This window comes from Melopsittacus undulatus, chromosome 10 (assembly GCF_012275295.1).
Source record: "Melopsittacus undulatus isolate bMelUnd1 chromosome 10, bMelUnd1.mat.Z, whole genome shotgun sequence".
NCBI lineage: Eukaryota > Metazoa > Chordata > Aves > Psittaciformes > Psittaculidae > Melopsittacus > Melopsittacus undulatus.
In genome coordinates this window covers 11,467,634-11,745,456 of record NC_047536.1, presented here as the reverse complement: position 1 = coordinate 11,745,456, position 277,823 = coordinate 11,467,634, and the positions used below count along the sequence as shown (strand labels likewise).

Here is a 277,823-nt window from a genome sequence, read left to right as displayed (position 1 = left end):
CAGCTTTCCAGTATGTGAAGGTGGTCTATAGGGATGCCAGAGGAGAACTCTTCATCAGGAATGTAGTGACTGGACAAAGGGGTAATGGGTTCAGACTTAAACAGGAAATTCACGTTAGATAAAAGGAAGTTCTTACCTGTGAGGGTGCTGAGGCGCTGGCACAGGGTGCGCAGAGGAGCTGTGGCTGCAGCATCACTGGCAGTGTTCAAGCCCAGGTTGCTCGGGGCTTGGAGCAACCTGCTCTAGTGGAAGGTGTTTCTGCCAGTGGCAGGGGGTTGGAACTGGATGAGCTTTAAGGTCCCTTCAATCCAAACCATTCTATGATTCTAAATAGCTTTTGAGTGCCTGCTGCGTTCCCTGACTACATCTCGACAGTAACAAACAGCTGGGCTGCACTCCTTTCATTGTAGATTTGGTTTAGATGGAGTTGAAGAAAACATCGTGGGTTTCAGTTTTCCACGCTGTGGATGGTGGGGAGCTGGGATTCCTGTTGGCTTCGCCTTTGCAGGCATTTCTCTCTGGAATGGACATCAGTAAGGGATTTTTGACGCTTAAGCATGCTTGTCCCGTTCCCTCTCCTCCTCAGCAGATGGCAGCAACGGCCTTTGTCTGGCGGGGCCGCGCTGCGCGCACACGCGGCACCATCCGCAGCCTCGCAAAACTGATCGTTTCACCAAGAAAAGAGTGGATCGAATGAGGATCGTTTTGGATCCTGTTAATTATTTCCGAAAGGGTGCAAACAAGATCCAGAATAGTCAGGTTTGTTTGATTAGAAAACCTGAAAACCTGTACAGCTTGCATTTCACTGAATAGCTGAGTATTTAAACGTTTCAAACAACACTGCGATTGACAATGAGTTCAAACCTGCCGCAAAATAGGCTGATCTATTTCACTTGTAAGCAAAATATATTCTGGGGACGAAATGACCCCCTTGGGACATTTGTTCTCAGGCTATGTCTTATCTGGTCCATAGGAAGGAACTTGAGTGAACTTGCTGAAGAAGTCTTTCCCATTTATGAAGTTCAATGCCCTTGTACTTTGGCAGCGCTGTATAGTATTTACACATTTTGCATTACATTGCTGATGACTTTGTTACTTTCTTAGTCTCATATCTCTTAATCTCATAATAGAGGTTTTTCTCTGTATTCATATGGTTGATGTCATCAGTGTGATTATAGTTTAGCATTTATCCACATATATCTGTATGTGGATATGACCTATGCTAAGTTTTCAAACATAGGCTCAATGATTTTTGTTTAGTAATTAGGACTCAAATTATGTGTATTGCACAAAGGTTTTTCTTGCCATTTGGTAATGACTGTAGGGAAAATTGGCATTAGGTTGATTTGGGCTTAATCTGTATTTGTCAATAGTTTTTAGACTGCCAGATTGGATGCAATCTGGTATCTGAAGTGATATCTTCATACTTTTTGCCTTACTTCCACTTAAAAAGTGAAACAAAGGTCCTTACATTAAGGATTTTTTTGTGCAAATTGATCTAGTGTTCTTTTCAGAAACACATCAATATGGACTGAAATGTCACGAGTTTGAACCAGTTCCTTAGCATCAGGAGGTTGGGTACAGAAAGCTCTTATTCTTTTACATAAATACATGGGCAACCACGGTTGGCAACACTACGCAGAAATGTAACAGAATAGAGTGATTTGCCCATGTGGTGTTCAGTTTTCATCATTTCAGCACTGGACCTGGGCTAACCATCCCTTTGGAACTCTGGAATTGTGCTAGTACATGATCTGTTAGTAAGAGCCACCTTAAGAAAATTGAAAAGCAGAATAGGTCATTTGAGTGCCAAATAAATATTGCATGCTTTAATTTCTTTTAACAATAAAGACTTAAAAACCCAAACAGGTTAAAGAATTAGGAAGTTTTAAAAGTTGCCACCTGTCACCTCTTTCCTACCATGGATATGGAACTTAAGGTCTCCACAGAGTGAAGGAATGCTTTTGGTGTAGGCATTGAAGTGGGTCTCTGGTAGTCTCCCATGCCACAGGTTTGCTCTTTGGCACAAACCAATCATTCAGACTTCTCCATATTAAGCCACAACCATAGTCGCAAAAGACTCAAAAAGCCATATGAAGTCTTTGGGGATCAGCAGGAAGATTTGAGACCTTTAACCTGCATTCACAAAATCAAAATAACTTTACCACATTGCTTCTTTCATCAGCTGGTGATCTTGTCAGCTGAGAATCTAAACAGCTCAGAGAAGTACTCCAGGATGAAGATGCAGATTGTATCAAGATACATAAACATGGAACTGAGAGCATGGTTTTCAAATACAGGCAAGGCTGCAGTTCCATGCTGCAACTGAAGTTTTCTGCTTTGGAAAGTGTGGGCTCATTCCTTCACCTCTATCCCCTAGTCTTTCCTCCTGCTCCCACTCTTCTTTCTTCCTCTAGCCTCCACTTCTGGCTGTGCAGTCATTTCTTCTCGCTACTTTATACCATCACCTTGAGGAAGTGGATTGCAAAGCAAACTGAAGCAACTCCAAACCCCACAGAAAACAGTACTGTAATTTTTGTGGATTTATTATGAGCTCTTCTAGTGAGTTAAGTCAAATCACTGTGCTATTGTGAGCATCAGGGAAAGCTTTGGAAAGAGGAGAGCCTATAAGGAGAAGAAAGGAAAGAGGTCAGGGAGACAGTGAGTGAATGGTACTCCTTGTTTCTGTGGCAGCAAGCTCTGATCTTGTCTCAAATCATCTTGTTACATCATTCCGTGAAAGACAGGCAAGGAATAGAAGGCACCACCTCCAGACATGCATGAGAAAACCCACGTAGTAGGAGGTACTAACACACCTTTGGGTTTATTGGACTTTCCAGACTTTTGCTTTCACATTCTTTTAACAAGAGCTGAGCTCAATTCTCTAGTGCCTTGCACTGAGCAAACTGTGCAGCACGATGTAAAATGCTGTGGCTTCAAACAGTAGAAGGCAGTGGAGTGCCAAGCACTTGGGTTTTGCATGATCTCTGTGATATTCTGGAGTTATTTTCCCAGTCTGTATGTAATGGCCAAGGCAGAGGGGATATCATAGAGTCATAGAATCATTTAGGTTGGAAAAGACCTTTAAGATCATCAAGTCCAATTAATCATCAAGTCCAGATCATTAACCCAGCACTGCCAAGTACACCACTAAGCCATGTCCCTAAGCATCCGCAAATACCTCTACTCACAAATACCTCATCCACTTCCCTGGGTAAGTGTACAGCATATTGCAGGGAAAGACAAGAATCTGACAAAAGCATCTCCGCCCTCCACAAAATGAGTGTGTCACAGGACACATCATCCACTAAGGATGAGAAAAGGGAAAAACCCCATAAAATGTCAGCTAATGAAAGAAGAAAAAAGGGTTTCAGTCTCGTTCTTGGCAGCATGGCTGATTCTCAGAAGACCCATAGATGACCCTTTCTAGCCTGTATTTCAGCTCTTTTCTGAAATAAGGACACTGACCAGTACAAGCCTACCACTGATAATACACACAATTCCTACAGCATCTCCAAAGTGTGGGAATGAACGTGGACACCCTTCAGCAGCTGGCAAATCAATACAATAATATTGTCTGCCTCAAGGACACAACATCTTAATTTACTGTTTTAGTTAAGTTTATTTTGCTCTACTTCATAACTAATTTGAGGCAAATTGGCATGTTTCATTATCAGGCATTCCAGTTCTGTTAATTCAGCAGTAGTGTGTACAGTGTGTGCCAGAGCAGTATGCTAACTTACTTTAACAGAATCTGAATCCAAGGATAGTAAATACAAACCCCATTTTCAAGTATGGTCTTAGAACAGCACTGCTTTCTTCTGTGCTTGAACATGTTTCTTCCATTTTTGATTGCTGTTGTGCTCTAAATAGTAAATAGAAGTGGGATGTATTTTTCCCCAAATGGAATTCAATTCCAGTCTCTTCTTGGGTTTAGACTGAGTGTTACATCTTACAGCCTGGTGATTGTTAACAGTCTTCTTTGCAGGATATGCAAGGGAGGAGGGGAAGAGAAAAGGAGCCTCTTGGGGATGAAGGGGACTTAAGCAAGCTTTATGTCTCCATCTGCTGTGCTTAATTCCCATCTCTCTGTCTCCTGCTGTGGCTTTGGGAATTAATGAATTTGCAGTGCAGTGCTGTGCTGCCTATTCTTTCTGACTCCTCCAATTAAATATCAGATGCAGCCTATTGCTGCACCTACTAACGTAGGAAAGAAGTTTTATGTTCCCATCCTGTAAAAGTTGGGGCACATCAATCTTCTGTGTATGTGACAATAGAACTGTTTCTTGCTACTATTACCAGACTGAAACAGACTCAAATCTCAACACAGAGCCTGCATGATTATCCAGCAATGAAACATGTTAATAAATTGACATGGCTCAAAATCCAGGCACATTTTGATAGAATTGGCCAATACTCTTTCCTATGCTCATAGTCTTAATGTTGATTCTGGAAGCAACCTGACTTTTAAGCCAGACATTAATGCTGGGTCTATACTTGGTCACACACCTGTAGTGACTGCCTATGCTAGCTTGTAAATGAGTATGTCTCAAAAAAAACATGACTTCAGGCATGGAGAAATAATCCCTATGCAGCCATGAGCATCCTGGGTAGCTGCAAACATATCTTATTGCCAGAATAAACTGTGGGGTTTGCAGCACTGCAGTTTTGCCAGCAGTGTAAATCTCACCTTTGTCTTCAGAAGGAAATAGTAACAGACAGGAACCACAATAGGCAGGCACTAGAGAAAGGAGCTGGAACAAATTCCCAGTTTTTGTATGACCTGATGAAACTAAGAGTTGTCTTTTCTTTCTGCATTTCTGCCTAAGAATGAAAAGCTGAGCAAAGGATTATTTGTACCTTCATCACAGAAGAGCCTGTCCTAACCCTGTGCAAGCTCACCTGTTTACGACATGTTCTCTACGTTACTGCCAGCATCAGCAAACCTGGGAACGATTCACTTCAGGCATTCAAGTTATAGATAATTCACTGCATCCTCCTAGCAGATGCTCAGAACAAAGCTCTACTTTCCCAGGGCTCCCAAAGAGTTCACAGGAGAATCTTGCTCTGGTCCTACAAGGGCAACCCCATTGGTCACTGGGAGCAGTGTGAGTGAATTCAAAGGTCCAGTTGTAAGACCTAGAGGGAAGCTGGATGCATCTGGCTCATAAAGACCAGGGTAATTCTTCTCTTTTTCTGCAGTTTTCTGTCTTGTTCTTTGGGTCTACTGGAGACATATTTATTGGCGTGATAATGAACTGCCAAAGCAGCAAGACAGCTGAGTAATGTAAATAGAGTTTCTCACACTCTACAAAAACAATGTGGCAAAATGGGTTGCATTCTGGAAGCTTGGAAGTTGAATGATAATCATCATACTAGTGAAAGGGAAGAGCTGGCACCCAGGCAGTAAACCTGACCTAAATATTACACACGATAGAAGTATACAGGTTGTTTTATGAGAGAGAAGATGTGCTTGCAGCTTTCCGGTCTGTTTTTTTTTTTTTTTAATAAAAATAAAGAATATCTATATTTAGCTTTATAAATTTCTCTGCCGCCTTCAGGACATAAGCATTGGTATCAGAGCAGGATGTGCGGGTGGGGAGATTTCCACAGTCTGCAGCAAAAGAGGTGAGAACTGCATAACCTGGGTAAATCCCCTAAGAAAAAATACAATACCTAAATTAACATTTTCAGAGCAGAATTAAAGCAATTTGCAGGAAGCAAGGGAAGAACACAGGTAATGAAAATAAAAGAAAGGAGCCCACTGAAGCCACAGTTGATAACAACAACTTTCTTTATAACCTCAATTTGCCTGGCATGCAAGAGAATTTAGTGAACACGGCAGCTCAAACTTGAATCTGAGACATTTAAAATATTTCAGATTTTCCTGCATAAGGATGGAAAAGCATCAAAGGACACATGGTAGCAGGCTTTATGAAAGCACTTTAGCAGAGAAGAGGTAGGATAGCTAGAAAATTCATGAGGCTTTGTCTCCTCATCTTAAGGGATAAACTTACAGTGTCTTTAAGATACTTAGGACAGTTGTATTTAATTCCTTTCCATTTAATATATATTTCATGCAATACATGCAATACATAGTGATCAAAAGTCTTGAACAAAAGAAGCTTGATTGTATGTTCAGTGCATCACTGCACTGTCATACAAGGTCAGGCTCGAGAAAGAAGATTCCTGTGTTAGAGGGATATCCCAGCTCACCCAAGGAGCCCTTTCAGGAAGGCTATGTTGTTTGTGTATAGAGTTATACAGACTTCTCACATCTTCCAGCTCTGCAGCCAACTTGGTCATAGACAAGGGGTGTATTTCTACCAAACTATATAGTTTTATATTTATAGACATATAATTATATATTACTATATATATAGTAATTACTATATTATTGCTATATTAACTATGTATCTATACAGTTAATATAGATATTTATATATAGTTATATATAGTATATATAATATCTATATTAACTATATATCTATGTTTACTGAACTAGAGCTATATAAATATATTATAAATCTATATCAACTAAATATATTATATATATTATATCTAAAATCTATATTAACTAGTATATTAACACTATATTCGATTAACTATATTAACTATTATATTAACTATATGAACTATTTAGACAAATCATTAACTATATAGATATTAATCATATAACTATATAGATATTCATCATATCCATATAGATAATTGTCAAACTATATATATATATAGTTAATATATATATTATCTCCTGTTTTACTGTAGAAGGATCTGAAGCCCTTAAATGACTGAGGCTTTTGTTTATATAACCCTTGGTTTAAAAGGGTTATAATCTGTTAGTCACCCGGGTAGATGATGACCTATGATTTATGTCAACAGTTCATGTCTTGAAAGCAACATTTTCTTTTAAAATTGGACAAGAAGTCATGGTCTTTGAAATTAAATAGAATTCAAATACACATACGCAGTTACTCTCTCATAAATGTATGACTAAATATAAAAACAATTCTTAGGCCATATGTTTTTGTATATACATTTCCACCTGGCCATATATTCATTAGACTATTCTGGTTTTGGCTAGCTACGCTTAAATATTTGCACATTTGTTACACATGGGCTTTGGGATTAAAGTGAAAAAGGAACATGAAGGGGTAGATCTGTGGCAAGAGAGGATACAAAAATACTTCAATCCCTACCTTCCTCCCCACTTCAATAATAGAGAGTTACCAGTTGATAAGAATCCTGCAAAACAGAAATAGTTAACAGCCCGCATTGAAAACAACCCCTGTGTTTCTATTAATGGCTCCCAAATCTGTCTGTGTTCATTCGTTTCCTTCCTTATGGTCATTCTCAGTTGTTTCCCCTGTCTAATACCTTAGCTGGCCCCTCACCAGGTTGAACTCACCATGGAAATCTCAGAATGGCTCATCTTGCTTGCTAAATCTTGCTAGATCTAATGTAACTACCAGATTCTCTCTCACTCCAGGCAAAAATCTTTTATTATTTTCTTACAACTATGTGTGTCTTTCTACATGTGTTGTATCAAATCTGTACCTTCACTTTCACAGCAGCTCAGCCTGTTCAGTTCTCCCACGTGCAGAGTCAAATCTTGTTTGCTCCTTCTTTCTTGCTTGCCTTGACCCTTGCTGCATCTTCCCGTCAGACCTCGTACAATGGCGTAGCTTTGTACCATGTTTACACCAAATAAAGCAGTTTCCAAGCCCCCTATCTGAACATTTGATCCAGTCACTCCCCTCTTCATGTCCCTTCGCTAACTCATCTCTTATCACATGAAGAAATCAAGCTGCCAGTCAGTACATTCAAAGAATTTCTTAGCTCTACCCCACTACTTACCACCCTGCTGAATCTCTTCTCCCCCTACACCCTTTCATCTCCAGCAGCCCTGCTCCCCTCAGAGGTCTACATGTTGGCTTCTCATCTCTTTGCTGTCCTGCATGCCTTGCTTTTTCTGCAGAGCTGTAATGTCACACCCTTGATCTCTATTTATATTCAATTCTCTGCCAACAGACTGCAAACCCCCTTGGCACAAGCTACAAAGACTTCAGAAAGTCCTTAACATGTTACAGTTTATGCGAAAGAAGAGACTACAAAGAATAACATAGTCCTAAATAAGTGTTCATAGCTAAAAATGCAATGACGAGACAAACTGTGGTGATAGATTCATGTGTACTCACAACAATCTAGCAAAATGCTTGTAAGATCAAGAGCCTTTTGGGGAGAGGGGTGTTCACTGCTGCTAGTATGGCGAAATCCATACAGTTTGTCAGGGCACACTTTATTGCCCATGTTTTGGCTCATTAATTACAAGAAAGGATCTTGTTATATATTCTTGTTATTGATATTCTCAAGTGTGTGAAAAGTGATGTGTATACAAATGTGGCCCTATATATTAGGGGTGCAAGTACTTAAACAAGGTCTGGAAGTATCTGAATAGCTGCTGTCTACACAGACAGCAATTTTAGAAAACTCAGCAGACTCTGATTTTTTTTTATATATGCATAAGGCAAACTGTCTGTAGAATCGGGAAATTTGGCCTGAGTATTGATCCTAGTCTACACATTGATATGAAATCCCCCTTGACAGCAGTGACTATTTTTCAGGAGATCACAGACTTGTGTCATCTTTCTTGTTCAACCACAAGAGTTCCTTGGAACTCAGTCACTCTGCCAAGAAACGAAACAACTTTGCTAGACTTGTGCATGACAAATGTTTCAGAGAACACAGCATCTCATCTTCAGCAAGACCACCATATAGAGACAAAGATACATATATAGGGATCAACTGCCCAACAACTTGTTTGTCCTTGTTTCGGTTTCATTACACAACACCATCTTTAGCAAATTCTCTTACAGGTCTATATGTCAAGTTCTGTCTTAAATTGTATTTTTATGGCAAATGCAGGTTCTCAGTTAGCATAGAACTAAATTGGTAAGGAATGTTTGATGACCCATGGAACATGCTGCCTGAACATGCTGCCTGAACTATATAACACAGAACACAAGGAAGGATATGTCAGTCCTTTTTTGGAAAGGGGTAACCAATACATTCTATTGAGAAATATAGTTCCCAAGCCTGTCTATGATTTGCCTTTTAAAACCTGAGTCTTCATTTAAACAGTTTGCAATTCTGATATTCGTTCAGATTTAGTTTTCCTCATGAACTAAATTTAAAATAATAAAGTGTCTTCTTTGGAGCTTGCAAAGAGTCCTAAAAACACAACAGCAATAGGGAGCTACCTCCTTTTACCCTAATGCTATGTTAAACTAAAGCCAAAAGTCAGCACTGATGAATGATTTATACTGGAACAGTTTTCAGAAATACCAAAATAATGAAAATACTGCAGTTTCCCCACATTCCACCAGACTCCATCTCTCCAAACCTCAATAACATCACCAATACAATTATACATCAATAATTTAAAAAAAATACACAAAATATTAAAAATGAAAGAGCAGAGAAAATGAATTGCATTTGTTTTAAAATTTAACAGTGCTGTTGTGCTGACACCATGTTATTTTTTTATATAATTCTGTATTTAGCCTGGTGCAAACTGCCCTGAATGGTGCCCTGAAGTCTGAGGAATCCAGTTGTGCTTGGTTTGATGTTTGTGCTCACTTCACTGTTGATTACACTGGTCTTGATTGCATCTGCAGAGACATGTTGTTCCTGTGCCTCCTGGAGCATCCAGCCACAGTCTGATTAGGCTGTACCTGAAGCAGTCAGTAATCAATAAGTGGTAACCAGTGATAACTGATTAGTTATCAGTTATTGTAACCATTTGTTTTGAGTTTAAATATCTAACACCTACAATTATTTATTGCTCCTTATACAAGTATATCCTGGATATAATTTTCTTTGCTAACATACTAGGAACTTTCATGGTATGTGGGAAACTTCCTAAAAATAAGTTGCATGAAATCTGAGAGACACAGTCAACTGTTAAATACTCAAAACGGGAAGGCACCAGTCCTTCGAAAAAGCAATATGGATACATGACCTACTTTTAGGATGCCAATAGAGACACTCATCCTGTACCTCCATGTTCAGTGTGTGCATTGCTAACTGTATGGGAGAGCAGAAGACAGATGCTTCATCATGCCACACCCCTTTAATTAATCCTTAATAATTGAATCACATCTACTGAATGTCCCTCAAGTGTTATTTTTTCCACAACATTTACCTTAGCGTGTATTTCAACATGTGCTGTTCATTTCATGACTTCAGAGAGGATGTGGTTATGGGTTGACAGAAAGGAAGCTTTGCTGTAGATGGGAAGATAAAGCTCAAAGCACCTACGCTGCCTTTTGAATACCTTTTTTTTTTTACTTAACTGTCTTCCTTCTTGTGTCTCTTTCTTGGACAGGCACTGAGCACATAGGACCAGCACCCCATGTCCTGGGAGACAACCATTCTTGGCTCAGCCATGAATAACTGTGTGCTCTTAGAGGAGCTGCTGATCAAAAAATCCCAGCAGAAGAGGAGGACTTCACCTTCCAACTTTAAAGTGCGCTTCTTTGTCTTAACCAAATCCAAGCTGGCTTACTATGAACATCGCCATGGGGTACGTCAGCCATTTTATCTTTTATAACAGAATAATGAAGGGAAGGATGCTAATGGAGGGAAGCATAATCTTTGTTAATTTTTATTAACTTTTCTGGTCCTTACTACAGTACCTTTCACTGAAAATTGCAAAATGGTCAAGTCAGAGGTGATCAGTGGGCATTTGGTGTGCACAGAGGAATAAGACTACTTTGCTGTTTTATAGCAGGGATCTAGTTTTGTTGCAGGAATTTAGCATGGGCTGTTGTAATTGGAGTATGTAATAGCTGTGTGAGCCTGTGCCTGGCAGCTCACATGGGTACAGCAATGACCTGGAGTGGTGTATTGCAAAGATGACAAATGTACCCTAATTACATCTGCTAAAAAAGTCATCCACAGATCTTCACTCTCATTCCTTCCTTCAGGGCAGCAGACTGATGGCTGGTAGGAGACAGTCATGCTTTTAACAGAAATTCAGCTGCAATGTGTAACGTGGTTCATTTTCAGAGTTAACTTCAGAAGGGATGCGATGATGAGACCCGAGCTCAGACAAGGCTTCGTTTCCCTAAGCTTGTGTTGCCCTGGTTTACTAAATATGAAGAAAATTAGAAGTCAGTCTGAGCACCCCATTGTGCTAAGTGTTTTATTGAAATGAGAATTATTTCCTTCTTCTATTTAGCTGGATGTTTGCTGAGCCTCAGTATGAGTGTAATAATATTGCTTGTTTTCCAGCAGTCGCTGAACATGCTGTTAATCCATTATGTTTAGACACTATTACTGTATGAAGAGCAGAACTGGGGATCATGCTGCCTCGCTATACAGCACTGGAAACTTCAGACCATCTAATCTTGCTCAGTTGCAGAAAATTAAATTAAAACTGAACCCAATGAGAAAAGTGATCCTCATAGCATAGTGTATAGCTATGTGCCTTTGTATTTTATCATAGGTTAGTTGAGACTGGATAACAACTTTATGGTTAATAGCCATTTTTACATGCAGGTTATTTCTCTCAAATATGCCCAACAAATTGTTTTTCTTGCTTTTATTTTATAGAAGGTGTTTTTCTTAACTCTGTATTTAAATAGGATAATATCTGTCGCTGCACACTGTATATTTGGTTTGAGACTCTCCTTGTCTGCTCTCCAAACTATCTTTCAAATGCCACTAAAGATTTTAAATTCCATTATAACTATTTTACTTATTTTGGATTAAATTTTCAAAAGAATCAAACTGATTCTGCTGTGGGTGTTTAGAGAAATCTCCACAACTAATTTTCCTTGGCTCTTTCTGAGCCTTGGTGGACTTGAGATGAACTCAACATAGACTTTGCATAGGCATGTTTGCGGAGTCACAGTAGGTGTCTGTCAGCATCTTGAGACACTGAAATAGCTTGGAAAATGTGACTTGGTGACTTTCAGTGGGGCATAGAGTTCATAGGCTTGGGAGTGTCTCTGGAAATTTTCTCCCCTAATCTTCGATTAGGTGAGGTGAGGGTTTGGTATCTTATCTACTTTATGTTATATATTATGCATTTTGAACATGTATGTATTATGTATGTGTAAACACAGGTGTACTTTAGGCCCATATACACATTTGAGGGATGGTGGGTATATCTAATTATGGGGCTGATTTTGCTTGAAAAGCTAATTTTTTTTTCTGACACAAACTGTCAAAATCAGGTTGTTACATGAGCAGAAGAACTTTGTATGTAATTGAGAGAAAAGAGTTTGTCCTGTGAAATACTCCCAGAACCGATCCTCAGCCTGTTCTGTTATCTTCCCCAAAACTAAACCATCCTGGTGAGACCTCCTTGTGGTCAAGTCATTGGTGTTCTGGAGAGGAAAGCTTAGGGCAGCCCATGCAAGTACCATCTTGTTTTGTGCTGAGAAGAGAATGAACCCCCAGCAACTGAGTTCACAGCTAGTGAAGGGAAACTTACAGTATCTGCCTGACTCATGGGCTATTCCCATCCCACTGAGTGAACTAGGATTCGGGAGTGTGCACAGGCATTTAAATCAATGGTCTGTAGTGCTCATTCTTTGGCACTGGTTTGCTCCATAGAGACGACTCTCCAGAAATTTGTGGGGCCAGCAGGGGCTAGTACAGGCTGTCACCATTGCCAGCAGTCAGTTTGCATGTAGCTCTGCTCTGAAGATTTAGGGCAGAGCAATAGGGACATTGCTGTTCTCTGCCAGCTGGCTGCAGTCATGGGGAGTATCCTCAGGCTCCATAGAGATGGGGCCAGCAACATCTGAGCTTTTAAAGTATGTATTTTTTAAGGGGAATCTCTGTAGATGTTTGCTGTAAGAGTTTTCTTTAAGAACCCCTTTCCAACCTGTCTGATATCTTACTGTACTCAGGGTTCAGTACTGTACAGTACCTACCCCTCCAGTGCCTGGTCAGTCAGTAATAACAGCCTGTGCATAGAGTCAAGTAAAACAACTAATGAAGTGCTTAACAGTTAGACAAGTCCCACTGATTTCAATTGGATGGCTTAAAGTAAAGCATACACTTACTTGTTAAACCCAAGCTTACATGTTTTGCCTGTATTTAAAATGGTTTAGCAGCCAGTCCCTTTCTCTGCATTTTGACATCGTAGGTATAAAAAAGATGTTTAAGAGTTTATTGCAGCAGTCCAAACCAAGAAATTAAACAGGTCAGAAGGGTACAGGGATAATTCTGTAAATGATACCAGAAGCTGCCAAGACAGCTGACATCAGAGAAGCAAATCTTTGCAAAAACTGGAATGGCATTTTTGTTGTAATGGCCATAGTAGACAGAAAGCACTGTTCTCCTGAGGGGTCAAACACACCATTACCATTAATGTTAATGAAAGATATTTACATATCGCATTAGGAGAATGAGCCCCTAATAACTGACAACAATAAGAAGCTGTGTTTTCTGGAATTCATTATACAGTGCACAATGCAGGGCTGTCTTAACATAAAGCAAAGCCCTGATAACAGGCACATGTATTCAGCCCCCGTCTCTACTAAAACACATCAGAAGGACCTTTATTAGAACATGCAAATCAATTCCATAAGCAAAAATTCTTCATTTCTAGGGTCTGATTTTATAGCTATTGTACATGTGAGTAAATGAGCTTATGGGAATAATCATCTAACTGTTTCAATGAGTTTGATCCTCACAAGGCTAACAGATAATGCCAACATTATGTGATACTCTCAGAGTCCCAGTACTGTTGCAGTACTGCAGAAGAAGCAGATGAATCCCTCTGGAGAGATGTCTAGGACAGAGTTTCAAATGTCCTTATATAGCAAAACATTTAAACTGGCGAGTTATCTATATCCCATTTGCTTAATGGCCTATAATGCTCAAATCGTAAGGATTTATGCTTAAATCCTTCAGGTTAGCAGGCAGGATAGTGAAGAGAGATAGTTTAGTATTTCAGACACTAAGTAGAGGTTCTTGCATAGTCTTCAACATGTCACATTCCTGACGGATGGGAACAGCCAGAAATCAGCATTTCTCCCTGTATTTCAAGCTGGCTGTAGTCTAAAAGGGGCACAGATGTCTGAGGCTGATGGCACACCTAGTGAATAGACCGCTGTCTTCTGGGCTAGCACCACACTGATGTGGTACCTTGACCATTACATGGTCCCTGCATCAGAGCTGCTATCTTGGCATGGCTCAGACCTGCAAAGAGTGCTTGGGTCTGTCTGTATCAGCTGCGGAGAAGTGCTCCATGTTCCTACACTAACTTTCCTTCTTCAAAAATGAGCATCTTGCCCTATACAGGCATTTTGAGAATTATTTCAGGGCTGGAAAATTGCACCCAACACCTGGGAAGTTCAGGCACATAAATACTTTAATTTTATATCTTCATGCACTCATGGGCTAAAATGAGTCCAGCTTTTAGAGGCAGCAATGAAAAGCGCACACAGAAAAGGACTGAGTTCTCTTTTCATTTACATCAGCCCTATTCTTCCTACACTGGTCAGATGCTCAGGAGGTCAAATAGCATGAGTCAGCCTTGTCCTAGGCTCTTTCATTCAGATCTTTGATATTCAGATATAAAGATGGCACTTTAGTGTGCCTTGAAATTTGCTTTCAGTTTCTTATTCCAGGAGAACAAAGGAATAAACTTGGCTGAAAAGCCTTCTATCAGCATCCTTAAAATGCTTCAGCTGCTTCTGTTATCTACATGTTGGGTAACTTGCAACAGTCCAGCTACCACCAGTAACAAAAGCAACACTTTGTTCCAGTCCAGCAGTCCATTTTACCTCCATTATTCTACATAGAATCCAACTTGCCCATCCTGCCCTGGAAAGACTTTTTTCCCCAAGACTCTAACATAAACAGACCAAGACTTTTCTTCCAGAGACCTCTATTTTGATGTTCCTCTAAATTAGAGTGACAAATCATACCATTCCTCATTGCTTTGTGTATTCTGAATACCTTACAGTCATGAAGCTCTAATCCTCATACAAAATTGATTTAATTACAGTTTTAAAGACTACCTTCCAAATAAATACACATGAGTAGATACAATGTTCTTCATAACTTGTCATGTATTTATTAACAAGCTCTGCTTGCTTGCCAGAATTTGCAATATCATCTGCCTTCTGACGCACATCTCCAATTAATTTATTAATAATACACATATTGCATACATGTGTATTATTAATATATACACATTAATCACATATAGTATACAAAGAAGTCAGGTTTTGGCATCTGTCTACATCACACTTGTTTCAGTGAATTTTTATGTACTAAAATCAACACAGCCTTAAAAAAGATGTGGACAAGGTACAAACCTATGCATAATATTAAATGAATCCTTTAGTACACCTCTGTAAATGCAAAATGGATTTTTTAATAATTCAAATTTTATTGTTGGAGCTGTGATAGGATGAAGTTCTTATTGTTTGCCACAATGAGCCTTTTTTATTGTGAGATCACATAACCATGGTAATACTGGTTGGCGGGCACTTCTTAAGTTCATTTAGTCAGCCTTTGTGCATGGGGTCAGCATTAGACCAATGCTCGGAGCAGGACTGTCACCTACACATGGACAAGTCAGCTGTAGCATTGACTAGCCTCTGCTTGAAAGCCAAGGACAAAGATTTTATGTCACAAGCACACAGTCTCATTGATCTAAAAATACTTCAATGTGCGTGCAAGCCTCTTTTCACAGTAACATGCACTTCATCCTAGGGGAATGCAAAAGTCAAGGCATTTGTGGTTTTGCTTTTATTTTTTTCTGTTTGTTCCTGAGGGACTGTATATAGTGATAAAAAAAGCCCACTTTGGTTTCACCTCCTCAGGCCCACAGAGACCCCCAGATCAGGCTCTGGCCCTGTGCAGGGGCACACTGAGAGCAGCTGGAGCACAGGTGACACAGGACAAGCAGGTCATGCCTTGTGCCAAGGCAAATACCGACATCCACTTAATCATGGATTAAGTATGGCTCCTTCTAGTCAAGACAGTAAGTGAAGGCAGGGAATGAAGTTTAGCTCAGATCTTTAAAAAAATACCCTGACACTACAGAGAAGGTCATTAAATGCTCTGACTGATGGAAGTGTTTTAGCAGTTGAGTTTACAGAAGACTGGAGTTTCCCACCTTGCTCCTCCACAGCTATAATTTAGCTTTCTCCTGACCTCCTGCTTCAGCCAGCATTGCAAAGGAAGGGACACACAGGCAATGGGGATGAAGTACAAGGAGATGGAGATGTGAACACAAGCACCCAGTGATGCAGGGCAAGGAAAGCCTAGCTGCAGTGTAGAGAGCCCTTGGTAGTGACAAGGGGCCATATGACACTTAATTGCTTGGTTTTCCCCTCACTAGCAGAAAAGAAACAAGTTCTTAGTACAACTATTGAACCAAGGGAGCTTTATGAAACATGGCATTCTGCCTTTCTGCACCAGAAAATGCTGCCTGCTCTCTCTTCCTGTGCTCTTTGAGATAAGGCTCTGCCTACCCCTGTCTTACCTCTCTCTAGCATTTGGCTTCCCTCCCTTGCCTCTGATTCCAGCACTGGTGTCTACTTTTCTTGCCAGGGCTCTTTGGTAAATAAGTGGGGTTCAGCAAAACCTTTAAGCATCCACCTAAAGACCTTCAGCTGAAGTGCTTGGTGCAGAGCATTTGATGAATGGGCTTCACAAATAGCAACAGCAAAGTGTTACCCAGAAAGTAGCAAATCCCTCAGACTGGAGAGCCCATATCTTACAAGATCTTAGACATTCACAAAGCCTGAGGGTGCAGAGCCATGGTCAGAAAGTGTTCTCACAGCTCAGATCTGCCACCTGCAGCAGCTGCTGACAGCTCTCTGACCTTTCACCATGGGCTCCACATCCCTGCATGTGGTAGGTGCCAGGCAGCTTATTCCCCGAGCAAGCACCATGAGATGCCTTCAGAATCACAGGTTAGGGCTATCAATTGTCCCATAGACAATTGTCCAATTATCTAAGGCCAATAGAACCACTGGGATTACCTAGTTTATGCAGTAGACACAAACTAAAGGATTAATCAGTGAAAGAGCTGCTGGAGCTGTTTGGCAAGAGGATGTGAAATAGCAAAGATGAAGACAGTAATGTGTTGGGCTTGTGACGAACCTGGCTCTGTTCAGAAGTGTCAGCTCACCTTCCCAGAATTGCCACATTGCAAATAACACACCAAAGGAAATAAAACAGGATGGATTGATCCGCAGCACACTGACAGCAGCATGCCTTGCTTATCTTTACACACACATTACACAGTAAGACCACTGATGCTTTTTCTGACCAACCAGCTAAAACATCTATGTAATTATACTCGTCAGACTGAAAACAACAAACGGAGATTAGTCAGCATGTTCTGTTTCTCCCCTTTAGGAACAAGTCTTTGAGGCTTTTTGGAGACCATTTTTAAGAGGCTTTTCCTCTCCACTCCCTTCAAAATGGCCCAGTTGCTTTTGTTGGATTAAAGTGCAGTCAAGCATCACAAAAGCAGGGATATGTTTAGTTTCCAGCCCAGTTTCTGGGTACTGCCTGGTTTGTGAGTAGTATTTCCATTGTTTGTGCTGCTACAGGGCTGTAATTGCTTTTTATCAACAAAGTCCCATCTGCTGAGGATCTACTGGGCAATGCACTGGCTGTGATATGTACCCTGACATTGCACTGCAATGTGAGATTATGAGGATATGAGGAGCTTCCATTTCTGAATTATGTGATTAAAAGGAGCACAGTAGGTGATGAGAGCTGCAGGATGACTGCATAATGCTCCTTGAAAAGGCTGGACCCTATCTTTCAGCAGAGTCTGGAAAGATATCAACAATCTGCGGTGAAAGAACAGAGTGTGTGACTGGATTCCTAAAGCCTCACAGGAGGACTGTATGTGGTTAAGCCCTGGGACTTCAAAGGGATAAGATGAAGGATGGTTCAATGCTACCAAAATTGAAGGCTGTTATAGAAAATAAATGGTTTTGAGTCTCATCAAAAGGGTAGAAGTCCCAGGGGCAGAACAAATGATAGAGGAGTTTGTGGCAAAGAGACAGAGGAAGCCAAGTCTGGCTTCCTCTGTGAAAGAAAGACTGGAATAGATGAGAATAAAAGAAAATAGATGGTGAAAATGGAGTGCAATAAGGCCTTCTAAGGCTTGGCAATACTCTGGACATCTAATTGGTATTTATGTTTAGGGGTGCTTTACAGCCTTGGGTTTATTAGTATAAAAAGAACCCAATTCACCCCATAGACCTACATGCAAAGATGTTGTCTACAGGAGACAGTCCTGGCAGTGAATCCAGAGACACTGGTTAAACTGTAAGCAAATACAAATACAAAAACCAAATACACCAGCAAAATCCAGCAAGAGCAATGTGAGACCACACTACAATAATTTCCCCTCTCTTTCCTCAAGTCCAGTTATACAAAGGCAAAATACCCAGCCAGTTGTGCAAGAACGAGGTTTGAGAAGCTTTGGGGCCTCTCTGGTTTGAGGCTGTTGACAGTATACTGTGGCAAATCTCACCCCATCTCCAGTGGCAGCAGCTTCTTTGCTGTTTTAGGCTAAATTTAATGACTAAAGGTAGCAACAGAGCAGCAGTGAGGGTCAGTGCAGCAGTGGGGACAGCTGCCACCAGCAGGACAGAGCTGCAGGGTCACAGTGACATAGGGAAGAAGGGGCAAGAGGGAGCTGGAGGGTGAAGGACACAAAGGGTTGCATTGTAGGTCTGAGGGAGAGCGAGAAGGTTGCCGAAGTCTTGCTGTGTCTCTGACTGATACTCTGTGAGAAATACAACTCAGTCATTGGAGTTCGTGCTCTCTCCTGCAAAAACAGAAGATTTTGCAGTGTTTTGGGGTTCATGAATCTCACTGATTTCCATCACACTGTCACAAAGCTGAGCCGGGAGACAAAGAGTGTTTAATCCCTACTGAAAACAAAGCAAAACAGGAAACCAGTTTGCCTCTAAAGAGCAAACATATTTGTAGTGAATGCTTCAGAAGCGTGCACCAAACACCAAGCTTCAGCTCAGCTCCCGCCTGCCATTTGCAGCATCCATCTCACCCCTCTCTTGCAAAAGCTGAGTGTCATACACCAAGGAGCTATGTGGTAAGGACTTAGTAGGAAATAGGGTACACTGAGGTAGTTGGGATACTTGGATGTCTGTTCTTTTCTTAACCTTTCCTAACAGCCCATAGTATTATGTAGGCATCTGGTATATGACGAATAATAATGCGGCAGAGGCTGCCAGAAAAATAGTTTTGTTGGCAAATATTTGAGGCTATTATTTACTTCAAAATTTCCTGTTATGTTTTGCTTAGCTAGAACCCCTGACAGAACAAAACCAGAGAGGTGTTTTGTTTCTTGGAACACAGATGCGGTAAAAATGCTACATTTGAGCTAAAATGCAAAGATTTGAAATTCTCAGTACCCAAATATCTTCTTAATAAAATACTCATTGTTCTGTAGCTTTTCAGGATGAAACAAAAGCGTTGGTAAATTGAACATTTCATTAAAATAGGTCTTTTTGGTTAAAAGGGCATTTCATTTTGTTGGAAGAAAAAAAACATGTTGAATTTCAATCAAAGGTTTTGACTGGTTCACTAAGAACCCATGTGCTGAGTTGAAATGTATGCATGTTTAGATATGTGTGTATATGTTCATATATGTGTGTATGTGCAGTCCATGTGGAGGTGCCATATATGAGAATGATTCTTCATACTTTCAAATGCCTTACATAATCAGCTAATTTGCTACTTCTCCGTTAAAATCAAAACCCCCATGGACAGGACAATCTTGTCTAATGCTTCACTTTATCCACAACCATTATCATTAACCAACTGCTTTTCTCTGTCTTTTAGAAAAAAAAGACTTTGAAAGGTTCTGTGGAGCTTTCTAGGATTAAATGTGTGGAAATTGTGAAAAGTGACATCATCATTCCCTGTCAGTATAAATACCCTTTCCAGGTGAGTCTGTCTGCTGACTGTACTGATAGAGAGATACCACCTCATTTAGTATTTCAGTAAAATTCTCCCTCATAGAGCAGTTGTTAATGAACCCAACACAGGAAGAAAAAGCAGATCAAGGTTTGAAGTGACCTGGGGAATCACAGACTGCGTTTTATAACAGGGCCTATAAGCTCTTACACTAATTGGTTTTAAACTAGAAAGGATCGTTAGATCTTCTAATCCTATCCCATGTTTAACACAGTATTCAGCTGTGCCACTAACTCATGTTCGGAGAAAGACCGTGTTTCACACACGGAATCCTCCCAGGGTTTTGGCTGATTTACATGTGTGGTGCTGAAACTAAATACATTCAGTGGCCTTTGCATCAGAAACTGGTGAATGTGATGTGCTAGGGAGGCTGTTCCAAGACAAGAACAAGGAGACCAGTACTGGTGGGCTGGTAACAGTGAACCAGTCATGATGGACAGCGCTCCACTGAGGTTGCGGTAATTGCTCCTGCTTGTAGCACATCTAAATTTTGTCCTACCGTTTTGTGGTATTTTGTAAAATTATATTGTCTGGGTTTAAAAAAATATATATCTTGACTGTGCCCATCTGTAAATCTTCTGTGGAACCACCAGTGCCTTGTTAGGTTTGTTTGGCTCATCTGGCAAGTGAGCCCCTTGCAGAGGCATGAAATGAGTGATTATGTGCAGTTGTGCATGCTTATGGCTACGTCTTTTGGGGAGCTGCTTACTGCGTATTCCAAACTCTGCTTTACATTGTCAAGACATCATAATATCAACAGGAGTGGCTTTAAACAAGTGGGAATTATTCCTCTCCTATTTCTGTTTTTTGTAAAAGAGGTTGTAATTTATTTCTATGTAGCATGAAAACTGGGTCACACGGCTGTCTGCATGTGGCTGCAAAGGCACCAGGCCAAGAGACACCAAGTGTTTCCTGTTCTTTAAACAATAATCACCTTTGCCTTATCTATACCCCTGGAAAAACTTTTAAAACCAGCTGCTCTCTTTCAGAAACCTCTGTTCAAAGACAGGTCAAAACATCTGTGCATCAAAGAGATCAGGTTCCATTTGGAATTAAACTGTTGAGATAAATATTGGAAGAGAACTATAGATCATGCATTAAATCGAATTTTAGTCATCCAATTCAGTTTATGAGTCATCTCAGTTCTTGTGATGATTTTACTCTCTGGCCTGAAATTTCAGAAACATTCTGTGTTTCTCTTCCTTCATTTGTTTGTCGTTAAGGCCAAGTTGATGAAAACAGCATCTTGATTGCTCATTGTTCATCTGCTCTGGCTTCTTATTTCCCCTCTATAATCCTACTGAAAGCTATTAAAAACTTTGGAGAATAACAGTAATTCAAGTATCTCCAGGGAGTTGCAAGAAATCTATATTTATACAAAAAAAAGGTTAAATTTGGCTTTTAGATCTGAAGTGAAGGTATCTTAACAAGAAAACGTTAAGAAACAGAAGCCATTTCCCCAGAGATGCTTTAGAAGGATAAACTGCAACCAGCAAGTAACGTTCTAAACCCTCTGCAGATTGAAATTGCTACATCTCCACTGATTTCACAAGCATTTTTTAACAGCATAGAAATGATGTAATCACTGCTTGTCTAGAATTCTTTCTTGATCATAATCGCTACTCCATATTAAGTAAGTCAATGAGGTTAAGAGACACTTTTGCACAGACTCTGCTACTCCACTTTCGCATGTCATCATTTTGTGTTTAACTTGTTGGTATGAGGGCTGCTCCTTGTTGCTTTCAGTGGCTCCATCATGCCCAGCATATGTGGGATTGCTTCTAATGGCTTGCTCTCTTCTTCACTCCTCTCTCCAGATCGTCCACGATAACTACATACTCTATGTGTTTGCACCTAATCGTGAGAGCCGGCAGAGATGGGTCTTTACACTGAAAGAAGGTAATAATACCCCTGTGCTCATCTAATGTTGAAATTACTTATCCCAGACCAGTTTTTTTTTACAGACTAAAATGCAGATAAAATATGCAAGAAGGGTCAAAGTCTTAGATTTAAGCATGCAAAGTGATATTGGGGAATGAGGTTATAACATTAGATTGCTTGTGTGTTTGCAGCAGCAGTAGAAGATTTGGCCATGGAATGCTCTATTTGCTTCTTTCAAGGATAAACTGTTAATATGTTACTGTAATTTGAGGTTTCTTATTCAGGAAGAGATGAGGGTTTTTCCATGTCTATTTTGTTTTTAGAAATTAATCTTTTCTGCATTAAAGATTTTTCAGCTCTTACTAATAAATTTTTTGTTTAGATAACAACCTGCTTAGGGAACCACAATTATTAAGTAACATTTTTGCACGCAGCTTTCATTTCCTGTTCACCTCCTGAATTGTGCTGTGCTCTGCTGTAATGATGCTGAGCTGAAGGCACCATAACTAACCACTGCAGGCGGAAATAAAGCCTAATACTTGACATAAGAGAACTGTTACTTGGTTACATGAAAACTGCACCAAGCTTCTGTCATAGCTTTTTCCTGCTTTGTAACACAAGCTGCTGTATTGCTCACTCTGAAAATATTGTGTCTCATGGAGATATTATTAAGTTCATGCACTTATTCTTGCAACTGTTTATTCCCCTTCTGGATGGTGCTCGCTCCAAGGTTCTACTTTATCACATCTTCTTGTTCAACATTCAGAGACTGTTCCTTCCCTTGAACAATTTCAATAGTCTCTTGAGACAGGTCAGCAGAAATGTTTTGTTCCTTTTAGGAAAATTATTATTACAGACGAGGAGCCTGAGCTTCAAGAACAAGGACCTTTAATCACTCATACAGATATTCAAGACTAGTATTTACATGTGCAAAAAATGGTTAGTGTTGGTGAATGCCAGCTTATTCAGCACCTTGACCTCCTGACACCAGGCCAAAGCAGCAAGTGTCTGTGCCCTACATCTATAGATACTGTAAAGATGTAGTCTCTCAGGAATCATCAGTATATGAACTTCCAGGTTTTATTTCCTTTTATGAGACCTTCCTTCTGTGGTTTTGGTGTTTATCAGTTTAAAAAGAGAGACACTTTGACAGGATTCTGGTCTCCCTCAGTAGAGACGTATAGGCTCCATCAGCAGCAGGAAGGCTATTCCTCCACATCAGTGGTGAAATTCGATCTTTTGGGGAAAAATAAAAACATCAATGGAAGAGGTTGATATAAAATAATAACTAAAAGCTTGGTTTGAGAAGAAGAAGCTTCTTTTGAGTGCAGATTATTTCCATTCAGTTCCAGATATCTTTCAGAGCTGGTGTCAATGCGAATAAATTAATTTTTCCCCTCTTTTTATTTCTTCTTTTTCCTTTCCCCAACATTTTCCAGAAATCATAAACAACAACAGTTTGGTTTCAAAGTGTCATCCAGATTTTTGGATAGATGGCAAGTGGATATGCTGTGCTCAGACCGAGAAGATGGCAGTGGGCTGTGTGGAGTATGATCCTACAAAAAATGGTATGGGATTTGTGAAGACCATCCCAACTTTGAAAATATTTATTCCTAGCAAAAGTAAAGGGTAGGATCTGTCTCACACAAAACATCAAGGTATATCTTGTTACATTTCTATCAGGAAGCATGTTGCTGGCTTCTTGATATATTACGGCTTATATTTAACTGCTTATGGCATTCTTTGTTTTGAATTAATATTTTCCTCTGTGTGATGCTTGGGGCTGTCTTTGGAATCAGATAGAGAACTAAGAATTTGATCAGCTATGATCCATCAAAAACCCATAATAAGAGCTTTCCTGATATACACTAATTCAACCCTGTGTGTCCTATTTTGTCCTAACCACACTTCCTTTGTGGTTTCAATGGCTAAGCATAATCTTTACTTTGTCTCCTGAAAAGGCATATAAGCAGTCAATCATTCTTAACCCAAGACACTGTAACCTTTTACCTGGGGGATTCCTTAAGTTACCTGTACCCCAGTTTCAAACCCATGCTGTGTGGCTGAGGCACTGTATAGGTGCAGACTGTCTTACTCTGAAAAGCCAAGCCTCATTATTCACTGGGTTTATATCACCTTTATCAATTCATTACCTTGACATTTTCTCCCCTGGTTTTGTTCAGATTTACTTCAAATTATCTTTTTTGATTACTTTCCAGCCTCAAAGAAGCCTCTTCCTCCAACTCCTGAAGATAACTGGGTGAGTACAGTGAGGCACATGAAGCTGTTCTTGGTGTCCTGTCCTGTATGTTTAACTAGCAGTGGTCAATATACCCTCATTAAGGTTCACCGCAGTGAGGTGACCCGGAATATCACCCGTGATAACATTCCCTGGGCTTTTCAGTTGCCTTTTCCATATTTTTCCATGAGCCAGAAGTTCACTCCTACAAAGTCAGCCTGGTTTCACAGATGACTTTCCAATGGTGACTGAAGCTTCAATTGTTTTTTGTTTTGAATCTATAGACAGGGAAATTGGGGAAGTAGGAGGGATATGAGAAAAGCTGCTGTGAAAGGGAATAGAGAAGTGATTTTCCAAACTCACTTGTGTATGGGATAAAATGTCTTCAGCTTATTTAATAAGAAGGGAGAAAAGGGAGAAGCAGGGCATGAAAAAAGGTCTGGAGGGCAGCAGAGCATGGAACAGTCCCCCTCTAGGGAGGCCATGGAGATTTTATCACCAAAGGGTTTTAAGAGGAATCTCTGAATAACAGATCAGACAGAGGTAATCCTGCCATAAGAAGAAGTAGATGCGTCTTTTCTGTGCAACTGAATTTTCTATGTTAAATTAATAGTTTGAATGTGCTAGAATTCTCATCTTGGCACCATACCTCATGAGACAGCCTGGGGTGCTTCCCAGCTTTAAGGCTTTTGAGCCCAGAGAAAACCAATGCTGCCAGGGATATACCATTTTAGAGAACATACCATTGTTTTTTTATGACAATGAATATGATGAGCCTTTTGCCTAATTTGTGCAGAAATTGTTGCTAGACCCAAAGGAAGCCTTAGTCATGGCCGTATATGACTATGAAGCCCAGAATCCGCAGGAGCTGACATTACAACGTAATGAGGAATATTATGTGATTGACAGCTCTGAGGAACATTGGTGGCTGATTCAAGATAAGAATGGGTAAGTCCCTTTTCAACAGCCAATTTACAAACCCATTCTAAATCCAGTTTGTTCTCCCATTAACATATATGCTGGCCTCTTGTATAACTTTTGTGAAAGTTATCCTCTGTTATACAGGGAAAAAGTGATTGAAGGTTATTTATAGTAACTTTCTTTCCTTTGATGTTGCTTGAATTCAGGCAGCTTAAGAAAAGGATCTGAATGTTAATAAAATAAACAGCCCTCAGCTCAAGCTGATATTTGCTGTCATAAATGTGGGGGGAAAATAGTGATAAATTTGAAACTCTGCAAGTTTAGAGGTCTAATCAGTTGTTTCCTTCTCCAGTAACCCTACTAAATACATAACAATCATGCAAAGAGCAGGCAAATCTGTCAGGGCTGACTCCTACCGACACAGAGAAAATCCTGTCTGTCTGGCACACTCACGCCATGTCGTATTTCAACAGGCATGAAGGCTATGTGCCAAGTAGCTACCTGGTGGAAAAATCACCCGAGAATCTGCAAATATATGAGTAAGTTGTGCCTGTGTTTGTCTCATGTCTCCAAGTGCCCTGGATTTGTTCTACAAGCCTCAAACATTGCTACCCTGCATAATGTGGCTCATGCTGGGGACACTGAATTCAGATGCTTTTCAGCAGAAACTTTACTAGCCTTGAAACACTGACTGGGAGTCTTTTGATGTTTTCAGATGGTACAATAAGAACATCAGCAGAAGCAAAGCAGAAACACTCCTCAAGGATGAGGTAAACCAGTGCTACATGTGGGGTGGATGGGCAATAATAATTAATTAATGACAAACGAAGAGAAGCCTGTGAGGGTTGCTTTGTGTAAGAGAGAGCTGGACCCTGCGGTCCTGCTGCGGTGTTGTCCTTGGCTGTTCTTAGTGTGCGATGCAAGATAAAGGATCACTAGCAGCCTCCCCCTTACCTCCATGGTAGCTGAGTGTGGGCAGAGAGCTGGGCCATCCTTCTTTGGTTAAATAACTGGAGCTGGTGGAAAACACTCTTTCGGAACTCATCGACTGAAAACTGATTTTAGCTCATCTTTTCTGCCTCTGCAGGAGGCCTGTGGATGCAGTGATTCTCTGAAATATAACCAATCTCGTGCTGAAGTGTTTTGGGTGAAAGCCAGAAATATGGGTTTGGGCTTTTTTAGTTCTGTGTGTGTGTGTGCATGTGAGCATCTTTCATTTCTCAGTTGAGACAGTTTTCCAGTGAAGACTGTAGTGAAAATAGAATAAACTTCTTATTCAAATTTTCCACACAAACATACCCTTAGTTTTAAAGTCACCTGTTACACTAACAGGACACCCAAATAAAGTGTTTTTTCTTGCAATTATAGCATTTTATGCAAATAAAAGCATTTTTGTGTGGTTTTAAATATGATTTTAGTTCTTATAACTCCTACATGATCTGTCCACGCATGTTTTAGTGATCTTATTTTTCCTTCTAGTCCTACCAGCACAACTTCTCTGTGGCAGATACCCCCATGTGGCTGCAGAGGCCTCTGGCTTAAAGCCTTTGCAGCCCTCACATCTTCCCCCAGAAAACGTGGCCAAGCTCACAAGTGATCTTTGGCCAGATTTGCTGTCAAGTGAAACAGAAGGACAAGAAAAGATCTTCAAGTAACTAACTTGCCTATCTGTGCAAGCAATCCCACACTGCCAGGAGATGAGTCCTAAAGCTCTCACTGTGCATGATAAAGATGTTTTTTAGAGCTTCTCTGTGCTAGGTATTAAATAGTGCAGGTATGGTAGAAGTTGCACAGATGTGCATTAAAGAGATAACCCTGGAAAGTGTATAGCTCAGTGGGCTGATCCCATATGGTCAGAGCTGAGCACTGAAAGTCAGCAGCTCATATGCAGGGGATGCAATAGCATTCTCAGCCTTTGTGTTCACTGGAGCTGAATCAGGTGCGAAATAGGACAAGGCAGGGTGCAATTGGTGGATTAGGTTTGCATCAGGTGTTGTGGGTAGATAGACGACACATAAACTGAAGGAAATCTACCATGTAGAGCAAAGGAGGGGACAAAATAATCGGGCACTTGGGATGCCAGATGAAAAGCACTTTATCTGCAAACAGAGGAAAAATGTGGCTTTTGTTATAAACATGTAGATCAGCACAGCATATTGCATCCAAACTGTTATGTTAAATCTTCTCTGCCTCTGCCACCTGATCCATTAGTGCCAGGCCCTTCAGGATCATGATCTATGATACATTCTAGCATTCAGAGGAGTAGAAAACAATTAAAAAGGAAAAGTGTTCTGTGAGTGCCAGAGTAGAGGACTCCTGCTTTCCTCCACAGTTCTGTTTGGATACGGGATGACGGGGGTACCTATGAAAGGCAGGATCTTGTACAAGCTTTTCCCATTTCTGGTACATTGGCAAATTATCCTTTATACATTCCTGTATGGATTTTCTGGTGTTGCATAAATCGTACTCTTTTTCTGTAGCTGCTCTCTCAATGGACAGCACTCAAAGAGGCTTGTCTTTCCACTTGGCTGCTCATCTCATCGAACTTGTGTGAAATTATTATCACCAGTGTTCTGTCAGATTGAAAGGAGCCAGTGGGTTTGAAATTTCTAGAGAGGCTTGAGGGGACAGAGGCACACACTGTGTACACCCACATGTACACAGCACACGTCTCATTTCCACAGGAAACTGAGCTAAAAATACACAGCACCAGAGAGAGACCAGCTTCATGTACCTGCAGGCATGGGCAGCCATCAGAGCTGTGCATGGGACAGACCAAGCTCTGTCAGCTGGCTGATGGCCCCACTTCTCCTACATGTTTAGTACATCCTCATGACAAAGTAATAAGGAGGGCTGAAATGAGCAGAGCTTTGTCCCCAGACCACTTTTCTTTTGTTCCCATTATGTCTCTAACCAGTTTTCTCTCCTTTGCTCCTGTTGCAGGGTAGGGAAGGTGCTTTCATGGTGAGAGATTCAAGGCAGCCTGGCATGTACACAGTCTCTGTTTTCACCAAAGCATTAAGGTACAGCTGATCTCAGCAGCTTTTTGCATCAATTACATCAATGAAATGGCTTCTGTGAGAGTGTCATCTCTGTTTTGGCATTATAAAGAGAGAGCAGAAGGCTCATGAAAATTATAGACGAAAACACTTCCAAAAAAGGCAGAAAAGTTAGCTATCATTCACAAAGTGTATTAAAGGCTCCACTTCTCTCTCCATCTAAATATATGCCTATAAATAGTGTCTTAAACATCACTGTAATTTTAATGGCATTGTCTACCCAGATTAAGTGTTGGTAGCATCAACATGGAGTATATCCTGGACTCATCAGAGGTGGGTAATACAAGACTAGTGAAAGGATTTCAGTGATGGGGCAGAAAGATTTGCTTCTGAAAGAAGAGGTGGAGAAACTGTACTCAACCTGCCTTATCAGGAAACCTTAGCCTTTCTAGAGATGAGACCATCTGTGAGTGAGAGGGCGAACATGCAAGCACACAGTTTTTGTTAGCAATGGCAACTCACTCCTTGCTCTCCCCCCATTCATTGTGTGTAGTGAAGGTTCTACCCTTTTCTCACTTGCTCCTCTTCCATTTATACCCAGATTCCTGTCTTTTTACTGCAGCTTAGTTTTCCTCAAAGAAAACCTCCTCTTTTTCAGCACGGATAACAATCCTGTAATAAAGCATTATCACATCAATGAGACAACTGACTTTCCCAAGCGATATTACTTGGCAGAAAAGCATGTGTTTGACTGCATACCTGAGCTCATCAACTATCACCAGCACAATGCAGGAGGTAAGGAAAGGCTGATGCTGAGCAGGAAAGCTGCTGTTTAATCATGCAGCCAGGTTACTGAAGGAAGGTTCCCAAGTCCCCTGTCCTTACAATGAAATCTTACATGGCATCACCTTTTCTTCCACTTATCCTGACACTCATGGTGGGACAATGTTCATCTCAGGCCAGCTTCCAGCATTACATCTTCATTCTGGTTATCCTTCTAAGGCTGACTATGACCAACACAAATGTTATAGTGACGTACTACAGAGAGCCCTTTCATTCCTGGGAGCCAATGGGGATGTGTCAGAGCAAGCTACCTGTTTGAATTACACTGCAGACCCTTCTTGCCCAGGAGGTGATATATCCCTGGGCCTTGATTTGAAACAAATTTAGGGGCATGCCCATGACCCATAGCCAGACATGGGAGTTACCAAAGACTCCCATCCCTACAGCCCAGGAGTACAAAGGGAAATCCTGGACCTCAAAAATACCCTACAAATAAAAGGTATAATTTTGAATTTCATCAGAATTAATAGAAACTCACAGCTCACATTTGCTGACACAGTGAAAATGGAAAATTAGCTGAAACTGCTCAGAATTGGCTTCCTTCTAGCAGGCAGGAAATCGTAGTCTGAATAGAGGTTTAGCTGCCCTCAAGTGGAGCTGAGAACTCAGTACAATAAATCTGCTTCCAGTATCCAGACTGCCTTCTGGGTAATGACAGCCACACTTCCCATGACTGTAACAACAACTGGAATCCACCTTTTCCTCTGTTATCCAGGTCTTGTCACTCGCTTGCGGTATGCGGTCTCTTCTTGGAGGAAAAAGGCCCCAATCACTGCAGGGCTGAGCTATGGTATGATACTCTCATGACTATATGGAATCACACTCCTCACTGGTTAGCTGGGTGGTCCTGAATATCCCCTTGGATATTGATGAATATTCATGTGATGATCACCACAATAAATAGCTTTCCTCAGACCTTTACACTGCACTATTCACTAGATTATCATCTTTGTTATTATCATTGATAACTGAATGAACTGATTGTGCCGTGCCTTGAGGGAGGTGATGAGAATCCCAGGGTCTCAATGAAATCAACATTAAATACTGAAATGAATGCTTGAACAAAAGTGATGGAAGTAGGAGCATAGCATAACTTGATGAAATCTGAGTCCCTCCTGAAAGCTGCCTCCATTTGCACATTGTTGTCTACAAGAAGATTGCTGGTATCATCTTTATTGTAACTTTGAAACATAAAAGAAATTTAAAACCATGTTATGCTCAGTAGTGCACATATGCATGGTAGAAACAATTCCTCTTGAAGAACTGGATTGACAACACAAATGGGGGAAAAAGAGGGATGTTTCTGTTCCTGTACTTAAACATGACCTGCAGCACAGACTAGTCAAATAAGTTACCAAAGGTCAGACAGTCAATTTGAGGGAGAGACAGAAAGTCTCACTTCAAGTCCTGTCTCAATGTTTAACCCATAAAAGCTTTTTGTTTAATGTTTTACTGCTAGATCCTTACTCTTTGTCCTTACAATCAACAGGAAAATTCATCATTAACCCCTCTGAGCTCACCCGTGTACAAGAAATTGGCAGTGGTCAGTTTGGCGTGGTCTACCTTGGCTACTTGATGGAGAGGACGAAAGTAGCCATCAAGACCATTCGTGAAGGAGCAATGTCTGAAGAGGATTTCGTTGAGGAAGCTAAGGTCTTGATGTAAGTAGTAGATTCACCATGAAAATCAGACCCTGAAGGATTCAGAAGACTGAACCAAGGTGTTGTGATGATGTTCAGGAATATGAATGCAGAAATTAAACTTGGGTTATGTAGTGTACATAATGAATAGTGTAGATATAAATAGTAGAGAGAAAGACCAGTAAGCTCTGCTGATTACAAAGAAAGGCAATTCAAAGTGTAGGTAAATTACTGTCCTAAATCTAAGAACATCCAGAATGGTCTTCCAGATTTCTGCTGTTCTGGAAGGCAAGGAAAGTTGATGATGTGTTTTGGAGAGCAAAGTGGTTTTCGTCAAAAATAATTAGATGGAGAAATCTCTTAAAATTTGAGGGAAATTTGACTGAAAACCTTAGCTGCAGATTTTATTTTTACTTTGCACAACTGAAAGTCTTTCTCTTTGGGTTTACTGACTTTGTTCCCTCCTTTCAAAAACAGATGGAAATTGATCTTGGTTTTATTTGATTGGATGATTTTCCATGCAGAAAAGTCTTTTGTTGACCATTACCATCAAAAGGGGATGATACTTAGTGCTATTTTACATTAGACTTTGTCTACACATTTTCTTCTTTCTACTTAGTAGTTGGCCTTTGCAGAAAGAGGGTTGCAGCAGGGTGACACAGGCAGCCAAATATAACACAGTTACTGTAAGCATAGAAGGCACTGGCTCTGTTTCAGCTTCTTTCCACCTTCCCTCCCTATCCCACAGGAAACTGTCTCACCCCAAGCTAGTCCAACTTTATGGTGTGTGCTTTGACAACACCCCCATATGCCTGGTGTTTGAGTTTATGGAAAACGGCTGCTTGTCCGACTACCTCAGGAGCCAGCGGGGCAGTTTCTCAAAGGAAACCCTCCTGGGGATGTGCCAAGATGTGTGTGAAGGAATGGCTTATCTGGAACAAAACTCTGTCATCCACAGAGACCTTGTATGTTGGTTCCCCATAGACTTCTCCTCTACTCCAGATGAACGTTTACCTGTGCTTTGTCCCTTCCTCAATTTCAGCTCTCACACTCCTCCTGCCTATCTGTTGATAGGAGATGCGGTATCTCCCCTTATTGCTGAAGAAGCATCAATACTGTAGGAAAAAGCTCATCCTCTGAAGTGCTGATTAAGCATTTCCCTTAACTGTGTTTGGGAGAGAAAAAATGAGTGAAAATGCCAGAAAGGCTTGTTCTAAACACACATTGCTGATTAAATGCTTTTAATTATGTGGTGTTCAATTAAGCCACATCAGGCACTGCTGCTGCTTTGTTAGGGGATCAAGAACTGTGAGTTTCTTGTAGATATTTTAGGATCTTTCTCTGCCCCTTCTGGGCAACAAAGACCTGCAAGTCAGACTGATGCTTTTGTGGCAATAGGAACATGCTGGCTATAAAATGTACACAAAGCATAAAAACCTCAAGTTTTCACCTTCTTTGTATCAAAGACCGTGAAACTTTGATTCTTCTTTCTTTAGGCACTATGTGTCCTACCAGAATGAAAGCATCTGAGTGGTTGTGAGTCTTTCAGCTCTGACCTTCTCCCTTTTCACCTTCTTTTCTTGCAGGCTGCTAGGAACTGCCTGGTGGGAGAATCCCATGTGGTCAAAGTATCTGATTTTGGGATGTCAAGGTAATGCCACCAAGGCTGCGCATGCTCCCTGCAGGGCTGTCATGGGATAAGGGGGGTTACTCAGCATGCTGCCACCTTTTTCTTTTCCAGGATTGTCCTTGATGATCAGTATACCAGCTCCACGGGGACCAAGTTCCCAGTCAAGTGGTCTGCTCCAGAGGTTTTCTCCTACAGCAACTATAGCACCAAATCTGACGTTTGGTCGTTTGGTAAGAACCTCTTGTCAGGATGAGAAAAAATTAACAAACACCAGCTCAGAAAACCATGGGGCTCAAAGTAAACTCTCCTAAACACAACATCCTCTGGGCTCCCAGGGTGTTTTGCCTGAATATTGGCTTAGGAAACCACACCTCAATCATTTAACTGAAGGAAAGAATCATAAACTATATATGTAATTTGGAACACTGCAAATACTGCTAAGTTGATGTATTATACCTGTGCAATGCTATGTAATGCCAAATAATGAGCTCCATTTCATGCTGATAACAGCAAAAGTGTCCAAGAAAAGGTTAGAGAGTCACTGACAAGATTATATAAGGAAAGGAAAACTATTTAGGCACTCCATCTCTCTTCATGGCAGTCCTGGGCACTTATAGTTCACTCAAAAACTCTGCCTTTCCAAGTTTGCTTTGCTGACTCCATTTGCTTTACACCAATCTGACAATATTATTTCACTGCTCACATTTTCTCACCTCATTTCCTGCTCCCTAATGCATTGTTTTATGATTTGCATCTGTTCTTTGGTCTCCCTTCTGGACCCTCAGAGATAAGAAAACTGTTGTATATTTTTTTCCCCCAAGGCCATTGGCACTGGAGATAACAAAGGCTATCCCCTGGCCTGTTGATCTGGCACACTGATGTGTCTGGCCCCTCTCCAACTAGCATGCAAATTGTGGTACTGCAGAATGAATCGGTGCAGTGTGCTGTGCACAGCACACAGTCAATGGGGTGCCACTCAGCTCCAGGCCTAGCAGTAAATAATGAAGGATTATAACCTTTGCAAGTCTGTGCTTGTGCATTCTGTGCTTTCCTTTTGCCTTGCTGTCTTCTGCTGTGGTTGAAGTTGTGTATTCCAGTAGTAGGTTATGAGCAGCACAGTGGGAGCTGGGTGCTCAGGCCCACACAACCACCTTCACTAGCCCAACCCAAGATGCTTTAGAGAGCACCATTCCTCTTTCCATGTCCCCTGGCATGTGGAGGAGGCTGTCAGCACTCACCACGTAATAACAAGGGGTAACATTTGCCCTTGGAACTATCCCTGACACCTCAAAGCAAGGTGGCAGTGACATGGGGAGAGATGCTACTTCAGTAAGAATGTTCTTTTGCTCTACAAATTGGAAGCTGACCCATACACTGAGAGCCAGATGCTTCCAAAAAGGGTTCTCAGTTTGATTTACAGTCAAGCCAAGAGAGGTGAAGTTGGCTCACTCCAGTTTCAGGGCTGAATGAAATACTGGCGAGCTTTGCTTGTGTTGGTCAGTCCTTTGTGAAAGGTGTAGCCAGCAGTGTTGTACAGCTGTCAAACTTGTTATGCAGTGGGGTTTGCATAAGAGGATTCCTCTGTCATGTCATGGCCTCATGACTCTGAGCAGTTTTCTGCTCCACTACCCTGCAGCCCATTCATCTCTTCTGCCAGGCTGAAATCCTGCTGTGCCCAGGAGAGCAAAATGTGTGTGAGAAATCCCAGTGCAGGAACCTGCACACAGGGGAAGTACAACTGCTTTGCTTATTCTTCAGTAGAGCCAGTATCATTGGTGAGGAGCTGTAATCTCTGTGCGTCTTCTTTTTGAAGAGTTCAAAGCTGGAAAGCAGGCATTATTTAGCAATGTCAACTGACAACTTTATTTCAGATCAGTCTATCTGTCTGTCTCCCTTTTCTAATACAATGTGAACACAGTTTACCAAGTCAGTCATATTAGATGAGCAAAGAAATTAAACCTAATAATAAGAGAGATGCCTTGTAGTCACTCCATTTGCAGGGTCTCTCTGATCTGGTGGCCAACTGCAAGGTATTCCACAGTCTTTTTGTCTTTGCCTATCTCTTGTCCATCACACAAAAGAAACATGAGTTTCTGTACTGCTCTGAACAGTAATCATAGAAAAACATCTGACTGTTTAGGAATGCCACAATCCTTTGAAATTCCTGTGTCATTCCCTGTGAATTCATTCCAGGGAATCACACCATGTGGGACCTCTTGTAAGTGATGAGTTCCCACTGCTGAAGCTGAGCTGACAAATGGAGTCAGCTAATGGAGTAATGGACTAATGGAGCCATTCACACTGCTTTCTTACTCCTGAGTCTCACCAAAATGTTAGCAGATTCTGATGTGGGACACACTGCTGTCAGGAACATCAGTGACATGCCTCTTGTATGTGATTAACTGGAGGCAAAAGTAAATAAACTGAATTAATGACAAAAAGCAGGTTCTCTTTCACAGATTACACATCTGGATGGAGTACACACACAACCATTCCCTCCTTTTAACAGTCTGGGAGAAGACAGACAACCCTGCTTTTCTTTCTGACACATAACACGCTTAGACTTCATCTGATTCATGAGGAAAGACCCTGTCATGCTAAATTATGATGAAGTAGAATGCAGTGAAGTCAAGCTTGCTTTTCCAAGTAAAGGACAACAGGGCTGAGCTGCAGAGAACAGTGAGTGGAAGGATTTTATTTGCTGCTTTGTGAATTTTCTCATTTGTCTGCTTTAGGAGTGCTGATGTGGGAGGTCTTCAGTGAAGGTAAAATCCCCTATGAGAATCGTACCAATGGAGAAGTGGTGGAAGAAATCAATGCAGGATTTCGGCTGTACAAACCCAAGCTGGCCTCCAAAGCAATCTATGAGGTCATGAGCCACTGCTGGAGGATGGTTAGTACTGTAATGGGAGAGCCCCAGTTCCCAAAGACAAAAGCTCTCTTCCCCATGGCTTTTAGAAGGAGAGAAGTATACATTGCATGTACTAACACAAGATAAAATCCTGGAGGTGAAGCACTCTGTAGCTTTCATCTGCACTGGCAAGCAGACTCTAGGCTCTTTGCCTTTTATTTAAGCTGCTGTTTCTGTAGAGTGTGTTCACTTCACTGAGAAGTCTTTGTAAGGATCCTAACTCAAGTTAATTCAACAGTTTGCTTCCTAAGAAAGCTGCAGATATGTGGGGGTGGGTTTTAATAGTGATGGTAAAAATGACAGCCAGCAGCTACAAGGTACTTCGTGTCCACTGGGCAAACTCACTGCTGGTAGCAACGAAGCACTGCACAGAAGGAAGCTCATTCTTCTCCTGGCATTTTCTCTACAATAGCGTGTACTTCTGTTAATACCCAGTTTTCACAGTTCCCTCCTAATCTTGCCATTCCTCTCAAGCTGACATTAACGTTCTCCCTCTCTCTTCTCTCCCCTGCTCAGAGGAAAGACGACCGGCCATCCTTTTCTATTCTGCTGTATCAGCTGAGTGAAATCTCTGAGTTTGATCTGTAATCATGGCACTGGCTGCTAACTGAAGCTAAAAGAGTCCTGAGAGGACAGATGCCTGGATTTTCCCCACACAAAGCATTAACAGGAATCCTCCCACCACAGATACTTGCCTGGGGAGAAGGAGAGGGCAGAGGCTGGTACTTCCAGACAGACAAGATATCCCCAGGTCTTCCAGAACCTAGACAGTCATAGGCTTTGGTTGGCCAAGAATGTGGTTTGCATCTTACAAGCAGAAGCAGCAATTGGGCAGAGTCCTGAACTACACAACCCAGCAAGTGTTTTTCTCTTGAAGATAAAGCTTCAAAACTAAGAGATCTGACATTGCTATTCCAGTTTGTGAACTCCCAAATGAAGGTCTTCCCTGGGGAGGAAAATCCTGTCTTTAGCTGAGGAGGAACATTTAGACATTTCCATGGCTCTCCAATGCAGAGTGGGCTGGACCTGAAAGCTCTGCACAGGAATAAGCCTGGGACACATGGGAACAGGTTGGATTTAGTGTCTGCATTTCTGATGCTGATATTTCAAGGTAGTTTTGTTCTTCTTTTCATTATTTTCTCTGAAACTGTGGCATATCAGGAACAGGATTCTGGTATGTGTTAAACTGAAGAGGTGCCTGTGTGTGCATGTGAGTGTGTGAGGAACAAGGAGAAAATCAACATGTTGAAAAGTCTTGAAATTCTCTCAAATTGCAGTGTACAGAGAATGGAAAATTGGACTTTCTTCAGTCTTTCTACATCAGGAGACAAATATGTGATCTCCATGTAATTGTTTGAACAGACTGTGGAGGAATGAGCAGTGCAGAGTGCTATGTGTTTCCCATCCATGACACGACAGGATCCCAGGATCTGATTATCTGTGAAAGGTCTAGGAACCTACCACTGATCTGGTGTGTTGGGAAGGAAGGAGCCAGAGGTCTCGGAAGGGTAGACATGAGGAGAAAACATGCAGAGTATGTGCTCAGTGCACCAGTGATAATAAGAAGAGTTTTCTCATACTTCAAAGAGTAACTGAATCATCACAAGGAAAGACTTTTCCATCTCTTCTGTGAACAGAGACTGATCAAAGAGTCATGTGAATCGACTGCCTGGGCACTTCCTCCATGAGGAGTTCCACATTATGTGGTGACAGCAGAAGAAGGTACAAATAATATCCATCTCCTGGTATTTCAGTTATATCCTCTATATTTTCACCACAAGACAGGTACAGTGATTTGACATAACTGACCTGAAAACCAAAAGTGTGGGTGCTGGTGTCCAGAATCTGTAAATAGGATCAGGACTCTCTGCTAAGCATTAACAGTAAGTGGAGAAGTCAAGAGGTCTCACAGATGTTCTTATACGCAGTATGTATTTTTGACGCTTCTCTGTTTGTGCAGGTAAGAACATGAGTAAACCTTACGAGACAGCAGTTTACAGAAACTCTGAGGTGCAAACTCCCAGCAGCAATCTCTTCTGTCATTACAGAAGTCAGGTTCAAATGTTTGCCAACAAAAATGGAACAAGGAAATAATGTAATTCCATGACCTCACATATCCTGTATCAAAACATTTCTTCATAGGAGGCTTCATTTTTGGTATTTTTCAGACCTATGGTCTTAGGGTAGCTTTAAGAAGCTAGAATATCTTTTGAGGTATGTGGGTATGAACAAGGCATTAGTCCCTGCCATATACATCTTCCCACTTCACTTTGGTTCCACATTATTGTCTTTGGTTTACTGCTACAAATACCATGAAGAACAACTCTCCAGGCAAGAAGAATGCTAACATCCAGACCAGAGGTTGTCAATCCTAAATGCAGGATCAGAGTTCTACCTTCAAATCAGGGCTGCTGCCTCTTGGTGGTCTGAACCAGTATGTGGAATATGTGCATCTAGATGCAGACTTTGAATTTTTGTCTACAGTGGATTTAAGCTAAGTTTCTCTTTGTCTCATCCTTTTGTCAGAGTCAGCCTGTTGTCCCATTCTGGTGATACAGCATTTATCCAGTGAAGTTTTCAGTAGCCTTACCCATGTTAAACTGCCCATCCACAGCTAAATTTGAGGACAGCTGACCATAACCCTATTTTCTCCCCCTCTCAATCGCACTTAGACAATCCATACAACCACTCTGAAATGATTCCTCCCTGTGCACAGGCACCTTGTGCAGGGGTATCTGCAGGCTCACAAAGCCAAGCTTCTGGCTTGCTGCCCCCCTCCATCCTTGGAGGAACCAGGGGTCTGTCAAGCTTGAGGAGGTTGCTATTTAGTAGCAGCAATATTGCGCCACTGGGTAATGTTTCTGATATTATATTTATATCTGGATGAAATAAGTGTAATATTTATTAGTTAGTGTATTGCACAAAACAATACTGTCATGTTTTATGTTCAGTTTCCTTCTGCAGTATTTGTATGTACACAATACATATTTTTACAAACAATAAAATTGCTAAGTCCCAACTGTGGCTTTCACTATAACAGCAAAAACACCAAGTCCATCCTCATGCACTCTGTAATCACCCAGCTTGCTCTCCTCCAAATCCTCCCAACCAAGAAGCAGACAGGCTTCTTCTGGCATCCTGAAATATCTCTGTTTCCCAGAACTATGTCTATGTTCTGGGGTTAGATTATGTGCTGGGTTTACGTGGGTAGGAAGTATCCAGAATCTCTGCAAATTGGGTAATTTAATATATGGCACATCTAGTAAATTAGATTTTTATAGATTGTTAAGTCTAAACATCCATTGTGGTGCCTTGAAGTTCTCTGAATCTGCACAAAATGGGGGTAGGGTGTTTCCCCACAATTAGTTACAGGGGATTTCACCAATCTCAAAAGGACAGTAAGATATCATGCAGTTACCATTGTATGGTAGGATATTAAGTGCATGATATTAATACACTGTAACACAGACTTCTCCCACCGTAGCCCTTCCTCTGGCAAGTTTAGACCTGTGCCCTTCATGTGGCTTAACTAGAGATGTTACCTACAGAGTAGAGGTGTGAATACCAGTCTCCTGCTGTAAAGCGAATAACCCTCCTCTGAATACCCCTTCACAGACTACTTGGAAATATCTGCAATGTGCTGAATGTTTAAACCATTCCCCCTGCACCAGGATTAAACCCTTAAAATTAGGCCTGAAAAAATCTAGAATTTCATGAAACATTTTTTAATGAACATGTTTCTATGTGATGTTTGGCTTTGTCCTCTTTGAACACTGCATTCATCCGCACAGCACAACTCAGGTGAATGGCTCTGCTAAATCTTACTTGGCAGTCACTTCATATTTGTGTGTACTCTTGTGCTCAGTTCACCCCACCCCACCATCATGTTACCTCTCCCCACATAAACACTGATGCACACACTCCTGCATCTGTAGTTGCATGGAGCCTGCCCCTTGCTGCCATTCTTCCCAGCCTGCATAGAGCTGCACAACAAACACAAAGCAGCTCATTCTGTTATTGTACAGTCTAAGACAACACGGAGTAGAAAATTAATATCGCAGCATTCAAGGAATTCCCATCACTTCGAGCATGGCTGATAATAGGGGCAGATTAAACTGTGCAAAACAATAGTCCACAGCAGGTTTTATTGCCACAGTTTTCTTGGGCTGACCTTGTTTCACCTATGGTCTCAGAGCAATATCAGCTGTTAAATCTTTTGGATCTGCACTAACAGTGCTCACTTACTGAATTTTTCTGACTAGTAATAAATAGCAAAAAGAGGAATGATGGCTATAAAATGTTCCAGTCAAAGGTGAGATAGAAGAAATGCTATGCAGGGAAAGGAGAAGAGTCTACTCCCACACATGCTATCAATAGGTTTTTTTTCAGGTGTGGCCCTGTCTATAAAAACAAAGATAGTTCCTAAGGCTGCTTTTGTAGTTTGCACACCCTGGTGCCTTCAGCCCATTGCATCTGTTCAGCTTATAGTAGCAGAGCTGTGTTATAAACCTGGTGTTCAAGCTTCCCTGCAGAGCCAGCATATACCCATGGGGAGCAAGCTCAGGCCCACACTCGCACAGACAGAAGGGCAATGTTTTCTAAGGAATCAGGAATGGTCAGCATCATAGGCTGATGCTCAGGTAAAGGTCACTGCCAGAGCCACCAAAGAAATATATCTAGACCTGTATCCAGACCCTCAACAGTCTTTGTGTACCCACCAAAGTCTTTCAACAAACAAATAACCATAACAGAAGCTGAGGGCTGCAGAAAAATGAATGAAGGCCCCACACAGGGCTGCTATCAATCACCATGAGGCGATATTCCTCTGAAAACTGTAATCCTGCTTGGATTTCACTGTAGATCTGAAGAGCTGTATTGGAGCTTTAAAAAGAAGCATGAGCAGAAGGACTGGAAGCTCGTCCCTGAAGAAATGCCAGATGCCAAAAATGCCAAAAGGAAGATCTTTCAGATGCAGTGCTGACTCAGAAGAGGCTTATAGCATTCTGAGCAAAGGCATTGATTGCCTTCTGCTTTTGGTCCCTAACATGCTGGGTGACCCAAGGCTTTCTCAGTAACGGGGGCTTTCATTAAAATGGTAGGCGCAGCCGATGGATGATGCGGGGGAAGGCAGGCTGGACCCCTGAGGCCCTGCAATCTCAGCAGCGGGGCGATGGGGAACTCCAGACGGGTCCTGCCATCTCAGGGACCCAAATGCACTCTCCCAGCATCAAACCGGGGGGTGGAGGGGCTGCGGCAGCCGACCCCAGCCCCATCCTCCTCCGCACACCGGGGGGGCCCCGGCCTTACCTCTCCCCACCAGGGCCGCACTGCCGCCCCCCGCCCGCAACAGCGGAGGAGAGGACGCAGACCCCCAGCCCCGCCGCGCAGCCCCAGCGCTGCCCGGGGGAGGAGCCGCCTTCCCGCGGCGGGGACCAGGGCTCCCCCCGCCGCCGTGCGGAGGGGCCGGCGGAGAGCCGCGGAAGTGCACTTGCTGCAGCCATTTCCTGCTCTTTGTGCGGGCGGCGCGGAGCATCCCGCGGCGCGGAGCATCGCACCCGCGGAGCGCCAGGTGAGCGGCGGGGGCTGCGCGGGGGCTGCGCGGGGGCTGCGCGGCCTTACCCGCTCCCATTCACCCGCCCGCCCTCCCCCTCCTGGGCTGCGCGGGGGCTGAGCTCACCGCCGCTCCCGGTACCCTGCGGCCGCGCCGGGTGGGCTCAGCGCGGGGCAGCGGCGGGGCAGGTGCGGGAGCGGGAGGCCCGTGCGGGCCGGGATGTGCGGGGATGTATCCCACAATGCTTAGAGCTACCTGCAGCGTTCAGCTTCCCCGCAGCCGCTGCAAAGCACCGGGAGGGGGGTGCATGGAAATAGCGCAAATCCCCCACTTCGCATCCCGGCTCCGTGCACCCAGGCCGGGGAGAAGGTGCCGTGCCATGCCCCGATGCTGGAGGGCTCCGCAGGCCCCTCCGCGGGCGGCAGCGCCAGCGCTGGGTCGCGTCAACGCCTGGCTCAAGGAGATAGAGCGATGGAGCAGGCTAAAGGTGGCCCCGGCGGGGACTATGGCCAGCGCCCGCATCATCGTGGTGTGAAAAAATGGTGTCCCTGGGGGTGGATGGGGAAGGAGGAAACGACGGGGTCTGAGCCACGGCCGGGAGCGAGGGGCTGGAGCTGCGCCCTCAGGGTCGTGCTTTGGCTTCAGCTGGAGGCGGTGAAACCTTCCCCTTCCAAAGCCGGCAGCTCCCAGTGCGGCAGGAGTGCGGAGCGAGGCGCGGCCCGAGCAGCGGGGCTTTGTATAGAACTTCCCATCGAGGACGCTGGGAATGCGCCTTGTCAGCCGCATCCCACCTGGGGAGGGAGGAATGGATGCGTTCTGTAGGGGATCTCTGCGGGTTGGAAGGACCGGGAGGGAATAAGGAAAACAAGAAGCACACACTGAAACCTGCCTGCGTGCTCAGGGTTGCTTTGGAGAAGGGGGAAGGGTGACGGTTGTGTGCGCTGTCAGCGGACGCTGCCAGCAGCAGAGCTTGTCCCCTTCGCCATCTGCCGCTTTCCGCGGGGGGTTCCTGACCGGAGGGGGTTGGATCACAAAGATCTCGAAGAATTCGGCCGAGTGGCTGAACCCGCCCGCATCCCTCCTGCCCTGCGCTGACACCGAAAGGAAGCGCACCCTCGTGTTTTGCATGATGACAGTTGTCTGGGGTTAGTCACTGGGGGGTGACTAGCCCGGTGTTTTGGTGTCTGTCACAGGCGTATAATTCTAGGGTAATTCCCTGCAAAGGACAATTCTTTTCTCCTTTTCTCTGTACAGTTAATTGTTATTAATGAAGCCTGAGGAATATGGAAAAATCTTCAATTTTCTGACCAGGATCTCTTGAGCAATGCTCATTTCATGATGGTAATTTTATTAGCAGCCATCATCTTTGCATGCAAAATAGGAAGATAGGTTCTGGAAGATAAATAATTTACAATGCTGTCCTATGTGATTTGGTTTCCCAAGAAGCGCTGTAACTGGCAGCAGTGGGCTTGCTTGTAAACTTGCTCTAAATTTGTCAGCTGTATTGGCAATGCAGCTCTGTGTATGTGCCTCCTTCCTGACCTTCTTTCTTTGGCACCAGAAAAAAAAAAAAGATGAAGTTATTCTAAAAAGAATAAATTCCAAAATAATTGTGTTGCTGAGAGACAGGCGGCGTAAATGCTTGGAACTCAGCCCTAATGGAATGACAGAAGATGTACAGTGGAGATACAGAAGAGTGGCTCCAGGAGTCGTGCAGTTTGCCTTCCTTTTTTAATGCGAAGGGTAATTTCATGGTTATTAACATCTGTGACTGTGTAGGGTAAGAGCCCAGCTCTGCCAGCCTCTCTCATCCTTGGCTGTGTTTATTTGCTCCTGCAGAGAACCGACTGATTGTGGTGGTGGTTGAAATTACAAGTAATTCTTACAGCGTGAGAGAAGGGGTTGATGACACATATCCTAGAACACAGGGGACTTTAATCCCATGCATTTTAGACAAGGGTCAAACTAAACTTTTGCAACCTGAAGTTGTTCTTCTTGACTTAAAACATGTTAGTGGCCAAGAGCAGTTATTCTCTTGTTGTGAAGCAGTGGGTACCAGAAACACTCTGCGTTTATGTACCCAGGGCATCAGTCTGCTGGGGTACTCATTGGGCCAAGATGCTTCCTGACCACTAGTTACATGCTACTTTGGAGTAAGAGGGAGAAACATAATCACAGGGCAAAACCAAATTAAGTGACATTCCCAGGTTACCCAGGGACTGTAGAACAATCAATCCCAGATCCTCAGGAGGTGACCAGCAGAAGTTTGTCCTCCTTCTCTACACTGCCATCTCCCCAGCAAAAGTAATTTTGATGCTTGTCTCACCCCAGACTTGCAGGGCTAGGACCATGTCTTACTGCCAGTCTCCTGGACAATTCCTATTTTTCCTTGCCTCCTTTCCTGCTCTTGGTAGCTGCTGCAGCTCCAGCGTAGATGTCTGCTTTAAGAGCAGGCAAGCTAAAAACCAAAAGAACCTGGGCCACTTCCTCAGAGCTCTCAGCTTCGAAGCAGAGCATACATGCATGCAAAATATTCATCATTACCCTGCTTTTAAAAGTCTTTCTTTGTTCCCCCAAGCTGCTCTAACAATAACATCATCTGTGTTCCTCTCGCTACAGAGAGGATGATGTTGCACCGATACTTCTGGGCAAGCATTTTGATGGTGAAGGTAGGACCTGCCCTTCAAGTTCAGACATCTGGGATGTCCACCCTCAGTCTTTCTCAAAGCATTCCTACACCATCTGTTGAATCTGCCCTCCAGGCTGCTGCCACAACAGAGTCACTGTGTCGGGAACTCTTAATTTCAGTCTTGGGGTGCTGAGGCCATGCTCTGTGCGTGGACTCCACATGGCCAGTTCCTTGTAGCGTCTAGAAGCCCCAGTGCCCCTGTGTGACCATTTGGCTTTAGAAGGTCTAAGAGATGACCAGAAGGGATGGAAACATAGGGTGGAGAGAGGAAGTTTCTGTAACAGCTGGGCAGAAAGTGTGGGCAGCACTGCACTTGAGCACTAACTCTCATTAGCAGAGTCAGCCTGGTGGTGCATCTTTTTCCAGGATTCCCTTGGAGTGGGGTTGCCTTCTGCCAGATTCATGTTCAGTTTTGCCAAAACACGCAGGACCAGAGAGGCTTTGGCCCCTCTGACCAGTGGCAGGATATGGAGAGAACAGTAGTTTTGTGAGACAGCTCAGAGTAGCCCGTGTGGCTGTTTGAGGCTGCTCAGGCAGGATGTGCTTTCTGGGTGCACGTGCCATAGTAGCAGAAAAGCCCCCTTCCTGGGCAGGCTGCTCATGGGTGGTGCAGCCCCTGGCATCATGAGCATGTGCACTGAAGTGCCACTGGCAAACCACCACCACAGGATCATACGATCAATGAGGTTGGAAAACACCTTTAGGACAGGCTGACTCTCCCCAGCACAGCCACCTCTGCCCTGAGGCCCAGGTGGTGGATGGTGGTGAAGGCTTAATGAGGACTTTCTGATGAGTGTCCCCAGGGATCCCCATCTTCCGTGGGCTGGAGCTGCTTGGTCATTGCCCTCCTCATTGGAGGACTGAAAGGATGAAGCTGTATTTGCTGGGGCAGCCCCAGTATGTTTGTGTTAGAAACCTCTCTGCAGGAAGGTGAGGCAGCAGGACTTCCCCTTTCAGCTCTCTCATGCAGCCCCTGTGGTGGGGAGATATCGTGAAGCATCCCATGAACCAGGCCAAGCAACTTCTGATGCCTTCAGAGCCTTTATATCAGTGCACACCCCATCTAACTCCTAGATGCTCATGACGGGCAGTGGACCCCAAACAAAAGTAGGGCTCCCACAACCCCTACAGCCACCCCAAGGAGCAGGGGTGGAGCCTTGGCACCTTGGGGATTGCTTGAGGCTGCTCCTCTGTGAATGGTCTGGGGTGATGATCAAGGTCTGTTGGCCCTGGACCAGTATTCCCTCCACCGCATGCTCCAGTTGTGAGGTTGCTGTCTCTTGCACTATGCTATGTGCATAAATAGGAAAAGTCCTGGCAGTCCACATTCCTCCCTGTAGCCTCTGTTGGTTTAACTGTTGGACTTAAGAAAGCATAGAATGGAAATCAGGAGTCCCCATCAAGATTCCTCTATTAAACCCTCAAAGTCTGAGTAATTTTTCCATAAATGTCCAGATTCCTGCACTTTGCTCAACCATGGCAAAGCTCAGGGTGGGCTGCCGGAAGATTGCACAGATCACTTGCTATGGTTTGACAATTCCTGTTCATGTATTTCTACATACTGCCTCTCTTCCTCTAAGTGTGAGATCTTTAGGGCAGGGACTGGCTTAGTCTTGCAGGTTTGTGCACTGCGCAGCACAGCAGGACCCTGACACCATATACGGGACTGTATGTCCCAAACAGCAGCAATAATTTTGTTCCTTCAGTGCTGAGCTCTTTGGGTCTCACAGGGTTACTGGGTGATTGGAGAAGCATCTTCAATTATTGCAAACACCTTGTACAAGTGGCCATAGAATTAGATATACAGAAAAATAAGAAATGATCCCAAATAATGAGCCACAGCCTCAAAGCTGTAAAATGAAAGGCTTTTGTCTTCCTAAGCCTGAAGTATGTAATGACACATTGTGAGTACCAGGGGTGTTGTTTTGGAAACCCAGAGGTGAGCCTTAAGGCACTGGAGGATGGTGGTGGACAGCAGTGGGCAGCAGAGGAGGTCGGTGGAGCTGGGCCAGCTGAGCCACCAGCCTGGTGCAGAGCAGCAAATGGTGCTTGCAGGCAGGGAGGAAGCTGCTTCTGCCTACGGGGTGCCAGGATGTAATGTCTAGTTTTGACAGTTGCTACAATTTGTAACAGGAAACCATTTTAACAAAGAGGGGTGAAGAAAGAAACAAAAATTTGGGTGTGTAGGGAAAAGGCTGCTTGAGATTTATTTTTTCCAGGCACTTATTTCATGGTGCTTCAGCTGCAGGTAAAACCAAACCTGTTTCTCAGCTGCCTGATACCTTGGGGAGGCATTTGTGGAGGTGGAATGGGTTTTGCCAGGCTCATACATATTCTTGCAGCCCATGCATGCAGGCAGAAATGATGACAAGAGGCACAGCAGCAGACTCATCCCTCCCGTCACCCAACATGAAGCTGCCCTGGGACGGCACACAGTGTGCATCCCCCTTGGCTGTGGTCCTTCCTAGCTGAATGTGTGTCTATCTATGGATGTCCTGAAGCCATTGTCCTTCCATGCTCCCACTGCTGGAAATGAAAAGCAAACTTATATTCTTGGAAACAATGACTCAACTAAAAGAAGAAAGAGGACCTAAGGGATTTGTAGCAGATAATGTGCTGAATATGAGCACCTACAGAGATGCTGTTGTGACCAAAGGAACTGATGTGATTGTATGCAAGGAGGGAGGTTACATTGCTGTTGTATCTGGTCCTTGTGCAGACACCACCAGAGCCTTGCGTCCTGCTACGGTGTCTGCACTTCAGCAAAAAGGCTTCAAAATGGGATCAAGCTTAGAGAAAAGCCAAAGAGATGATTAAAGGATTGGAAAATGTGTTCTGTAACAAGACAGGCAAAGTCTCAGTCTGCTTGTCTGAGCTGAAGTGCAGGTTGCAGGGTGCTTTATTGAAATGTGTGAGTATCTTGATGGGGACTTTGATAACAGAGAGCTCCACTGTCTTGCAGATTATAGTGATAAAACTGATGGCTCACATTTGAAACTAGACAGGCTGAGTGGGGGAAAAAGAGGGTGATATATTAATTGAGTGACATGACAATATTTAAAGCATTTTCCCTCTGAAAACATGTAAATGCAAGGGGTGTTTTTCTAGGAGACCTGAGCTCTAGGTCAGCCACAGCTATTGCACATGGATTAGGTATTAACTGGGGAAGCCCTGTGACTGTGGTTATACAAGCGCTTGGCCTGGGTGACAGCAGCCGTCCCTCCATGCTTGTGCACTTCCAGTGAAGGTGAATGGCAGAGTCAGTAAGGACATAGAGGTTTGGTTCCCATTAGGTAGCCTGCCTGGGGTAAGTTCCAGTGAGCTGTCAGAAACATTTCCCTTTGCTTTTTATTTCATGTGCAAATGGCACTGTTGGCAGCCCAGGATGGGGCAGGGGCCACTGCCTGTGCACTAAAAGCAAGGAAATGCTCTTTAACAACAACTTCTTTTTCTGCTGCTTGCAGTGCCACAGCCAGCCTGTGCAGCACTCCATCCTTTCCGGTTCACCTTTGAGAATGAAGTTTGTTGTTTACAGTTTCCAGCACTGTTCATGTGTGTGAGAAGGAGAGCATGCGGGTGTCAGCATTGGTCAGACTTCTCTAATCGTGCTGCTTCAAGAGGTATTTTTGACACCACTTTGCATTCTGGAGCAGATGCTTTCACTTGGGGCTGCTAAAGCTGCACTGCAGCACCCAGCAGTTCTCTGTCTCAAACAGTTTTGCAGAAGGGCATGGGTGGGTAGTTGTGTTCCTCTTATTCTGCATTTCAACTCTGCTGTTGAATCTTGGAAGGAGAGGTAGCATAGAGATGTAGGTTAAATGCACAAGAAAAGGAAAATGAGATAAACTGGGATCATGTCTCCTTGCAGTACCAACCAGTCGTGGTTCTGGTTTTGTCCTTTGGCACTTTTCCACTCGGTCTTCTGGCTGCTGTCTGTATCACCCTCTATTTTCCTTTGCATTTAGTGTGGAAACTGAACATCCAGAACCATGACCACTCACGTCACACTAGAGGATGCCTTGTCCAACGTGGACTTACTGGAGGAACTGCCTCTGCCGGACCAGCAGCCATGCATCGAACCGCCTCCATCCTCCATCATGTACCAGGTACCTTCACCTCCGGATGTGGCGGGGCAGGGAGGGTTGTTCTTTAGCTGACACAAAGCACAGGGGCACATGGTGCTGTGAGAACTAGCCAAAAACATCCTGGGTTCAGCGTGTTCAAGGAAATGTTCAGAACAGATCTAGCCACAAAGCTGTTCCCAGAGCCTCTAAAAGAAAAGCACTAGGGACTGGTGAAAGGGATCATTAAGGCTGAGCAAGACATAGGGAAGTTAAAAATGACGACCAGGCTGCTTGAATGAGTAGGAAGTAGGAGGTAAGATTTGTGATAAAAGCAGAAAGTTCTCAGCGATGTTTTATTGTGCACATAGTTCTGTGCTTCCTTTTTATGGCGGTGCATGCATCTAAGGTCAGAATCAACATTCTCCCTGCCTTTGGCTGGCCTTTGCCATTACACAGCTGGAGCTGCTGGTCTGGGAAGCCAGTGGCATGCAAGGGAGGGCAGTCACTAAAATCACTTCTCTGCCTTGAACAACCACAGGTTTAGCTGCAGCTGCACTGACCAGGCAAAGCTTGGCATAAGCCCAGGGCAAGGCTCAACCTCCTGCTTTCAGATCCACAGCAGGATGCCTTGGCTGCTTGTCTACCACACCCTGCCCTATAGCACACACCCAGGGTTAAATATAATGTGGGGTTACTTTCTCCATCCTGCTACTCCGGAATTTGTGGACTTGCCCATGGCAGTGTATAAATACACCCGCACAGTGATTGCAGTGCTGTGCACACAGGGCTCTGAAATTACAGTATCTCTTTCAGGAGGTCAGATGCGGGCTCATTCAGTAGCATTAGTATCTCTATAGGTTATCAGACCCAGAAGCAGTTCTGAGAAGTTCAAATTTCATCTCTCCCTGGAAAATCTTGATATTTTTTTGCTTATCTCTTCTCTCAATAAATATTTAGTCTATGCTGGCTTATGTCGTGTGAGGGGCTCAGGATCAGGCCTTGTGGCACAGCTGCCTTTCAGGGCCGTGAGTGTGTGCGCACAGCTGGGGCTAAAAACCTCCTTTAAACTGAATCTCGAGGTGTTGGCCAAGCCTGTTTCCTCATCACACTTGGTTTGTGTGTAGCTCTCTCCCTTGCTAACCAGAAATGCATAGGCAGCCTCAGCTTTTGCTGTTGTCACATTGGTCCTATGGGATGTCCTGGAGGCACTAAGAGTAGCCCTGTGGCCATGGGTCTGTGCTCCTGGTTTTCCCACTCAGGAAATCAGTTATCAAGGTGAGTGTGGTCACTGCAGTGTTAGTGCCATTGCAAGGAGCAGCTCTGTGTGCTTGGGACTCTGCCCTCCAGCAGACAGCACCAGCCAGCCCTCACAGAGGAAGCTACCTGAGCACAGAGCATGTGAATGGGCACTTGGCACAGAGATGAGGAGGTGCTTGTTCATACCCTGCCTTGCTCTGCACTTTCTTGCTCCTCTGGCCTGACCCAAGTAGTAGCTCAGCTTCCAAATCAGCTGTTTGTCCCAAAGCATCTGCTTTCCAGAGCAGTGCTAGCTCCGATAACAGCACCTGGATGACTGCTGACGTTCATATTTATGTTTTCCAACCTTCCCACTCCCTGCCCTTTCTGCGTGTTTATTCTTTACCATTCCTGCTGACAGGATGTGGTGTTTCCCTAGCAGCCAGGACACAAATGGAAATTAATGAGTTACCGAGCTAAAATCCTTAGAACAATGTCTGTGGGTTTGCTCTCTGGTGTGGCTGCAGTTCCCTGTAGCTGGTCCCCATCTGAGTCTGGCTTAATTTTACAAGGGTTTGTCAGTTTTGATTGCCACATTTTCACACATAGAATCTGCAGGATTTCCTCTAATGAACATGTGTGATTCAGAAGCTTCTCAGGCTGCATGTATGAATCTACTTCATACATAGGAGCGCAGCACCTCAAATTGCCCATAAGCTGCTCCCATGCCCCAGAAGCCCTATTGGTTCTTTTTGCCAACACATCCCATGTTATACTATATCAGGTGAGCAGACCACCAGCTGTACGTTAACTTGCCTCTCTCCATTGCACCCACAGGCTAACTTTGACACAAACTTTGAAGACAGAAATGCCTTTGTGACCGGCATTGCCAGGTACATCGAGCAGGCAACGGTGCACTCCAGCATGGTGAGTCCCGAGTGCTTCCCCACTGATGCTGAGCCTTTGGTGTGTGCCCTGCCCCAGCAACATCTCTCTTGTCTTTCAGAATGAAATGCTGGAAGAAGGCCATGAGTATGCGGTGATGCTTTACACATGGAGGAGCTGCTCACGAGCCATCCCCCAGGTACTCAAGCCCTTTCTCAGGCAGGAATGTTCTCAGAGCATCTCATTGGTTTTGTCCTTAGTGTGGGTTAGTTTGGGCTGGAGACAGAGAACAAAAGAGCAGAGAAGACTGAAGCAAACACAGGTGCTGCAGTGAGAGACCACTGACTCTTCAAATAGTCTTCTCCCTACCAGAGTCTCAACCACCAACCTCAGGAGCTGGTAACCATTTAAGGAGCAGATCTGTGCTGCTGTCCTAGCAAAGGATATCTTTGTTGCAAAGGATATCTAGTTGCAGAGCAACTCTGCATAGACGTGTGATGTTGGAGAGCAATATCATGTATAGATGAGGCTCTATCCCTGACCCCCTAACAGCACCTCTCAGCTCAGTCACACTCACCACATCCCAGCTGCCTTTATATGCATTTCCTGGTTTCATGAACCCCTCCCCTGCTCCCCAAAGCAACCAGATCTGAAGTTATTTCATCCCCACAGTACCAGCTTGTTTGTCCTGCAGCTGCCAACAGGACTCAGCTGAGCAAAGCTCTGATCCAGAGCTGAGGATAATGCTGTGTTTTGTCACTTGTGTCTTTATCCACTTCTCTGTCTGGAGAATGGGTAGGCTTTGCTTTAATTACAGCAGTGTAGTTATTTCCTTCCCAATGCACCGCTTGAATATTTTTCTCTCTCATAGTGTGGGGCAATGGAGTTTACTTCAGAAAAAAAGCAGTTAGGTTTTGGAAGTTGAGAGTAAACTCGTCAGATCTGGTCTATATCACATTCTCCTGATTACCATGTGTGGTATCAGGAACTTCAGCTTCGGTTAAAAATAGCCCCAGTATCGAGTGGGACTCTTGTGTTGTGTGGAGAAGGGAGCCCGGGCAGCTGGGGATGAAAACAGCAGGTCCTCTCGATATGTAGGAGACTCAGGCTCTCTCTGACTTGCACAGAGCAGATAGGCAGCTGGGGCAGGTTTCAGCATCCCAAACTGCCGGGATGCTCTCTCTGCTCCCATGCGAGTCCCATAATTGTAGGTCTTATGTGAAGGCATATGAAGAAGCACCTTGATACGCCAGAAGCATTTCCCCAAATGCCCTTATTTGCTACTGATACACCAGAGGATCCTGATCTCTCCCAGTTTTGATCATTCTCCATCTCTGCTGCTAGTTCTGCTGTAACTGCTTTCTAGTCCTTCTCTCTCCAACCTGAATTTTGGTGGCTTCATTCTGCAAACACCTACAGACATGATTAAGGTTGCCCACATGGTGATTCAGACTCCAGCTCGGAGCTTGTCTTCCGCAGTGTGTACACGTGCAGGATCACTGCAATAACACCAACTGATGGTGCACTTGGGTGGGTGCAGTGCACTTCCATTAACCCTGCAGATAAAAGGGTTTGCAGCACTTCTGTGGAGCCACGGACAAATATTTCCACATGGCTGGCAATGGCTGCGTTTGTGATTCCCCGGGAAAGGTCAAACCTCAGCTCCCCTCGGGTTATACTCTGCTGATGGTCTCATGAGACCCAGCCATGGGGAGATTCCTGCTGCTGTTTGGATGTTTGCTTCTCTCCCATTTATATTTGATGTTGTGCTGTTGCTGTGTCTCTGGCTATGGAAACAGAAGGTGGGTTGTGACTGAGCTGATGGCCAGAGTGCCACAGATAACCTGATTTAGTGTCCTCCCATCCTGATCACCCCTATGATGTCTGTGCCTCTGTATGCACAGCTTGTGGGGTCCCTGCTCCCTACCCCATTCTCCCCATTGTTGCTGTAGACAATGCCACATGTGACAGAGGAGCAGACAATACTGTGGTATAGGGTTCATTTACAGAGTCACCAGATTTGATCTTGCAGTGATCCCTGCACTTTGCCATGGTGCACATGGCTGCAGTCAGGGGTCCTGTCCCCAGCCCCAGAGCTTGGCTGCTTGGTCATGTACCTCCCTGTGCCACATCACAGCCTGCACCTAACTGTACACCTCCCTGCTGTGAGGTGCATCCTCATGGCCATTAATATTGCCTGGCTGCAGTATGCAACACCGGAGTAGAGACATTATATTCCTCACTACAGGGAGGGCAAAGCTATTTTCACATCTTCCCACATGGAAACCTGGCTGAGTTGTCCCCTCGTACTCTGTACATCAGCTGCTGGGATACTAAATTTGCATCAGAGCTGTCAACTCCTTCACAGTCTTGTGTCAGCAACAGCTGGAAACAAAACCAGAGAAGGACAGCAGCATGCGTTGCCCTGGGCAGTTGGGGTTTTCCCTGAAAGTTTGGCAGTGACTCCAAGTAACTGTTTGGAAATGAGACGGATGACAACTGGGTAACTTCAGTTTAGCTTCCTAGGATGCCAGTGAATGTGACTCACTTCATTACTGGTAGCCACATATATATACACCCAAGTTGTTGGTCAGCAACAGAAGCAAATTATCCTGGCAGAGCTATAGCAGAGCCATAGCTTGGTGCTTCGTGTGCCCATGGATCTTTACAACACAGTGTCTCAGATAACATTATAATATAACATCCCCACATTGTGTAACATGTCCAGACTCCGTATCTCCATATTGCATGTGTTCTACCCCAGACAAGTGCATTTAGAAGACTTATTTCTCAGAGTCAAGGTTGAGGCTGTTTATATTGCATAGAGAGAATTTCACATCTGAGAAATAGCCCCTTCTGCTGTCACCTGACTGTTGGAAATAAGAGGGATGATAACTTGCTCCAGGAGAAAGCTCTGTCTCAGGTCCTCCATTGTCCTCAGACAGAGACAGGATTCACTCTGAAACAAGAAGGTGGTGGTTGCTGCAGTCCATGGCTGTGTTAGAAACTGGTGCTGACAAGGATGGTTTGTCTTTGCAATGCAGGTGAAGTGCAATGAGCAGCCAAACCGAGTGGAGATTTATGAGAAGACAGTGGAAGTTCTGGAGCCAGAAGTCACCAAACTGATGAAGTTCATGTATTTTCAAGTAAGTGGTCAAGTAGATAGGCACTTGCCTGCCAGGCCAGCTTGGAGAGTCCCCAGGCCCCTAAGTCTCTTCCTTGCAGCCACCAGCAGGTACCTGAGACCTCTCTGAAGGAAAATCGGTGTGTCCCTTACTCAGGCTCAGAATCCTGTATACAAGTCGGGAATGAGCACACCTCATCCCCTGCAGTTCATGGAGGCCCAGAGTCTCCACTATGTGGAGCTAATGGGTGGCACAGGCACCTGTTTTCCCTGTGTGCTGGCTGTTAGATATGAAGAACTGTTTCTCCATCAGCGCTCCCGCTTCTGCTCCTCCCTCTGAAGCAAAGCCCAGAAGAGCTGAGGGCTGGTGATGCAGCTGGTGCCTGGGGTGGTGGGATGCAGCCATGCAGCTGGACACCCTCCTGCTGTGCCAGCAGGAACAGGGATGTGCTCACAGCTGCCTGACCTTGTGGGGCAGCCAGAGAGCACCAGAGCTTAAATTTAGCAGTTGCTACACTTGAGGCACTTGACAAAATACTGCTTAGATCCCAACAGAGCAATGCCCTTGTGGCAAGCACTGAGCTGCTGTGGGCTCTGGGGACCTTTTTCCATCACCTCCTGGTATTTATAGCTGGCTGCAGCTGGGTTTCACCACCAGTTTTAGATCATATATCCTGTAAGGTCTTTATGCCCCTCCTAAAAACCTGGAGCCTGATTTTGCAGACCATGCCACTCTCAAGGCAGGCACAAATAGAGGGTTCCGGCCACCTTCTCCCCTCCAGCATTGTGGATGTTTGTCTGCAGTGATTTGTTACACAGCTTTGGTTCATGGTGGAGCCTCCATCCCCAGCAGAAAAATGCTTTTGTTAAAGGAAGGAGGTGGTGGGTGGGTGAAGGGGGTCCCAATGGTGATGCGATGACTATGGGATGGCAAAGCTGTGATGACCCCGTCCTGCTTCCTTCCAGCGCAAGGCTATCGAGCGGTTCTGCAGCGAGGTGAAGCGCCTGTGCCATGCTGAGCGGAGGAAGGACTTTGTCTCTGAGGCTTATCTCCTCACACTGGGCAAGTTCATTAACATGTTTGCTGTCCTGGATGAGCTGAAGAACATGAAGTGCAGCGTCAAAAATGACCATTCTGCCTACAAGAGGTGAGAGGGGGGAAAGCAGCAGTGTGCCTGGTATGCCCAGCAGTGAGAGCAGGTGGACATGGCTGGAGGTTGGGTTTCTGTGCTGTTGTAGGCTTCCTTTGTGTGTTTAGGCAAATCTCTGAGCCCTGCAGTGTTTCAATTCCCTCTTGGTAAAAGAAGGAAAGCAGAGCTGTACTGTAGGGGAGTCTGAGGCTACTGCATTGCAGCTGCAGGTCAAACAGGGAAGATGGATGGTGAGTCTCACACTGGGTGAGTGATCCTTGGTGACCTTGGATTTCTCCCTTCCAGAGCTGCCCAGTTCCTGCGGAAGATGGCAGACCCTCAGTCCATCCAGGAGTCCCAGAACCTCTCCATGTTCCTGGCAAACCACAACCGCATCACACAGGCAGGTCCCTTTTCTCTGAACCACTTAACCTTTCTGTGAGCAGAGAGAGGCAGTGATTGTGCCATGGCTGACAGCACTTGAGACCAGAATTTGACCATAGCTGTTGGGTCATTGCCACTCTGATGGTCTTCTGGTCAAGCTGTGTAACTCTGGCAGTATCTCCTTCTCATGGTTCATCCTCAGTGGTTTTGAAGGTCCTTATGACAAGACAAAGATGATCTAAAAGATGTAAGAAGAGCTCTTGAAGGGGAAGTTTCTGCCAGAACTGTTTCTTCAGGAAATCCATCCAGTCCATGTCTGCGACTGCATGGGAACTGCAGATCAGCCCCCTTGGTCCTCCAAGTCCACTGGCTCTATAGCTACTGCTAATTAGGTACTGCACAAAGACAGGAAAGAGTCAGAAAGTCCGCTCTGAGGCATCTTCCTTTACATCTTACTGTCTGCTGTTTGGCTGTCATGATCAGTCTGAAGCAGGGAGCTCTCCTGCAGAAGGCAGGTTGTTCTGTATAGGTGGTACTATGAGGTTAATCTTTTGCTGGTAACTGAATTTAAACACACAAGCAAGGTTTGAAGAAACCTTTTATCATTTCACTCTTAATCCTTCAAATATGTTTCTCCCCTGGTTTCTGCTCTTCCTCTGTCCATGTCGATAATGTGGCCCCTGTTGATGTTTCAGTGTCTGCACCAGCAACTAGAGGTCATCCCTGGCTATGAGGAACTGCTAGCTGATATTGTCAACATCTGTGTGGATTACTATGAAAACAAGATGTATCTCACTCCTAGTGAGAAACACATGCTCTTAAAGGTGAGGTTTGGCTATTCTTATGGATGGGGATGGGTGCTTGTGTAGTTTCACTTTTGTTTTAGTAAAATGAAATTCCCTCCAGGGCAATGTTTCTCTTATTTTTCTTTTTACTTTTTGGTCCTTTTGGTTTACACACATCCCATATCCTCTGGACACACAAGTTGTTATGAGATAGAAAGAGCATCTGCATTCAGCAGCAAAGCTGCCTTTGTCCTCTTCCTTTTTCCCTTCTGATCTCTGTTACTCTGTGTCTTCTGCTGCTATACCTCAGTCCTCCCATATTCACTTCTTTGTGGCTGAACAGACTGAATGTGGCCATGGGTTGGAGATGTCTCACCCCAGTGCCTGATATGACACCTTTGATGTGCAGTGCCACGAGCTGCCTCTGTTTCTGCTCTAATTTGGACCTTCTCCCATCATTTCTTTACTGTCCTTTCTGGCCTTCTCCCCTATTCCCACATAGAAGTGTTCCTCCTCTCTCCCTTTCCTATGCTCTTCTCTATCTCCATCTCTTTCTGTTTCTCCAGTCTTTCCCAAGGTTGCTCTGCCTGCCTGGGACTAAGTACATGTTTTGTATATTTGTCCTTACTGTCAGTCAGTTACTACAGTGATTGCAGTCACTGTTAAGAACTTCATTACCATGGCATGAGTCAGCTAAGGTTCTTTAGAGGATAATATGGATAGTTTGAATATCTGTAATGATTTGTACTGAATTAAAGGGGAAAAAATCAATCCAAGAGAATATTTGAAGTTTTCAGTTCTTCTCCAGGAGTAAAGGTTTGCTTTTGGGTTGTTATGTGGGAGAGAGAAAAGTTAATGTTGTGTGTTTTTACACAGAAAACAGAAGCAATCCATCATGTGTCCTCCATCTACCATGTACATCCTTGCAGATACGTGCATGTTTTATACAGTCCCAGGTGGTACAAGAGCCTGAAATGGTCTTTCCTCATGTTAAGTGATGGAGAACTGTCTTTGACTTCACGCTAATGAAACCTTCCTGTCTTCTGCAGGTGATGGGGTTTGGCCTGTATCTCATGGATGGGAACGTCAGCAACATTTACAAGTTGGATGCCAAGAAGAGAATCAACCTTAGCAAAATAGACAAATTCTTCAAGGTCAGTGACCTATCTGGGTGAGGCTGGAGTTTAATGCAGACCATGAATTAGTGACCTGTACCTGTACCATTGCACAAACCACAGGAATCATTACAGATCCCAAAATCCTAAAGGGTTAAGAAATTATCTTGGCCAAAGGACGAGGATTGGGATTGCTGTGGACATGCATGGGCACAGCGCTGAAGCATGGGTGAGACGAGTGATGCTGGCCCTCAGTGCCAGCAAGGTTGTGGATGGGTGAGCAGTGCCTGGGGCTGGCTCTATTCCCACGGGAGCTGTTGGGAGCTGAGGATGCTGCACACCCTCACTAGGCAGCCCTGCCACAGTGACTCTACCTGCTTCCTGCTGAGGGGAAAGGATAGGGATAGTGCATAGACTATGTTTTGTGGACAAGGGAAGGGTGAGACAGACATTGCTTCTACCTCTTTGCACATATCTGAGGCAGGTTTGCAGTCTCTTGAGGAAAGCCATGCTTTCAGCCACGTGGCTGGTTTGCTGATGCCTGGGCAGGTGATGGTTGCACTGCACTTTGTCTCAGCAAGCTGCTGAGCTAAGGGACAGAGGATGCAGCTGGCCAGTCAGTGTGTGATCTGGCAGCCTTACTTCATGTGTAAACTGTGCTCCCTATAGGACAGAAAAAGCTTGGGAAGCTTGTGTTGGCTGGGGCATGGAGGTGCTCAGTGAGTTCTTCAAAGTGCTCACCTGGTGGTTTGATGAACCTCTTTTGTCTTGTCTGGGTTTTGGGAAAAGAGAACTGGATGCACTGGGAAGCAGCTATGCAACCTCCCATGCACATGTGCCGCTGAGTCCAGCCATGGACTGGCCCACAGCTGGAGGCCAGGCTGCATCCTGGGGCTATTCAGCATGAGAAAAGTTTTGGATAACCCTGTTCCTTCCCCCCAAAATCTGATGTCCTTGAGCCACTGGTCACCACTGGCAGATGGACCCTGCACAGCACCACCTGTGTCATTCACAGAGGTAAATGATGCCTCCTTTCCATTGCTTGGGCACACAGGATGGGTCTAGGGGGCATTTCAGGTCTGGGGCAGGTCAGCTGTAGGAGGCGTGGTGGAATCTGGCAAGGGACAAAGGTGTTGGCAGCAAAGAATAACAGTTATAGCAGAAGGATCACAGAATAACTTCCCAGATGGAGCAACTAGTTTTCTTATAGACATACTAAGCTTGAGCCTTCCAGAGTCCTTTTCCCTCCACTGTATTAATCTTTCTCCTGAGATGGGAAGATCAGTTTTTGTTACTAAGATTTGTTCCACATCAGGGAAAATGAGATGATGGTGATTCTGGGGAGGGACAGACCACTTCTTTCCCACCACTCTCAGCAGAGTGGGTTCTACCTGCCTCTCTACCCAGGAACCTGAAAGAAGAGATTGGTTCTGACAGGGTAGAGGATGCCTCCCTGCTTATTGCTCTGAGTTGCAGTTTATAGATGATGCACTGAGTCTGTGCAAGGGGAGGGAATGGGCAAGCCCAGAGAGCTGGTTTCATTAAAGGTTGGTGCGTCCTCATGCAGAGCAAGCTGGGGACCTCTTTACCCCAGTTTGCATCATCTCCTGAAGACATCTGTGAGAGCAGGGCTGAAATGTCCACATAGGAAACTATGGACAGATGCCATAACCTCATGGACAGGGTGATGATGAGGTGGGTGAATTCCCTCCAGGCACTGCAGAGACTACTGAGAACTGCAGCTCTGCAAAGGTGATTTATCGTGTCATCACTCATTGTCTTCCAACTTTCCTTGGTTCAGCTTTGCAAATTCAACTGAATCTTAGTTTAAATCAAGCCCTCAGTGTAATCTATAGAGTGTGGTCATCTTGGTACACAGCAAAGTGCTGTGGGCCATCAGTGAGTCAGGTAAAATGTCTTCCACTGCATGGAATAACTTCCTTCTCTCCAGCTTTTTTTCTACCTACACTTCTCCAATATCTGCTGTGGTCTCACCTAAGCAGTTAAATACCACTCCAGACTATCAGAACTCAATAAGAAAAGGCCAAATACTCCTCTTACTACATCTGCTTATTGCCTTCTGATTAAATTTCTAGTGGATTGACCAGGAATTTAAGTAGTGAAAATGAACTACCCCTTCATTTAAACCTTTTATGGAAGTGCCACTGGGAGTCCCTGGTGACAGCATTGCACATCCTCCATGGAAGTCAGCCTGAGAAGTACGTGATGATAGGACAGGGAATTTGCCACCATCTTCCCTGCATTTTGGGGCAAGGCTTTTGCAGCTGGGTGAAGCTGGAGCTTTATATTTTATTGAAGAAAAGTCACTAACTCTTGGTTCAGTTTTGTTTGCAGATGAAAGCTTAGTGGGGCTGGGACCTGTTTGAGCTTGGGGTATATTGAATGCACTTGGAATTTATTTTCCATCTGTATCCTCCTGAGATGTAAAGGTTGAGGAAAACCATGTTATATTGCCTGTGTCTTTGTGGAGAAATTTTAAGACACATCTGACTCCCTGGGGAAAGATGCTGTATCCCTGGGAGTCCAGGCAGCAAAGCAGCCTACAGCTTCTCTCTGAAGGGAGTCATGCAATGTGTTTACAGAATACCAGCGTGGTGGCTTTTCATCCCTCTGCTCTCTTGGAGGATTACAGTGGGAGGCAATAAGACCTGCTCAGGAATATGCTTCTCTCTTTTTGTTGTAAAAGAGCTTTTCCTAAGGCTGGTCACAGCGCTGAACCATTCTGGCCATAGCCAGCCAGTTGTCTGTGAGTCCAGGGCTCCAGAGCACTCGCAAGGGTGATTTTGCTCACACAAAAAGTCATGTGATCATTTTCAGTCACTTCCTAGGTGTGAAATGACCCCAGCTCTAGATTTGCACCTAGCTTTAAACAGCCTGATTCTTACCATAGCTCCAGAGATGCAGGATGCCGTCTTGCAGTCCCTTGTGTTGCGCTGGAGCCACGGGCTCTCTCTCTGCTGTGTTTCAACCATCTTTTGTTTTCTTTTCCAGCAGCTGCAGGTGGTTCCTTTATTCGGCGATATGCAGATAGAACTGGCCAGATACATTAAGACCAGTGCTCACTATGAGGAGAACAAATCCAAGTGAGTGCCTGCCATAATGTCTCTTGGCTTCTGTGTGTGTCCCGAAAGCCATGGGAGCTGCAACTGTCTGATGTGAGTGAGGTCTGTGCACGGGTACCCGTGTGTGTCCCTGTGAGGTGTGAGTCTTGGTGTGCCAGCTCTGTGTGCACGTGTGTACCTCCCTGTCCCTGCATGGGCAGATGTCCTCACCAGCCCCTCAGCACGTGTCCAGCCAGCTCTGAAGCTCCATGTAACCATACCCCCATGTGCAGGCAGGGCAGTGGGCATGTCTGTACCTCTGCTCCTGCTGGCAAGGGCTGGGAGGATGCTTGGTGGCCAGCAATGAGGCAGAAGGAAGGAGGAAGGAAAGGTGGCTGGTGCATGGGTCAGGGCTGAGTGCTTGCGAGGTGTGTGAGTGCGAGCAGCGTGTCCCTGCTCTGGGGAGATTTTAATCCACATTTTTGAGCCCAGGGACAAAATCCTCCAGAGCATGAACACAGCAGTGGATCCCCTTGCAGCAGACAGGGTGTCTCCTGTAGCTCAGGCAGATTTCATGAAGATTTGCAGTGGGTTGAACCATAGACTCAGATGCACTGGAAATCAATGAATATTGTGGGAGAAGGGCAGAAATGGAGTCTGTATGGGAGAGCTCAGGAGTGGTGTGGTGTTGTAAAACACTGCTTCCCAGCCTGGGTTTGCAGGCAGTCTGCTGCTCCACTTGGATTTGCAGATGTTGTGTCGTACCAGGCATGTGGCCCCACTTGACTTTGTAGTTTTGCATCAGTTATTGCTAGAAGAATTGGTGTTAGGTTTGGATATACTTGGAATGGTGTTTGCAACCACATGTAAGCAAAGCCCATCTGAACTGTGTCTGGCTGTGATGGCTAGTGGCAGCCTGGATTCCACCAGTGAGTGGTCTTTCACCTATGGGACCATATTGCATGGAAGACGTATTTCTTCAGTGGCTTCAAGAAGCAGCTGAGCTGAGCTGTCTCAGCAGGACAGGAACTAACCTGCAGGCTCATCTCGCTGTTCCCCTTTGCTCAAACCTTTCCACCCCAGAGGGTCTGGCTTTTCTGCCCAGGAACTGCCCCCCCTGCCCTCCTAAAGGCTGGTTGAAAAGTGCCATTAATCATTCACGATCGTTCATCAGTCGTTCACGCAACAGTGTGATGGAGCTTCCTGAGCAAAAGGTTTTCAATTGAAATTGAAAAAAAACCCCAAATCCTGGAGTTTGAATTTGAAAAGTATTTGTGGAAACTCAATTTAAAAGGGAAAAATTGCCTAAAACTTTGTATCTTTTCATCCCAGATCATTCAGAAAACACATTTCAATGGAATGTGTGTCAGCTGCATTCATTTTCTCATCTCAAAACCAGGGTAGCTCGCGGGCTGTTTACCTGTGCACAGTTTTAATGTTTGTCTTGAAATCTGTCTTACCAGGTCTGTGTGCTGTATCTTACTAACCAATGTTTCTTCCTCACTCACCTGCTTTCCCAGCAAATTGCATGGGACTCCCAAAACTAACTCTGCCAAGGTGGTTTCATATAATCCCCATTTCTCACTAATAATTGTTTTTTGTCACTTTCTTTCCCTCCGTGTCTCCATGAAAGTGGAATTAAGTGGTGTTTTTCCTGCATGGCACTTTGTCTCTGCACTATGGACTAGGTTGTGTGTGACAGGGAGGGCTGGTGCTGCCCTGGCTATTCCTGCTAACCTGCCGATTGTCTGGTGGGGAGCACAGGACATTGAAACGGGTAAGAGTGGAGCAATGGGACTGTGGGAGGATGGATTTCATGAGGGATGACATGGGCCAGCAGTTCCAGGACCTTCTACCACCATTGGCAACAGGTGTCTCACAGTTAACTATAGGAATATGCCTTCATGTCTATGTCCATATGAGAGGCAGGTTTCTCACCTTCCTTTTGTACTGGTAGTCTAGATTGGAGAAGATTACTGTATCCATCATAAGATGGACAACTATTTTGTGGAGGAGAAAGCAAGATCTGAAGTTGTGATCACAGAGTAAAACATAAGGTCTCACTGAGAAATGTTTGCTTGCACGAAGCATTTTGGTGGAGCCGTTCTAGTTTTGCGTCTGTGGCTAACGCAGAACGGGGGAAAATTAGATATTTAATTAAATAGACCTGATTTGCACCATTTCTTCATACGACTATGCCTTTGGAAGGGGAGTGCTGCCTTCTTTTAGGACCTCATTACACTGTTACGTGGTTCATGTGTCTCAATGCAAATGAAAATCTTATTAATTTAATATTCTGCTTGTCATTTATACTCCACATTGTTCGCTGAGCTGGCAGTGTGAGTCAGACCAAAAGCAAAGTGGGAGGGCTATTCCCTTTCTAGCCTCTTACAGATTCTTTCCCTGCAGGAGAAGGCAGCTTGACCCAGCTGCTTCAGACCTGGAGGGATGAACTCTAAGGAGATGATTATCCTTAGGTTTATCAGAAAGGATGCAAATGATGCTGGGTCTTTGCAGTTCATCCTTCCCTGAAAGCTTGTCTAACAATGGCCTGGGAAATAGCCATCTCTGGCCATGGGGTAGGTGAGCCCAGCATTGGAGAGCAGCCTTCAGGGTGGATGGAGTAGAGATGTTCAGGCTGAAAGGTGAGGCAAGCATCCCCATCATGCTATGTGAGACCACGTCTTGAAGACTCCACACATCAGGGAGCAGGAGAGATGACACAGGCTGACATTTGCCCTGAAGATGGTATGTCTTGAGCGTGTCGAAGAGAGCAGTTGCGCACAAGGCTTTGTCCCTGGGGGTGTCTGAATGGAGCCCATGTCCTGTCCTTGAAACTGTTGTTTTTTTGCCTAGGTGGACATGTACTCAGAGCAGCATCAGCCCCCAGTACAACATCTGTGAGCAGATGGTCCAGATACGAGATGACCACATCCGCTTCATCTCAGAGCTCGCTCGCTACAGCAACAGTGAGGTAAGCTCAGCAGTGAATTGCCATTATCAGGCTCATTAGATGGATGGGGCTGGGAGAGGACAAAAGTAGCAGGAGTATGGTTTGCCAATGACATACAGTAAGGAGGGAAGAAGGACACAGATAGAACAAACTACAATCCAGCCATTAAAAAGCAGATTAGGAAAGGCCCCATCAGGTCCAAAGTCATGTGCACCAGAAGACCTGCAACAGCTTCTGATCTTTGGCCGCAGCTTTGTTAAAATAAGAAGCAGAAAAGATTTCACAGCCAAGTGTTTATGAAGAGCCAGGTGGCAGAACACCGATGACTTGCAAATGGGTCTTTTCTGTTACACAGAGCTATTGGTCAGGTCTTCAAGGGAAGTTCACAAGAGCATCTCAGGTTTTGTCATTCCTGAATGCCCGCACCTCTGATGCACAAAACCTGTGACTGGTTTTTGCAGATATATGATCCTCATTCACCAGGGTTAGTTTAATGAATTGTTAGCATTCTCAATCCTTTTCTTTTTGGCATTTGTAAATGCTTGTTTTATCTTTAAATCAGGAAAGGACTCTCAAGGATTTCAGTAGTATTAGGTTATCAAAAAGGAATAGGAAAGTGGAATGAAAACAGTCAGTTATTTGCTCTGAGGTGACAGGTCAGAGTCATTTTTCTGTAGGAAATTGACTGCCTGGGAAAAAAGAGCCTTGCTAAGTTATACCCCTTTTCCTGAGGGACAGTATATGCACTGCTCAGTTTTATCTTGCTTGTTTAAGGTCATGGGGAATTCGTTTTAGCTGGGATTTGAAGAGCAATCTGTGGCTGCTGTTTGGCTCAGTGAAGCCTCTGCAGCAGGTTGCTGAGCCCTGATGTGATGTGATCTTCTCCAGGTGGTCACTGGCTCAGGACTGGACAGCCAGAAATCAGATGAAGAGTACAGGGAGCTCTTTGATCTCGCTTTACGGGGCCTGCAGCTGCTATCCAAGTGGAGTGCCCACGTCATGGAAGTGGTGAGTGCAGTCATGGAAGCGTTGAGTGTGTAATATCCTCCTCTTCCCAGGTGAGCATGAACTTGGCATGTAACAAAGCCTTGCAAAGGTGAGCTTGCTTTCATGCCACCTAGCTTTAAGCCATTAACAAACATGCTAAGATCAGGCAACTAACAACCCTGAAAACCCTCTGTACCAAATGTAGAAATAGCTTGATCATCTCACCCTGGACCTGACCACTTTTTGCAGGTATTGGGGTGTCCAATGTTAGAGGGGGACAGTATGACTGTTGTCCTAACCTGAACACGTTGGTTAAGTAGTGAAAGCTAACTGGGATGAGTGTAGGCCTTGAGCAACTAAAACTGCAATTCAGATGATGATGGAAATTCTTAATCTGCAAAATTTAAACCACATTTCAGCACAAGTCCATGGATGTCAAAAGCCCAGTGTGACCAGTAACCTCCCAGATAAACTAAGCCAGTATTCAGTACTGTGATAATAAAGCCCAAATGAATGTCAAACAACTGTAGTAATGTTGCAATGTTGACAGTGTCTTTTCCGTCTTTTAGTACTCTTGGAAGCTGGTTCATCCCACAGATAAATTCTGTAACAAGGACTGCCCAGGAACAGCAGAAGAGTATGAGAGAGCCACACGGTATAACTACACCAGTGAAGAGAAGTTTGCCTTTGTGGAGGTAGGTGCCAACTACAGAAGAGTAAGAACCAGCCAGTGCTGGTTTCCTGTCTCTCTTCCTCAGGCCAGGGGAAAAGGAGTGAAGGGCATCTCACAGTACTCAGCCAGTTCCTCATCCCCATGAGTTTAAGGGTTCTGACATCCCTGTGGCCTTTAGTTTGCCCAGAACCACAGGCTGCAGAGGAATCTCTGAGTTTCTCTCACATATTCTCATTCCTCTCAGGTGCAATCGTGCAGGTTTCGTTTTCCCCTTCTAAAATACATTATCCCAGAGGTACTCCCGCCATCACTGATGGGCTGGGCCTTGGCCAGTGGCAAGTCCATCTCATAGGGAAGCTTCTAGCAGCTTGTCACAGAAGCCACCCCTTTAGTGTCCCCCTCACTACCAAAACCTTGCCGTGCAAACCCAATACAGCAGTCTTGCAGAGCAGTGTGATCTGGAGCAAGATCTGGAGCTACATTCAGACACTGTGCAAACACAAGTGAACCTGGCTGTGGGAAGCCCCTACACCTTCATCTTCCCTTAGACAGTCCAAGGTGGTTTGAATAGAGCTTTAATTTTTGTGGCTCACTCCCTCCTGGGAATTGTCTCTACTCTAGTACAAGGAACACAGTGCACTGCTGCAGATGCAGGTCTATGGAAGCCAGACAGTGCATCCGCATATGGAATATGTGCAGCTTCCTGAGATTATGTGCTATTAAAGATGAGATCAGGAGTGGAAACAGCCTGCCAAGGGACACGGACCATTTGCAAGAAACTAGTGATGTAAATGCTCTCCTCAGCTTGTTGTGATCTGTAAAGCAGTTAAGCAGTCAAAAAAGCCAGCCACCTAATTACTGGACCTAAGTTACTCAAGTTGAATTAATTTAGTCACAAATTCTCTTAATGTTGGATTTTTGGGCCTCTTCCTACAATGGAAAAAAATAGCATATACATCCATTTTTAATTTTTGCTTCAGGTAATTGCCATGATCAAAGGTCTGCAAGTGCTGATGGGCCGAATGGAGAGTGTGTTTAACCAAGCCATCCGCAACACTATCTATGCAGCCCTGCAGGACTTTGCCCAGGTGACCCTGCGAGAGCCGCTCAGGCAGGCGGTCAGGAAGAAGAAGAACGTTCTGATCAGGTCAGTCTGTCCTTCTTGAGTACAACACAAAGCCCATGTATTTTTCTGTGTAACACTATAAGCATGTGGCCCTGCATACACCTCACGGTATACACCCAGCCATGTACCTTAGCCAGCAGCTATTTCTAAGGTAACTTCTGATACCTCCAGTGACAACAGTGTATGTCCCCACCTCAGACAGTTTTCCTAAGTGCACACCAGTTAATATTTTCATCTTGAAGCAGAATCAAACTTAAGCACTACTTTCTCTATCCCACCTATTCCAGTGTCCTTCAGGCAATTCGGAAGACGATCTGTGACTGGGAGGGAGGTCGAGAGCCTCCAAATGATCCTTGCCTGAGAGGTGAGAAGGATCCTAAAGGTGGATTTGATATTAAAGTCCCAAGACGAGCAGTAGGACCTTCAAGTACACAGGTATGTAAACATCCATCTCCTGTGTAAGGAGTTAAGGGTCTCACAGGACTCTCCCACCCTGTGGATCAGCAGCTGTTTCCATGGTCTGTTCCATGAGATCTTCACACTGTTGTGTGTTAAATGTTGCTTTGATGCCTAATTTATTGTACAGTTCCCAAAGCCTCCTTTTTTTGGGGGTGTGATTATTTCTAGCTCTGAAAGAGAGTAGCTTATGGAAGAGGTATGAATTTTTATTGCAGAGCAGTACAGCTGTGTGTAGTGGTGTCTCACTGCAGGGTGGTAACTACATGTTGACTGTTTCTTCCACAGCTTTACATGGTGCGGACCATGCTGGAGTCCCTTATAGCAGACAAGAGTGGCTCAAAGAAGACTCTGAGGAGCAGCTTGGATGGGCCGATAGTCTTGGCCATTGAGGAGTTCCACAAGCAGTCCTTCTTCTTCACCCACCTTCTCAACATCAGCGGTGAGTTTATGGCAGAGGGAGGCTTGAATCCAACTCTTGCATGCTCAGAAAAGCAAAGATAGATCAGCTTTGCTCCTTATTGAATGCACAGAAGATTTTCCTTGATTTTTTTTTCAAACATCCAACTTCTGCCTGATTCAGGCGTGGTTTAGGCAATAATCATTATGTGAACAGGAATGAGTTAGTAATGTGAAACAGCGATAGGTGGCAGTTTATTTTCTAGGACTGGAGTTTTCTTTCTGTCCCAGACAAACTTCTGGGAACAACAGAAATCTTCCAAAGTAAGTGCGGGCCACGAAATGTTCTCCTTGGAGTTCTAGAGCAAAAGGAATGATCCTTTCTTCATTACAAAGTGCTCAGATGACATGGACATGTTCTGGGTTTAGAAACAGAGATATCCTATGAAAATGTTCCATACCCAAAACCAGTCCAATATAAGGCTGCAGGATCTGCCTTGTGTGCTCTCCCCTCACTGCCATCCCCATGGGAATAATGTGGGTGCCCTCCCACTGGGGGGGATCTCCTCTGAATTTCAGAAGCGCTGCAGCAGTGCTGTGACCTGTCCCAGCTCTGGTTCCGGGAATTCTTCCTGGAGCTGACCATGGGCCGCCGCATCCAGTTCCCCATTGAAATGTCCATGCCCTGGATCCTCACGGACCATATTCTGGAAACCAAAGAACCCTCCATGATGGAGTAAGAGCTGATGGGCTGTGTTGGGGCTGTGCATGTGCTGGGGCTTGGGATTTTGTTTTCAGAAGGGTAGGCTGGTGATGAACCGTCTTTGTGATGTGGGAGGGAAAACAGATGTTTCCTGACTGGCTGTCACATGGATATGTACTATATGAGTACCTTGTTAGCAGATGCACACTGGTACTGGCTCATAAACCATATTTGGATATGGGCACAACTTGATGGTACTGTCATCTGCATGCAGCAGTCAGACAGCATGTGCAACCAAAGAGATGTGGGCCCTGTCTAAGGCACGTGAACACTTCTTTTATTCATATATGTGATAAGTATTGAGAGGCATTGCTGTTATGCAAGTATTATGTTCATAATGTCCTCCTCATTAGGAAAACTTTGTTTTTATATTATGAACATTGTCAGAGAATTTTGTGGAAGAGAAGTGTTTGATTGAACAAGTCACAGTTAGCTCAAATCCAGATCTGTTGTAGCTGCTTCCAGAAGGACACAAAGAGCAAGAGGGAGTATCTGAGGGGCTAGAGGGGGTGGAAATGATAGAAGTGAATCCAGAGAAAAGCCACTTTTTGCAATGAACAGGGTGCATACACTGGTGCAGTTTATGCTGATATGCTCCAGAGTCAATTTAAGACATGATCTGTCTTCTTGCCCTCAGGTATGTACTGTACCCTTTGGATCTCTATAATGATAGTGCATACTATGCCTTGACCAAGTTCAAAAAGCAGTTCCTGTATGATGAAATTGAAGCTGAAGTAAGTTCTCTTCATCTTTCCTATACATAAATAGCTCACTGGGGTCACATTGCCCTGTTTGACATCACTTCGGCAGTTCAGTGGATTCATCATAGGCATTTGGTGTCCCTGCCCATGGCAGGGGGGTTGGAACTAGATGATCTTAAGGTCCTTTCCAACCCTAACTATTCTATGATTCTATGATCTCAAAAAAAAATACCCCATCAGACTGAGAAGTTTTCAAAAGATTGGAATTTACAGAGGTCTTACAGACTTCGCTGATTGAGGGCTTCAACTTCACTGTACCCATGGGGAACCATGGAAGCCAAAGGCTGTCAAACACTGGGAGCATGGAAGAATCTGTCTGATGTTATGAGACATCAGAGGAAAATGAGAAATCAGAGATGATTGAGGATGGGGGACCAGGCCCTGTTAGAATATGCAGAAACTGTAAAAGAGAAATGTAACTGCAATTTTCTGGTTAACTTCAGTATGTGAGAGCCGCAGTGCAGTTTTTAGACAGCGTGACATACATGTGTATATTAAATTAGAGCTCTGTGTTGAGCTGTATTGATCTTACATGCGTAGGAAGGAGCTGCTCTGTGCTGATACAACCTCATAAAGTCTTGTTTTTTCTCCCCCAGGTGAATTTATGCTTTGATCAATTTGTGTATAAGCTGGCAGATCAGATCTTTGCCTATTATAAAGCAATGGCTGGCAGGTAGGAGAACCTTACTGCTGATGATGACTGATGATAATCACTGTATCCAAATTGCTGTTAACCAAAAGATTTCCCTCAGGGAATAACTACTGCAAGTACACACAACAAAATAGATCATCCCTATGCCGCAGAGCTGGCTGTCCACGTCAGACCAGAGTAGATATGGAAATGAATTAATGGTGGCAAGGAGACATGGTTAAAAGTGAAAAATAATAATTGGCATCCTAAGTAGCTTTCTGAGTACAGTTTGTGAGAGCAGCAGAAAAGCAAACAGAGCCTATTGAAGACATATCCTTGCTTGACTTCTGTTTGTGTACAAGGCAGATAAGTGAAAGCCTCCCATCTACAGGAAATAGGATCATGCACTTATCCTCACCTTAGTAAAGCAGAAGAACTTGTAAAAGTGAGAAGGGTAACTCAGTATCTTAGGTCACACATCAGCCCAGGTGACTGTGGAACTTCTGCAGAGTCACTTGCTCCCTTGCAGGGAGCTAGGCCCTTTGTGACATTTTCTTCTTCCCAATTTAAAAAACATGGATGAACTCTAGTGAGAGTCCTCCTCTTATGTCCCCAGAGGTGAAGCAAGTCTTTAGTGTACCTCTGCAAGGAGTTTTGTCTCTAGATCAGATTTGGCCTTATGGAAGGAGAGCAGTCACCATCATCAACCAAATGCTCCCACAGCAGATCTTCAAGGAGGGAGCACAGCTTTAGGACAACCCCAGTACATGGCACTGGTGATACCTTTCAGCACAGTCTTTTATCTTGCTGAATGTTGTAGCCATAAAAGCCAAGAATGATGGACAATGCTATGGCATTCCCCAGGTAACAACCACTGCTCTGTGATATCGAGATTTAAGTAGTTAATAGTATGTGGAAATTTCTTGGCATTCAGAGCAAGATGAAAAGAAAGACTAAAACAACTCTGGAAAAGATCCAGAGGGAAGCTGATATTGTGTGTTTCTTTTTTCCTGACACTGCTTCCTTTTTTTCAGTGTTTTATTGGACAAACGTTTCCGGGCTGAATGTAAGAATTATGGGGTGATTATTCCATACCCACCATCCAACCGCTACGAAACACTGCTCAAGCAGAGGCATGTCCAGGTACAGTGCAAGCAGTAGACTACAGTACTTACAGCTTTTGATCTATTAGCCTTTTGTTGGTGGCTACCATCCTAGTGCTGGGCTCAACTGAGGTTGGTGCTGGAATGAGAAGGGTTGAACCTGTGTCTGACACACCACGCTCAGGGAATGGGGCCTGAGTGGAAAAGGATTTATGCTCCACATTTTCCTCCTTCCCCCTTAAGTAATGAAAAGCTTAACTGAGGCATTTGCATCACCACTTTCACATTTAAGCAGACGTTTGGATTTAATTTGTGTCTGTTACAAAAAAACTAAAGTACCTTTTCCCCATCTGTATATAACATGCAAATGTCTTTTGTCCTTTTCCCAGTTGCTGGGTAGATCAATTGACCTGAACAGGCTCATTACCCAGCGTATCTCAGCAGCGATGTACAAATCGTTAGACCAGGCTATTAGCCGCTTTGAGAGCGAGGACCTGACATCCATAGTGGTAAGAATTGTTAACTGACTGTGGGTATGAATAGAGAGAATGATACAGTGCTATGGATACAGTTAACTGTCTTCTGCTCCAAGTCCCACCTACAGCAGGTTTCAGCTAGCCAGCTGCTTTCTTTATGCTGCCGAATCTCTACTATTTCTGCTTAGGCAACTTTAATTGCATTATTACTGGACCATTAAGTGTCTGCATAAATCGTAAGATGACAGTCAGCAGTTAGATTTTGCAGAGCTCACATAAGAGAGTTCTGTAATCTGGGAGAAGGAAATCCTGGCTTCAATTCCCCTGTTGGGTGAAGGTGGCTGAGGCATCATTTGTGCATGTACAGGACTTGCTGTCTGATGTGTTACAGGAGCATCAGAGTCAAGCAGTGTAAAATGACTAGTTTCCACCTTTGGAGGATTCTGATGTGAAAGCCAGGCAGTGCTTAGTGGGGAACAAACTCATTTTGCTTCCTGCAGGTTTTAGAGATAGCAGACCAGGACCCTCCTGAGTGGAAGGAAGTGCAATTTGCCTTGGCCACTGGGTTAAACTGATGCCTTTAACGTTTGCTACATCCTCACCTGAAAAATTCTCTGTGGGCGTGGATATAAAATCATTCCCCTGGCAATGAAACGAGCTGTTTCTATTGTCATCTTGGTAATACATTGCATTTGCTGCTGCTTTATGTACTGCAGGAGCTGGAGTGGCTCTTGGAAATAAATCGCCTGACTCACAGGTTGCTGTGCAAGCACATGACTTTGGACAGCTTTGATGCCATGTTCCGGGAGGCCAACCACAACGTGTCTGCACCCTATGGGCGCATCACCCTCCATGTCTTCTGGGAGCTCAACTTTGACTTTCTACCCAACTACTGTTACAATGGATCCACCAACAGGTGAGGAGGAAAAGCAAGACAAGGGGGCAGTGGAGACGCTCCTCTTCTTTCAAAGTGTCAAACAAGCCACATTAAATTCACATGCATTGCAATGAGGTTTGCATTCCCTATGGGATGAAACAATTGCACTTAAAGTGAACTTAAAACCCACTAGCTCTGCTTGGCCTTGAAAATGTTAGTAGCATATTCAAGTGATAGTTAAGACAGTGATTGCAAGCAGCAGAGCTAGTTTGGTTTGGCGAGCTGGATTACTGAGCAGCAGAGCTGTGGCAGCTGCTCATACATGAGAAGAAACCTCACCTTTGGTAGGTTAAATTGATGTTTTACTCCACTAAAAGATAAAAGCAGGAGCTTGCATTCCAGTTCCTGTGATGAATTGCTAATCAGCCTGCAACTACAGTTCATCCCAGGCCATATCTGCACTCAGCACCACTCACCAGGCTCTGACCACTTTCCTCCCTGTCTCCTGTGCCCACTATAGGTTTGTGAGGACAGCAATTCCATTCACACAGGAACCCCAGCGGGACAAGCCAGCCAATGTTCAGCCATATTACCTCTATGGATCCAAGGTCAGTAAATGAGCCACAGCAGCCAGAAGGAGTGGATGTTGGAAGTATTTATTTAGGAAGAGAGAAATGCAAGAACTACTTCATTAACAGAATGGTGGGTGCAAATTTGCAGGGTCACATTGCCATGTGAAAACAAAAAGCCATGCAAAAAGCAGATTCCGTGTGCTTTTGCTACTGTTTTCCCATATTCTTCTCTGTAATATGCCTGTGTTAGGAAATGCTGACACTGCTCTGTGCTTAGTGTTGACACTGAGACATCCACCCAAATGCAGGGAGAGGAGAGCAAGTTGGAGCTCCAAAGCAATGCTTCTCCCCAAGGAAGGTACCACTTCAGGAATCCCATTTGTAGTTCACAATGGGAATTACTAAAATACTTGTGTGTGCAAAAGAGCCTACTTGATACTGACAATACCTCTTGTGTCAGGCTGCAGTGACTGTTTATACAGGTGTTATGAGGGCTTGGGGTGTGGTGCTAGTGGAGGATCACTCAAGTGTGAATCTACTTGAGTGGAGTTTATTTGTTGTGCACGTTGATTGATGACTCTGAAGTGAATCTACAGCACTGATACAGATTAGGTAATGACACTGCAGTCAGCTGAGCCTGGCCCTTCCCAGAGACCTGACTTGGTTTCTTTTTACAAAGCCTCAGCAAATGAGAATGTTTTTGTCATTTTGTCATTTTTTGACAAAAATCCTTCTCCTTGCAATCAATATCCTGCCTTGTATTCTACCCTGGGACAAAAAGTCCCCATGGACACACAGACAATCACAGAATCACAGAATCCTGTTGGGAAGAGCTGGGAAAGAGCAGTGTGAACCAAGCAGGGCTCTCCAAGCAGGATCTCCCTTTATTTTGCTCTCATTGAAGGCCATGCTGTGGCAAGATGGCCCTTTTATCATCACTGGTTTTATAGGAAAAAAAGCTGTGGGGGGAGCTGTATGGGCTCTCCCTCATGAAGCTGGAGCCCCTCATTAGCACAGTGGTCATGGGGACTTCCAGAAACTCCTCTCTCAGTCCATCATCCAGCGGCCTCTCCAGTGAGCTGCTCCCTTCTTCAGAGCTAGTATTGGGATGCTTCAGCCTCACAGCCCGGTGGCACCGTGAAGACCAGAACTGCAGGCAGCCATAGGCCAGGAGAGCAGTGAAGCAGAGGAGCAGCAGGCTGCTCACCATCCATATGGAGGTGGTAGATTCATGCTTAGAGCCGCCGAAAATCAGAGGGGTTTTGTCCAGAGTGTGAAAGGTGGTGCAGTGGTTGCCGGAGGGGTAAGAGTTCTTGCATGTGATGCAGAGAACATAGATGGTGGATGGTGTGAGTCGGTGGAGGACGAGGGAGCTGAGGGGGTGAGGAACTCGCTCCTCACGGTGGAAGTTCTGGCGTAAATAGCCAGCAAAGATGCTGTTCCAGTTGGGGCGGTACATGACATGGTAGTAGTTCTCTGGACAGGGGTTGTTCATGGCCCAGGAGACAGTGGCGCTGGTGTAAGTGATGTTGTGCACTTCGATGTTCATGGTGCTCCTGAAAACAGATGCAGGGAGAGGCTGAGTTTCCTCATTTGTGTACAGACTCAAGGGCCACTGGCACCAGTGAAGTCTTTCCCCTGCTTCACTGGCCCTTAGATTGGACTCAGGACAATGCCTGGCTAGCTTAGATTAGCTGCTAGGTCTTAGATGGCTAAAATTACAAAATATGAATCTTGCTGGTACCTGGACTACTGTATCACCCTGTTTTGAAACCAAAATAACTACTGGGATATAGACATACTTTATGCTTTAGTTAGATTTTGGGTGTTTTAGATCTTTCTGACTAGTTGTCTATATAGGAAGCTTGCTTAGCTTTTTTGTTTCTCGTGGAATTAACATAAACTGATCATTAAGCTATCTCCAACTTGCTTGTGAAGCTGCCAAGAGATACTTTGATTTTACAGCTAAATGCCATTTTAAAAGCTGCATAGTGATTATTTCACTGGTTTAAGTTTTTCCTGCATTTTCTGTACCTTACTTGTTGCTTAATGGAGCATAAACTCTTTCTATTCCTGCAGCATCTCATGCTATATCAGGATTGTAAATGTGAAATCTGAAGATTGGTGAAATATAAATAAATGCCTTTAGGGAAATACAAAAATAATAAGTACAAAGCTCTCCCCCAGACAGAAGACACTGACCACTAACAAACTGTCTAGCAACAGCCACAAATCACTTCAGTGCATCACTCCTTTAGATTGCTAAAGTGCTGTCTGAGCACGCTGCAGCATTCTCTCCCAACCATCCCAGTGCTCCACACAGAGCTGCATGCAATAGAACCAGTTTCTTTTTTCCCTCTTCCTCCCTCTCTCACTGCAACTTAACTTTCCTCTAATTCACTCGAAAATCAGCTCATCTCAATGACCGTTTCAGCCATTCTTACATGAAGAGCAGTGCAGGACATGCACCCATCGTGGAGCCCTCCCAGGGCTGGGGCAGCCACTTACCTCCTGTCAGTGCTGGGGAGCAGCGTGGCTACAGGCAGGCAGCGCCTTCCCCTCTTCCCAGCTGCTCTCCTCCCTCCTGCCTCTGTGAAATCCCTTCTCTGTGCTCTGCCTCATATTATACCCATCTGGGGCTCCGTCATCCCTCACCATAGCAACCAATACGGAAGGATGGGCAGGCATCTTCACATGATTTGGGAATGTTATCCTTAAAAGCTTCTGCCTGGGAGAAGCATGTCTCTGAGACAAGTCAGGTAGTTTTATTTGCTGGCTTGTTTGGTGTTTTCTGGTTTTCCTCTGTCTGCAGTCCCCCAGCAACACCATCACTGGTCCCCAGCAGGGTCTGCATTAGAGACACATTGGCATATGGTATGAAATGTGGGATCCTGGCCTGCAGTACACATTGATAATTTAGAACTGAGGGGCTTTGTCTTTAATTCTGTGATTTCTTGCACATTTAAACTACTGGTTTGAGCCAAACCCAGAGAGCAGCAGATTTTCAACCCTGATGCTGCAGCAATGTCCATTAACTTTTTAACATTTTCTAAGCTGTGTGATGAGAGCAGGAACTGGGTTTTGAAAGACTTTGACCTAGTGCTGAACTCCCAATGGATTAAGACAGGCTCTTCTTTGAATGCCCCTGCATTATAGACTGCTCAGGGGTGTCCCCTGTCAGTCTGGTGAGAGAGAAGAAGGGAGAGGCAAAGCCAGTACCAGTCAGGGGAACAGCTCAAGTCTGTGGCCAGGAGGGGACAGATGTGGCACTGGGTCTGCTAAGGAGAGACTTTGAACAAGTGATTTCACTGCTGTCTGAAGCCAAAATGTGCTTGAGAGAAGAACTTTCCCAGAAGAAACATTGGTTCTGGGTCTGGAATTACTCATTCTTTGTTATTCCTGGAAAGGTGCAGTGTTTCAAAGACCTTCTGATATCAACAGTGATTAGATGATGATGCAAACTGCATCAGGAGAGGCAATTACAAGCCTGGGGAGGACACATGACCCTTGCTTTTGATTTCTGTTTGGCAGTTCTGCATGTTTTGGGTTTGTTTTCCAAGATCAGTATCCCCTTCCATTCCTGTGAGTGAGCTGTGGCTGCCAGCGAGCTGAAAACAGGGGGCAAAGATGAAAATAATTATGGGCAGGGATGGAAATTAAAGTGCTCCCAGGTGGCTTCCTGCCTTTTGCATGGCTCTGTCCTGCTTACAAGAGCAGGGGGATAAGAGAGCTCTTAGCTGATCCCTTGCTGTGAGTAAAGTACATCCCTGCCTGCAGGGAGAGAGCTGAAGATATAAATCTGTGCTTCAGAAAGGTGGGTTACACAAGAGAGCTGCCTTCTTGTCGTGTTTGGGTTGTTGAGTTTATCAGTGTTCAGAGTGGCTGGGAAATTAAATTCTTGTTGTTCACAAATAAGGTGTGTTAGCAGGAAGAGAGGACTGAAGAAAGTGGAAATAGCTGGATTAGGCCAGCGAAGGGTCCCACTTTCTACATGATGTGATCAATACCACTTCTCAAAGGAAAATGCAGCAAAGCTCCTAGTGGTGTTGGTACTACCTCCAGGAATCAAGCTCACACCCACTTACACTTGTGATGAGCTCGTAATTCTGATTTCCTAGGATGAGGAGATGCCAAAACAATGCCAGTGCCAGGACTGCTTCAGCAACTGGTGTTCCCCATATCTGCAGGTGGACCCAGCTGTGGCCCTGCCTTCGACCCCTGGCTCCTCACCATAGGATGCAAACCCTAAGTGCTCTCCAGTGGCCAGCAAAACTGAACCATTTTCTGTCATTCAGCCACTTACAAAACACAGCAGGTTGCCAAGTGTCTGACAAAGAAGCTGCAAAATTATGAGCAACCCACTACTTACTGCTCGTGAGCACTTTTTAGCTCTGTAAGTGCTTTAGATTTGGCTTAATTTATGTATTTTCATGAGTGCTTCGATTTTTCTTGGCACTGCCAGACCCAGGGTCACTGGAAATTCCTGTTTCCCTTTCCCTGGTTGAATTTGCCTCCCCTTTCTTAGCATGATGCAGGCAGATGTAACCTTAAGGACAGTACATGCTGCAGGCCCTTGTAAAAATAGTTACGGTGTGTGAATGGGATGGAGCTGCTCTATTTTCTGCAGCAATAGCCCGAAGGTGTTCAGAAGCTGTGGTTGCTGCAGTTGGCAGTGGGGGCTGCTGATGCCCTCCAGCAGGCTGCATAGGCTGTGCTACTGGACTGCCATGGCCATTGGCTTGTAAGTAATAGTGCATACAGATCATGGAAATCAGGAGCTGGTATAGCAAGGCATTATGCTGAGACACAGAATATACACAGACAGCCTCAACATGGTATATAAATGTCTGCTGCATTGTACATGTCCATCCCAGCTGGGGAATATGTATTTTTTGTTCGCATGGAAGTGTTAGCAACCAGCGGATACAGCTGAATATGGTAAAAGTCTTACAGGGAGATTGAAGGTTACTTGTGGCAGAGGAAGAAACCAGGTCATTCAGGCTGTTTGACTTAGAGAACTTCCTCTGACAATTCTGGCCAGAACTGTTTTTCACTCTAAGACATGTCTCAGCTGTCACACTGAAGTTAGTTTGGCTGGGAGCCTGAACTCATCTTGGGCTATATGTAAGTCCTTTTTTGTCTCTAAGTATATTCCTTTTTCATTAGCTCTTTGTTATTCCAAGGGAGTTCTGGCATAGACAGTATTATCTGTTTGTTATCTCTCTCTCTCTGATCTATTTCACTGGATAAAACTCTCCCTGCCTTCCCTTAGGTGAGCTCAGACAGGTCTGGGTGATGGCTAACAACAGTCTCAAAGAGATGGAAATGACAACTGGGTTTTGTTTTGCTTCATTTGCTGCTGAAACTGCTCCAGAGCATCCCTGATATAACCTCCTGAGCTCCCAAAGCAACATGGGGGCCTTCCCCACGTGCTTCCAGGTACTGATGGCTGTCCTGAGACCTGGAGTGGGACACCCAGGCTCTGTGGGACACTGGAAACTCAGCCTGCTTGCACTCCCTGCCTCCCAGACCCCAAAGCTGCCCATTTGGCCCCAAACCAAAGGTGGGGCAAAGCTCCGCAGTGTCTTTGGCAGCTGCTGCTCCCAAGACACAGCAAGATGGGGCCTTTCTCTGGCTCTCTGAAGGGGTGGAAGCAGCCGCTCAGTGCGGGGGAGCGAGCTGTGCTGTTCAGCCAGCTTGTACCTTCAGCTGTTTTGTCTTAAAATACCCCCTGGTGTCATTTTTTACATCCCACAGTCTCTATCCCAAGCTGTGTATCTCACCCTTAAATGGAGCTGTATTTTTAATTGCTGGCAGAGTATTATTATTAGAATCAAGCCTGCTGCTAATGCACTGTGTAGCTCTGCAGAGAACTCGATGAACCAGCCTCATCTTGCATACAGAGAGGGATGAATTCTGCTTGTCTGCAGCCAATGCACGTCCTAAAATGTGTGTCCTCCCAATCAGGCTTATTGTCAAGACCCTTACTTGAGGGAAAAGCCCACTTGAAAGCTGCTCTCCAGCTCCATTATCCTGCTAAGAGGTGATGTGGGTGGCAGAGCAGCAGCACCGGCTGCCTGCTGCCCATACAGCGAAATGTCAGCCCCATTATGGGGAAAATCTGACCAGTTCCTCCACAGGTGGATGCCAGTGGTAGCCCATCTCAGGGGACCATGGTGCATGTGCAGACAGAAGACCTGTCTCCTAGCCACAGAGTACAGAAAAGGCTTCCAGAAATGAGTGTGTATTCATGAGCTTGCTGAAATGGGGATATTTAATTCAAGCCACTGCTGTGCTAACCGGGGGGGGAGCAACAGGGTAAAGGAGTCTACAGGGGGCAGCAAGGAAGGAAGGTGTGAGAAGGAAGGAAGGTGTGAGAAGCCATCACCCCTGCAGTAGGACACTTTCTGGGGGCACCTGGGGCTGGAATGACTCAGTACAAAAGCCAGAGCAAAAGCAGGGCTGGACTAGGACCCTGGCAGGTTACTGGCTTCCCTATGGGATGATTGTGTTAGCCATTTGGAAAATGTTCCAGGCTGGGCATTACCTGATGTTTAAATAGACACACTTTTTGAAACATAAACCATTGCTCATTTTCTCACATAGCAGTGTGCCTGTCTATTATAGTAGGCAATAAGCTACTGGACCAGAGCACTGGGGCTGTAACAAAATGAGGGACAATTAATTAATTGATTAAAGCATCTGGTCAGACTATGAAAGCACAATCAGTACATCAGTCTGCTAGGATTCTGTATCTGAGCAAAATAAAGTACTTTTCTGATTCTTAGCAAATGACTTCACTTTGTAACTCATTAGTAACTCGAATGAAGTGTTAAAGTAAATCTCAAGGAAGTGAGTCAGAATTGGAGCACAAGGGAAGCCTTCAGCTTCAGTATTGCAGTAGTGTTGGAGGAGAGACAACATTTTGCCCTGTTCTACTACTTCACACTTGCTCCCTTTCACCCTAAGGTCTTCAATGCATTGGTCCCTCTGCTCCTTTGGCCCCATTACTGGCAGTGAAGGGAATCACATCCGTGTAGAGTGGAGTTTGCAATAACTGAGGGAAGCAAGCTCTCTGCTGCATGAGATGAGAGTGCAGTGTGCCTTTACTATGCAGCACTCACACAAAGTCAACCTTGAACTGTGCATTTGGGATACAGTTTGATTTGTTTTCCTATCCGGTGCTTAAGAAAGTTCTGGTAAGCATGAACCAAGGGTTTATCTGTGTTTTGCTGGAAGAGGCACTACTGCCAGAATCTTTTCAAGAATGGGCTTTTTTTGCTGTTTACTGAGGCTGCAGTCATAGATGTGGGGGGAAACTGCAGCCCTTCTCTGCTGGGCTGAATCATGGTGCCAACACTTCTGCTGCAGAGCCCAAGCCGAGCATGTGGTGTTTCATTTAAATCTGATTTTTCCCTATGTTTTTTTTTGCAGATAACACGAATGAATTAATTCCCCCTGATCCTGTTTCCCTCACACTAAATGGATCTGAGAAATCTTCCCCTGATAAAATGTTGCAGCAATTTCCATATTTCCAAGATTACACTGATACAGCACATTCCTGGAAACAACTTTGTTTTCTGCCACAAAAAATTTGGCAGGGGGAGAGCCCTGGGTACTGTTCTCCCTAGACCAGGGTTAGATTATTGCCTTTTGCACAGCCCCATGGGAATGTCTATTAATTACAGAGACTGATATAGAGCTTTACAGGATGTAAAAAATGATTTTTTCTGTATCTCTTCCAACTGCCCTTAAGCTCAAATGCTGCAGTTCCTACTGTTATTAAGAAGCCTTATTTAAAGCAAGTGCCCATAGGGAAAAAAATCTGCCTGGTTACAAGTATATAAAGCTTTTCATTTTAGTAGAGAAGAATTCGGGTTTGAAGAAGCAAAGGGCCAATGACTGAAATCCTTGATTGGGAATGTATGAAAGAGTAAATTGCCTTGGAATTGAAAGTGCCATTACTACATAGCAGGATAAGAAACCTTGTGACGTTGACAGTGTGCTGAGATTAGAATGTATCTGACTATATAGCAAGAAAAGTAATCTCCTCTTTGTCACAAGAAGAAATGGAAATTTTTGTGGGGTTTATTATTTCTCCTTCTTTGCCTTAAAAATTAATTGAAGTGATGGAACATAACACTGTGATAAGGGAATTGCTCACATCTGGTAAATGCTCCTGTCTAACTGTCCTGTGTCACTGTGCTTCTGATTTCTCAGCCTCTCAACATTGCCTACAGTCACATCTATAGCTCCTACCGCAACTTCGTGGGGCCACCTCATTTCAAGACAATCTGCAGGCTTCTTGGCTATCAAGGCATTGCTGTGGTCATGGAAGAGCTGTTGAAGATCGTCAAGAGCTTGGTAATTATGAATCTAACCCTGGCAATGGAGAAACCTTGATGTCTTGAGAGGCATAGGTTGGATGGTCAGCCTGGGTTTTGGATTCAGGGTGTTCACATCTGGGCACCTTTGTGTCCCTTGAGTCACGCTGAAACACTTGTATTGACAGTTGATTTTCACTGTTGCTGAGGAATCCCACTGATTGCTGTGGGATGATGGAGTGTTTCCACCAGTGCTAGCTGTGATCAGCCACCTACATCTGGGGGTGGTGGAGCTGGCATGCAGCTTTGCTAAAAGCCACTGGGAAGTGATCAGGTGGGACATGGCACTCATGGTCCCCCAGCACTGCCTGTGCTGCAGTCTGGGACACCTTCAAGACCTGTGCTCATGCTTAGTGATAGCACTAAAGCACTCTATCTCACTGCCTTGTGGTACCCTGGAGAGCTGCAGGAAGGCAAAGAGCAGGCAGCAAAACTGATGATACCAACTTTTGCTGCCTTTATAAGAAATTTCATGCTATAGACAAGTCCTTATTCAAGCTATACTGTCCATTTCCGTCAGGTATTCTGAAGCCAGACTGCCAATAGCCCAATCTGCTTTCCAGTTCTTTTCTTTTTCAGAAGAAAAATGTGATACCCGCAGGAGAATGATCCCATGTGCTCCCTAAGGGCACTAGCAATACCAAGCATTAAGAAGGGAGGAGGAAGTGTGCAAAAACATACACTTTTTCATGTCATGCTTTTCAGCTACAACCCTTTCTTTACTGGAAAGACAATCTTCATTCATTACAAATATCCAAATTCTGGTTTGATTGCAATGACGACATTTTGAACTCGTCTAACAAAGCAATGTAAAAAACTGAAAACTTCAAGTGCATATCCAGTTTTCCTACTGTAAAGGACCATAGTTACTGAAGATGTAACTTGTGTCACTTAGTTGAAAATGCTGTAGCTGGTGTGCGAGATCAGACAGCATTCAGCACAAAGACAAAGATTTTATGTTTGGCTAAATAGTGTTTAGTGCATAATCCTGCATAATGTATCTCCAGGATGCAGGTGTAAAACTCCAAATGACAGCAAGCACTTTTAACTAAGAAATATTCTCTGTTCTTTTCCATATTAGATCAAAACATCAGATCTGCAGAAACTTGTAAATTCTTGTTTAAATTCCGAGTATGTAGTGATCATTCCTCAGGTGGAAGGAGCATTTCCTGTGCTGGGGAATGACTTCTATGGCAGATCTGGTGAAATGCTTTTTGGGTTAGGAGCACAAGTCCAGCTGGATCTAAACTGAGTCTTGTTTGGATTTCAGCTGCAAGCAATGCAAACACAGCAGGCTGTATTTTGAAGTCGAAAGTCCATGCAGCTGTGATTGATTATTTGGGAGGAAGCTGTAAAAGCTCTCTAATTCCATACACTCGGTCTGAATTTTATATTTGAGTGAAATCCAAAATAAGCAAGTTCTTGAACTCCAGCTGAAGTTCCATCCTGTACTGTCAGATGTGGACCCATGCACAACCAGTCTCTTTCAAAGCTAACACCAGGAGAAGGCATCATTCCAGCTTAACTTCCCTTTGTCTCTGACAGCTACAAGGCACCATCCTGCAGTATGTGAAGACTCTGATTGAAGTAATGCCCAAGATATGCCGCTTGCCAAGACATGAATATGGCTCTCCAGGTGGGTGCTCCAGATAAATGCTTGAGCAAGAGCTCGCCCATGTGTTGATACAGCATTGAGTCAGGCACACACTAGTAATTAAACAGAGTTTGGCATCTGACATGCCAGTGCAGTATGCAGCCATGCTTGTGGGAACACACTTTCAGTGGCTTTGCTATTGACACTGGAATAGGTATAGGAAACCTTTCCAGGAAATCTCCCATTGGAAATCTCCATTTGACCACACAGATGGCTGATAAGGGAATGTCTGCTGATAGCTTCTGTTTTGTTTTCAGGATTTGGTAAGCTTTCGTTACTGTGGCTTCACTGATATTTTTCAAAAGCTCTACTTAGTTAACACAGATTTTTTTTTGCAGCCTGCCATTGAGATGGAATGGGAAACTCTGGCTGGAATACGTGAGCCAGCACCAAAACATCCATTACAGTCTTGAATCTCTTTTTCCTCTGATGAGGAAATCCATGGAGTTTATATGAATTACTCCCTATTTCCCAAGGGTTACTGAAAGTAGGATAAGACACTGCATCCTAGTTCTCCCCAGTGCCAGTCTCCATAAATATGTTTAACAGTTACAACTTGCAACTTGTGATTAAGGCACTGGTTGTCATTTTATCCAAGTTATCAAAGATGATTCTGCTCCCACTTTTCTGACTGCCTTTCCTTGTCTTTTAAGGAATCCTGGAGTTTTTCCACCATCAGCTGAAGGACATCATTGAGTACGCAGAGCTGAAGACTGATGTGTTCCAGAGCCTCAGAGAAGTGGGCAATGCCATTCTCTTCTGCCTCCTTATCGAGCAGGCTCTGGTAAGGCAAAACCCCCTGCACAACAGCTCATACTTGAAATTGCCACCTCAACAGTATGTGTGGAAGTGGGGTTTCCAGCAGAAGAGTTTGGTGAATGTTACTTCCCAGCTTCTTGTGTGCTCAGGGTCTCTCTGAGGCTGTGTTATTGGGGTCTGCGGGCATGTCCATGGATGGTGTATTGGCACTTGGTCACTGACATCTGGGACTGCTGGAGGAGAATCTGAATACTGGAAGATCTAGATTTGATTCTTGGACTCAAAGTTACCCCTTGTTTGTCCTTCTCAGAAATCAGCTGGAGCTTATTTCTAGATTGTAAGCTCTTTGCAACAGGGATAAGTACTTTTTTACGTACATATTTGTACAGCAAGAAGTAGATTTGAGCCTTTTGCTCTTTTGGGGTGCCAGTGCAATGAAAATAACCTGATTCTAATGGTGATAGGGATAAAGCAATCCAACAGGAAAGAAATTTCAGAAGACCTGATGATAAATTTCCTCTGACTTATCTTTACTGAAACCTTAGATGAATTGATTTGATATTGCTCCCTATGTGATGCTCTTTCTTGTATGGGGCAAAGACTGTGGCTGCATGCCACTCATCTTCTTAGCTTCTAGGTCTTCATTCAGTAAATTCACTTTGTAATGAATTTATCTCACACTTTGGCCTAGAGTCAACTGAGATGAGTTCCATAACACAATTTTATATTAAAAATGTATATTTGATGTCATAATGGTTTTGACAGGGGTGGTTTTTGCAGTTTTTCCAGCAATATTTCAGAAAGACTTCCCTAGCGTAAGATGGGATTTCCAAGCCAAGTCAGAAAGTTTTGTTCAGAGCAGAACTAGAAGGAAGTTCAAAGACTCCACGTTTTATCCAACCATAGAGCACAGAGAAAACCAAAAATCTCTGCATGTTCTCAAAACTGGTGGTTCTGCCCCTGCCTTTGGCATTGTAACCCCAGATATAGAGACTTTTAGTTCCAGATAGGGTGTATCAAACATATTCAGTGAGCAATAGTTGTGTAAGATTAACTAGAGAGATGTATATCACCTAGCAGCTTGGCTTTATTTTATAGAATGACCAGAATTGGCAGCTATATCCTGGCAGTTTCTGTTCCCTTTGTGGCTTCGTCACTGCTTTCTGCTGTTCTCAGTGTTGGATTTTATGCTGGATGTACTGCATTTGCCTTTTCCCTCCCATCTCTAAATGAACACTTAAGGGACACATGGTGTTTTCTTTTAGAAATCCTTCATTTCAGTGCAGAAATGTTCCTGCTGTCCCAAGAGCTGTACATCAGCAGGGCACTGGCATTTCAGAATAGCAGAAAATAAAGAAAATAAAATGGTGAGAATTTGGGGTCCCTTTAGGAAGGTTGCCCATCAAATTCCACATCTGTCTGCTTTCCATGCAAGCCAAAAAGTCTCTCCCTCTTCGATCCCCTATAGGGATAGACTAAGACAGGAATCGACTAAGAATATAAAGCCATTTTGCACGCAGCGGGCACCGGTTCTCACTCACTGGAAGATGTCAGATGTGTAGAGCTATCACATTAAAAGATTTTCCCTCTAATGGAGCTCTTATGCAGCAGAAGCAATTGCTTTTACAGTGTGGTTATCTTCATAGCTGTCAGAATGATCTAAAGCTGGTGGCATTGGCTGGCAGAGACTGCTCTAGTGAAGATGTGCGGTCTGCTCCTGTCTACCCCCTTTTACTATTTAAATCTAAGGAATGAGGGGTTGCTTGGGACTAAATTTCTAAGCAGAATTCTAGGTAATGGGCCTTGGCAAGGAATTGTATTTATAACATGACTAATTTTAGGATAGATACCAGGTGAACACAGGCTGCAAATGGTGAAAATACTCTCTTTATCAGAGAGAAACAGCAGTGAAAAAGCATTTGCCTAGGAACTAATAGTGTTTAGCAAACAAAATAACCAAGGTGACAGGCACACTCTGTTAGCATCAGCATCTCTGCCTGTAGAGGGACCCAGGTCTGCTCCTGTCCCTCCAGCACTGTGTCACAAACTGCACTCCCACAAACTTGCTCTCATTCCAGCATCCATGTGCCAGTACAGCCTCCTGCAGCTCCATGCTACACTGTCCTCTCCCTCTTGGCTGGAAGATGGCGGTATCCACTCGTGCACCTCAAACAGATCCAGCCAAGTCATTCCATTGGGCCCCCAAATATCTTTGCTGTGCTGTCATGACCTGCTTTTGGGTGTGTCTACATCTCTACAATAAGCACAGAACTGGAAGCATGTCCTAGAACTGGACTTCTGTAGGAGCAAACTAATGCCTTGTCATGATGCAATGCCTCTGTGTTAAACAGCTTTGGTTTCCTTGCTGCTGTTTCCCATTGCAGACTTGTACACAGTGTATTGTTGGCCATCACTCCTCAGTCTCCACCTGCCTATTTCTAGGTTTCTCCTCCTTGTGCATCTGTGTTTGGGATTATTTTTTCTCAAGTGCATCGGCATGCATTCTCTTAGGTGGCATCTCATGATGTTATTCCTCTCTGGACTTCTGTATTACTCTGTATTAGCCTTGGTGACTACACCACTGGGATCCTGGTCTGATATCCCTAGCTGAGAACATTCTATGACCAATCAAATAATTTCAGACCAACTTATTATATACCTATTTGCAATAGAGCCATGCATCGGTATATTTTACATGTACACATCTTAAAATGTCAAAGGGTAATTTCCATCTGGGCACTCTATGTAAAAATAAATATCAGGAAGCTATAAGGGTAATATGAAACCAAAACCTCCATGTTCTTTATGCCCTCTTACTTGCAGTGTTAGTAAATGGGGCAGAAAATAAATACAGATCTCTGGCCTTGTACAGGCAGGAAGTAGTTTCTTTGAGTTAAGGAAACTTCCTGGTTGAAGTTGAGAGGTATTTCTTCCAGTTTTAGTTCATTTAGGTTAAACTGTTGGAGTTACTACTGAGCTGGGTTGGATTTGAATAGGTGCTGTAGTATGAATTGTTGTAGTGTTGCCCAGGCCCCTGAGTCCTACACTCAACCCCTGCAGGTATTTTTTAACTTACTTTATCTTTCTTTCTTCCTGCCTCAGTCCCAGGAAGAAGTTTGTGATTTGCTGCATGCTGCTCCCTTCCAAAATATTTTGCCCAGGGTCTACATCAAAGGTAAGAAGCTGAGAGGGAAGCAGTGGACAGACTCAAAGGTCTCTGCCCAGAAGCTGTTTCTCTCCCATTTCTGTTGAGGATTACTTCTGGCCCTGCTTCCCCCTCGAAAGAGATCAGTGGATACAGCCAAAAGTCAGGTGGAAACAAATGCCAAGGGTGCATTTTCCATAGACTAGTTACAGACTGAAACCTTAGTTAGTTTGGGGGTTCCCTTAAGGTTTCAAAGCCATTTCACAGCCTCTTTGGAGAATGACAGCATGAAATGTCCATCTCAACAGGAGCGATCAGTAACAGGGCTGTGCTTTTGGACATGTTTGGTAAAGCTGCTGCTGAGACCTGCAATCGCACATCTCTCCCTTCTCTGCATCACTGGTCCCCTCATTTGCTGTCGGTTTGGCTCACTGATCCAAAGTCTCATTGGATGGTTGCTGGGGGGCAGCTCTGAGCAAACTCAGCGGAAATTGCGGGTCTCCACTTCCTCCTCTCATTTCACTGTTTGCTGCTCGCTTGACAGAAGGAGAACGCTTGGAGGTGCGCATGAAGCGTCTCGAAGCCAAGTATGCCCCACTTCACCTGGTTCCCTTAATAGAGAGGCTGGGCACTCCGCAGGTAAGGATTTCATTGAAAGGGATGGCTGTTGAAAACTCATAGCAGTCCCCAGGTGGCCTGTTTGGCCTTGGGAAAATGATCCTTTTTTTTCCTTTTTTTCTGTCTTTTTTTCCTTTTTTTTCCTTTTTTTCTCCCCAAAACCTCAATTGGACAACAGAATCACAGTCCTTGCCCTAGCGGACACTTTGAAGGGAAATTGGCAAGCGGGTCCAGAGGTGGTGTGTTGCTGCCTCCAGTATGGAGGGCTGGTGGGGAGCTTAAGGCAAGCATGCTAAGAAGCCAGCTCTGAATAACTCTGAAAATCTCTTCTCCATTTTAAAAAGGAGGAGAATTGCTGGGATGGTTTGAGGGGAAACTCCGCATGGCTGTCCCTGACTTAATCAATTGCCATCACTTTTGGGGATCCCATTCTAGGGCTGCAGTGTGATCCATTTTTAAGCTCATCCCTGTCAAGGAATACATCTGAGAATGGTTTCCCTCCTAGCACATGCTTAGAGCTTCAGCACATGCTTAAAATTATGGCTCCATTTAAGTGGCTTCTTGAGGTGGGCCTCAGCTTGGGAAGGATCTCTTGAGCAGATACTGAGTACTGTTATAAATATCTCTATAGATAGATCAATGTAGTAAGGAAGATTTGAGCTCCATGGATATCAGTAACCAAACTTCCACTGCCTACTTAGTGGGATTGATGGGATCAAAATAATTCAAAGTATTAAATGATTCAAACATCCCTTTTCTGTAATGTACTGCCGAGGGAATAGAACACTCAGTTGTATGAGGTGACATGTATGGCAGGCAGAAAGTTGATGTTTTTTCTTATTTTTCTGATAGATCAAGGACATTTTGAGCTTTGTTTCATGGGAAAATATATGAAACAAAGAAATTGGCTGGATAACTGAGGGCTTTTTTTTTACTTAGTAGACACTCCTCTCGCTTCCCATTGACTTCCTTTTAAAGGAGACACTCGAGAAAAAGAATTCACCTCTGTGTTTTTGTGTCTTTGTGTTGGTCTTTCTCTCTCTCCTTCTTTCCATGCAAAACCATCATTAAAATCTGCTATTAGAGTCCACTCGTTGCTTATCCCTGCCACAATTTATAATGGTGATGAAAAGAAAAGGGATTTCATGTCCTGCTAGAAATGAATTTTTCTGTAAACTGTTCCCATATCCATCACACAGGTACAGTTGAGTACCAGGTCTTTTTTTGAGCTCAGATGTAAATTAACACAATGGTCCCTTTCTAGAGATGCCTTCATAGCTTCTAAGCTTGCTCCTTAAGCAGTTTTGGACATGCATTTTGGAATTGCAGTTTTGGACACAGGCCATACAGGAATTTTTCCTGCAGAATTCCCAAGTGCCTTTTAGCAATTGTCCAGAATCTGAGCAGAAGTTGCCTGCTTCTCTCAGTTACCTGAAAGAAGATGCCTCTCCATAAAGGTGGCCCTATGTAATTACATGCTGTGAAGGGGCTGAGCCAGAAGCTGCTGCAGTTATTGGTGGTCTGTCAGTCTTACTTGCCAGGTAACAAGCTGGAAATGAGGTGTTGCACTACTGGATTTGTGCAATGGCAGGAAAACTATCAGTGTTTCTTGTAAATAATTGTTTTCCATTGGGATTCCAGAAGCAGCTGTTTGGTAGGTGATTAATAAAGAACCAGGGGGTGAAAGTGGTTCCTTAAAGGAATCCTTTCCTTTTTAATGCTGATCGTAGGGGTATTTAGTAAAGGGTTTTCTAAAGTGCTTGATCAGTCTGATTTTTTACTGAAAGTAATGGGAGCCTTTCCTTTTGAAGACAGAGGGAATAATTGAGCCAGCACAGCAGCAGCCTTTGACAGTTTATCCTGAGAGCATCCTTCCTCTCCTGATAAGAGGCATCAGTGGGATCCCAGACTGTAAGGCAGATCTGGCCACAGGACTAATAGCTCTCCAGCTGCCTTCACCATGTCAGATATAAGTAGTATCATTCTGTATCAAAGACTGGTCCTATGGTGATGAATTTCAGAACCAAATTATGTCTATGAATGTGCATAACTGAGGGGCATTAAATCCTTTGGAAGGTGAATACATCCCTTTCTAGATCATGATTTCTTAAGAAACAGTATACTGAGATCACTGGGCTAGTTTGTTGCCAAAAATATCTGTTCTATCACCATATCTTAGCAAACAGTAATGCTAACACCTAACTTATATTTGAAATAGCTCTACTTCTACTGTGTGACCATTTTGCTATCATAGACTAGTGTGTGCAGATACTAATCTGTACCCGTAAGAGCTTGGAGCAGGTGAGGAGAGAGAAAATGTACAGCCTTTAGCTATAAAACCAAGCTGGATAAAATATTTATTTGCCAAGCAAACATGTGCAAGTATGTGCCATGAAACTGGCGATACCATTCCTCTGTTTAACAGACCTAGGGATCCCAGGCCTAGCCTGGCCTCTGCACAGCAATACAGCTTTCCCTTGATATTTGCTATTAGTTGAACATTAATTGATCAGAGATTCCCAGAATGTCCTTGTAATGGACAAGCAGGAATTGTAATGCTTCTAATTTCAGTAGCGACCAAACTAAGAATGCTTCAGGTTACTGCCAGCATAAACTAATAGCCAGGAAAGGGGATGTGCAGGATGTTCATGTCTCTTTAGCGTAGAATAGAGACAATCCAAGCAAACCCAGCATAATTCACGTTCCTAATGTCTGGTGAGGACACGTGCCTGCTTGTAGCACCGGATGCTCTGAGACCCCATGGTGATTCTGAGCAGGGTGACGTTTTTATAGGCATTACAGGGACAGCTGGAAATGGAGCAAATGCTTAAAAACTACTTAAAGCTCCAGGAAGTCCTCTGGGATAGGCAGGGGGTTGGTAAATGTCACGCTTGCTCTGCCTGCCTCTCAGAGTGGTGAGAGGGGTAGAAGGCTCTGACCGTGGGGCCAGAACTCCATGGCAGCCACTCATCTATTGGGGTGAGCATGGCAGAGCCAGAGCCTCCCACAGCTACGGGCATGACTCTTAAGAGCACTCAGCTCCCATTTCCTGTGTCATTTTTGGCAGTGCTGCATAGAGGAGTCAGTAGTGCTGCTGGAAATGGCAGGAAATGGGCAGCTAAGAGGAGCAACCTCTTAGCTTGCACTCCAGCCCCACTCAGGGGGCTCAGTGGGCTTGGTATTCCCATGCTGGGGGAAGACCCGGCTTGCTTATTGACAGTCCCCCTTTGTTTTTTCTCCTGGGGGAGTGATGGGGCTGAAGTCAATTCTCTTAATTCTTCTGTAGTGTAAAAGCCAAATTAACTCCATCCAATTGAGCCATTCTATATTTGAACATGTCAATCTGAGTGGGGATGGCACAGAAATTCTCCACATGTGTAAAGCTTTCACATCTGGAAAAGAGTATTTGACTTTCTTATAAACAGGTTTTCCAGTATTAAGGTTCTGGTGGCCTCTCATCTTCCTCAGAGCTATTTAACCCTAACCACAAAGGAAATGAAAAAAACCATAGGCTATCTGCATGTTAAAGAGATGATGGCAATGTCCTGGGAAGCAAAATGTCCCTGTTCTCTCCTGTTTTATTTTCATAATCTGCAGAAATCATGAAATTAAACCCAGCACCACTAAGTAGCACTGATAGAACAGCGTGTTAGCAGAATTAACAATCAGTATTTCTGGTCAGAGCTCTGCCTTCAACTTCTGTTTTCTGATGTACAGAGTTATTTCAAAAGATACTGAGGTTGGTGAAATATAACTGAGCACAATATTAAGTCTTCTTCCGTTTGAGGGATGAGTATTCTCTGGTGGGAAGTGCCATGGCAGCAGCCATCAGAGGTAAGGTTGGACCTTGCATGGGATGTGTGTTAACCTTGAAAGAGCCAGGGACACTGGGAAGCATTAAGTCCAGCGAGAAGGCCTGTCTGTATTGTATCTTCACTTTTGTTTCTTTGGTTGTCCTCCTCCTCAGCAAATAGCCATTGCCCGGGAGGGTGACCTGCTGACCAAGGAGCGGTTATGCTGCGGGCTGTCCATGTTCGAGGTGATCCTCACACGAATCAGGAGCTACCTGCAGGACCCCATCTGGCGCGGGCCACCCCCGACGAATGGGGTCATGCACGTGGATGAGTGCGTGGAGTTTCACCGGCTCTGGAGCGCCATGCAGTTTGTGTATTGCATCCCCGTGGGCACCAACGAGTTCACTGCAGAGTGAGTGTCAAGCAAGTGTCAGCAGGTCCCCTGGATGCCCTCAGCTGCAGTGATAGCTTCAGCCAGTGTAGAGGTAGAGGGGGAAATCCAGGTTCTTCATGGAAAGACTCTGTTGTGCATGGACATAAAGAGATGCCCAGAGAGGTTTCTGTCTGAACAACTGGTGAAAAGCAAAGGGACATGCCCAAGGGAACATGGAGAAGGAGGTGGGTTGATGGGCCAGCAACCCAAGCCAGAGGTTAGGTCTTCTTATCCTGTGATGCACCGCCTGGCCCTGGTATAATTCTATCTCCTGAGTTAATTTTCTTTAGCTGTATTTATCCTGTTTAGGAGTAGGACTGAATCTGATTTCCGTAGGAATTCACCAAGGGAAGCTCCTGGTGCCATGGTAGGAATTCTGTCACCTAATTCTATCCTGTCATCTCTCCTCACCCAATTAACCATGTCCTCCCTTCCAGGCAGTGCTTTGGAGATGGTCTGAACTGGGCAGGTTGCTCTATCATTGTTCTCCTTGGACAGCAACGGCGCTTTGACCTCTTTGATTTCTGCTACCACCTGCTGAAGGTGCAGAGGCAGGACGGGAAGGATGAAATCATCAAAAACGTGGTAAGTTGAAAGGTGAGGTCCCAAAGGACCTGAACCAGCACACTTCTCTATCTTGCTTTCTCCAGACTCACAGATTACAACTATGGCCAGTGTTAACCTAATTCATACTGGACATACTCGCTGTGAGATTTCCATCTGCAGTCTCAGCAGAGAGGCCAAGGTTTTAATTGCCTTGACAATCAAATTCTTTTTTCTCCCAGAGCTTTTCCCTTCTTCCCGGAGTTAGGAAACCGGAGTTGAGAAGCTGGCATTTCCAGAAACCATCCTGTGATCTCAGTGGCTTTATTAGTACGCAGCTGGGAGTCTAGACGTTAGAACGGTTAACTTAAGGACCACTCACTGACCTTGTTAAGGCTCTGCCTTGCATCATGAAACCCCATAATGAAGTGAGTCACTGGTCCCTGGGAGGTGCTAAGTGAACTGTAGCACGTGTTAACAGCAGCTTTGCTTTAGCAGAGTTTTCCAGCAGCAGCACAGTTACTGAGCACAGTTACTGGTACTTTCTAGCTGGTCAGATGACATAAGACTCTCTTCATGTACTGTTTTTCTCCCTCTCCATCCCTCCAGCCCTTGAAGAAGATGGCCGATAGGATCAGGAAGTATCAGATCCTGAACAATGAGATTTTTGCCATCCTGAACAAGTACATGAAGTCTGTAGAAACAGACAGTTCCACAGTGGAGCATGTGCGCTGCTTCCAGCCCCCCATCCATCAGTCGCTGGCCACTACCTGCTAGTGTGGACACTGACCCTGCGCAGGTTGAGAAGGGAGAAAGGACTGAACCCAGAATGGCTGGGAGAGGTAAAGATGGTGTGAGGCCTGGCAACAAAGACTGGGTATGCCTACCACACACGAGGATGCATCTTCCCATCTCGTCCTGTTTGAGTGCATGTTCTTCTGTACCATCCCTGTGATCGGTTTTACTTGTAGCTTTCAGACTTGGGGGTGGGTGGGGGTGGGTGGGCAAAATGTGCTTTTCTTCCATGAAGTGGTCCAGTTTTTCCCTGTGATTCATCCAATCGAACACATCACTCTGAAGCCATATTGCAGCCCCAAACGTGGGGACCCTGGTGAAAGAGCTCTATGCTTCCACAGCACTGGGAGCCCACTCCCACTGCAGAAGCAATGGGGCAATTCAACATCCCCAAATGACATGTGGAGCCGGAGGGTCTGAAGACAAGCCCCTGATTCACTCTGTGAGAGGAAAAAGGGATGAAAGCAGGATTGTCACCTGTGGCAGGACCCTGAGAATCAAGTGATGGGCACAGGGCAGCTGGTCTCAGATGGCTGCATGCCCCAGGCTGGGGCTAGCTTCATGCTCTGTGCCATGTTGTTGGCCTTCCTGTAAAAGGGAGCTTTGGCACATGGGTTTCAGAATAGCAATGGTGTAGTCACCAAATAACTCCTTAGCACTTCAGAGAGCTGGGGAAAGAGAAAATAGCCTGGCTTTTCCCTGCTGTGGAACATCCACTTATTTTAATGCAAAGGGTTCTCCCCAAAGACACATCTTCCGTGGACTAAACAAGATTTCTTGCAGACTACAGAAGAGGCTGCATTCATGTGAATGTGCTCTTGAACATGTTCATTTGGTGGAAATAATCACTGGTCCTGACAGGAGGCAGGTTTAGTTACCTCGAACATACGTGATCTTTGGCCAAGGATGAGAGCTGGGGTGTGTAATTTGTGTACATTTTGGGATACTATTTTCCCTTGTTTTAGACAAATTCCTAGTGGCAGAGTGACCAAATATCTTGCTTCAGAGGTTGGTGACTATCAGCAGGGCTTAGGAACTTCCCATTGCTCAGAAATCATGATTGTTTAGAAGAGGTGAAATATAGGATAAGCATTAAAAATACCCAGAAATTTCCAGGTTTAAAGGGAGGGAACACTGGAGTTTGTTTCCTTTTCCCACTCAGCTAATCTAAGATCCCTGGATATTGAGAACAGATTCAGTAGGAACTTCAAGGAGGATTTTGTAATTCATGGTCTTCCCTGCTTCCCCTCAGTAGTGTCATTGACGTGATACAAAAGCTTGTGCTTGAAGTTAAAGGAGATCAAACCGCGCACTCCAAGAGGAAACGATGCTAGCTTCACCCCTGGCAATGCTTTAATTCCTCAGCTTTAGCCAGGCCACAGCAGATAATTGCTGTTACAGAGCACAGATGTGACAATATATATTCCTTTCACGCATTTCCTCATGCCTTGTAAGCTGCATGCTGTTATAAGTGTTAAAAAGGCAGAGCCTGCGTGTTTATTCTGTCAGCAGGAACATAGAATTAATTAGTAGAAATGTCCCAGCTGGAGTATTTTTGTCTTCCAGCAAACTACAATAAGCAAGAGGAGATCTTGCTGGATGGGGTGAATTTGTTCTTGAGATGCTCACCACCTACTCCCTTGATAATCCATAAATACCCTACCATGAAAAGTGCTGGACATTTTCACACCTGGAGTCTCCTTTAATTATCAAGACAGGCATTTAAACTGCAGGGACGTGATTGTGCAGCACACTAACCTGAAAGTATAGTGAAGTCTCAAGAAGTCTGGCTGAAATCTTTTAGTGGCAGGGGAGGACCCAGCCCAGCAAAGCAAGTTGTTTCCATGAGGAAGAGCAGTCTGGGACTCAATGACACTTCAGGGCTCTCACTCTCTAGTCTTCTGCTAAGGACATCAGTTCTGGTTTTCCATCGTATTCCAACAGTTCTACACTACTGGAGTGAGGGTATCTACAAATATATATTTTTTAAAAGGAAGAGGCAAATCAAGCACTTTATTTTTTGTGGAAAACAAGATACAAGGAAGAGAGATCCAACCAAGATCCTATTTTTCCTGACCTAAATAGCAAGTGCTTGTTATTTTGGTATGAAAGTGTTGCTGAAAAGGTCGCACAAATCCCTGTCTGGCTCTCAGAGCCACCTCTGGGCACAGCACAAATAAAATGTCCTGCTGCATCTGACATGTTATGGGATGTTGGAGTCTTCTCAGAAACCAGCATGAACAAGAAGTTGCTACAGAAGGATGAACTGTACCACATGGCGCAGTCTCAGCTACCAAAACAGAGAAGGATACAGTAAGGTGAATTTAAATGCCTGTTTTCATCTGTTTAGGTCTGGAGTGAGCCATGAGATATTTTACCTAAATATGAATACCACTTTGCATTCTTTTGCAGTAGTTTTGCCATAAGAATTCTCTGAAACCCTGCAAGACACAATTGCACGTACCTGAAAGAACAGGTAGATGAAATCTATTTGTTGCCTTCAGATTTGCTGGCAAAAATGTAAAATCCCTTCAGATTCCAAGGGATTCAATATTTTGAGCAAAACGTCCAAAGTGCATGAACAAAATGTAAAGTAGTTTTTACTGTAGAGTGTTTGCAGATGTTTTGCTTTGTTGCTCAAGTAGAATGAGATACCAGCTAGGAAAACTCTTATGGTCTTCATTTCTGAGATTTGATGTTACTGTCCATTTATTCTCTAAAGGATGCAAGTAGTCTTTAGCTTCAGTTCACTAACCCTCCTTCACTGTGTATGAGAAAGAGATCCAGGCTTAGGTCTTTAAAGAACTCCACAAAAATTGACTTTTTTTCCTACTATCCTTTTTAAATGTCATAATTGTTAATGGAAATAGGAAGCAAATTTATAGCAATAGGGCTAAATAGTAACAGATTGCCATGGGGTCGGGCATATTCTCCACACTTGCAGACTTCCTCGCAAGTTTGGGTGTCTTTTTGCAGATACGCTCTAACCCTATGGTTTTCATCCTTTCCCAGTCTGCAGACACTTAACTTATTTTTCCTAGGGAAATATGGACCCCTGTCTGGGTACTTTAAGTCCATTGACTGTGGGACTGTTTTTTCACCTATTTTTGACTTCTTACTCTGAAGTAGTCTGCAAACTCCCCAGGATTTACCATCCACCACTTAGCCTATTTCAAAGACAAGTTGTTGGCTCAATACAGGAAGTACAGGGGGAAGAAGGGATGGCCTGTGTCATTAATGAAATCAAACTAGGTTTTTTAATGTTCCCTTCAGCTTTGGCATTATAACATGTGACTATTGGCAGTGCACATGCCTTTCTTGGGTGATGCTGCCCTTAACTTTCAATGATACAGTAGAAAGGGGAAGCAACCTAGTTCAAGCTCAGCACTTCAGTGATTTTCCTTTTAGTCTCTGGCAGCACTTATTAGCATTGAAGAACATGTTAGTCCTAAATTCTCCTGCATTACTCCAGTCCAGTAGGTTTATGTGTTTGAGAACAAAAGACAAAAGAATTGAAGATGTAAAAATAAACCCCAAGAAAATATTCTCAAAACCTGTTGTCAAATGTACCAATATTTGTATGAAAAGCTGCTTGAGTTATTTTGTACAATGAATTTTATTTATGGTGAGGCATATTTATGCTCGTGAGCTGATAAGGTGTTAAATTTCTGATCCATATTTGCTATGCAGCTGAAGATGATATTTTGGTTTTGTATTATTACTTTTTGCTGTTGTTCTAAAAATTCAGCCAACAGAAGCTTCCATCTCCATTAGAAATGCTTCTGCAAGAGTCAAGCATCTGGTACATGGTGAAATGTCCCGTAACACAGCAACCACCAGTGTGTACAACAAATGTGGGATGACTTTTGTGATGAACAGAAATAAAAATTGGGCTCATTCGTGAAATGGGCAGACTTTACCCTTGTGGTACCATCACTGTTGTGATGACTGTTATTTGGGTAGAGCCTCCAATTGCACTTGACACACACAAAAAAGCCAAGAGGAATAATGGCAGCATTTTGTTGATAAAAAGGTTTGTGGCCAGCACCAAAGCAAACAAGTTTTCCTATCCCACACCTAACGATTTCTGATAAAAACATCCTTCCACAGCAAATTTTCATTTGAAAATTTTAGTATAAGAGGGCTGGGGGAGGGAAAAGTACATAATTATAAATAATAGAATTTGACAGGCCCTACTCAAAGCTAAACTGGGAAGCTCTTTTTTTTCACATTACCACAGACCTGTCAACTCAAAAAAGGGACTTTTTATTCCAGGAGACTCTCCTTGCTATTTTTCTCCAAATTTCCATTTAAAACAATTCTTAGGTTTGTGTTAAAAGCATCTGAGGAGCACCCATGTTTGTTGACTGGAGAAGAAACAGTGGGAATTGAGGGGAATTGATGTCCTGGGAGCTGTGGAATTGGGGTGAAGGAACTGACGTGGATCTATGCTACTGGGAGCACTTATGCTTCATTAGCTCCAGGCAAAATACTTTAGTTGATGTTCCCTTTCATATCTTCTTCCCAAGGTTTCCCTGTGGGAACACTTCCTAGGAATAAAAATGCAATGATTCTTCACATGAAATGGGAAGTGAACTTTACGCCATGACCACACAGCTCTGTTGGTCTTTCTGATGTCCTTTAAGTCACAGCACACCTGATATGCCTGCAGCTCTGTGTGAACATGCTGCTGTGGAGGACTGTTTGCCAAAGGGGTAAAAGTTGCCCAGTGTTTACTGATTTCAACATGGTTCTGCAGCAGGACACGGCAGAGAGGAGAGCGGGAATTTCTTCCTGATTCCACCACTGATACTAGGCAGGTTGTTGCGTTTTCTTCCTTTCCTCCATCAAGATTTCTTTTTTCTTTCTTTTTGACTGATTTTAGCTGCTGTCTCACAGACATCACCCTAAGAAGTGCCGCGTGCTGTATGGTCTCACCTGGAGCCAGTAGAAATATTTGCTTTGAATATCGGGGTCCAAGGCTGAATTTTAGACAACCAGCCCTAGGGGACCAGCATCAAAGATATAGGCCCACATCTTTCTTCTTCCTAATGTTTCTAAATATATTTAAATCTTCAGATTAGGTGGCACTTCACCAATGTGAAGAACAGTTCATTAGCTATTGCATTATTCTTTCAAAAGCATAACAAAATAACCATTTCTATGACCCCTTCTGCAAGCCAGAAGTGCCTTTCATACCTAGTTTTGCTTGATTTAAGAGTTCTGATGCAAACACCCAGAAGATAAGAGGTCTGCAAATAAACAATCTGCTGATTACATATGTCTTCATCCTGTGGCACCCACTGCTACTTTTATGCCTTAAGGCCTCCGATTGTCCACTGAGCATCCTCCTCCTATCCATCATCAACCTACCACTCCTGCCAACATAGATGGTTTATAGGGCCAATGGCTTTTATCATTGAACTGATCTGGATAAAATATTTAACAACCATGGGAGAAACCAATTGGGATGTGTTTTATCGTTTAACGATCCTGGATCAGTCAGCTGCCCCACAGCACAGACCCACAGGTATGTGCACTGGTACAGGGAGAGCAGAACAGCAAGGGTGGGAACACACCATGGATGTGACTGTGGTGGTGTCTAAATTCTTATGGCACAAAATGACAGCCTCAGCTGCTGCAGACATGGTTACTCTGGGATAGGCTGAATTAACAGCTGCCTGCCCAACAAAGTCCAGTCTTTCAAGCTTTGAGCATCCTTTCATGTAGTGCTGTAATCTTCTGAACACCTGGCAATTCCCTTATTCCTTACACTACCAGGTCATTCTCAGGAAGAGGATTTACTCTTGCTTTGAAGCAGCAAACAACTCATTTGAGTTCTCAAACTATACAAAGCCATAGCAGAATATTGCAACCCTGTCCTGAAAGTTTCCACAGGCACCATGCCTAGCAGACATCAAAGGACAAAAGTCTCCACCACCTGTTAGCTGGGTACTTCCACCATTATTTGTACAGCAGGACAATTCATATCCAGTATTTTTCCATCATTTTTTCCAGATCAGAAGAGATGAGCAGAGAAGAGCAGGGGAAACAAAGCCTTCTGATGTTGCCAAAGAGGTTATTTGCATGCAAAGCTGCCTTGCTGTACCCAGTCAAGTGTTTTTGGCTAGGAAACCGGTATTTCAGGAAGAACTGCATTGTTAGAAGATGAGCTGCTAAGGAAGAATCTGATTTCTGATGAACTATTTTTAAGGGAACATCTGATGCGAGTATCAACCAGTGAGGTCATAGCTTGGAGCTGAGTTCCCTTAATTACAGCCTTCCCATTAAAATGAGGATATGAAGCAATAAAAAAGAAGCTTTGGTTGCATCCTTGCTTTATTGTTATCAGTCTCAACTTGCCCTTGACTAAGCATAGTACGCAATTCCATGCTATCTTACCTGGTTTTTAACTCCCCATACACAGCCTTGCTAAATCCATCAAATGCAACTCCTGGGACTTGATTTTATATACCACACCCCTGCACCAGAGAGAAATAAATCCATGACACACTTGTCTCCCATGGGTGATTGCAAGATCTGACAAGCTTCTTGCACAGTGGTGACAGCTGGGAGCCCTCCTCCTCTGATGCATGAGATGCTCACAGTGCAGTGTTCCCCCTGTTGGGACCTCCTCCCTGTCATGTCTCCTCTTCCCAGAGCTGATTAGCAGCTTCTCATGGAGATCACTCCCCTTGTCAAATCTGACAAAAGTTGGCCCACGGGGTCAAATATCTTTGGGGATGAAGAAGGGGTACACATGTATGTGGTCACATCAGCCTTCTCCTTTAGGAAACCAAGCTGACAGGGGAAGGTAAAGCTGTGGCCCAAAGTGCCTTTTGCTTTTGACTGCATCACCTCCTCTTTTGTAGCAGTAATTTATCAGGTTGCACCATGACCTAAAGGATTATTTAAATCCCAGATCTGTTCCATACAAACCTGCTCCCTCTCAAATACATCTTTGTGCGCAGTGGGCAACTGCACTCTGCACAGATGTCAACAACAGTCACCCACATCATTTTGGACACAGTTTAACTGTCAATAAACACAACACCATTAGTATTCCCCAGCTGAAATCAAGACCTCAGAGTGCTGGAGAAAGTCCAGCAAAGGGGACATCACCTGACCACAAGGTACAGCAGCCTGTGAGGGAACACAAGACATGAATTCCCCCAGACCCAGCCAGCCACAGGCAGGCAGCACTGCGAACACAGCAAACCTTTGTCCATCCCAGCCATCAGCTCACTTTCTGCAATCAACCTCATAGTGACACATTGCATCAATAGCTCTTACCCAGCATCAGACAGTAAATTTACTAAATAAGCAGAGTCTTTCCATCACTGTCTCTCCCAGGGTGCCTTTTGCCTGCGTAATATATAACAGCAGAAGTGTCTCCCAGACCACTGATAAAACAGCACACATTTCATTTCCTACATCAAAATCTGCTACCACACGATTTGGATTGATTATCAAGTGCCCTATGATAAAGGAAAGGACGTTGGATTTGGCTGGCACAGCCTCTCCCAGCCAGTGACCAGCAGGTCTGCGACTGATGAACAGACCCCATTAAAGTCAAATGACTCAGAAAACACTTGAACATTACGTTTGCTGGAGAATACAGTTGTACAGAGATAGGATCAGGTACTGAGTGAAGGAGCTGCACAGTGCTGGTAATGCAGCAGCTTGATGGTCTAAGGGCAATTTCTGTAGTAACAGGTATATTTTATGGGGAGAAAAAAAGAAAATCCTAATTTTCAGACAGGCTCAGATCCTGCAGATCTCACATCTTTATTCTGCCTTTATGACAGATACTACTTCTGCCTATAAATTTGGGCTTGCTGAAGAAAAGCCATTGGTTCTACTTATCTCTGCTGACCTACAGCTGAGTCTGGCTAATGGCTCCTGCTGCAACGAAAAGGCTTTTGTACTGGCAATAGGTTTCTACGTACACAGGGACACCAGGCACAAACACAGGAAGGGAGGACTCAGCAGAAGAGGGTGGGGATGAAGTCAAAACACACGGTGTGCAGCATGCTCCAAAAGTTCACACTAGTATTAGCAAGAGAAGCTTGGCTGTGTCGGATGGCAGGTTGATGGGGGATACAGAGCCCCCAATCTATAGTATGGGCTGAACCATGTGGTCATGATGAGCAAGACCCACCAACTGAACAGTCAGAAGTAGAAGGGTGTAAAATGAATGTAAGTGATGGAGGAGCTCACAGCTGGGATTCAGTATGGAGGCAGCTAAGTCTCAAGTCACAGCTGCTGCTGGTGATGGTTTGTGCAGCTCTGATCTCCTTTTGCACAACACTTCACAGCGTAAGAGTGCCCTTGTCATTACACACTCATCTTCTGTGGATACTGCTTTTACAAATGCATCTTTCCCACTACAACTCAAAGGTCAGGAATGTCCTTTAGGTAAATTTGGCCAGACCTTCGGCAGAGAACATGCCTTTGCCTAGTGAGTACACAATATAGGGAACCCTGCGCCCACCACAGAACTTACATCAGGATATAGCCATCTTTGCTAGACCTCTACATGTTTCTTAGCCCCCAACTTCATCCTTCAGTCCTACAACCTGCTGGACACATCCATAGTACTAAGTGGAGAATAATAAACACCAAAGTTTGAAGAAACAAGACACTTCATGAAATGTTTCCTTATTATATTAACTGCAGTTACAGTCACTTTTAGGTAAGAGATCTCTCCAGGAGTATGGGATTTAATTTATGGAATCAGAACAATTTGGGTTAGAAGAACCTTAAAGATCATTTACTTTCAACCCCCCTGCCACAGGCAGGGACCCCTTCCACTAGAGCAGGTTGCTCCAAGCCCCGTCCAACCTGGCCTTGAGCACTGCCAGGGATGGGGCAGCCACAGCTTCTCTGGGCACCCTGTGCCAGCACCTCAGCACCCTCAGAGTGAAGAATTTCTTCCTTGTATCTAACCTAGATTTACCCTCTCGGTTTTTCTTACATTTAAATAATTTCAAACAAAATGCCCAAACAATGTCTCATGATTACTTTCCTGTTCCACTATACTCCGTGCATGTATGAACTCCACAGCTCTGCAGCACACACAAGCCACTCGGTGTGCACCCCACGTCCTGCAGCTCAACCCGTGCAGCTGGGCTCACATCCCACCTAAGCCCCCGCTCAGCCTCCTGCAGCGGGGCCGGAGGTGTCCGCCCCAGGGAGGGTGCGGGGCTTGCCCGGCACCCTCTGCCCCGAGCCAACCCCGTCCCGTCTCGGAGGAGGCGGAGCCGGGCGGGCCGGTGTGCGGGCAGGTGAGCGGGCAGCTCGGCCCAGCCCCGGCTCCTGCCCGCGCCGCCGCGATGCTCTGAGCCTTCCGGAGCACGGAGGAGATGGAGGCTCTGGAGGCGAACAGCAGCTGCAGCAACGGTGGGTGCGCCCCGGGCCGGGGCAGCGCGGGGGGAGCGCGGCGAGCCTCGGGGAGGTGGTGGGAGCCCCAGTTCCCCGGTGTTGCCCTCCCCGGCTTCGGGGCTGTTCTCTGTCACTGCTTTGGTTTTATGGACTTCGGGGTTCTTTTCCTTTTTGCAAGGTCTGTGTAGGAACGGGAAAACTCACTTCATGCGCAAGCCACACGCAGCTGCGCTGTCAGCCTTAACGCGGACGCAGAGGACCTACGGTTTTAGTTTCTCTCCCTTAAAGATTATCTGATCCATTTGGCAATAGCCCCATCCCACTGCCTTATGTCTGTACCTAGTAGCACACCGTGGAGGCTTTTACCTTGCCGAGGGGGCAAGATGTCACCCTGTTTCCCCAGGAAATACTTCCACAATCAAGAATATTTCTGTCTTAGAGAAGAGCCCTATTAAGGAGTCTTTGGAAATGCATCTAGAAAGTCACTGTATTTATTTCCATTAGAAAAAGTTTGTATCCAGTTCAGATCCAAATCGTCATCTACACGTGCCAGGGACTGGGGGTGCAGTGATAGGAGTGCTAGTCAGTCACTTCAGGAAAATCTGGAGCTGCCAGTAGGACTATGAGCAGTTCAGCCATTGCACTGCACAACAGAAATACTTGCTCTGTAATTCCTTTGAGTTTAGATAGAAGATTACAGTGTTTTCCTACAAAGGGACTTTCATGACACTCCACCTGGCTGCTCTATTCCCCGCAGTTGGTCACGGTGCCTTTACTACACACAGGGAGAAGATTGCAATAGAAAGAAGTGCTGGGTGCGGTAGGGGTGTGAGGGTAGGAATAAACTGCAATTTTCCCTCCCACACACAGAAGCACACCTTGGCTACAGACACGGGGGGTAGTGCTGTTGATGTTCACAGCAGAAAACTGCTTTCAGTCCTTCCTCACTGACAGGGCTTGGCATGCACCCAGGCACTCTGCAAATAGGTAAAATAAAACCCTTAGACAGTACAGACAACAGAGATTAAAGTCTGGACCAGGACAAGCCTGTTATTTTACAAGCCATCCCATGGCACTGCTCGGAACACAGAGCTGGAACAGATGCACAGTTACAAAGTACTGGCATAACTCCACATCAAACCCAAAGCTGGCATGCTGGCAGACGCAAGGATTAGTTGGCTGGAAAGCACAAAAACCTTTGAATTAACAAGGTTGAGTGTTGATAAGGCATAGCTCAAATCCATTACATTGGAGTTTGGTGCAGAAACTCTGGCATAAATATTTGGAAATTCAAATTTATTTATCATAGTGATCCCTGTGGCTTTCCCATTTCCAGTTCAGAAACTTGTGCCACTTTGCTAGACTGACAGACACATTCAGTGTCAATGAGCTGCTTGAACACCATAAATCTATCATTCAACACCTTGCTATTTCCATGTGCAGTTAAAGAGGTGTCCTGGGACCTGGTGGATGTGTGCCCTTAGGCTGAGAGCATGGGTGGCTGCTCAGAGGGACTACTGAATGAGTCCAAAGATAATAGAGGCACTATTGATAGTCATATCAATAATTTGCTGGTTTATCTCCACAGGTTCTCTGCTCACCCTTTCATGCCTTTCCCATCGGGTTGTGTGCCAAGTGATCGGCAATGCTGACCCTGTCTGGGACAATGGGACTTCGGATAACTCCTGGGTAACTCGGCTAGAAACCAGTTACGGATTCTACATTGGCCTGGGCTTGGCTGTCTTCTCCAGCTTCCTCATTGGAAGTAGTGTCATCCTCAAGAAGAAGGGGCTGCTGCGGCTGGTGGAGAAGGGAGGCACCAGGGCAGGTATGGCTTTTGAGGGGGTAAGAATGGGGAGCTCCACCTGTTCCCAGAACTCCAGCACTCATAAGGCAAGACAACACTTCTGGATACACATCAGCTTCCATAAGCAATGTAAATAAGACCTTTTGTGGATATATTTTTGCAGGATCTAGATATCAGTGCTGTGCTAGAGCAGAGGAGCTAATTTACAGAGCCCTGCACTGGAATGGCTGAGCTAAAAACAGCATTCCCCTGCCTTGCACTGAAGATAGCAAGTCACATGCACAGTGTGATAAGAGAAATAATACACATCCATCACAGCTGGGCTGTGCGTGATGAATCAGTGTGAAAGCTCTTTGAAATGGGCCCCTTTGCAAAAAAGTACAAGTCATCACCATGCCAAACAGCAGAATAGCACAGATCCATGACCCCACTCTTGCCCTTACTGGTGCACTAGGCAGCTTTACCAGCAAGTCACTGAGACAAGGATGAGGCCCCATGTGCTTTAATTGCATTAGCAAAAGCCATTCATTAATGCAAGACTTCATGCCTGCAATCTGTGTGAACTCTGCTTGTGGTCTTCAGGAAGGATACTTCCAAGCTATGTTGCTCAACAACATGTGGATAACTTTCCTCTAGCAGGAAGCTCTCAGGGAGAGGTGTATGTTTATGTGCACATATACGTGGATGGGAAATGGCAGAGGAGCACTGCCTACAGCAGAATTGCACTGTGGAATTGACACATCCCATCAGCACTGTAAACATGCACTCTAGCAGCAGCTTCAGCCCTACCTGGCACTGACCTACTTGCATAACTACAAAACAAAATAACGATAATTAAAATACTACTGCTGCCCAGTTCTGGCCTAGGAACAATTCTTAATTCATTTTACAAAGGAAGTAAATATCACTGTTCCCAAATGGGGATATAGAGGCATGGGTTGAGTCCAGAGTCAATTAGCAGAGCTACCAACAGCACCTGAGCTGTAGGCCAGTCTTGGGTCCATCTCCATTCTCTGCCATTACACTGGCCAAATGCAACTGCTGACCTCAAAAAGGTTTGCTTTTTGGCATTATATCTGCACAATGAAATACCACTATTGATTTGACTTTAGAAAATGATCCTCTCTTTACCTCCATGAACTCCTCTCATAACAGAGCCAAGTGAGTAAAACAAGTGCAACCCCCTCCCTATTTTTCATTATGTTTTACCAAGAATTAGAGATTCATGACATAAAACCATAGCTGACAGTAAGAGCTCTTGAGAAACAAGCCCAGCCAAACAAAAACCCCCAACAGCAAATAAATCAGCATTTTTTAAGGCATACCAAAGCATAACATTTGAACTTGTTGAGGAACAAGAGGCTGAGTTTGAGCAAAAGATTTTTCCACATGTCCTTAACAATTCACGTGTGCCTCTTTGTTTCCCCTTTTCCCATCTTGTCCTTTAATCTCTCAGTCCCAGTGTTTCACCCCTGCTATCTGAGAGCACATCACTTTTCTCCAAGGCAGATCAAGCACTACTGTTACTGACCAGTCAGGTCAGACTTAGCAAGAACACAAGCTTTCTCTGACCCAGCAAAATCAAGGTTCACAATGTCAGCAAACTCAAACTCCTCACATCTAACAACACATGGGTTAAGACCGGAGCTGGGTTGTTCTCAGCACAGTATGTCCACTCTTCATTTATATGAACATTTTCTTCCATTTAGTTGTTCCAATACCAGCAGTCATTTTTCATCAGAAGTGCTCAGTCACATAATGATGCACATGAAGTTAACATTAGGATTTCTGGCTATTCAGGCTGAGGCCCTGTGATACAAGGCAGTGTACAAATGGAGCAGATAACCACTGGTACAGGACACAGGGAGCCTTCACCACAACCATACAGCAACACAAACTATGACACCACATGCCTGCACAGAGCAACCAGACACCTATTCCTCTCTTCATCCTTCATAGCTATAACCATCACTTGAACTAGAAAACAAGGTTTGGAAAAATTGCCTTACCTTAGTGTCCATACGTGAGACTCCACAGTGAGGCAGTGCGACACGAAGTGAAGCACAGGTTACTCACAGGCAGGATGCAGCTGGCAGTGTCCCTGGAAGCAGTCTGGTATCCAGCACAGACTAACCCCTACCATCCTTCATCCCTCTGCTCCACGATGATGCACAGGGAACAGGCAAGTGGAACATGCCAGATGAGACATGACCAGTCCATGGGAGCCCAGCTGGTGTGCTTATTGATGCATTGAGAGGCCGATGCATCCTGATGAATGAGTGAGGATGACCACTGCTCCCAGGGTTGAAGGGCAGCCCCAGGCCCCTTGCTTGCAGCAGGGCATGCTTCATCCCAGGTCCATAACCTTTGGGGCAATAAGGTATCATTCCCACTGTCACCCAGGATTAAGCCACTGCTTTTATTGTATTTGTGTTGTCCAGCCCTAAACGCCAGCTTCTGCTAATCCCTTTATTCAACATAATTTCCATATAGAACAGCATCTCTGCATATTGTGTCCTTCCAGGAAGCTTTCTTTGTCAAACTCTTCCTCTTGCAATTTATACCTCTACAAAGGGCTGTTTCTCATCTCTTGCTCTGAAGAACACAGTTGTTAACTCCTGCATGTCTATGTGCTTTGCTTCCTCAGGAGATGGAGGCCATGGCTACCTAAAGGACTGGCTCTGGTGGGCTGGCTTGTTAACCAGTAAGTAGAAGCTGCTTCCCTGTGTTTTCAACCTTTCCAGTGTGTCTGTCCCTGTGAATCAGGTGTGGAATAAGCCCAATATCTAGTGGCTTAAATCCTTTTTTTTCTGGCAAGTTCCCCCATCTGTAGCAGAGGCTGGTGAGCCACACAGAATCTCCCATCCTCCTGCAGGACTGGTAGGACTTGATAGCTCAGTTTTACCAGATCAAATGCATGAAAAGCCAGGTTTTAATAAGGTAGTTGAACGGTCTGCCTGCATACCAGGCACAGGGCAAACAACCTCCCATGCATGCCTGGGGCCTCTGGGAAAGGTTACTGCTGCTGCACAGGGGTGATAAGAAGGAGGTGTTGGTAGCAGTTCCATTCTTGAGCAAAGCTTGTTTTCTCCTAAAGCTAGCCTTAAAACCTGTTTTGATGCTGCATGTTACAGTATCTTCCCAAGTGGACTCACAGCCATTTAGAGAGCAGCAGGTTTTACTAGAGAGTCTTTCAGAGCAGTCTTTTTTGGATCTCACCACTGCAGCAGCTCCAAGTACCCCCACCTTGCCCTTGCAGCTCCTGCTGCACAGCCACCACAACACAACCCATAAGCAAGCACACAACACTCACTACTCAGGAAACAAGGACATCTCTGCCAGAGAACAACACCACAGCCCCATGGAGAGACGTTTTGTAGGTGGCTTCTAGCACTGGGGCTCCCACAAGTGCCCACCCCTCATTAACCACCCAGACACACTGCAGCTGCCTGTGTTAATGAGTTCATATGGATCAGCTGTGACAAGGACAAGCCCTGGCACCACCACCCCCCTCCCCCCCCATCCCCATTCCCACCCCTCCACCACCACCCCCCCCAACCCCCCCGTCCTGCTCCACATAGCACTGGGCTCTAGGGATGCTTCTCTCCTTGTATTAATCTGTAGTAGATTTGCACCCATTATCTGGTCCTGTTTAGCAGCAGCATGGAATCCCTTATAAAAAATACCACTGTCTAACTGATGTCTTACTGGTTTGCAAGCCTCACAGAGAAAGCACAAAAAGCCTGCTGTAACTCACTGCTATTTATTTTTCTTGTGCTTGTTTAGTGGGCGGAGGGGAAGCTGCCAATTTTGCTGCCTATGCCTTTGCTCCTGCAACGATTGTGACACCTCTGGGGGCTCTGAGCGTTCTCATAAGGTGATTTATGTGTCTGTAATCTGCTTGTTTGTCTGGGAAGACAGAAAGACTAAAAATGAGAGGAATATGATTTATTCTGCCTAAAGGAAACAATGTCCAGTGATTTATAGATGTTGTCCTTTCGGGGGATCATTTGGAAAGTTATGAATTAAGTAGCATGCCTTTGGGGACATAAATTATTACAAATATCAGTGTTATTTTCTTCTTTATTACAGTCCTTTTAGCAATTCAGATTCTTGTTTGTTTGTTTTGTTTTGTTCTCATAGTGAACGGTACCAAAATCTAAAAGGGTCAAAAATGTGAGGCTTGTATTTAAACTCTGTCATTTGCCTTTTATGTCCTAGGCTTTTAGGGTGCTTTAATGTTGTGTATTTGTATTTCTGTTGTTAAAAGGGCTGCGATCCTATTTTATTTACTTTTAAGAAGGAGATTCATATCAAAACGCACGACTCTGCATACTGAAGGCTCTATAGAAAGTCTGTTACTGTGAAATGCAGAAGCAAACTGAGGGTTAGGACTGCTCCAGTGTCTTGTCCCTAATTTTTATGGACAACAACTAGATATTTCTGCAGATATATCTGTAGCCTCCATACATTCAGAGCTTCTCTGGGGCTTAATAGTTCAGATGATTTAGTTACAACTGATGTAACTCCTTTGTTGTTTGGTTGGGGTTTTTTCTCTCTGTTTTCCTCAGAAGTCATTTCCTTGGGCTCTAACAGCTTAGTAAGGGCCAACAGCTCCTAAGTGAATCTGTAGACCTTGAAAATATTCCTGAGGATGTGCTAACACATTCAGCATTTTCCTCACCTTGCTGATACACGAGCTGTGAGCTGGAGATCACACCTGCATCTCTGCAGGTTCAGCTGTTGGTAGATGCAATGTGATTGTGTAATAAAACACTGGAATCCAACATATTTACTCTAAATTTATGTTCTTATATCACATGAAGGCATTCCTTACCTTATTTTAGCTACTGTTCCTTCTGTAAAGGACTTTAAAGGACCTGCTGACATTTTTCTGCTCCGTACAGTGCTATCCTGTCTTCATATTTGCTTGGAGAACGGCTCAACATGCTAGGAAAGCTGGGCTGCATGCTGAGCCTCGTGGGCAGCACTGTGATGGTGATACATGCCCCGGAGGATGAAGAGGTCACCACTCTGGATGAAATGTCTTCTAAGCTGAAAGAACCAGGTATGCAAGAGGTTGTGTTCTCTCTTGGGGCTGGGCAGCATGTACTGCTCTCCATGCCCACTGCTCAGTTTTGAGTTACTTCTCTTCCTCTTCCAGGTTTCCTTGCTTATGCTGCGATCCTCTTGGCTGTCTGCTTCCTCCTGATCTTCTACTTCGCACCGCGCTATGGCCAGAGCAACATCCTCATCTACCTCACCATCTGCTCTGTTATTGGTGCCTTCTCCGTGTCTTCAGTCAAGGGCCTGGGTATTGCCATTAAGGGCTTCTTTGCTGGCCAGCCTGTACTGCAGCACCCATTGACGTGGATCCTAGTCGTCACACTGGTGGCATCCATCACTACACAAATTAACTACCTCAATAAGTCTCTAGACATTTTCAATACATCTTTGGTGTTTCCTATCTACTATGTGCTGTTCACCACCATCGTCATCACAACTTCCGTCATCCTCTTTAAGGAGTGGGTCACCATGACTGTTGTTGACATCATTGGGACAGTTTGTGGCTTCCTCACCATCATTCTGGGGGTGTTTTTACTCCATGCCTTCAAAGACATGGATGTCAGTTTAGGGAATCTACCACAGGTCCTCCAGAGTGGACAGCAAGCGCCAGTCACCCGAGATGACAAGAACATCCTGATAGAGGTGGACAACTCCAGCATCGCCCCAGAGGATAAACCCAAAGTATTAATGATCTACACCTAATGTGTTATATGCAAGGGTCTGGAGGTTGGGTGAATGGGCTGATGTCAATATTCTGGATACTAGTGAACAGTTTAAAAAATGAAAAGCAGAAAACTAACAGTGTCTTATCCAAAGCTTGGTAGAGTTAAACCCCGGGTGGACATTGATGTGTTTATTTCCAGGCCCTGACTGAATCACTGATAAGTGTGTTTTTGTCCTTTTTTTCCCTTTCCAGGCACTTGCATGAACTCCAAAATACAGGCCAGTATCTCTGACAGGTAAGAGGCAAGGACTGAGTGGTGCACATCTATTCAAACTCTTCTCATCCTTATTTAATTACTTGCTCTGCGAATATGGGACAAGAATATTGGTGAATATGGGCAAAACATGGTGAATTTTGGAGCAGGCGTTCACTCAAGCTCAGTGGCAGGACCCATAAAATTATTTTATAGGATGATGGCAAGCAAATCTTTTTCAGCTTTTGGTTTTTATGAGGTGCAGGAGTTTCCCTGCAGCACTAGTTAGTAACTAGCTAGTGTTACTTAGCTTTACGTGGCATTTTGTTTATTTGGGCTTTTTCCTTAGCAGCAATGGTGCCCAGTCCATGCTGATGTGATTGGTGAAGCCACTGGCTCTGATCTAGACCTCACTTAGCAAGGGGCAGCCCCTGCTCAGGCTGGGAGCTCTGGCAAGGTAAACTCCATGGTAGGAGAAACACTGGCACTGTCTGCAAGACTTTGGGGCCCTTGAAAATCTTTTCCAGCTGAAAGACCAAATGGCTGTAACTTTAAAGTAATTTTTTTCTTAGGAAATATCTTGACCTCGGAGAGCCTCCCAGCTCTCAGAGCCCCATGACATTTCCTGCTATCATTTAAAATCAAAAGCTTTTTTGTTTTTGTTGTTTAGAGGGAGGTATGAGTTGTATGTTAAAAGACAGATATAAGTGGATGATGCTCTGCAGAGCTGTAGGGATGCAGTTTACTCCAGAGTGGTTATGTTCACTCCTCTCCATCTTTCTCAATACAGCATGGATGTTACCTGGACTCTTGCAATGGGGCACCTTCAAAACCCCCTTGGATTTCTGTCAGTGGTGATGATGAAGAAATGGGAGAAATAACATTTGAATCTGGAAGGTGAAAAAGGAAGCTGTTGCTGCAGTTAAAAGTTTTTCCCATCCTGCTGCAAACGGAGATTGGAGCCCATTTTCTCACAGTAAATCCCAACCAGGGAGCAGCAAAGCCTGAGCTGGCTTTGCCAGGCTGGCTTGATCCAGAGGCAGCTCTTGGCTGGGTTAGCCCTGGAGCACTGATGCTGTCTGCGATGCTGACCTGATTATACCTAGGCCTGAGCATCGCTGAACAACCGCAACATGGGTTTGAGGGTGGGAATATGCAATCTCTTGTAACAACATTTCAATTCTATTTTTTTTGGAATGTGGAAAAGGAAATAAAGGCTTTTTCTATTAAAAAAAAAAACAAACAACCAAAAAAAGCCACCGTTGCAGGTGAATCTGAAAGTTTTTCGTGATTTGTCTGATCTTATTGGTGAGGCCCTAAAAGAAACAGGCTGAGGGACCGCTGGGTAGAGCAGAAAGAGCATCTGGGCAGAGAATAAACCAGCAGCGCCCTCGTTTGGTAACAGAAAATAGTCCAAGTAACTCGAGCTTTTTGACATCAGAATTGGTGTAATGCTTCATGCATCTAACCTTAGAAAAAGCCTGTAACCGAGACTCATCTTTCCTCACTTTCTAGAGCTTCATTTTATAAAAGTCATTTCTCCTGCTATCCTGCCAGTCGTGGACAAATGCCATATGTGCAATGAAGGTAATGCAGTGGCACACTGATTAATGACACACACTTGCTAATGACAACTGACAAATTTATTAAAACCAGGCAAAAGGCACAATGAATTGCATTCTTCAAGTATTTGCATAGAGAACATTATTGTAAACCATTAATATGTGGACACAGGAGAAAGTGAGATGTATTTTGGTATGTGTTCTCCCAAGGTTTCACCATCTTCACTCCTCCCACAGTTCCCTCATTCTCATTCACTCAACTTGCACATATATGAAAACTAATAAGGATTTAAAACTACCTTTTGGAGACTTTACGATATTCCAGTGACAAGGTTTTCCATTAGAGTTTGGGTGCACATGCCGTTGTTCTCTGAGCTTTGTGTGCCCATGGGCTTTGTGATCACATATTTTTTGGTGGCCATTTGATAAAGATCACTGATTGCAGCAGAAGTCTGCTGCTGTCTTCAGTGAGGGCTCAGATACAAGGTCAAGTTCTTGTGGTCGAAGCTGTACTACTACAGTGTATGTACAGCATGTGCCCAGCCTACTGCTCCACCTGTGAGCAGTAAAACACACCATTACATAGCAACATTAGCTGCGCCCCAAGAAACAGCAAATTTGGGGGTTGTTTGATAATAGGTTGTTTATATGTAATATATTCCAACTACAGAAAAAGACATTAAAAGGTTAGAAAGCTGATGTCTTTTCACTTGCCATCCTTTATTTTGGGGAGTATTTTAGGATGGTTTTGTTCCAGGCATCTAGAAGGTAACAAAAGGGCCAAAATGGTCAAGACAAGGAATAATCTATGAGAAATTCAAGACAGACCCTGTGTACTGTTTCCTTGTGGAGAAAGAGGTAGTGAAGTTGCAAATCCTACTATGATTTAAGTAATTTAACTGCTACATATAACTGCACATTTAATGAGTGCTTGGGGCTTATTTGTTTTGCTATATTTTGGGTCTTTTTCAGTCAGTGGAGCTTTGGGAAAGAACCATCAGACAAGACTTTTCTTTATGCCAATAATACAGTTTCTCACATGCACAGCAGCAATCACTGAAGATTTGTCCATAATAAAAATCAGACACAACAGAACTGTTGTAACCATAGCTCCAGCATTCCCTGGGTTCTCCAAGGAAATCATTTCAAGGAAAAAAAAAGAAAAAAGGAAACATTCTGGCATAACTAAAGGTCTTAATTTAAAATCGTGAGGAAAAAACAATGTAAAACAGCCCAAACTCTTGGGAGGAAAAGAAATGAAGAAAGTCATAAGGGAGGGTCCTCAGGGTCAGAACCATCAGCTGCTTAAAGTGCACACAGACAGCTCTCTCCATCCACATACTGGAGAAAAAGCCTGGAGTAAATGAGCTGCCCTACAAAAGCACCATGTGTTGCGGTAATATTCGTGTTGGTTTATCACCTGGGCAATTCGAAGGTAGGTTTCTCACCGGTATGGGGAGCACACAGCCCATGCTGAGCTACTGCTCAGCACAGGCTGAAGCCTGAGGAGACACATACAGATATGTCACTGATCCATGGTACCGCATGTTGGAGAGAAGATTTCAGTGCTGGGTTTTGCTGAGTTTCCTTCTGGCTATTTGCTCTTATCAGTTTCCCTGTCGTACCTTGGCTGTGTCCCAGTGCCATGGATGAGAGCACACGGGCTGCACTGGGGATGCTTTCCTGTTGTACAGCACTGAGTGCTGGAGGACAGGCAGGTTGCAGCACTCTTGCTGAAGATGGCTATATGGGGAAAATAATCCACTCTATTAAAGCTAATAAAAATCCACTGTGACCCACAAATTACCTTAACCGGGAATATTTTCATGGTTTGCTCCCTGTTGTGGCCTCATTTGCCACCCACTGTAAACTGAGAATAAGCCAAAGAAAGTTTCAACAGCTGCCTTCCGCTCTCCCAGGAGGCAGTGGTTTCTGTATAGCACCAACCTATGCTCCTGCAGCTGTGTGGATGGGCTGAGGAAGCCAACAGGGCTGGGTCTTACATGAAAGTCCATCAAGGCCAGCATCTGCACTCAGAGCTTGTCCTCCCTGTTAAGACTTAAATAACTGATTAGAAACATGTGAAATCCCTCCATCCCAGCACTGGATATTGCACAGTAATATTTAAATACCGTAGAAACAAGTCATTCCTATATGGAAAAGGCTATCAGCAGAGAGGGTTGAGTTCAGCTTGCCATGTACCAGTGCAGCTCCTGGGAGCACTCCTGCCAAGCTGACTGCAGCTTGTTGAGTCACACAGGAAACAGAGGAGGCTGGAGAAGAGGAGCCAAGACCCTGCCTGTGGCCGTGAATGGGTTTTTGGGTGATGAAGGCCCTCCAGTCCCCTGTGAAGGTCAGAGCCAGCCAGGAACAGTGTGCTTCATGAGTGCCCACAGGAACCTGGCTTCAAGACATTCACTGCTCCAGCCATCCTGACACCAGTATTCTGGATGAGATGAAAAAAGGGAAAAGAGAGAGGAGTGAGCACTGATGAAAGAGCAGACACTGCCCTCTCCTCCTGGAGCTGATGTTACAGATAGCCAGGGGAAGCCTGTCTCCATTCACATGCATTCATACCCTAACACATCACATAGGAAATTCTCCCAGATGTCTTACCTGAGGAAGTGCTCAGGTATGTGGAGAACTGAGTCAACTGTTTTGCTTAACTCAATAAATGTAGTAAGGATCAGGTAAACTTTAGTGCCCTTCAATAAAGGCAACCAACCCAACAGCCTCTCCATTTCCACCCACCAGTGCTATGCATGATGTTTTGCAATATGATAGCAAGGTTATTCCCTTCAGAATACTCTTATTCCCTTGTGGTGAGGAGATGCTGCTGTGTTTCCCACCACTGTGCTCAGTGCCTACCTCTGTCACAGGCTGGAGTTGTCCTGGAGTTCTAGTGTTTGCAGGAGGCAGTGAGATGGCAGAGCTGCTCCCTGGCCAGGCTCTGGGTCTGTTTGGGATGGGATCGGCTGGCAAAGCTCTCTGTGGTGGCCGGGGCCTAGAAATATCCTACACAAGAAAGAAATAGTTTTGATTTCCCAGCCTGGACAGATGCTCAGCCTGAAAACAGAGGCAGTAGCTGCAATATTACATCTAATGGATGCATGAGAAAAACCAGCAGAAACCTTACAGACTAGGCAGGAGTACTGATTGCAACTCTGCCTGTAGCATCCCTGCCTGGGATAAAGACTGAAGGGATACAGGTAAAACTATACTTGCAAAGACCTCACCCTCTCTAAAGAAAGGATGGAGCACAGGTAGCTGCTGCTGTGGCTTACTATTACACAGGTGATCAGTGGTTTTCAAAGCACAGTTTTTCATCTATGAAGTTTCATGAAGACCGATGGCTTTAGGCTGCTGGGCAGCTACCTTCAAACTGAGGACAACCACACAGGGTAGCAAGGTTTCCACCTTGCTCTGTCTTCTAAATGGAGCTGTGGGCTGAAAGTATGCAACATTCTGGCTATTACAGGATCCAGAAGTTTTAAGCCTTGAATTTTGCAAGCATATAGGGAAGCAGTGTTCCAGAGTCTTTTAATCAGCCACATTATTCATTCACTTAAGACAGTCATACTATATGGTTGCCAATACAATGCCTGTAAACCCTATATACATGTATATATACATGTGCCCATACAAACACACACAGCCCTGCGCACACCTACATCAGTTACGACTTTGTTTGCGCACACAGCTGTCCCTAATAGGATACGGAGCATTGTGTTTTCCATTCGCCTAATGGGTTTCAGTGTAAAGCATGCCCCTGGGGAGAAGTTACCCACTCGAGAACCAACTGCCTGCTGTTGCTTAGTCTCTGAGCTGTTGCTAGCTTCCAGGTGTTGATTTAAAAAGCACAGCTGCACTCACAACTTGGAGGGGACCCAAAACCCCTGCAATATCCTTAGACTATGCACAAATGTGATGCTTGTCGGCTGCATCAGCTGATGCTTGGGGATCCACTGCCCTCCAAGGACCTCGCCCTGTGACTCCAGGAAGGACAAAGCAGGCTAAATGCCACCAACCAAGAGGTCCAAATTGCTCCTATAGGAATAGCAGGAGAGCAAATCTGGCAGATACTGCAAATGTCTAGGAAGGACACTGACACTAGCAAAGACTGGAATGGATTCTTTCTTCTGTACCTTCCACAAAAATGACGAGGTTTCTTTTGGAAATCCTAGGCAAATCATTCCATCTAGAAGACCTGACTGAAATAAAAAGACGATGCATTGAGGGGGGAGCACAGTGGAGATTGTGGGGAACTTGTCAACAACCAGCTGTGAAGCATACCTATTCCTTATTGACTACAGCCAGCTTCCTGCTTTTGTTTTAGTTTTCTTTCCTGCTGAAGTGCTGTCTGTTCACAGGAACAATGGAGCTAGAAACAAATCCCATTCACTAAAGTATTTTGGGTTTGTTTTCCTCTCTGTCCTTCAGAGACTGCCTGGGAGCCAGCCTCCTGCTATCCTGTAACTGAGCCCTTGGCTTCTTTTCTGGCCCTAACCTAGTAAAGGAAGTAGGGAAATATTTGGGTAAAATGAAGTTAAGGCAATCTGAATGATTTACCATCTTTTCCATAACAATGTGGGATCCGTACTAAGCTTAAACCAAAACTGCTAGGAAGAGAAGTAAATCAAACCCCTTTCCTTATAACACTCAAAAGAACTTTGTGGCCAGGATGCTGACATAAGATGGGGCCAGTCTGGGTTAAGTCTAATGTTTCCTATGCAGCATGCTAAAAGTCTCATTTATGCTTCACATCAGAATTTATTTGAGGCTTCCAAGGCTTTAGTCCAGGAATGGCCAAATAGAAGACACCTCGGGGATCATCCCAAGGCATGGAGATCTTGTACTCAGTACTGGTAATCCCAGAAGAGCTTGTTTCCAGGAGACAAAATACATACAAATGGTAAGAAGAGCTGTGCTAGGCTTGCTCAAGGAAAAATCTGTACAGTCCTTTCGTTCCTGGCATGTTATCTGTTTGATTTGCAGCTAAAAAATATTTAGATGACCTTGGTGGAGTGAATGCTGCTTTGTGATCCAAGGTACCTGAATTCATGCCCAGGTCAGAGGTATCAGGGAATCTGAATTAAGAGTAATGGTGTATGCTATTGTTGAGCATGGTCACTCTCATCTGCACTACAAAGTGGGGTAGACCACCAGTGATTGTCCTGTGGCAAGATGGAGAATGTGCTAGTGAGCACAGTAACGTCTACACCCACCAGGGTGAGAGCCATCACTCTCAGTACAAGCCTCCCTTCAAACCACACCTGCAGGACAGTAGCACAACCCCATACCTGAGAGACAGCAGGTCTGGGAGCAGGAGGTGCCGGTCTACTCGGGGGTGTCCGACGGACAGTGTCCTTTGCATTGGACTGCCCCACACCACACATGTAGCCAGTGGAGAAGGCAGATGGCTGCTGCAGGTTTATTCGGAGCCCTGGAGCTTGCTGGGGAGGAGGTTTTGATGGGATCTGAGGGAAGCCAATCACCTGTGCAGAAGACTGGGAGTTAGGTGTTTCCACTTCAAACCACCTTTTTACTTTCCGCTACACTTTTGAGGATCTACATAAGGTCTATGAGCCACATAGTGGAAAACATTGCCTGCAACACCAGTATGTCTAATAGGTGTTTTATCCATCCTTTGATAGAACCTCTCCCTAATTGCAGTGGGAGAGGGAAACACATCCCATATCTTAGGGAGCAGCATCTCTCCTCAGGGAGGTGGAAGTTGACCTTGCCCCTACCTTCCTTTGCTCCTGTGGGGTTTTCAACTTGAATGCAGGGTTTGCATGTCCATTTCCAGAGGTGTCACTGACAATGACAGAAAGAAAAGAGTGTTATTTCCTTGGTACATTTTCTCCTTTTCCTTTGCTGTATTTTCCATTATGTTTTAACTGAAGTAAAAAAAAAGAAAAAAAGAGAAGCAAATACTGACTATACCAACAAACCCATGTAGTTATATTCCTGACAGCTTTTGCAACTTCTCTTCTGTCCTCACACTGAAAGGCGGTGGATGCAGGCAGGCAAGGCAAGGCACCACACTGACAACTTACCTGAACTGTGGGGTCTTCTTTAGAGAACAGATGGCAAACTTATTCCAGCATTTCAGATAGTAGAATAAAAACACGATGATGAGAAGGAGAATGGGAGCCAGGATTGCAAGAGTTATCGCAATTGCTGAAGAGCCTGAGGACAAGAAAGTAGTTTGTTAAATGGAAAACTCTCTGCTCCTCATTTAATTCAAGTCCCTCTGAAGTGCCATCATAGCGGATTTGGTCCTACTCACCTTCAGGCATGGGGGGACCACTGTCCAAGCTTCCACCCCTTCCCTGCTTATTGCAAAATGGGGGAGCCCACCCCTGGTTGCAGTGGCAGTTCTTGTTGTTATTGCAGACCTAGAATAGGAAGACTTAAATACATTAGTCCACAGACCAGAAAATGCATCAAACATGAGAGAAAGAGCAAGTCAAGAGGCCAAAGTCCAAAGCAAACATAAGTGTGGTATCAGAACTGAGCTGAACAACCATACACAGACAAATGGCAGCCCATGCTGCTTTAGTCTGAAATGGAGATGAAAAAGACAACACCTACTCCATGGCCATGGCACTTCTTGTTACAGCTTTCAGAATCAAATATTATGGATGTATTCTGGCAGCGTCCCTCAAAGCACACCTGTAGAGAAAGGATCCAAGAACTCAGTGTTAGCTCTTTGAGTTATGCACTATACTACTGTCTTGTGTGGTTTTGTGACTTGTGGGGTCCCAGACAATACAAGTAATACCCTGGGAAAGACAACATGCCATGAAGTTAACCCAGCTCCCAAGCAAATATAATCACTACCTAAGTCCCAGCTAACACACATCAGAGAGGAGTGGGAGCTCAGAAGTTGATAGCTTGGCCATGCCCATGTGGCAAGTCTTTGAGGGAACTTTCAGGTGTCTTGATTTCTTATGGCCCTTCTCACCTTTAAGCAAGACAACCTCAACTCACTAGCAAATTCCAAATTCAACACCGGCCCTGGCCTTCATCTGGCAAAGACATAAGGTATGGCCTTTGGTGTGTATTCTACCATTGCTCCTCAGAAGCCTCTAAGAAATTGTTATAAAATTCTAGAAAGACATTAGACATAAGAAATGAATGGCTTGATATACTGAACTTCCCCTCAAGCCATTACAGGCTTGTACCTACATGATGGCTCCCACATTTTGTTCCTGTCAGCACCAAGCCAGGATCCAGCATCTCCTTTTCTTCACTGTCAGATCTGTACACATGGGTCCCTCGGCACCTCAGCTCCGTCCTCTGCATGAGGATAGTCGTATCTATGGCCACTGCGTTGGACTGTAGGGGTTTGGAAGCAGAGCTCTGGCACTGGATCTTCCCACATTTAGCGTCTCTGATTTCAAAGGAAAGACTAAAGTGATTCTTTCTGGCTTGCTGAAAGTTTTGTAGGCATCAGGTCTACATGTGAATTAAAGCAGCAGTGTTGAGTCATTGTTGAAGGGCAAAACATCAAGCACTTCCCAAGAGCTAGCCCAAGCAACAGTGCTAGGTACTGATGGCACTATTTCAATATCCTCATGGGTAGGCCAGCCTCAGCAAAATCACAGATACAACTAAGAAGTTTTTGTTTCACTTTAAAAGCTACATTTAACTTATGGATTTGAAAACCCCTCTTCTGTTACTTTGGAAAAAATATCAGCTAGATGTTTTAAAATGCAAAGGGCAAGGGAAATGGTAAACTTAAAGCTTCAGTGTGAGGAGCTCTTAAGAGCTCTAAGTCCAACAGGGATGCAACTGGCTTCCAGGAGGCAGAGGGGATAGTAAAACTGATCCATGTTTTTGTTTCATCTACTGCCATATATTTTTGTAATATATAAAAATATCTCCAATGAGCAGTTCTTGGCTGCCACTCTCCCACCTCATCTCACACTTCCTGTAGTTGCCATAGATGTCCTTCCCACAGTTCCCATAGGTGTCTCCAGCGGCATTAACCTTCTCAAAGCAGGCATCTGGTGCTGGCCTTGCTCCTGCATGGAAGAGACTCATATGGCTATGGAGCCTCCACAGCCCACCTCACTCCATGCTAACCACTCAGTTGTTCTATTTCTGGGATGGTTTGAACATGGAAAATTTCTGCCGCTTCTTCCAAGCAAGCAGGGCAGGAGAAAAGGCTCCCCAGACTTTGCTACTGATGACAGGTATGGAAGGTACTAGTGCTTTACACAGGGTAACAATAGCAGGATCCTACATAACATTGCCTGTTCAAAAGACAGTGTATTTTACTGCAAGCAGTTTCCTTACCAGGCCCCCACAATTGTATGCACTGGTCTTTATACGTAAGGCACATGCCACTGTAGCAATAGGCCTTTCCTCCATCGCAGGGAGCCCCATCTATTTGGTAAGAGTTGGAGGGGCAAAATGGTGACTTGCCAGTGCAGTATTCTGGGAGGTCACAAAGTCCTGCTCTTTCCCTGCAGAGAGTTCCTGGAGACATCAGCTAAAAAAGATATAAAGGGAAAAAGACTGGATTATTGCTTGGCTCCTTTGTGGTTTCATGTTTGCACAACATATCCCTGTAGATGAGAAAAACTCCTGCATGTGTCTCCTTATCCACTTCATCTTAGGCTTTTTGAGGTCAGCAGTGATCAAAATGACTCTGCAACTTCATTAAGTGGGTGAGCTGTGTAAAATCAAATTAATGACTGGATCACTTCCCTCGGTAGTGATGAGATCATGCACACAAAATAAGGATGCCAGATCTCAAGGGGACACTGATCCATCTCCCTCTACCCTAGGGTAGGATCTGATTTAACTCCACCATTTCTGGCAGATGTTTGTGTAATCTATCCTCAAAACCCTCTCTCTTTGGTAAGTTTGTTTCACTATTTGCTGTCATTTCTGCTGGAGACATTTTTCTAATGAGTAACTTCTGTCTCCTTTGTTCACGAGTTTACCCAGTTCATTCTTGTCCTTTCCACCGTAGACATGGAGAACGTAATGGCATGCACATCCAGGAGGTTTTTCCAAATCTCTTGTGGAAGAAGTGAGTCCAGCTGAATTCCTGGAACATTGTTTTCCACATGCCCAGGATTGTCAGTAAGAGCACAGAGGTAAACGTGCAAACTCAAAACTGAGCTTCAGGGAAGTGTTTGGCTATGTTCACTTTTGAGTTAATTTTCTGGCAAACCTTGAGATCTTTGGCTCCAAAATCAGAAACACATTTTAACCAGCCTCTATAAAGAAAGCTGAGATTTAAAATTACAGTGGTTGTATGTATACAATTATCTCTGCTAGCATTTCTTCATCAAGCACCTGGGCTAAAGGAATTCAACTGCATCACAGGAAAAGAGGATTCAGAGCAAAGAGAGCTTCAGACTAATCCCCAGAGGAAGTGTTTGCTTCAAATGCTCTGTCTAGATTTCTTCTAGAGCCAAAACAGAGAAATATTCATTCTGATTCATCCCACCCCTAAGTGAGAAGCAGTGAGACTTCATTCCAGCAGCACTCACAGCTTAAATTATCACCGGACTCACTTAAATTAGTCATCTAGAGAAAGAACTTCACTGGTTTGATTGCACTGTAGCTGTTGTACCTAAAAATCAGACCACTGCATGCAGGTGAGGAGCTGAACTCCACATTTGGCTGTGTTTGCTCCCCTTTCCCCTCCATTTTTCAGCCTTACACTTCCACCACCATTATTCCCCGTTTTCTCTTAGGAAAACCCAGAGATCCCACCTTGCACTGATGACAGCAGCTGCCATGAGCACATTCAGCATCCAGCTTCAGGGAGCAGGTTCTGGCATCGCAGCAGGGGTTATTGCATTCCTAAAAGAGAGAGAGATGCAGCGGAGTTTACAAGGCAGATGCTCAAGACAGGAACATGCCAGAGCATTGAAGTGTGAAGCTGAGGCTAATCTGTTCTCATACATGATGAATTACATGCACACAAAGTAGCACCCTTCCTTCTACAATATGTTCATGATATCCAGCATGTGCTGAATTACAGTACTGCATAACTGTATCCTCTGTTGGACTGACTGGATATTATAGGTTTTACTCCTTACATGTGGCAAATCTGGGCTGCAGGTTCCAGCTCACTTTTGTCTTATTAGTCAAAGTATGAGCTAGGAAAAGTGAGATGTAGTGCTAAGAGAAGCTCCATCATTATCAGGAATGGAGCTGTAGGTAAAGTGAACTTACATATGGAAATGCAACATCTAAGATTGCTTTTTGTTCTCTTTTTTAAATGAAGTTTTCATCACCTTGGTTCAGCCATGGATTACAGAATCCCCAAGTTCTGGGATGCATTGTGCTATTATACACTGTGAGTTAGACATGATACTTTATAACCTTGATTTACATTGTATAAACATTTATGTACAGGGAAGGTATGCACATTTCCTGCACAACCAAAAGCTGTTTACATATCACACAACTGTACTTGTGAAACACATAATAAAATCATAGTGTCCCACTAAACCCCAAACAGCTGGATCTGAGCAATTATTACCTCCACCTCTCCACAGTCACACTCCTCCCCCTCTTCCAAGTAGCCGTTTCCACATTTCTTTCCTCCATACATTTTTCTGGTATCCGGCATATTGGAGAGACACATCCCTCCACCAGACTGCAGATACTTCTCCAGCTCTTTCCTATTGCACCGGTTGAACACCTTGGGGAATGGGTGCCTGAATGTGAACAGTGTAGAGAAACATCAAGACAAATGTGGGCAATGATTAGAGAACCAAAAAGGAGGACATACAAACCCTGGCAAGTGCCAAAGGACACAGGTTTCCCTCTGAAGTCTATAAAACTGTGCTAAAGCAAATTGTGGTTTTGTGTGCCTGTTCCAAATCAGATCCATTTGGATCACACTGGAAGATGAGGTGAGATTGCACTGCAAGACTGTCTAGAAACAGTGGCCTTAAAAATAAACTTCATTGAAGCAAAATACATTGAGTTAAACTTGACTTTGGTAGCTAACAAGTATGTCTGTCCTTACCTGCTCACTACTGGTGCTGTGGCTTATTCCTAACTGCTTGAAAAAGCCAGAGAATCCAGCATTCAGACTGTGAATAACTGCTTGTGAATCTAACTACTAAAAATAACATTTCTTTTTTCCTATCTATCGCCTCATTGCAAAGGATGTGAATATTTTCTGCTATGTGAATAATTAATTTCTGTTGTTGCAATGCCAGAAGCTATGCACTCTATATATGACCATGAATGTGTGTGTTCATGCTGCATGCTCTACTAGCATGCCACAATGTTTTCACTTCTCACCTAAATGTTCTTCCTTATTTGGAGAAAATAATGTACGTAAAAGAAGATATCTATGGAGAAAATTTCCTGCTAAACCCCAAGGAGGAAGGTTTGAGGGAATGGGAAACGTGGCTTTAAGTGAATGGGTTCATCTGACGTGTTTACGTGACTGAAATATGGAAGCTGGATCCCTGTGGGTTTCCAGTCACTCTCACTTCCCCTTTCTCTCAAATCCAGCTATTTGTTTTCTTTTAAACACAGGCTTTCTGTGGCTCATTGAAACCAAGCAGTATTCTTACAATATGCAGTCAATCTGTTCTCATGTCTTCTGACTTAGAAATATAGCCCTATCACTGTGCCTTTTAAGAAAAAACAGTTCTTTCCTGAAGCAATCCTTTTTCTTCTCATTACCGCAATCTGACACATACGAGCTTTTGTACCAGATGCTTTAGAAACCCTGTCAATGATCTATCTATGCGTATCATGTGCAACACAAATGAAACCCCTGTAAACCTCTGCCAAGGTTACGTATGTTCTGGTCACCCCTGTTTCTCTGTACCTGCTGGCAATAGGCAGTCCAGGTTTTGCAGAAGGATGTGTGTCTACATGTATTGAACGTGCTTTGGGTTGTTGGATCATTTGGTATGACAGAGTGCAAAGCACAAAATCTGATAAGGGGCTAGAGGGGCCCTGAGACAGTCTATCAGGACTGAAGATAGGAAAATCTTCTTTTTTATCAGGCAGTTTAGAGCTCCATTTCTAAATGCTGTCATGTGCCTGTGTTACCTAAGGCTAATCTCAGGCAGGATAAATTCATTGGGAATATATCAATTTGCTACTGATACATGAGCCAGGGTTTGTCCAGCAGTATTTTCTCTATAAATAGAGAGAACTGGCTCCAACAGGCAGCAACAGACCCACCATCAGTCTGCATATGTACCCTTTACTCTACCAAGGCTCTTGTAATGAAGCCCTTTCATTTCTCCTTTAGATCATGTAAGATGAACTCACCCAGTTGCTGAAGCCATGATGCAGCCTCCATCTTCTGCAGGTGTATTACAGCAGCCAGCTGAATCGTGATTCATGCCAAAATTGTGTCCCATCTCATGGGCAATGGTAGCAGCAACACCAATGGCATTTTCAGAGTGATCCTGTGCAAGGTCAAAGAAGCACATCAGCATTTTACCTGTGCCTATCCTGAGTCAATGGGGTACATAACATTTCTTACTACTACATGAAGAAAACATCAACTGAAGGTGTTCCTGCCTATAAGCAGGTGAGCTAAAGGGCCTCCCAGGAAATATTCACTTCCTGAGCTTTAGGAGGCATCTATCCTATGCATTCACTGCTGGAAAGATACTTCATGTTTGGTATTATTAGCAATTACTTACCATGTTTACTCCTCCTGACTGGAAATCAGAGCACATGGCCATCACAGGAGCCAAGCCTACTGTGGTACCTTGGAAGGGTACACCCCTAAAATCAACCCAGAAAAGACCATGAATTGGCACTGAGGCCCTTGAGAAGGCAAGGCAGAGAAATGCATCCTGCAGTCCACAGCTTCATACATATACACAGTATGAGGTGAATACATTTTCTTTAGTAGCATCTTCAAGTGTAGGACATCACAGCAGAGTTACAGAGCCTTAAGACCTATTTTTCTTGGACTACTACTTGGGTTTATGGGACAAGCAGTCAATCCTGGATTTTGTAATGGTCTGTTGCCAAAAAAGTGCTCCTGCTGAGCTTTGCAACAAGCACAGAAAAGACTATTTCTGGATCCTTAACTGGGAACTGTTTGTGAATACTTAATTTACCATAAGCCTGACAGTTGCCAGCTTGGGATTCAGGGACTTGACAGAGTCCTAGATAACATCTCTGAGGTGCAGCCATGCTCGGCTCCTGCCTGGTGAGCCAGAATTCTGCATTATCCCTGCCAGCATGTCTGAAATGGGAGCCCTAAAAATTGTGCTCAGGACATGACTAGGTAGATGAAATACAACAATGTTAAAGAGGAAAAAAACCTACAAGCAAAAAACAACCAAACAGAACAAGGGAAACTGCATTTCAGTTGTGCAGGTTTTTCCTGACTTGTCATTATTTACTGGTGGATAAATTATCATGGAAGAGGTAAGGAGATCTTCCAGTGACATCTGCATTGCTGGCCACAGCTACTGGCCCTAATGGGATCAGTAGGGTGAGTCACAGGCCATCAGTTAGCTCCCAACACTGTGTCTTCTGGGCCTCAGTGGGATGAGTTAGGAATGAATGACTTCCACAGAGGGTTTAGGTCCCCTTTACAGGTCTTGCTTATGGTTCAGATTTCCTTGAGGTTCTACATGCAGCTGTGACAGATCATGTGCAGCTGCGTGTGATACACACAATAAAGCTGATGCACTTTGATGCATGTGTATGGAGACTGCAGCATAGCCTGGGACCTCCACTTTTCCAAACATGGTTGTGCTCTGAGTGCCAGAGCTTAATGCTGGCTGAGCAGCCTCTACATAAATCTGCCACTCTGAATATTAGGATGATACAGCTTTACGTAGTGATTTCTCACCACCAAACCCACTTGACAGAAGGAGCTTGAGGAGAAATAAACTTACGTGATCAGCTGGGCATTATCGTGTTTTCTGTGCACCCGCTCCTTGCTACTCCAGGCCAGAAAAGACTTCAAGGTGGAGTAGGGATTCTCACTTACATCACATTTATTCCAGTTACTCCAGATCTCCAGCCCCACCAAGGCAATCCGGATATTGAGGGATCTGTAAAACTAAGATATAGGAAGGAGAAGAGATGACAAAATAAGCACCACTGATTTCTTTTAAGATGTTTAAATATTGAGTATGAATCCTGCTAAAGTTTACTACAGATACACATGTCCAGAAAAGATGCTCCCTCTGGCAATGCATTGCAATGTCGTGATGCAGCTCTGCAGAGAGAAATGTGCACCACTCACAAACCTAAACTTGATTCAACTAGAGATGCTAAACTTTCATTTTTAAATGAATGACAAGAAGAGAAACCAAGATTGGCGACTCACGTCATGTTTATTGTTACATATGCCAAAATTCCTGAAAAGAAGAAGGATGCTGCCTGCATCAAGCACTAACAGGACAAGTCTTCATGGGCAGTGGGGTGGAAGGAGTTTAAGGGGAAAAGTGAATGGAGTAGATCCAAAAAGTACCACTTGGTACCACTGCAAGGATGAACTCTGAAGGCTCCTTCTAGCTCTAGTTGCCAAGATTTCTACTTGCCAAATTGCCAAGTCAGTCTGAAGGAATACCCCAGTCACTTGTCAAAAAGCATTATTTAGGTAACACAGTTAATAGAGATGTATTAAAACAGAGACACTCATGATGGCTCCAAGTTAAGGAATGGAGATTCCCCCAGCCCTTCCCTCATGTCCAACAACAGAACTGTTTGGTAGATGCTCTGCACTCCCCAGGTCACTGAGGAAAGCAGTAGAGAAAAACTGCTGAAGCGTTATTCTGACCCACAGTAAGGCAGAATTCCTCTGTCACAATTCTCACAATTCAAGATTTATGCTTTGGTTTCCCCATTTCACACACACCCAAACTCACCTTATCTACGTAATTAGCAGCCTCCACTAATTTAAGCCTTGTTGCTTCAATGTTGAAGTGATGCTTCTGAAACTGAACAAAATGAACATGTCAGGCAGTACAAAGGCAACTAGAAGAGCAGAAATGTGTTAAAATGAGTCACACTACTCTAGGAATAAGAGGGTAACTACAAAAGGAAGCCCAGAAGTTTTCCTCACTGTATCTCTGAGTACATGTATATTCAGAATTCATCCCTAGCATCCCACTGCAGCAATGTTAAGCACTGGTAATAACACAGTGGAGCAACCCAAACTTATCAGAGCCCCTAGAGCCAGGGGCTGACAAAGAACTGACAAATGTGCCAGGTAAAATATATGGTAACATCACTTCATGTCTGAGGTCAAAGCTGCCATAGCACTCATTACATCGCACTCATACAACCAGTGAAGATGAATCATCAAATTTGCCTGTTTAAACCACCTGGCAATTAGAAGTTAATTTTAGCAAACTTTGATTTAAGGAATTAAAGGTGCAAAATGTTAGGTTTTTTGTTTAACAGACAACAAAACCTAGGGCTTTTCTTCTAGGCAAGGCAGACAGTAAAGCAAGGGCAGTTAATGACAGCAATGCATGGGTGCCCACCCCAGCTTGTCTAATCAAATGAACAACATATGGCAGTATAATGTGTTTTCTCACAGTTTCCCTGTTATCCTGCTACCCAATAGAGAAAACAAACAGGTTCTGCCTTTAGTTTTGTTCCAAATAAATGAATAGCCCAGAGCACTATGTGGCTTTCCTATTGGAGTTTCAAGTTGTAAATTATGACAGGACCAGCCTGACTCCTGTCTGTGCTGGAGTTTAAAAGATCAGCAAAACACTGTGTAGTCTGCACTGTCAGTAAGTATGTCTGGTGTGCTGCCCAGGCTGGGGTTGGGGGAGGGATTGCTAACTTCACTGGGTCTCTTCCAGCCCTATTCTATGATCTGGAGCCTTAAAATGTCTGTTTATATATTTGCTACCAGCTCAGGGCAGAGGATAATCATAGTTATCTTCTCCAGAGATGAAGTCTACTACTGCAGAGTTAGAAGCATGTTGTTCTGGAAACCCTCAAGTCACCCTAGGCTGAAGGCATTCTCCCATCAGTAACTAGGGCCAATCACTGGTACCTTGGGAGGTCAAAACTGATCTCTAACCCTCATCCTTCATCCATATCACAACCTGCATCTCTCCCCCAAGCAACAGTGGGCTGTTGTGGGTGGCAGAGGGTTCATAGCTGCTAGGACTAAAGAGACCAAGACACAGCTTCCCCTGTCTGCTGGTGAGGGTAGGACCATTGAGATGGCAAGAGGAAAACTGCTGAGCTCCAGCTTCCTTCCCCACCCCAGGAGATGCTGCAGGTGGGATGCTCACTCTGGACCAAGTGTTCAGTTGACATAATCATGATCCCATTTCTTACCTCTGCATAATCAGCCACAAGCAGAAGCTCCACATACTTTGTAGCCTGCAGAGCCTCCCGTTTCACCTACAGCAGCAATAACACAGGTTATTTCCTCAATATCGCCCAAGAAGCTCTTCACAAAATATAGGTACAGGCTGTTTTTCCTGGTTTATTTTTCACTGGCAATTCCCCCTGCCCCATCACACGCAGGGACCTCCAGGTTATGATTGACTTATAGCAACTAAGCATCACATGTCAGTTTAGATACAGCCAGTGCCCATGTTCCTGTCCTCAGCCCTGCTCACCCTCTGGCGTGGTGGTTTCATCCCAGCTGTGAAGTCCCTGAGCCAGTCTTTGGTTGTGTCCCCAGTGCCCTGGTAGCCACAGGCTCCTCTCTGCAATCTCAAGTCATCCAACCTGTAAATGAAGTGCTGGTTTGGGCTGTCAGGAGCTGGCTGTAAGATATAGCTGGAATTGCTGCTCAGTACAATAAGTCCTCTGTTGAAATGGGAAGCAATAAGAGGGAAAGTTAGTTACTATCACAGCAACTGCAAGCAAATCCTTCTGCTGCTGCTGAGTTCCCATCTGATCCTGGCAAGGCACTTATCCGTAACAGGACATTTACGTCATTAATAAAAAGGATGGGAATATTTTGAGTTCAGAGGGGAGAATCCTCGAGCTTGCATATTTCAGTGGGCCTCAGACATTTAGTTGAAGGGCTTTTGGAGATGTGTTGCAACAGTGCTAACCTGAGAAGCACTAATTTTAAGTACAGCTTTTTCTTGGAGGGACAGTGAAAACTTTTAAACCAATTGCAGACACTTGTCTTTAACAGAACTGACCTGAAAAATGTAAAGACTTTGTCAACAGAAGACAAAATCACAGTTCTTTCTGTGACTTGCACACAGCCATATGGCTCTGGGTTTCTCAATGAGCGTGTTACAGTCAGGGGAGCTGTGCTTGATGCTCACTAGATGCATGGCTCGATGGGCAGCACACCTTCCTGTGAAGGCTCAGAATGAAAACAGCTATGTGTGTGCAGCTCCTATGCCTTCCTGGCAATTAGAAAAGGATGCCAAGGAGCTGCCAGCACACGCTGACAGTGCAGGGATGCAGGAACCCGACTGCATGTACACACTAAGACATTTCTGCTCTCTCTCACAGATGGAAGGCAGAGCCTAGGAAAAGGCAGTCTGATGGGAGCAAGGCACACCTGTGACTAGTTCAGCTTTTGGATTACTCATTGCAAGCCACAGGTGGCTGCACTGCCTTGTTTATCTCTCTAAGCTCTTTGGCCTGTGCTACAGTCACTTAAGATGTCTCGGGTTTGCTTTGGCGCTGGCTGTTTCCTGGCTGGAGCTGGTCCCATCAGCATAGCTTCCAATCAGTGCTCAAGAGCAGATGACCACTAATATCAATAAAGCCCATGTGGTGTTTGGAAACAAACTCAGAGCTGGTGTAAATGAATGCAGCTCCCTGGTCACAATGAACTGTTTCACTTACTCCTGCTGAGGATACAGATCATCTTTTCCTGCCAAAGACTCCATTACTACCCAAGAGAAGGGTTTAAATGCATAATACACACAACCCCAGCACCACCCAGGGAGAAAGCAGAGAGCAGGTCTCACAACCCAGAGAGAAGTTCAGACTTGAAGACTTTGCCCCAAAGTGCACACAAAAACTTCTTGCTGGGAGAGAATGGGAGAAGGAGTTGGTTTCTGCATTAGTGTAGAGTACTGGGCTGGGATATGGTGAGTCCTGTCCCTGTCTCTGTAATGGATGCAACACTGCGACTTGTGCTCCAATGGACTCTTGAGTTAAACTCATTGCACAAGTCCATGTTGCCAGCACAAAGAAGGAAGGAGTCTAGGAGCTAGCTAGAAGGCCGTGGTTCCTAACAATACCCAGATTTCTGCATTTGCCCAATACACTCCCTTTTATGCCCAGAATTCTTGATTGGGTGGCCTTTGAGAACAGGTTAATCTACCCAGAATGATGAGAATATGAGCGGAAACATTCCCACAGCTCCAGCATCATCGCAGGCACTTACCGCAGCCCTTGGCATGTGCTGAGCGTGACACTGGAATGCTCCCAGCCTCTCACGACCCCATGGTAAAAGCAGTGGTCCTGGAAGGCAGAAGGAAGAAGGGTTGGAAATGCAGTTTCAGGGTGGACACACACTATATTTGGGCATCAGAGTCCAAATGAGTACTGCCGATACTCCAGCAATTGTTCTCTTTGTACTGTGTTTGGCAGCTGACTATTAGAACTAAATCTCTGTGAGTCCGCATTGAAATCTGGCCTTTTGGCTGCCATGCATGGCCTGTGTAAGTACATCAAACAGCTCCTTGTTGCCAGTGAAAATTGAGAGCTTTAATCCCCAAGGAAGCAACTCAGATGGCTGCAGCATTTAGGCTGATCCAAGGCTTTCTGCATGTAACAGGAGCTGCCTATCGATGGCAGCTGGCCCTGGGTCAGGACCCAGAGGATATGCCTTCAGCCCCACAGAGGGTGACACCATGGGCAGTGGGGAAGTCCATGTCTGGGGGCTCCCGGCAAGACAAAGGCAGCCTCTGGCAGGAACAAGGAGGCTTTGGGGTAGAAACGCCAATGTGTTCATCACATCCCTTCCCCTCACCCCGGGGCAGCATTAGTAAAGATGATCTCATGGGGGGTTTTATCTCTTATTTTTGCATCGTGACCAATGCACATCTTTGTGCCACTGCAGTGGAGAGGCAGCCAAGGCCTGCGTGAGATCAGTGATTTATGGCTTTTATACTGAACAGGAGCCAGCTTATATGGGCTGGTTTTCCCAAAGGCTGCGAATGTCCCCAATGTGGAGTACCCAGTGGCAAAACTAAAAGCAGGAGGATGAGCATTGGGAGGAATAAACAATTTCTCAGCACCCAGAGAGAGGGGAACAATGCTTTCCCACAGGAGGGAAAGCAGACACTGCACTCACCGTGTGGGTCAGAGAGATGGTCTGTGCTTGTCCAGTCTGGCTGTAATGAGTCTCAGTGTAATCTGGTGCAAAGAGGTTTCTGCAGACACAATGGAGGGGGTGAAAGAAAAGAAAAAAGACAGTAAAACCTTTCTTTATGTGCTTCCCAGGTGTGCTAGAAAATTGGCTAGATCCAGCTCTTTCTGAAGTCAGTATGAACATTCCTGTTGCTGTGAACCACCACTGTGAACTATTTGCCATCTGTAGCATGAAACTGAGTGCAACACAGAGAAGGCAGGCAGGAGACTGGTATTTGTGAGACACCAGCAGTGCTGTATCTCAACAGAGCACTCTGCTCTGGACCAGCACATTCTGCCTGCAAGGCACTTGTTAATGCTGTCTCCAGGGAGGCAGCGGCTAATGGCTTCCTGGTGGCACAGGAGCCATCTGAACTGCTGCAGGACTAATGTTGCAGGCTGTGTTTTACAGTGCAGAGTGATGTGATGGCAGAGGGTCAGAAGGTGGAAGCATAGCTGACGTCACCACATCCATCTATCTTCTGCCCTGGCAGGACCTGAGCACTTCTCTGAAACACCTCCACTTCTGAGAGGGCACAGCACTCATCTTCCTAAGTGCTCTTTTAAGCCATTTATTAAATTAAACTAAGGCAGAAACCCAGCATCATCATTGTCACTTAATGGATACAAGTCTCTGTGCAGAATTTCCTTTACTACTGCCAAGTTATGCCCCAGATACACTGGGATTAGATTCAGAGCACTGAGTCCAGCATAGCAAGCACACCACAGGCCAGTTCAGGACACATTCGGGCACTGGTACAAGTTCTCAGCTCAAATCCAGACTCTCTCCAGTGCCCAAATCTGAGTACAATAACGGAACAATCTGCATCTGCATTTCAACTTCTGCTCAGAAGCCAATTCACATCTTTGTCCTAGGAAAATGCTGATTCCCTAATTTGAATATGTTCGTGTCAACCTCATATAGACAATATACACCCTGTCTTCAGCCCAGGATCAGACCAAAAGCCTATAAAAGGAGCTCCTGTGCACTGAATAGTAAGCGGTTTGATTTCGTTCCAGAGGAAACAGCCTTCCCCTTCTTTTTAAACATCTGCATTTGCTAAACAGTGATCTAAAAAAGTGCAGCAAGTCAAAATCTGGGCCAAACCAAGAAGGTCATATCCTGTGTCCATCTCAGCAGCCATAAAATGTAGGTTTAAAGCAGCTTTTTAAAACAATGGCCTCACTCCAGAAATTTGGAGGAGGATCACAGGACATGTCCCATCTATCAAACAGGCTTCTGCAGCAACCCCGCAGTGCTACCAGGCCACTGAAGTGACATTTGCCATGCCATGAGGATACTACATGCATCCTGGGCAGCCCTTCTGCATCCCTGTTCAATGCATTTTATGCACTACATTTTGAATTATGGCCTGCAAGAAAGCAAGAAATAAAACATTTTCTTCTTTTCTTTGCTTGATTTCTTTAGGCTGGATGAGGAAAGCTGCATCAGAAGGAAACTAAATGTTTTTCCATCTGCCTTGGGTTTTGGTGTGTGAAGTCTGGTCTAATCTACCCTTTTTGTTTAAATAAGGGATTGGGTGCTTGTAGTATCTAACTAAATTAGGCCAGAGCAACAGGAAATCCAACCTGTTATCAGTGTCTGAAAGTGCTCTCCCTATCCTGGCATCCAAAGGCTCAGACACCTGAACAAGTACAATGGCTTAGTGTCAGACAAAACTGTGGGCCACCGTTGCATTCAATGTTGGGAATGCAACAGCTTTTACCTTCACTTTCAAAGTTCACTGTCACCCAGGAAAGCTCATTTTGTTTCTTTCTGATGTGCTAATTCTCATCACTAGATCCTGTCAGTGATCAGGAGGAGAGATTGCTGCATTCAGCTATCTCAGCTATGTAAACTGAAGATAAGCACAGAAGCTTCATCTCACAGAAAGTAACTCCCTTCATCTCCCTGACTGCAGTAGCTTGCTCAGCATGAGGCTGCAAGAAACAAATGTTTAATCAACAGATTGCATTAACTCACAGGAAATTGCCTTGAGCAATGTGCTCTGGCAGGTATCTGGTCTGTGTAAGACTGTCATTTCAAGAGGAGACAGTAAACCAGTGTGCATCCGCCCAGTGCTACCAAAGCCAGAATTAGACACCAGCCCATGGATTTCCAGTAGCTGAGGCTTGCACAGCCTATTTGTTTCATTCCCAAACAAGCACGCTTTTGTTTTCTTCCCATTTCTTTATTCTTGGAAAGCATTCACTATGAATAGCTATTTTATCTCTCGTCCAGCATTGACCATGAAACTCCCCAGTGCTTTGACTCCTGTCCAGCCCCATGGTGCTGTCACCTAGCCCAAGTGTCGAGCTGGGCCGTGCTGAGCACCAGAGCCCAGCACAGCAGGTTTCAGGGCACAGGATGATGCCACACAACTCTTGCTGTGTGCACATCCCTTTCTACCTGCTGGCTGAGGCTATAGCACCTTCTAAGGTGGCTTAAGGAGCTGAGAGGTCTGCCTGAATTTCTAGGGTTATTTATGCAGCTGCTGAACTGAAAGCATCTGGCTGAGCAGTGCCATGTTACAACTTTCAAGCCTCTCTCTACTAGCTCATTCCTATCCAGCAGGCTACATATAAAGAGTCCAGCTTCTTATTCTGAGCTTGAAAAAGCCCTGTTTTGAAGACCTTACCCTGCCTTAACACAGGAGAGCTCTGGGACTCTTGCAGCACTAAGAAGGGTTCTCACACTGCATTACATGGTGTGTGGTGAGCAGGGCAGTGAGGAAAGAGGAAAACCAACAGAACATCTTGTTCTTGCAACACTCTCTGGGTGCTATTGCACTTTGAGCCTCTGAAAGTTCATTCTCAGCCCCACTCACTTCCTCAGCTAGCATCAAGTTTTCCACCAAACTGTAAATAAATAGAAAAGAAGCCTTATTTCCAGCTCAGAGTACACCAGATTTATCAGTCAGTCTTGTTGCTCTTAAACAGGAGAGGTTAGTGAGACACACAGACCTCAAAACCTTATCTATCATCATTTCAGGACAGCACCACTGCCAGGCTGAATAGCTGATTCCAGGGCAGCTCAGGCCTGCAAGGCAGTGGTTGACCTGCTTCACTGTTTCCAGAAGAGCTAAGAGCTCATCTCCTTGCTGGAAAAAACAGTACCATTTGATCCTTCCTTTGTTACATTACACATCTCAGTGTGGACCCCTTTAGCAGCTCAGGATGAAGCTGCAAAAGTCTGGATGCAAAATAGCATCACTTAAAGGCTTCCGAGATGCAGTCAGGCAGCTGGCAGATTGCTAACACACATCATCTTCCTAAAAGGCAGCATGGAGTCCCTCATTAGGGATTTATCAGCATGAAGAATTGATGAAGTAAGGGGAAAAGCTTGTTTTGGATAGGAGCACTCTCCTTTGCTAAACCTCAGTCCCAGCTGCAGACACATGGGGCTGTTTGAGGCCAGAGTAAGCTACACATGAGAGCTCAGGCTGTTCTAGAGAGGCCTTCACACCTTTCCAACAGCGACCATCTTTCGGCAAGATCAGTCATTTCCTAAGATCCAGCTCAGGGTGGACTAGCCTGCTCTTGGCAGGATTTGTTCCCCAGAAAACCCTGGGAGCTGGGTTAAATACAAGCAAGGAAGCCAAGTGAAGGAAGAGTGGCTCGGTGCCATAATGTACAGATGGCTTGAGACTTGTTTCTGCTGATGACTGACGTGGAGTGATCTTGGTCCTCCTCCAGCCTGTCAATGATATCATTGTTTGAAACCAAACCCTCCTCCCCACACTGCTGTGCTGCTGCCTGGAAGGGCCCTGCCATGCAGAGCTGACATTATAGGGCAGCATGGCTCTGTTTTGCCACATCGAGATGCTGTACCAGAGAGGTCACATACTGCACACAAAAGCTGATGGTATTCAATGGGAGAAGCAGGCTGAGGGAATGGGGCTACATCCAGCTTTCTTCATTGGCAGCTGCCCCTGTGGCACTTGGAATGGTGCAAGTGCTTGGCTCATCCATCCACCACAGAGGAGCAGAGAAGCAGCTGAGGTGAGAGGGGCACATCAACACACTCCCCAAAACAGCAGGAAGCTGAGGCCTTCTTCCCACCCCCCTGTTCCCTGAAGGCTGCTCTGCAGAACCTCACCCCTATTTTCTGATATATGGAAGCAGTTTGCTCTAGCCTGTGAAACATCATTTGTCAGCACAAGCCCAAGAGGAGCTCAGACCCTTCCATCACAGGGGACTCCCATGAACACGCTCAGTTCTGCCAGCCAGAAGTCACCCATGGGCACCAAAAGGGCCTTGGTGGCACGCTGGGGCTCTTGCTAATTGGAAAAAGCAGGACTTTTCACAATTCAATCCCATTAGCAACTTAATTTGGGTTCATTTTACAGAGGGGCTTTACTGCATGCACAGCACAGATTAAAACACACCCAGGGAGTAAGAGACACTCATTTTTTGTTTCCTTCCCAAAAACAAAAGCCAAACAGCCCATGAAGCTCTCATGAGAAATATTGACTCTCAGTTCTTCAGTTGTGGGACCAAGAAAAGTGAAGCCTGCAAGCACTTACATCTCCTTCCTGTCCCTTTCCTCCAATCACAGTAAATCTGTCCAGCCAGGCTGCCAGCATCTGGGGGTGGAGGGAATTGATTCTCCCAAGAAAGTTTAGATATCAGATTTCCACCTCTAATTTGTGGTCCCACTCCATTGCCTCTCAACAGGATCCAAGTAGGGTAAGAAGGAGAGTTTGACTCCTTACCTCCCAGTGAATCAAGTGTTCCTTAAAGTCAGAATTTGTTGTCAAAACCTGTAGTAACCCCATCTGAACACCACCAACACATGACCCATGACAACGCAAGCCAGTAGGCCTGCTTTCTGTATCCACCACTGGTGGGAAATCAGAGTTTTCACCTGCCTGGAATCCTCCAGCCAAAATCTGGCACTTCATACAATCAATGAAATCCAGTGTTTTTTTCTTGACAAGTTTCACCCAGACAAAGCCTGGAGCTCTTAAGCTCCTTTCCTCAAGAGTCTTTCCTGAGAACATGTTTATTGTGTGAACAGCAGCGGTTTGGAAGGGATAAGTAGCTTCCCACCTATTGAGATGGAACTAAATTAGTCATTTATAAAGCCTGGGAAAATATCACAGGCTAAAGACTCTCCATCCCCTTCTGCCATCCACATCATCCTTGATATTCACCACGAAACCCAAGCAAATCAGGACTCAAGCAAAACCTGCTACATAGTCCTCTGGCTTACCAATGGGAACAATAAAAAGTTGCCTGGACAGGAAAAGGGAAATAAAATAAATGGGAAACTGGCTGATAATGAGTCAGTGCACAAAAGATTTAAAGGGCTCAATTTCCTCTCTGCCCCTCACAGAGAAATCACTGAATATCCCAAGGGAATGAGGAAGCTGAAAAGAAGCTATGGTTTTCCAGGTCCCAACCCTGTTTTCCTGATGACTTCAAGAGACAGCAGAGCAAGATGAAACTCCATTTCCCTCCTTTACATAACCCTTACCCTCTCCCCATGCAGGAAGCCCATTAGACATGGATGATGTATAGCACATCAGTGGAATAATCTCATATATCCTTCCTGCTCACAGGCAGGCAGCAACCTCCCCTTTTGCTCATTCAGTTGGTAGAAGAGGCCCTGGAAATGAGCAAAAGCAGGAAACAGTGAAATGCAAGTGACATACAGATCTCTTATCATTGAGAGCATCAAGCAGGCCTGGAACACTCGTTGCTTACCCAGATGGGGCCAAATGAGATTGGAAATGATGCTGCTCCCTTTCATATCCAGTTACCTAAAAATAGCTACCTGGATTGCTCCAGAAGTCAGACCAGATGATGACCTTTGGACTTTCTTTGTCCTCAGCCATCTCCACTGCTCATCTCCACTGAGGTTCTGCCACCAAGTGCCCCACACCATCACATTTGTTGTGGGCAGGCAGCAGGAAAAACACACAGGCAAAACATATATCTGTGCCCCATGCTGCTCATGGGATTCACTGCATGCAGGGACATCCCATGGAGAAGCCTTCACTACCTCGTGCAGCTGAGAATGCCTTTCCCAAGTCTCCTGTCCTCATGAGACATACAAAGAGGAAGAAGAGAGGGAGCAAAGTCTTGTTGATACTCAGGTGAGAAGACAAATTCCATGCAGATTTCTGCTGTGCAAACATGAGCTCTCCTTGTTGCTAGAAAAGGCTCACACCATGCAGTGTTGCCACACGTATCCAGAGTATCCCAGCACCCCCTCCCTGCTTGGCTCAAAGCTGCGTTTTATTAACAAATGAAAATGCTTTTTAAAAAAGTCACTTTTCATCCAAGGTTTGCAACTCAGATTCTTCCATTCATAAGCCCCAGCCAAATTTAAAGCTGTTTTATAGGCATCTCTCCATATATTTGTTGTTTGTGCAGCTTTAAGCTTTCCAATCCTGCAGCTGCAGGACATGTACTTGAGTCACTTGAAACAAGCCTGAGTTGTTTTGGGATATACTTTTGTTGTTACTCAGAAACATTAACTAATGTTGTGAACTCTGCTTGGAACTACAGTGTGGTTCCACCTTCTTATCAAGCTCCTGAACAGGAAATAGTGCAATATTATGTTAGCTGCTAATGCAATAAATGTGTTTGTAAATGCATGAAGCCCGCCCTCAGAATTGTTCTGAGCTCATTACAAAATACAGAAGTGTGCACAGTCCTGAGGAAAGATGTGCAATCATTTCTGTGTCTTGCCTCTGTGGATGAACACAATGTCCTTTTCATATGGAATATGAAATCACAGGCTTGGCGTGAACATCTCTTCCACATATTGAAAATTGTGTGTTTTTTTCAAAGCAAGTGTATCCCTCTCAAAGCCATTCAGATTGTGACTATTACCCCAGCTCTCAGAGCAAGCTTGTATTCATCAGCTTTGTCTCTCCATAAGGAGAGTGGTGAATGTGTAACAAGGCTGCCTACTCCACTGAGAATATCATTTACAACAGTATCACTAGCTTGGAGTATCTCCTTTCTAGCTTTGGGAGCCATCGGTTAAATCATATCCCAACCAGACCTGATTTATGCCAATCATTTCATGCTTGCTTCAGTGGTGGGAGTCCAGGATATGCACATGAGAGTAAACAGGAGCCAGGTTGGTGTGTTCACACCCCTGAGCTGAGCTAGGGCACAAGGGGAACAGATCACCAACCTCAGTGCAAAGCTGGTTTCCAGAGGCTCCTCTAAACTGGATGAATTAAATGACCCAGAACTCTGGGACTTGAATTTAAAAATAAAAAAAAAAAATTCCCTTAAAGTTGCAGTTCCATGATACCCACTTCTGAGCTCACTTTACAGGTGAACTCAAAACCAGAAGAAGGCAGGTTTCAGACAGCTTTGGAGGGACACTTCCCACTTGCAGATTTCACCTTCTCTCTGCCTGTGTGGGTGCCCAACAGACCCTTCAGAGAAGCAGCCTCTGATGCTGCAACTATTCAGTACCCCAAACCTCAGCTAGAACCTCAGTATCCACAGTAAGACAAGCAGTAGCAGTGGTGAGCTGGATGAGGCGGAGCAACCCCAGGCTGGGAACCCAAGGAGCCAGGCTGGATCCTGCCTTGCTGTATGCTTTGACAAGGAGAAGTTGTTTACCTCTACTTAGAAGTGCTCTATGGATGCTGATAATGACAGCATCCACAGGGCTCTCAGGAACTTCATGTGTTTGTTTGCTTCATCACTTCTCTTTTCAGTGTCTCTAAACTACTTCTGCATCTTCACAAGTCCCTGAGAAGTGGCAGCTCTCCAGAGCCTCTCATTTAATCAGGTTCAGACTTGCATATGGGGATTGTGCCATCACCTTTCTTGAACAAGGACCTGAGGCCTGGCAGAATTCCCATGTGAAGCCAGTGCCTGTGAATCACTTGCATTTTCCACAGAAAATAAGAACAAAAAGCCTCCAAGCCACTTGCTGTATTTCATCAGCCCCAGTAATGTGATTCATCCTTCAGTGGAAGTGTGTGTGTATACATCTCAATGAATGAAAATGCATTTCAGGAAATAAACACAATAGAAAGCTTCTATTATAATGATTCTGTTTACTAACAACAGCAATGAGTTTGTGTGCACTGGAAGTAGCACAACACCGCTCCCGCAAGGCACCTGGGGTTACATCAGCTTGCTTGGAGCACAGATGGATTAATTCAGCCAGGATCCTTGCCCTTGCCAGAGATAAATTCACCTTTACATAGCAATTGCAGAACACTGACAGCCCTTTCTTCCCCAGGAAGGAGACCCCCCACAGCATTACCAGTTACATTGCTTCCAGATTCAGTTCAGAACTGACCACTGTAGTCAGCAAGAGCTATTTTTCCTGCATTAAAAGCACTGAGTTAGCAGTGCTTGTGGTGCCTGGTCTTTTCTCTGTTTTCAGAGCTGAGAGACTCCAAAACACACAGAATTTATAGCTGTTTCTATTCAGCTTTACACAGGTGCATGACTGCCTGGGAACCAGCTTTTACAGCACTTAAACTCCCAGTAGCTTATATGGTCTATTATAGATAACACCTCATAGGATGCACTCTCTTTCACCAGCCATCAGATTTCAGTCTTCACCACAGGCAATGCCAAGAAAAATCTGGTTTTCCTCCAAAACACCCTGAATATCATTTAGGCTTATGCACTGCCATCAGAACTAATAAGTGAAGTGTCAGAAGATGTCTTTCAGGAGGAAAGCTGAGCCCCCAAGCTCTGTGGTTGGAATGTCCATACATTACATTTAAAATATAACCAGGGTCATTATTCAAAGGTTATTATTCCTACTGATTCTAGTACACAAACATCTCCAGACCCACTTAAAAAGAAATGAAACACCAACAGTGCAAGTGGGCTGCTTAGCAAAGACAAGCTTTGTGCAGTTAAGTTTCCAGCTGCTGTTCCACCACTGGAAACTAATATACTTACAGGGCAGAGAGGCTTTGGAACAGCCTCCAAACCAGAATCCTTCTATGTATCTTAACCTTCTGCAGCTGCAGCTGAATTCAATATACATCACACCCTATGACAGCACACAGCATTACTGCATTGTGCCTGAGAGGAGGTTGCATTTCAGTTAATGCAAAATCATTCTTTTCAGTCCAATTTAGCATGAACAGCACTAATGAAATTGAAACTGTCAGATTGTTTCTCCTAGGAAACAGGGCAGGACCTCTTCGGATCACAGCAAATGAAATCCTCATTAGAGACACACTGACTCTAAAGCATCAAGCCATTTGGTAAATAGTGCACTTCGTATCAGCAAAATTTTGTAGTTAATGTAATAAGAATTATGATGCAAAAATAAGTTTACACAGTGAGGGTCAGGTCACTGTCTGTTTTTTTGCTGACAAAGCTCTGTTACAGTAGTGCTGCTTGGTTGATTAATATCAGCAAGGTCTCAGACCTGGAATAACCTTGAAATCCAGAAAAGGACTTCCTTATCCTGTCTTTATCAAAACCCTGTTGAAGTCAGTGGAGGTTTTCCTGTTGATTTCATTGTAATCCTTATTCATTATTTCAGTGAGACCACAGTGCAAGGCACAAGCACACTTACCCATTTTTCTCCAGTTCCAAGATGAGGTCCTGGCCTTCTGCCTTTACTGTAACTTCAGCTCTGAAGGGATGCTGCATGCAAAGGAGATGGTGCCTGTTACTCATACATCATCGTTATGAACATATCCAGAACAAAAACTGTCCTGGAAATTGCAGTTGACCGTAAGCCACTTGTCTTCCTCCGGCCTTCAGACCTGGAGTGCTGGGAAGTGGAAGGGACAGGCCATGGTGGCTCCCAGCTCCAGGTGTACTGCTGCATCTCCATGGTACAACCATGAAGCAGTACAGGCAGGTTGATGGGATGCTGTACCTGAGCCGTGACCCTGGTGTCTCAGGAGGAATATGGGCTCAGACCAAACAACAAGTCCTGGTGCTAGAGCACTTGGAGGTGCAACTGGGTGGGAAAGATGTGCTACACTCTCTTCTCCTGCACACTAGGCTCAGGACCACATCACAGCACATCACAGAGGTTTACAAACCAAATACAGAAGCCAGTTAACCAAAGCTTCCTTTGATGTTACAGCAGAAATAGACACTTTTAGGAGCCTATTTCAGGACAGAAGGAACCATTTTCACTTAGGTCTTTACTCACAGAAAATGCCAATAAAAAGCATGCAACAGGGTTCATTAGATGTCTTTAAGCGCTAGCCATTGTTCAGACAGTATTTCACAGCTGCTTTTCTACTAGTCTCAGGCTGCCAAGGTACTGGAAACCCTGATAGCAACTTTCTAATGTGTTGAGGCACACAGGCACATCCACGGCTTACAATCTGCCTACAGCTCCAAATGAGGACCGAGGACAGCCAGCTCCCCAAGGACTACTTGTGCTAACAGAAAGGACTCCAGTTTCTTAGTGCAATGGCAAATACGTACACTAAAACCAACACTTAAAGGAACCCGAAACATTCAAGAGACTGAAAGTCTAGGATATGTTTTCTAGAGGACCAACTAGAACGGCCTCTGGAGGTCTCCAGTTTTACTTCCCTCAATGCAGGACCACTGGCAAAAGTCATCTGGGGATTTCCAAGTCTGAGTGCTCATAAAGGAAATGGATGAGTAAAATGCCCAGAAATGAAATAATCCCAACTTCCCTATTCAGCTGAAAGAAAATTGATGAGATGATTAACTCATAACATTTCCTCCTTCAGCTGGGGAGGATTTTGCAGAACAGCTAAACTGAGAGAAAATAAAGCAAGGCTGACTGAATAGGATGCTCTGATGAAAGATCTGTCAGCCCAGAGATACACTCATTTGCTATTTCATCAATTCCAAGCTCAATTACAAACTTCTTTCATCAGTTCCCTCTCATATTCTGGGTTTTATTCATCTTCCCTTCAGTTTCCAGGATATTGCACCAGATGCAGAGGATGCAAAGCAGGTTGATACACTTCATGTATACAACAGCAACTAATTCTAAGGGGCTGAGTTTAGTTCACTGAATCACAGGTGCTCAGTACATCTCAGGATAGATCTGTTGTTTTCCTAGCTAACACATAAGCAATGCAGGTTGCCTTTCCCATAACTGGGGGGAGTCTGAGGTTCCTCATGATCACACAAGTCTCTTCACAAAGGCTCTACAAACATCATTATTACCAAGAACACCTTCCCTTCTCCTGCAATAATCCCACTACTTCAGAGTCCATCAGTTGCTGTGTAACTGAAACATCCCAGCTGGACATAAGCTTTGCTAACACCGGTTTTACAGCCAACAGGAACTTGCCTGAAACAAGCCAAGTATGACCCCTGAGACCCAGCAAATTTGTATAAGGGGAAATGCTGATGTATTTGTATCACTATCAATAATAGAGAGAACCAAAACTTCCAGGCAGCACTGCAAGAATATTTTTAAGAGAAGAGCATGACAGAGTGATTGTAGCTTTTTGTTTTTGTTTTAAATATGACACAATAAGGAGTCTTAGAAACTTTGAGACCATAAGCCCCAAAACAACACCATTTATAGAGAAATGCCATGATTTTTCTTTAGTGTAATGCTGCAGCTTTCCCTTGTCTGGTTCACGATGTAAATAACACCATCTGGATTTTCCTCTTTCATTTGATTATGCAATTTACAACTTCTTGATTGTGGCAACACAAAGGCTGGGAAAGCTAAACTGTGGTTTGTGATTGAGTTTCAGTTTGGCACAATAGTTGTTCTCAGCATGGCTGGACTACTGACACATCACTCCACCCATCCATAAATGGGAAGAAGACACAGATACAGATGGTGTCTAAGACACAGTTAAATACACCTGAGTTACTGGGTGGCTTTTCTCAGTGAAGCACCCTCATAGCTGGGATTCACCTCGTAAAGCAGATATCTCTGTTCAGCTGTGCCTTAAATGCCACTGATGGTATTGCCTCACTCCCCTTCCACAGCCATATAGATCAGATAGACCTGATCTAGGTTTTAAAACATAGCAAAGAGCAAATGATTACAAGCATTTGCACAAGATGAATGCAAGTCACCAGGAGCAGCCCAACACTCAGTGCCCAGGATGTACCAGCCAGCTCACCCAGCCTTTCCCAGGATTTGAATCATGGAGCCACAAGATCATAGAACACTAAGATGGAAAAGACCTCAGGGATCATCCGGTTCAACCTTTCCAGACACAGTATGACCGGGACTAGATGCCCCAGCATTCTGCCCAGCCGAATCTTAAAGGCAATCACTGTTGGGGAATCCACCATTTCAGTGGGTACGTTATCATCAGTGTTATCATCATCATCATGTGGAGGGGCTGCAGCCGCTCCCCGTGTAGCAGACGGGCGTTCTGGTTCACCCCCGCCGCACAAAAAATCCCTCAAACCCCCTAAAAGCCCCCAAACGCACCCCGCGAGGTCCTGAGCTCACCGCTACATCGTTCCTCCCCCTTGAAGCGCTACTCCGCTTTGAAGACAAAAGCTAAGCCCAGCGCCGGGCGCTACCTACCTTCTGTGTGCCGGGGCTGCGCGGGGCTGCCCAGCGCGGCACCACCACCTCGGGCTGCCGCTCCGCCGCTCCAGCTGGGGAGACACGAGAGGAGCCGCTCAGCATCGCCCGCAACCCGGGACACGGGGAACGCGGGCGAGGAGACAGCGAAACGGGAGGATACCCCCACCAAACCACCCCCATCCTCCTTCCATCCCTCCCTCCCCTGGGGCTCATGCAGCCGAGGGCACTAGGGCAGGGTAGGGGGCAGCCGGCTCGTCCCCTCCCCGCTAAACCGGGTCCCCGAACTCACGGGGCGGCAGCAGCAGCGAGAGGGCGATGCCGCAGAGCAGCCCCCAGCCCCACATGGCTCCAGGCAGGAGACGGGCTCCGCCACCACCGCCCCGCTGTATAAAACCGCCCGGCGCGGCTTTCTCCTCCCACCAATTCCGGCCCTGCAGCCCCCTGCCTGGGGATGGATGGGGGTGTCTCCTCCTCCTCTTCTTTCACCCCACCCCGGGGATGCAGTCGGTGCAGTAGTGGTGGGGCTGGGCTGTCCCCTCGGCACCGCGGGGCTAGGGAGAAGCCTGAGCACCTCCCTGGGGGTCCCTCTGCAAAACCTCCCCTTACCCCCCTCCCCCCCCCCCCAGCTCTTTTGCCAACACGGAAATCTATTGTGCCTCAAAAGCTAGCGAAGAGGGAAGACCCGGTGGAGGGAAGCAGCCAAATCATTGTCAAGAGCATCCTGTAGGAGCTGTGCTACGGCTTGAGTTGTTTATCCATTTGCTATGTTTATGTGTAATCCTGGCAAATCGTTCATAGCTAAACCCATGGTTCCAGAAGCATCCTAAACCTTTCCAATCCTGGGAAATACACTGCCCCTGAACAGCTTTGGGGATACAGGCTGGGTTTTAAAGGCAGAAGCAATATGATGCTCACTGTTTCTCTCCCCTTAAGGCAGACGGAGGGACCAGACCTGGGGAAGGACTTGGGAACATCCACAGCTCATATTCCCTGTGCTGCTTTTCAGGGATATCCACTCACTCCCATGAGAGTCCCAAAGGAGCATCCCTGCTTCTCCTGAATCCGTCAAGGCTGAGCCATGCACTGAAGTCCACACACCATCTCTTTGCTGGTCCTGTGCCTTCCAGGCGGATGAGCACTGGGAGGACGACCAAACACAGTGCCTGGCTGCTGGGGTCAGGGTTGCACAAGGAGAGTGGGGTCCAAGTTAGTGGACTGTATATGCTGAGCTCATGAAAAGCAACTGCTTTCCCTTATAGATGGGTTTGTGTTGGAAGGGACCTTAGAGCTCATCCAGTTCCACCTCTATGCCATGGGCAGAGACAACTCCCACTGGAGCAGCTTGCTCCAAGCCCCGTCCAACCTGGCCTTGAACACTGCCAGGGATGGGGCAGCCACAGCTTCTCTGGGCACCCTGTGCCAGCGCTTCAGCACCCTCACAGGGAAGAACTTCCTAAAATCTCATCTCAGTCTCCCCTCTGTCAGGTTAAACCCATTCCCCCTTGTCACTACACACCTGTCCAGATATCTTGTTGGCCCTTTTAGGTACTGGAAGGCTGCTATATGGTCTCCTGGAACCTTCTCTTCTTCAGCCTCATGTCAATGTATTTCTGCTGTGAGGTCCAGCTCAGCTGCAGCCACACTAACAAGGGTGGGCCAACACAGATTTTTATGGGGTCAGCTCAGAGTGGCAGGAAAAAGCATTACCTCTTAGTTGTACTCTTCAGCTAGCCATTGATCCACATTATCCAGACAGCCCTTTCCATTCATCTCTACTTAAAGTGCCTGTGTAGGTGAACTTCCAGGAAATCAGCTTTAAAAGTGGGGAGCATTTGCACCTGGCTGCACTTCAGAGTGTATCAGTAAATCAGGCCAATAGGAAATTCATATTGCATTTAGAAAAAGGTTTGACAGATAATAGTAATGATTTTGTCTCTTGTCCAGAGGTTTATTTACACTATTGAAACCACCTTTCACTGAAGGTCTTTGCTGAATCCTGCCACTGTTGCCCAAAGGGAATGTGATTGTTTGCATTTAAAGATACCATTTTGGTTTATGGCTTTCATCTATATCCCTTTTCTCCCCCAGCACTTCACATGCTGAAACTTTGTGATCTTGTGAAAGTCAGTTTATTCCTGATGTAACCCCTACAGAAGAAAGCTGGGTCATCTTGCTGACACATAAAGGGACTCATCAGGGTAACTGGGCTGTAAATGATGTTTTGGCTGAATGCAGACAGGTCACAAGTTTTCCTCACACAACTAAATCATGTTATTTCCCAGAGCAAAAATCCAGGGACCAGATTTCAGCACTTTTCTAATCATATGGAGAATCTTGAAAGGAAAACTTGGTTTTCTGTGAACTCCTCAACTTATTTATAGCTGCCTGTAACATAGAAGAAAACAATGGCACTATTGTTGATGCTTTTATTATAAATAAGTAAAAATGCAAGCCAAATTTAGGCACAAATTCAGCTATTCTGCTTTCATCCCTGCAAGAAATTTCTGTCTACCCAAAGGAAAAAAATCGAGCACTTTGATGAAGAACATGTCTATTTGCACTGAAAGATTGTCACAAACCTCCTCAGTACAAGCAATCTTCACAGGGGTTGCTCCCTATAAGAAGATCATCTATAAGATCAGCTCAAAAAAAGCATTAAATGGAACAAAAGGTTCCTTAATTCGAGATTGTGACAATATTCAGGCCAATGACTGTCTGCTTGTGATTGTTGTCAGCATTGAAGTATCACAAAAACAAAATACATGCAATATTTGCATTTGTTATAGAGTGATATTTTTATCTTTGGCTCTTGGTAATATGAGAATTGATATCTGAATTTATAATCACCAGAAACTCCCTCTGTAAAAATATAACCACAGGCTGTGCAGTTCCTATATATAGTTCAATCTATATATATGTGATACATCACTTACATTACTGAGACACTGTTGCATGGAAAGATTCAAGGGCTTCTAGCCTTATTAGCAGTGTTCAGATGCTGTAACTACCTGCTCTGGCACAGGATGAGTCAGATCCTGCCTGTACCCATCTCTTCAAAAGGCTCTTCCCAAAGTCAATGGGACATTTGCCTGATTCACAGAGAAAAGTCAGGCTTTCAGTTATCTTGGAATTACACAGGCTCAGACTCATTTCCTCCAGGATCACAACTGTCTGATTAAAAGTCTGCAGCTGGGAATGTGGAAGTCTGTGCTCTGTTCCCTTTATCAGTTACATCCCCTGTGATCAAGGGATGGGCAGACTTATTAGCAGCAGCCTCCATGCAGCACCTAGGGCAAAGGGGCTGTGCATACAGTTGATCAGTGGGCTTGAAAATTAGGTGTTTCACTTTCAGGGTTAAGTTAATGGAAATGCTTTTGCAGTGGGGTTTCTGTACTTACTCAACAGTTTGCAAGATGATTTTACACTATTATTGTTAGCTGGACAGCAAAACATGATGATTCTCCTGATACCTTCATATTAAATTATGAGTTAGCCACCTAGAAGGAAAAAGAAAGACCTATGGAGGAGAATGCCTGTTCAGGAAACAGACTTACGCAGAGAATGGCTTGGACATGTATCATACTAAAAGCTCAGTAATATTTCATTGGAACTCTCTCTTCAGAAATAGGAAAGCTCATTGAACAAATGGCACTGAAAAGCCTCCTGCTGACACTGGAGAAAATGCTACCAAGAATCAAAGTCTTAGCAGGAGAAAGCAGAAGACTTTTTGTCCTGCCTAACCTCTGCATTACAGACACTTGCAGTGATGACAGAACTCTTATGTCTTTGGCTGACTTGAGTGGAATGCAAAACCTTCAATTTTTTCAGATTATTTTCCTCCTTCAAGTCATTTGAAATGATCAAAGGAAGAAGGATGTGAATCCGTGAAGGGAACTGGTGATTTAAGAACAAACTTCTTTACTCAGAGTCTTAACTGTAGAGAACAGCTTCAGCTGGCCAAAAATATTCTGTTTAGCTTTGGTTTTCCACCACCCATGTAGGACATACTTGGGAGAGCCCTAGAGCAGCTGTCCTGCCAAAGAGGGTGAAATGCTGTAAGATGATCAGGTACTAGGCAAGGGCTTGTCCCAGTGTGCTGCTAGTGAAATGGTATCAAAGCACTCTCTGGACTTTCTTTGAAGGGTGGGTCATTGCTGCTACTTTTGCTTCATTCCTGCAGGCAGATGAACTTAATGGCAGAAGATGAGGCATGCAGACACACTGCATCTTTTTAACTGTATTTGTACATGCAGAGCACTGTAGTCCTCTCCATGCCACCCAAAAACTTCAACACCATAGGATACTGAAATCGTTTATTCTTGTAAGAGAAGGGGAACAGGTATAACAGTGAAAGGGCTTTTAATACCATGCAATCCACAAAACTTTCCAGTAGCTTTGGAAAGGAAAAGTGTCTGTAAATGGATAGCCACAGGCAGTGACACACTGGGAAGCACTCTTGAATGTCTTTTGACTTGTACAGCAGCAGGTGGAAAACAAACTGTTTGGAAAATTTGCATTTGATTTGTTTTTCAAGCTGCTAAGCATGTGAGGTGATTTTTCATTTATATCACAGTAAACAGTAGAGAAAGAAGAAAAGAATTATAAGAGAGTAGAATATGTCTCTCACATGTCTCAAGTACCCTTTGCCCTGTCATGAATCAGGTTTGCAGGAGGGCACACCCCAGGGGACTGTCCCTGACTACAAGTATTCACACAATGCAAGAGGAGAAATAACATCCAACATACTTGGCACTTCAGGAATCTGCATTTAGGAGATAAGTTCAAAAGTGGGTTGAATATGACCTAGAAATGGGAGCTAAAACCGTTTTCTGTCAACAGAGAATTCCCCCACAGGGGGCTGCCAGAGCATGCTAAGGAATGGTTCAGAGGAAGGCAGGTTTAGGTGGGTAGTTCGCTCTGAGCTACCAGCACCAGCAAGTTCACAACAAGCAGAGGGTACAGCCATGCAGGTCTGAGGCACCTCCTTTAAAACACTGCTGGACATCCCCATATAGGAGAAAGTAAATTTGTATTATCCGTGGCAAGCAGCAATTCTAGGTTCTGGTGCATTGAAATATGTCTTCTATCCCACTACATAGGGTATAAAAAGAAAAATGGGAGAAGGAGAAAGTTAGATCTAGAGAATAATCCCATAAGCAGCTGTATTATACCCCAAAACATACTTTGTGTAGGAATTGGTCCATTTGCCCACATACATTCCTGCAGGCCAGATCAACTTTCAGTGAGAAAATGATTTAGGCAGAACAGGCATTTTCTACTATTTATAAGACTTAATGATTCACCTGCGTTGCAGATGCAGTGGGACCAGGGGGCTGTTCACAGCACAGTTGCAATGTGTAGGGCAGACAGGATTTACTCATGCCTTCTTTAACTAAAAAATGCAGTAGTTCCCAATTGAGAGGTTTTGATCTTGGACTTGGAAAACAGTTATGACCCCACAGAAGCATAAAAAGGTTGATATGAGACTGAAAACTTAAAATGTAAAGAAACCAGATGATATCTACTTTATATTGGGTTAGGGTTATGTTTGGAAGCATGTGGAAATTTTATCTGTACCTCTCTTTATCAATAATGCAATCCCAATGGATATAGGGGGCCCAAGCCTCAAAATGCAAACAGATCATCAGATTCTTCAAAATGACCTGTACAGCTTGCTCAAGTGAGATGGGTTTTCCATTGAACGCACTGACTGAAAAGACAATGTTGAGGAAAACATTTATTTCTCATTCTAAAATATAACTCTGGATTATAATGTTTTTAAAATTACAATTCTTGCAACAACTTTATTTCCTCTTCCTCGTCACTATCAGTTACATTGACTATGTGGATACTGGAGGAACTAGATGGAGTGGCTGAGAAAAGCTCCTCCAGTCTTCCAACGCCCAGCTGTGGTAGGGGACTTGCAACCTGCCCCTCATTCCAGCTGCTGTGAGAGGACATTGCTTCAAGGCTCACATAGCTGTGTTGGTTCTCATGTGTACTTTCTTCTGGGTATTCCTTGGAAGGATAGGCTCCGTCCAGAGCTGGAAACATCAATTCCTGTCTTCGGTACTTGTCTTCATAAAAGCTAAAGCATTCAGTCACTGAGCTGGGGAAATCTGCACAGCCAAATGGGGGACGGCTGAATGGGCATGTGCTGCAATTAGAGAGATTGTAAATTGGCTTTCAGAAAGGCAGATTGCTGTTCAGCTGCAAAAAACAGAATGACACTAATGTTCTCTGCTAGCCAGCTTCCCCTGTTGAAATATTCAGAACACACATACTTCAAAACCTTGCCTTATTTAAACACTAGGGCCCATAGCAAGAGTTGTGCACAGACTCCATATCTGTGCATGTGCACCCCTTCATGCTAGGTACACACTTGATGTTGCTTTGAAAACAAACTCAAAGCCCATTATATTTATGAATGAAATAACATCATGGATAAACCAGCATCTGGTCAGCCTGCAGTATGTTAACCAGCATGCTCAAAACAGCAAAAAAAAAAGGCATCAAAAGTCTGTTCATGTTATTTCTGTATGCCAAAATCTGTGACAGAGATTGGGTAAAACACTGTTACTTATTTTTTGAAGCAACCTCTTGCATCTGTTACACGCTTATTAAACAGGAGGACTGACAGAGGATCCTTGTGGTTGTCAATGTTACTATTTGGAGAATGTACAGTTATAGACAGTTTAGATGTTATAAAGACATTGATACAATGTCAGTTGAGGCTTAGGGGAAATGATACATCTTTCCAGTCTAATCTTTAAATTTTTACTGCATAAATCTGCATACATGCATTTGCCCTGTCAGGGCTACTCATAAATTATGAGTCTTGTATGAGAGAAATGAGTTTATAGGAATGTGAAATTATGAATCATTGTATTAGAAAGATCCTGGTATTAGCAAAGCTGGCAGCCTTCTGAACAGTCTTTTATGGTGCAAGAGCACTCCTCTCCCTCAGAGGCTTCACAAAACTGTCTAATTCCAGGGACCAAGGGCTAAGCAAATTTCATCTTGAGCAATTTTGGGAACATGTGTCCTGTGTTTCTTTAAAGGACATCTTGTATCACCAATGTCTTTAAGGTTTGATAGGTCATCAGCCTTAATTTCTGACCAGGTAACTTACTGCTCTAGGAAAATACTGGGTGTTGCTATTAGTAGGAATGAGCAGTGTATAAACAGGCATAACTTAAGTCTAATTATCATAATAACTTGTTATGTTTGATATTGCATAGTCCTGAAATAAAAATGATTCCTTACAAAGAATAAGCATCAGTAGGCCACCAGTCGATTTGTGTTTGAGCAGCACACCTGCTGCTGGGAGGGCATTGATGCCTTCTGATCATGCTTAGCTTAGGAAATACCCACAGAATATTACATGTGTTAGCTTGTAAATTCTCGGATTTGGTGATTTCTGACTGCCCACAGACTTCAAAGAAAAAAAAACCCCAGGTATTACTACTTATATAAGAATTCTGGAGATGTTTCCCACCACACCAGGATTCAGAAATATTGGTAGTTATGGCAGCCCCAATGATAGTACCAGGAGACATCTCACACACCTACTGTAATTCTACCTGATCAGTTTCTAAATATATGTACACTACCTAATGCTTTTCAGTGGAAATCAACTGCACTTAGATGCATAAAGTGGAAAGCAGATACTTCTATTTATTGTGGGTCTGTCAGTGCCAATTACTGCAGTAGTACTATGGAGCCTTCGGGAACTGGGCATAAATTATGAGCAGCCTCCCACCACACAGGAGGGATAGGAAAGTAACAGCACCTTTCCTTCTGAAGGCACCATCTGCTTTCTCTAAGTCAAAAGTCTACCTTTTAGCATTTGTTCTTACTGGTATTGTGGTGAAAGGTTTCATTACCTTGATGGGAAATAGTGACGTCCAGGTACAATGTAAGAGTGGTAAAATGAAAATCGAGGAGGTACTCCAAACAGACCAGCTGGCTGAACAATGTCATAGACATGTGAGTGGAGAAAAGGGGTAGCCTGGGGAAGAAGTAAACCTCTAGGGAAAATAGAAACTCCTGGGTACTCCCTGGGGGGCTCATTATTAGAGACAGGAAATCTGCCATTAGTGTTGGCTGTGTTACTTGGGTTTCCACTGAAGCTCTCAATAAAAACTGGTGCAGATGTCTTCAGAGAGCAATTGAGCCCAGATGACACATCAAGAGCTTCTGTCTTAGCAGGTTCAGTGAAATGCTGTGGTGAAATTATAGGGTACAGGGGCCGGGTTGGAGCTGGAACAGCCACTGATGCAGTATTTGCACTAGTAGTCTGGAAAAGAGTAATTGGACCAGCAGGTTGAATGGAAGAAGCTGACAGACGGATGGCAGGAGGCTCACCTTTAGGAGACAGAACAGTTATTTATCAGACATGAACAGAGGAAGAAATTTCACAAACAGCAGCATAGCAAACCACAGCCAGAGCCAGATCCATTTTCCCCAAAACCCGTCCTAGCATTACTTCATTGCAACTCACTGTCATACACTACTTGGAACTCAGTCAACCTTTCACAGAAACCCAAGGGTAAAAGAGAAGCAAATGGCTAGTGAGTGTTGAGGATGTGAGGCTGGTGAGGTCTGTCTCATGTCCTGATATGGTCATAGAATGGGGCTGGAGTGTGTTTTTAGTGTCTGAAGCACAGAAAACCTCCCAGATCTACTTGCTTCCTTTGAGTGAGCCAAATTCTTAACAAACCTTTGTGGTGCCAAAGCAGCAATGAGAAGCAAAAACAACAGTTAAAACACCCTACTCTCCAATACGCTTTCTTTTTTGCTTCACCAGCAAAGTACCCACTAGCCAATTTCACTTTTAAATGTTTTGCAGTACACTTGAATGTACACTTTCAAATCACACCTCCTGCCAACAGAGCTGCCTTTATACCAAAGATTGCAAAACACATTGCATAATTATTTTCAAAGCCCACTACCTGGTTTAAGAGTCTAAATTCCAAGTCAACAGGACTTAGATGCATCTAGATCTTTACAGCTTGTATTTAAGAATAATTTCAATCACAATAGGATAGTAAACTTTGGAATGATAACATAGTAGCATCTGAGGACAGCATAACATTGTAAAATATGCAAGGGTAAGAAAGTGAGTACTTTATTCAGTCAAATTTACAAAAGAATTTGAGAATGGATCACATCATTAACTCAGAACTTCACCTGAACAAATCTGAGTGCTCTCTTTTACATCTCTGAATATTACCACACAGTGTAAACAGGCATTTCATTTTCTTGTCTCATCGTAAAGAGAGCAGCCCTTGTCAGTATGCTTTAAAATGCCATTAAGCTATTTGTTGCTGAAATCCACTATTCGTACCCTGAGCCATACTTCTTTCATTACAAAATAAGGTCAGCTATTACACAGGACTGTTGGCTCTCATACTATACCCTATTTCAACTGCCCATATTGACGTCTTATCAAAATCCTTCCAGGCTAGGTGCAAATTTCAATATATTCCTTTTCTAATTCTATTTTTGTTTGTATAAAATCTGAGCTCAAACTGTGGGCATGTGCAAGTCCAAAACACCTACATGCAGAACTGGTGTTCCTAGATAGCTAAGTAACTTGCTCAGGGAAAAGGTGCCCATGAAAACTCTTTTTCAGATTTAGTGACTGCTCTATCATTGCAGCACACACCTTATTAACACCCTACTAGCATCCTTTTGGATGACCTTGTTGACAGTTCTGTCTGCTCTCTCTTGTAAGCAGCCTAAGTTGCAGAGTATTTGCTCTAGTGCAATGGTGCCCTCGCTACCATGAGACATTAAACCCAGGGTGGAGGTGCCATGGACTGAGCTAATGGGCTTTTTTAGAAGTGGTAGGAAAGGGCTGAGCACTAGTGCAGTTAGAGCTGGTGAGGTAAGAAGTATGTGAGGTAGAGTCAGAACAAGAAAAGGAAACAGCTGTAGCTTGACAGAAAGCAAGTGTTGAGTAACAGATATCCAAACAGACTGAGAAGGAGGTAACCAGAGCTACAAAATAGCAGTGATCTGTGAGCAATGAAAAAGCCAGAAGGATTTAAAAGGCTGAGGAAACAGTAGGTAGAGATGGGGAGATGGAGATGCAGTGCAGAGGACTGATAGAACCAGTGGTGTCAAGAAAGACCAAGAAATTGTTTAAAGTACATCTACACTACTATATACATAATTTTTACTACAGTAGGTAAATCCTGAATTTTTAAAATCATTCACCACTGAAAACTCACAGACTGGATATCCAATATTGTTCTTAACATTGGGGATGACAACAGAGTAAGCAGGTGACTGGATGGGGCAAATGTCAGCTGGATTTGTAGTGATGACACTCTGAGAAACTTCGGGAAATACAGAAGAGACAGGCAGTGGAAAACGCTTCCTTTTGCTTGGTCGTGGTTGATAAACCCAATCTGTCAGAGATGAAAAAAGACACAGATATCCCATTTTTTTACGGTCTCATTCTTTACATGAAGTTATGGTATCTGTAATTCTAAAATATATTAAAAAATTTGAAAGAGTCCCAAAGTGGCTCCTATAATCAATGGCAATACTCCATTTGTTTCAGTGACCTAGCAAATGGGCATTTTATCAGAGGTGGAAATAAAAAGGAAATATTTGGTCATTGGTTTTATGTTACTAAATTGTAACTGTCTGTGAGACAAAGAAACACAGAACAATGGAGAGTGATATGGCCTTGCTGAGGTAAGCGTGTTAAAGAGAGCATGACACTGTATTATGGGCTTTTGGTGTGAAAGAAAACTACGACTGTACTCTCAGGCATTGGGAAAAATTCTTCGCTATGAGGGTGATGAGTCACTGGAACAGGTTTCCCAGAGAAGCTGTGGATTCCCCATTCCTGGAAATATTCAAGGTGAAGTTGACAAGGGTTTGAGCAACCTGGTCTAGTGGAAGGTGTCCCTGCCTGTGCGAGGGGGTTGGAACTAGACAATCCGTAAGGTCTTTTCTGACCCAAACTGTTCTGTAATTGATTCTGTGATTCTATTAAAAATGTAGATCTCTCCTGATTGTTTCATTAACCCATTAAGTCTCACACATACCTGCAGTTTACAAGAGACAATGGCAAATATGACCCATTAGGAATTCTGTATAGATTTTGGAGGAGTACATTTGGCTTTGCCTTACAAGCTTAACCAAACACTAAGCGATGTATATTATGCATTATGTATATATATATATGTATATATGAGAGATGTATATTATGAATTTACACTGAGCAGCTTGGGTTCTTACATAGTCTAACCCTTAATGCCACTTTAAAGAAGCCCCTTTTTCTTTTGAAGGGCGCAATGAGGAGGGGATGAGTGTGGCTTTTATCTTTTCCTTGTTTTTCACAAATTAGTCAGACCTTGTCTGCCCAGATTAGCCATAATCATGAACTATCAGGATTATGACAACAGAGAGAGAAAGGATCATGACACTTGGTATCTCAACAGCTTTCAAAAAGAGTGTTCAAAGTACTTTTGCTGTTTTATTGAACTGCAGCATTATGGAGAAATGGATTTGTGAGGGTACAAATTTTCAGACTTTTTGATGAAAGGTTGAGAAACAACATCTTCCACACCATTGTTTGGGAATCCCAAGTCTACACGTTGAAGAATCCCACAGAATACAATGCTGTTTGTGCTTCCTGTGGCATTTCCTTTTCCTGTTTTTAAGGAATGGGTGCATGTGTCACCACAGGCCACCTGGGCCGCTCTTTCTGGAGATCATGAAATGATGCAGCAGGCCATATTCACAGTAAACTCACTATCTGGCTATTAGACCACTAAAGCATTCAGGAAAGCTGATGTAGCTGTGGTGGTCTAAGAAACATTAGAGGCTATGAAGGGTGAAACATCATTTTGGATGCTGTAAAGAATTAACCTGCTTTCATGCACTAGAAAGCTGACATGAGGACTGCATGCTTGAAACTTTTGTCATCTTTTTCTATTACTTACTCTAATGAAAGAGATACATTTCTCAAAAAAAAAAAATCTTGCACTTCTGAAGCATTCAGGTAAATAAAGACTTGTTACTTGTTTACCAGGAAATTCCTCTCTGTGCCTTTGTTTTATTTTATGAGCTTCATCATAATAGGGCTGCTTCTGCTCTTCAGTCAGTTTGCTCCACTCCAATCCAAGCTGAACACTGATATCCGCATTGTTGGCAGCTGGGTTAGCTTTTGCTAGGACAGGCCGATGAATCCTTGCCCATACCATAAATGCATTCATTGGACGCTTCACATGGCCATTTTTGTCATCGCTAAATGGAGTGTCTGGCATACCTATGCAACAGAATAAGGAAAGAGGATCATCTGGCATGCAATATATGCATACAGGTTACATTCAATAGCGCATCAAGAGGATATTTAGAACCAGCCAAAAGAATCACTAGAGCTTTGGAATACATGAAGCTCAATGCAATTCCTAGAAAAATAAAGGTAAGGGAGTGCTCTTCACTGACCTTCACTGAACCACTGCCCAAGGAATCACTTACCTGGCTTTTGTTAAATAGTATTAAACAAAAAAGAAAGAAAAAGCCCCAAAGAAGCATAGGGACTGCAAACGCTCTGCTTTGGGTTTCATTTGGCTAGATTGTTTTGTTATGGATTTGTAAACTAAACATTGTATAGCACAGATCACGTGACTGCAAATTTGCCATCTCCACTAGAACTATGTATCCAAAGCCCTAGGGAAGCAGGGACCAGATCTAATGGTGATACAGCAGCTTAGTCCCACACCTCTGCAGTCCCTGGCTTTGCAGATGAGATTGTTCCCAGTTTGAGCTTTGGCTGTTGATTTCTGACTCTCTTTTCTCTGATTTGGACTCGTTTTGCTGGAGGAACCTGCATTACCCAATGACTGTTATATGACACCCAGCTTGGCTCTTTGTAAACACAGACTGCATTTAGATTGGTTAGGTGTCATGATGAGCCCTCAGATACCTCACAACTGATCCCTGAGCAAGAGATGTCCTCTCTGAAAATGGCTTTAAAATGAACTCTTCTACATTATCAATAAAGGGCAAAAGTCTTATATTCTTTCAGATTTCACTTTTAAGTCATTAATTTTGAAAACCTAGTTATCTTTAAAAAAATAAATAAATCTAATGCAGGCATTTTACATGCTCCTCATTTATCATGTCCAAGTTTTCTGAGCGAGGTGTACGAATGCTTCACAGCTTTCAAAATCAAGCAGACTCCTGACCTTAAAACTTGCAATCACATCTCAGTGCAATTCTGAACACTGTTATAATGGGTTTAATGTAGTCAGGGAGTAAGTGGACAAAACTGCAGTGAGTTTAATAAATCACTGCTCTGTGCTCCCACATGTTTATTACATCTCACACTGAAGAAGGGAGCTGTACAAAGTCCAGTCTATCCAAAGGGATGTCTCTTTCCAGTTATGTTCTCCTATCTGATGACCTGTGTGTCACTTACAGAACTCTTGCAAGCTCTCTTAACATAATACCTGCATCGGCGGGGAGTACTGTGAAGGGAACGTTTTCAGTACTGATCTTTACAGAAGGCTGCAGTAAAGACTGCATTTTAAGTGGCGCTTTTTTCACTGGCACTTTAGCCATGTGGAGCAGGCCTGATGGCAGAGGACCTTGGACCTGGATGCGGGTCCCAGGAGGCCAAGGGTGAACCACAACCGGGATCTTCGCATCTTCAGGGAGGACCCCAAAACCTTCACGTAGCTGCACCTTGCTGTCATCAATGCTGGCACAAACAGGCCTACACAGGGCTCCAGCGGGAGCAGGAACCGGCACACACAGGGCTCCAGCGGGAGCAACAGGCCCACACAGGGACCCACTGGGAGCAGGAACCGGCACACACAGGGCTCCAGCGGGAGTAGAAACAGGCCCATACAGGGATCCACTGGGAGCAGGAACAGGCACACACAGGGCTCCAGCGGGAGTAGAAACAGGCCCACACGGGGATCCACTGGGAGCAGGAACAGGCCCACACAGGGCTCCAGTGGGAGTAGAAACAGGCCCACACAGGGATCCAGTGGGAGCAGGAACAGACACACACAGGGATCCGGCTGGAGCACGAAGAGGCCCACATAGGGATCCAGTGGAAATAGGAACAGGCCCACACAGGGACCCTGTGGGAGACTGAAGAGGGCTACAAAGGGATCCAGCTGGAGCAGGAACTGTCCCACACAGGGATCCAGTGGGAACAGGAACTGGCCCACACAGGGATCCAGCTGGAGAATGAACAGGCCCACACAGGGATCCAGCCAGACCATTGGTGGGCCCACAGAGAGATCCAGCTGGAGAATCACCCTTTTCCACCTTCACCCCAAAGGCCTCAAAGGCCACATCAGGCATCTCCACTTTGACAGCACCTTCTCCCCAGGGCTCCTTCCCATTCCCCCACTTCTCCAGCACCTTCACCTCGTTCTGGTATTCACCACCACCCACTTCATAGTCCCTTTCTCTCTTGATGGCACCGCAAGCCTCTTCAGCCATTTCCTGAACGTGGGAGCACGTGAACCCTGCCTCTGACTCTCTGCCATAACCGCAGTACCCCTGGGCATTGCCCGGCTCCACCTCGGGCTCCTCAACTTTAATGTGCAGCATCCCGACGGTGTCCTTGCTGCCGGGAGAGGGCGGGAGCAGCTGGGATGCCGCCGCCGGCCGCTGGGGGGCGCTGCGGGGGACGGGATCCTGCCGTCCGCCCGTCTCCATCCCAAGGCCACCCCTTGGGCGCCCGCGGCCGTTGACGCCAACGCCCACCAATGGGCACGCCCCGAGGACCGTTGGCGGCCACGCCCCAGGACGCAGCTGTAACCATAGAGAGGTCCGCCGAGATGCACAGAAGGGCTCCGCCGAGCGACGGTGGTTACCCCGCTTCCGTTTCCGCTCTGGTCATGTTGGGCTGCGGGCGGGCTGCTGCAGCTAGGGCGGTCGGGAGCGGGTGGTGGGTGCGCTGTTTGCGCGGTCGCTGCCGCCTCCTTCTGCCCATGGCGAAAAGCAAGTTCGAGTATGTGCGGGACTTCGAGGCGGACGATACCTGTCTGCCCAACTGCTGGATAGTGGTGCGGCTGGACGGCCGCAACTTCCACAGGTGAGGCCGGCAGGGCGGATGGGCAGCTAAAGGCCGGGGCGCTTCTAGCAGTGTGGTTGCTCTGACAGCGCCTCAGCGAGCGTGGGGACGGGGACGGGGCCGGGGGACGGAGGGGCGAAGCCTTAGAGGCGCTGGGATGCTGGCTGTGAGTGCTGGGCCGAGAGAAGGGGCCCTGGCAGTTGCCATGCAGGAGCCTTGGCATCTACCTGCCCGGCCTGAGCGGGTTCCGCAGGGTTAACAACTCCTCCTTTCCCCTAGCCCCCCACCCCACTGCCGTGAGCCCTTAGCTCGGCCTCTCTGATTGCTACCGGTGCTTTGCCTCCGAGGGCCATGGTTTGATTCGTAACGGTACTTTCGGCAGCGTGGTAAGGAAACGGTTATAGCAGTGTCTGAGGGGAACACCAGTTGCTGGGGGAAGTTACAGGGGTTTTTATTTGTGTTTGGTGTCGGTGTCTGCGGCATTCACCTTTTTTGGCGATAAACAGAACGCAGTTTTCAAGTGCTAGATGAGGTAGCCGTTGTTGGGGTTTTGGTCTCTGGGTTGGTCACAGGTTGGTCAAGCTGTCAAGTTTTAAGAAGTGAATGATAATGTTGCCTGTATTGGAGAGAGTGTAAAAGGCACCCTGGGAGAAAGTCAGTTTATAGAAAACGGTATTTGTCATCTTTTCCAAGTAAAATACAGAACACAGTTGTGAAAGACTAATTAGGCTGAGATACTGATGGGAAAGAGAATGGGTTATCCAGAGTGTATAAAAAGGTTTTTTTTTTATTCTTGCTTTTCATACCTGGAGCGAATTCTCTGTATTGACAGGATACTGGAAATCAATATTGATAGAAGGCAAATGCAAGCAAAATAAAAGGGTTGTCATTTTTAGTGGCTTCTTAAGGGATTCTTATTCAACCATTTTTGCTTTGAAGGTTTTCTGAGCAGCATGAGTTCAAAAAGCCAAATGATGACCGTGCTCTTCATCTGATGACCAAGTGTGCCCAGACAGTGATGGAAGAACTGGAAGATATTGCTATTGCTTATGGACAGAGTGATGAATACAGTTTTGTCTTCAAAAAGAAGAGTAGATGGTTTAAAAGAAGAGCAAGGTAACATCTGCTTTGATACTACATCTCTAAACCTCAAATTCTTTAAGTTTGCCTTTATCTACACGCAAAAGCTAAGAGTTGGGCTGTGTTTGGGTGCATACAGTATATCTAATTCAGGTTCTTCATGTGAAGGCTTTGCTTGTGATCTTTCAGGAAAATATGTTTAGTGATACAGAGATTTAGAAACAAAATTGATGATAGAAACATTGGAAACAAACATTGATAGAATAAACAGTCTTCTAAGAAAATGCTACCATTTCCAAACTTCCTTGATTCTCAGTATTTCCTATTCTTCAAAAGACTGTTGTTGCTGATCTGCTGGGCCATTACTTAAGAAATGCTGCTGTCCGCCAGAATGATAGGTACTTATACTTCAGATAATCACAGATACAAATCACATTGATGTATTTCTTTCTTTCTTTTTCCGTTTGCTTTGTGTTTGCAAGCAAGTTCATGACTCATGTGGTCTCCCAGTTTGCCTCAAGCTACGTTTTCTATTGGAAGGATTACTTCAAGGACCAGCAACTTCTGTACCCACCAGGATTTGATGCCCGAATTGTGTTGTATCCCAGCAACCAGAATTTAAAGGACTACCTCAGCTGGAGACAAGCAGATTGTAAGTGTTTCTAGGAAAAAGATTTGTGCAGTTGAGTTGTGTAAGTCTCTGAATAGAAATGCCTTTATTGCCAGTGTGTATAGGTATCAGTGAAGGAACAGCAGGAAGGGTGGTAGTTTCAAATCAACAATATTAGCATCATTTTGGGCTTTGTATGGATAAAGAAATACTGGCTGGTATTTTGAGCCTTCGGGTTAAAACCATATTTGTTGCATCCCGGGAGTGAGTTCAGCACAAGAAATATTTCAAATATTAATAGAATGAATTTACTGGGTTTTATTTCCAAGTTTGTTTAGCCAGGGGAATCTTGAAGAGATGTGGATGTTCAATCAGTTCTGTATATTCCACACCAGAATGCACGATTGGATTTACTTCCTAGGCATTTGTTGGTACCTAATCTCTAGTGCTCAAGTGAAGACAACTTACATTACTCAGAAACACCTTTCACTCTGCTCTCCAATTTCAGAATTACCCAGAAATATGTCGTCTAGTCATGATATGCAGTACCTTAAGAGTTAATCAGAAAGATCATCTCATTTCTAGCAACTGGTATTGTTAATTCTGTTTTATTCTTGGCTGTGTCTTGAGTACATCTCTGAAACTAAAGCTGTTTTTTCTGAGTAGTCACTCAGATTTGATAAATACTCTTTCTCTCTTTTCTCTTTTTCTGTAGGCCATATTAATAACCTTTATAATACAGTGTTTTGGATGCTTGTACAGCGAAGTGGTTTGACACCAGTGCAAGCACAGGATAGACTGCAGGTAAGAGTCTCTAGATCATGTTTTTTTCCAGTTACAGAGAAAATTGTAAGATTTGTAAAGCTGGACTTGTCTACCCAGCAGCCATGGCTGGATTGTCTGTTCTTGTAATAACAATTTTGTGGATGTAAATTCAAAAATTTCTTCAATTGTACAGATGCTAATGTGATTAGAGAACACTGTATTTTTGGCCAAATATTGGTAGGATTTTAATCCCTCATTAGCAAGTTCAGAAAGCCTAGAAATGTCATATAAACATCCGGTATATGTATGCATGAAGTATTATGGCAGGATTCAGCTAGTATTGATTCCCAGTCCCTTCTGTAGGATTTTGCCTCAACGTGCAGACTTGAGCAGATCATTTTGTGCTGGAGTCTGTTGCCTTTTGTCTGTTTGTCTGGAAAATGTAACCAAACGGACAACAAAACCTTCTCTGTATTAATAGCCTCGTTTAGCAGTTGGAAATAATTCCTCTGTTGGAAGAGGTAGTTAAACCCTGTGACTTCAAGGCGAAAACCTGCCTAAATGTCAGTCTTGCATCCAATGTTCACCCTTTTTCTACCCTAGAGATTCGGTTTGTTTACTTTTCTTTAAAAGTATTTTCTGTTTTCATTTCCTCTCAGGGGACTTTGGCTGGAGATAAGAATGAAATACTCTTCTCTGAATTCAACATCAACTACAACAATGAACCTCTGATGTACAGAAAAGGAACTGTCTTAGTATGGCAAAAGGTAAAAAGCTGTATTACCACTTGCTTCAAGCTCATGGTTTTTTAGTAGGGGCACTATGGCAGATAAGCTGCACTGTAAGATCACCAGCTATATCCCAAATATATGTCTATGTAGTAACTAACTATATTTACCTTATAATGATGTGTGAGAAGTCTAAATATTTTGGAGATATTTTTGAGAGATGTGTATCTATGAGCATAGTATAAAAACTGGTCTTTGAAATGTGACTTAGGTATGAATTATGACTATTGAGCTACTACAGGTATCAGTGGCTGAGGGGTGTTGGACTAGATGATCTCCAGAGTTCCCTTACAACATTGATGAGTCTGTGAATTACACGAGACTGATGGTTTTGCTCGACAAATCTACTTTGTTTAATGATGTGTACCCTCGGTTTCTTAGTGTTAGCAGCTTTGAAAATGCAGTAAGTATTCTGCTTCCTGAAAAACTACATTTTAATGACTGTTGTCATTTTGATATGATAATTGTTGGGGCCTGTGTAATGCCCTTTACAGGACTAGATCCCAGGTATTTCTACTGCAAAGGAATTCCGAGCTTTTGGCCTACAGTTTCTTCGTTTGGCCTACTATTACTTCATTTGACCTAATTGGAATGGATAGAGACTTCCACCTGGAAATACATTCCACTTGTTCCTTGTGCATATTTTTTTCTTGGCAATGACATTTGCCTGGTTTCCCATTTGCTTTAGATAGCTCCAAATTAAATACTGTATTTTATTCAGGAACACTTGCAATCAGGTGATTTTGCAGGTCATTTCTTCAAGGTCTGTGATGATGACATGCAGTTTCAGCAGCTCATGGTTGAACTGAGAACAGGCTTTTTTTTAGAAGGTGCTATGTAGTGCGCTATAGGGTTGACAGTTGCTTTTTTTGTAGCTCTGTTTCTTGTCCATTTGTGAATTTCCTCTGGAGTCTTTCCTGTCTGCTAATGTGTCAACTGTGTTTTCAGGTTAATGAAGTCATGACTAAGAAAATGAAACTGCCAAAGGAAGCAGAAGAAAAGGAAGTTGAAGTGACTCGGACGAGGACTAAAGTTGTTGCCCTGCACTGTGACATTATTGGGGACCAGTTCTGGGAGGAATACCCTGAGATTCTGGATGAGGATAGTTGATATCTCTAAGTATGCTGTCTGACAGACAAGGATATGGCCGGATGGAAAACTAGAATCATAGTAGATTTTGAATGTTGAGGAATCATAATTGAAGACTGCTCCATTATTGAACATGCGTATTTGTAGAAAAAGGGTACGGAAATGCCCTGCATTTCTATAGCTTTTACATGAAGTATTTTACTGAACTGCCAGACTATAAAAAGGTTTGTGTATTTGAACAGTTCAAAGAAGAGAAAATAATGCATTTGATTTGGGTTTTTTTGTGATCAGTGTGGTGAGCCCTGGGGAGCCAGGGCACGCCAGGTTGCCTAAGGAGAGGCTGACTGTCACAGTTTAAGCCCAGCCAGTAACTCAGAACCACACAACCACTTTCTAGCCCTCCTCTTTTCCTTCTGTCCGGCCCCCCACCGTTCTTCCTCCTCGTGCTCCTGGAGGGATGTGGAGAATTGGAAGAATGTAACTCCCATGAGCTGAGGTAAGAACAGTGCAGTAAATGAAGGTATAACAGAAAACTTCTGTTGCTACCACCAATAATAAAAATTATAAAGGAAATAACAAGGTGAGACAATACACTTGTTCACCATACGCGGACTGCTACCCAGCCCAACATGAGCAGTGATCTGGGCCTGCTGGATACCTCCCTCCAGTTTATATCCTGGGAATGATGTGCCTGTGGTATGGAATACCTCTTTGCCTGGTTTGGGTCAGAAGTCCAGTCTCTGCTTCCCAGCATCCCATGTCTCTCCTCACTGGCAGAGCATGAGACTGAAAATGTCCCTTGATAGGAGTAAACGTTACTTTAACACACCTGTGTCTTCACTTGTTATCAGCATTGTTCTCAGGCTGGAGTCAAAATCGCAGCACTGCACTAGCTACTAAGCAGGAGACACATGATTGCTACAGCTGAACCCAGGACAGTCATTCACTTCCAACCCTCTGCCACACACTAGGGACACCTTCCACTTGAGCAACTTTGTCTAAGTCCCATCTAACCTGGCCTTGAACACTGCCAGGGATGGGGCAGAATACTTCAACTGGCATTTAGTATTGAATTTCAAGGCTCCTGTGTTTAATCAGATCAGTGCTAAGCTGTTTGACTGCTCATGTCTCTGATCCTCATACAAAGGGATTAGCCCAGCAGTTTTCTATGATTTTCAAAGCTTTTGTCAAAGGTACAGGTTTTTTATACTTTTGAAAAATAAAAGTAATATCTTCCCTGTTGTGTTTATTACTTGGCCTTTATTTTCCTGAGAATTTTACTAGTAATGGGTGAAAGTTCCAGAGAGGGGGATTAATAATGAAGAGACCGTAGAGATTTGAATTCTGTTAGGACATGGGCTGTACTCGTTGTGTTCTCCTCTTCTGTGCCTGGCAAAGTTGCTGTGTGTGTCCTACTGGGCAGTAGAGTGAAAAGTGGTACCACTGGAATGTTCCTGGTGCCTGCAAAGAGGCTGCTGACATGAATTTGTACTGTTATCTTATGATTTTCCTGGGGATGACACAGACAGGGCTCCTGCCAGTACAGGTTAGAGGGAAAACAAACAATTAATTAAACAGATAAATCCATACGATCTCTCTGAGCCAAGATAGTTCTGCCAAGGTAAAGGGGCTCATTCCAGTGCAGCTGGGATTGGAGAGGAATATCCTATTTCAGTATAGAAACAGAACTGTGATGATAGAATATGTATTTATAAGGATATTACTGCTAGAACAGCACAGCTGGCCTGTTGCTGCTACGGGAGAGACACGCAGGAGCTGGGACTGGCCATAAAACTAGAAACAAAAGCTAAGGTGTGACGGAGTAAGTTACCCATGAATTTGCATAGCAGCCTGCTCTCTGTTTCCCCTTCCCCCAGGAAGAACTTACACATTTAAGGCAATGTGCATTTGGGTTAGATTTTGTTTTTTAAAAGCCACCCACCAGGTGCTGATGTAAACTACACCTTTGCAGGTTCTTCCTGAGATTAAACAATGAGCCAATGTGCTCCTGATAGCACAGGGCTTCCCCTTCGCTGCTGTGTTGTTTAACATGAAACAATGAAGCACACCCAGTGGAAGAACGGGTATTGAATTTACTTTGGAGAATGGGCTGTGTAATTCCCAGGAAGAGGATATGAGGGATTGTGAGAGGATGATTCCTGGGATAAACCCATAAATGTATTGGCTTGCACAAATCATAGGTGTTGCTACGTGGATGTAACTCTATGAGTTCGCGAAGCTTGCTAAAGACGCAAGATCAGACAATGAGCTTAAAATGGCCAGAACTCTTGAGTAAAATGGAGTCACATAGCAAAAGAATTTGTAAAGGTAAAAGAAAAGGGGGGGGGTGGTGCTTGATATAAGAAAAGCTGGTGCCTGGAAAACATAGGGTTAAAGTACTTTTAGCCTAACTTGGGTCGCAGATAAAGAACAATGTTTGTGTTGTAAGTCTGTGGAATTTAGTGACTCCACTAAACATGAATGAATGGTTTCACATCACCCTTCTACTTATCAGTTAGTTTAGAGACAGAGCCTCCCGAGCATCTGCTAGCTTGGGATACTCCTTGTCTGCCCATCCTGCAATAAATTTTGCAGGAAGGTCACCCTGTTCTAAATCTTTGCCAGCTATCAAAAGAATTACAGATAGGGTTGGTTTCAGATAGTTTTGTGATTACCACGGCATCCAACTATGCCAAAGGTGAAAAGTACACTGCGAAGAAGACTGCTTACCTCATCTTGAAGATCCCTACTCACATGAGGAAGACTGCTTACTTCATCCTCAAGACCCCTGCCCACAATCACCAGAGAGCAGTGCGCAGACGCCAAGAGAAGGAGACTTATGATAATAAGTTCTTGGAGCTAGTTATAATATTCCCCACCTATACATGGGAATTATGAATATGTGTATGGCTAATGTAATAGTGAAAATATAGAAACCTGTAACAACTGCTAATCAGTGCGCCTCTGGCTACGGTCGCGTGCCCAGCGCTGCTGCTTTTGCTTCATTGACTTTGTCCCTCGATAAAACCCTGTTACCTCTGTTAGAGGAGTGAGCTCATATTTTGCAATTCCAAAAGAGTCATTGCACTCACCATTGACCCTTAAGTCCTTCCTGTCCATATGTTAGTTTGGGGTTTACTTTCCTTTGAGATGTTGTGTGTTGCTACCTGTTGCCTGACTTGGGACATTACATCTAAAGCAACTGTTCCAGAGGTGGTAACAGCTGGATTTTAAAGTCAAAGTTTTAGATGAAAAAATTTGGCAAGCATGATTCATGCTTGGTAAGTATTATGTATCTTTTTTATCTTATATGACTACGTGATCCATAAATAGATACACTGTGGAATGTAGGCCATTATATGTGTGTATGTTAGGTCATCCTTACAATAATACATAAACGTATCTGTGTGCATATGGACGCAGACTTTAGATTAGTTGAAGAACCACAGCCTTTGATTTATATTAATATAAATGCTGGAGAAAGAAAATCCCTGTGCTATTGTCATGCATCAAGTCATTTCTGTGACTTTGTAGCTGTAGGGGGAAATAAATCTCCCCAGGGCTCAAGCAGCAGACAGGCGTTAGCACCACACACAGCTCAACCCGCGGCCTGTGCCTGCAGGGATTTCTATAGCTGCAGCAGTCCTTCCATGACAGGAAGCACAGACATAAGGGACCCGGGTCTGGAAGATTAATGGGAGGTGATGGAATCCGTAGCATAAACACACGGGGCCTTGCTGTTCCTGTGCTTTACACCCTTTTGACGGGTTAAAATGCAAACCCCTTTGCAATCACCTTTCGCCCAGGTGCTATCTCATGGCCAGGGCGGTGCCGTTCGGGCCCTACGCGCCGATGAAGCCCTACAACAGCTGTGGGTGCTGCAGAGACCAGCGCTGGAACCACCCTCGGCCGCAGTCAGAGGGCCCGCGCAGTAACACCGCGCTACGCGGCGCTCCTGGCGCGGGCGGGGCCGGCTCCGCCCCTCGGGCCCGCCCCGCACGCGGGCAGTGCTCCGCGGCCTCCTCTGCTGAGCCTGTGCGGCCGCGGGGGGCTCCCCGGACGGCACTGCAGTGCCCCCTAGCGGCGGCGGCTGCCCCGGGCTCCTGCCCGCAGCCCGGCATGGAGGCTGACGAGGGTGCCGCGGGCGGCGCGGAGCAGCGGCATCCCCGCCGCCGGCCCGGGCCCGAGCGCTGCCCCAGCCCCAGCCGCCTGGACGTCAGCTCCAGCCGCTTCGACCCGCTGCTGGCGCTGTACTCGGCCAGCACGCCGCTGCCCTTCCCCTCCGCGCCCTGCTTCAACAACCTCGCCGAGTACGAGAGCTTCCAGCGCGGCCTGCTCCGCCCGCGGGGCCGCCGCTCCGCTCCCTCCCGCCGCGGCCCGCCCGCTTCCCGCTCCGCCCGCCGGGGCCCGCCCGCCGCCGACCCCGAGCGCATCCAGCGCCTCCGCAGCCTCATGGTCAACGCGGGCCACGAGCAGGAGGCGGCCGAGGGCGGGGGGACGGCCCGGAGGCGGCGGGCACCGCGCAACGTCCTCACCAGGATGCCCCGTAAGTGCGGGCAGGCACTGAGGAGTGCTCTGTGGGGAGGGGCGGCTGCAGGCGGAGGTGGAGGGTGTGAAGGCGCGGGGCTCGGCCGGGTGCTGAGGGGGGAACGCTGTAGGAGCTGAGCCGTGGGGTCGAGGGATGCGGTGGGGCCCGGGTGTGGCCGGAGGCGTGGAGCTGGGATGGAGTTTGGGGAGTTGTGAGGTTGTGTTTGGCAGGAGGCGGCGGTTGGGTGACAAGGGATGTGGGTGGTGGGGAAGGGGCAGGGGTGGAATCCGGCTGGAGAACGGTGCTTGTGTGTTAGGTGAAAGGGTGGGGAAATCGTGTGGATATGAGGAGCGGTGAACTTCACAGAAGTGCTTATTCAGAGGTGCCACTCGTTCTGGTGATGTGCTGCTCAGCTGTGTGGTTGATTATGTTGATTCTCTTGACTGTAAGGAACAAAGGATGTGATGCTGCTGTGCTTTTGAAAGTGCACTTTTTAAACCAGGAATCAGATCTGAGTCCGTTCAGCTCGTGGCTACATCATAACCGCAGCATGAGTCTGTAACACACTGCTATATATATAAATGTATATATATATATAAATATATATATATCTTAGTTACTATCTGTACGTCTCAGGGGCATAAATACAGTGCTGGCATTTCTCATACCATGCTGGTAGAACAGTGGTGGGAGGCTGGAGGCAGCTGTGATGCTGATACAAGTTTCTTCTGTAAATCTGTGGGTGCAGTCAGGACGATAGCCCCTGCACATGAAGGGGTGCAGTTCGTGTGCCAACGCAAGCATCATGACAGTGCTATCAAATGAGATGTAGCTTTAGTGCGCTTAATCAAACACATTATGTGTTTTCGGAATCAAAGTATCTCTTCTAATCACCAACATCACCTTAAGGATGTTGTTCTGAAAAGGCAAAGCCCAGAATGTTCAGTCCTCAGTGCCCAAAGCACAACTGTGTCCTTGCTTAGACGTCAAAGCATAATGTATTCATTGCTGTAGGCGCTGCATGATGCTAATGTCCTGTCAACTTAGCGTTCTGCACAGATGCAGAGGCTCTGTTGGTGTAGGATTTCCAAATGAACTGACCTTAGATACTGGCTTAGCATCCTCAGGATGACTGTGATGCAATTGTGGAAAGCAAAAAAAAACCCAACCCAAGCGTGAAAATTAACTTTAGTGGTGGTCTAGCAAGTAAATTACACGGTTCCATTAAGAGCACATATTTAATATCCACATATCTGAGGCTGGGCAGAATGGACTTTGAAGCAGACTGGCACAACTACCATGAAAAGTGCTCTTCAGCAGCCTGGAGAGCTTTAAGAATAACTTCCAGTCAGAAGTGTGTGTTTTCCCTGTAATCAGGGGGTCTGTCTGCACTGCAGATGGGCCCACATTTGAAGCCTGGGTTCTAAGGTGGTGGCTGCGTCTGAAAGTAACTAATGGGTGGTTTGCTGCATCCCTGTGCCCCCAGGTAGCTGTGACAAGGTATGATGTGTTCCCGAAATTCAGTGGGTCAGAAGTGTAACATGGAGCTAACATTTTGCCTGTCATGAGACACGATTTCAGATGCAGCCATAAAAGTGAGAAGGAAGCTGCTTGAGCAGTGCCTGTGTTGGATGAGTTCACGAGAAGCTATTCCTAATTAACTTTGCATTTACCAAAGGGGCAGAGAACTCATGTGCAGGCGATTAATGCAGAGCAGTTAGAAAGGCCTTTGGTAGTGCTCTGGGTTATTTCAGCTGTTCTCATTTGCTTTGCTCTTATTGCTTGGGTTTGGTTTTGTTTTTTAATCTTGCCTCTTAAAGCCTTGCCCTGAGGACAGGGACTTGAATTTCACCAGAGTTTATTTTCTTTATTGTCTTCCTTCTGGGGTACTCCCCTCTGCCTTGCAGTAGTTTTTTAGCTATTCTTCAGAATCCTGATATTAAGCATGTGCTTACTCTATGCAAATAGGGATTAGATTTTGAGTACAAAACAATCCAGGCACATCCTTCCTTGTGGATTGAAAGCCTATTCGTACTTGTACATAACAGCATCAACAGCCACAGGCAACTCTAGCTGTGTGCAGTCTGGTCACCCCAGGCTTTGATGCTTGCAGAAGAGGAAAAATGAATTGCTTTAATTGCTGGTTTTATTGTTTTGCAAGAAGTGGATGTCAGATTGTTTAAAGGCTTTTGGATTCTGTGTTCTGCCCTTTTGATTAGATGAAGTTGAAGGTTTGCCCTGGTGAAGCTGTAGGGGCAAGTGGGAAGAGTGTGTATTGTCTAGGTTTGGTAGAGCCACAGTGTTCTCCACCAGGCCTAATGCGGTGCTGACAGTCAAAGGCATAGTTGGAAATACAGGCAGGATGTGGATTTTCACAAGAAGCTGTAGATAAAGTTCCTAGATAAAGGGAATACTGGAATTTAAAATCTGACTCTGATACGATGCTGTAGATTGTCAGAGTTGGTTAGAAAGAGTGTTCTCTGATTAAAAGCATCCATCTGATGATGTGATGGTGTCACCTGTGGTTCCTGCAAATCCAGAACATCAGTTCCTCCTCAGTTTGGCTGAAGAAAGCAGAGAGACTTGTGAAAGGGCTCCCATAGGCAGAGCTGGGAGGTACTGAGGCAGCTTATGCTCTGTGTGAAAGCAATTTTCTCCAGCTACCCAGCTGGAGAGAGCTGGCAAGATGACAGTGTATCTCAAAAGATAAATGTCATTAGGTTAATTCGGAGGCAACTGCTTTAGCTTTCCCTGCTGTGGCTAAGAATTACCATGCAGGCAAACAAGGCAGATCAGCTGTCATATGGCAACGCTTTACACTCACAGGATGTATCTTCTAGTGTGCAAATCAAGCCTTGAATGCATGGTCCCTAAAGCACAAGGCAAGAGATCATCCCTGACTCAGATCTTTTATTAATATGAAGAACCCTGTGAGATTTTTAGACCAGTGTTTTCCCCTGGCTCTCAGAAGGAATTGTACAGCAACCCTGGGGCTGTGTTTGCACAAGCAAATGAGTAGCTGTAATTTAGCACTGGAATGGCTTTGCCATGGTGTAGGTGGAAGATGTAAAGTAAATAATATCTACCCCTCTAGGTAATTTACACTTGCAAAGATTTTCTAGTGTGCAGATAAGGTGTGTGCGTATCTGGTAAGCTGTATGTTTTCCTGAATCCCATTGTGCTGAAAAGGGGCTGACAAGAAATCTGGAAGAGGACTTCTTACAGGGCGTGTAGTGACAGGACAAGGGGGAATTGCTTTAAAGTGAAAGAGGAGAGATTCAGATTGGATACTGGGGGGCAACACACACGGGACGGGACATCACTGAGGGTGGTGAGGTGCTGGCACAGGTTGCCTAGAGACCCTGTGGCTGCCCTATCCCTGGCAGTGTTCAAGGCCCAGCTGGACAGGGCTTGGAGCAACCTGCACTAGTGGAAGGTGTCCCTGCCTGTGGCAGGGGGTTTGACTGGGTGAGCTTAAAGGGTCTTTCCAACCCAACCCAGTCTTGGGATTAGTGTTCTGTGGGTTAGCTGGTTTCATTGCTGGCTGTTGCCTAGAGTAATTTGATTTCTTTGCTGAAGACTTGTATATCTTTGAAGGGTGTTCTGCTGCCTGCTGAAAGTTCAACTGAAAAAATACATTTTCACCAATTTAAACAGATCCAGTTTAGTTAGTTGAAGATCTTTGAGTCAGTCACTGTTTCAGAAATGGTGTAGAGAAAGGAACACACCTGATACAATAGTTGATTAAATAAAGTGACTAAGCTGAGGTAGCCTTAACTAGGCATTGACTTCATAACTCACTCTGCTGCTGTGAATGTTCTTTTCCCTCTGAACCACTTCTGTTTAAGATTAGCCTTACTTTGTATGTTTCTGAAATGCATCAGAAAGATTTTCAGATGAGGCTGTTTTGGCTGTGGGTTATGTAAAGCGAAACCTTCATATTTTCTAAAGTCTTTGCTGTCCCCACTGTAAGAAGAGTCTAAAAGAAGATGGTCTAGTAATAACAGCTGCAGTGCATTAGAGTGCTCCAGGGCTTCTCTTTTCTTTTGCTGTGAAGACAAGTGTTGTGCCAAGATCTGCTGTAGTTCTCCTACGTTATGAATATAAGAATATACATAGTATATTCCTACATATATTTTTAGACATATATATATATACGTATGTATTTTGTTGAAAACCTTTATTATTCTCTTTGTGGTTTAGTCCACGAAGGCAGCCCACTGGGGGAACTTCATCGCTGTGTTCGAGATGGTGTAAGGATCAATGTCCATATCCGCACTTTCAAAGGGCTTCGTGGAGTCTGCACAGGGTTTTTGGTTGCATTTGACAAGTTCTGGAACATGGTAATTACTGTTTGATTTAATTATTGTGTCCTTGATTTATAACTGGTATATTGAAAACTTGAAATTTGCAATAGGTTTGAGCAAACTACACTGTCAGAGAATTAATGTGGTATTGTGGTTCATAAAACTGATTTGCTCTGGCACTGAGTGCTGGGTTACAGATCAAAATGGTGCCTGGTGTTGGATTGATACATCTGAGGGGTGGGTAGCCGTCTTAGAGAGGTTTTAGGTGAGAGAGGAGCTTCGAAGAGTTCCCAGCATCTTCAAACGTTTTGTATAAGAACTCAAGAAGGTGGAATATGAGGAATATAAGAAGCTTCCAAAGCTTTCTCTGCAAAACCCAATCTTCTTATAGTCATAGCCACTTTGTTTTTGTTCACTAACATGTCATTGGGATGTCAGTGACTAAAGCTTTTCCTTGTGTTCACCTCATGAAGATTTTAAAGACAGGGATGGAAAAGCAGCTATTAAATATTTGTGAGCATAGAGCTGTGAAGAGTTTGGAAGTGGGGAGTGTGGGGGGATTTTGTAGATTCACCAAGATTTTGCAAGTAGTGCAGGACAGATGCCAGGCTTTGCTGGTGCTTTCATACCTCACTACAACTTGGATGATAAAGAAACCAGCTTCAAAGCACAGCCTGTTCCTGGGATGGATTTTCTCTTAGATAGAATGTAATTTTGTAGCACTGTGACACAAAGCTGGTCCAAAGCTGCTTCATGTTTTCTTTTAATCTTGACCTTTCTGTTTCTTTTATCTTCTTCTAGGCCTTGACAGATGTAGATGAGACATACAGGAAACCAGTGATGGGCAAAGCGTTCTATGCAGAGCCTCAGCTCTCACTAACCAGGGTAGGTAGCCATCTCCAGTTCTCATTTGGCTTTTTAGTATCTCCCTTTTCAAAGCAGTAAAAGGGGGGCATTGTTTGGAAAACTGTTTATATTTCAATATTTTACCTCCTTCTATAACAGATGACTGCAAACATTACTTGAACTGGTTTTCAGATCAGAACAAAGCATTTTTCTGACCTTTTTGAAAGTAATTTGGCCATAGTTCAGTGTTAGAGAAGTTCTACTTTGGAGTTGCCAGTATCAGATCACAGTTGCTACCACTGCGTAGTGCAACATGCTGACATTCTATAAGATCACTCTGGGTTTTGATTTGTTCAGTGCATTCTGTTGCACCTATGATTGATCTGGTTCACATTTGTCCTGTGCCCATTTGACAGTGCATAACTTCGATACCGATGTTCATGGAGTGACAGTTTTTGTCTCCAGCCAATGAAACAGTACATCTGTGTTATCACTTGGACTTCTAGTCTAGGTACTATGAAACCCGAGACTTGGGACATTGCTCTGAAGCAAGGCACTCTCTAGGATCCAGCTACAAAAATGATGTTTATGAAGTTGAGAACTGAAGAGATGATAGATGAAATTCTGAACAATAAAGAGGAAAAAGTTGTGTCAGAGCTGTGTCTATTGAATGGTAGAGCTCTGGGCCTTTTGAACATCAGAGAAGTGTCACAAAAACAGTTAAATGGTTTCATTATGAGGAATTGACTTTCAAGCTCCTGCCATTTCAATCTGTTTTCTGATAAATCCCACCCTTCCTTTTTTAAAGATTAGTGAAAAATAATCAAGTTGCCATTGTTCCTTCAGTCCACTCTCACAGGGATTGATTTTCCATCCTGTTGCTCAGAAAGGGACAGGCTAACCAAGAATCTTCTTAATTTTCTGTATTTTATAAAAGTTTGCTTGCTGCCAGAGTAAAAGCAGCTTCTTTTCCAGTTTCAGCACATGTATCCTTAGATTAATGAGCTCACACAGTGCTCTGGATCTGCTGCTCTAGCTTTTGTTATTTTTCTAATGTTTGCAGCCTGCTCATATCCCAGAATACCCGCATGGCATCATTTAGTTTGTTTCGGGGAGCACAAAAGGTCCATCATGGGGCAGCTTGGTAGCTGGCTGTCAGTCTGGACCAAAGTTAAATGCAAACACATCAGTATTGCTTCCCAAATTAAATTCCTTGGTGCTCACATGAAGGCACTCATGTGCATGCAGCAGATGCATTCACCTTATGTCACTGGTGGACTTTGGCAAGAAAACGTAGTCTTTATTGCTGGTAAAGATTCCTCACTAATTATTGTATTGAGCTCTGATTTGGGATTGTAGATGCAAATACCACATAGTAATGCTGAACAAGCACCTCTTGTTTTATGGATACGGTCATGTACACAAATGCTCTTTTACAGCTGTTTAACAGACTCAAGCTGCAGGATTCCTCAGTAAAGAAGGGAGCTGACTCAAAGACTGTCTCAGAGGAGCCAGCCCTGACAAATGACTCTCAGATGCCGGGGTCGAAAGCTGGATCAGGACGAGGGAGAGCAGAAGATGAGCGTGAGAGGCAGAAACGCGTGGGCAGAGCTGGAGAAAAGAAGATGCCAGGTGACAGTTTACATCTGGCTGCCAGAGGTGAAGCTGATGTGGGCAGCGGGACTGCCCACACAGAGGGTGCCAGTGCTGGTGGTACCCGTACAAGAAGCCAGTCACGGAGAAAAAGACGGCCCAAAGTGGATTATCAGCAGGTGTTCACACGTCACATAAACCAGATCTTTATTCGAGGAGAGAATGTCCTGCTTGTCCATTTAGCACATTGACTTGGCTGAGCCTTTGTCAGTGTATTTATTTGATAGCATGAATTGCCACTGCAGCTCACATCGCTATTTAGCGTTCTCGTTAAGTATGATGGTACTGTGACTGGTTTCCCATTGCCATAACAAGATAGGGGAAATAATTGTAACTGGAGCATCCTGAGCTTGATGCTAAAGCAGCCTCCTTAGATCTCTGTTGGGGATTTCTGTTGCTGATGTGGTCAGAAATGCAGTTGTTTCTGTGATATGGGCACAGATCCTACTGCTCCTTTAAGGAGCTCCTTTAAGAAGCTAAACAGGGCTGGAAGCGAATATTGGTGGACTCAGCTACAGAAGCTAATTGTGGCCCACGTTTAAGGAGCATAAGGTTTTTATTTGCATGTTCTGAGTAATCTCAAGAGAAGGTTGCTAATGAAACTGATAGTTTATCTGCTGCTGTTACATGGATGTTCTCTTTTCCAGACATAATTCTGACAGTCATTTTGGAAGTATGAAAAGGTGGAGTGACGTACTACTGGTGGCTATTAGCTGCTTCTTCAGTTAGCTCTCTAATGCCCTGTATGATAGAAAGCCTCCCAATTGAAAACTGCCCTTTTTCTCTGAATACTGGAAGGACATTAATTTGTTTTTACAATATCAAAGCTTGGGCTTCTATTTGTATGCTGTGCTTTAGTCGTGTGTCACCAGCAAGCAGCTAATGTAGCTGATCCATGGGCCTCCATATTTGGAGTTTCTCTGTAAATATTGTGGCTGCAGATGGCAAATTGTACTTTCATATTTCACCCATTTGCTACTTGGTGTAATAGTGAAGTTTGCAAAGATGTCATTTTTCTTCTCAGATTTAAGTGTGCTGAGCACAACTGTACTGTATCTAAGCGCCTTTCAAGTTTCCTCTATTGAAAGTAGAGGTGCTGTGTCTCCAGCAGTTCTTATGGAGGAGAAATCTTCATGGGTCTTTCCTATCCATATGAATGATGTATCATCTAATTCCAGTTAAACTGAGCTTTGGAGGTGCGCTTACAAATGTTTTGAAGTATTAAAGTCAAAGTCAGCTTATCATATAACTGCTTTCCAAGAGAGCTACATGTGAAAGTTTGAGGGTAAATGAAGCTGTTACATTATCCAGTCTATTCCCTTAGTTGTGAAAGGACAGTAGATTTCATACTGCTACTCCTGTATTCATCTCAGCTGCCTTACACTTTGTGTTTAAGATGAAGTTGGGAACTTGCTTTATAGTAGGGCTTGTATTGCATATAGAGGTCGTAAGTCTTCAAACTGGTTGACATGTACGCTCAGTGACATGTATTTCTGTTGCTGCAAATGCAACATGCTGCTTGCTTGTCATTAGGGGTATGTCTGGGGTTTGGGTGGATTACAGAAATCATTTAGCAGGAGTTTCTGGACACACAAAGCAGCTGGATGCCTCTGGGGGACCCTGAAACTTTTATGGCAATGTTTCAGATGATGTGGGCCCCTGAGCTGCAAACCCAAGTTCAGCCTGGGACAGAAGTGCCTCAGAATAAAACGTACTGTTGGCAAATCAGTTTCATCAAGGGGGGTAAGGAAAGAATATCTACAGTTTCTTATTATACATAACTTTATTGGTGTCATCCCTTCCTTTTATGATCTGAGACTGGGCACTGAAAAGATTCTTCTCTTGAAGGTTCTTGTTTCCTCTCCTTTAGTGCTGTTCTTGGTTGTGTTTTCATGTGGTCTGCGGTTCTTCTTCCTACCTCCTTCTCTTGTCAGGATTTTATCTCTTCAGGACATTCTAATCCTGGTTTAGGAAGACTGTTCTTGTATTCACCCCCAGTTGTCCTGGGTTTCTGAACTTTTCCTGGTTAGCTTTCTGTGTGGTTGTCAACTAACCAGAATGCTCACAAATTATTAGAAATGTGAAGTTAGAACAAGGGTTTTATTTCTGCTCCTGACTTCTCCTCAGCTTCTGTGGCAAGTGAATGATTGTCTTCATTATGGTTTTGGTTGTGGTTTGCTTTTTCCCCTCTGCTTTTTTGTTTTTCTTTCAGTTTGGGATGACTGATCTCTGCCTTTTCCATTCATGCCAAAGGCTACTGGTTTTGACCTCTCCTCTTTCCTTCGTGCTTGACCAAAGGGTGTCAGATCTCCACTCAGGCCTATGTACTATGACTTCTAATTGAATTCTTGCTCTTCTTTACCTCATATTCTTAATTCTCTTGGTTTGCCCGGTTTATACCACCTTGTGTTTCCTTCCAGCAGAACCTTTTCTCCGAAACCTTGGAGGTGTTGCTTCACATCTACAAGTTTCTCTTTTTACATTTTATGAAAAGTGCTGGTGCTTGGACTTGAGTTGGTGCCTTGATTTTTATACCATCACTGACACCTTCTTCCGAAATCATCACCTCAGTCAACAAACCTGGTTAAGAACTATCCAGTTTGTCTACTTCTTTTGCTCTACCTCATTATTAAACTATTCCTCCTCTGTTCTTATGGTTGTCTCATCTGTGGAGTTGGTTAAAGGTCTCTCTTCCAATTTAGATTTAATCGCTTATTTGGTGGTTCTTTGTTTCCTGCTTCCTAATCCACCTCTTACTGTTTCCAAGCTGCTTCCTAAATACAGCAACTTCAGATCTTCCAAAATGTCTTCCTTTTCTCTACTTTCTCTCACATTTTATCTTTTTAAAGTCTATTATCAAAGTGCTAGTTTATGAATTTTCTCTTTCATGCATAACATTTGTGATTTAGTCTCTTTCAAGCATCATGATTATGACTAAGGAAGTGATCCTGTATGTGTGTCACTTGCATGTTTAATACTTCAGCTGAAGTTGCTCTTTAAATAAAATTGAATGTGATGTTCCAAAATGAAGTCTTCTACCTCACTGAAGCATTCATGTAAGTCTGTTTATGAAAAAAGAAGTCAGCCCTTGGAAGCAAACGAGCTTTGGTTTTATGAATTTGATTGTTTCTGGTTATTTATTTCCACGTTTTTCCTCTTCCAAACTCAGCATAAAATCCAGGTTCAAAAAGCTGTCTGCTTCTAGCAATTCCTCTCTTGCTGCAGCGTCTCAGAGATATGTGAGCATACACACCTCGAGTCATTGTGCTGATGAATGGAGAATAGGAGCAGGAGGTTGTCTTAAGAAAGAGCAAGCTGTGTGAGAGTGAAAAAGCTTTGGGCCAAGTATAAGAACCTCAGGAAAGGATCCCAATCCTGGTTGCAACCTATCCAGTGTTTTAAGACGTTGTTCAGCCTGGTCATAGATGATGCTACAGGCCCATCTCTTGGTGTCATCATGTATCTTTCCATTGCCAGCATGGTTCAGTAGAGAGCCAAATCTCATGGTTAAGAGTGATTTTATTTGTATGGTGATGTAATTCTAGGGATTGCAGATGGTGTGAAAGGGGTTTTTATGGAACCACATCTTAAAACCTTGCTGTGCCATGCGGTTGCGGGGAACTGGTAGGGAAAATCGGGCTGAGAGCTGCTGTGTTAGTCATGGTTATGGGTATCTTGGCTGGAATAATTTCCTGGGGAAACCTTTTGCACAGGTGCTTCATTTTTACTGAGCACTTCTTAAACAGGGCTATAGCAGTAGAATAGAGAAGATCAAAGGAGAAGGAGCTTGTAAAAGGTGTGGATTTAGTCACACCTCTCCACTGACTTCTCCAGCTTGTTAATTGACTGGAAGTTGTTTGGGGTTGTTTTCTGCTTTGTGACAGGTATTTGGCATGTCCTCACCAGGTGATTACTTGAAGTAGCTAGTGAGAACTGTTTTCCATCTGCTTCTTGTCCTTCTGTTTCTGGATTTGCTGTTTCTGATGCAGCTTTCCCTTCTGCATCATTTGGAAGCAGGGCAAGGTCTCTCAGCAGGAGCAGGCTTGACTGTCCACTGGGCTTTTTTTCCTTATTCCTTTTATAATAAGAAATATTATGTTCTGTCTAGTTTTGCATCCACATCACCTTTAGGTATTCTTGATTTTCATACTGTTCTCTGCAGACTTATAGAATTATTCAGAAGAATTGTATATCTTGGATTGATTGGAGTAAACTGATTTGGGTTTTTTAATATTTTTACTTACTTTCCTTGCTAGGTTTGCTTAGTTTGCTGTTGCAGTCACCCACTTGTATCTATGAATCACTGTGGGTGAAGAAATGTTCAGAAAAAAAGCAGCAGAGAAAAAAGATATCTAACTTTTGTTGAAGGTGACATCCTGCCCAACATGCTGTCCACGCTTACTTGTTTCTATTGCTTGCCAGCACTGACCTAAGTGGGATGGATGGAAACAATGATTTCATCCAGAATCTTGAAAGAAAATGGAAAGGCAGCAGGGAGAGCAAACTGAAAACACTCAGTTTCTGAAGATGTGTATCTCCAGGTAAATTTCTTGCCTTTGGTTAAACAGGTCAGAATTATAATGACCATCTTAAAGTGCAAGCTCTGCAACTGGATAAAGTTGGAAGGCACAGTGCTACACCCTTTCAGAGGCAATGCAGCAACAGGAGCAGTAATGCTGATTCCTTCAGCCAGGCAAGCTCTTTCCTTAGAAGCTGTTGATGTCTATGCTAGTGTCTGCCTCAGAGCATAACTGCAGAATACTGCAGATTAATGAATTAATGTTTAAAATTAATGTTTTTTCTCCTGCCTGCGTTGCAAAATGTAAAACATAAATGCTGAAATACACAACTTCTGCATCCCAGAACTGTTTCAGTTCATGCTTTTGCTTCTTGACATTGGCTTAAAAATTTGAAGTTTATACTGTAGCAATTCTTAAACAGTCTTTGTTGTAACAGAATTTATGGAATTCTTATTGTAATTATGATATTACAAACCAAAAATATCCATTCCCCTGGATATTACCAAGATGCGCAAATGGAAATGTATGAAGCCACAACTGGGAGAAGAGATGGTAAATACTTCCCTTCTAGTGAAGGAAGGTGATCCTTCATTAGAAGGAGTAATTACTTCTTCACTGAAGAAGTAATTTCAGAGCTAATTCTCCTGGTTTGCTGGTGTGATGGTAGGTGAATTAAGCACGCACAAGGCATGAGCTGAAAGATGCATGGCTCAGTTTATAGACTTGACTATCAACAGAATGACTTTACAATGAGAGTTTCTAGAGAAGAAACAGTTTACAGCCTTAACATCTGCAGCATTAGATCCATGCAGAGCTTTCTTGTCACTATTATCCTTGCCCATAAGAAGATAAATACAGGGGGTTTTGTGTTTATTCTTGTGCTGCCCTGTACGATGTTTTTCAAGATGTATGTAGCGGGGAGATCTGACTTAGATGGACAGAGGAAGAGAGGGGCAACCACTTGCAATAAGAACCCAAGGGGTGAAACCTAAAATCTAAGCAGTATCCTTCTGTCTAATGAGCTATAAATCTACTGAAGGAGGATAGAGTCCAAGCTGAGCTTTATTTTTCAGTTTACCAAAAATACTAATACCCTGGTTGGGTATACTTGGACCAAAAGAGAAGAATGCACTTACATTTTCATTTAGATTCTTCAACTCTGTCAGATGTTTTTCCAGTAGTGCCTGTCTCACCTTCAGATAAATATTATTACGATTTTTTTAAGTCCTGTTCTGTTCACGTAGCCAGTAATGTGCATTTCATATTCAAAAGGTGCTTCTTGAAATGAGTGTCATTAGAAGGACACCTGTTTTCAGGAGGTTACATGTAGTCTTCTGTGCTGGTTTATAAAACGCTTTTTAAGACTTGACCTTTTCCTGTCAGGAGTTGTCCATGTGTCTGCAGGACAAACATCATCTGTTAATGGTAGAAATGTGGAGTAAAACCTCACTATTGATGAGCACTTTTTGCTGCTATTTTTTACCTGTTAGCAGCCTGGGCAATAAAAAAACTGAGGCCACTTGGGAAGAGCTAGGCACATGTGAGGGTCCCCCTCCAGGTGGGCACTGCAGGGTCAGTGTGCTTGAGAGAGACTTTTCTTGATGGAAAGAAATGTGCATAATCTGCTGTAAGTATAACATGGACCTCTGTACATCTCCACAGCTCTAGGCTTTCATGGCATGCTGAAAGGAGAGGAGAGAGGAATTAGTTTACTTTGTGGTAACTCTTTGGAGTGTGGGGGTGCTTTCCACCCTGTGCCCTCTTGTCATGCTTTGGCCAGCACTGGGCAGTTGTGCTCTGTATGTAAAGAAGGAGTTGTAGAGGCAGTTCTGGAGTGCAGCATCCGTTATGCTGTGAGTGTTTCACAGTACAACTGTACCCCAGGAGTCTCTGCCAGACTCCATCCCTGATAACTGACACATTTCATCCTGCCTCTAGAACTTTGCAGAGGAAACCCAGTGGGAGAAAAAACAAGTAAGCAAATTTTCCCTTTTGAGGCAGGGATGGTGAAAGCCTGGGTTATCCTTGTTAGCTTCCTGGGGGTGCAAGCAAAAGGCCTACCTTAGTGGAGGAGTGTCAGAGATGGCTTGTCTCATGATGTTTACAAGTCCTTTTAGATGTCACTGTAAGTGCTCTTGCTTTTAGCTGGCAGAAGTGAAGGCCTGTCAGGGAAGGAAAATGCCTTCTGATGTTCCTGGGTAACTATTTTATTAGCTGCTAGCTTCATACTATACACTTGGATGACTTAGCTGAAGAAAATTAGTACACCTGAGACTTTCAGTCAGTCTTGTATTCGTTTGGAATGAAAAGTAGTTTGATCAGCTTGTGTAAAAACATATCTATCCTTTTTTCCTCTCAAAAGATCAGTGCTCTCCCTCAGGAAAGAAATGAAAGCTGCTCCTGCTTCTATAGTGATTGCTTCTGATTTCCACAGCTTCAGAGCAAAGTGCAGCTGTGTCATTGTATCTTCAACATGACACATCATTCTGAGGTGAGAAAATGGGAGAAGCGTTCGGTTTCTTTAAAACTGCAATGGGCATTAGGAGGGGAGCAGTTGTGTTGACCCTGCTTCAAGCGGGGCACGCATCCACTGCAGTCGCATGGACTGGGACTTGGTAACCAATTAGTCATCTATAAAACTTCCTTAATGAATCACAGAGGAGCAGTGTGACCTACCACACTGACATGGGACAAGTTCCCATCTCTCTACTGCCACTTGCTCACTGAAAGGCCTTGGCAAGCCACTTCCTTCCGTTTCCTTCGTGCTCTGCAGCTGTAACACATCTGAGAGCAATCCTTACCATACAGGGATTCGGGGAAGCGGTGAGTGCTACACAAGTGCTAAGTATTGTTACTAAAGCTATAATATGTCAGGTAACGCAGATACATACATCATCTGCCCTCTTCAGGCACTTGACTGTTAGCCTTAAGTCTTGGCACACTGAAAACGTGCAGGATATCAGGTACAATGACACCCTTCAGTCTTGAAATTACTTGTGTCTTCAAGGTCAGATTTGGTGACTTCAATATCTGTTTCACAGCTGCAATACCATGTTTTGGCCAAATGGTGATAAATGAGAGTGTAACTTGTTTGTAATTCCTTCTCTGTCTTCCTAAATATTTTGTTTCTTGGGAAGCTGATGCTGCTATGAACACACTGAATTTGCAGCATTCTGCTTTCCAGATGTAAATGTTTATATTTAAAATTGCCAAGACTGCAATGCAATAAATATATCCCTATAACTGTTTGCTTCAAAGCATGTTTTTTTTTCTGTGCTCTGACAGTATACAGTGATGAAGCTGCTACTGCAGCAGTTAGGATGGATGCTGGGATGTGGAGACTGCTGCCTAATCCCATGCCTTGGGGGCAAGCCAGTCACTTGTGTGTTCAAAAGTGTGTTAATCTATAAAATAAAATCATTATACCTGTCCTTTAGAGGTGCAGAGGGGAGATGAACTTCATGTTGAATGTGAGAACTATTGGCCTGATAATTCCAAGGTCTGTTATCTTAGAGTGTTGTCTTCTGCTGTGCCATCAGGAGATGGTTTTCCAGGAATCAGGGAGGTCCAGAGCCAGCATCCAAGCGTCTGGCCCAGCGTGTGCTTTGCCAATAGGGAACCTGGCTTCCAGGAACCTTTTCATTCCCATGGTAAAGGATGCAGATGTATTTGTATCAGAGATGGATGTAGCTTGCTGAAGATGGTAACATACCCATGCTCTGGAATTCAGATGTTTGCTAAAAGGATTAATTCCCATTGCAGCCTGGGAGCTGTTTAAAGAGAGCACAATCTGTGGTTTAAAGCCAGGAGAGGCAGTAAGAGGATGAATGTAATGAGGAGGATCAGACAGAGAACTCACAGAAGAGGTCTGCAACCCATTGACTTTCATTTGCATTTTAAAGTGTTGTACACTGGGAGTCTGCCCTGTCTTCCATGTGTATGATGTTTCCCTGGTGTCTTACAACATGATTTACAATCAATGTGGCAGTAAACTCTTCCTCCTTTGGATTGCAGTTGTGTCCATTTAATTTGCAAGTCCAGAGGACATGAGTTTCCCTTTGATATTCATGCAGGTGCTTAAGGGTGTGTGCTCAGACACCTGCCTCAATTGGAGTCAAAGCTGTTGATTAAACTGCAGCAGTTGTACTCCCAAGCTGTTGGGGAAACAAGTCCTGTGCTGCCACAAAAAAAAAACCCAAAACAACAAAATCCTTTCCTGAGCTTTTCTTATTGTGTTTTAGTTCATTATATTTTTATATATATATACACACATATATATATATATATATTTATAAGCACTAACTTTTCTAGTGTGGGAAACTCTGTGAAAACACGGTGCCACTTCAATTACAAGCTTCTGTGTCCTGTGCTGATGTAGTAGATGGGAGCATTTGGGCCCTTCTTGTGCTACTGTGGGTGAAGGCTGATGGCCAGGGTAGCTCCTGGTGGGTGTGAAGAGCTCTCACCCACTTCACCAGGGTGTAGTAATGTCTTACATTGCTCCACCTGCTCGTAAAGCAAAGAGCTCTGCTCTGTAACTGTGGGTTTTGGTGTGGGTTTTTCTGCATGCAGGTGACACATCTGAGTGTGTTTAAGCAGATGTTCTTCTGATAGCCCAGGAGAGTATTGATCAAATTAAGGGAAGATGGTTGCTGGAGTGGGGAGGAAAAGTCACAGATTCCAGAGTTGATTTTAGTGCTTTCTTGGTGTTCTATAGAGCTTTCTGCTCATCTTCCCGATGTTGTTCTGTCCCTGTTTTGAGAGGAGAATCGAAATTCTTAGAGAAAAACCAGGGGAGGAGACATCCTCCTGTCTGTGGGAAGTTGCTCCTGTTCTAGTAATGCTTGGGGGGGGGGGGGGGGCGGGCGGTTAATTATCAAATGTTACTTGAATTCTCTCAACAATTCTCAACTTGGAGCTGTGTCTTCTTGCTGTGAATGATTTATTAGCCCAAAAAGCAGCTTATTCCCCACAGTTTCTTATGAGCCTGGGAGCTCTCACTCTTCTTGGCATTTACGAATCTGTCCATAACACAGACCATTGCTTAGGTTTGTCAGTTTTCCACAGCAGGGACACCTCACACTAGACCATGTCACCTAAGGCTCTGTCCAAGCTGGCCTTGGGCACTACCAGGGATGGAGCATTCATCCGTTCTTTGGGTAACCTGTTCCAGTGCCTCGCCACTGGAATCGTTATACCCACTGTCCATTCACTCAGAACCCTAAATTGAACAGCATCACATGGCAGTGATACTGTGATTGCACTGCTCTGCCTTGGATCTGCTGGAATTCAGTGCAGTGTTTGTGAAGCTCTTCTGAGATAACTGCATCCGTTTCCTTCACCACCCTGGGCAGAGGGGGCAGCTTTCCACAGGAAGAGGTAATTGTTTGGATCCTGATGGCTGCTGTGAGGATCATGCTCTGCGTGCCCCTGCCACTGTGCTGCCTTGTGCGTGGGAAGTGGTGGATGCTGAGGTAAGGCCCTGCGTGTCCTCTCTAACAGCCACGTCTTGCTCCATGCTCTGAGGGAAACCTACTGCTGTGTATGCAGGTCCTGTCTGAAGGTGGGGTTGGGAGAGTGAATAGGCAGATCCTTTATTTATGCAAAATGACCTGTGCTAATGCCCAGAGGCTTTTATAGTTTCGTGTTGATGCTCTGGCCTCCTCTAGGACAGCTCCAGAGCCCTCAGACCCTGTTCTGCTGCTGCCAGTATGAAACAGAGAAGGACCTGGCTCCAGTGCTCTGAGGAAACCCCAGGCCAGGAGATGGATGGGCACAGTGGGCACTGAGGTGTGTCCTGTTCCTGTCCTCTTCTCTGGGAAAGCACTGAGGAAACTTTGAAGGGGCTGGACTTGTCTCTTCCATGGGCACTAAATGCTCAAAAGCAGTTGTACAAAGAATCCGCTATGTGTGACAGCCTTTCAGGCTGCTCTTCATCTGGGTGTCTTGGCCAGATCATAGAATCCCAGACTGGGTTGTGTTGGAAGGGACCTTAAAGCTCATCCAGTTCCAGCCCCTGCCACAGGCAGGGACCCCTTCCACTGGAGCAGGTTGCTCCAAGCCCCTGTGTCCAACCTGGCCTTGAGCACTGCCAGGGATGGGGCAGCCACAGCTTCTCTGGGCACCCTGTGCCAGCGCCTCAGCACCCTCACAGGGAAGAGCTTCTGCCTAAGAGCTCATCTCAGTCTCCCCTCTGGCAGGTTAAAGCCATTCCCCTTGGCCTGTCCCTACAGGTCCTTGTCCAAAGCCCCTCTCCAGGTTTCCTGCAGACCCTTTAGGCACTGGAGCTGCTCTCAGGTCTCCCCTTCAGGAGCCTTCTCCTCTCCAGGCTGCCCCAGCCCAGCTCTCTCAGCCTGGCTCCAGAGCAGAGCTGCTTCAGCCCTCGCAGCACCCCCATGCCCCCTCTAAGGCCCTCCCCTCAGGTTATGGCTGCGCGGTGCTGGAGACACCGGCCGGGCCCTGCGGCTGCTCCGAGGAGCAGAAAACCACTGCTGCCCGCCCGGAGGGGCGGTGGGAACACCCCGAGCGGAGCTCAGCCGTGCGGGGCCGGGCTCCGTGCAGTGCCGGTGCTCGCCCCTTCCCTCCGCTTCCACGAGGTGGCAGTAGAAGGAAAGGAAAAGCGGGGCGGGCAGCGCAGTTTGAATCGTGCAGCCGTAGATCAGTCTGGAAGGGACCTCGGGGATCATCCGGTCCAACGTTTCCAGGCAAAGTATGACCTAGACCAGGTGTCCCAGCACCCTGCCCAGCCGAATCTTAGACGTGTCCGGTGTTGGGGAATTCACCACTTCCCTGGGAGATTATTCCAATGGCTATTATTGTCGACAAATTTTCCTCCTGTGTCCAATCAGAATCTCCCCGGGATTAACTTGTACCCATCACCCTTTGTCTTTTCCACATGACCCCTGTAAAAAGGCAGTTATCTTCTTTGTGGCCACCCTTTACATACTGAACATGGTGATAAAGTCACCCCTGAGCTTCCCTTCCTTAAGGCTGAACAAGCTTAGATCTGTCTCTCCTCATACATCTTCCCAGCAGGTGAAACAGCACCGGATCTGTCACAGGGGCTGTGCAGACACAAGTCTGAAGATCTTGCTGAGAAGCAGCCCTAAGTAGAGGGGACCATTCTGGACCAAGCTGCAGGAGCAGCAGCTCGGCTCCCAGGTAACTGCTGTCTGTGTATTAGAATAGCAGGAGCCCCGTAGCCATCCAATGCTGATGATGGCCATGGCTGATGGAAGCGTTGGCTGTGGGAGGAGAGCAGGATCTGCTTGATGATGGGTGTACTAGAGCATGGCTGGAATAGTGACCACTAGCAGATGCTGCCCAGGTTGTAAAATAGTGCTCCGTGGGTATCCACATCTTGTTATGTATTCACAGGCAGAAATCATGCACAATTTATGCATGATGCTGAAGAATAAATCTTTTAAAGTAATATGCTTTTGGTATATGCTTCTGTGCTAGAGCTCTGTGTCAATGCACCAGCTTTGTGGAAGGAAACAGCCCCTCCTCTGTTCTGCCCTTTACGAGAGTGAGGCTCAGGTGCAATCAGTTTTACCCCTCAGAACATGGTCAATGGAACAATCATGTGATGTGATGATCAGGAAAAGGATGTGAGAGTTTGAGGGGGAAAACTGATGCTGTTGTGCCAATGGCATAGAGCAGCGGGAAGGATGGCAAACAGGACAGTGATATTGTGCCAGATGGAACAGTGCTCTGGCTATAGAGGCTGGAATCAGGTGTGATCTGCATTGCCAGCCTGAAACAGGTCCTTGATGTAACTTGCTCTAAAAGCAGTCCAGTGGTGTGACTTGGAATCAGCTCCTGTATCTTCCAGCTCACCATTGGCACTCAGGGTGTTGCTTGCATTGTAGTAATATTTGCCTGCACATAGTCTAGTTTACAACAATGCTTTGCATTGCGTTTGCCCACCTTCCTTGTGTGCTGACAGTTTTACACTGCTGAGATAGTATAAATGAATTAGTTTTAAAAGCAGCCGTGTGCTTGTCCCTTGTTGGGTCAGGATGCTCTGAAGTCCCCCATTCCTCAGTTTGCTGTTGTAATTAAAAACACAGACCCCTAAAAGAGGCTTGTGCTGTCTTTGACTATCTAAGACATGGCAAATGTTAGTGCAGCAGAGTGTGAATCGCTTGCAGAAAGCCATCCTCTGTCCCAGCCCCACATCTATTACCAAGGGTAAACTAATGAACAAAGAGCTGGTGTTTGCCACAGTATCCAGTGTAAGGGCTTTCAGAAAGTGCTGCAGGCTGACAAGGGAAGATTGCAAGAGGCTGCGGACCCTGACCTCAATAAAGGCTTCAAAGGAAGCTCCTGAAAAATTGTTTTTGCAGCACAAAAAAGAACTCCTCTTGGTAAAGTAGCGGCCAGGGCACTTTAATAGCTGAAACCATGTCAGGGCTTCTGCTGACTGGGTGGAAAAGACATATTTACTTTGCATGTAGGTGCTGTTCTGTAATGTCTTTTTTTTCTCCATTAAGAAGAGGCCTTGATGCTCACGAGATGAAGGTACCGGCTACCCCCCCCCCCTCCCCGGCCCCATTGCAGGAACCGAGGGAAGGAGGAGCTGGGGAGCAAGAGCCAAGTGAGTGCTGGTTCCTGCGGTGGGTTGGGATGCTGGAGTCCCAGTGCCCAGAGAGGAGACCCTGAGGAGCTCCTCACCAGCTCAGCCACCTTCCTCTGCAGTGCCTCTGGGTGTCCCTGTTAGTGGGAGCACACAGGCAAGGCAGGGGGGCTGAGGGAGCCTAGGGCTGTGCTGTGCTGCTCACACAAGGGGTGCTGCTTGCTTGGCCCTGGCCACAGCTTTTGGCTGTTCTCCTCCTTGCCAGCTTGTGGCTGCTCCAGCCACAGGGGTGTGCTCCCTCACACACCAGGTCATTCACTTTGGCTGCAGCACTCTTGTCTTGCTCGTCAAGCTGCACCTCCTGCAAGAGCCAGACCCACTCTCTGCCTGTGCATGGGGTTGTATCCCACTGGACCTCATTCCCCACACTGAGAACCATCACTGCAGAGAGGCTGCTGCTGGTGAGTGGGGAGACCAGGGCAGCTCACCTGGTCTGAGCAGTTTATCTCTTGGCCTCCCTCACCTTCTGCCTGCTGCTAGCCCAGGCTTCAAACATGGGCCACGGGCAGATGCCCCTTGCTGCACCCAGTGGCACAGGCAGAGCAGGCAGCTCCCTGTCATGTTTTTCCAACCCTTTTTAGTTCACAGGTACTTGAGGTTTCCCCATGAGCTGCAAGCCCCAGTGTAAGATGCAGAAGGTGACAAGCACCTGGCTGGGCTCTTTCCCACAGCCCAAAGGTGACCATGGAACAGAGATAAGTACAACTGCCTCCCATCAGTATTCACTCTTTTTCAGTCCACCCAGTGCTGCTGTGGACCCAGAGGCCAGGAGAAGGGAAGTGACAGTGTGACAGTCATACATCTGGGACAAAAATGGAGCACCACGTAGGGAGATTGATGTGGATCAAACTGGGCTGGAAAACCACTGAAGGCAAGGTGATTTTGGGAACTAACTACCTTTGTGTTTGAGAAGTTTAGGAAGTTCAAGGTAGAGGCAGACATTTCTTCCTCTCATTTTTACACCTTGGTGGCTCTTGGAAGGATGTGGTTCCCTGAAGGGAAGGGACAAGAGGTGAACAGAGGCTAGGGCAGGGAGACACCTGAAAGAATGCAATTTACTGGTTTTCAAGAACTTAACCCTTAGTGTTCTCTCATCCAGGATTTTTGTTTGCAAATCAAAAATAGGGAAAGGTTTTGGTAACCTCATAGTATCACCAACAGTTTGTTAAAAGACTAATTGCCAAGTAGCTTATGCATGTGGGACCATTAGTAATTCTGTAGCTATGCAAATTAAAACAGTGATGTATGATTTATAGCTTTAATAATGTTCTGAAGGCTCTTAAATTTTAATCACTTGCAACATCCTTTTTAATATTCAATTACTTTATTAACTAATTAGGTCAGTTGCTGAAAAAGCACATAAGGCTGGTGCTATTTTAATATCAGCTGAACATCACAAAATACCTTTGAAATGGTGTAAATGGTTTATTTATTTTAAATAGATCATTAAGATGCTATAATTAAGAAACCAGTTACAGAAAGAAGACAAGAAATTGATAGGTGCCAAAGCACAATAGCAGTGGCTTCTCTGCTTACTTTATAAATGGTCACAGGGATGCTGAACTCTGTGAACGTGGCCACTGAAGCACCTTCCTAGATAATTCGTATTCAGCTGAAGGGATAAGGCTCAAGATAGGCTTGGTTCATTATAGATGCTTTTTGTATGAATTTGCCTCTCTATTGATAAAAGCTCCACAGATGACCTTGAAAAGTTAAAGTGTTTGAAAGGACAGCCCTCCTTTGCTGCCTGCTCTTTTGTCTGCCTCAAAAAGAGATAAAAGCATAACATCTTAGTCCTGCTAATGCTGGGCTGAAAGTGTGAGGGAAGGTGGGTGCCTAATCCGTGGGTCCCTCCTTTGTGGGAGGTGGGTCCCTCCTTTGTGGGAGGGAAGATGGGTGCCTAATCCATGACCTACCTGCTCCACTCAACATGGGTGAGCACTTGCTCCTGCCCAGCCATATGGGCTGTGGCCTCACAAGGACAGAAAAACTTACCCCTGCAAAACCCACAGCACTGCTTGGCTGTAGTGCACAGCTTCACACTTCCAGCTTACACCAACCCTTTATGTATAACCTGTTTGAGAAGTTAAATTTGTCACCAGCATGGCTGAAACAGGCTTTGAATACCTTTCCAGTTTAAAACTTAGTAATTAAAGGTAAGATAATTCTTAGAGTAGTATTTAAATCAATCAATTTAACAGATTTTGGCTTAGATTACATCAACGTGATGATACACAGTGCAGTAGTTTTCTCTGCTTGCAAAGTTGCTGGAAAAGATCTTCAGTGTTTACATAGCATCTTCCTTGCTACCATTTTCATAATGAAAACCTGTAAAGCAGGGGGGCAAAAAGCATAATGCTACAGCAATCTTTCTGTTAAACATATGGGTGCCCTTTACAAGTGAGATACAAAGAAAACAATTCCAGGTCTCAATTCACAGGGAGTTTGCTGGGTCTAACACACCTATGGTCCATATCTGACTCTGAGGCAGCATCTTGGCATGATACAAGGCTGGTACTCTACTTACCTAGAACTAAAAATAAACACTACCCTTGTTGCAGGTTTACTCAACAGATGACAGTAACTTGTGCCATTAGTGTGGCTTAAGATGAAATCAGAGCTGTTCTCTTTGTAAAGTTCTACCTCAATAATATTTATCATCAAAATGATGCTCCCTGCTGCAAGAGGCTGCTGTTCAACAAGACTGTATCCCCTGAAAGGAAGAACCTACTGGACTGACCTAGGCTGGGTTAGAGAACTGTGCAGATGGAATGAGGGTGCCTAAAATAATGCTAGATCTAGTTCACGTTTTTTGGGAGCTGCCACAGGAAATAAAGGTGCAGAACAATACCAGTATAGGATACCAAACGTTGCTGCAAGTTGGAACCTTCGAACAAGTGCAGATACAACTCTTCAGGGGGCACAGATACACAGTCAAAGGAGGTGTCATTGATTTTAAGTGTTTATTTATTTCACCCTACAACACTACTGTTGTACAACATGGCTTCAGGGCTGTTCCCAGTCTCCTTACAAAGCCCCAGGTCTCTGTCAAATAGGTGCATTTTTATCTCATTCCTGTAACTTCTCCCCAGTCATTTATACATAACTGATTCCCGTGTTGCTCAAATCATTTGTGTAGGAAAACACACAACCTCCTCTGTCAAACTGGAATTGACTACCTGGACCTGCAAATAAAAGATGACCAGAGCCTCAAACACAAGTGGTACTGGGAGAAATCGGGAGACAAAACTCAGCAGAAACCACCCTCAGAGGTTTGACTTTAGGATCTTAAAGGTCTTTTCCAACCTACTTGATTCAGTGATTGTGTTTGGGAGTCCAGCGGCTGCAGCAGCCTCCTCCTCCTCCACGGGTACCCAGGAGCTGTTAACCTCCCCGGCTCGATTCAATGTGACGGTGACACTTCACAGCACATTGCATCCAATCTCATTTGAGGCTGACAAAGATTGTTTCTGTTTTATATCTATTGGTTTATTAATGGCCTACAGCCTCTTAAGCAGATGCATATTCATTAGATAGCCAGCTGTTAGGAGGTTCCCAGATGTCGAAAGTAGCTCTGTCTTGGAATGCATTTCTTTTTTTTTCCCTTACTGTAAAACAAAGTAATTGTAGCTCTATTAAAGAACCAGTTAATTACTGAACCAGTACCTTATGGCATGCTTAGAAAAAAAAAATAGGATGTGCAAATATGTGAGAAGTAAAGGCATGTCTGAAAAGGGAGAGGAGCTGAGCCTTCTCTGTGCTGTACACATGTGGAACTTACATAGATGGAGAGACCTGGAGTACCCCCTGTAAGGAACCCTCAGCTGAAGCCAGCCAGGGATACACCAAGTTCTGCAAAGGTACTTTCTTCAATTTCCACATGCTGCAAAATTTCTCTTACCTCTTCTCCTTCCTGATCTGAATAGTGGATGCAGAAGCACATAAAAACTGAAAGCGAGATGTATCTCATGTTTTAAAGGTCATTTACACAGAGAAGCAAACTTCCACAGCATCCCAGCTAGATCAAGCTGTAACCAGATCATTGAACAAGCTGTACAGATTGACTTACGGATTCCACAGGACATCCTCTTGTCTCACAACATTAACCAGGCTCACCTGGTTGTCTTTGCAACTTACTATTTTTTCTTTCATAAAATCATCCAATGGTTTGCGATGAAAGGGACCTTGGCACAGGGTCTGGAACCAGATGAGCTTTAACGTCCCTTCCAACCCAAACCATTCTATGATTCTGTACTCAGTTTCCAATTCTCTCCTTCATACTTTTAGTTTTTGTCAGTCAAATCTGTCAGCAAGTACGTGGAGCTGTACAAGTGATTGTTCACTGTGCTGACAGTTCTGAGTACTAACCAAAAATAAAGAAGTTTTCCTTGCAAATAAAGTATTTTGCTTGTACTCTGGTCAGTGACAGTCTGGAATAAAACTTGGGGGGGAAGAAAAAAAGGGTTTTTTAAAAAAATCATATCTCCATTAAAAGCTTTAATCTGAACCAAGCAATGCTCCTATAAAATGTCATATGCTATAAAAGTATTTACAGTCATACACAGAGGAACATGGAGGCAATTTTGTAGAGTAACTCTTGGAGCAAAGGCCTCTGAGAATAAAAGTGTCTTTAGATATTTGTTATCCTGTTATAGTTGGTATCACCTTGAGTATACAACGCCTGCCTGCATTATGTAAACACATCATTGATAAATCCCTCCCCCACCTCCTGTCAGCTCTGTCAGACTGTTCCTACCTGACAGCTATAGCTGAAACAGATGCTGCTATAAATACCCTTGTTTAGCTGGTTTGAGTATAATTTCTTTTGTAGAACATGGTGGATGCTCCAGTTAGCAGTGAACTTGCACCTGTGCTGGAATTTATTACTCCATTGTACAAAGTAAGATGCATTTTTTAAATGATATAAAACACACACATGGGTGGGTTCTGATGCCCCTTTCTCCTCTTCTTCAGTTGAGACATCCTCTATAAAGGATTTAACTAATTTAAGTGAACTGTTATTTAGTTTACAAGCTGCAGAAGGCAGAGATGGTAAAATTTACCTCTTATGACCAGCCGATTCCCTCTATTTGCTCCCTGCAGGCTCCAAACTCTCTGCCAGTTGCTGCTTTTCAGCTGTGTGTGAAAAGACCATTCAACTAAGCTGGCAATGGTTACAATGCTTACAGTTGGGCTTCTGAATCTCATGGACTTAGGAGACTAACCATGATAACATGAGCACATGTAGGCTTTAGGACAGTGCAGTTACAGCCAGACCTGGCTATAAAAATGAAGAAAGGAGTTATATTAGCCAGCAGCCAATAAAAGGTAGATCTGTCACTATTCACACAGGAGCTAATTTGCAATTTTACCTTGAATGGTAACTTCTGTTTTTAATATGCTACTTTTCTTATACCTGCAATATCAGATATAGAAACATTTTATAACCATCTTAAACCAATTCAATATTGTTTTAAGCAAACACAACCCACTTCATATTTGATCTTTATCTAATCCTGTAAACCATATCCTGCTAAGCACTGCTGCCTATGATCCATGTCTTTTAAGGTGAGGGAGAAAGAATGGGATAAAAATTTTCATGCAATGGGCTCTAGTCAAAGCAGGTTAAAGATGCATGGGGAGGCAGCTGGCCTAAACACGGAAGGAATCATTCTGTGTTTTGTTTTCTGATGTTTGTTTCGATTCAAAGGATCTCCTTAGCTCTCACCCACCTGCAGCCAGCCTGCCTGGCTGAAAAAAAAAAAGGAACCCTTCTTTTCACACTCCAAACAACCTCCTTTATAATTAGGATATTGATCCATAAGGTAAACAACTATGGTAGGGGCAGTGAATCAGTTCAGTACAACTGCTCCATAAGCCTATGTACCCTTGACTGAGATATAATGGACACAACCACAAAGATCCACTCTAAACTGAGCAAGTTTTTTCCACAGGAGTTATTCTAACCCCTGACAAATATGCTTCTATAATTAATCTCTTGATTAGAAGCTAATTCACTGGATTCTTTGAAGAGATGTAAGCAACCTAAACAAGGACGTGATCTTTCAACACAAAGCCAACTATTTAACCAACTAAATTTACCTTAAGGACAACATCATTAACAGACTCACGCTACTCTTCCAAAAACCTTGTAAAAACTATTGAGAAGCACTTTACCCCTTCAGTACAGCTAAGACAGCAACACTGACTACAGGTTTAGTTTTTGTTGTCGCCCATCTACCTCCCCAGGAACAAGCTTTATCCCCACCACAATTTTGCATATATTGAACCAGTTTCAGTCCTCCCAGCTGTTACAATCAGAGGTTTTGAAGATGATTATTCCACATAAGTTTAAAGGTTTCAGAACAGGAACCAGAGCGATCTCTCTCCTACTCAGCCGTTAAAGCTTGCCTTGATTACTTTGATGTAACAACACTTGAAAGCTCCTATTCTTTGAAACTAATTTAAACACATTGAATTGTTGAAAGATTAAAAACCGCAGTCAGCTAATTACACTCACTCTCATCTCTTATTCAGCAAATGAATCACTTTTCATTACCACTTAGCTGAAGTACATGAATTTCTGCCTAATTAGAAATGTTGTAGATGGAGCATTTGCAAGGCTGGAGCAGGTCAGGATATCTTGCCTGCTTCATTTTTAATTCCTAACAGTAGAGGCAGATAGGAAAGGCTTCAGATAAGAAGTCATTAAACAATTTTAAATTATTTATAAAAATTACTTTGCCCAAATTATAATTATTTTTTTCCCCAAATGCTCTCATAAACGTCAAATGGAATGAAAGAAAAAGCAGCCCAACATTGATTTTAATGAACATTTTAATGTTATGTATAACAGAACATTATGAATACAATGGAAACAAAGTTTTATCAATTTAATAATAAAAAAGAAATCCAACATAAGAAAAGGGAGGCAATAAATTTCATACCTATAGTGCTTATTCTTAAGAATGTTCCTGGCTTGTGAATATAACGATGTCTTTGTATTCTGATTCTAGAATCATGATTCATGTGAACTTAAATGCAGAATTACAGAAGGAAAAACAAAACCCCCCAAAACCTTAATTCATTCTTTTGTTTTCAGTAAATCAGTAAAATCTTTTGACTGCTACAGGTTTCCTTTATTAATATATATATATTTTACTCCTCTATTGGATTCCACAGCTGCTAATGCCATATTTACACAAAAGAATCTGTGCAATAATTGTTGTATAAAAGCCAAGGTCCAATGCTGTTGGATTAGGTGGGTTTATAGAATTACATAACTGAAGTGTACTTAACCTTTACTGGCTTTGTCATTATGCAAAAATAAGTATTTTTTTGCCTTTTGACTGCTGCTGCTGCCCTAAACCCAGTGGCTCCACAGGGATACTGGTGGTACAAAGGATGCCAAGTGCCACTGTAAAAAAACTGCAAGAAAGTGCATTTTCTGAAAGGAAACCTTCCAACAGATATCAGATAAAGCTTTTCCCAGACTTGCACTGGATATCAGTTACAACATTAGAAGCATGTTAAGACCCCAAAAATCTTGATCACCAAATTGCTGAGAGAGGATTTTTACAATAAAAATTTGGGTATCATAGCAGTGTGGCTGGAATATTAGCAAAAGTATATATACATTCCAGGTCCCTTTGAATTAGCCATAATCACATATGTAAGCCATTTTTTGGACAAAAATATATATTCTTATAAAAAACTGAGCATAGTACTTGAGTGACTTCAATTGTGGACTCTGTGATAGTGAACGGAATGATCCAATTATGACAAAGCGATCAGGGAGAGGGGGGAAAGAAAGTCAAGCTCTTCAAGAAAAAAGAAAGGTATAAAATTAGATTCAAACATTTTTACCCAAACCCCATTTCCAGACTTCCATCAAGCCTCAAAGTTAAAATTGGTTCTTCTACGTAGGAAAGGTTTTTGATGGTCTCAATAGAAATTAGTTTGCAAAATCATCTAACACATTCCTTAGAAGAACCTTTCACCTCTCCAGAATTTGAACACTAGTTATTGAACACTTAGAAAATAGCTTTTGGTTCTTTATGTAGACACTTTAACTGATAAAGAAAAAAAAAAAAAAAGCAGTATTGATCAGTGTTTTCCCTTCCCCAGCTATATTTGTGCAGCTAAAAATCCTTCATTCCACCTGCCCATGTATTTTAATTTTCTTTCATTTGATTTATTTTACAATCTTTATTTGCTAAAATTGGCAAAATTTGCAAAGGCATCTTGCTTGGGTTGTACAGTCCCAGGAGTCAGAGAGGTCATAGCAATATTGGGTATTCCCATTCCTATTGTGCCCGTCAAACCCATTCCTGTAGCTAGCACTCCCATGTTCATGTTCATTCCCATCATTCCCTGGTTCATCATAGGTGTGGGTCCCATGGAGGTCATTCCCATCGTACCTGACATCACACTGGGCATTCCCATCCCCACGGGAATGGGCCCTCCCATCAATGGGCTTGTCTGGGGTCGAACAGGCGTCATGCTTGGTGGAGAACTGAGATTCACGGCTGCAAAGTTTTGAGTCATGACATTCATAGGTTGTTGTGTATCTGCAAAGAAGAGAACAAATGCAAAAATCATTACCCATAATCTGATGCTGAAGGTGCCCATGTAGTTTAAGTAACTTTTGTGGTAACTGCTGTGAAGAAAGATTATGATGGCCAAAAATGTGAAATGTGGCTACTTCACTTATTTGTCTACTTTCTGTGTGAAGACACAGATAACTTGGGAGAGTTTTAAGTAGCATTTTATAACCATACACACTACTATGCATATTCTAGAGATCAGGAAGCCTGAAATCAAGATGCAGCAATGGTACAAACTCTATAGTAAAAACATGCACAGGTAACAGCTTCCTAGCATATTAGTCTCCATTTAGAAAATACTATGTGTGTTAGAACCATTGCAACGGTTTAAGAAACAATTATGACTAACTGTAGGAAAACAGTAATTATCAAAACACCCCATCTCAAGGACAACCTGCTAAACATATACAGGACTCAGCGTGCATGCAAAATAGTGCAATAATCACTTACTTTGCTGCTGCATCATGGTATTAAGTGACGGCTGCTGGGGTTTGGAAGGCTGCATCCCAGGTACTAAATTGTCCAAACTGATATTTACACTGGGATCTGACCAAGTTGAGGGTAGAGTTTTGCTTGCATTCTTCTGGACCATCTCTGTGCTTGCATTATAAAGAGTGCTAGGCTTCGGCATCATAGTGTGCACGCTTTGCAGGGGCTAGGAAAGAAAAGTTTGTTGGGATCTGCTTGAAATAACTTGCCAACAGGAATCAGAACTAAACAACAAGTAATAACAACAAGACAATAAAAAGCCAATGAGATTTTTAGCCATGAAATCAAGTTCTTCCAAAGCAGTGTTTCCATGCGCTGTTATGCCATCAGAGCAGAATATCTTCTAAGCTAGCATTAAGCTCCTGTATCAGTAGGTGGAATGACAGTGATCATCTACAGTCAAGTTCTGAACTCAGACATATTGACTTTTTTTCTTCCTAACACCAAATTGACCAGTTATGGTTTCCAAGAGACACTCTCCACTGAAGCAGGCACTTCTGTGTTTTGGAGAACAGACCAGTCCTCACTTCCACCTACTTGAGACTGAAAACTTGTAACATCTGTGGAGGATGGCTTTAAGGTTTAAAATACGAGCCTAGTCTTTGCCAACAAAGCAGCAACACTTTATAGAGCAATGAAGACCCTTTCAGAGAAGACTAGCTTAAAATAGGCTTTTCGATAACATCTGAAATCTCTTTCTTTTTAGGAGGCTGCTCAAACATTTTTGGGCAAAACTTTCTTACAAAATGATGACAACATCCAAGACACTAGGTATGGGTTCCAGGAGTGGAACGGATTCATTTTCAATGTTGTGATTAAGGAGAAGGGAACACATTAACTGAGGAAGGTCATTAGCAAACCATACAAATAGCAGCATACCTGTGACCTTGACATGGGTAAACTGATACCTACAGCATTGGAGGTCATCATACAGAAATTAATACTCTGAGAAGGCTTCATGGTTGTCTGAGGGGGGCCCATCAAATCAAAAAGATCAGTAGAATTTGAAGCTGTTGGAGACTGGCTTGAAGCTGTCTGTGGGCTACTGAAGAGCTCTATAGCTGGTTGCTGTGCTGTGCTGCTGAAGAGCTCTCCAGATGAAGCACTGGGACAAGGAGAAGCTTGGTTGAAGGCACTCCAGTCACCAAAGTCTCCATTTCCACTCGTTGCTGTACCTGAAGGAAAGGCCACAGTGTGAGAGGAAGGAAGACAGAGAAGGCAGGCAACAGACTTCAAGAAAGGAACTGAGCAAATGCCATATTCCATGAACTGAAACAAATGAGAGCCGATCCGTGTCCGTCCACATTAACATCTGCAGGTAGAACCTCCATCTGGACATCATTCCTTCTCATGAATATTCCAACAGTTTTAACAAGGTAGCAAAATAAATATGAAACACCCATGCACAGAAAGTAGAATGATGTTTGATAACATGTCACCTGTGGATGCAAGACAAGCAGGGACAAGTTTTCTTTCGCTGAAATACAACTGAAAGCTAACTTAGTGATAGATTGGAGGCTCTAGTCAAAACAATGCCTAGAACTTTGATGATATTTCTTTCCTGAGAGTACAGTTATCAGGAATGAGCCACCTGATAAAGCAAATTCCTTCATGATAAAGCAAAGACAACTACTTCAAACTTTGCTGTATACAATTAGTACTTTGTATAAAACAATGATGAGGGGAATAAATCCCAGAATTTTGAAAGCAGATTGCCAGAAAATTCTTATTGGAAGTGATAAGGAATAATTTCTTCCCATCCCATGAAGTGCTCATGTAAAACACATTAAGTTTTCTAACTTTGATTCACGGACTAAATGCCTTGGCTTGAAGAAGAAATGCAATCTCGTATCTAGCAATTCTTTCAGCAGAGGCTTTGCTGAACTCTTAGTGCATCACTTAAGCTTTGTTTCATTTCAATATACCAGGACAAGTATTTAAATCAAAACATAGCAATTTACAGCTCACTCTGTCTCTTACTGCAAAGTGCCTAACAGTATAAGCTCTTTGTAGACAACTCCAAGGGTACCTATTTCAGGATCACAGATGTCCAAAGACACAAACCAGTGAACTGAGAACATGTCATACCCTTTGAGACAAATGGGAGGAGATGTTATCTCCCTTAAAACCACATGTTTTTCTATTAACAAGAAAAGGGTTATAGTGATAGGGGAAGAAAAGCTTACAAAAACATATACAGGAGATGCTAAAAATAAAGCAATACCATTTACACAGCTCTCATTGCTACACGGTGAACCATGTTCCAACTTTGGGCCATTGTACAGGTCAGCTTTTTTACTACCTCACTGATATGCTTTTAGTACTTCAGCTTCAGATGTTACTTCAAAGTAACATCATTGCTGTATGAAATGAACTTTGAGTTCTAATGAACAGCTAAATCACCCTTGAATTTCTTTATATGAGCGAATGAAGACTCAAACGGAAAGCAGGGCAGATGAATCTAGTGTCAGTTGCTGCTTCCTAGCCTATACAATGCTAGTTCTGTAAGGGCCGTCCACAGCAATTTTCTACAAATGTATACTACCCACTCAGAAGGTAACTGCAGCAGTCCTTCACACTCCATGTAACTAATCATCAAAATTCACCTTCAAGCTTTAGTCATCTTTATCTTTACCAATACATTAGAATTTAAAGAACAGTACGAGAGTAAATCTGTTCAGAGAATCGAAGTATTGCCAACAACTTCAGTGCACAAAGTGGACTAATATTCATTAGCTTAGGGCCTTACCAGAACATTTGCTTTGATCTCTCTCACAAAGAGGGGCTATATTAGAATGTTTCAATTAGTATTACATATTAAAAATTAAAACCTACTTTAAATATTCCTGATAGATAAGTAAATGCTGAGTGTGCTCCTTCTGTGTTCAGACCTGTGCACAGAGCACCAATAAAGGAACTGGGGGTAAAAGGGATGAGGTTTTGCCCCTTCAGTAGAACTTCAAAGATGATTAATCAAGAAGGAAAAGATTTCTAGAGGGGCTTACGCTGTTCAGGAATGATTAATCATTTCACAAGACTCCTTGTCCCTTGCATAATGGTGATTGGAATAGATTAATCATGTTAATGCAGATAAAGGATTGTATCAATTTAGACTGTATTAACACAAAAATTATTTGCATAGTAGGCGGCTTTGTGTTTGGAAAACAATTTTTGACTAGGAAAGCCTGTAGAAAAATCAGAGCAGTTTTTTCCTGCCAAGCAAATTAAAGGTGTGCTAACTAACCCATGTCTAGTGCAGCTTTCCCGACACAGCAAATCAACACAAGAGATACAAGCATTCTGACTAAACCTGGCTCGTAGGGAGATTTGCTATCAACTCTTTGCTATTCTTTTCTTATTTTGGACTTAATTCTAAACCCTGGCTGAGAATCCCCAGCCAAATACCAGTACTGCCCAAATTACTTCACGACAGACAGCTCCCTTTACGTAACCATGATTGTTTGCAGCACTGTCCTGTCTTGGGTAGCACTGCAGGCTCCCACAAACACTACACCAAAAGGAAGATGATTGCTTTAAGTACCTTCCCAGTAATGTATTTTTTTTTCCCCAGTCCAATTTTAAGGGAAACATGTTCCAGATGGTGGCCATGCCTATGGAATAGCTTGTCTGTTTGCAGGCAAAAGGGCTGTGCATGCACTGAGCCAACTGGATGGAGACTTGACAGCTCTAAAATGCATGCCATGCAGCCAAACAAGGGCAAAACTCAGTGCTGTTTCAACAAGCATTACTAAAGTCTTGCTTTTGTGATTGGCAGCAATTTCTTCATGCCTGACTTAAGACCTAGATATCTTTTATTTAACAGACTTCTTCTAAAGGGGAAAAGATTGTATTGTATTTAGCCAACCTGAAATAAAGTGTTGGTCAGTTTTGTCCCACAAATGCATATATGCACCTTCAAAAGCCATCAGTGAGGTTGCATTGTGTTCAGAAGGCATAACTCAACTAAATTCTCCTCCAGATTACCCAGGTTTCCATGAGGAACCCAGACATCATTGGAAGCTTTGGAAATTGCCTGTCTCAGGCTCCTCTGGTTATGCCATCTCACATGGCCAACATAATTGTGTGTCTCTAAACAATGACATGTGGGAGCTAAGGACATCTTTAAAGACTCATATTTTTCTACCATGAGTAGGCTGCTATATTCCATTGAACATGATCCCAGCTTTTGTTTTGTTCAACTTACCCTTTTAATTTACTGTCCTGCCCATACCATCAAAATTCAAAGCAATGGACCCTCTGCATATGTCTGGAAACTATATAGACAACAGCACAAAACCCTTCTGAGAACTTTTCAGTTCACAGCATTATCACAAGCAAGCAAACCACACTATCAAGTACTTCATGCAAGTCTTTATCCCACCAGACCAGCTACCTTTTTTTTTATATAATACCTACCAGTATCTTAAAGACTTGTAACCTCTTAGTTGAAGTATTAGAAAATGGCTGCTTTTTATTGCAAATAAAATAGTTGCATAATCTTGCAAATAACACTGGGAAGACTGAGCATTAATAATGTGAATGGTCCAATCACTACAGACAATTTTTCCAATAATTTCTGAAACACAAATACCATCCTCTTGAAGCATTCATCACTGTGGAACTCCAATTAATCCAGCTCCTTCCCCACAGCTCAGAGTGGGATGTGCTAGGCTTGCTCTTAATTGTTTAGTCAGCACTTCAGCCAGGATTTAGACCTACACTTGGTTCATTTCAGGTTCTACTTTCCCACTCCAGAAGGTACATCACCTTTCAGTGTATTTCAAAATTAGACTTTGATATATGCTTCAAGTCTTATTATATACTTATATTATTAGATGAACAGGGATATATTTGTAACTCCTAACATTTTCTGAAATACAGTTAATGAAATGTTTTAGGTCCAGTGTGCCACGTGCTGTGCAAACAGTAGGTATCTTCCTTACTCAATATAGCACTTGTGGTCCAGTTACATAAACACAAATTTGCTCTGGAAAGGTAAGTGACTTTCAGTAATACCATGTGGCATCTCTTTGCCTTGTTCTGCCCTTAAACCAGAATTCAATCTATAAATTAAACCTACCTTGCAACGATGGGAAACTTGCTGAAGCAGCAGCTGAACTAAAATCAGCAAATCCCCCAAATGGGTCAGTTGATCCACCCAGAAACAGAAGGAAGCCAAATGCTGTTACAGGATTGTGCAAAGATCCATTGCAACAACTTCGTGTGGGATGAAGAAAAGCTGTTCTGTATTTGGCACAATGGATTTATTGATTCTGCTCCTTAAGTCAGTGCTGGTTTTCCTGTTCATCCCCATACTATATTTATACAACAATAAACTGGATCATTTCCAACTGCCTTGCAGATCTTGCCATTTGTTTTCATAGGGAAGAACTAAAATATGCAAGTTTTTGCTATCTCTAAAAATAGATATAGAGAGATTAACAGGTTTTTAACTAGTGAGGGATGCTACTAGTTTGGTAATTTGTAGAATTATGACTTTGGAAGCATAATACATACAAATCAAATGTTCTTATTGTAGAAAAATTAATTTATTATGCTTACTGTGAAAAATTATGTGTTGCCTTATATTTAGTTTTTGTGTTACTTAAAGCATGAATGATTCTGCAGCGATCTTGAGTTGGGATTTCAAGGACAGAGCTTGCATTTGTGTTCATTTTTTTATAAGTTTGCTTCCTTTCTGCAGCAGGAACATTAAGTTTTCCTACCAGACGTTTGTATGCAGCATATAAATTATTAACTTCTGAATACAGCAGAGTACCAATTTTTCACTTAAAAAATATAGCCAAGATATAAAACCAGAAGAAAGATCTAAGAACCATACTGTAAAGCTGTTATTAAAAAAAAAAAAACTAAAAACAGTTTACAAAAAAACAAATCAAACTATTGTCGATACTGCTTTTAAGCAGGTATTCCACTGACCTGAGAGAGCTAAGAGAAGTTGACCTTAACCATTTGTCCTCAAAGATTTCACCTCCAAGCAGTCCCACCCTTAGAAGAAGCTGCAGCAGTTCAATTATTTTGCTTTTAGTGTTATGCGTACATTATATAGGTTACATCACAGCTGCTTAGCCTGCAGTGCTTAGAAACTAGCCAGGTGGGACTGGAACATCTGTGCTGCACTCAAACACCACCAGGGACAGCTTCCAACATCTGGTGCCATTTCTGAATTGTCTTATTGCTGCAAGACATTCTGCCCCATCTGCTACTCTCAACTGGGTTAATTAAACTAGAACCATCTCCTTTTTAATAAATGGCTAGCAGTAATAAAAGGAACCATTCACTTTCTAATACACGTGTACTTGTATTTCTTTTTAATGTTATTTTACTGTAGACACTGCCAGGAAGGCAACTGTTCATATCCAAGGGGAGATGTCTTTTCTTGCTGAGCGTGTAGCATATGATACAAGACATGAGATGGGAACGCGAGGATGGTCTCTTTGAATTTTCGGAAACACAGCACTACTGAAAACCTTTTACAACTTTGTCAAGAGGGAGAAGATTTCATACAAAGTGAAGAAATTTCAAGACAAATTCTGAAGCGATCTAATAAGCATCTTACATATATTTATACACAAGTTTTATACTGACTGCAACCTGAGACTGAAAAGGCTAACACAAGCCTGTGAAACATCAAGCCAAAAACCCGTTCTGATCATGTTTACTTTGCCTACTGCAATGAACATTTTCAACTCTCCTCTTTTTTCAGCACGTGTACTTACAGAGTTCAGAGCAGGTTAATGGTTTGAGAGTTTCTGTGCAGAATGAATGCCACAGACGGCAGACTCTCAACCACATCCTCAAAAAAAAAAATCAACGCTCTAGTGTGCGCCTGTTATCCTGGGCCGCCTGACAAAGTATCTAGGGATTAATTTAACTTTAAAAATGAACTAGGTTCAATCCCAAAATAACCCCTTAACATTTTCAGTCAAGTCAACTTTTCCTGCTTTTCTACTGCCTGTTTTCAAATGATGCCAGCTTCCAGAGAGAGGCGACAGAGCTTAAGCTGAATGCAGTAACTCTGTAAAGAAAGGTATCGCCAGCTAAGATTAAAGAATCGCATCTCCTAACACCAAAATGTTACTTCCAGAAGGTCTAACCACAGATTCTACATCTTCTCAAACAGATTGTTCCTTTACGGCAATCAATCACCCCTCTCATGTACAAATTGTGCTGCTTTAGTAATGTGTAACACCCTCCCCCACCAAGCCTCACCAACCTTCTTCCACATCTCTGCACCTGAAAATACATAGATAAGCAGATTCAGAGTTCCCTGAATTCACATGACTTCCCTGCCAGTTCCTTCACAGGATAGATCAAAGGCTGCATTTGACCCTTTCCCTGTGTCTTGCCTGACACTGGGAATGTTCCCACACCCTGTGCTGCAAGGAACAGTGGTCGTAACAAGTGACCTGCACGTGAAGGACAGTGCTAATCTTCTCAACATGAGCTATCCTCAAAGATTCCCATGCGAGATCTGTCACTACAAATGAACCCTTTCCATCTGCCTTCCCAGGTCAGCAAAGAGGTTATTTAGCAGGACCAGCTGGTAATATGCCTCTTCTCAATACCATTTCCAAATGCTGCTTTGGAAAGAGAAGAAAAAAGACAAAAAGAAAAAAGGCTTCCTACACCAAAGAACCAAACTGATGAAAGATTCAAATGCACTATAATATGGAAGCTGCCACAGTTCTGTTTGAAATACAGGAAGGTTCACTTTGAAGTGGAAACATCTATTCTTAATGTGATTTAGTTTATATACATAAAAATAAAAACATAAGTGTATATAAATAAACAAAAAAGGCTCCAGTATATTTTCCTGCATCAACTGGATAGGAAAAGTTTCAGTATTGATTTGGGGTAGTGGTTCTGATCCAGGATCTTAAAATTCTGTGGCACCTTAGTAACTCCAGCATACAATGAACGCCTTTGTATATGAAGCTGATAAAACAGATAATAATGCAAAGCAAGTTGCTCCTTAAATACGAGGACATTTGTGCATAAAAGTACAGATGTGTGAAACAACTTCTATTTCTTAACCATTAGGAATTGACACATATTTCAGACCAGATATATAAAATGTATCTATTAAAAAAAAAAAGAGTGAATAAAGTTTTCAAGATCTACCAGAAATAAGAAAGAAAATATTAAGACAGATTCCTGATACGAAATTACCATGACAATTTCCCACCCATCCAACAGAGTTCTGATGTATTTTATATTCTATTAAATACTTTTAGAGGTAGCATTTTGGTAGCCTAGTGAAGAAAGGAACTGTGTCATACACTACTCGTAATACTGGCTTTAATACGTTATAATAAAAATACCTAGTATGATACACTACAGCAGTTCCACTACAATATCCCCAGAAGCAGCATAACTTCAGACAGAAGTAAGAGTAGTCTTTGCATACACATGAACGCAGCTACCTTGTCACATGACGCCTCCAGCCATTCTGGATTGTGATTTTTTTCAGCATAGCCTCTGTGATTACACATTATCTTTAAAACAGAAACTGATGCCGAGTATCTCTCATTCCCAAGATACACACACGCTTCTACGAACAATGTGACTATGATCCAAGCTGCTTTCTTGTAACGAAGTTACATGAAGCATTTCTATCTATAAAAATGCACATGCTCGTATTTTATTTGCTTTTCAATGTGATCTTTAAATAAAAATTCTCTCCCAACTGTGCAACTAGACCAAAAGTGCATGGAAATCCTTTTCTACACTATGCTAGCCACAATCAAATCTGTCAAAACAGAGAACCTGTAAGCACAATAAAGCACTTTAAAGTTTAGGTTTTGAAAACCAAACCACCAAACCCCTGAACTCCTTTATCAATCCTGTATGCAATACACTAACATTTAAGCACACTCCTGAAAAGAAACTGCATTTTGAGAGCGTAAGTCCTTGTGAAGGTTAATGGACTTAAAATTTAACTGCATGTTTACTAAGTGAAGGGACATGTTTTACAATGAGTAATTTTACTTCTAGGTAGCAATTTCTTTTTGGTATTAGGGTTGGGATCGACCAAGTGCCAAGACAAAATAAGAGAAAGAAACAAGTTTGCCATATACCTTAGATGAAATCTTATATGAAGATCATACATCTCCAGCTGCCTAGCCTTTGAATTGCACTAGGAGAAATGTCTGAATGTGAATGGATTGCATTTGCTTTTAGAGTTAATTATAAATAACTGTATTACAAACACAGTTTCTGACAGACTGATCTGGCACTTAATCTTTGTGCTGCTAACATTTATTAGTCCCATGTAATAGCACATACACTACCGCTGCCATGAAAGATTTTAGGCAGCTCTAAATTTTTGAGCATTCATTTCTCAATTTACCTACTACTCTATCAATATATCAAACAAGCTTATCCTCAGAACTGGTTCAAAATATGCATTATGAAAATAAAGACAAGACATGCCTACCTGCTGAAACTGGCTGGCTAGCTCCATCAAACAACAGATCAAGCAGGTCATTGGATGACTTGCTGCCAGAGGGTACAGAAGCCTGAAGAAGAAATAACACAGCAGATCTCATCTCATAATGTCATCATTCATCTTACATGACTCTGAGAAGTTTTCAGTGGCTTTGGGGTTGTTTTTTGTTTTCTGGAGAGATGGCAGATTTATCTTTGAAGGCAACAATCACTGAAACATGCCTAAGCTTAAAATCAAATACTGACAAGCCAGTAATTCAGGTTTTTTTTATCATAACTGAAGAATTTGTTAAGTGTGAAGGTTCAGATAATCCTTCACATTTCAGGCCAAGATTTCCTTTTTGCTTTCCTGGAGAGAGTACACCATGGTAATGACTAGATTTTAAAAATTCTGCATGTTAAAGCAATCAAACAATTAATTACAATCAAACTGTTCTGCAGGTTTTGAAAACCCCAACTAAACATTTGGGAAGGTTGTATAGCAAAACTTCTACTCTAAACTAGAAACCGACTCAAAGGTCAGAAGAAAACTGTTTCCAAAATCATGTTTTATTATGCTCTCCTGTGGTCTCACCTTTGCTGTAGGCTGTGAAGTATGAGCATCAACATTCTGTTCTGGACTTGCTTTATCTCCTGTATAATGTGCTGCTGCTCCCAAGTCAATGGTTTTTGAAGGATTTGCTGTGCGTTTGTGTCTGATGGTAGTTTCTGTAGCTTGTGTAATATGAATGTGTTTTGTTGTCACAGTCTCTTCATCTTTAAACTCAGCTTTGGGAGATTTACCTCGTCTTGATTTTTCTTCATCACTGTCACTAGAAAAACAAAAACAACAGAATATCATTTATGACTGACTTCTCAGTTACTTTGTGAACATTTGGCTTAAGCCACAAAACTTTTGATTACTGTATTTACTGGTAGCAATGATTCATAATGAAAATATTGCTTCTTCCTGTATTTGAGAAAAGAAACATTTTACCCTTACCTAATGCATCAACATGACACAGCATGGCACCTATTGTACAAAAGGGATGAAGAAAAGCAAGTTATTTTGTTAAACACTGACTGCAAGTCCACAGCAAAGGATAATAGGAAATCAGTGTTTAAATCCAGAACATTTAATTACCTTCTGACAGGAACTCCTCCACATATTACATAACACTTCAGCAACAAGAACCTAAGTTGGCGGATCTGCTCTGTATTTACTCCAAGAGACAGAAAGCAGTGAACCAAACACAGGTACTACCATTTGGATTTCAAGAATTCCATTCCAGAGAAACAGCCTTTCAGATTACTTAAAATGTTTGTGGAAAAGGAATGCTTGGAGAGTTATGCAATGCAGTGATACTGATTTTCTATCACAGAACACACATTCTTAAAACGTAAAAGAACAAAAGTGTCACTGCTTCAGGTGAAAACTTTTTAGATGTCATTGTGGAACAGATTGAACAAATATCACATTTTATGCTTTTGTATTTTAAGTCTTTCACAAACAAACCAATTGACCCCCACCAACAGTCATGTTACCATTAAGGTAAGATTTGTGCATAACAGTGAAAACTGCTTTAGAGAAAGCTTAAATTTATTGAAACGTATTTTGAAATAGTAATTCCCTTAGCAATACAGTTGAAAGTGGAAGGGTTTTTACATTTTAATAATGCATTAGAATACTAAACCTGCAAAACTTAAGAAAGACTGTCCCTTTGTCAGTGGGAATATGACAGTAACTGCAGTATACTCTGGAGGGTAGCCTTTGTTCACTGTTAACAATAGTGGGTTTCTTGGAATACATTGTGTGTGTCATTTCCTCTATGCATATTACCTACTTGCTACTGGGGATGGCTCAATTCATTAACATCAGTGAATATAAATGCTCACTCCCTTTTTAAATCTTTTATTTGTAAAAGAAATATATTGCAGCTGCTGGCCAACCAAATGACTACTGGCATTTGCTTGAGCCAGCCTCACATGGACAAGTGAGCTCAAATGGCATCTCTTAACCTTATCCCTCCAAGGCACTTCATCCCTGACTTGCACAACTGTCCCCTGCTGTTCCAGTTCTGGGTTTCTACAGATAGCCTACCTATGTGCACAAATACAGAGACCACTAGCCCCATTTTCATTTGTGACATCAGGATTTTAACACCAGCTCCAGAGAAGATTGATCTGGACATTAGCATGGTGTACATGGTACATCCATCCTAAAAGCCTCAGGAGTGTGGAAGATGTTGCCTTTTAGATGCATGTTGAAAATATCTAAGACCATGCCAATCACTGCTAAGGCTCAGCCCCTTAAAACCTGCTGCAGTGTATCTCTTGTCATCACTACAGAATACGCCTAGTTCATATACACATTCTGTGGGTTAAGTGATTGACAAGCATCAAAAGTCCAACCAATGAGGCTATTGCTACAGAAGTGGTAGACATCAATCTCACTAATGTAAGAAATGAAGTAAAAGTAAGTCTTTAATGATCTACAGCAAAATAAATGTCTAAAAGCTTTTGAGAAAAGAAATTAAATATATATGCCAGAAAGCAGGACAAATATTACTATCCTCAATTTTCTATGACAACCTGTACTGCTTCCAAACTGTCTCAGGAGATCTATTCTTTATTTTTCTTTCATGGTCACATTAACAAAGAAAAAAAGTATAGATTAATGTTCCCTTTAAATGTGTTTACTGTGCTCACAGCAGTAAATTGCAGTGCTTCACCTGAGAATTGCAGAGTGAACTTAAAACCAAAAATTATAGCTACCGTTGTAACAAATAATTAAAAAGACTTCTGTAAAGGAAGTACATGGTTGCAACTTCCAGAAGTCAAACTCCAGATACATGCTTTTTGCTTTGCCTTAAGGTTTTTGTGGGGTGCATTTTGTGTTTTGAGTTGGGTTTTTTTACCATTCCTTAAGACAATAAAAACCCTTTACATGGAATTTGCCTTTAAACATGCCAGTTGCATCCTTTTTCAGATGTACTAAAAGCTTTGCTTCCTTTCTATTCCATTACCTGCATCAACCTTTCTGAACAGTGGAGAAACAAGGACTGACAGAGTTTTAAGAATTCTTATGAAGAAAAGTGTAGTGTTTCAGAGGATCCTCTGTATGCCTGCAGGTATTTTAGAAAACACAGCTCCAGCACACAAGGCTTGACTCAGGGCAGCAACTGGTTTATTCAACCTAAGAACTAACAAGCACTATGAAAGAAAAACTGAGATTTTCCCCACCCCATGGGGTATTGTTTCTGGTATTTACTTCCAAGGGGATATATTTCTGGAAAAAAAGAATCCAATTGCCCCACAGCAGGACTAACATTTTTCTTCTCAAGAAAAAAAAAGCAGAATAGGCTTCTCTCTCCAGTTAACTGTGTGAGCTGCAAGTCCACTGAAATTGACTGTCAAGCCAGCTACAGCACAGGTTAAGCTCTTGGTTACTTCAAGCATTTTTTATTCTCTTCCATGCAAACTACAAACTTTGAAAGTAGAGTCACCAATCTAGAAGTTTGGCCAAGTTCTCCTAATGTGTATATTGGAGGTAAAGATTGTGTCAGCCAAATTCCGTTAGCCACTGTGAAGATATGCAAGTTATTTATTCTTTGTGCTTCAAGACCTTTATTGGCTTTACAATACTAAAGTATCAATGATTTATAAAGTTACTAAGATAGAAACAATAGAACATACAACAGCAGATTTGCCAGCTGAGCAACTATCACCATTTAGACACTTTTTCAAGGAAAATGGTAACTTAATTCAATGTTTTTATATAGCAGCAGCTACAAATAAACTAGTAAATTTCTGGAAGCTTCTTTTGTTTTTTTAGAAAAAACTGTTGAAGTGTGAAAACGCAAATGCATGGATTCCATGATGCATTTACATGAGAAGGCTATGTTGTGAGCTTAAGTCACATGATAGTTAGAATTCTGTGTTTCTTTCACTTTTAACATTTAAATACAGTATTCTGTTAATACAACATCAATGAGGTTTGTATTTGTAGTATTTTTAAGCATAAAAAGACAGACATTCTATAACCTAACAATCTTCTTAGATCCTTCTATAGAAAGAAATACCTTTGTTTCAACACTGATAAAAAGCCTTCCATGTTGTCTAATCACCATGCTAATAGAAGCCACAAGGAAATTTCAGGCTGGTAGCCAAAGCAATGTTGGAGAAGCCATACTGCTGGATTCCTTCTCATAGCAGGGTAGCCTGCAACTACCCAATTGGTTTTGCTCATGTATGTCCAAAAAAATTTCCTCCTTTTATTTCAAGTTCTGAGTTTATTACTTCCATACATTTCTAGACAAATACCACACCTGACAGTTACCAAGCACAAGACCAAGGGCCATTCAGAAATAAAGCAAAGTAAGATAAAAAATGGCCACTGCGCATCCTCTACATGAAATATGGATAGTGAGCTTTCCAGATGTCATGTGACAAGTTGCTTTTGAAAGGTAAGTACAGAAAAGCACACAGCAATATACCATTGTTAAAATTGAAATTGTTTACTTCTGATCCCTTCTCTTTGTAGTCTATTGATAGTACGTTCTAAGAGGGAACTCCGATGTGTGCAAAGAATACCAGTTTTATGATTTATTAATACCCTAGCAAGGACACCACACTCTTTTTCTGAGAAATACTACCATTATATTTTGTTTCTGAGCAAAATGGCTTGAATTTTGTAATATATGCTTATCTGTATGTGTACATGTGTATTTTTATACACACATACATAAAAATGCATATGTAACTGCTATCTGAAGATATTCCTGTAAAAAATATTAATCAAATCTCAGTGCAAATTAGAATTTTAAGCTGTTTTCCAAAAGGGAATCATTGAGCACTCTCTCTACAGCAATTTTAGATTCTGTTAAATATGGATTTGATCTCCTGATAGTAAAATTCAATGCACCTGCTGAACTGTCATGTGCAGTTCTTTCTGCAGGCAAAGCAAGGTAGGTTTTCTTCCTTACTGGAGAAATTTAATGGCCAGATGTAGCAAGTTTCTTCAGGAGGTTCAACTGAAATTGACTTTAAATGGTTTTAAATAAGTCACCTTCAGTTTGCTCTTCCTGACATCAGCTCAGGGAAAAAGCACTGTGTCAAGGTAGGTCTAAGAAGTTTTACATCTCCCTCCTCTTTGGCACTTCAGCATTCGGAGTAACTGTAGCAGCCTCCAGTTCCTTGCTTCCAGCAGTTCCAATTCCTTCCGGTGTACTGGTGCAAGGAAGATCACCAAATTGCTGAGACAAGGAAAAGCTTAGGAAATTTCAGCCAAATCCCCTGCTTTGCCAGCAGCTAAGCTAGGGGCAGTAATGGAAGACAGCCAAGAGCAGTTAACTACTGACAGAGCTGCATTATTCCCCAAGGCCAGTAAGGGCTGTATATGAAGTCCAGAAAGCAGATACTGAACCCAAACATGCTTCCATACAGACAAGAATGACAGTATTATCACTAACAATTAGCAATGTTGAAGAGCTTTATAATAGCAATTGCACAGAATAAATTAATGTTAAAATAACTTAGTACCTGCACCTTTCTGGAGAGTCTTCTCTATCTTTTCTTTGGAACTTGCGGATGGTATCGTCGATCGTGCTTCCAATTTTGTCGCTCAGCTCGCCTAACTTATCACTGAATGGAAAAGCTGGTTTTTTATCCCATTCTTCATCCCATTTCGACTTGGGCTCAGGATCATATCTTTCACCTGTGTAAGGCATTAAGATAAGACATATTAAAGATAACAGGAAAAAAAGTGCCTGTGGTCTTTCTGGAAGCACTCTCAAGCCCCCCTGACCTACATACATAAACCTTACAAGTTTTCAAAGCAAACTGAAAGCTCTCACAGTGCTGAATCAACACTATTATAGCAAGACACAGCATGTAATGCCAATCATTAAGTGGCAGGAATGCAGATTCTAAGACTTTTTTTTATGACAACGATACAATCTTAATGCACTGCACAGCACAGCACATCAAGATACTGTTGGACCCTGCTGGAGAAGCACAAGAGGCACAGTCAACCCTGGCTGCATAGGCAGCTTATCAGAAATGAGACGTGCCAGTTATGTAACAGGCACTTAATACATGATATCCCATTCTTGGCCAAGCAGTGTGCTCAGAAGTAAATCAATGGAGTTTTTTATGTGTTGACATTCATGAGCACATAGACGTGTAGTACCAAAATATGGAAAGATGTAAGTGTGCAACACAAATTTCTGTTCTTTTTTCTCCACACTCTGTGTGTGAAAAAACCTTCTAAAGAGATAAAAAGGCAATAAAGCAACTCACCATTTCAGCAGCCACTGAGTACCCTGAGCATGTTTACTAAACACTGTTACCAAGAAATCAAAAATCTTTGCCCCCCCTAAATGAAGTATTCAAGACATCCATACTGGTATCTTAGCTTACCAACCAGGTTTTACTTGAAATAAGTAAATTTGCTTATTAATCTCATTAATAAAGCTTAAAAGACTTAACCTGGGTTTACTTATACACACTCAGACAACTTAAGTTTAATTTAAAAGAAAAAACACAACACTTAAACTTTAACAAAGACTTAACTATCAGAAACACAGCACACATTACTATCTTAATTCAGAAAATACAGGCATATAAACTAACCCAATATATATTTACTTAAGCTGAGTAATATTTAGTAGCAGAAAAGAAGAATGGTGAAAAATTCATTATTTCAAGTTACATACAAATTATAATCTTGATGTTCATTCAATTAAGCCACTTTTAATTAAAGTAAATGATAGATTCCAGCACTACAAGGTGCAAAATTTGAGCTATAACTGTCCAATATTATCACATAAGGAGGACGTATTTTCTCACTGTAGATGTAAGTGCAAGCCTCCAATGGTATTTGTTTAGATTCATAAACGATAGGCAAACTTTTACGAAGTACAGAACCTGTTGCAAATCAGTGAGTCAGCGAGATCTTTATCACTGAAAAATAAGACATTGCTAAGAAACAGACTGCTGTTAAATGTTGTGGGAGAATAAAATGTCCCATTTCAGTTTATGCCAGGCTCTCACGTGTTTTAACATAAAATCCAGTATAAGGTTTCCTTGTGCAACAGGAATTTTGAAGTAAATTAAAAAACACCCCAAGAACTCGGTATTTTCAGGATGAAAACAGCTAAGGAAAACCCTGAAAATATAAGCAGTTTAGATTTAAACAACTAGAACCTTCTAGGTGACAAGTCTGACATGGGAAAAGTTTGTTTTGTGCTGCTACAGAGATTATTTTTTTAACCTTACTCACTGAAGAGATAATTAAAAATCCTTTACCATAAGAACTAAATACAAGACAAAGGAGATATTCCTTTAAATTAAAAAACTTGAATGATAACTAAAGAGCATATGGACAAAGAGCTCCACCCAGCATACAGGGAGAGATCACAACTGTACAGAGCTAGTCAAAAGATAAGCTCAGTGAAAGAACAGAAGGACACGTACTTAAAGTACAAATGCAGTGACTCACAAGTATTTCTTAGAAAAGAATCACCAGAATTCCAAGCAGGTAGCAAAAGCCTAAAAGAATATAGTAAAACTAGACATATCCTGCCATGGAGATACAGGTTTTCAACAACTGCATATGAGGAAAAGGGAGAACAGAGGAACAAAAGAAGTAACCTGTCAAAACCAGAAGAGAGCAAATCTAAGGCTCACAGTGAAGAGTGAAAAACATACATAGCACCAGAGACAGACAGGCGAGGTTTAAATCCTACAGTTACTACTCAGATCTTGTATCAGCCCCTTCTCTCAAAGAAGTCACTGACTAGCAAACCAGAGCCATGTGCCATTGCAACTCTGTGACCCATCCCTTAACAAAAGTGGCCAAGGATTTACTCAAGGCAAAGAAAATACAGCTAAACATCTCAAGACTGACAGCTGGATCATGGGTGACATATGCTGGTATACATCAAGCATAAAAACCAGTTCAAGCTCAGAGCCCTGCTACACATTATGGCAGGGACTGGGGAGCAAGAAGGAAGCTGAACACTTACATAGTGCTGGTTGTGTGCCTTTATCTAGCCAAGGCTTTCAGGGAAAACTGTGTCCTCTCCAAACAAAGTCAAGCTGATGGCATTACATCCTCCAAGGCCAAGATCCTACAAACACACTATGCTGAAGATCCAAACAGTCTAACAGAACTTCATGCACACATGAAGCACACTGGTCACCTCAGCAAAACAGATGAATTTGTTTCCAAAACAAGGGGACATCAGGCTACCTGTCAACAGCGTTTGGATGGTGGCTTTGTTTTTACTTTTCACCTTGTGCATGAATGTTTTTAAATAAAGGAACTTTAAACACAAACTGAGACACTAACAGCTGTATTGGTAAATTCCTGAAATACAAACTCCACCACTTATAAAGTACTTGGTGCATGCATTTGAAGTCAGATCTGACAGACATCAGAACCCATACAGTTAACACCCAGATATCTTTCAAGTGTCTCACCAGTATTACTTGGGAAACCAAAAAAGTTTAAGGGCATATAATATTTATATTGTTTCACCCAAACACTGTTACTGCCCTAAAAGCCCTAACACAAATCAAAAAAGGTTCTAAAGGAGGTTGGCAGGAAGGAGTATGTGAAGCAATTCTTATGCTGTAGTGGGTGGAAAGTATCAGAATTTTTTAAGACTGACTAAGAAACCCTTACTTACGAGGGCATTTATTTATCTACTTCTGCTACAGCAGCATTCATTTCACAAGGAGACTCTGCCTATGAATAAAAAAGAGACAGCTAAGTTTTGGCTAAGCCAATGCATTAATGTCATTTGTATAAGTTTATAGTTAGTTTTTAATGTAAAAAGAAAAAAAAAACTAACTTACAAATTTAAATGAATTACTGTAAAAATCTTTATGTGGGGGAAAATGTGTAAGAATTCTTTTGTAACAGCAACAGTGACAGTTAGAGAAATATAAAGAAAAAGCACTTAGAGGAGCATCTTAGAAATTCCTTACATTATTTCTGTTATCCAAGCCACGTTAAAAGATGTTCAATCCTTGACCAAGAAAGCCTAGTACTCACTGTATCTGAACCCTCCAACACTGTCCGAAGAAACCCCAATGTATTTGTCTTTGTTCTTCTTTGCTTTCTTTCTCTCTTCCCGAAGTCGATCATCATCTTGAGCAAATTCAACCATTTCTTTTACCTTCTGGCGTATGTTTATACCCTGGTCTTTGCCATTTTCATCTGTATAGGTAAAGCAGGACAGAGAGGATGGATGGAGGGGGGGAAGGGAGAGAGAAAAAATAATCAGAGGCAGTAATATTGAACATCAAACTGAATAATCTGAACTACAGACACAACAGTCAGAGAAACAGCTTATGCCTACTGAGGTCTACTCATTTCTTTAAAAGGGACTGACCAAATATTTTGTTTCAGCACAAATGTTCATCCTTAGATAAAGGAATTTTCCTGAATGGTGTATTTAGAAACATCTCCCTGCTGCTGAAACATTTAAAAGATTAACAAGAGATTGAAACAGAAATTATATTCTTCAATGGAGCAATTTTAACCCTTACAAATACAACACCTCTTCCTCAGTCTTTTTAGTACAGTTTTGAAAGTTTAACTGCACAAACTCAGTCTTACTGCACAACTCAATTCTCGAAAACCAGCTTTCATTTGGGATGCACTACAAGCTAAATGTGCTCCTTTCCCAGCCTTTTTCACATTCAAAACACACACTGGCCTTGCTGCCTTTGCACTGTAAATATTATTTGGTGGGAGTTAAAAAAAAAACTCAGCTTCAAACAGATGTGTGTGTTTTGGAGCTCTAACCTTTTCTTCCCATATGATTAAAGCTATTCCTTTACGGACACCACAGGGGACCAGTCTCTAGTGCATATTTTAATATAAACCCGAACACTCATGTTGTGTTGGTTCTGTTGTTATTAGCCAGTCTTTTCTGCAAGTTCTTGTCTTCACTAATTAATACTCTAGGGTCCCACGTCTTGGATTCTGCACTCTTCACACAACTGGCAACAGTCACATTCTAATTAGACTGGGGAAGCTTCTAAGCTGGTTCAGGTGACTGACAACTCCAACTACTGTTTTAATTTGCTTATAAGATTTTTCTATTGCTCACCTACAAAGTGGTAATTTTCCAGGGATCGCAAATCATAAATGTGTTCTCTGGCACTTGTAACAACACGCTCTGATCCATTCCTTATGAGGTAAGCTAGGAGCAGCAAAGACTATAAAAATACAAAGCACCTTATGATTGCATGAACAAAAGCTCTATCTTTTTTTTAAAGGAAAAGAAAAAAAAGGTAAAAAAAAAGGTGCAATAGAAAAGCAAACCTACCCCCTCCCCAAATTAGTAAGCAATAAGACTTTCCCCTTTTAAATAAATGTTCATTATATGGGTTCACATAGAAAAAACACGCTTTCCCCACATGCACCTTTTGCTCTTTAGAATATCAAAACTGTACTTGTCAAACTCTAATTTGTCATTACTAAATCACAAATAGTTACCTTCATCAGCTACTGCTGATTTTAAAATACAGCAGCAGCAATGTAAGAGAAAAAGTTAACCCTGGTAAATGAAGCACTTTCTTTTGCCTCTTTTGTACACAATTTTCCAATGTTTTTCACCAAAAAGTAACTCCTATAGAAATTTAAGAAGCCTTCTGCAGGATACAATGGATATACAAAACTGCATTTCAGGATAATTTTAAGCAAGCAACAAAAAAAAGAAGCTTAAGTAGTACTTTAATTTTAATTTTGTGTTGAGGATTTCTATCTAGAAAAGAAGAATACATGCTCTTTCTTCAAAATATCTCCTTTATCAGCTAAAACTATCGTTATATTTCAGCCTATCCAAACCTGATAAGCAATTCCAAGCAGTCTTTATAACATTAAGTAGCTGTGTGTGGTAGCATTAAATATTAATTTATATTGGACTTCAGGGAAAACAATTACTATGAATACAAAACATCAAGCACCTGTGAAAAGCATAAGCCATGCCTTAGAATTAATTCTGTCTTGTTACAATCCTGGCATCAAGGAAAACAAAAATACAAGCTAGTCCAATACACCACGTCTAAAATATGAGGTTATATTTGCATAATTCAGTGAACACTGAACACCACTTTAAGTGCAGCATGAGGTAGTCTTAAGCAAAAAGTTTCTCTACAATGTCAATTAAGCAAAGACAAGAGAAATGCAAATGATTCACTTCTTTTTCCAAAACACAAATAGGACATAAAAACCTCCTATAAGATCTGCAAGAAAATCTGTTCCATTCAAAGCTAAGCTACTGTTTTCAGAGAAGTATGAATTGAAACAAAATTAAGATTAGTTTCCATTTTATTTCAGGTATTCTTGAGCTCCTTCCAAAATATTTTCCCGACTGCACAATAACTTCTCATCTACTTCTTATGAAGCACCGTAACAACTCCTCTGGGTGGATTCAAAATGTGAATGCTACTCCAATACTTGAATATCAGCAAAATGTAATTGCTTTATTATGTTCATTAGGTAGCATCTTAAGACACACTTCCAAACCCAGAAATTTTGCTTCTTTTATATACAGCATTAGAAAGACATCTTTTGACTTCAGTAACAGTTAGGAAAAGAAATTACAGGTCGCTAGTGGAGTGATACAGCAGTATCTAAATAAGACAACACATCAGCACATTATACGAGCAACAAGAATCATGTCCTTTATAGACCAACACAAAGTCTTGACTATTTCCAGCTCATATACATACACACCTTATAAACTCTCCTCCAGTTCTTTTTATTGTCTTTCAGCATTCGAGTCCAAAGCATGTTCATAAGTTCTGGAAACTGTTCATACATAAACGTTGCCCTAAAGAATTAAACAAAAGAAGTAAAGAAATTTTAGTCGCCGTGGTTTGTTAAGAGTCAGAGCTGACAGTAGATGGCAGGCTTGATCTAAGGCCATTCACATTTGATGACATTACAAGGGAAAAAGCTATCCCTCCTTCTTACTCATATAGAAGTAATTTACATGCCAGCACTACAAAAGAAATAAGTAATTCTAAAAATCTGAGGCAGTACAAGAACCTTCACTAATTTATAACGAAGGTAATGTTTAACATAATTCTCTAATAACCACTGCAACTAGACAAGCACGCAACTTCCAAGCTAATTTTTAACAGAAAAGTTCAAGAAAGAATGTGACATGTTTTCCTCTATTTCAAAAAATCACAAGAAAGCAGTTTGAAAATAAGCATTCCAAAACAGGCAGATATATTGAAAGAATTATGAGGCTCCATAAATAAAAATCAAGATCTTAAAAAAGACTTTGACTTCATTTTTGTTTGACAGTTTTCAATATAAGATTATGCATTAAGAAAGTAAGACTTGATTTACAGCAACTTTTCAACATTATCAGGCAGCATACTGCAGAGTTGATTTAGCAGCAAATGTCACATTCTTGTATAAAATGCACCTTTCTTTTCTTCATCACTGAACCAAATTATCACTTACTTGGCAATCTCTCCCATGAGTTGCCCTGAAGGTCCCCATGGATCATCATTGGTTGCTTCTCGAACCTTAGACTCTATTTCTGAATAATTCATAACCACATTGGTGCTGCAAAGGGAAAAAAAAAATCATACATGAAGATTAGCATCAAAACTGAGAAACACATGAAAACTTAATAATGACACTAGTGCCTATCTCACTTAATGAGATACCTCTACAGGGTGGGAAAGAAAACATCTTTAGTGCAGAAGTTACCCTGAGGACACTATATAACACATTTAAGTTGTCTTTAAGAAGGTTTTACTATTCTATTAGTCTTCAAGAATACAGATGAGAAACTAGGGATTACATTACAGCTGGATTCGGTCCAGTAAAAATGGCTTCTGGTCAAATTAAAAGCCAGACCAAACCATGAGAGTCAAAGATGATAGCATCCCCAAATATTTGCTTACAGGTTTGTATGGTGTACAGTTATTTGCAAGAGGCTTTATAACTCAATCAGAAGCAGATTTTTTTTTGTTAACTATGAGTGCTACAAGAGAAACTCAAGAATATCGGTACCAGACTGAAGTAAGGGAGATGAGATTCACTACAAAGCCTGTTTCCTAGCTTGAATTCATTTAATTAAGGGAAAACAGCAAAAGAAGAAAAGCTGCAGTGCACTCTGCTTCACCATTAAAGAAATGCAAATACTATATGGAGCTCAGACGGTCTCCATGAGAGCTCACAGAAAAACATCACTTGCAAAAAGGAAGCAATTTTTCCATATTGGTTATATTAAAATAGTCAGTATGTGATTATGGTTTCCAAAAAAATCTCTCAAACTGGTAACCTTTAACTACAAGCCCCTTTGTGGCCCTAAAAGCATCCAGATACGTCTGATAATAGTGATTTTCCTTGTATTTTAATGTGAGTGAGCAGGCCCAAAACATCATTTATACAGAGAACGCTTGAAAAACAGCTCTACAGTTATGAAGCACTATAGCATTCAATAGGAATGAAAGCATTACTATTACTAAAAGGAAATCTAGTAAAAAAAAATCTAGTAAAGGCCTCAGTTTTCCCTATATACTTTGCAGTATATTTAAAATAACATGCTTACACCTATTGTAACAAAAGTTTGAAAGTTCACTTAACTGTTTAAAGCACATCATACAAGTTAAAAGAGCCCTATAAGATGACTGTTCTCAACACAAGCCATTCCATAAAGTCAAACAGATTATACTGCAAGAACAATCTAGTTATCTTATAATGCAATGTAGAGAAGGCATTTGCTGCTTAAAAAGCTCCTCTGATCCTGAAGTACTAGAAGAGGGGGAAAAAAAGATTCTTAATAAGTCATCCCTCTGTTCATGTAGAAGTTGGCACAATGCAGCATTCAAGCAGTACTCATTCAATTTTATTTGGCATAAGTATAGCAAAGATCTTGTCACTGAGAGCTATAAACAGCAGAATCAAGAATAAGATTCCCTTAAGTTTGAAAGGGAACACAGAAGGTAATTGTTAAAACAGAATAAAATTCCTGGACTTAACCTTGAATTCTCAGCATGAGAATCCTGCTGTCAGATTCCGATGTATGATTTTATTCAACTTGGTGTCTAAAAAGTGTAAGCAACATGACTGAATAAATAATCAGCAAGCTAACAGAACCTATCTATGTAAAAAAAGCCACGTAGGAATACAGCAGTAGTTATGAACAACAGCAATTAACATTTAACAAATTTATTTCTGCTAAATGCACCTCAAGCTTCTGCTCCTGACATTTTCTTTGCCATACAAACATAAACTAATACCATCTTTATTTCCTATAAGCATAGAACATAAAAAAAACAAACCCACAACTCCAAAGCTACAGGCTTCAGGGCTTTGCAGCTTAATGCACACTAGTTCCCTTGTCCCATTGAGGAAAGGCAGGGAGTTGTATGGAAAGGTTCTGTTTGTTTTTCTAACCCCTCCCGAAGAACTTGTTTGAGAGTCTTGATGGAGAGCTGGGAGGGGAAAGCATAAAATGAAACATTTCCTTAATTTCTTAGAGGAAAGAATTTAAGAATGGAAAGATGCTTGGAAAGATGCAAACATCCTATAAAAAATAATAATCCAGCATTATGGAAGAGCTCAAAGTGCATGGCTGAAACAGCATCGGGGTCGAAAGGGGGAAAACGGAAGGAAAACAAGGGAAATTAAGTAATGCCAAAAGAAAGGCGCACAGAAGCATGCTCTGTGTCTAAAACACTCCTGCAGTAAAGTTATTGTCCTTAGCAACTAGGAGAAAGCTCTTTTGTAAGTGCCAAGATGAGCTCTAATGGCACAAAGTGTTCCAAAACAAAGTATCTTTAAGCCACATTTAATTCAGCAACAAATGTAAACTTCAAGGAAAGAAAAAAACAACCAACTGTTGTATAGCTTGGCTTTATTCCAGGTCACTTAAAAATAACCATTTCTAAGAAGGTGGAAATACAGTTTTATTCTTCCTTTCCCATGTTTTCTATGGCCCTCATTCCATGCCCTACCCATGATTCCTGTGACCTCTGCAACAAGAAAATAATTTACGTCCAGATGTGAAGGGAAAAAGTGACTACTTTGATTGCCAAGACTTCCTGGGATTGATACAAATTTAATATCCGAGGACACTTTCAGACACCAGGGGGGGCTCTCTGATTAGTTTATACTGGGCAGCTTCCAGGGAATCGTGCTGGATCGCATGGACGCAGTCCGCTCAGCAAAGAAACGGACATACAACAGTCGGCTCTCAGGAAGTATCTTTGAGACAGTGTTTCAAACACCCTGCTATCTGCGAGATCACATCTGGATCTACCCCAGGTCATTAAATGAAACCCTGCGCAAATGGCATCTTGTGACAAGCGCATTTACAGAAGCTTTTGACATGGCCAGACATAAAACACAAGAAGTATATTTTGAAAGTTTCATCCAAAACAAAGGCATGGCACAGAAATGGGTTGACATTAACATTACGAACTGTTGCATTCTTTGCTGTTTGTGTCTTATATTTGTTTTAAGTCTGTGTAATCAGACTAATGTCAACTGATGAGTTTTACCCCTTATTGTACAGTATTTCAGTATTGTTTCTTTAAAACAAACCCAAAATTGTTCAGAAGAGGGCACTGTCACATCTCAAACAGCAGCAAGGTGACACTGAGCAAAACGTTCGCTTTGAATTTCCTGCAAGAGAACGCTCAACTTCAAATGTTTGCCTCTACAATTCATAGCAATGATGAATAGATAGCTCAGGTCTGAGACTAAATTCCTCCACATGAATAAATGGACATTGCTAGTGAAATAGTGGGTAATAGCTCTGATCATCTCTGACTGCATCAGGTAATAAGACACACTTCCTCTTAAAAATTGTGAAATTCAACAGATGTACCACGGATGAATACCAGAAAAATACTCTGTCCACAATTTTGCCTGCATTTTTCAAAGAATTCAACCAACTGTGAATAGCTTCTAATGTTGTTCTGAAGTTACCTTTCGAGATTTGTAAATGAAATAAAGCTGTCATTGTATCCCGAGGCCATTTCTTACAGTGTGCTAAAAAACCCTAAGCCCAAAACAAAATCTGAAACAACCCCAGAAAATAAGCAAGAGGGGGAGAGGAGAAGGATGGGGAGGGTGAGAGGAAGTATTGCATGTAAGTCAGTTGTATAATTTGAGGTAAAAACACATATTTAGTTGGAGTTAGGGACAGCAAACAAACAAGAAGTTCTGTTCCTACAGATAGAGAACTAAGGGGATCAGAGAAACTGCCAAAAGTTTGACCAAGCATCTGCCACTTCAACCTTTACAGCTGCAACTGTCTGAAAACCACTTTAGTTTCCAGGCATAAGTGAGTAAAAATCCTACAGGTCTGAGATTATCCTGAGCACTGTTCTTTAAACCAGGGAAATTAAAGATAGCTTGTGGGTAGCCTGCAAAACCTAAAACCTTATAGACGGAAGGAACACTTCACATTTGACATACAGAAAAGGCACAGTTTAAGAGGGGTTCTGTCTTCCACCTCTCTTACAAGCAGATATTGAAAGCAAAACCCACAACATGGACACAAATGCAACAACCACTGGTGAGTGATGAAAATATATGCAGAAAACGTCTGTTTTCATTATTTATTTCCACATACTCCAGTATAATGCTCTGACATATATTTTGGCTACTCTGCTCAGGCTTGTGACCTTACATAGTAATACATGACTTGAGCTACTAATATTCAGAAGGACATTAGTAAGGATGAGGTGCACTCTGCTCTCGGTAAGTACTTCTTCAGTGGTTTTTTCCATAAAATAGCCACAAAATTAATTCAAAAAAAGAAAGCTTTTCTCTTTAAGACTAAGAAAAAAAATATTTAAAAAAAATCACTTTTCTGCCAGGAAAGCAAACCCATTGTAATTCCACCCAGCATTTTATTAAAAAATTAAATAATCACAACATCATGAATTGAAATGTTTGTTTCGGAGCAAAGATTTCTCATTGTTCAGGACCACAGGGATCTCTACAGATTCATCTGCTGTAACCAAAGTCAGCTCAATTATCTGTTAGGAAATTATCATCACTTACAAAATATTACACAACTATAACTATGCAGCTTCTAGTAATAGCTTCCAATTGGTAAAATTACAAGTAGCTTTGTTGTGTCTGAACTGATTATCCCACATCAATCACTGCTGGTTCCACACTGGAAAAAACCCACCACTAAATCTCTCTATACTGTATCCCTTGAACCAGGAACACTCTGGAAACATGGATGTGGGAACATGAGGCTCTGATCACAGTCAGCAACAGAAATGGAAGTAGACTGTTTTTTCAGCTAATATCTCCTCTACAAATTTGCCCCAAACTCTAATGTTAACCCTCAAACAACATTTCATGATAACGATTTACATACACCACCAGCAATCCTGCTAAGGAAAAGGTGCAGCAATATTTGTCTTTATTCACTTGATTCAACACTTTGAGTAGAACCCCAGATGCAGCACATAGCACTAGTAAGAGCAAAGAATTCAGTGTCCATGGTATTCTCAAAAGGATGCAACAGTTAGGTATTTCCACTTCATGCTCCCCTGCATCTCCTGTATCTTCCAGACTTTTTCCCCATGGTCAGTGGTGTTCTGTACCCTCATCACCTTGACAATACAGTCAAAGTGCATGAAATCTTAACTCATAAAGGAAGCTTACAGTTCACTGGTAGATTTTGAGAACAATGTTCTTTTGGAGGAAGTATTCCTAAAATAAGCATTCATTAGGAAATGAGTGAAGAGCTGTATCTCAGAGTTTCAGCTCTTCAAATGACATGTAAACTTAGCATTTCACATTAATGCTCAAATAGCAGCAGTCTTAAACATACAGAAACCTTTAAATACCACATGCATAGGAAACCTGACATAGTGAAAATAAAAAACATGAGAAAAGCAAGTACTTATACATTAAAGGTAATGAAAGAACAAGAAATATCCATCCATCCAGAACAGAACTTACTTTAAAATATATTAAGGAATTGGAAAGCTTAACAGATCTTAGTCAATGTTTCTGTACAAACTTGAAAGCCTTGAATATGCCCTGGGGCAAGAGTCAGACCACTCCAATAAAAGCACCATTAGGATTAGAGTTGCTATTGATGTGGGTGGTGTCACTGAGGACACAAGTACAATTCTAGACATTAGATCCACAGAAGATTTGTGAAATGCCATGTCTAATCTTGTGAAAACTAAAATAACCAGAAGTCACAGAGAGGGTGCATTACAACAGTTTCTTTATAGTGAAGATAAAGGTATTGGGTTGGACAGGGTAAGCCTAATTAGAAACACTTCTCCAACCTCTGGGAAGCTGCCCACTGTGCTGAGGGACTGAGCAGCAGGAACAAGAAACCTGGTTACACAGTTAAAATTTTTTTTCAATGTATATTTCAAACCAATTACAATATCATGTATACATGGGACTCCTATGTGCATAATATTATGCCTTTAACTATTACTCCAAGGACATCATTGGATTATGCACCTTCTGTTTTCCTTTTTTTTAATTTTACAACTGGGAACACTAAAATACTAAAAGCTGAGATAAGAAACTTTCTATATTTTACCACCATTAACAGTTTCCAACAAGACACCATTCTCAAATACCTGTTTAAGTACAGAAGAAAAACAGTGTTACACACGTGTGCCTCTCACATGCAGTTTGAACACTGATGCCATCCCAAAAACAGCAACACTAAAGAAATTAGAATTTTAAAAGAAAAAATAAATAGTCTGTTAGAGGGGGAGGTGTCTGGAAGAACAGAGGACAACAGAAGCTCTGTTTCTGTACAGCACTACGCAGTGTGGTACCGAAGTCTTGCAAGAAACAAGTACTTTAACCTTTTGTTATCTGACGTGACAGAAGAGACACAACATAAAATTATCTTTACATAACAGTGTTCAGCATTATACTTTCAATATGCATCTCAGACTAATACTTTAGCCTCATTCTCTCTGTAATTTGCTAGCAGCTTCTTTATTTTTAGAAAGTCTTCACCACATTTCCTATGACTTTCACAGCGAATCAAAGCAAAGTACACTGCATTTGGTTCATGACAGAACAGATGTTACTGACTCAGAATAAAATCTTGTCACCTCTCTTGGTGACATAGCAAAGGAGATTGTTACAGCAACAGTCTCCAAAGTGTACATGGACAAAACCCAGTACGAATACACTTGCGCAACTCTATACTGTGGTTACTAGATTTTAAAATTAATAGACTGCATTGTTCAAACAGAACATACCATAAATGGCATCTAAAAAATAAATAGATAAGAAACCATTAAATTACAGCATAAGGAAAGTTTGTTTTAACTCTAACTGAAGCAGGAAGAATGTGAATCAGGTTAATCTATTCATCTTGCATATCTCCATTTAAACATCACTACAATTTTTATGGAAAGGCACACAGCACTGTTGTTATCCTTCTCATATGGATGGTTTATTATCAGCATGGTGGTAACTTCAACGTAAACCTCTGAACAAAGGCAGCAGTAACTTACATCTGGACGCTGAGCTAATGCTTTGCTCCTACAGTTAAAGTGCTGGCTTTGTCTTCCAGCAGCTTATTTTCTCCTGCCAGTTAGGCTGTCTGCTCCCTTTCAGCCAAGAAGCTAGCAGTCTCCCACTATAACACCAGACAGGAACTCACTAGTTCATTTGGTCCATGGTGCATGTTTCAGGAATAATACAACACACAGGAATAAAACACAACAGCAGTGATTTTTTTTTTCGTATTTTCCCCCAATCACACTATGGTTACCTAAAAGACCCCAACCCACAGACACACATGCATCTAAGATGAAGCCTTTGGAGGGGAAGAACGCATCTTATCCCCACCACTCAACTTCTATGAGTCATGCATCTAAACTATTTTTAGTCTCTAGATTAAAAGGTTCCTGTAAAGCAGGACTGAAAACAGACAGAAAGCTTTCTGAGAATGCTAAAAAGTTATTTTAATATTAAATGATCCATTTTTAAACTGTGTGCAGAACTTAGCTTCAACTACTGAGAGTACATGGTAAATAAAAAAGCTACACAACTGGTCTGAGCACAGGCTATGCCTCCCCCACTTCCAGGTGTGGGAATCTTGGCATCTATTAAATTGTTAATTAGATTCCAGAAACATTTTTGCCAATTAAAAAAATCATTTAATACTTATCCATCTGGGCATGAAACTCTTTCAACCAAGCACATGAATTGGTGAGCTAAAAAAGAAACTCTCCCGATCCGCACAGCACCACCTCCCAAACCACACAGGGCCAGCACACTACACAAGAAGCACCTCCTAAAAAGGGGCATTATATTAACTCCACTTATTTAGCCTTGCTTCTTTCAGGCTCTGAGGGATTAAAGCTGATCACTGGTCCAAGCTTGTGTTTTAAGAAACTGAAAGGATTTAAGACAAAGTCAAACCAAAAGATGCATATCAGCACCAGATTTCACTGCCCTGTGACAGACTGTCACTACCTTAGAAAGCTCACCATTCAGACTGTCTCACAGAGAAGACAGAAAAGATAAGACATAATTTATCCACCTGTTATCCCAAACAATATAAAGGACATTCAGGAATGTATGTAACCTAATGTTACTAGCAGATATTCGGAGAAAAAGATACTAACTGCCTTCAAACTAAAGATGGTCTCACCAGTGTGAATGTGCTGAGGCACTGGCACAGGTTGCCCAGAGGAACTGTGGCTGCCCCATTCCTGGTAGTGTTCAAGGCCAGGTTGGACAGGGCTTGGAACAAGCTGGTCTAGCAGAAGGCAGGGTTGTAACTGGATGAGCTTGAAGTTCCCTTCCAACCCAAACCATTCTGTGATACTATGGTACTGCTCTTGCCTTCAGTGAAGTCATACATTCAATCTCAGCCAGCATCTCTCTCCTTGCTTAGTGAAGACAAACTAACTAAAAAACATGTAACAAACTTAATGTATTTTCATTTTGCTCCTGTCAGTAATGTCACTTTTGTTATAAAACACGAAGCTTAGGTTTAGAGCCTTGCAAATGAAACATACGGATACCAAATATGAAGCCAGGAGTTCACATTCAGGGAAGAAACAGATGGGTACCCATCTGCCAAAATGCCTAGTGAAATACCTCAGGTTACACAGAGGTAACAGCACAACATTAGCTGGTACTTGACCCTTTGAAGTTACTTATTTTTAAGCCACTCCTCAGAAGCACTACAAATATGACACCAGTCAATTTAGTACAGGAATAGTGGGTATTACGGACCTTTTATGCAAGTTGCAATTATGCTCTTTCTGACCAACAACACCATCTTCATTATGGTACTGTAGGATCTAAAATACAATTTCAGCTTTTCAAGTTAACAGCTTCATAATTTATGGGGCAGATGTGCAAGGCAAACTGCACAGAAAGAGATAAGCCAAGAAAAACATCCTGATGGCCACAAATGAATTAGAACTTGTGGGAGGAAGGAACTATAAAGCTATTTCCTGTGCCTTACAACTTCTAATCACAAAAGACTACCAAGTAAACAAGATAACTAAAAGTCCACCACACACAAACTTTCAAAAAGAGCAGTGACTTTAAGAATCAAATTGAAACCTGTTAAAGAATTCGTGAGATCTGTCACTTACAGAAACCACTCACCGCACATTACTGAAGCCTTCCTTTTCAAAGTTTACCTCCCTCTCTCAGAAGTTACCCATTTGCAGCTTACTATATTCTTCATGTTCTTGTAATTGCTATGCTACAGCCGAAGTAGTTTTTACAGATGTTGGGAACACGAGGCAACTAATTACATGGCAGTTTTAAAGCATATTTGTGCAAGGAACCAACACTTCTCCCCCCGAGTAGATTTAAGGCTGATTTCATCTCTTCTATTGCAGATTCCCTGCAGTATGTAAGTGTTAATACTTTCATATTTTTATATAAAACAATCCCTTGTGATTTAAACCAACAGATAAATGGCTGTTTAAATATATTAATTTGTCAACAATTGTAGAGCAGCAAGATGTGCTGGTAAATAATTTCTCAAACTCACTGAGGATTTTACCACATTACTACTATTGATTGTGGTTTTGTATCATCACTATATGAAGCATTTCTTCATTTACAGCCCAGAGCCGTTTCTTTGTTTCCCCGTTCTTTATGGATGTTTTGGTTCCAAACACCCACCTAAGGTTCTTCAGCTAGCATCCTCTAATCTTCAACAATTATACTATCTTTACTTCAAATACACATTTCCACAGTTTCACTTTAAAGCCTTAGTAAGTGTTGTCATTTTGCTTACTATACTTCATTCAAAAAGACTTCTTTTAAAGGTGAATTGCCAGAATAAATGTTGTACTCCAGCAACTAGAATGAATCAAAATACTTCCTTTTAATTCACACTGTAAGAACACCATATTATTCTCCGCTGTTTTGCAGTATTAGGTTTTTAGGTCACATTTTTAGTTCAAGTTTTAGTTAAAATTAGAGTCCAAATAAACCTAAAATCATTCTTGTGACAAATATGGTTAATCTTAAGCATAAAAACCGATTTCACAAACAAGTAGGGGAAAAGCTGCCATTCAGGCAACATTTGACACTTTGATGGGATAGTTACATGCTACAACAGCAACTCTGGTTTTGATTCAGACAAAAAGGCGACACTGCTACTGCCCTCTGCAAATTCTCACTCTCCTTACACTCATGTGAGCCTACATCTGGCATATCACACTGAAGCCACTGCTTCATTAAGCTCCTATTCCTACGGATTTGCTTTCAAAGTACAATAAGCTGTGTTTAAACAACAGCAGCCATACAGTCAAAAAAGTTGAGGAATTACATAACTTGGACGGCCTTTTGTAACTGGAACTGAAGAGATTTCCATGTGTATGCTACAATCACATGATCGTTTTTTTTTCAGTCCTCAACCTTTGCTTCTCAGCTCCTTACACCTCAGATTTTTAATCCTGTAACAATCAGAATGCAGCAGTTTTAAAACTATTTTCTAGACTTAACTACATGTCTGTACAGAATGCAGTCAGATTGTGCTTCCTCCTTCAAGACTCAGCAACAACTACTACATACTTTCCGTCAAATGCTGCATCTTTATTTTTCCATACTTGTGATCTAATCAGGTAACATGACAGATTCTGAAAACAAATGTTTAATCAAATAGAAAAGAATTAGAGAAATCTAATTAAAACCACACTTTCTGTAGAGTGCTTTTTATATGAATAATACCAGCACGAATAAGTGAATTCCAATAAAAACTGCTAGACAATTGTAATGTAAAACTAAAACACACCCATTTTGGGACAGAGAGACTGAAACACTCTTCACCATAGCTTACATCCTCCAATCAACTGCTTCTTTGTACTTTGCTGCACTCGTTTAACTTCAAGAGTAAATTTCCCTGAAAAAGCTCATTTCAGTTATTCATAATGGGTTACATAAGCTGCCTTCTGAATTAGCTACTAGCGCTACTTGCCTCTTTCCATACACACCATACTAAGATACCACACTCAACTCCATAGATGAAGTATTTTAAGTGTGTACTGAAACCTTCAACACATAAAGAGATGCCACAAGTACTCCCAGTCAGGCAGCTTTAAGGACTAAGGCACAAGATTTGAATGTTGAGAGAGAAGTATTTACAGGAACAGCGAGGTCTTACCCTTCTTTCAAGAAATAAAAGGAGTAAGTTTTCAGAGAAGTAAGTTGTAGCTTTGAATCTGTGTGACTTCAACCCACTGGTGTACTTCACACTTCCTGTATTTGACCATGAAGGATGAAGATAGGGGTGGGGGGGATAAACCAAAGCCCAACTTTACAGTAAAATGAATCCTCTAACAGCACCTATGACACTCCAAATCCTCCAGAAGGTCAATCAATGATCTCTGTACTTAAAACAACCTGGTTCCAAAACAAAACTTTAGTTTTCAGAGTGTCAAGAGGTGTGTCATTAGTTCTTTAATGCTATCCCCAAATGATAACACTCCTTTGACAAGCCCTCTCACTCTACAGGTTCTGACATTCTCCAATCTTTGCAACTGTTCACTCACCAAAACACATCATACTAGAGTTTTCTGATACCATGAAGGGCATGTAACAGTTGTAATCTTACAATAATGCACCAAGTGGTCAAGGAAACCTCCTGATGCTATACATGCTCAAAGTATATCAGCTGGATAGTTACACATGGTAGATTTTACTCCAAAAAGCATCAGCGCTGCCTGATAGCTACTACAGCTATGAATTGTGCAGACCTATTCAGTGTTACTAATCACACTGAAATCTAATAATCCAGACTTTCTTTATGAATTGTTTCAAATATTTGTCAACTGACAAAGTATTTAGTGTGGACAGAAGAATGCACAGACAATAATATGGAGTTTAATACTTCCAAAAAACACACACCCCTAACATTAACAGATCATGTTTAATGATCCTTGTAGTTTCAGCTATCCCTTCGCTGCAAGCTGAGTACCATGAAAACACTGCCCTAATTCCAATTTTATTACAAATTAAGCATTACTCTAAACACTACCTGTTCCACCAGGCAAGCCTGATTAAAGTTTAAACAATGGGCGCGCTGAAGCTTTTAACACACAAATTGATCATTCTCTGCTACTATATAATCACTTTGGCACCGTGCCATGCCATGAACCCATACACTTCGCAATATCAATCCTCTGCCATCATTTTGAGAGGAATGAATCTGAGTACAGACAGTTCCTCTAAGTCAACAGTAAGCACCGGTTACAACCTCTTCTTTCATCAGAGCCACAGCCAAGGTATAGGTAAGGTTACCAGATCTGAAAGTGCTGCCTCTGTTCTCTCCAGCCTGTCCAAGGGCTCCAGTTCCTGCCAGCTCTTCTCCTTGCTCCTTCAGGCCCAATGCAACCAGAGGCAGACAACAGCACCCCAGCTGCATATAAACCATACAAGTCAAATGCACACACACACACCTTTTACAACACAAATCGCACTCTATCCCTGGCATCCAGGCTTGTTTTGAAGGACTTGCCTTTTACCTTCAACTAGAGCTATAACTCTACAGCTTCACATTTCATCTGTGATACAGCAAAGAATTAACCTTGTATGCCCTAAGAAAGCCTGAGATGTGTATCTATCTCATCATCAACAGAATCTAGAAATATGGTCCGTATAGCAGGTGAAGCAACTAAACAAGAGATCCCTTGACTGCAATTTAAATACAGCCTTGCATCTTGGAAAATATCTTAAGACCAAGGCAGAAGCTGCACTGCACTTTTCAGACTAGGAGAAAGGAAAAGGAAGGAACAGTTTACACAAACTTATCAAATTGCAGGCTCATAACCAGTTATTTTCCTTCATTTATTCAAGTGTCTTTCAGTGGAATTGCTCTGCAGGAGGTATTCAGTAGGAGAGAAAAATACTCCAGACTACTATCCTCACCTTTGTTTTTCTTAGGCGAACTGCATTATCATTTATTGATCTTATTCTACACACACTGGAATTAATTCTATAGCTGCTGTTGCTTGCAAACAAACCCCACACAACCTCAACAGCCTATTTCAGGCACCTTACTTACTGAAAATAATTAAAATTAAATAAAAAAATGAAAATGCTGTCACTACAGAGAAGCTGATAGGCTTCTCACAATTGTTTCCTTACAGTCTGCTTGCCTACTGCATGAAGCAGAAAGCAAGGACTATTCCACTGTTCTATGCAGTGCTATAATACCTGCTACACTCAATAGCTTTAATGCATCTGCAGTGTTTCCTTTCATATCCAATACTGAAATCCAATTCAGAAAAGATCATTACATCTGTCAGACAATTTCAGGAAGACACTTAAGACTACATGCAGTATGTCTGGATGCAAGACCCTCATTTCTTGAGTCCACTACACACAGCCTTAAGAGGAACACAATCAAAGCCCTTTCAACTTGTGTTTTAGTGTCTCAGCATATCTCATTTTCCTGGGAAGGAAGCTTCCTTCAAAAACTAAGCCTTTCCTTTCACCTCACCTTGCTAACAGGAACAAGAAATTCAACTTCTTTTAAAGTGCAATTAAGACTTCACAGTCTCTCAGCAAGTACTTTGCACTTCAGCATAAGTAGTGATGTGCAAGGGGAAACCTGTTTGCTCAGTATCATAATCTCATGGTGTCAGAAGATGCCTGTTGTATACAAAACAAGTACAGGCAAGCATGCAGTGATAATTTAGCAGAATGAGCTATGAGCATCCAACATTTTACAGCTACGGGCAAAGAATTCAGGGGGATTTCCAGCTATGCCTTCACCTTCTGCCAGTGCTCCTTCAGCGTCTAGTGGCCCTAAAGGCATTCCCTGGCTTCTTGCTTCCAATTTGTTTTGAACTAGGTTGTAAGCCTTTCACAAGCTGTTTTTTAAACTGCCTCATCTGTCTTGTTTTTACATAAGAATAACCAGCAACTCTAAGCTTAGCATTTTCTTCAAACAGACCTTTCAGCTTTTTGAAACACATGGACTTGCTTTGAATTATTTCCTTAACCCTCCTCTTCACCAACAAAGTCTCTTTTTCATCAGTCTTCAAGAAACAATAAGAGTTTTGTTAGGAGCCACCGATATAGCACTGGCATTATCTCCACATCACCTGCAAGGATTCCATTCTTCAGCATGCCCTTGGAAGTCTGGAGGTTTTAAATTAATTCCTAATTTTTATGTTCAAGAGCAACCTTTATGAAAAATGCACCCAAAAATGTTTTTTATTTATGCTCTTGTTGCTCATAACACAATTTTTAATCCAAGTGCTTTATTCACTATTACAGACTGGCTCTGAAAGCGATGTCCTGAACCAGAATCACTGTACAGCTCAGGACCAAGTCAAGGCTTGCAATTTCTGTCTTCTTGTCTAGCTCTTTGGTGAACCAACCACCGATGACCTAGATGTGTACTGTGAACAGTAGAAGATGCTGATGCAATGTATATCTAACCTACAAAGGATACATGAAGTCACCCACTGCTATCACATTTCCTGTCCACAATGCCTCTCTGCCATCCACATAGGGTGGGAAGACATGAACCAATACAGTCCTCTTCCTGCTCTTGCTCTGTCCTCACACTTTTAGCCCTGAATTTTCAGTTTGTAAGAACTGACTGGATGACACAGTTTTCTTGTTAATTTGGTCTGAAAAAATTTTCTTCAACATGTTTCTCACCCATTCAGCTGTGCCTGTGTTATTCTGTGCCTGCTCTATTACATAGTCCTACTAACCACACTGTTCTAAAATGGGACACAGACAGAACATATCCAAAATTTGCTGAAATATTCCAGGTTCCACCTTAGTCTTCGGTCTTCTAAAATATGACTTATCCCAGGACAGATGCCCTTTGTAACATACACGTATCTCCTACAACAGACCTATAAGAACTATTTTTCCCTTCACCAATTGCAGGCCTTCCTCCCATTAAAATTAGCTGTCATCTCTTGGTCAAGTTAACTTAGTGTAATCATAATAAAAGTTATGCTGACAGTCAGTTCTGACAATCAACCATTTCTCACTATTTTTCTACAGCATCTTATTATATGGGATAAGTACACCATATATAAAACCACATCAAAATAGTTCAACTGATACAAGACTCATAGATGAGGCTCATGGCATATGAAACAATAATGAAATACTACAGAAGAGCTGCACTTTGTGTCACTCATGGAGTTTCTGCTGGCAGGAATAATGTTTTTTCCCCGTAACTGAGTGTTAGGAAATACAGGGCTGTGGTACCTACCCAGTCCACCCTTCTTTGATACATTCTAGCTGATACCTGTTTCATTAAAGAGCTCTCATGGTTCCAGATAGCTGAGTCAGGACCAGAGAAGGGCTGAGGCTGGGAGGGTGCCCCTGTGACCGCACAGCACAGGCACTGTGCTCACACAGGCTCAGCAAGAGAAGGCTGCTCAGGCCCATGTCTAGACAGGTTCTGAACATCACCAAAGATGGAGCCCCTGCAGTGTTTCTGTGCAACCAGCTCTGCGGTTTGCCCCCCCCCAGTAAAATTAACACCACCACCCCACCCACCCCCCCCCAAAAAAAAAGTTTTAAAAAAAAAAACCCTCATCTTTTCCTACTTCAGACTGTTCATTCTTTAATCAATCTGAATTACTGTTTCTTTCCTGCTACAAGTGTATTTAAGAATAAAAAGCACTCACCATAATCCTAAATAGACTAAATTAGCTTAATACTCATTTTCTTTTGTTATTCAGTTTTCTATGAACACACGTCACAATCTAGAAATCCTTCTAATACTGTATTAAGCAGTTAGATGAAGTGTCTTTAGCTAATGGCAGTGTGTCCTTTTGCAGCTGTATTTACAGCAGAGTATCCAAAAATGAGCACAGGCAGTAAGAATACACTATTCAGAATAAATGAATTATATTATCAACATTACATTAACATTCATTATTTCATTATAAGTTTCAGATTGGGGTCTCACATGAAATAAAAAGGGTAGCTTGGCAAACTGAAACCCCTCAAGCTCACAAACACGCATTTTTACTCAAAGCAAGTGTTCTTTTGTGGAATGAGTGTGGTAAATTATATACAAATTAACTTTCAAAACTCCAAGCCATGTTTATTTGTGGAGGATAATGACGTTTCCTTTCCTTTCATAGGTATCATTTGTTAAACTGGTTCCTCCAGGAGATCAAATAACTCTTCTGTCCTAAAAAGGTAACAAGAGCTGTTTCATTTGCCTCAGAGCCCCAGTTTCTAGGTCCTGCCACAAAGATGATTAATTTCAAATTACACTGTGTGTTTACAACAAGCCAATTTCACTATGGTTCAATACACCAACTATTTATTTATTTACACAGTAATGGGAAGATGACTGGATTTTGATGATCTAATGTCTGAAGCTGCAGAAGTTACAGTTACCAGGTAATCAACAAAACCCTGGCAGTGGCAGTTTAAGGGCTGAGACTCCATTTCCAATTAGGACTCTTATTAGCACTAAGTTCCCAAGCTGTCTCAAGAAATGCAATCATCTGCTTGGTAGCAGGGAGACAAACCACTGTGACAGAAGTTAACTCATTTAGACAATAAACAACTTTGAACAGAGGGTTTTTTTCCCCCCACCTCTCTTTGCATGATCATATGGAATAATAGTTAAAAACTCATGTCTTGAGAGGAAGCACAGAACAGTGAGTAATGTACATTATGATGTTTCTAAACAGCTCAATAGGATGGGGAGAGCAACCAATAAGAAAAACATTTATGATTCAGAATGAAGCAAAGAAAAAAAAAATGTATTCCCTAATTCCCAACAGGTCTCATTATTATTACAACAGATTGAAAAAATGCAGGTCAGTCTCATTAAACAAACTGAATATACACTAATATTACTAATTGTATCCCAAATGAACCAGTTAGTATCTATTAAGCATGCAGTCAATATTTAGCTGGTTAGGATATGACTGTTTGGATGAGAGGAGGGAGGAGTACAACAGCTTTGAAGGAGTTTCCTTAAAACACAAATACACACTAACAATATTGGTGGTATCACATTAGTTTCATTTTTAGTGGCAAACCCAAGCACATCCAAACAGATGTATTTAAAAACAGTCTACACAGAATACCACTCTTGCCACTCTGTAATAACTGAAATACATACCAGCAATATTTCTAATATAATGAATTTAATTAGCTGCACTTTTAAATTGAATTGAAAGCATCTCAAAGATGTGTCAGATCACAAGATCACTCCCAGCCTCAATCATTCAGAATATAACCATACAAGACACAAAGCTATATTTAAATCTATATCCTTTCTCCCAGATCTGGGATCTGAGAGTGGAATCAGAAGTACAAATGCTATTCCCCAATACAACAGTGATACAAAGATAGAAAAGTTAGCTCAGGGGCTTGAAGCAATGATATACAAAGTAGAATAAATTTAAACTTAAATTTGTGATCTTTTAGAGCAGTTTTGCAGCTAACAAACTACTTTGTTTCAAATAAACTTACATAAAAATGTACTATCATCAAAAAGGGTCCAGCTTATCTTTCTGTCCTTTCCCCTATCAACACAAGTGCTTGTGGTACCATAAGCAGCTGGTAATGCAGCATGCTGCCAAATCAGTTATGAATCCTGAAAGCTTGGGATTTTTTTTTTAGCTCTATCAGCAAGATAGCACAAGCAAATACTGAACTACCTAACAGCAGCATAAGGAAGGTAAAGATCATGAATGGCCAGGTACAGAAGTGAGACATTCTCTTTTAGTGGAAGAATAATCTTATAGCTCTTCAACCTGCTTGTGAAACCACATGCTAAGGGAGTATTTCAAGCACTAAACCTGTACCTTTCCCTCCTTTGCCCCCAGCCACTTATTCCTACACAAATACCTTCCTTCGTGCCAGTACAAATATTTGTATGACCATGGAGTTAACTATATCAGGGAACTGATCCAGTGGAAGACTAAATTGGCAAAACCAACTAGCTAGAGATTCTCTCATCAAGCAGAAAGTATGCTACTGCCAGCAAAAGGGAGAGAGAAGTGTGCAGTCTGTGGCAGACAGAAGGCTGTGAAACCTCTTTCACCATCAGCCTACGCTTACATCGACTGTGAAACTACAACCTTCATGGCTTAGGTTATGTTTTCATAATTGTGATAGTGCTTGCTGGTGGTGCTTTTGACTTCAGGGCAACTACAAGGGGAGCCTCAGCCATGTGCTCCACTTAACACCTGCTTTAATGAATGGTCCCTCTCCTTTCCCCTTCTCTTAGCGCCCATTTCAATAGTGCTTCCTCAGATGCACAACACAAACACTTGTTCAGTTTTATGGCAAACACGTCTAGGGAACTAATCTAACTTGACTGTCTTTTGGGAGGGAGACAAAGGAAGAGGGAAAGCTTCCAGTTGGATCTGTTCCTCTCTCTGGTTCACCCAAACCACCATACTTACACAGCACACGATGCAAGAATGAATAAGTAATGAATAGTTTTTCTAACACTGTTACTGAAAAAATACTCCTAGAACCAAAGCCTACACAGCATCCTGGAAAGAAGTGAACTCCCAACTCAACAATTTCACATGACATTACCTTAACAGCCAGTTGCACATCAAAAAAAATAAAGTGCATCCCAGTTAGAATCAGCTCTTATTTTTTGGAGAGGGAGAGCATGCTTTGTCATGAAAGAGTTATGCTCTCCTATGCAACTGCTCTTTCTAAATAGCCTACTGAGCATCCTTAAAAGAAAGTTTTAGCTATACTACAGCTGTTTATTCCAAACCCAACAGGTAAATAAAGCTCATACTCCAAACTGAAAGATGTCAGCAGCTGGCAACCTTTGTAACTGGGTCCATATTTCACCCGCATCAATAAGGCCCAGCACACTATAAAGGAGCTGGAAAAAGACCCATTGCAAAACCAAATACTTTACTCACTTGGCATATTTGCTACTAATTCACTTTTTCATCTTGTTGCCCTATATTAGCTTTGCCTTACGAATTAACAAAATTGAAATACGCATTTAAAATCTGTAAAACAGCTTTAGGCAGAAATTTGTGCCACTGTAGATCTTTACAGAAGTTTGCATCTGTAAAACAAAGATCTTTACAGATCTTCATAGATGTTTAGTAAAAAAGCATTAAAGGGATTAGCACAAAGCTAAGTTAAACACCCTGATCCTTTTGACCATAGCTGCAATGATGTACATAAGGCTCTTATCTTTGACTAGCTTCATTTACTTCCCAAGCAAGTCTTATTTCTGGCAAGGCAATGCAAAACTATGTTTTAAAAACACCTCAAGGACATGCGTATATCACACATACACACATCATTTAGCCTTCCTTATGCATAAGGCCATCACCTTACCTAGCCTTATATAACAAACTATTGTTACCTTCCATATGCTGTAAAATGGCAACAATACATTTGGAAGGCCACTAATAAAACCACCATGTAAAGAAGTGTGTTAATGAAATTTGCATATTTGGCAACAACTACCTTATGCTAACTCTTAATATACACTTCAGCTTATAGTATTAGTCTGCTTTTAATTACTCCAGTAGAATACTCAAACAGGAGAGTAACATGTCTATGTGCATGAGATAACAGTGCATATTACTTTCAAAGATGCTTATCACCAATATTAAATTATATGGCCCAAAGAGTAAGACCATTTCTATTCCTTATTAAAAACACCATGGTTTTGGAAGTTTTTTAAATAAAGAAGGAAAACCCCAAGAAATAAGTGCTGTGACAAGTGCTTGGCAGACAACCACACACTGCTGAAGAGTCAAATGACATGTTCAAATACAGTCTTCCTTTGCCTTCCCAAGACATTTCTTTTCTCTCTTGGTATCTGGGAACCAGGCAGAAGACAAGTCCTTATAGGGCTGGTGATAATAATCATCAGCTCGCTTATAATAATGATACAAAATGCTGTTCTTAAAGCAGTTATCAGCAGGACATCTCTTAAGCAGCAATAGGAGGATAACTCATGCAGTGAGGGTTAACTGTCCCTTACATAAAACGATGGAAGTGTTCACTGCTCTGAAGATCTTGCTTATGCACACTAAAATAAATCTTAAATATAAAGAAAACTAAATGATCCTGGAACTGGAGCAAGGGAGTTTATGAGAAGGTCAGATTGCAAAGGACTAGTGTTAGACAGTTATTTACCCTTTCTTTCACTGGATCTATCATATGATGGATCATTTACCATAATACCTGCTATTACTAAGCCTGCAAACAGCACTTGATTGAAGAAGAGCTCAATCATTGGGGTGGACAAATCCATGAATCATACGAAAATCACCCATAAACAAGAACAGTTACAGGCACATTAAAAAAAGAAAGTAGTTAGGCAAGAAGATTTCAAACCCCCAACTGAGCACACACAGGAACCTGCCTATATTTGGCCAAATGTGAGCATACTACAGGCAATAAGCAACTGAAAGCTAGCTTTAAGCCATGTAATTGTAGGGTAAATTACTGGTATGCATTTACCACATTAATATGTATAATGCATAGCATGAGTTAGCAGACAACAGAGACTGGAAGTCAGCAAATCCAGAGTTTTATCCCTGATCACTGACTGTGACTTGGGTTACTTGAGACAATTATCTTTGTGACTTTCCTCATCTGTGAAGTGGGGTCAGTTCAGAAAACTCTATTTCTCAACTGAAGAGAAAGTCTAATTTACATACCATGCTTCAGGCTACAACAGCTAGGAATTGCAATGACAATCAAAGCAGTAATTCACTCTATTTTACCAACAATTTATCCCTCTTATATCTGGTACAATTAGAAGTACTAAAGAAAGCACTGTTTATTAACTAAAAGAATTTCTCTCCTACCTAGCTGCATCGCAGCCAAGGACAGCATTTTCCTTTATTTTTCCACTTTAATCCTTCCTTTTCCACTAAAAATCCTTCTGCATTGCATAGATGTAGCATCAGAACAAATCATAGAGGACCCTAGTGCCTAACTCTACAAGTAAATTTTCAAGTGTTATAAATGCCTCCGACATTCAGAGTCCGTACCATCACAGCCATCAGCTCTAAACAAGTCAGTTTGCTCTGCATTTAAAACCAGCTTAAAATATTACATACTGCAGCAATTCATCAAGCTTGAAAACTGTATGAAAACATAGCTCTGTAACACTTCAACTCCCACTCTACAACATGAGGGAGTGCAAATACATTATTGCTGGGACACTAGAAATGTGTAGCTAAGAGCAGTACTAGCAAAGCAGGACTCAGCTAGGTAGACGAACAACTGAACTGGAAGGGGAATGGGGAAAAAAAAAAAAAAGTACGGTGGTTGTCCTGTTCCTAAAAGTGGCAAAAAAATCACAGGCTCACTTCTTTACATCAAAGAAGCTCAAAACCTCAGTGACAGCTATCTCGCCCACATTAACTAATTCAAATGAACATGTGGATAACACTGTCCTTAGTACATACAGATCCTTTTGGTACCTAAAGGGGCCTACAAGAAATCTGGAGAGGGACTTCTTATAACAGCAAGTAATGATAGGACAAGGAGAAATTGCTTTAAACTGAAAGAGGGTAGGTTTAGATTAGGTAAAGGAAGAAGCTCTTTACCATAAGGCTAAAATTGGTTGCATGGAAAAGCTCTGGCTGTCCCTTCCCTGGCAGTGTTCAAGGCCAGTTTGGACAGGGCTTTGAGCAGCCTGGTTTGATGGAAGGTGTCCCTGCCTATGGCAGGGGGCTGGAAATGGATGATCTTTAAGATCCTTTCCAACCCAAACTATTCTATGATTCTGTGATCTGTTACCTTCACCAAATTTTTAGACTGTATCTCACACCCTTTGATGTGTGAAAGGTGCTTAAAGTGAGCTCGCTCACATTCTGGTCATACATGTAGAAGACCACAGCAGTTAAGAATGGTAATGAAATTTCAAAGAAAGTGACTGCAAAGTCTCATTACATTGTGACACAGCCAGCAGTCAATCTTAATTGGTCCAAAGGTCTTCCATCCTGCTTCCTGCATGTATTACGTGTCTGTGACAGAAACTAGTTATGGCATATTAAGAGAGGGAATATTGCTATGAGGAGTCCAACTAGCCTTGCTAACTATATATAAACAACTGTCTTCTGCTTAAAGCAGAACTACCTTGTGCTAAGCTAACAATATACAGCAACAGGTCAGGAAAATAAAAATCAGCAGATTCTGTTTCAAGAAAAGACAATTAACAAACCTAGAGAGAGATACAATGGCCTGGCTTTTGAACTTGGCCACAAGACCAAACCAATACATTCCTGCTTTTGTCAAGCTAAAAACTGTTTTAACAGTTTCTTCTCCCTTGTTTCCTTTTGAAAAAAGCCATGGGGTTTTCTTTGTAGAACTGCCCTAGAAATTACATGGAGAACAAAAAGCAGAACATATACTGTCTAGTAAGATTTAAAAAAGGAAGTTACCAAGTTGCGTAATACTCCTGATTTCCAAAGCCAGGACTCCAGAACTCTATCTCAGGGACTACCTTTTGTCAGTTCTAGTATCACACAGTAGGGAGATACTTGGCTGGGGCTTTTGATGGTTTGACTATCAAAGTTCAGGTGCACCTATACCAATACAAATACAGCATTTCATGTAGCAGCATAAACTGCTTTTACACAGTACTGGCCAGCCTGCAGGTCCTTAGTCTCATACAGCCACAAGCAGTTTAAACGTAACATTTACGTTTCCTCACTACAGGGCTGTTTCAGAGAAGGCATGGGGTAACCTGGACTCCACTACGGGAGCTGCAGAACACCCAGGGCCAGAGCCACCAGGTCACCCACAGACAAAGCTGCAAAAGCCATGGTGCAGCAGAGCAGGGGACAGCTGATGACCACCACACTTCCCACCTGCCAGACGTTCCTGAAGCTCACACTCCCACCAGCTATGTGAAGTATGCACTGCATACCTCTACACTTGGTCATGTTAACATGTTGGTATGCAGCTCCTTAGGTGAGAAAAATTGGCCACCTTTTGCTTATAATGCTTAGCTATATATTTCTACTGCAGACCTAATCTAAGCCTACGGAAAAGAGATGTTAACAAAAAGTCTACTACATTACTTCAGGAGTGACTCAGAAGTGCCACCTGAGTCAGTAACTCTGCAGCAAGCACCACTCCGGACTTCAGCCACCAGAAACCTCTGTCAATTAAACTGAGTTTACTGTTATAGAGCAAACAAGTTGAGCACAGAGGGCTGCATTTATTGTCCAATTCTTTTGTTTGTTTTCCAATTCAGTTTTGACTACTGGGGAAAAAGAACTCATACAAGTGAACACCAAAAAAAAAAAAGGCAGAAAGCCAACTTCTGAATTTATTAACATACTGTGAAACAGGATTTATTCCAGAAAAAGTAAGAAAATGTAGATGTACATCTTCTAAACTACAAGCTAACCAGAAACACAGCATAATTTCACACACTTAACGAATTCATACACACTGCAATACCTGGGGAAAAAAATAGATGGTAGAAGTAGTCTAACATTTATTTATGAGCTGCCAGAATAAAGCTTAGGACAAATTTTAGCAGGCACAGAGAAGCTTTGTTGATTATTTGGTTTAAGCCTTAAACTTACAACACCCAGTTAGAAACAAGACATTACTATTCAGTTCTAACTATTGCAGGCACTTAAAATAAGGGGGGAGGGGGAAATTGTATGAGCAACTAAGAACAGGGAGGTTAACAAAAGGGAGAACAAGACACAAAGTATCTTGTCACATCTTCGAACAGTCTAAATCTAGTAATGCTATCACATAGTCTTCCTGACTTTCACATATAACAGGACCACCCTCCAATAAAAAAAAAATAACTTTCTTACTCATAAAACATGCAGATCCATACTTCTGAGTTACTAGAAAATGCTACAATACAAAGAGATGATTTATGATTCTAGTGTGAAAAGAATTATTAAGCTGAACTGAGCTAATGAACTTGATTGCTCAATTTCTATCACACTGCAGAAAACAAATACCAAATACTTCAGCAATACTAAATACAAACTGTGTATTTTGCAGTTATTTTTAAGTTCTAAAAATCTGAAGACTTTTAATAGGTTACTATTTTTACTTGGGTTCTCTGCTATTAAAGTAACCCACAAACATAGAAAAAATAAATGAATAGTAGCTTTACTGTGTACCACTGCTTACTGGATTTTTACACCAAAAAAACTGAAAATTCTTGAACAGAACTCCTCCACCTTGACACATCTCTGACCTAACCAAGCTCTCAGCCACCTGAGGCCCAAATAAGGATAAAAACCCAGCTGAATAAGTTCAAATTCTAAGATGATACGTATCAGCTGAATATGGAACTAAGATGCTGAGCTAACAACCACTACAAAGCTATCAAAGTCCTAACTAGCAAAATTTCAAGCTATTTGGACATTTCCAAAATCCACATATAATCATGTTCCTTAAGGAGAGTTTCTTGTTAAAGTTCAGTATGTTCCTGCCACAGCATCAGCAGTTATTTATGAGGCAGATAATATCTCTTAGCCTCTTCTGGGGAGGATTTTGTCAGTCATGGCCTTAAGACAGAAGACATTATGACAAATCTGCACTACACACAATGGGACTATTGATTTTGATGTCTCTAAATACTATTTACTCTGCAGGCTCCACTTTCCCCCTACCCCCCCTATTTTTTTAAATACACATTCTGCTTTATTTGGATAATGCTACTCGCAGAAACTGAAGTTTATTCAAAAACCATTTTATATTATTTGAAATGTCCACTTGCACCTGTTTTGGAACGAAAATGTGTTTTTTCCAAACCAGATTTTGATGCACTGTTTGGCTTAGTAGCATGTGAAATATCCTTAAAAGTAAGCATTTTAAAAACCAGTGACAGTGTTATAAAGTTATAGTGATCATTAATCCCACACAAATGAAAGTACACAAAGCAAAGCTTAGAAAATCCGATATCCCCGAAAGTGCCCTTTTAGGTGCTGGAACTCAAGACAGGTTTATTTGGGTTATCCTACTATGCACTTCATTTGTCACATTATTAAAACTACTTTAGCAAGGGCTGACTTTGCATGCAAGAAGCAGTAAAAAATAAGCAACATCTTCAGGAGAAGTCTAATTCACAGTGGTTTTTAAATGTCATCTGATTCTTGGCCTAGAAAAGTCTCGGTCTGATATACAGCACCATAAGCAAAATGATCTATTACCATAAATAAGCTGCCATTACTCTTCGGTTTGCTGTTTTTAAGCCTATATATAAAGCAGGGCAGTTTAAGAACTGCTTGGGGAAATGAAACTAAAGAACACTCAAAATGGAACCTCAAGTTTTTAAAGACTTGCCCTTTGCCTTCCAAGGCTATTACTACGTGTCATCTCATCTAGTATACACTGATCAACAGACTTTCAGCCAGATATTCCTCTAAGCAGGCCACAATTCATGGAAAAGTACTCCAAGTTTGCCCCTAAAGATTTGTTATTTAAGGAGACAAAACGATCTTTGTCAAGTTCTCCACCGTATCAAGTTTTTCTCATGCCAAAAATAAAGGAGTGGCCAAGAAATGCAACAGTAATGGCACGTTCTCAAGCTGCAACACAGTGATCACGATAACCAAAACTGCAACCAAGTCTGCGGTGGGAGGTGGTTCTAGTTAAATAAACTTGCAAACATCTGAGCTATTTAAACATTTAAGGGGTGGGTTAGGGCATTTCAGTCATGAAAGCCAGGGGTGTCAATGGCAACAGGGGTAGGGACCTGTCTTTAGGGTAAAGGAAATGCACTTAAGAGTGCATGTGGTGACTTTGGAAGCACTCTGAAAATGTACTGCTGTACAGGTGGTTCTCTTCTCCCTTCCTTCTTTGAGAGGCTTGTGTTCCTAAGGGGCCTAGGGGCAATGGCCAGTAGAGGCAGGTTGTAAGGGCTCCTGTACCAGAAAAGACAGACTCTACCCGGGACTCTGGCAAAGCAGGGGGTACTCAAAGCAGAGCCACAGCTCGCCAAAAGCTGGAAAGGCCCAGATGAGCCCAGGAGAGGCGGGAAAGCTGCCAGCCATAATGGCAAGGCCACAGACTGCCTGTAAAGCAGCCCCTGCCTTTCGGAGCGGCCAAAGCCGCGCAGGGAAGACGAGCCGGGGGCCACACCGGGCAGGCCCCCAGGGAGCAGGGCCGGGGAACAGGGGTCAGCTCTGCACGGAGCGGGTGTGAAGCGGCCACCTCAGCAGGGGGAGGGGCAGCGGCCATGTTGTGAATGGGGCGGGGGGAGCACGGGCCCGGCTGAGGAGCCACGACCGAGCCGCCCCCGGCACCCCGCGCCTCCCGCCTGCCCGCGCCCCGCCGTACTCACGCCTTGTCCACCAACTCCCGCACTTTCCACATATTCAGCATGGCGCCAACCCTCTGGAGACCTCCCCGGCCTCGCCGCCCTCCGCCGCCGCCGGCCCCAGCACGTCCTGCTCGCCACGCTCCAGACAGCCGCCGCCGCGCCGCCGCCGAGCCAGGCCCGCTCCGGGCAGCCGCCGCCTCCGCCAAGCAAGGGACGCGGCTCCGCTCCCGGAAATGGAGGGTGCTGTGGCCGCGGGGCCTGCTGGGAGTTGTAGTCTTCCCGCCGGGGAAGCCGTGTCAACCCGCAAAGCGTGCTGGAGGCGGGCGCGGAGGCTGCTGGGAATATTAGTCTCCGGGGGAGAGCACCGCCTCTGCGCGCAATGCCTGCTGGGAGTTGTAGTGCGGTCTCCTTCCCTGAAGGGAGGGCTGTGGGATGGGGTTCGTCTGGTCTGGTCTGGTTTGGTCTGGTTGGGTTTGGTCTGGTCTGGTCTGGTCTGGCCGCGTTGTGAGGGCTCCGTAGACATCATTACAAAGCGGTGGAACCAGGGCTTGGAGCCCTCAGTTTGGGCTGCTTGTGCAGCCCAGCTTCGACCCACCTTCACACTACTGCAGCATCTAGCTTCTTGACCCATAGACAAGCAAGGCACAGGAGGGAGGAAAGGCTAAGCAAACACCTGATTAAAGTACAAAACACAGCTCATGTCTGACTGGAATATGGTTTTATACCCTGCTTTTATCAGGTGAGCTCATTTAAGAACAGCATTCTGTCTGTATGACTGTCTGCTTGCATACGTCTGATCAAGGCATATGGACAACAGTGAATTTTGAGTGGAATTTCCGGATCCCTCCTGCAAGCCAAGACTGGGATTTCGGCAAGAAATGCCACCCATGGAAGCAGATGAAAGGGTGCAGCCTGTGTGCTAAGGTAGCACAGACCATGCAGGCAGCAATGCAAGAACCTTGCCTCCACTTCTCAAGAAAGATCAAGTCTATTGACAAAAAGCCAAGGAACAATTACATCCATTAAAGCTGTCTCTGGAGAACATTAACTGTTTTAACATACTTGTCAACAAGCATTGCAAGACCATCTTTAAATATTGCCTATGCAGGGCACTGAATCACAGCTCCTTGGGTATAATAAAACCAGTGAAGTCAGTGAAGTGATTATCTAATAAGGACTGACAGTTTCATTATGTACATTTGCTTTTGTTCTCTATCAACTTGTTTTTTATGTGAGTCGTGATTTCTTCTCAAGAGAAGTGGCATTTCTGTTGGCTATTTCTTTGCATGTGACAGAACATGAATAGAATACCTGGTTAGTCCATAATATATTCTCAGTGTATATTTCTTGTGTGCTTGTGTCATAAGTAAACATACACAAACTAAAGACAATCTCCTTCTGCAATCTTTTACTCAAAGTCAGCATATATTTGTAAAACTTTTTGCCTATTAATTGTTTAGTCAGAGCAAGGCTTGAGAATGACAGATTGCAATTGCACTTGCTGCCCAAGTAACAGTCATCTCTTAAAAGTTGGTAGTTCTCTGAATTATTCAGGAAAGCTAAACAGCTGATCACCTGCCCATTTTCTGACACCCCATTATATCATTTTACATAGGTACTTCCATGGTTTCAGTCTCCTGAACATCTCAGTGAAATCAACTTGAGTATAAGAACATCCTGAACAGATCATCTGTGTGCGTGCCTTCTCATTAACAGTAGGAAGTATTAGATGTTTGTGAAAAGAACGTAAGAACTGGTGTAGATGGATCCGTACCCAGGTACATCTTTACGATTTTCATTTTTCTGTGGCTTAGAGGCTTGGTTCTGGAGTACTGGTGCTAAAGCTTTCTGCTGAGGAGCACTGGGTAGACTTCTGTTTTATGAATATAACTAACTGCTTTAGATTATACAGCACCTTGTGGCAATGAATTTGGTGTTAAAACTATTGTGTGAAAAATTGGTTCCTTTTGTGTGCTTTAAATCTTTTGCTTAATAGCATTGCTGGTTCAAGTATTACAAGAGTTAGTATATAACAACTGCTATTGCTCCTTTCCTTGTCAGTTGCACATTTAGAAATCTGTAGATTTCTTACTACATTGTTTTCTTCATTGTGCCTAACACAAGGCCTTGTACTTGGTGTCTGTTTGTTCAGAAGCTGTGTCATACCTTTTCAATTCTACTGTATGGTTTTTGAAATTGAAAGGGAAGAACCAGCACTGTGCAGTGGGGAAGACACTGTACAACCTAGTGTTGTTTTATGTTTTTTTTCTCAGTTCCCTTTGTAAGAGTTCTTAACACAATTTGCCTTTTTTAATGCTACTGAAAACTGAGATAATATTTTAATCTGCAGCACAACATCTGTGGTTGTTGGTGTTGGTGTTTAACTGAACTCAGCACCAATTTTGCAGCCCCCATATGTGTGGGTCACATTGACGTTTTTCTTTCCATTGTGGACTGGGAGGAGGAAGATTCTTAATTTCATATAGTAACACCATCAAAGCAAGCTGGGTGAGGATGCTTGATCTTTGATATCTGTCCTTTGTTTTTGTCCATGAATAAACTGAGGACTATTCTATGATTTTATGATCAGGCTCCAGGAGTAGAAGACAACATTTATAATCTCTGTTTAAAGAAGAAATAAACTGAAGTATTATAATTGGAGCTTGCAGAAACACAACTTCTTTCATTTGCTAGACATGTTGTTATTTTTAAATTTGGCTTCAGTCCACACTGAATTAAAATCAAATTCCTGATGAACTGCAAGTTCCCCAGATTCTACTGTGGTGCAATGAAATTGATGTTCCTGCAAGTGCTGGTTTCCTTGAGCAGCTGCAAGCAGCTCCCAGAGCTCGAAGTGCTGAACAGACCTGCCATCTCATGATGGGCTGCAAGAGGCAATTTCCAGAGTCCAGACTTTAGACACACCTCAGGGTACGCATACCCAAGTCAGATCTACCAGTTCCTCCCTGTTTTCCCATTAGGGATGACATTTGAACTGAAAGAGTCAAGGGGCAATAAGCCCTCAGGATTTGGTTGATTTCTTTGTTTGTTGTTCACAAATTGTTGTTTCTACGTGAAAAAAAGAAATAGCAGTCACTGTAATCATACACTTCAATAGAAGAATAGTAAAGAGCAAGGAGGCATAGGAAGGGAAAGAGAATGAATCTGGAATTTAAAAGCATTTAAGAAGGTGCATATCTTTTAAGCATTACTAACTATGTCTGGATGCAGTAATGGGGCAAGGAGAGATGACTGGCATTTATTGTCAATTTTAAGGTGTAGTAAAAAGCAGGTCTTTATGTGACATTGAATGCAATATGACTGACAGTAATTTTGCCATCCCCATTCTGTCAGCCACTGATAAAGTGCATGAGCATATGTATAATTTCTGAATGATGTGAAGACACTTTCTGGTTCATAAGTAGTTCCTTTAAAAGAAAGATCTGATCAGTGTAGGCAGAAGGTAATGCAGTTTCAAAGCAATGCAATATTCAACATAACAGGTTGTAGTTATATATCATGCAGAGGAACTGTACTTTATTATAATTTGAGTCATCAATTACAGGAGAAGCAGTTACAGAAATTGAACTAATTTGAGCACTGCAATAGATTTTGCACCTGGCTATTCCAAAAGTTAATATGGGCCATTTGGTGCACAAAAAGTCTTGCACATTCCAAATGCCTGGAGACTGGGGAGCAATATTGTTGTTAATATCAACCACATTAATGCACAGTAAAGAGATGTCCTAGTCAGTGATTAATCTGCAATTAAAATGTAGGGAGGAAGAAGAGGAACGTCAAAGAAAATCACATTGTGGCAGGGGAGGGAGGCAATGGCACAGATTGAGACAAAATTTAAGGCAGGATTTGTTTTCATGATTTATAAACCTCCACTTTTTACCCTCTTAACTGAGGTCTGAATTTCATAAAGTCTGTTTGTTCTAAGAATTAGTCAATAGGACAGAAGTAATATTGAAATAATGTTGTCTGTTGGTAGGCTGGTTTGCATGCCAGGTTTTTCTGAACAATTGCAGCTTCTCCAAATCCAAGTTTGTCTTTCTGAAGCACATCTCATCCACACAAACATGTCATATTACAAACAGAAGGGCACTAGGTGGGCTGTTTCAGAAACTGGCTTCCTGCTCTGCCACAGATACGGACTGATACACACTCTGCCTCTGGTAAAAGTGATAAAGTCCTCCTGTCACTTCCAGAAAGTGGAAGCTTCCTAAAAGCTTCCACCACTCGACACCTGAGCCCACATCACACTCGTATCAGGAGAGCATCTTGGGGGGCAGGAAGTAAGAGGGAATACTGGCAGTGAATACACCCTATGGAAAGTGTGGGGAGAGTGAAAAGAAGTCTCTGCAGTGTTGTATGCTGTTTCCAGCTTTATCCCTCCTAACATTGCCCTCTTTCCCCTTACATTGAGGTGTTACACCCATTTACTAACATCATTTGTATATCCACGACCTGTCTGATTCACGCTAAAGGAATGTAGGTAGCAAATGTCTTCAAAGTTTTTTAAGAAGTGAAAATGATCTATTTTCAGCTTTGTAGCCGAGACTATAACTGCCCATGCTCCTGGAAGACTCGGAGTGCTGGGCAAAGGTGATGACTTCTCTCAGAAGCTACAAGGACAGCTCTGCCTCTCAGACAGCTTCTTCTGCCAGGATAACATTAGCAGTGTTTTGCAGGAAGTCCTTGCAGGAAGGCTGTGTTGAATGTTACCATCAGCCTTCATTCAGCCCTAGTTCTGCTTTCTTTTCTAGCCTGACGGAATGAAGGTTGATTCCATACTATGGGCATACTGCGGACCTTACTCCGTCTCCTCACAATCTTGTGGAATACTTGAACCATTTCACTTGGATGAGGTAGAGGTGTTTAGTTCTCAAAGTGAATTACAAATCAATGCAAAATTCTTACAAGTTTCCTGAAAATAAATGACAGAATACGAGAGACCTTATTGTTACCGGTCCTGAAAAAGTAGTGCAAGCTGAGTTCAACCTTTAATGGAAAGCATTTAAGGTCAAGGTTCTCTTCTCAGGGTTCTCTATTGTCCAGTAGGCAGTAAATTCTGGCTTTTCCTGTGCCTAGAGCATTCACAATGTTGCTCTTTGTTGTGGATTCCCTGATGTCTAAAGAGGGGTGAATTCCCACTGCCAAAATATTACCTACCACTTAATTATCAACCAATGAACTATGAGACAAATGTCCCCAGGGAAACAGTCTGCATTAGTTCCACATTTTACAGAGCTACTTGGGGTTTTTTTGGTTTTTCATTTTCTCCTACATTAGCAATTGGCAGTATGTGCATGGCTCCAAATAAGGATGGAAATGTGGGGTTTGAGGATTGCCAAGTAACAGCTGGTATTAGATGTTCTGAGATTTCCTTCAGGCTGATGATGTGGCATTGTTTGACACTTCGGGAGGCTTTGGAGCCATAGTATTTAAAATGTTCCCACTGTTAGAAGAGTAAAATATGGGGAAAACCCCTCTGAATTATATCCTGGTGTGACAGCTATCTCTGCCATGCCCTTAGACACCTCCTTTAAGTGGCTGTGGTACTTTCCAAGGGAAACTTAGGAGTTTGTATTTGAGAACTGATCCTCAGAATTCTCTTCTCTCAGATGAATCATGCATGATCTTTATTCTTTTCATAGAAACCGATCTCCAGATTCCTCAGTCCTTTGTTTTAGCTCCAGTATATTCTAAGAATCTAGAGCCTGGGTTTGCTATTATGCAGCTGTTCCAGTAAGTTATTTTGTCCACTAACAACAATCCATCTTTCTTTAGCATTTAAACTCTACAGGAGGAGGAGAAAAGGACAGGCCACTGTCTGCTTTTTGTAACCATCAGCCCCTGACAGGTTTGTCTTGGTTAACAGTCTGGGTTTCAAGTTCCAAAATTCTTGTGACAGTGGCCAGAGTTAGAAAACTGGTAGCAGAACAGGGCTGAACCAGAAGCACATGCCAGACTAGTGAGGTCAGAATTATTGGGTATGGTTGCAGCCTGTAAGTGTTCTCATTTGTTACGTTGTCAGTTTGACTGTAGTCCAAGTCACTCAGCTTTGTGCCAGATCCCAAGCCAGAAAGGTCTTGTTTGCCTGGTTTCCTAAGGATACAAAGTATATGAGATCTTGCTGTCTCTGTATTTGTGTCTCTTGGTCCCCTTGCAATTTCTGTTGGGCCCATTTCAAACAAATTAGACACAGGGGTGGCAGGCTGGAGGATATGAAGTTATGTTTTGTGAAAATGCACAGCCATATGGAGAGAGATACCATTTGAATGCCCCTGAAAGCATGTAGTAGGAGTAGAAAGGCTCTAGTAGGAGTTCAATTGAATAGCTAGGAATCCCTTTGGAGAGCACTGTTACTAGTGTCCCTGCTTCTGTGGGAGTTTGTTCATTCTTACAAATCCAACCATAAGACACAAAACTATAGTAAAACAGAGCTCCTCTATTGCTCACTGAAAATGTTGTTCCTCTTTGGTCTGACTGTTCCCATATATATTAACTAGTATCTTAAATGTCAGACATGTCCCATTAGATAAAGGCCTAGCAGGGCTTTCCATCAGCTGTGAGCAATGAGAGGACAGAGTTGCAGTCATGCTTCCTTCTTGGCACTACTGAATAATCCTCTACACAGGTGAAAGAAATGGCAAATCAAAATCATCTTCAGACTATGGTCGAGGGCAGCTGCCCTTTGCTAAGCCGATAAGACATGGTTAATGAAATCATTGCAACTTTTAAAGGTCATACATATGTATTTTCATGGATGCAAGGTAACAACCAAAAAATAGGGAGGCAAGAAGGCAGTGTTTGAACAGCCAAGAATTAGTCTCATCTGGCTGAGAATTAAAACTGCCATGACAACATTTCACAAGATGGTCTTCAAATTCATTTTTCAAAATGTTTAGCTGGACATGGATTGAAACACAGTAGATGGAGACATTTACACGGACTGGCAGGCTGAGGCTTTCCAGCCTGGAATTATCCAGCCAGTTTCAGTCAGAGAGACTGGCTTTCTGTCTCAAAGTGGGAGAGGAGACAATGCTTTAAAAATACGGCTTTAAAAGCTGCTGCTGTCTATTTGTATTTTACAAAAGCAAACTGCAAGCACCATCGCTAGCATAAAAGCTACTGAGGTTTTAATGAATTGAAAGGAAAGTTGAAAGACTGAAATCAATCTCAAAGGTGAAACTGATGAGGTTTGTTGTCAAGTTGAGAGGAATATCACATGGAAAAAATACCGTAAATTAGCAGCATGTATTCCTTGTGCTGTCTACAAGAAACAGATTTAATCCACTGGGTTTTAAATGGACATTTTCCTGCAACACTGAGTAACTTATCCACAGTCATTTACTACAGTTTTTTTCTCAGGATTGTTTGCTACTGGCAACCATTAGGTAAAAGACCGTCAAACAGATTGATCATCTCCAGTTCCAGAGTTCTTTCATGAGGTTCTCAGTAGCCCATTCAGTATGGAATTTACTGTGTTTGGAATTTTCAGTTCTTATATTTTAGCAAAGTAAGTGAAAACAACCATCTACTCTTTCTCTGATCTTGAGGACAGCTTTGGTAAAAAAGTGATGCTTATTTCCATCTGCCTGCATCCTTCTTCTGGGATAATTGCCAGACAGATGTTAAATTTTGCCTTGCACACCGTACCACCCAGTAAAACAAGTATGTTGCACAAGATCATAATGCAGTGGCCTGGTTAATTTTGTACCAATTGTTCTCCTGCTTTTTTCATATGTGATAGTTTCAATTCCTCTCTTGTTCCCATTGGTGTGGCTTTTATTTACTGTCCCACATATGTCATTAACTTACTGCTTACTTTTGGATAAAGGCTGAATTGAGAGAGAATGTATTAGCAGCCCTTAAGCTTCAAGGTGCTTGTTCATTAGAGTTCATCAGCTTGGGAAAATTCTTTCTGGTATAGAAGACAAAAACAGAAAAAGAGAATATAAATGCTTCTAACCTGAATAAAGGGATTCTGTTATTGGGAAGAGGGTAAAGAAAAAGAAAAAGCACACAACACAAACAAAGAGATAAGAGCTCCGGAGATGCAGGAGTTGTCAAAAAGCCTTCCCCATCAAACAGACTTCAGAGAGCCATAGCAGACGGATTTTCAGTACCAGTCAAATGTAGGAGTGTAGGAAGTTGACATGCTGTCCCTTGGAGAGCCCTGGTATTGACAAAAGACATGCAAACCTGAGAAATGTACATTTGTGGAAAAATCCATCCTGACAAGTGACTGCACTTAAGTCGCCAAATGGACTTCACCCATGGGATGAAACTCAATTATTATTGCACATCCAATGAAGTCATCCACGGAGAAAGCACATGGCCAATAAAAGGGAACTGTTCAGTAATCAGATCTTTCAAAAACTGTTTAGCTCTTTGCCACTGAGTACCTGCTGTCAGTGATGTGGACATCCCTGCAAACCTACTTGGTTAGAAGTGCTGAGCCATTCTGAGCTGTTCTGGAGCATCCTGCACATCCTGCACAAGCCATTCAAAAGGATTTCTCAAATCCTTCTGAGGAAATGTACAACATGATGGCTTTTTCTATTGCAGTTTGTATTGAGTACATATGAAGAATACTTTTGTGTTTGGATGTATTTTTATGATACTGGCAGTAGGAGCTATTTAACGCTAAAAGGATTGTGTTAAATGGTTTAGTCCACCAAGTCCCAGTCAAGACTCCATTAAGTAAGAAGCTTGCAAGCTATAAGTCATTTAAACAGTCTTCATTTTGAGTGAGGAAGTGTATAGTGTGCAGCTGCTGCTTTGAGTCTATCCTTCCATACCAATATTTCCTAGGTGCCATCTCTCTTTTTTGGAGATCGCATTATCCTTTGCACAATCTGTGTACTTTTTATTTGCCATCTTCTTGATTTCAGCATGGCCACAGTTATGATCATGAATAAATCCTTCTTAGTGAAAGATCTATTTTGGGTCATTTTTATTTTCTGCTTCATAAATGAAAGCCAGCCCCAGTAATGGCATCTGAGCTGTTTGTTTTAGGATGCACCTGCATACAGATTTTTTTCATAACAAAAACATCTTTGTGAAACCGAAACACTGCAACTGTTGTTTGCATAAAACAGGCAACAGTGGCTGGCAACAGATGCTTTTAAGAACATGGATATTAGGTTCAAGTGTTTCATAAGTCCACTTAGTTGCTATGGCCAAATATGAAACCTTTGCTTTTTTTACCAGCCATCTAGTTCTCTCCTGTGTCTGTCTGTTTTCATAGGTTTGTCATAGTGCTTTTTAGAAGATGTTGTTCTCCAGAATAAATTGAATATTCAGTTTTTCATGATAACTCAGAATTGCAGTTTCCCTCAGGTATGTGGAATTCCACTTCCAGGACTGTGAACATGCACACAGACATTTGCCCTTCCACCCACCAATAAAAGGAAAAATGTCCTTGGGACTAAGCTGTACTTTTTTATAGAGATTTTTTTTTTTTTACTCCCATTGTTTCATGCAAGCTTTTTTCATTATCTGTCTGCCTTTCTCTTTCTCTTTACAAGCTGGCAATTTGGTCTTGGAACATTCTCTGGGCTGCCAAGCAACAAGCTTCTCCTTATTCAGATTTTCAGGGAGAAAATGTAGCACATCTGTTTACACTGTCACCCTGACATAAGTTTGAACCCACTGTCAGGATGAGAGTTATCAGGCGCTATCAAGTCAAGAAACAGTGATGAAGGATCAAGCATCAACCGTCAAGTCTACACCATCCCAGCCTCAGAGCTGAGAGTGGGCGAAAACTGTTGGGCACAGTTTTATTCATACTGTATGAGTGGATATAAACAGGGTTTAACTCAGCAGTAGGTGTCCACAACTTGACTGTTCTGAAGATTATGTGAGTACTTTGATCTCAATCCATAGCCAGCAATGCAAATGGAAATGCAGGGGGGCACATGGCCTAGCGAGCTTAAGTCCACTGTAAAGCCTACTCTTCACTTGATACAACCAGAGCCAAAGACCATTTGACACTTATAGCCGTTATATTTGCAATTTTACCTCAACAAAGTAAAAATTCCACATGCTTTGAAGAATCTCTTTAGGGAGCTGAAGAAACTGTCTTTGAACCAAGTGACATAACACATTTTCATACAAACACTTTATATTTGCTTCATATTTATGGCCAATCATCATCACACTCAACATCTATGTAGCAAAGCTGTCTCTCTATCTAACATTCTTTTCAGCATCTGTCTTCACAGATATAATGACTCAGAACAAGAAGAACATAGCATGGAAGTCTACCATTAAGCAAATATTTCTCATTGTTTGCAGAATCCCTAGAATTCAGCAGAGGAATAGACTGGTGTTTGAGCCAAGAAACATCTGAATGTCATGTAAAGTTCAGTTAATTATTTTCTAAATAGTCACCAGCACTACTCTAGCTTAGAGAAGGGTTCAACTGGCATTGTTGTGATCACACTGGAGCCTTTCAGAGGAGGCGAATGTTTGCTTTCACTTCAGCCTGCTTAGTTTCACATTGCGACAAAGCCATTTCAGTACAGGATACATTCTCACAGACTTAGAAAAAATCATGGTTATGGTCTCTCAAAAATTGCACCATTGTGCTTCTAGGGAATTGGCTTACACTGATTAGTACTGTATATGTATTCCATGTGCTCTTCAGCCAGAAGTACACAAGCCAGCTGTGGCCACAGCAAAATTCAAGTGAGCTGCTTCCTCCTTGTAATCTATATCTGTATTTATGGCAGCATAAAGTAAAAGAGAAGTGCTGTTGAGTGTTTAGGTTCAAAGCCATAAGGCTGGAGCTTTCTGGCTCTGCTCTGGGCTCTGTGGCCTCTTGCAGCAGTGCTGAGGGGATGGGCAGCTGATTATAAAAGGGTTACTGCAGCAGCAGTGAGTCAACTCCAGTGAGCAACCCCTGGACACACCTCAGCAAGTTTACTGCTCTAACGTCAGAGGTTCCAGAGGCAGCAAAGAATCACCTGATTTGTAGTTCATGCTCCAAATCTTGAGATCTGCACAATAAGCTAGAAGGTCTCACTGTTCTGTTACTGAAACCCTGAAAAGCAACCTGAGGAGCATGTGCACACACCTTTGCCCAGGTTTACGAAGGTATTTAAGCCTACAAAGATGCAGACAGACACCTAATAGGATTTATAAAAGTGCCTAAGGGAGTATGGGACCTAATTCCCATTGGCTGTCAATGGGAATTAGATGTCTAATCTACTTAAGCAATTTGAAAATCCCACTGGCTGCATCTTTTCATGGCTAAATACCATTACAAGCCTTAGCCTTAGTGAATAGAATTATTATTATTATTATTATACATGGTTTCATTTCCTAAAACTCTGATCTTAGCATGAAGACTCAGGGAAAAAACTGCTTGACTTCATGCACAAATGTGTGCTGTGGATATGAAGTGTCAGGAAGGAATAACTGGGCTTCTCCAACAGTCATCATATCACTGTTGTGTCTGCAACTAGCCCAGAGAGCTCCCAGGGCTTTTTGTATTGGTCAGCTTGGCTTTAACATGTGTCAGTAAAAAATGCAAGTGACTTGGTGAAGGAAAATACTGCTCACTCACAGCAAAGTAATAAAGAAAACAAAATCAGAAGTGCCCAGAGGCTGTGACTAGCCAGTTGAAAGGGTTTCATTTCTTTCTGCAAAGAACAGCATTGGAATCTTCTCACCACTCCATGGACTGAATTAAGTTCCATCTGGTGTTGGAGAGAATTCACAGCTCTGGGCAGTACAAGGACGCTTTGGTTACCCTCTTTTGCTCAGTCAAGCCAGACATGGGCTTGCAGTGCAGAGTTTAACTAAACAACAGACTATTCCCTTTTTCTTGTCAGGCTTGAAGTCAAACAATAACCAAATCTTCCCTATCCATACAACTTGTCAAAAGCTGTGAAAAGCTGGATTTCCCTAGATATCTACGTGACGTAGCTTTCATTAAACCCAACTTGAACCTCTTGTAATTGTTTATCCACTTAACTTTTCATGCTTAGAGTTATGTTGGAGGACTCAGTTCAGCATACAAAAAGGTCTAAATGAGTAATTGGGGTAGGAAATAGTTGGGATGAGTTTATACATTGTTCGAAGTTGAAGAAAGTGTTAATTATTTATAGTCTCCAAACAAGGTGTTTGAAATGCTTTTTGAGCTTGATGGAATTTGAGTATACTGTCTGTGTTCAGTAAAAATATTTTGACACTTGAAAATGATAACAATTAAAAACTCTTTGAAAATATTACATGTATTGCTGGGTCAAGAGTCAGTGGAGCCCTTGTCAGTGGAGCCCTTGACCAAGCAGCATGCTTGCCGTACATGTAGCTAGTGGCCATTACATATAGTTACTTGAATTGGCTGAAAATCTGGCCAAAGTCTTTAAGCACATGATTATGAACATTTTTCATGTCTCATCAAGTGTGTAGAGAGGAAACCTGTGGACTGCTAGAAGAGATAGAAAGTTCTTGTATGAAAAGGTATGAGCACTTTGGAGTGTTAGACAATAAGTTTGCAAATGCTGGTCTTTACTATGTCACTGCATTTTGTATAGTGTGGTTATAACAAACTATTATATGACTGTCCAGCAGCCTGAAAAACCTAGATGGTTGTTTTCCAGTGTATCACACCACAGAACATCTCCCATAGCAGGATTTCCTGATCTCCTGGCCACTGCTAGTACCATTGTACAGGATGGTCTCACGTGAGGTTCAGTATAGTTTTTTGAATCATAAAGAAATGGGTACATGCTGAATGTGGCTGTAATGCCCACTGACAGACCTTGGGGCAAAAAGGAGCAGAATGCCCTGTGGAATAGGCAAACGCCTAGGTGCATTCAGCACAGGGGACTGTGGGTTGTCTGAACAGTCACCAGGAACACACACAAGGCTTGGCTGTGGCCAACTGAGATCAGTTTTACTGCAGACTGCAACTGCCTGCTGAAATCTTGCCACAGCTAGAATTTCTTCCCAGCACACCCATTGCTGAGCAACAATGTGTGTCCTTTTCCAGAGAATGGGATCAGCCCAGTCTGGCTCTTGAGAAACACACCAGCTGCACTTGAGAAGATGATGGGCTGAATGTTAAAGGAGCTATGCAGAGCCAGCAGAAGGCTGGGTTTCTATAGCTCAGGGCAATTAGGCAGTGTAATCCCTCATGTGAAGTAGACACCCTTTCCAGAGGCGATGGCATTTAGGTGCAAGGGGGATACACCACTGCAGGGAAGAGAAGGGATATGTACACACAGAAGCCAGCTGATCTGTAGGAATCTTTTATTTATTTTCCCTTTTTTCCCTTATAAATCTATTTGATGCTAATGAACTGGAGGGGTGTTAGGGCTAACTGCTTCCTGGCACTGAGTACACAGACATTGTGCAAGATTCCTTTCAGCTCAACTTTGCTGACATGCTTGGTTGTGACCTCAAATATCTCAAGTTTTTCCAGTTTTGAGTTCCTCTGCAAGTGAAAAGGCCTGTGTCAGTGAAACTGTGCCAAAATACCTGGGGAGCTGGGGCAGACTGGAAAGACTGGTTGTTCTCCCTATGATCTCAGGCAGGGGGTTGAGTTGCACTGCAACACTGGGAGGCCAGTCTCCAGTAGAGGATAAAAGGCATCAGGTGGGATGTGGAGGGTTAGTTTGAGTGGGATGAGTGAACATACTTGAGTGCCAGCAGGCAAATGGCTCTGTTCCTTTATTTCCAGTGGAAAATATTTCAATTACATTTCTTTTTTCCTTTTCATCAACATTTTTCTTAGATTCTTTTTCATTTTCTGAATAAAAGGAAATCATCCTTGGCATAATAATGGGTGAATACTGCCGTGAAAAAGCCAGTTCCCACTAAATGCCCCCTACTCCTTCACTAGACATTTTCCAACAAAAGGGTCTGGAATTTCATCTGTGCCTGTATGTGCTTCAGATTAGTTTCACTCAGGGTGGTTCATGTTCCTTCCAGTCTCTGCATGTTTGGGTTTTTTTCACTGTTAGTCTGATTCAGCGTTGCTTGAAAAGAATGGACATCTTCCTGGTGACTCCACCAAGACTGACTGAGCTGTATTCACAACACAGAGGTGATGCGGGTTCTTGTTTCTCCTCATCTTTTCCCCTTCTGATAATGGTCACAGAGATAGCTTTCACTTTACCTGGCTTTTGTTAAGCTAAGGAACTAATTCTCCTGCCTCATGAGGGATTTATAACCCTCTCAGTATAGCTCTTAAACATCAGACTTTGGATATTTCATAAGTTGTTTTATTTCCCTTTCTTTTCATCCACTTCCTCCTTTCATTAGTGAGAAAAGGTTAGCTGACAGCTGACAGAACCTGCCCATACAGTTTTGTTTCCCTGTGTTTTCTGTGTTCATGATTTCATTTGGAAAATGCCCTTCAAAAAGTGCTTATTTGCCCACCCAGTCCCAGGGCAGGATGGATTCCTGTGTAGGCATCTGTATATATCAACTTTATTCACTGTTTCTTGACCATGTTCACTCTCTTAAAGCACTGCAAGGGCTTTATATTCAAATTGCTCTGAGATGCATTAGTTCTGTTTGGAAAAGGGAACACTGAGACTGGAGTTTTACAAGGTCTTATACCCCCTTCTCCTTTGTTGCATGTTCAATAGTTTTTAAGTGCTGAAGCTATTCTGAGCAGCTGAAGGGCTGTGTGGCATGAGGAGACTTCACTCAACTTGAGCTCAAGGGGCCTGGGATTGATTTGAAAGTCTATTTTTGACTAGCTGGATTTAGCTAGTCAAAGTTTACACAGCTGTGGACAAATCCAGCTGTGCTGGTAGATGATGTTGCTGTTCCCAGGAGATCATCGTCATGTACCTTGCCAGAGGTTACTACTACATCCATTCTGCCAAGGAAACATCCCATGAGTGATCCTGAATTCAGGCAACATCAGGTGGATGAATGAACTGATCCAAATGATGTTACAGAAAGCAAACTACAGCACACTCACACGAGCCTGCTCCATCAGCATGTCAAAAGAGGGAAAGGGGATATATTTGAGTAGGCAGGTCAGTGTCACATAGCTGTGAACAGGGTCTTACACTGACACAACTGCATCTGTCCCTGACTCAAGTCATAACATAACCTTCCTCAGTTTATGCTTTACTCCTTTCCTTGTGTCACCAGGGCTGGTTAGAGTAGAACTTGTGCAAGTGTCTCTCACTATATGCACACTGTGCAAACAAAGTGTTTAGTGCTTGTCCCACTCAACAGAGTGCTACAGAAATACAGATCCTAAAGACAGGAAAAAATTTACACCTTTTGAGAATAAGTGAAAGTGGCAGAGTCTGACCAAGTGTCAGAGTGACATGGAAACCATCCACAATTAGAATAGATTATTTTTAGTGGGCAGCTCCATTCTCAAGCATTGCTCTGGCTTGCTGTAGCCTTGGAGCCTTTCCTCCTAAATGTGTAAAGTGAAGGTTGCTCTTCAAAGAATGAGGGTGGGAAGGGATTAATCAGTGCTCCCAGCAAACATAACATGGTACAGAAGAGAAGAAAGATTTGTCAGGCTTTAAAGTAGCCAAAAATTGGCAGCAGTGACAAAAAAGCCTTAAACTGATGGGCAAATATGGAAAACAAACAAATTTGCTCTGCTGAGCAGGAACAAATATATCTAGATAAACTAAGAGAAAGATTTCATTTTTGCCTAATCCTCATGGCATTTCCAGCCCATAGATTTCCGGGAATCTGGTGGAGGCCAAATCGCATGACATTTCTAGCCAGATTTGCTGACCAAGGACTTTGGGATCAGCCCTGAACTTTGGACGATTAGTCAAAATGAAATGCTTGGGCTTAGCTATTAACACAGTGTCTGGAACTCTGTGCTCTCAGATTTGAGCATGGAACTGCTCAGTGCAAAGCCGGGAAGCCTGACTGATTCCTGACAGCCTTGCCCTTGTCTCTAGTAGACTCAGCCCAGACTGTCAGACCCAAACCTTATATGTCTGCTTTGTGTTTTACCTACCTCTCCAAGGGTAAAGGGGGCGAGTGAAAGAAGCTACTAAATATATGGTACCCTAAAACAGTGTTCCAGAGGTATCTGTTGTCATCTGCTTTGGATTTACCAACTTCCACCTCCTCTTTTCTTGCTCCACAGTTTCCAGGTTGCTCCTTCTTCCCCTCTTCCCTTCTCAGCCTTGAGGAGTGAAGGCTTCCTTTTGTCTTCTTCCAAATTTGGGACTGCAGCTATTGCCTCCAGATCCAGGGCCACCACTGGGCCTGGGCATGGGCATGGTCCGAGTTGTTGCTATCCAGAGCTGCTCCACTGTTCCTGTGTTAGACTTTAGAGCACTACATGCTCCAGGCACACAGCATAGAGCTGCCCCGCATTGACCTTCAGGAGCTACCCCACATCTGGCAGGACTTCTGCATTCACTCTGTGGTGAGCAAATGCAGCTGCAGCACTGGAGCCTGGTTGTCCTTGGAAGTGCTGTAGCCACATGCAAACAGCACATCATTCCAGCAGATAGCTATGGCTCAGGAAAGGTGCAGTAATCTTCCTCTGGACATGCTGGAGTCAGCTGGGCTTGTTTAGGCACCTGTCACAGATACACAGGAGGGATCTCAGTGGGAGTTGCGGAGTGAGTCTGATTCAGGCACGCAACCTTCAGCAGGCCTGAGCTTGGCATGTGGTCAGGACTCTCACACAGCTGTGCCCCTTTGCTAATGGTTTGACAAATAGGAGCATTTTTGCATTTGTCACAAAATCCCCAAGCTTGTTGCTTTTATGTTTCCCAGGGCTTTAATTCCATGCCAGTATATTGGGCTGGGGGAAAGAGAGGCAGAAGCAACGTTCCCCAGATGGCCAAGGCTGGAATATCCTGGGAAGCATTAATCCTCTGAAGACAAGTTTTCCTTGAAGAGAGGGTTTTAAACATGTGCTGCATTTCTACAAACACTTTAAGCTGGCATAAACCAGCCCTGCAACAGCCTTTTTCAGGGGGAGATCCACCATTCCCGTTCCTCTGCCTCCTCCTTCCTGGCCCAGGGCTGCTCCTTTCCCCATGTTGGCACCAGCACACACATGGTTGTGCAGTGAACCAGGCCAGGGAACTCTGCCAGGTTAAAACTAAACAATTTCCTTTTCCCCAGGTTAGTTTCAACCTGGATGAGTTCCCTGATGTGGTTCATTGCAGGGCCACAAGAACACTTGTGTTGGCACAGCACAGGGAATAGCACAGGGAGTAAAGAGGAATGTGGGCTGGGGGTGAAGGGAAGGAAGGGCCATTTCCGTTAGCAGCGGTGCTGGTTTATGCTGGCTTAGAGACTTCGTGTATCTGTGGTGTTAATTGCTGAAAATTATGTGCTCCAAACTGTGTGTCACAGTGGAGAGGTTTTCAGTGAAAAAAACCCTCTCTCCCTTTTAAAACAGGGCCTTATTTCTTAGCTTCTTATTAAAGTTTGGTGGGTCAGAGTCAAAACTGAGTCCCTAATACCAAATAAGTGACAGTCTACCTAGGCATGATAAAAAGGGAGATAGAATCACGAGGAAGGGAAAAACTGCTTCTAAAATTATACAGCAGGTTAGGAGCACAGCCACAATGACCTGGCATGTCTCCTTGCAGCTTGGCCCCCACCAGTGGCTTCTCTGTATGGGAAGGAGAAGACTGAGTCAGTTGTCTGCCACACTGCACTCAGCTCCCATGTGCATTGATGGTGCATGCTTATTGTGTGTTTATTTAAATATCAAGGAGAATAAATCTTCTGAGTGGCAGCTTGGTGAATGATTTGTCAAAAGCTGGCTCATTTACCCTAATAAAATGTGAACTAATTCCATTTATCGAAGCAGAGCTTTCTCTAGATTTACAGTGATATAACTGAACGCAAGATCAGCCCCACTGACTCTATAGCAGTATTAAGTATTCTGCTATCCAAAACATACTGCTGGTGTTCTATTAAGTTCATCTAAGGTGCCCATTAAATTCTGGGATTCAAATGTCTTTCATTTATAGCTGTAGCCAACGGGAAGATACCAGAATCTGACCCATTAATGGAAAAATAGATAACAGCAAATTTTCCAGTATTTGTTCCTCTGCAGTCCCACTAAGGGACAGACTTCTTCAGTCATGCTGAGCAGCCCCAAGGTCAGTGTGGCTGTTGTGGCATTACATGCTTTTGTCTAATGTGAATATATGACATGTTTGTTATGTTGTTGTGTCTGTAATTCACACTGAATCAGCCCCAGTCTGTTGCATTTTGAAGGTGAGGTTCTTGTGAACTGATTGTGACTAAAGGCATAAGAAATTCCCCTTTTTTAGAAAACAAAAAGTTAATTTTAGTTACTTTCTTCCCCTTTTCTTTGGCTCCTTCCAGTGTTATTGTTTTCCCTTGACAAGATAATTTAAAGTGACATCTGACTATATTTCCATACCTTTTCCCACCTGAGGAGAGATGTACTTGAATGAATTTGCATTTTTATTGAATATATGTTCCAAGGATGGCCACAGTGTGATGTCATATCCCATTAACAACATGTTCCTGCTGGCTCTGTGGCTTGTTAAAAGAAAGACACTGTAAAAAGGAAGCAATGTGCAATGTGTTATATGGACTACAAACATAAAAGTGACTGAAGTATGGAGGGAAGGGGATAGATTGGCAGCCTGCAGATGTAATAAGCCATTAAACCATTTAAGGGAGGCCTGCTGAGTTTGTTGTTCAATTACTGTTACTGATGAAGAATGTCAATAATTATGATTTCCAACCCTGTATGACATGTACATTTGTAAAACTTTCAGAGATTGGCTTTACTGAAACCTAGTGAGGCCCTATTAAGGAGCTGAGGCCCACAGTGCCTCTTTTTACAAAAGAAACTTGAATTCTTTGAAGAGAATCTTATGCATCTTTTGCATTTTATGAAAGTGATTACTGCCTGATACAACTGGATATAGCACTTTATCACTTCATCTATGATAATGGACAGGAGTGGTGGTTTTGCCTATAATGCAATGTCTGCATAACACTTTTGTCAGTGACTGAATTTCAGTCTCCGAGAGGCAGATCAGGTCAATTCTGTACTTGCCAGTTGCTGGCAATATGACACTATGCTCCTACCCCAAATTCTTATTTATTTCTTTATCTTCTAGATTTAGAAACTTGATGTGTTCAATTAAACAAGAATTTAGATTAACCGTTCAAACAGTGGTAATGTGGGAGTGCCTTTGGCATCTCTTGTTTCACAGGTATATCACTCATGAGAATTAAAGTGGCCCTAGATGTTTGCAGTGATAGAGTCACTGTGATAAGAAGAGGTTAAAGGATTAATAAACTCTGGGTTTCTAGAGGTTCTCTGGGACAAGTTCATGTAATCCCACAAACCAACTTTTCTATATCCCTTTTTTCCCCAATGGAGATGACAAAATGATTAAGATGATAAAAAAAGGGAAATGAGGTAATTTTAAAATGCAGTATGGTAATTTGTCTGAAAGGCCTCATCATTCCAGATTTGTTTCCTATGCACTCGAATTGTATTGGTCCTTATACCTGTCTTTGGTATTCAGATGGATATTACAGCTGAAATGTGTAAGTAGTGGGGTTAATGTTTAGCATAAATAATTGGAAACTATAAATAAGGTCTCACTCTGATTACAATCCTTCATTGATATGTAAGATAATAATCTGAAAAAAAAACACAGCTTAATTATAACTTCAAATAAGATTAATTTGTAACAACACTGATATTTACACTGTTCTGGTTTAGTATCAGGCAAAATGTCTATACCTATTGTATGGCCAGACCAATGCAACTTTGCTATTAAACATTTTTTATGCTGGTGCAGGTGAGAGTAGAACCTGATCCCAAATTCTGAAAGGCTTATATTATACTATACCATATTATACTATATTATAGTATATTATCTCATAAAAATATTTTAATGAAAAAATACAACATTTGAGGACCTTCACTTCAGAGTTTGAAAAGATGCTTTTTGTGTCTCATACACCACCACAAATGCAATTTTTCATGTTTTTAACCAGAATGCTGATGAAGACATTATCCTTATTATGTTTCCTCAATAAGCACTGCTGTAGAGACAGGGAGAAATTACTTTTATTTTACTTCTTTTACAAAAACTGTTAGAAAAATATTTTTAAAAGGCATAAGATGTTTTGTGTTAAATATTGCCAATGCTGAAAGATGCTGAAGGTTTCATTTGAACAGTTTGGTGCAAGGTCCCCTCTTTCAACAAGCCTGTGTCTCAAACCCTGTTGTGCAATAGCTCAAGCTGCCAAGTATTTTGAAAAATAAACTGCCTATGTTGGATTCCTCTTAAGCAATCAGCTTTAATTCTCTAGAGAAAGGGTGAGCAGCTTTGTTCCTCTTCGTTGAAGTCTGGGTGAAGCTCCTTTGTTTCTTTGTCTATAATAATTTTGTTTCTTAGAGAAAGCCTTCCTTGTGGTAAAAGCTGTGCTTGGACACAGGGCATGTCCCAGCTCTCAGTGTGGTTGGTTTGTGTGTTTTTACACCTCTTTAACCGACCAGGCCTGATCTTCGTGAAGGATTCTGAATGCCATAGAAAAGTGGTTATACTTGGAGACTGGTTTCCCATTTACCCTGAACTGAACTAAATCAGCGTAATGCCAAGAGGGCTGCTCTTGCCCTCCTATCTCTGTCTCTAGACAGGTCTTCTGGAAAGCTAAGGATCACTTGGTGAATGGTTACACAATACCCTAAGCTGGTCTATGCTGGGACTGGCACGGCTTCTAGGTGTGTGCTTGCTCCACACTTGCTGTTGTTTCAGAGTCTGACTTAGCAGAAACTAACGACTTGTTTCATTTTGTAGTTAAGTTTTCTGCCACCTTAGTGAGCTGGGTCATGCAGGAGGGAGCCCAAAGAACACCTTTTCCTCTGCCAAGAAAGAAATTGAATGTTCACAGAAGTTCAGTATCCACTAGGAGAGGCCTTGACAAAGAGGGTGTGAGACCGATAGCAGGAGAAATGCGCCTGACCCAATCAGTCACCCTAGGACTTTCCTATTTTGGTTATCCAGTATTTGCAAACACACTTGTATCAGCTTTTTTGCTTTGTTTTATTTAAACACCTACCTTTCTCACCCGGGACACTTCTGCTCCCTGGTCTGGAGGCTAACAATGCATTTCCTTCTCCTGAGAGTCATCACAGACTCCCCAGGGTTGCTAGTACACACAGAAGAGGGTTGCTAGAGGTGCTTTCACACCTACTAATGGAAGAATCGTCAAAACTGGTCACTGAGAGAAATAGTTTTCTTTTGGAAGTGAAAAGAGTTAAATCATGGTGGGTCCTTCCTGGCATGAAATGCAGTTCATGAGAAGAGACTTCTGCAGGGGAGGGTTGTCTCTTTTTAGGAGTATGTCCACTTTCTAAGCACTCTATCTCTTCTTGCTCCTGTCTTACAAGAGTATGCAAAAGACAACAAGTATCTTTCACAAGAACTGCAGCTGTTTACTACCAGATTTGTGTAGGAAAGTAATACACCCTCCCTGTTTCCCCTCCAAAAAAAAAAAAAAACCAAGCCTGTGAGAATATTGCTCCAGCAAAAGAATAAGACCCTTGCTGAAAGAGAAAAACTTACTCCCTTGCATGCAAGTTACAGGCAGTGCTTGGGTAAAGGGCTAATACCCATCAACATGTTTTTGATGTCACTGTGCTATTCCCCTCTATTTGAGTTGACAGCTGATGCCAGGACTTGGCTGCATTTCCCCTGCATTGAGAGGAGTTTGGATGTCAGATGCAGGGAGAAGGAGCAAGCTTGGGCAGCCAGCCGTGAGCAGAGCGAAACAGTGAGGAGTGACTCTTTGCTCCAGGGTGTGAGGTGCCATTTCGAGTCTGACCTTTTGAATACAAAGCATTTGTCAGAAATCCAGAGGAAAGCGAGCTGAACCAGTCAGGGTGGCTCTGCCTTTCCTTTCAAGAGAAGCTCATGTACCAAGCAGACACACCTACCCTCAGGCCTGACCCAGACATTGTACGCAAGTATCTCTGTTGAAACTGGGGGCTCTGCGTTCCCTCCCATTAGCAGGAGAAATGAAATGTACACCCTTGCGTGGGATGTCTGCTCATTCCATTTGGCAGCCCAGTACCTCCCAGTCCAGCCAGGAGTTGTAAAAGGCTGTCATGTTAAAGGCACTATGTTACGGGTGCAGACAGTTCTAGTGTGTGAATCTTTCTTGTGGTTCATTCTTTAGATGCCTTGTCCTGCACCTTGGAGCTGCAGTGCCCAGGGTCTGACACACAGACAACCTGTCTTCACAGGCTGTTTCCCAGCACCTCTCTGGCTCCCTAAGCCACCCCTCTCCAGTGCAGATCTTCCAGAACCTCATGCACTGAGCTCTGGACTCGCATGACTGAATGTCCTGTCATGCTCTCCCACAGGCAGGCCAGTACAAAATTGTCTCATTGCCGTGTAGGTTTTCAGCTTCACCTTGGTGGCCATGGCAGCAAGCTGAGGATGTGAATAGCAGCTCAGGGTCAGGAGAGGGGAGGTGAAGTTTATGCACCCTAAAATCCCTGTCAGGGGTACTTTTCGGCACCATGACAGAGCTCTGTTCATTCTCCATCTGGAAATCTGATACACAGCATGTGCCTTCCCATGAGTGACAGGTCACAGGCTGCTCTGTATGGCAGAGTGAGTAGGATGAACCATCCTTACGATCCACCATGCCAAGTATGCTTTTTCCAGGAGCTTTTCCCCCCTCCTGCTTTAGCTCTGCTTTAAGCTGCTACAGAGCTGCACCCTCCCAGGGACCCTTGGAAGAATTGACAGGTTGCACACCAGGGAGCAATACGTCAGCACATTCCAATCTCACTTTTAGCTGTGCTTTTCTCCACTAAGCCCATCAAGCACGCAAATCTCCTTGCTGATTAATGAAGGACAACAACTGGGAAGGGCCCCCTCCTGTTTCCTGCGCCTTTCTTCAGCAGCATGCAGAACTATTCGCCTTCCAAGCTGACCCTCAAGGCCACACAGAGCTGCCTGTAAGTGATGTGGTGCTGAGGACCAGCAGTTTTACAAGACTGGCTGAACCCGGAGCTGGGTCTTGTCTGGTCGCTTCGTGCTCGGCTCTGACATCTAGTGGAACAATTGCACTAAAGCATTTAAGACGCTGAGCAGAAAAGATCAGGGTTTGCTTCACTGCAAGGCTCACTGGAGCAATCATTACATCTGTATGCTGCTTTCTTTTATTGCACTTAATACTGCCAGAGGATTTGCTGTGGAAGAAAGGAGGAGGCCCCAACATGAACAAAGGGCAAATCCTTTCTTCCTTTTCCTCCAAAGATAAACTTCTTTTTGCTGCCAGGTGAATGGTCTAATAGCTGCAGCAGTGACAAATATCAGTTTCACAGTTACTTCTTGATTAACACCATTAAATGAAAACCAACTGTGACACAATCCCATGAGACCATAGGGTAAAACTGTCAGAGAGCTCATAATAAACCCTGTGAAAAATGCAAAATTGCTATGGGCTAAATTTTCCACCCTGCTTCTCAGAACACAGCTGTGCCACTTGTAAGTACAACTGTTTGCACATGCGACCCGTGCTCTGTTTTCACAGGTGAGAAAGGAGCTCTCAGTGCACGGAAACATTTTGTGTATACAAACCAGATATTTCAGCTGCTCAGCTGGAAGCGATGCACATAATTGTCTTTCATAAGGAACTGCATAAATACCTCTTCTCAGCTGAGAGGACAAACATATGGTTTGGAGCTCTTGGAAGGCTATTGAATGTTTGTGATGACGTTTGTGTAGGAGCTGAAAGCATTACGGTGACAGTGACGACAAAGATGACCAGCTGCTGGTGAGGTACAAAAGGAATCTTTATTTGTAACATTTAGAGACTGTGCATTTGTGGTGTTTGATCACCAGCACAGGCAAAATGAGTTTCTCATGGCCAGACAGCCTTGTGAGAGGTGGGGTCTGAGGGGCTCATGCCTGCTCAAACACAGGCTGGCAGTAGCCCTGGCATGCAAGTCAGGTCTTTACAAAAGCCAAAGCTCGTTCTTTTAGCTCCTGGTTGGGGGCAAGGGTTTCCAACAGGAAACAGAGCATGGGGCAAGAATGCCTTAAATGGCCCCAGGAACTTCCAACCTAGGGCTGGAGTACTCCTCAGAGACATGCTTTAAAGTGCCTGGTCAAGCAACTGACTATCCGTGGTAAGAAGTTACTGCTTTTCATCTGACTCTGCTTGTGAGGCATGTCTTACTTCATCACTGATGCCAGCAGAGTTGATTACTGTGGCTGTGCTGATCCTTAGCAACTTACTAAACTGCTTTCGGCTGTGTGTCTAGACCCTATGAGTCTGATCTGAGACAGCTGAGGCAGAATTGGAGCCAAGGCTTTTGTACTCTTTGAGGCTGCTACTTGACTTTCCATCAAATGGGGCAGTGACATTCAGTGCCAGGGGACATGTGGAGTGCTCATTGTGTAGGGGGACAGGCAGTGTCAGAGAGCTCCTGCATCTCTGCTGTTAATGTGTTGGGCAGTGCTGCTGTCTCAGGGCCATGGCTTGTCCTGGTGGGTTTATTTAGAGTTTGTACGGTTTGATCAGTGCACAAGTCTTAAATAAGGAATTAATTGAGATTTTAATAAATGGTCACTGCATGCTAATTCAATACCCACTTGATTATTTAAAAATATTATGTGAAGTTTGTGTAATTGGTTACACTGGTATTAAATTAGCATATAAAAATCCCCTGCAACTCTCATATGATTTAATGAGGCTGTTATCGTGCGTGAATAAAATGGTGATTGATGAGTGAAAACCTCTTTTCCAAGCATGGAGTTTCTTTAATGAGGTCAGGAATATTTCTGGCATGTACTGAGTTACTCATGTTATGCAGGTCACTTCTGGAAAAGAGTGACCCATGTGTATAATGAGGACTCTGGGATTGAAATGGAGTCTTAACTAACTCAGTGTGTGACTGGGTTTGGACCTGCACTTGCAGAGCAGCTCATGAAAAAAAGGTCACTCCTCTGTCCTGAACTCCTCTTGTTTTAATTGTCAAGTACTGAAATGGACTGAGCTGTAATTGAGGGTGCAAAAGAAAATCTAGAAGGCAAATCAGTAATCTGAAAAAGGAGGATTTGAAGCTCCTCCTCACATTAGTCCTGATGCCACTTCCATCTGGTGGGTCAGGGCTGCCTCCTGTGTGGTCTGTCTTGCATGTGCTGAAAGCCCAACATCAGCTCAGCAACAGCCCAGCCAAACCTCCTTTCCTCCAGCTATAGCTTCCATTTCCTACTGTTCTGGCAGGAGAAAGGTGGAATGTCTTAAAGGACTCTTTGATGGCCATTACAGGAGTTAGTGGTGTGTTGAACTGATTTGGGGCCAGAGTGTGTGGATGAAATGGAGTAAGTAGATGCATTAGACCGTAGCCACTCTAGCAGTGTGTGTGGAAGAAGGGACATTACCCTGCAATGAATCTCCTTGATAGGATGCATTAGGGTTCACTGGCCATTGGTGTAAGGAAGAACAGCTACATGGGCAGGAACTGAGGGAAGTTTGCAGGGGATGTCAAGTCACTTTGACTCTAGCCCTCCTAAACTATGCTGATGGCAGTGTAGTCAGTCACATAAGATTAAAGATGAATGTTAGGATTTGATGTAACTGAGCTCTGCTTTCCCCGTGTGGAAAGCAGATGTTCTCAAGTTTCCAGGTGCTGAGAAATGCTGTATTAAACTCCTGGAAGAGCTTGCCAGGTAGTTTGAAGATAGCCAGTTTACTCGTCTTCTGGGCACTCTCCCAAGCCAGTGTTCAATGTCTGATACAAGGCAGACAAACATCTGTCAAGATTGATGTAGTCTGAGCTGCTCCTGCCTTGGGGCAAGCAGGTCTAGGTGATCTCTTGAGGTACTTTCCAGCCCTCATCCGAGACTGATTTGCTGGGGAAATTATGCTTGTACAGCCATTCTGCTTGTCTGCCCTCCCTTCCTCAACAGTTTTGGAGCCAGGTGGCCAATCTTAAGCACATTTGAACTCAGGGATACTAAATTTCCAGAGCTTAATGAAAATCAGCAGCTGGGTAGAGAAGAAAGGCCCAGATTTGTGCCCCCACTGAGAAATGCAGTTATAGCTCATCTTAGTCATTCAGAGAGGCAGCAGCCAGCTGCCTAGTCATCACAGGTAATAGCCAACCTCTGGGCACAAATGGAGCCATGAAATACCCACAGCTTGTGCTACCCCATGCTCAGTTAATGGGATTGAGGAGGTAACTTTGGACTGGACAGGAGGGAGAGGATCACAGCAAGGACTTAGGGGATGTGGAACACCAAGCTGGAGTGAACTGAGCTTTGTTAGCTGCTCTAACAAGTTGTTTATGGTTCCATGATTGTCTTGCCCACCCTGTACGCTGTCTGTTAACAATTCTGTTCTTTAGTTGCTTGGCAGAAGATCTTACTTAAGAGAGATCAAGCAGCGGCAACACATTGTCCAAAGTTGTCCAGCTTCCTCCATCTGGTGATTTCTGGTCTAACCCTACACCCACTGTGAATTAGAAAACATTGTGAAGGCATCCAGGAGTGTATGAGCATGTGGCAGGGATAATTGCTATGTGTGAGGGTTGGAGTGAAAGAGAAGGTATACCTAAGGTCATGTGACTGTGGATGTACATGAGTCCTGAGAACTGCACTGCCTGTGCTCAGTGTGGGAAGGAAGCAGGAAATGTACCTAGGCTGATAATGTCTGTTGCCACACATTTCTATTCCCCTGGTCTGGGCTCTGCAGTAGAATGAGTATGCAGATTCCTGGTGTCTGTGTGTTGCTCAGGCCTTCCATTCCTCTATAGATACAGGGATAGATTTTGAAAACACAGTTTCGTTGCACTCCCTCTAGAGTTTTGACTCCTTATCTCTTTCTCTCCTGCCCATTGACTTCATTTTGCATGCTTATCCCTTGCATCCATTTCCTGGCCAATAAAAACCTGCTTTTGGAGCCGGATGCGCATATGTGCCTGACTGCTGACCTCTACAAAGCTTTTTACATATCTCTGGGTGTAAGCACACATTTAGCTGATTGTTGTTTGAACTAATATTCTTATTTATTTGCACTTATGGGAGAACCCTGCCATTTGGCAGACCTAACACAGTTGGGTATCACAAGTAATGGAGTAAATAGTTTGGTTCTGATTGTGATGTGAGTGTGGACTGCAGCCAGATCATACTTCTCTGCACCACAGGGCCTTCAGGCAGGTTCTTGTCTGCCACTTGTACCCGTGTCTGCTCAAATTTCTGAGGGTCAAAATACAAGCTGTGCTTCTGATCATATCAGAGCTCATTCCAGGGAGGAGCAACTCACTTGTGTGTTGATTCTTCATCAAAAGCTCCATCATAGCTTTCTTACCAGCATCAGAGAAGTAACCCCAAAGTGATTCAGCCCAGTGAAACGCAGGGAACACTGCGCACCAGTGGCTGCAGAGAGAATGAAATCCCAGAGCACTGTGTGAGAGGACATTTCCCTGGGCACACATGCAGAGCCTGCAGACCAGGCAGTATGTGTTCCTGAGGGCAAACAGCACCCCACTTATCCAAGCACCTCCAATTGTCTGCTAGGCCACTGCGTACAGGGGCAGCAGACAATGAACCTGGAAACTGCTTCCTGACAGGCAAAGCTGAGGGTGAAGCCAAGATGAGCACTAAGACCAAGCTCTAACTACGCAGTGAAAACACACTTCACACTTTCTTCAAGAAGAGAAAACACAGAAGGGAAAAAATAAGGTAAAAAGTCTCAAAGTGATAAAGTGGTTTGCTTAGGGTCACACAATAGGTTAGTGACAGAAGTTGAACGGAGCTTTCTGGTTACCTGGTTTAGTGTTATTTCAGCTCAGCTGCCTGGCTTCCAGGATGTTGTGGCTGCAGAGCCTACAGACACGCATATTCTTATTTGTATGTCTGTTGAAGTAGGTTTCTGGATTTTGCCCATGCTGGTCTATCCTCCTGGGAAGTCAAATGGAAATGCTATAGTCTATAACGATCTCATTCCCCTGGCAATGCACTGGAATCACAAGCATTTACGTTTGCTAAATATAGCAAAGAGAGACCTGTGGTTGATCAGTATTTCTCCCATTAGTGCTGTAGGTGGAACTGCACTTAATAGGAATTACACTAAATGGATATAGGAGACATGGGGATAATTGACCAAACTTGTCTTAGATGTGTTTGTGGAGAGAAAGAAGCCGCAAAATGACAGGCATTTTCCCCATTAGCCTCTATAGAGAAATTAGAAGGCACTGTGGGCCAGATTCTCAGCTAGAGGGACTTGCCATTGCCTTTTTGTCTTCCCTGGAATCAAGCTGATTTACCCCAGATGCAAACGGCATATTGGTGTTGCCTGAAATGTTAAATGTCTTAGGCTCCTGGAAAAGTGAGGAAAAGACATAACTATTACAACCACAGGTTTATTGTCATGAGTTTGGGCTTTTAAAATAGGAATAACTGAGCCTGTTTGCTGAATAGTAGAATTAACACCAATATGCCCACTAGTGTAAATGGGCGTGCAGCTCTATGGCCAGCAATAGAATTCCAAATAGAATGCCAGGAAGTAATTTAACACTGAATATATTATTTCTTTAATATACAATGCATGCAAGCTGACAGGCTTGTTTCCCAGAAGGTATTTTTTTTAGTACTAGGATACCCAAAATGGCAAAATAGATATATCTTTTAAGACTTTCTTCTTTACAAACACAAAGCTGTTCATTTAAATGAAGGGGAGCTTAATGCACTGTTTATAGCTGTGCATTTTGCACTGGTATTTGCATTCAACATTGATTACCCTTTATTTCAAAGGAGGTAGTGACAGGATTTGTAAATTATTCCCACCCGCTATCCACATCAGTCTAAGCATGAGAGGCTGTGTTTTTTTCACTATCACCACTGGGGATTGTGCTATACAGTAACCTCCATGTAATGGTTCTGGTCTCTGACCCCACCTCCAGTGAAGTCTTCTACAAACATCTCTTTATACCACCACATTCATCTTCTGATGACATGTACATTTCTCAGGTCTCTGAAAGATCTTCCTTTGAGGGGAGATTATACTTCAATGCATTGATATAGTGCTTCGTATCTCTGATTCAGAAAACACAAGTCCTGCAGTTAAGCTTGCTGTTAAAGGAAGGAGCTTTATTTTCAAGAAACTTCCTAGCCACTGTAGTGACAGGGTAAAATAACATCTAGGTAAGCTTTTTTTCCCCAGTGTCATACCAGTCTAATGATTCTAGCACCTGAGTCATGATTTTGGAATGCTCCGTTGACTCCACTGGAAATTAAGCACTTCAGGTTGAAGTGCTTGTGTAAGTCTTGAGTAAGATTAGATTTATACTTGTGCTTAAGTGCTTTGCTGAACAAGGGCCCAGTTAAGTTAAATATGATTATTTTGTTTCCAGAGACAATCCCTTTTCACAGGTTGGCAGCAACCAGCTTCTACAAATGCATTCATCCTTAGGAATGAACACAAATGTCTCTACCAAGACTCAAATAAAAATAAAGCAGTGTTTTTTAAAGAGAAACTGGATTTTCATCTTTTCTAATAAAAAAGAGGAAGCCTGATTAAACTCTTACACTTATAAGTGCCCTACTTTCAAATGAGACCTGACACTAAGTAGGTTAGTGGGAGGGGAGCTTTAACAAATTTCCTTTAACAGAACTTGATGTGATCCTCTGACCTGAATTTTCAGACTTAATCTGCTTTAAAGAATGTGCTTGAACCTAAACAGACAGTAAAATTCACCAAAGAGCTAAGCTGTTAATTTAAAACAACAACATAATAACTGCCCCCCCCCCAACAAACACAACCCCCCCAACCTGGAACCATACACAGCCAGCCTGTTATGATATTACTTGTGCATGTGTGTGTATAAATGTGCTTGTGTGTATGCTTTTATTTTTCTTGTTTTTTTTTTTTAAGGAAGAAAAGTTGCTATTGAAAGTGTTAAAGAAACAAACCTGGGACTAAGCCCAATGCTACTGAAAGGGGCTTTTGATGATGCATCCCCTGAAAAACTACAGTCCTCCCATAAGTCATCAGATATGGTATTGCAAAGGCATTTAAATGTGAGGTCCTGTCAAGTTATGCGAAAGCCCCATGATGTATGGCCCGGAGGAGTTTATCTTGCTCTGGGAAAAAAAGACCTTGGAACTGACACTTTATATTCCAAAGCCAATAAAAACATCTTAAAATAACGCCCCCTCCCTTCCTCAAAGAGTAACTGACAGTGAGAGAGAGAGCAGGGGTGGGAGAGCAGTGATCAGCAAAGATTTGGTTTCTGGGTCTGAGAACTTTGTTGTGGGCAGTGCAACTCCAATGATTTATAATTAACTCCAACATGAAGAAGAAAATGCCAGGCTTTCATAACAGGACTACAAAAATAACCACATTCTCAGTGTTTGCAAAATTGGAAACAAATGTCCCAAGGAAAACAAGAGCTCTTTGCAGCCTTATCCACGCTTTAGAGCAAGGAAAATACTGGAATTTAATCACGACCACAGATGATGAGCCAATATCATTTGTCATGGGAAATTCATCCGGGTAAAACAGGATTGCTCCATTACCGTTCCATCACTCTAACAAATAACTGGATTCAAATCTCTTAAATTAAAAGCAGCTAAGACCTTTTGTTCTTTCTGACAGAGAAGTGTTGTCATCTTCTGTACCCCAAGGACCTGAAAGTGAAAAGTGATAAACTTAAATACATATGTTTCTTATACCCAGGTAGTGATACAATATTCATGGGTTCTGGCTGATCGTATGAGAGATCTGAGATAGTATTTAAGAAAGACACCTGATGGTTTTGGGGTCTGGGCACAGTAGATTCTAGTTTATGTGATTTTTAAGTAGGGCATGTTATTTCAGTTTGGCAAGATACTACTTTTAAACATGGGAGTAATCCCAGTACAGTGAGTAGGGCTACTAGGCAGAAATGTAAGCATCTTGCTGACTCAGGACCTGAATTAGACAAGTAGCAGTGGTGTAAAGGCCTCCAGAGAATAACAGTGAAAATCCTGAACTGGGTCATGAGGAAGTAGTAAAGATGAAAAGTTTCTCTAAGGAGGTCTCATCAGGGAAGCCCTGAACAGATCATTGCTGGGTTCCATTATGTTAGTAGCAGTCTTGGGCTAATGGATCTTTTTCCTTGAAAATTAATCTCTGCGGTCCTGGGATTTTAGAAACCTCTCTATTTTTGCATCTGTATCTGTAAAAACCTTCTAATTCTTGAAGATTAAAACCCCCCATGATATAATCATTGAGGACTTGACTCCCTTTTTCCATATGCCAGTGCCTGTCCATGCTGCACAGAGGAGCAGACATATTGAGCAAGGGACATGCAGCAAAATGTTCTTTTTTGTATTCCTTTGTGAGCCTTTATTTAATGGATCCTGAGGTGAGATGTGTCAGGGACATGCTCAGCACTCCACAGCTGTATCCTTTGAGGGCTTCGCCATTTTTATTGATATATTTCATGCTAAGTATTATGCAGAATGTAGTCACGCCAAGCAATGATGACAGCCCCTGACCAGGAGCATTTATGGTATGAAAAATACAAATCAATAAAAGCCACTGCTACTACACAACAGAGCAAATGCAACACTAACCTGACAAAGGAAGACAAAGGCAAATGTGTAGTGAAAACATCCTCCCAATGTGTTTTTTTTATACTCCAGTGACCCTATAGCTTGTATTTATAACTACAGCCACCTATATAGCTGTCATTCCATTTCTGATAAGGCATATCCCTGGTTAAAATGACAGTTTCTTTGGAGCCACTTGAAAGGAAAGTATTATGATCCTCAGTCATTATTATTTTGGTCCAGACCTAACATTCTTCTTTTTATTCTTTTCCTTCTCTGCTCCAGTTGAACTCCTGTCAAATGCACCCATTGGAAACAATAAGATAAACCACCTCTGTCATTTACTTCCAATGCAGGAAGTCTTAACTGTGCTCTCTGTTCATTAGCACCTCTGGCTTTCAGAGCAGCCATCTGCAGAGCTGCAGCAGGATTCAGTGACTACAAGCCTGTGAAACCTAATTTTGATTCATGAGCTGAAAGCTCTCTAGCACAACCCTTGTGGAGCTTGAAATCTTGCTGGTTTTCACCTGGTCTTGTGTGCACAGTCAATATTTGGCCATATTCAGAACATTTTGTAGAAGCAGTCTAGAAATGTCTTGTTGAAGGGTACAGTGTTTAAAGTGAATTTGCAGTAAGAGAGTTTGCAAGACAGCTTTTGCGTGACTTGTTTTGAGATTGCTGTTAGGCTTCTGCAAAACATCACTAGTTTTCTCTGTTGCTGTCCAGTACAAATTTTGTTGTTCTGCTGAAGATAATCAAACATTTTAAAAATCAACAGTTATCAGAGGCACTGGGTACTTTTTACTCTTATAAAAGCAGAAGAACTCAAATTTTATGTCTGGTTTACTCTGCAGGATAATTCTTTGTGGAAAGTGTACTTGAATAAGTCCAACTGGAAAATGCTCATTTAACAAAACTGAAATATTTTCACAAATGTAACAGCTTTATTATCATGTGCATGGGAAGATATTTCAAAAATCCCTTAGATAAGACTGAAATGTTTCACTTTGATGAGAAAAGAAAGATCTCTAATTCCAAGATGGTTAAAATATTTCAGTTCTATTTTAACGTGTTTTCTTACAATATATGAATGAAATTAAAAGGAAATAGAGTGTGAACACATTTTGACCTTTCTGATAGAAGTTCTTTTTACGCAGCATAAATGAAGAATATTTCAACACAAATTTTAGGGGGTTTTAGTTTTCTTCCAATCTCAGAATAAAACACAGCTTCAAAATGCTGATTTTCCTTTTCACTTTTTTATGATGTGAGCAATGTACGTTTTCTCCAAGAGCTGCAAATGTTCATTATATTGACATCTGAGTGGACAAGATGTTATTGCCTGTGTTTTTCCTAGTGATCAGGACCATGACTGTCTTTAAATTAATATATTGCTTTCACTTGAAATACATGAGAAAGCTCCACTTTAGCAAATGGATTGTAACAACGATCCTGGATAGTGGAGATCCCCAGAAACAGTGCCTGACTAAGAGTCACGTGTCAGCGAGGCAAGTGAGTAGTATTACTTTCATGTAATGGATAATCTATTGTACAAAAGGTCTCATGTCAATCCAGTATCTGTGCCAGTATCTCAAGTCCTGACTAGGTGAAATTGGAGTCGATGCATCACAATGAAGGAAACACTGGTGGAATCTGTCTAACCAGGCAGCCTTTTCTTTGCCGTTTGCTTAGAATTTAGATATCAGCACTTGCAAATTCTTGTATTTTCCCCAAATTTTTCTCGAGTACAGTGTTGTGCAACTCACTGGCAGCTTCCAGTCCTTCTGCAACTACACACTGATGGGAGAATTCTTCCCTGGAATGAATTTGCTAGGTTGAAGGAAACGTTAAGGATTCTCTATCTCCTCTTCCTTTAGGACCTCACAGCTCCTGGTGTATTTCTGGTTAAAGGATGGAGGGTAGTCCATGTAGCTGCAAATTCCTCTTGTGCAGGAATCTGCACAATGTAACTTCCAGTGCTGCTCCCTGTAGTGTCCCTAATTTATCTGTGTTTTTCTAAGCTGGTTAAAGGAGCACCATCCTGCTGTTTGTCTCTGCTGAGCTCTGCTAAGGGTGCCAGTCCTAAGGTGAAGCTTCATGGCACTTGTGAGATTTAAATTGTTATAAACCCTGGACAGCTAGATGTATTTGGCACTATCATGCTAATGTGAACCACGCTATAAACAAATGTAAACTCCTGTATGTGTTTTCTATGTTTTTTTTTACCTGTTTTTCCTAGGTGAGAATTAGCCTGTTTTTTATTTCCCTATGCAAAATGAGCACTTCTATTTTAGACCTTTGAGATGCTTGTATTGAAGCAACTAAGGAGGAGCTTGGCAGTGAAAGACTATCCCAAATATGCCAAATAAAACTGGCCTTTGTTTTGTGCGATTTCCGGACTCTGCAGCATTGTAATAACAAATCCCGAAACCATATGACAGTAATACAGAGCATCTTTTTATGATAAACATAAGCAATGATCCTTGTCAAAGAGACACAGGAATGAGTAATACACAGCAAAGAATGAACAACTGTTGGGGAAAAAAAAGTGACATTTTCCTAAATCTCTGCATATCGGTGGCCATAAAGCAATAAAATTCCAGGACACTGTAAGCTTAGGCACACAGAGAAGTAAATGGAAAAAAATGTTTGGGAAGACAATGTAACATTGTCTCATAATTTACAAACCCCTAATGATTTCCAAAGCTGGTATGCAAGATTTACCCTCCTTTTTTTGGCATTCAGATTGACGCAGGGGCTTTTTCTTGCCAACTAGAACATTCTTTAGGTGGTTTTTTTCCTTCGCATGAAGCTTGTTGTGATCCCATTCTTGCTATTATTCATAAATTAATTTCTGGCATTGCAATAAATTCTAGGAAAACCAATAATCCACAAACACACAGATAATTCTTTGTCATTTTTTTGCCCCCCCCTCCCCCTTTTCTTTCCTTAAAAAAAAACATTCTGTGGGAAAGGAAGAAAAAAAAAGCAAGCAGCAGTAAATGTTTGCCGAGGTGCTGGATCCACAGCATGAATTTATGTTTCCAATTGTTTTTCCTAACTTGTCAAAGAAGTTTTATTGCAGTCGACAATCTTTATTGGGTCTGTTAGGCAGGGAACGTGTCACAGAGTGAGCCTGTATAATATATGTAAAATATTTTTCCATGTATTGCACGGTCCAAGGACTGGTAAATCTGGGGCAGATCCCAAAACTCTGACTTGGTTTCTGCCTGGTCCTTATTATGAGATCAATAGGTTTTCTGTGTGACAAAACCTCACTTCTGAGCAAGTCTTGGGATCTTCAACTATTGCATGAAGTAAATGTTCACACCTGCATTTAATTCAGTATCAGCCCACCAGACATTTTCATTTCAGAAGTAGAAGGGGTTGGTCACTGAGGTGTGCATTTGTGCATGCATATTGCACACACCACATGCACCAACGTGCGCACAAACTGCTTTGGGGGATGAAGTGGTACTTCTTATGGCAACAGCACCTAGCAGGCTGCCATGGGCCAGGCAATAGAAGAAAGCATCATTAACAGCCAGGGGAGACCCTGTCACTTACAGTTCATTCCCCAAGACAAAGGAAAATGTGTGTCTAGTCCATTAGGC

At 43.0% G+C, this 277,823-nt stretch overlaps 9 protein-coding genes across 18 annotated transcripts; 5 read left to right on the top strand and 4 right to left on the bottom strand.

Moving 5' to 3' along the window:
- Window positions 1-10,414: 10,414 nt before the first annotated feature.
- ITK (IL2 inducible T cell kinase) lies at window positions 10,415-35,656 on the top strand. Of its 3 annotated transcripts, none has more exons than XM_005147306.4 (17): window positions 10,415-10,585; window positions 19,870-19,974; window positions 21,822-21,903; window positions 23,325-23,453; window positions 24,105-24,145; window positions 24,921-25,072; window positions 25,519-25,584; window positions 25,761-25,815; window positions 27,989-28,068; window positions 28,703-28,839; window positions 29,603-29,677; window positions 30,377-30,548; window positions 31,276-31,492; window positions 32,114-32,178; window positions 32,269-32,387; window positions 34,893-35,050; window positions 35,585-35,656. In XM_005147306.4, the coding sequence occupies exons 1-17, from the start codon at window positions 10,415-10,417 to the stop codon at window positions 35,654-35,656; spliced, it is 1,896 nt and encodes a 631-aa protein (XP_005147363.2). The 3 variants fall into 3 exon arrangements, with proteins under 3 accessions (XP_005147363.2, XP_033922790.1, XP_030903245.2); XM_034066899.1 differs by having other exon boundaries at window positions 10,448-10,585; window positions 24,105-24,154; window positions 24,942-25,072; XM_031047385.2 differs by having other exon boundaries at window positions 10,448-10,585; window positions 24,105-24,154.
- A 4,859-nt stretch (window positions 35,657-40,515) lies between these two features.
- CYFIP2 (cytoplasmic FMR1 interacting protein 2) lies at window positions 40,516-91,179 on the top strand. 4 transcript variants are annotated; one of them, XM_034067204.1, is made up of 31 exons: window positions 40,516-40,637; window positions 47,274-47,414; window positions 49,446-49,535; window positions 49,615-49,692; window positions 52,538-52,639; window positions 53,584-53,765; window positions 54,054-54,150; window positions 54,827-54,955; window positions 55,966-56,070; window positions 59,044-59,135; window positions 61,950-62,067; window positions 62,935-63,054; window positions 63,603-63,728; window positions 64,687-64,853; window positions 65,120-65,267; window positions 65,577-65,730; window positions 66,267-66,423; window positions 67,088-67,184; window positions 67,808-67,884; window positions 68,877-68,985; window positions 69,335-69,454; window positions 70,138-70,337; window positions 70,819-70,906; window positions 79,091-79,234; window positions 80,800-80,890; window positions 81,562-81,692; window positions 84,770-84,842; window positions 85,357-85,451; window positions 89,398-89,636; window positions 90,095-90,242; window positions 90,810-91,179. In XM_034067204.1, the coding sequence occupies exons 2-31, from the start codon at window positions 47,298-47,300 to the stop codon at window positions 90,975-90,977; spliced, it is 3,762 nt and encodes a 1,253-aa protein (XP_033923095.1). In that variant the 5' UTR covers window positions 40,516-40,637; window positions 47,274-47,297; the 3' UTR covers window positions 90,978-91,179. The 4 variants fall into 4 exon arrangements, with proteins under 4 accessions (XP_033923095.1, XP_030903323.1, XP_012984035.1 ...); XM_031047463.2 differs by lacking the exons at window positions 40,516-40,637; window positions 49,446-49,535 and having other exon boundaries at window positions 47,298-47,414; XM_013128581.3 differs by lacking the exons at window positions 40,516-40,637; window positions 49,615-49,692 and having other exon boundaries at window positions 47,298-47,414.
- On the bottom strand, window positions 71,644-104,273 carry FNDC9 (fibronectin type III domain containing 9). The gene is made up of 2 exons (XM_005147307.3): window positions 104,196-104,273; window positions 71,644-72,426 (listed from the first exon to the last, which is right to left on the bottom strand). The coding sequence occupies exon 2, from the start codon at window positions 72,417-72,419 to the stop codon at window positions 71,766-71,768; it is 654 nt and encodes a 217-aa protein (XP_005147364.1). The 5' UTR covers window positions 72,420-72,426; window positions 104,196-104,273; the 3' UTR covers window positions 71,644-71,765.
- On the top strand, window positions 100,254-109,756 carry NIPAL4 (NIPA like domain containing 4). 2 transcript variants are annotated; one of them, XM_031047465.2, is made up of 8 exons: window positions 100,254-100,397; window positions 101,968-102,207; window positions 104,834-104,890; window positions 105,973-106,063; window positions 107,094-107,254; window positions 107,351-107,934; window positions 108,170-108,212; window positions 108,961-109,756. In XM_031047465.2, the coding sequence occupies exons 1-7, from the start codon at window positions 100,361-100,363 to the stop codon at window positions 108,179-108,181; spliced, it is 1,182 nt and encodes a 393-aa protein (XP_030903325.1). In that variant the 5' UTR covers window positions 100,254-100,360; the 3' UTR covers window positions 108,182-108,212; window positions 108,961-109,756. The 2 variants fall into 2 exon arrangements, with proteins under 2 accessions (XP_030903325.1, XP_005147366.1); XM_005147309.3 differs by lacking the exons at window positions 108,170-108,212; window positions 108,961-109,756 and having other exon boundaries at window positions 107,351-108,163.
- Window positions 109,757-109,791: 35 nt separating this feature from the next.
- On the bottom strand, window positions 109,792-141,886 carry ADAM19 (ADAM metallopeptidase domain 19). The gene is made up of 23 exons (XM_005147367.3): window positions 141,769-141,886; window positions 141,477-141,550; window positions 138,549-138,619; window positions 128,964-129,042; window positions 128,052-128,128; window positions 126,307-126,499; window positions 126,020-126,085; window positions 124,585-124,656; window positions 123,607-123,773; window positions 122,392-122,476; window positions 122,012-122,151; window positions 120,249-120,426; window positions 119,474-119,563; window positions 118,040-118,235; window positions 117,657-117,765; window positions 116,927-117,131; window positions 116,330-116,410; window positions 116,025-116,133; window positions 115,792-115,924; window positions 115,483-115,549; window positions 115,033-115,227; window positions 112,601-112,747; window positions 109,792-112,178 (listed from the first exon to the last, which is right to left on the bottom strand). Exons 1-23 carry the CDS (start codon window positions 141,821-141,823, stop codon window positions 112,113-112,115), a joined length of 2,655 nt encoding a protein of 884 aa, XP_005147424.2. The 5' UTR covers window positions 141,824-141,886; the 3' UTR covers window positions 109,792-112,112.
- Window positions 141,887-147,263: 5,377 nt separating this feature from the next.
- Window positions 147,264-156,288, bottom strand: SOX30 (SRY-box transcription factor 30). The gene is made up of 7 exons (XM_034066967.1): window positions 156,070-156,288; window positions 155,753-155,966; window positions 154,958-155,176; window positions 153,532-153,771; window positions 151,718-151,897; window positions 149,366-149,846; window positions 147,264-147,636 (listed from the first exon to the last, which is right to left on the bottom strand). Exons 1-7 carry the CDS (start codon window positions 156,286-156,288, stop codon window positions 147,264-147,266), a joined length of 1,926 nt encoding a protein of 641 aa, XP_033922858.1.
- A 76-nt stretch (window positions 156,289-156,364) lies between these two features.
- On the top strand, window positions 156,365-162,111 carry THG1L (tRNA-histidine guanylyltransferase 1 like). 3 transcript variants are annotated; one of them, XM_005147310.3, is made up of 6 exons: window positions 156,365-156,561; window positions 157,480-157,656; window positions 158,103-158,272; window positions 158,946-159,034; window positions 159,655-159,762; window positions 160,732-162,111. In XM_005147310.3, the coding sequence occupies exons 1-6, from the start codon at window positions 156,365-156,367 to the stop codon at window positions 160,891-160,893; spliced, it is 903 nt and encodes a 300-aa protein (XP_005147367.2). In that variant the 3' UTR covers window positions 160,894-162,111. The 3 variants fall into 3 exon arrangements, with proteins under 3 accessions (XP_005147367.2, XP_030903357.1, XP_030903358.1); XM_031047497.2 differs by lacking the exon at window positions 156,365-156,561 and having other exon boundaries at window positions 157,548-157,656; window positions 158,107-158,272; XM_031047498.2 differs by lacking the exon at window positions 156,365-156,561 and having other exon boundaries at window positions 157,590-157,656; window positions 158,198-158,272.
- Window positions 162,112-164,724: 2,613 nt separating this feature from the next.
- On the top strand, window positions 164,725-179,969 carry LSM11 (LSM11, U7 small nuclear RNA associated). Its single transcript, XM_005147369.3, has 4 exons — window positions 164,725-165,418; window positions 169,604-169,743; window positions 170,509-170,592; window positions 171,993-179,969. Exons 1-4 carry the CDS (start codon window positions 164,725-164,727, stop codon window positions 172,395-172,397), a joined length of 1,323 nt encoding a protein of 440 aa, XP_005147426.3. The 3' UTR covers window positions 172,398-179,969.
- A 12,214-nt stretch (window positions 179,970-192,183) lies between these two features.
- On the bottom strand, window positions 192,184-242,905 carry CLINT1 (clathrin interactor 1). Of its 2 annotated transcripts, none has more exons than XM_034066922.1 (11): window positions 242,681-242,905; window positions 216,406-216,510; window positions 215,665-215,761; window positions 214,034-214,142; window positions 212,971-213,135; window positions 209,451-209,625; window positions 204,505-204,742; window positions 203,920-204,001; window positions 195,339-195,634; window positions 194,421-194,625; window positions 192,184-193,934 (listed from the first exon to the last, which is right to left on the bottom strand). In XM_034066922.1, exons 1-11 carry the CDS (start codon window positions 242,719-242,721, stop codon window positions 193,573-193,575), a joined length of 1,875 nt encoding a protein of 624 aa, XP_033922813.1. In that variant the 5' UTR covers window positions 242,722-242,905; the 3' UTR covers window positions 192,184-193,572. The 2 variants fall into 2 exon arrangements, with proteins under 2 accessions (XP_033922813.1, XP_033922814.1); XM_034066923.1 differs by having other exon boundaries at window positions 193,447-193,934; window positions 195,372-195,634.
- Window positions 242,906-277,823: the final 34,918 nt, after the last annotated feature.

Bases quoted from the DNA above. Each gene is read 5' to 3' on its own strand.
- ADAM19 (XM_005147367.3), bottom strand. From the start codon at position 141,823: ATGTGGGGCTGGGGGCTGCTCTGCGGCATCGCCCTCTCGCTGCTGCTG. The intron at 126,086-126,306 runs GTGAGCAGGGCT...TTGCTGCTGTAG, and splicing joins TGAAACCACCACGCCAGAGG to GTGAAACGGGAGGCTCTGCA. The intron at 112,179-112,600 runs GTAGGCACTGAG...CATCTCATCCAG, and splicing joins AACTCCAGCCTGTGACAGAG to AATACTGGTGTCAGGATGGC.
- THG1L (XM_005147310.3), top strand. From the start codon at position 156,365: ATGTTGGGCTGCGGGCGGGCTGCTGCAGCTAGGGCGGTCGGGAGCGGG. The intron at 156,562-157,479 runs GTGAGGCCGGCA...TTTGCTTTGAAG, and splicing joins GACGGCCGCAACTTCCACAG to GTTTTCTGAGCAGCATGAGT. The intron at 158,273-158,945 runs GTAAGTGTTTCT...CTTTTTCTGTAG, and splicing joins CAGCTGGAGACAAGCAGATT to GCCATATTAATAACCTTTAT.
- SOX30 (XM_034066967.1), bottom strand. From the start codon at position 156,288: ATGGTTACAGCTGCGTCCTGGGGCGTGGCCGCCAACGGTCCTCGGGGC. The intron at 155,967-156,069 runs GCACATTAAAGT...TCCCACGTTCAG, and splicing joins AAGGACACCGTCGGGATGCT to GAAATGGCTGAAGAGGCTTG. The intron at 147,637-149,365 runs GTAATGAAACCT...CTCTAATTGCAG, and splicing joins CGTCACTATTTCCCATCAAG to CACATGCCCATTCAGCCGTC.
- CYFIP2 (XM_034067204.1), top strand. From the start codon at position 47,298: ATGACCACTCACGTCACACTAGAGGATGCCTTGTCCAACGTGGACTTA. The intron at 49,693-52,537 runs GTACTCAAGCCC...TTTGCAATGCAG, and splicing joins GCTCACGAGCCATCCCCCAG to GTGAAGTGCAATGAGCAGCC. The intron at 56,071-59,043 runs GTCAGTGACCTA...TTTCTTTTCCAG, and splicing joins AAATAGACAAATTCTTCAAG to CAGCTGCAGGTGGTTCCTTT.
- CLINT1 (XM_034066922.1), bottom strand. From the start codon at position 242,721: ATGCTGAATATGTGGAAAGTGCGGGAGTTGGTGGACAAGGC. The intron at 215,762-216,405 runs GTAAGTGATAAT...TTAATTCTTTAG, and splicing joins CTCATGGGAGAGATTGCCAA to GGCAACGTTTATGTATGAAC. The intron at 194,626-195,338 runs GTATGCTGCTAT...TTTCTTTCCTAG, and splicing joins TACCCATGTCAAGGTCACAG to CCCCTGCAAAGCGTGCACAC.
- NIPAL4 (XM_005147309.3), top strand. From the start codon at position 100,361: ATGGAGGCTCTGGAGGCGAACAGCAGCTGCAGCAACG. The intron at 100,398-101,967 runs GTGGGTGCGCCC...TTATCTCCACAG, and splicing joins GAACAGCAGCTGCAGCAACG to GTTCTCTGCTCACCCTTTCA. The intron at 107,255-107,350 runs GTATGCAAGAGG...TTCCTCTTCCAG, and splicing joins TTCTAAGCTGAAAGAACCAG to GTTTCCTTGCTTATGCTGCG.
- FNDC9 (XM_005147307.3), bottom strand. From the start codon at position 72,419: ATGAACATCGAAGTGCACAACATCACTTACACCAGCGCCACTGTCTCC.
- LSM11 (XM_005147369.3), top strand. From the start codon at position 164,725: ATGAAGCCCTACAACAGCTGTGGGTGCTGCAGAGACCAGCGCTGGAAC. The intron at 169,744-170,508 runs GTAATTACTGTT...ATCTTCTTCTAG, and splicing joins TTGACAAGTTCTGGAACATG to GCCTTGACAGATGTAGATGA. The intron at 170,593-171,992 runs GTAGGTAGCCAT...GCTCTTTTACAG, and splicing joins CTCAGCTCTCACTAACCAGG to CTGTTTAACAGACTCAAGCT.
- ITK (XM_005147306.4), top strand. From the start codon at position 10,415: ATGTCCTGGGAGACAACCATTCTTGGCTCAGCCATGAATAACTGTGTG. The intron at 21,904-23,324 runs GTAATAATACCC...AACATTTTCCAG, and splicing joins GGTCTTTACACTGAAAGAAG to AAATCATAAACAACAACAGT. The intron at 31,493-32,113 runs GTATGTTGGTTC...CTTTTCTTGCAG, and splicing joins CTGTCATCCACAGAGACCTT to GCTGCTAGGAACTGCCTGGT.